The sequence below is a fragment of the Anastrepha obliqua genome, chromosome 4 (assembly GCF_027943255.1).
Source record: "Anastrepha obliqua isolate idAnaObli1 chromosome 4, idAnaObli1_1.0, whole genome shotgun sequence".
In the NCBI taxonomy this organism is placed as follows: domain Eukaryota; kingdom Metazoa; phylum Arthropoda; class Insecta; order Diptera; family Tephritidae; genus Anastrepha; species Anastrepha obliqua.
In genome coordinates this window covers 10,798,702-11,087,059 of record NC_072895.1, presented here as the reverse complement: position 1 = coordinate 11,087,059, position 288,358 = coordinate 10,798,702, and the positions used below count along the sequence as shown (strand labels likewise).

The window sequence follows — 288,358 nt, the reverse complement described above, 5'->3', positions numbered from 1 at the left end:
CTTGGGGGGGAACTTGTTCACGGATGGATCGAAGTTGGAAGGAAAGGTTGGCGGAGAAGTCTTTTGCGAAGGGCTCCCCATCAGACTAAAATTCAGGTTACCGGACCACTGCAGTGTGTGTCAGGAGAGGTAGCCGCAATCAAGGAGGCAGCTGATTGGCTGCTCAAATGTGTACTAACAGTCAAGAAGGTAAATATTTACTCCGATAGCCAAGCGGCAATAAGGGCCCTCGGGTCTATGACGGTGCATTCGGAATTGGTCAAGGAATGCTCACTTTCGACTGCGTCCGAATTCTTTGACATCAGCCTCATCTGGGTTCCCGGTCACAGCGACATTGCGGGAAACTGTGAGGCGGATGAGCTGGCCAGACAAGGTACATGTGAGGTGATTTCCCCGCGGAGGGAGAAAATTGGAATCCCCCTGACTACCTGCGGTCTGCTCCTGGAAAGATGGGCATCGCGCAAACTCAGCGAGCGCTGGGCAAATGCACAAACGTGCAAAGTCGCGAAATCCTTCTGGCCACGTGTGGACCGAAGGCGCTCGGGTGAGCTTCTGAGGCTGACAAAATATCAGCTCTCCAATCTAGTGGGTTCTCTCACAGGACACAATGCGCGAGGAATGCATGCTGTGAGACTTGGAATCACCTCGAGTCCTTTCTATGCTGGATGTATGGAGGATGAGGTGGAATCATCTCAGCACCTTCTCCTTAGCTGCCCTGCTCTGGCGGGGCTAAGATTTAGGCATCTTACTTCTTTGCCACGTCTGCTGATATAGCTGGCGCTGACATTAAAAATCTGATGAGTTTCATCAGCAGCATTAAGCGGTTGACGCAAACATAGTCATCGTTCATAATCCGCACGCTCCTAACCTTCCCATCACCACCTCTCCCCGCCCTCTCCCTGCACCTCATCGGTCCTTCCCCTCTCCTCACTTCCTTGACAATAGTATCCTTCTTCGTCCAAGTGTGCTCACTCGCTGGGCAACCGTACTAACCTAACCTAACCTATAGAAGCAGAACTCAAAATAAAACTCTTTATGTGTAATAAAAGTAATCAGCTGTTATTGAGCCCATTAACGCAACTAAAAATAATTCTCTTTAGTTGATCGTGCAAAAGAAACACACTTGACATAAAAATAGACATAACTGTATTTTTCCAGTTAAAGAAGATTGTTATGTGAACGAAATATTTGCAGCAACTAGAAATGTGTACTCTGAATTAATTTATGCAAAAAACTCAGTTTTGGAAAATTTTGAGTTGTGACCCTTTTGTATTTAGGATGCGATATATTAGTGGTAGTATTATATTCATACTTTTTGTTTTGGGTATCTCTTTATTTGTTCCCTAACGAGTAATAATAATTAAAAAGTCATTTCGCACTCCAAAATTTCTACTTTTTATTTCCCATTTCGGGAATCCCTATTCCAGTTTTACTGGGAATCGCCACACTGATTTAATTGTTGCCATGCTTACTATGTTGAGTAATTTTGCAAAAGTAGCGCAACAACTTGTCATCAATACAAGGCGAAGTTTACTATATAAAAATATTCATGTGAGTTGTGTGTAGCTGTTCACCGGGGCGTATGTGGAACAGTGAAATGCTGGCACATTGCAAAACAATTTGTCAAATTGGCCGAGTGAAGGTTTCACAAATAAACAAACAAACTCTTCTACATACACAAACTATTAAATCGCATTTATCGCATAGGAAAGTGTAATCACTGCAGCAAACGTAATGTAATATACTTAGAAAAAAAAAATCAAAGATGAAATATATAAAAGTAAAAAGTTAAACAGAATGTACTCAAACACACATAAAAAAAGAAAGAAAATAAAAAAATAAAAAATACAAAATAAAAGATAAAGCAAACGAAAACCAAAATAAATTGGTTGAAGTCTACCGCTTGAATGGTGGCGCTGCTGAGATACGCGTCATTAATAAGCAAACAAGCAGGCAATGATTGATGAGCGTTAATAAAAAGAAATGTTGCTTAGCATATCAGTGTCAGCACTAAAGGCCGTTGTACTAAGTTATGATGACGCTGTGCTTCTAATGCTAATTTTATGTTAATTTTGTTATTATTTCTGCTAAAAATAATGTTTTTTCAACATTATTATGATTTTCTTCCCACTACTGGGGCAACAGTGGCGACACGTACCTAACATTTTTATCTTGCATCCAAATCAGTCACCACCTGCCCTTGGCGAGAATGACAATGCGGAAGCAGTCAACGTCATTGAACGTCCTCCACACATATTTTTTCCGTTAGAAAGCGTCGGCCAGGGGTAAATATGTTTAAAGGTGTTTGACATGCTTTGCAACGCCATGACATGAACCGCTGGATTAGGATGTCGCCAATGTAAAATTTTAGTTATCACGTTTTATATTTGATTGCCAGAGTAAATTTTTTAGGTGCTAAGTTATGAGGAATGCATAGAATATAAATCGCAAACAAATGATATGAAATTGAAATTCGAGATAGTAATGAAATTCGAAGCTTTTATTTTCAGTTCTCTTCATCTATTCGTTTTTAACTACATCTACTTTACAAATGTATTGGCATTCCAAAAGTGGAAAATTTTTACACTGGACATGCCGTTTTATGCCTTGTTTTCCTTGACGATACCTGAGGTATTTGAAATGTTCTCACAAGCAAAATAAAAAAATCAAAAGAAGGTCAAGTTAGCACATTTTTTATAGATCTTCGCCCCAACACAGTTTTACACATGGGCCTAACAAAAAACCACGTTTTTTTTTTATCAAAATTAGCTTTTTTTGTAATTTCCGTCAAGAGCAAAGCAAGCATTCCAGTGCAGCTCCAACATTTCAATACCACTTTTGTGAAACACTTTATCTTTTGCCTCGAAATAGGCACATTTGCCCCAGTTTCAACGATAACGTCTTCATGCGAGCGAACTTTCATACCGGCGCGCGAGTTTTTAGGTCTGCGAACAGCCAGTAGTCGCTGGGAGCCAAATCTGGCAAATACGGTCGATGTTGGAGCGATTCAAAGTTCAATTCATATATTTTTGCCACCATTGTTCTGCCTTGTGACACGGTGCGTTGTCTTTAAAGTGAGCAAATGCGACACCCACTTTGAACAGAGATTTATTTTCTCTTGAAATGAGGAAGTAGCTTCTGTAACGGTGAATGACGCGCGCTATCGAGCCACGCTAACTAAATTTTTGTTTTAAAAATTTAATCAAAATCCAAAATTTTATCAAAAATGAAATAGCGTTAGTCCAAAAATGAATGAGCTGAACATCAACGTCATTTGATTTCAACAAAATAGCGCAATTTGCCATAAAATGCGCTTAGCAATCCATTTTTTGCAAGACTGGAGCTACCATTGGCGCCATACGGCCAAATGTATTGAAAAAGTAGTCAAAAAATTGCACTGATCGAATGTAATTCGTAGGAGCAGCCGCATATGCCGCTTATCATATTCAAAAAATAAATGCCATGAAAACATCTCATGTAGATTATATAGATTGTAATCATGATTCAATTATACAAGGTTAAGTAAAGTTTGACAACTGATTTCGGATGCTACTTAATCCATTGATGCAATTTGGAAGCAAGGAAAAAGGGCATAAGTTGATCCCCTTTCTGAAAATGTAGTAAACAATTGAAAAAAGTCGTTGTAAGCCATAGAATAATTTTATGTTATTTTATAAGTGGTACTTAATTATTTATATTTTTAACTTAACTATTCCCATGGATTTGTGTCATATATATATATATTTTGACCATGCATCGGATTGGAATCTATAGGTGCCATTTGTAAACCTACACTGAAGTAATAAATATAATAAAACAACTTGAGAATAGTGGAAACTCTTAACGAGGAAAAACCACTTTTATTTCGTCACGTCCGCTAATCATACATTTGATTTTTTAACGAGATTACCTGCAAAGTTACAAGTATAAAATCTGTGTTAAAAAAAAGATAAATTCATATATACGCAGAAACACAAGTAGACGCCCAAAGCATTGCATACTTTACTTACAATTATCTTATCGAATGCTCATTAATCTGAACAATTTTTGTAAAAATGATATCCCACCGTAAAGCTCCCTGCCGTTGAACTGGTTAAACGCTGATTCCAAAGGCGCTCCTCTTATCCTCTATCAACTATGGCGTAGAAATATATGGCCAACATGCTAAAAATAACATCAAGCTCCTAGCGTCTCCTTACCATACTGCTGTCCGACGATCTTTACGTGCATTTCCTACTTCGCCAATAAAAAACATCTTGGCAGAATCAGGTCTACCATCACTAATCGACAATGTGGAGGACAATATAAGGAAGCTTTATCCTAAGCTTGCTCTCACTTCTAATGCTTTGCTACAAAAATGCTTTCACTCGGCAGACGTGCGTGCACGGGCTCCTAAGATAGCTTCATCAATTTCCAAATGCGCCTCTTTTGCAAAAGACAATGGACTGCCCTTAAGACTATTATCGACGAGACTTAAGTTACATGCAAAAATCTACTACGACATCGGTAGCGTATTGCGCACATTTTTTAGAAATTTCATCTCGCTTTAAAAGCACTAGTTGGCAGCTAATCTTCACCGATGGTTCCAAAGCGAATTACACTTCCTTTGCTGTCGTGAAAGAGAATGGAGAGCCTATATCGTATTGACTACTACTTCTGTTTTGTTTAATTTTCACCGCAGAAGCAACAGCAGTTCTCTACGCCATGCAGTATTCGTCAAAATCGAAGGGGAAATACATTATATGCGCAGACAGTATGTCCTGTTTTCAGGCCATAAAGAACTATAATAATTCCAACCACATTATTGGAACCATAAGAAAAATCCTGATTTCTCACCCTCTAATATCAAAATCATGTGGGTACCAGGGCATTCATGCATCAACGGCAATACAATCGCTGATAATACTGCCAAGGATATGAGCATTACTCCTACGATCACATCAAACCTTTTATGTAAAAATTATGTTTATCGACTTATAGAGAAGCATAGGTAAACCAAACTAGTAGCTGACTGGTTTCACTGTAGCCATCACTACTCCAGGATTAATCCTAATCGTACTAAATCAACTTATCTATCATCCCTCCCATCTAAACATACTACGCCATACACTTGTATACGCATTGGTCACAGTGTAATCACCAATGCATATCTACTGCAAGGGAGGCAACCAAGCCAATGTCCATTTTGTAATACTCCAGTCAGTATCCTGCACTTGTTAGCCTTTTGCCCTGGACTAGATAGACAAAGACAGCAGAATTTTGACGGTCATGATGCACTATCGCTATTAATTAACCCTTCCGATTCCAACATTTCGAAAATCTATAAATTTCTGAAGGACTCTGATCTTCTACGACGTATATAAACCAGGAATTCTGCACCAGCCAGCTGAAAGCCTCCGTTGCTAGTGCTGCGTTATCTTTTTGTTTATTTAGCAATTGTATTGTTATTTAAGCTTTTAAAAATAAAAAAATAAATCAAATAAATAATTTTCACAGAACTTTCAATAGAATTGAAAGATGCGAAAGTCTAAGCAAAATGGAATAGGCAAAACAGTATTGCCTGCTAACTTTTTCAGCAAAAATTTTAATTTCTACGCTTTTGAGTACTTTTTCTTTAGAATTTGCTCTGAAATAAAAAGTAGCTTTTCCAAGAGGACAACACGGATTTATTAAGTAGCTTCAAGATGGCTAACACAGGGTGAAAATTGGCTACTTACATCACCTTTAATTATTGCTTCATGGATTGTAATACAATAAAAAAAATTCAATCTAGTAGTTTTTCTGCTTTTTATTATCATTTTATTGTAAGTTTTTAAGCTTTTAAAGAAACGCTCAATGTATGATTCTTATGGCAGCTCTTTATTCTACATAATTTTGATGACACTTCAGATTACACATTTATTGGGTTGGCAAGTAAGTAATTGCGGATTTTTTTAGAAAATCAAAGACAATTTTTTCATGGAACTAAATAACTTTATTCTGTCGTGTATTGCCCATTTTGATCAATGACCTTTGGCCATCTTTCAGGCAGCATCATAATCCCACTTTCATAAAACTTCTGGTTTTTATTAGCAAAAAAATGAATCAGGTACGATTTGACATCATCATCATTATTGAAATTTTTACCATTCAAAGAGTTTTGTAAAGATCGAAACAAAAAGTAATCAGATGGTGCAAGGTCAAGACTAAATGGTGGATGAGGCAAAAAACCCAACCAAACTCCAATAATTTTTGTCGAGTGGCCGAAGATGTGTGTGGCCTTTGTCATGATGGAATACAGTACTTTTTCGTTTTAACAATTCGGGTCACTTTTCTTCAACTCCATTGTTTAATTTCATTAGTTGTTCAATGTAGACAACAGAACTGATCGTTCGGTTGGGTGGTAAGAATTCAAAGTAGACAATTCTTTGTAATCCCACCAAATGTATAGCAAAACCTTCTTCTGATGATTATCAGCGTTTGATGTTTTTTGAGCTGGTTCACCTGGCCTGCTCCACGATCTTTTCCGCTTGATATTGTTATAAACAACCCATTTTTCATCTCCAGTTACCAGTCGTTGAAAAAAAGGGATAATTTTTTTTACGTTTCTTTAGCAAATTGCAGCTGTTAATGCGTTTTTTTCAGTTCGTGAGGAACCCATGTATCGAGTTTTTGAACATAGCCAAGTCCCTTTAATGATTTTCAATGCATGTATGTGAGACATGAAGCTTCTTTGCAATCTTATGTGTTGTACTGTGACGATCCGAATCGATTATTGCTTTCATTAGGGCGTCATCAACTTCAACTGGACGACCAGAGCGTTTTTCATCTATGAGTGAAAATCACCAGAACGAAATTTGGCAAACCAATTTCGACACTGGCGTTCTTTTAAGGCTTCGTCTCCATAAACAGTACATAACTTTTTCTGAGCTTGCGATGCGGCTTTCCGTTTGCGAAAATATAAAAGCAAAATACGACAAAAATGTTCCTTTTGATTTTCCATCTTTCAACAAACGCCAAACGGAAACTACGCAACCGATCAAAAAACTTTTTTTACAGATTGACAGCTGAATTATCAAATAACAGAATGTGTTTTACATTTGTACTATGTCCGCAAAACTAAAAATCCAACTGAAGCCATCTATGAGTGAAATCTGCAATTACTTAGTTGCCAACCCAAAAGATTATACGCGAGCAGCAGACATTTGTATAATTATTAAACTGTTTTGGGACAAACTTGTGTGAAAATTAGCTGAGTTCACCTTTTTGGTGTTTTATTTTTGATATCTATATAAATATGATGTCCCAAAGTGCGTCCACTAAATTTGATCCAAATTGGAAAGAGGCTTAAAAGGGAAGGTTTACTTTTCAAATTTTTAAAAAACTTTTATAAGCAGATTTTAGTTTTAGGAGTCTAGGCAGTAAATTTCATAAATGTGCGAATAAAATTTTTAGAAGATTTTGCCACCTTTTAGGCCTTTCTGCCTCTTTCTTTTCCATCTTTTACTCCATACATGTGAAAGGTTGTTCTTATATTTTACCTAATAAGAAATGGAAAAACTTTCACCGACTTTGATATAAAATCTCTAAAGGAAGAGTTTATCTCCTAGGCTCCTTTTTTTCGGCTCACAAGCAAACAGATCCGTCTGACAGGTGTTAAAGGTCAACTGAGCCATCTGATACATTTTTTTAAAACTAGTTTCCTTCGTCTGATAAACACACGTAGATATTTTGAAATATCAACCGTTGTTGTTGTTGTTTTAGTAGCATAAATATTCCCCGCTGCTGAAGTAACAGTCCTTGGTTACGTAGCACCGACTGCCGTGGGAACGAATTCAGGTCAACCGTCACTGATCTTGCTGTATTCACAGACTTTCAAATCGAAATGTTTAATATTTTTCCGAAATATTTTGGCAGAAGTCTTAAAATACAATAAGTTTTATAATTCCGTTGGAAAAATAGTAGCAGTTGTTTTGTAAACACGCGCCAAATATAAGTTAAATCGGGCTTTAAATAATTTTTCCAAAATATTTTGGCTCCAGCGCCGCACAGCAAGAAGCCGATATGCAAAATGCATAATTCATTAATTTTAAGTTACTTTATCATTACGTCACTCACTTTAGTGGAATGCCTTTTAATGCTCTGCAGGGTAGCTGGGCAATTATCTAAATAAGTTGGAAGCGCTGCGACATCCAATACTGTGTAAATCTACATACATTAGCAGAAGTTTACTTTTTCATTTTTAAATGATGAGATTCACATTTCCGCCATCCACCAGCGTCACATTTTACACGCACCACAAAAAGTCAACCATAGAAATACTTTCCGTATTAATGAAAGGCAAGTCCAGTGATATTTACAATTGTCTACTCACACACTGCTGGATAGCACTACAACAAAAACAAACGCAGTGCTATTCAAACTGGACGTCGTGCCAGGAATGGTCTTACAGTTAAGTTCATTGGCCTGTAAGTTAATATGAATGGTAAATAATGGAAAACAAATATGTAGGTGATTTATTTTTGTTTTGTGATTTCAAATCAATAATAATTTAGTAATAATCACACGTGGATTGTCACTGCTATTTTCAATAGTTTGTCTACATATTTAGCAGTTATGCCGAGATTGCAGACTTTCGATTAGTTTATTATTAGTTTTAGTTTATTTTAACTCTTTGTTTAACTTAAAGCCTCAAATGCTAAGCCGAAATTGTAGAATTGGTTGCGTTATTACTATCTATTCATAATATTAAACGAGTTTAACCCTTTGGGGAGAAGTGTCGTAATGTAGCCGCTTGAATTAGCTGTCGCGAGCCTGTCTGTCGTTCTGAGCTATAAGATACGCATAGATATAGTAAAAGAGTCACGTTTTCATTCAAAGATATTAGGTGTCATTAGCGATGAAGTCTTATCTTCCTTACAATGTAATCTTACAATGTAAGACGACGTTAGAGTTAGAACGAATTTCAGTTCTTCGATTCAGTCTCTCAGTGGCAGTGCCAGATGAACCAGCAGGCTTTTATATATTTTATGCTATGTACGATAGTGACAGTTCTGACAAATATTACTTTGTATTTGATAAGACGGAAGATGACGGCATTACTTCGTCAAGTGAAAAAGAAATCCATGCAATAAGGAATCCACGCAGGTATTTCAACTTAAGCAGTGAGGGATAGGAGTTTGTTTATAATTATTTTTTGATTTTATAAAAAATTTTTCTTGTGATAATTAAAGCCTTAGTTTTTAGAACGCTTAACGTATTTATTTGCTTTATTTTTATACCTCTCGTCCTCGGCGACGCTCGTCGGTCGAGCGGCTCCGTCCCCAAAGGGTTAAGTAGAATACGGCCGCCTTAGCCGAGTGGATTTGTGTGTGATAAATATTCGGTTGGTGCCTGAATCCAGTGGGGCATCAAGCTATAGTGGGGGAATTGAATGTGCTCACAAGGACCCAAACTTCCTGAAAACGATCGTGATTGACGGCCAGACGTGGTATTTTGGACAAGAATCCAAATCGAAGTGTCAAAGTATGTGTATCATCATATAAAAAGTCATCTGGAAAAGACGAAAGAAAAGATTATACCCATTTGATTTTATGATACTAAAAGTGCATACTACTACGTACTAATGTGCATAAAAAATTGGTTTCACAAGGTGAAAAAAAGGAGTAACCGCTTTTATTTGATCTTCTTGAAATCATTAAGGCAAGAGAATATATATATATATATAATTGGCGCGTAAACCCTTTTTTGGGTGTTTGGCCGAGCTCCTCCTCCTATTTTGTGTTGTGCGTCTTGATGTTGTTCCACAAATGGAGAGACCTATAGTTTCAAGCCGACTCCCAACGGCAGATATTTTTATGAGGAGCTTTTCATGGCAGAAATACACTCGGAGGTTTGCCATTGCCTTCCGAGGGGCGACCGCTATTAGAAAAATGTTTTTATTAATTTTGCTTTCACCGAGATTCGAACCAACCTTCTCTCTGTGAATTGCGAATGGTAATCACGCATCAACCCATTCGGCTACGGCCGGCAAGAGTATATCGTTATTATTTGAAATATCTAAATATGTACAAAGAATTTCGTAGCTGGTCCCATTTGCACGCCAATCTACTATATCCCCGTTCACCAGTTTTGAGTAAAATTTCTTACAAAATGGCAATTATTTCATTACAGTTTTCAGCATATTTACCAGCTTAATCAACCTGTGGCTATCACCTCTACCCGAAATATATACATATATTTGACTATGAAAGAAAAATCTCACCATTCTAAACCAAATTCCCAAAAATTGATAACTCGGTAGCAAAAGCCAAATAACTACATAGTGCGTCTCACAACTACAGCAGGGCTTTATTATCAAATTTTGAGAACTTAGATGGTTTTTTATGAAGAGATTTTTTTTGTCCTGCCGAGGTGTGACCGCTATTAGAAAAAAACTTTTTCTATCATTTGATGTTTCATTGCACGGAAAATTGAACCAGGACACTACCGAATGGCAGTTATGCTCGAACTAATCGGAAGATTTTAGAATCAGAGCTATTCTAAAACTTTTGAAAAGCACACACTAGTTTTAGGATAGGTAGGGACAAGCGTCCCACGCGACATTACAATGGACTATGAGCCTGAGAGTGTCCCACAGGACCATCACTTCAACCTAATCTAACTACCTAATGACAGCTTTGTACCAATCGGCTAAGGTGTCAATTTTATGTTCCAATGAATTTTTATGCAGCAAAGTGCAAGCTTGAAGTTGGGAAAATCGCATTGACTTGTAAATTTTTTTTCTTCGGCGGGCGGAAGAATTCATTGAATGCCGTCTACAAATGAAAAAAGTCAAAATGCACCAAAATCCAATGGGCTATAAAACTACTAAAATCAAGTAGAAGGCAAGCAGGTGGTTAAATTTTGGCACTACTACGCTTTAGAATAATACAATTTTTTTTTGAATTTCTGAACTTTTTGGCGACTCACACTTGGAAATCACTCATAGAATGTAGCTGTAATATAAATGATATTTTTATGGTGCAATATTCTTTATGGCGGCCGTCGTAGCCGAAAGGGCTGGTGCGTGACTACCATTCGTAATTCCGAGAGAACGTAGGTTCGAATCTCGGTGAAAGACCAAAATTAAGAAAAAGTTGTTTCTAATAGTGGATGGTCCTTTTTTGCTTTTTTTTCAAAATTCTCGTTTGCAAAATTCTGTTTTACAAATTCTGAGAACCGTATAAACGATTTTTGAATACCAAATTAGTACTGATTTCAGAGTGCGTAGGTTCGAATTTTCGTGCATGAAACGGCAAAATGATAGAAAGTGTTTTTTTTTAATAGCGGTCGCCTCTGGCAATGGCAAATATCTGAGTGTATTTCTGCTATAAAAAAGCTATTCATAAAAACCATTTGCCGTTCGGAGTCGTCTTAAAACTGTAGGTCTTTCCAAACATAAAACATAAAGACGCACACCACAACTAGGAGGAGGAGATGTGTACGCGCCAATTATTTATTTTTATATTGTATTTACTACCTATACAATGTAAGCCTTACTAGAGAAAGATTCAATGGCAGACCTGCCTGCATTCACAAAAATACATTTTAAGGGTAAGGGGTAGTCAGACGCCCGTAAAAATTATGATTTTCATGCTTTACTTTACAAAAATAAAAACATAGCATTAATACTTCATATTTCGGCTTGACTTTAGCAAAATTTCAAAAAAAAAAAAAGAAAATTTGATATCAAGTCAGTCCATAAGTTCGTGCGTTTTTAAAGGTGGTTTTAAAATTAATAAAAAAAATGTTTAAAGTATTTATTAATCAATAATATATTTTCCTTCATTATTTACAATGTCTTCCCAACGTTTAAGCAAATTTTTAATTCCCTGCTCAAGAAATGTGTTGTCCTTGGAGCCGAAATACCCTTAGATATCCCTTTTTATAGCTTCTTTTGAGGAGTAGTTCTTGTTACTCATATGGGATTTAAGTCCACGGAAAAGGTGATAATCACAAGGTGCAATATTCAGAGAGTATGGTGGATGCGGAATTAGCTCCCATCCGAGGTCGTTCAGCTTGCCTAGCGCTATGAGGTCTTGCGTTGTCGTGATGAAACAAAACTTTGCGTCTATTCACGAAAGACGGTCGATTTTTTTTAAGTGCCTCATTCAGGTTTGATAGCTGATGGGAATAATAATCAGCAGTTATCGTCTGGTTTGGTTCCTGAAGTTCGTAATAAACAATACCGGCCATATCCCACCAAATAGACAGGAGAATCTTCTTGGGGTGAAAGTCATCTCTAGGGGTCGGTTCTGGAGTTTCATCTTTATCTAACCATTAGCGTTTGCGAACAGGATTATTGTAAAGGGCCGATTTTTCATCACCAGTACCGATACGGTTATGTTTTTCAAATGCACTATAAATTTTATTGAAATCGACTAAGCCGCTTTTAAGTTACAGTGATCACCAGTTCAAAAAACATAGTTTTGAGAAAAACGCATTTAAAGCTTTGCTATCGATTCCAGAGCGCCCGAGCGCCCTTTGTTAATTGTTGAATAACTAAAAAAGTACTTGTCGGATTCACTTCAAATTTTCACACAATATTTTAAGATATTATACTTTAAGAAAAGGCAAACAAAATCTAATTTTTTGAATATTCTGACTACCCCTAACCCCTTAACTTTAAAAAGCGCGAAAGCTGATTTGAAGAATTTATTCTATTCAGTAGCGAAATATTACATAGTAGCAGTGCGCGCTTTCTATTTTTTTCGTTTCTTTTATTTTTTTTTTTTGTTTTGTTTCTTTTTTTGTCCCTCGAACATTTAAAAATTAAACCCTGGCTCACTGTGTGCATATTTCGTAATATGATTTCTATCCAAATATTTGTTTTTCTTTTCTTTTTTTTGTGCTTCGTAGTGATGAAAAACCATCTCCAACCACTCCATCAATTTCCGTGAAACGTAAAAGTGGTTTTTAAGGAAATTAATTTTTATATCAAACTGGTGTGTAAATATGTGCTGCATCAAGAGAGCCAGGGAGGCAATTTTTTAACTTTTCCTGTTCATGCAAAAAAAATAAAACTACATATAAAATCACAGGCATCGACGGCAGCTCTCAGCTTATATGGGTAAATGCTAGCAAAAATTGCTTTTTCATGTAGCCAACAGGCTTAATTGAGTTTAACACACACATTTGTTTCGGCGCCAAGCTGATGAAATGCCAACAACCTTGGCCATGCGCCGCTATTTTGTTTTGCCTTTTCGCTGTCATTGTCAGTTACGCGAATTTCGCCACGCGATTTTATGTTATTGGCGTTTAAACTTCATAAAAGCTGGGGGTTAAGTAAAAAATTTAAACGTAATATTAAAGCAACAACTAAAAATCCACTCTGCGGACTGAGTTTGTGATCAATTTAGGTAAATAACAAAATCCCTTAGTTACTAAGTGTGTCCTTTATGACTCATACGCTTATGACTGTACGCTTGTAAATAAACCTCCGCTAAGCTTTGATGCACCAACTAAAAGCTTCTTTTTTTTTTTTGCGCTGCATTTCACTTGACAACTTTTTGAAAATTATACTCTTAACCACCCAGCAACACATATGAAATTTCACATTTGTGCGCTGTTTGAGTGCAGGCTGAGTGGAAGTGTGAGTACGAGTGTGCGTAATATGAGTAAAGCACATTTTTATAGTTGTGCTGTTGCGCGTAATAAAATTTAATTGTTAAAAAAACATACTTTTCTGCTGTGGGCCAATTAATTGCTGTCAGTTGGTTTGGTGGCTCGTGAGTGCTTTCAAGTTATTTATTATAGTTGGATTTATTAATATAAATGAATTAAATTTATAAAATTAATAACGTTTGTTGTGGTCAGCCAGCAGGTATTCATTTAAATGAATTTAAAAAATGGCTAAAGTGAACAAGCACTGACTTAAGTGGCCTATTAATGAATGTTAAAATATTTATTGCAATCAGTCAACTTAAATGCAGAAAAATAATAATAGATTAATAGCTGGTCGCACAATGCAAGACGTGGGGGCCGATACGCGAGTGTGACGACAGTTTGCTGCATGACAGCAGGTACCTTGCCTTCGTCTCATCCTCGCTCGCCTCCAGACCCATGCGCTTTCCTTTTTTATCCATCTTAGAAAAGGCACCACCAAGAGCGCAGTTGTTAAAGCCGGTGATGTCAATATCACCAGCATACGCCAGAAATTGACGCTGTTACAGGGTGGGCCATATAGCGTTTGCTTTTTGAACCACCTATTTTTTTGAGAATGGTAACACAAATGACATGTCAAATGTGTTCATAATTTACTTAACGGCTTGACATTTACGAAATAGGACGCTATACGCTTGAACAAAATTGGGAAATATTGAAAACCTATTTCCAAAATGGGTGAGTCTTCTTCTTCTTTTCTGATTTTTACATCGGTGGCTACGTCAATAAGCAAAATTGTCGGATTTGGGGCTCAGAAGCTCCACACATTACTGTAGAGAAGCAAATGCATCCACAACGAGTCACTGTTTGGTGCGGTTTTTGGTCTGGCGGCATCATCGGGCCATTTTTTTTTTTTTTCGAAAATGAGCAAGGAGCCGCGGTTACAGTAAATGGCGAGCGTTACCGTGACATGCTCAACAAGTTGTTTCCAAAAATTGAAGAGGATGACATGGACGACATTTGGTTTCAACAGGACGGTGCAACTTGTCACACTGCCAAAGTTACACTCGAACTTTTGGCTACCGTTTTTAAAAACCGAATAATCAGCCGATATTCCGATATCAATTGGCCGCCTCGGAGCTGTGATTTAAGCCCGTTGGACTATTTTTTGTGGGGATAATAAATTGTGCCAGCCCTTTTCAGTTCCGCAGCTCACATGATCGACTTGATTTCGCGTCTTTCGATCAGAAGGCAGCCACGTAGCTTGGTGAATTCTTTTCTGCTGGAATCTGGTGGCCCATGTTTCGTATCTGACGAAGTCTCAGCCCGCTATCGGATGTTTCGTTGTATAGGCCAAATTTTCCGCCTGTGGGTTTAATAATTTCTTCCTTGCGCGCTCAGGAATTGAAGTGGCCAACCAGGACGTTCATGTCATGACGAGAGCTATGCTCAAGCGAAAATTTCAAGTGTTCATAGAAGCAATCTTTGGCCGCATTTCCTTCTCCTTCTCTTGAGAAAAATTTTTACGTGGCGCATCGCAAACCCATCGCACAACTAGATGTCATGGGCTGTTTCACCAACTTATCTTATCTCGCTGCCAAACGAATGTTCGAATGCTACACAGAGGATACTTGGGCGAAGCCCGGATGTATATGATTTCTTTTCACATACATCCCATGTTTTTAAACTAAGTTATAACATAGTTCATACCACAGCGAAAACCGAATAACACAGAGTTTCAAACTGTGTACAAATTTTTTCAAAATTTCAGCAAAACTTTCTAATTTTTAGCCAGAATTTTAAGAATTTACCAAGGTATATAATTTTGTAATTTATTCTAACAAAGTGCAAGTCTCGAATGACTATGAAATATCGCTGATTTTTGAAAAAAAAAAAAATTCCCTGAGGTATGACGACTTTTCTTACCTTTATTTTAGAACACACAACTGGCGTCGCTAAAGACAAAACTGTCGAAAAATTTGTTTTGAATCAAAAATCAGGTATGCACCTGAAGATTTTGCATTCTTTATTAAAAAACAAAACGTTTTTCTACTCATAAATCTACTCAATTACGTCAGCCAACAGAACAAAAGAAAGGTAATTTTTTGGGATGATCTCACTCTGGTGCCCGCCATGCAGCCCTTCGATGGCTGACGAGCCTGAAAGCATATTCAAAATACCACATCTTCGTACACGAATGCTTTTAAAAAGTTTGACTCCTTACGGACACATTCAGTAATGTCCCTACACTAATAAATTCGTTCGATGGCGGCCAGAGTTAGTTTGTGTGACATTAATCTCGAACTGCGCTTACGAAGATTTTCAGACTCTACCCAAATGCGACCGAAGAATCTTGATTGCCATTTCAATGGTTTTCATAGATGATTTCTTATTATTTGAAATTTATAGTAAATGAAATTCAACACCTTTTCGAAATCTTCTGAGACAAGTTTTCTCTGTGGACCATCTGATCTTTTATTTTTTTTATTTTTTTTATTTTATTAAATTTTTATAACAAAACTAATTTTATTACATAAATATCAAAACGCAGCACTGGCTACGAGGCCTTCAGCCGCCACTTTAATTAAAGTAACATATGAGTAAAAACTATTTGCTAAGTGTTAGTGCAAGTGTTAGTATCTTAAATATATTTTAACAAGTTATTGTTTTCGATCTTTTATTATCACTAAGCATTTCAGTTCTTAGTGTATACATCACCTGTGCCACTCGTGAATTTACATACAGAACACACATTTACATGCACTTGATTTTTGAAGCAGTTGAAGCGTTTTTGGTAGCAGGTTTACCAAATTTAACACGAAGGCAAAACCAGGTCTCTGTTTGAAACTTATTTTCTGGTCGCAGCAAAAAAGCGATTCAATATCGAGTGATCCAGTAATTTGGACATTATCGTCAACTCTTCAAAAGATTGGTTTATTTTTAGGTTTGAGTGTAACAAGAAATAAATTGAAAAAAATTTAAAATGTGGAATGAAATATGGAATCGAATATCTTGCATTCATTCAAATATTTCTAAAAATAATTGTTTTCAATTTTAAAATAATAAAAATGTAATTTTAACTTTTTTTACAAATTTCTTTTAATTTAAAAAAATTTTATACATTTTTTATAATTTTTTATAACAAAAATGTAATTTAAGATTTTTTTCTAATCCTTTTTTAACAATATATTTAATAATAATTTATACGATAACAATAATAATTTCTTTTCACTTTTAAAATAACATAAATTTTATTTAAATATTTTATTTAAACAGTTTAGTTAAAAAGGTTATAGGTAATATTTTTTTATAGATGCTTTCCACTTCAATTCAACCGGGCTTTTCGGTACATGTTTTTCGATTTCGATGTAACTCAAATATGTTGCTCTCTGGTCAAAATAATGAGACACGTATTTTTTTGTTCGCCCGAAAAATTTTTTTTCATGATTTATCGGCAATTTTGTTTTTCGGTTCAAAATCGATTTTTTTAATTATATAAGAAATTTTTTTTAATGCTCATAACTTAGTCAAAAATGAACCGATTTTAATGATTCTGGGTTCAATATGATCGGCAGTACTTGCACGAGCGACTTCATGTACAAACAATAGGAAAAAGTAGTTGAATATTTTTTATTTTGCAAAAAACATAAAGTGCGAAATTTTTTCGTAATTCTATATTTCAAAAAGTGTGTTTTGTTTTTTTTGTTAACTTTTTCCAAATCAAGCGGACGCCTCAAACTTTAATTGAGCTGAATGCCCAGTTGCTAAAATCAGTTGTTTTTGAATAATGATTTTTTGAGTAAGAAACCTGTTTCGCACTTTTCGTTTTTTGCAAAATAAAAAAATTTCACCCACATTTTTGCTATTGTTTGTACATGAAGTCGTAATGTCAGTCATAATTTTTATAAATTTTTGTTTTTAATTTTAAATTAACAAAAAATGTTAGGGGTGTTTTTTAGCTGCATGAGAACTACCGAGCAAGTCATCATGAATCGTTTAACGTCAGAGCAACAATTCCTAATTGTAGAAATTGAATTTAAGAAAATTAAATCTGTTCCCGAAGTTCATAGATCAAAGTTTTGAAGAATACACCGAAATACCGAGTTGTCGTTGTTCTCAACTTGTTGGCCTTTGTTTGTCCTTCGACTGCGTGAAAAATTCTGCGTACAGATCTTAGCCTACATACAGTTCGTGTGTCACATTTTTTGCCGACACTGACGCTTTTTTACAGCGCGCTTAACAATCGATTCTACCCCCGCGGATTAGGGGATTTAGAATTTGCCCGAGGTAACGGATGCCTGTCGTAAGAGGCGACTAAAAACCACGCCTCAGCCTGTTGTTTATGAGTCAATTCAACGATAGGAGGCTGAGCGAAACAGAAACGGCTTGGTGGCGATGGGAACACTTTCGTCATTGGAGCGTTCAACCACCTAGCAGTGCATAATAAAGGGTGGTTAAGTTTCAAAGGCCGGTGTTCATTTTGAATAAAATACAATTTTTTTAGGAAATTATTATCATTTCTCTTTATTGTAATAATATTCGTATAGCTCAATTGCGCATAAAACCAAATATTGGCCAAATGGCCATCGCGGTCTCGGCGGCACACCACCATCCGATGGTCCAAATTTTCGATGACGCTGAGGCATAATTGAGGTTCTATGCCGTTGATGTGCCGAATTATCTCATTCTTTAGCTCTTGAATTGTTGCTGGCTTATCGACGTACACCTTTTCTTTCAAATAACCCCAAACAAAGAAGTCCAACGGTGTCGTTGACGTTTAGGTGTGGTTTTCATTCAACATCGGCCCTTGAAATTTACCCACCCTTTATTACATTTGCTTGTCGTGCTTGTGTGTCATTCCGCCATTAGGGTTGGCCCCACCTGCAAGTGAGTGTAACATGGCAGATACTCAATCTGCTCTTATGCATTTTCTTTTAGAGCCTAACCAAAACAAGGCTCTGTCTACCGAGTCAAGGCGATATAACCTTGTCAGCATTTTAAGCTAAGGTGTTGAGGTACCCGTGCCGAGAGCTGCTTGACTGGTAGTGCTTAAATAACCAGCCGCTAATGGTCCCTTCCGATGCCCAGGCAAGGTCGGTTGTAGCAAGTACCTCAACGCGGTATGCCGGCTCTGCCGCGATGGACCATTTCCTTCCGTTCATACTCGTGGGACCAAAATTTGAATTATGGAACATGAAACAAAAACCACTACGGAAACAACAAAAACTGAGAGTGTGCCGGACACACTTTCGGAAGACGAGCTGCTGGCTTCTAGCCAGGACACAATGGTCGGACCCAGCACGTCGAGTGCTCACCATAGCACTCCTCTGCTGAAACCCAGCCGTCTACAGCCAATAAACCAACAAAAGCAATCCTCTTCTTCGGCGACCTCTGGTAGCGATGCAAAAAAGAAAAATAAAAAATCCTCTGTGTCGTTGCTCAAAGCGCGCTACCTGAGACCCAAATTCATTCTGGCTAAAATAGCTAAGAATGAATTAGCCGGTAGACCACATGATCGCGACGCAGGGGACTAAGTCAGATATGAGGCCGTAGTCTCGGAGTACGAAACCATGGCCGCTAGGAAAACTTCCGACCTTCAATCACATAAAAATCCTTACCAGCGGCTAAGCTTAATCGATCACAAGATGTGAGCGGGCGAGCTGCCAAGAAAATTAAAAATTTCTCGTTATGGTCATAGCCTTAAACGTAGCCTATTGAATTTTTATTTTTCCCCGTAACCGTAAGCAGCTGTGAAATACTTTAAATTTGTTTTAAAAATTTGAATATTAGAAACGCACGACGAAAAATTACTTAAGTTAGTTTAAAATTATCCACGTTTTTATGACAAAATGTAAATGTTGTTGTTGTTGTAGCAGCATAAACATTCGCTATATATATACGGGGAATGCCGCCGCAGTGACAGTCCTTGGCCGGGTATAAATACGGTTCGTTCTGGTAACATAGAACTGACTGTCGTAGGAATGTAAATTTTATCATTAATTCTACTTCAATATCAGCTGTTTATGTTTATGGCATGGCTAATCGGCAAATGCTGTAATGCTGCGGCCTATGGTTATCGTTACAGCACCACTAATTTCAGCTTTACTAACCACAATTTATGGTTTCCTAAGAAACATTGTACAACAAAAGCTTGTTATAGAAGTTTTAGCAGAAGATCTATAGATGAAATATACGCAATCAGCAAAATGCATTCCATGCATATTCTGTGTTTACATAACAAGAACAGCAACCGCACAACAAGATATGCAAGAAAAAAGTACCAGCAATTATTGCAATTAGTCAATGTCAACGGGAAAGTAGCACACTCACTCACGCAGCACATTTACCATTCACACTGCATACTCGCCCTGCCACCCACCCACCTTTCAGCCATTCGTTCGCTGCATTGCCGCAATCATCTTCTATGGAATTGCCTATATAAAGTTTAATATCACTTACGAATGTACTAAAAATGCAAAGTTACGTAAGTTAAATTAAAAATTAAACAGAAATAAATTGCAGCAATGTTTACAAATGTTAAAGATTCTGTTTGACCGAAATCTAGGTGACACAAAAAGTGCAATAAACAAACTCGTATATGCGCAAGTTTACGTTGCGTTTTGAGGCATCATAAAAAAATTTGTTGTTGTGAAAACCAACTGAAAATCATAAAATGCATTTATAAATCTTCTAGAAATACAAATGTAGGACATTTGGCAATAATATTGACAGCATAAAATTTAGTAGCAGTTACTTGGTGTATTTATGCCGTCACGTCCTTGAGGTAGTCCCACTGAGCGTAAATGGAATCTACAACAAATAAATATTGTTGTCTCCTTGACATGATGTGTTTGATGCAAATAAGTAACTGTGAATATGAAATGTTCTGAAGATACACTTGGAGAAATAATGATAGGGCCTACATGCGGAAAAACTTCTTGGTTTTGTTACACTTTATTCCAACTTTGTGACAGTAGCTTCCATATAACGGCAACCTATTAGAACTTTTAGCTTCTGTTATTTCTGGCACAAGCGGCCAATACTGTTGCCGAGTGAAACTTGTATAGGGCCAGTTGTTGTTTTTAAAAGAATTGAATGCTTCTCCATTCATGGTGGTGATAGTCGGGGAGGTGTTGTCTGAGTGACACAGTCTAGACCCAATTAGCACAAAAGATGCCGTTTTGATACAGCACTTGTACAACCACTACTTTTTACTAATCGAACTTTCTGGATTTTACTATGAATCTGCCTAAGTCGTCAATTTCCTTTTCTGCAATTTCCTTCAAGTTGACCATTCAGAATTCCCCTCACATCCAGAGCATCGTAGATTTTACAGATAGTGAAAAACTGTTTCTTTAGATTCTGCTTGATTGCAGCTTCTATTGTACATCTATCGCTGTACGACCACTCTATCTTCCTGGCATGGTCTCTCAAGGGCCCGTGGCTAATTATTGTTGGCGTAATTCTGAATATGTCTGCTTGTGGCTTATTTCTTCTTTTTTTCTCTACTCATATGTTTTGCAAGAAACCTTAAAAGTTTAGTTCATTTAAAATTTATATTGAACAGGGATATTGCAATAATAGGTCGTGGAAAGCAGCTAATGGAAAAAGAATGCAGGCAAGTTTGGCTTATCATGAAAATGGATTGCCAGCAAGTAAAATAGTAAATAAAATATACATAATATTGTAGTGCTTCATTATTTAAAATTAGTTGAAAATTATGGAGGGAAGAAAACTTCTGGCAGAAAACCAATACATCTGCTTGCCGTGAATAAAATGCACACCCCTTTCCAGTTGAGTACGCTAATCAGACCCCGAAGCCAATGCGCCTTAAAGAAGTGATTCTTAGATTTTCAGAAAAATGCCAGTTTTGGGACGAGAAGTGGCCGAAGGTAATATTTTCTGATGAGAAGAAGTTTTGCCTTGATGGTGCTGACGGAAATCTAAAGAAATGCGAATGAAGAGAAACTTCGGCGGCTATTCGCTAATTATTTGGGCTGCTATTAGTTGTCCTGGTAAGACCACGTTTTGCGTTGTTTGTACAAAAATGAATGTCAAAAAATACATAGAGCTGTTGGATGAGATTCTTATTGATTTCGGGGATGAAGTAAGTGATCCTGAATGAACATTTCAACAGGATAACGCAGTAGTACACAGCGTGAAAAAACTAAGGATTTTTTAAAGTCCTATGGTATCCGATTATTAGAATGGTCCACTTTTAGTCCAGACCTCAAATCGATAGAGAATCTTTGAAGCATTCTTGTGGCAATCACTATTGTCTAGTGTTAGAAATTCGTATGTTTATTAATAACACAAGCTAATGCAGTAGCGAATGGTATAGCAAAGCGGTGGTTCACTCGATTATATTCTAGTAATATGATTAATTGGAACAGAACTTTGGACTATCACCATATCGGAGGAGGTGTTCCTCAGAGTGTTTGAGAGAAAGATTTTTGGACTTTTCCACGTTGACGACGGCGACTGGAACTGACTCTTAAATACCACACAAAGCACCTTGGAGTAATTTTAGATAGTAAACATTCAGGAACGTGCAATATATAAAAGAGGAAGAAAAAGGCGCACTATATGCATGTAAAAGGATGCTGGGAGTTGCAGACCCCATGCATTCCAACGGCAGCGCTTAAAAGAATACTCAACCTGTCACCGATTGACATTGGGGCCAGAAGCTTGCAGCACACGCTTACAAGATAGGAATTACAAACAACGATAGCTGCAGATTTTGTCAGCTAGAACCAGATTGAAATGTTTAGGAGCTCTACAATATGAAAATTTGGAATATCTCTCGGCGATAGAGCTTCAGAGATTACTTAGATACGCAAAAGACGCATACCTATTGCAAGATGTCTACTGCAAAGAAACGTAAAGGTCTAACTCCATCAGTTACCACTGAAAACCAATAGGTCTATGTGATGACTTTCAGCCAGTTAGGTCAATTTAACTTAATGAAGATGACTCATTTGTAAAGAGGATGGTAAGTCGTGATGTGGTTTCACAGGGACTTGCAATTTTATGTCGCCTCCAAACGGTAGATGATTTTTTATGAACAGCTTTTCCATGGCACAGGGTTAACTCATCCTAATAAAATAATGAACCATGTTTTTTTGTAACATTTTTATAAATCAACCAGGCGATGGCCTGCACTTTGTAAATATAAATCAATTGTAGATATTTTTTAAATATGGACTTTTTGTATACACTACATTTTTTTTAAATGTTAAGTTATTGCATTGCTTATCATTTTCCTAGACATATGCACCGAAATACTACATAAAATAGCAAAATTTTCGATTTTTTATTTTCATTACATGGATATTGGTTTCATTACCACAATATCTTTTCTACTTTAGCATCAAACCCTATACTATTTTCCTTAATACACCTATACTTGGTTAAATACAATATATGTACAAGGATTAAACATTTTTTTGTGCAAGCCTCTTTTCTTTGAATTGTAAGTCAAATAATTGTCGGCCTAAGAGAGAGCAAAATCAGAGTTTTTAAAATTTTCCGGAAAAAATTTAAAAAAGTTGCTGAATTAATTCGAATGCAGAGTTTTTTCGCTAAACTTTTTTATTTTCAATATGTTTTCAAAATTCGAAATTTTTGAATTTTTTCGTTATACTTAAATAAAAGCTTGAATTTTCTCTTTAAAATGGTTTCAATTTTTACCGAGTTAAAAAATTTATTGATTTAACTTTGATATTGATTACACTTTTTTGACAAAACGTGATGCAATTGATTGAAAATAAATACAGTTAGTCAAAAAAGTTTTGGTACGGTGAGTTTTTTACAATAATCAAAATGTGTTTTAATGTAATTATTTTCAATAATTTTGTATAAAAATAAAGTTTATACTACAACAAAAGGAACATACTCATTGTTTCAAACATTAAAAAAATTCTTAAAATTAAAAATAAATTAAGAATTTTCTAGAATTATTTTACGGGTATGTAGTTTAAAAAAAAGTATATAAATAATTGGCGCATACACTCTTATTTAGCAGGTGTTTGACTGAGCTCCTCCTCTTATTTGGGGTGTGCGCCTCTTGATGTTGTTTCACAGATGGAGGGACCTACAGTTTCAGAGGGCTCCGAATGGCAAATGACTTTTATGAGGAGTTTTTTTATGGCAGAAATGCTCTCGGAGGCTTGCTATTGCTTGCCGAGTGGCAAACGCTATCAGAAACAGCTTTCTATTTTGGTGCTTCATGCACGGAGATTCGAACTTACGCTCTTCCGATTGGTAGTAACGCACCAACCCATTCGGCTACGGTGGCCACTAAGTGAGTAATTTTATTACTCGCTTAATTCAGGTGTAACAAATCTCAAGTTTGAAGTTGCTGGAAATTCGCGTTGGCTTGTATTTGTTGTTTTTTGTGTTGTGTTGACGGTGTTTTAGAGATTCTTCCAGGCAGCGCTTGATTGCTTTTAGTGAAGAAAATGCAGGGAGCGTTATCTGAAAAATTATTGAAAAAAAAACGGGAGTTTTCAGCAACTTCAACCTGACACTCTTTTGACACTCTCTTTCTCATGATTGAACTAAATGAGCCACAAACATGCATACCAGAAGAAAATTTAAGGACTCTGAGTAAAAGGCTCGAAATTGTGATGAATATTTCATGCAGTTTTCGAGTTTCACACAAAATTTGAAACCTCGATTTGTGCAGCTTTTATTATAATAAGAACTTTATTTACATCTCACTAACTCAATAACTACTAGTAGCGCCTCTGAATGTGCGACTTCAGCTCCTCTCAGATAGTGCGATTTACTGCTGGGCCACCACTACATACTTCACATCCACACATATGCAGTGCTACTTTCTTGAATTCACGGAAGTAATATCCGAGGCAAATATTGACTTGCTCTGAATACTTCTGCACTGACAGGCCAATGACAATAACAAAGTAACGGCGAAAGAAAAACAGCGAAAGATTACGTATTAAGCAAAAAGTTATTGTCACGGCTGGCAGAAAAGTGGCTGCTGAGATCTCAGCAGCAACGAAGAAATATATTGCGAAATGTCTGTGGAGCATATTTTGCTGACTGATAAATTGAGTTCTGGACGAGTAAAAGCAACAAAACAGCAACAACGCTAATTACAAACATAACAAGAATGATTTGGTACAAAGTAAATGGGCAAATATATAAACAAGCAGCACTTCTGCTGCTGTAATTGCTTTCCAATTGGTAGATATGGGGAAAAAATCGCCGAATTTCACGCAATGGGCATCAAGTCAATAAGAAATGTAAACGAAAACAGAAATGACATTTAAAGACCACAAAAAAAGCATACATAAATACATAAATTCAAAATGAATTGGTCGAAGTGAAAGAAATATTGAGGGCAACGCGAACACGACGTGACATTTGGTCTCGCCTCATGATCGGCCATTTGTTTACCGGCGCTGTGGGTGCACCATCAGGGGAAAAAAACCAAAAAAAAGATGTATGTATAAACCAGAAAAACCAAAAAAGTACAGCTACATATCAATTAACTGTTTGGCAATTGTAGTGGCACAAATGTTTGTTGCTGTCTCTACTGCCACAGTTGGCGCAAGCCATTGGGCGGCAGTTAACAACTGTCAGTCTCGTTATGACGCTTCGATGGCGATCCAGCTGCTGCGTTGCTGAGAGCGTGGCGTGTAAAAGCTGTGCGAGGCGCTGAGCTGCGGTGCAGAAGAACAGAACCCTGTTTTTGTAAGGGTGCGTCAAAATGTTGCCTGTAAGTGTCATGTTCTACTTGTATAACTTGTGCGAACATGCACATACACACACACTCTCGCATGGTGTACATTTTGCACTCTCTGTTGGCTATTTTACGGCAAATTGCCAATGGGAATTGTGCGTAGTGCTGATGGCCTTTTCAACAGAATTTCCGCCAATGGCACTAGCAACTGTTGGTGTCTTTCCATGCGTCATGTTGCGTATTTGTTAAAACGATATGTGCTGTGTAACCTAAATTTAGGTTAGTTAGACAAAAAAGTTCTCATGACTTTACTGCATTCGAATAAGTAATATAAATTAGTCCCCAAATAAGTGAAGTCCCAGTGCAATATGGTAGCCTGGATAAATACATACATATGTGCGAATTTATGTATTTATGAACGAAAAACGAAATTTTTTTTTGACATTTCAAAAATATTTTTTCAGCATATATTTTTACATACAGAGATTTTTTACAATATACACTTGCCAGATAAATGTTTTTTTTTTATATACGAGGTATGTTCATAAAAATAAGGTGAGTTTTAATTTTTCATCAATTCTTATTTTATCTCCTTCGAAATAGTACCCCTCAGTCAGCGTTTTTTCCAATCCTCGAAGCAGTTCTGATATGCACTTTTTGGTGAGCCCTTGAGCTCTCCCAGTGATTCGGTTTTTATCTCCTCAATCGTCGTAAAACGCTGCCCTTTCATGAGTCTCTTCAATCTTGGAAACAGGAAAAGGTCACAGGAGGCCAAATCTCGTGAATACGGTGGCTGGGGCATGATAATGGTGTTGTTTTTGGCCAAATAATCACTCACAAGGAATCCAACCGCAAAGCTGGGATCACTTAGGAAATCTGAAGGCTCCTTCACGGAGAAGCAAAGTGAGGCATTCAGCTTACTGATGGACTCTCACTTTCCAGGTAATCAGATAAGCCCTTAAAGAAAGAGGCTGCAGTCCGAGCTGCTACACCTTCTCGGCGTGACTGATACGTTGCCAGATCTATGGTGAATGAAGCCGTCATTCGATATGCCATCGAATCTTTTGGCGGCTACAGATCCCCCGGGCCAGATGGCTTTCTCCTAGCAAAGTGATATGATAAGACCTATTATCACCTATGCATCAGGGGTCTGGATGAGTAGACTCTCTCTCGTAGAAGTCAGGGGGACCTTATCGAGACTACAACGCACTGTGGTCATCTGTTGCACCCCTTGACTCCATGCCATCAAAAGTCGTACTTGAAAAGAGAAACAGTGTAGTGTTGCCAGAGGCTCAACTGGGGTTAAAATTTGAAAATAAGCCCGGCAAATACTGTTTTCGTATTTTTACGGATGGCTCCAGGACCGAGCACGGCTCCGGCTGTGGGGTCTATGTGGAATCCAGCTGGACAAAACTGCACTTTGCATGCATCTGTGTTTCAAGAACCGATGAGCTTTACTGTGGAAAACAAATGGAGAGCCACGTGGGTATCGTGGGTAACGAGGCCTCCTTAACTAGGATGGGCTCTGAAGCCAACTTCTTTGGCCCAGAGCCCTTTTTGCCACTCCCTTCTGCAGCCATCAAAGCCATGGTTAGCAAATGGGTTACTAAAACCCATAAGCGAGCAGGCTGAGAGAGGATGCAGATGAACTAAACTGATGTTACCTGTCATGTCCGATCACCTGTCGCAAATCCTTCTGTCATTAAACAGAGAGGAGTGCAGACAGCTGGTTGGACTGATGATGGGCCACTTTCTGTGGGCGAAGCACATGGAAAAGGTAGGCATCTCAGACAGTGTAGTCTGCCCAACTTGTGAAGAAGAGGATGAGATGGCGGACCGCTTCCTATTCGTCTGCCCTACCTTCGCTCGCATCAGGTTTGAGGTCTTTGGCACTGATGTGTTAAGAAGCGACCACCTTGGCTGCTTGGCACTACAATAACTGCTCAGATTTCTTCGGACATCGGGTAGATTTAAAGAAAATAAAAGGGAATCCAAGTGTAGTGCAATGGACTTAATTGTGTCTGAATGCTGCACTTGCTAGTTGTCCCGACAAAAACAAAAAAAAAAGTCTCTTACAAGCAAAGGTGAGCGAGCAGGTGCATTATCATGTTGCAAAAGCCATGAATTCCGACCGTTTTTTTCGCGTTTCTTCCTGACCTTGTGGTAAGAATTCTTGATGCACTACGCCATGGTAATAAAAAAAAACAGTGAGCAAAACCTTGCTTCATGGACTCTTCCATTAGGACGATTGGGCTTTGGTTTCGATGTCAGAACCATATACCCATGATTCCTCACCAGTTATGACCCTTTTAAGTAAATCTGGATCATTCGACATCATTCAACAATTCCTGAGCGATGCTCATGCGACTTTGTTTTTGGTCAAAATTCAGCAATTTTGATATATCATAGACATATAAAAATACATTAAGCAACATACAAAATTAAACTATGTTTACCTTTAGTGGATTAATTATTCATAATTAGCTGTCATTTAAATAAATAAGTATTTCATAAAGTTTACTTAAATACTAAATTAAACTATTCATAAATTGTGTGACTGAAAGTGTCACCCTGAGGCAAGCAAAGTCGTTGACCTTATTCTCGTTTTAATGTTCCTCATTAAAGTAGGCATTTAGTGGAAAGAATTTTGCAAACAAAATTAGGAATTCTACTATTTAAGGCTAATGTAAATAAAATGCCAAAGCAAACCGTAAACCAAACATAAAAAATTTAAGCAATATTTATTTGAATTATTCGCAAAAGTCTGCATATTTGTTAGTTATTAACTTCCTATTTGCTTTGACATGTTTTCCAATGAAATCCACTTGCTTACATTCGTACCGAAATGTATGTATGTTCGCCTGTCCTTGCCACAAATGCATTTTATTAAACTAATAATAATTTCAATAAATTGTTAATTTGTAGAAATGAAAATGTAAGCCAGATGTTGTTGACAACGAAAAGGCCTTTTTATTGAACCTTCAGCAACAAGTGAGGATTTTCATTTTTGCATAAAACTTTAAGCGAATGTGAAATAAATACACTTGTTTACACTTATACATAGGCACGCGTGTGTATTTGTATGCACTTTTAGGTACTCGCACACTAAGTATACAACACTTTTGGCTGCAGAACTGCTTGCTGGCGAAAATTTTCTTCCGTTCAAGATTTTTTGTTATGTATTGAGGCTTCATGCTAATGCAATTTATTATTTAATTTATTTTAAACAGATTTAATGCCACACAAAAGCGGAAGCCAGCCAATTCGTATTTTGGACGGCTCATAAAAAACTGGTTTGAGACAGCTTTGGCTTTTTTATTTGAAAAAAATATATATTTTTTTAATTTTTCTTTGGTTTTTTTATTTTGAAAATATATATTTTTTTTACTGTACGCAAATGATTTTATTGTTTGCATTGAAAAAAATATATAAAGAAAAAAATTTTTTTTTATATAAAGAAAAATTATTTTTTTTCGTAAAAAATTGCGCAAAATTTATCTTTGCCCATACGTCTTTAAAAAAACGTGTGTGCTCACACTTACATATTCACTCGTATGTAGAATTTCGGCTTCCAAAAATAGCGAAAAGTATAGTATTAAACGCCGTTGACCACATTAAATTAATTTCTATAAGTAAGTCTACAAATAAATATTTCAATTAAATGAAATTGCAAGCATTCAAATATATATAAATATATATCTATGTATATGCATATCTATGTATGTATGTATTAATGCAATATTAAATGAGCGAATATTCAAGAATTATTTCTCTGAATGGAGGTGTAAAAAACGGCTGGTAGTAAGTAAGTAAGCAAAATGGGCTTTGTTTCGTAAATTCACAAAAGTATGAAGATTTATGTATAATAAGTAACTTACATACATAATATATATTTATCTATATATTTATATTTAATGTCCAAAGATCATTTGCTCTTCCGCCATACCGTATGCCACCCACGCCGGTCGCGAGGGCTCGTCCTCTTGTGGCCCGGCACATGTAACCATTGTTGCATATTTGAAATTTTCGGAAACGTTTTTTTGTTTATTCAAATATGAATATTTCGTTGAATTGCGAAAAATGTACAATCACGTGTACACGCATTACATTTCAATTTTATGTACACAAATCCGTATTGGCATACTTCCGCCTAACGACCGCTCAGTCATATTAGCATTTCGCGTTCCCAGGCTAATGCTGATCAAATATGGAAATTGATTACTTTAGGCCTTTCGCATAGAGCGCATTTTAGTTCACTACCTGGGTAAATTCATGTAACCATATTTTGCAAATAGTAACAATAACTGGTAGTTAGTTTGCGTTGCCATTTGTAACGAGCTTTCAAATATTGACGAATGCAAACGAAAATTATACGTAAACTGATTTGATTTTTGGGTTTGGCAAATTATATATATATAAATTATTAACGCGTCATCACAAAATTGCATTCATAAATATTCAGTTTAATTACACAGTGCAATAAATTTGGTAACTTTGTGGGCTTAGCAGAAAAGTGACTATGTCATCCTGCAGGTATAGCGTGGGCTCATCGTTTCTCTTCGAAATATTGCAAATATTGTGAATTTTCTATAGCAGAATTTCATGAAAATTATATTTGGAAATTTGAGGACTAAAATATTCTACGAAAATATTTATTAGACAACTTCAAGGGAGGTTACCGAATAAACAAAAGCCAACAATATAAGCGTTTACTCATTACTGCGGAATTATTCAGCTACATACACATAAACAGATCGAGTTGACTCTCGTTAATTCAAACCCGCGATATTTCGAACCTCTCATTAATTCAAAGTTATCACGAGTTCCCTACAAAATCTTTTTATATAAATATATTTTTTTATTTTTATTTCCATTATAAATTACGATCTGTTAACATTAACAACAAGTAATTAGTGTTAGGGTTTGGAATTAAAATGTCCCTTCTCTTTGAAAGAGAACATTATTGTCTTTGGTTGTATTTAGTTACAATTTTACTAATACATAGTTTTCTATAATTTTCTATTATTATATTTTATTTTATATTACAGTACGAGCAAGATCTGTGGGTGTTTTGCGCTTTAGTCTTCTTGGTTTAAGTTCCATTTCCGGTATCAGTCTCATCTCATGGTTTTTGTGCTCTAGTAGTCGCAAGATGTGCTTACTGCTGCTTCTTTTTACTGCTTCAATGATAGTGTCTATGCTGAGGTCGCGGTGAATATCGTCATTTTTTATGTACCAATTTGCGTTTGTGATTGTCCTTAGCATCTTAGATTGACTTCTTTGGATGATTTGTAGGTTTGATTTAATGGCAGTCCCCCAAATTTCTAGTCCGTAGGTCCATGTCGGTCTGATTATTGATTTGTATATCATTTGTTTATTAAATAAGCTTAGGGTTGATTGTAGCCCGTAGCCCGTAGAGTTGTCGGAATTTGTTTTTCATCTCGTTTCTCTTGTTCAGTATGTGTTTTTTCAATGTGAGTTTTGAGTCAATCGTTATGCCTAAGTATTTTGCACTTGAGTGTATTTTTATGTGTTCCCTCTTAATTTGGATTGGATATCTTGCAGATTTCCTCTTCGCGTATATTACATGTTGTGTTTTGTCTTTATTGACCTCAATGCCCCATTTTTTAAACCATTGTGTTGTAGCTGATAGCGTATCTTGTTTTTGTTGCTGCTTTTTCATTGTGGTTAGCTGACATTAAAACTGTATCGTCTGCAAATGTAGCTATCATTCGTCCTCGAGTAGTTGGCGTTGGTATATCTGCTGTGTACACTAAGTATAGTATGGGGCCCAGTACGCTTCCTTGGGGTACTCCAGCAGACAGCGTCAAGATAACAGAGCACTCATCGTCATATTTTATGAAGAAGTGTCTATCAGTCATGTAGCTTTTAAGGATATTAAATATGTTAAGTGGTAAAATGGATTTTAGTTTATATAGAAGTCCTTTGTGCCATACTCTGTCAAAAGCTTTCGCGATGTCCAAATACACGGCAATGCAATATTTCTTCTTATCGAAGTCGCCTGTAATTTTGTTTACTACTCTGTGAATCTGTTGCACAATGGATTTCGATTTTTTTTTTATTGAAAAACTGAAAAACACCGATTTTTAGAGTGGCAAATTCATAACCGCGCCAGTTTGTAAATTTTTTTTTTATTCCAAAGGGCCCGCCATCTATCGTTACGGATTTGAACTAGGTATTATTTGAAGAATGGTAACACTTAGCTGTCATCTGATTTGACAGAAAATTAGTTTTATTCTTCCGCTGAACGAAAATGGTTGTGTATATGCTCAAAGAATGCTGGGAAATATTGCGACATTACTTTGAAAATCATGGTAATGTTGCAGAATGTGTACGAAAATTACGTACGGCAATGGGAAGAAGAAAAGCACCGAATGAAGCGTATGTGCGTTACTTTGCGAAAAAAGTAAGAGAAACTGGGTTGCTTATTGACAAACCAACGTGTGACCGACCAAAAACCGTGCGTACACCCGAAAATATTGCTGCTGTGGCCGAGAGTGTTCGTGAATCACCAGGAACATCAGTTCACCGTCGTTCTCAACAATTTGACATTTCGGAGAGATCATTGAGACGAATTTTTCCGTAAAGAAAAATTGGACCGATCGTATGGGATGGTGCATGGCTAGCCGAGGCAGCCATATGAATGAAGTTGTGTTCCATCATAGTTTCTTTTTTATAGCATTTTTAATTCCGTAAAGTTATATGGCGGACCCTGTAGTGTGGCGCATAGCTACAGTCATACTGATTAAAATTTTTTGGTTTTTGTGTTTCAGATAAATAGAAAAGCCAAAATGTACAACACCGTCGAGGTGCAACTTTTCGGGAGGATCAACTTCAGAGACATTTTTAAAATTATTGAAAATTAAAAAAAAACAAATTTTCATTTTCTTATGTAAAAGAAGTTAAGCAAAAAGGCTAAAATATTTAAATATCGTTTTTCATTTATTTTATTTAAAAAAAAAGTCCTGAAAATACCCTACATTTTTGAGCTCCCTGGGACCCCTTAAGTCCGTGGGCAGAATTATGATAAATATTTCAAATGCGCTCTTGCCAGTACGCGTCGCCTGCCAATAGAAGCTTTCACTATAAACGACAAAATCACTTTGTTGTTCAAAGGTATACAAATTTTGTTATTGAATGTATAGTGCATATTTTTGAGTATATGAGAATTTAGTAAAATAAACTTTTTATAAAAAATTTTGTCGGGCGTTTTACAAACTAAGTACTATATTTTCTTGCCGTTGTCATAAGATTCGAATGAATTGTTGCTAAAATAATGCAAGAAGAATAAAAGCATGCACAAAAATTTGTTTGAAAATAACTCGTCGAAAAATTAGAATTAACGCAAAGACTTCCTAGGCAATGTTGAGACAATAACTATATGCCTATTTTCAAAATCGACCAATGACATACACAAAATCGAAAATTCGACTTTGGCTGGTCCACTTGGGAGAAGAAACTTTCTCAGAAAAAATATATTTGGATACGATACGTTTTTGCCAAAAATTACAACAAAGCACTAAGGATTTCAACGAATAGAAATTTTCAAATGCAGTATACTGTATTTTTTAAGTTACAAAAACAAAAAATATATAAAGGGTGGTTAAATTTCAAGGACCGATGTTGAATGTGAACCACACCTAAACGTCAACGACACCGTTGGATTTCTTTCTTTGGGGTAATTTGAAAGAAAAGGTATACGTCGATAAGCCAGCAACGATTCAAGAGCTAAAGGATGATATAATTCGGCACACTAACGGCATAGAACCTCAATTATACCTCAGCGTCATCGAAAATTTGGACCATCGCATGGAGGTGTGCCGCCGAGGCTGCGGCGTCTATTTGGTCGATATTTTGTTCCACACGTAATTGAACCATACCAATATTATCATAATAAAGAGAAATGAGAATAATTTTCTAAAATTTAAATCCCTTAAAACCAATCATTGAATTTCGCAATCTGATATTTTCACACCAATTTGGATTCTGTTGTAAACACTCCACCATAGACCAGATGTATAGAATTACAGCACAGAATTACATATGCACGGCAGTCTTCCTGGACGTCGCGCAAACATTCGACAAGGTTTGGCATGAAGGCCTTATCAACAAATTGAACTCATGCCTTCCCCTTCAATATAGTGCATTTATGAAATCGTATATAACTGAACGCTATTTTCGCGTAAAATAAGGGAATGAGTATTCCGAATTGCAGAAAATAAACGCTGCCGTGCCGCAAGGGAGCATCCTTGGAGACCTTCTTTACCTTCCGTATACGAAAGATATACCATTACCTTCAAGCGCTATGATCGCCACTTTTGCTAGCGACACAGCAATTTTTGCAACAGGAAAAACTGCCGAAGTAGGGGCAGCTAAACTTCAAACAGGTATAGACGCTGTAGAAAGATGGACGAAAATTTGACGAATAAAATTAAACAATAACAAATCAATTCATGTGACCTTCACCCAATAAAAATGCAAACCATCACCCAATAATGCTACTAGGTGCTCCAATTCCATAGGCAAATACTGCAAACTATCTAATAAAACGAAGCGAACTTAATTTGAAAATACTGGAAATGAACTGGCTCATTGGACGGAATTCAAAACTCTCCATACATAACAAAATAATGATATACAATTAAATTATCAAACCAGTGTGGTCTTATGGCGCACAAATTTGGGGTTGTGCCAATCAAAATAATATCAAAATAATCAAAATAAAATTCTCAAAAACATTGTGAACGCACCTTGCTATATTCGCAATGCAGATATTCATCGTGAGCTCAACATTCCTACGGTCGCTGAAGTTATTAAAATAATTACTAATAATAATTACTAGCAGAAGTCACTCTAGAAGGTACCAGCGACACGTAAACGAGGAAGCCAGCAAACTTCTCAACACCGCAGGCTTAACCCGACGACTCCAGCTAAAAAAAACCATATGATCTTATTGGTAGTTAATATAAAGAAGAGATTTTAAAACTGCCTTTATAAAAACCCCACAAAATTGTTAAAATTATACTGCTTTTTAAAAGTGATTAACTTTGCCGATTTCGAAAAATTAAATGATAGCATTTATTAGCTTCTCAAAATACTCTTAACTCCCCAGTCCAACAATCCTCCTTTCTTTCGTGATAACTAAAATCAACACCAATTAACCGACACTTAACAAACATTTGAATTTTTGGCTTGAAAAATTAGAAACTTGTTGCCAAAATTAGTATATCTAGCAACCCTAGGCAGGAATATCGTTAAGGTTTAGTACTTATATGTTTTTGCTTGATTATCTCAATCTGACGGAATTAATAAATAAATTATTGGAATTTGCCCACGGTATCGGATGCCTATCGTTAGACTGCTAGTTATAAGCATTAACTCATCACTAATTCATGCATAGGCTGAGCGAAATAGACACAGACATGCTGCAAATATTTTTACTTGTGTAGCCAATAACAGACCGTTAAGCGGGTCTAAGCGAAACTGACAGACTCAGCTGATTTTCTGAGGTACCAGAGTTAAGAAGCGATTTCTTTACGAAAAAAACTGAGATCGTTAGTTAGTGATATACGAAAAAATCAACACAGTTGCTTCGTTGCCATTTGAACAACGACTGATTAGAGGAGTGCGTGAATGCATTTTAAATGGCAGCGCAGAATCCGGCTATCGAATCTCCTATGACGTGGCAGCCAAAGTTGCTCGCTTACTTTTGTTTTTCACCATAGCTAATGACCGAACCTGATAAATCTATCATCCTTGTCTACTTAAGTTTATTGAGGTGGTTGGGCGCAGAGAAATATTTTGAATCTATGAAGAGGGCATAATAGAGGGCGCGCTTTCAGGGCACAGTACAAAATCCCCTCATGATAATAATAATAATGCAGTTGGTAAACTTTTTCAGCTGCCACTTTTCATTTAATTGATGACGCTGAAGCAATCTTGTAAGTGAATTTTTCATATTTATAATTTTTATAAATACTTTAAAGATATCCAACTACGTATTAGTCTTGTGTAAGTCTAAAAGGCTAGACAAACTTCATCTAGAAAACCACAGCGCCTACGAAACTTTTTGTTTTGTTGTCCTACAAACTTATATAAATCCATATATCATTTTAATTCGGTGTCGACAATCACACTTGCTTGATGGCTGTAGTTTGTCACATTTGTTTTGTTACTCAAAAATTTTCTGCTTATTTTGAAACTTATGTGCAAAGTGTACATTTAAAACATATAAATTTTGAGTGAAAGGAACGAAGAAAAATACAAAAGAAATCGCTGCTTGCTATATGTGCTTATGAAAAACTTTACCAAACTGTTGCTGCTTTGTGTTGTTGGTGTCACTTTGCTGTGACGTCAAAGTAAAATAAATGGCCACACGCTAACTCTATTTTTAGGCAATGACATCGCTGCTCGATTGCTTTTACCAATGCTTGGTTGAACTTTTTTTTTAGTGCCTGCGATTTTCCAGGAAATACCCAAAATTCAATGAATCACTTTGGCACCTTAACGGAAATATGCTTGTGCTGTTTGTGTGTGTGTGTATGTGCGTATGCAAAGGAAGCACGGCATTAGCCAAGAAATTGATAATCGGTAGGAAAGCAGCTTAAACAGCTTAAGCGGAGCGAAGTGGGATGTTAGTGTTGATATTATTTATTACTGTACTCATGCCTTGATGCTGAAAATATTCAAAACAAACCACCAGCTGCTAATAATGCAAGGTGTTCTAATGGAAAGTTTTTTATGTGCGAGTATACAGTGGCGGGCACTGAACTGAATGCGTCGGGGATGGTTTTAATTTTTAAAATATTTCTCGAATTAGAATATTTTTACTATTTTTTTAATACACTTCATTCTTTGAGCAAAATCAAACTTTCAAACTTTATACAAAATTTTGAAAACTTCAATAAATTTCCGTTCAACTTTAAACTTTTTAATGTGCATTTTGAGAAAAATTTCAGTCTTGCAGTTTTATAGTCCATAGAATTTTGATACACGAAAAGGCTGTTTTAAGCGGATAACGAATAACATTGATTAATAAAACAAAAAAAAATTGTAATTATGGGGTTAATGGTAGTTTTTTTCTTTTTTCTTTAAGACATTTTCTTAAAGTATAATATCTTTAAAATATTGTGTGAAAATTTGAAGTGAGTCCGACAAATACTTTTTGAGTTATTCAACAATTATCAAAGGACGCTTCGGCGCTACTCTCGCGATAGCAAAACTTTAAATGCGTTTTTCTCAAAACTATGTTTTTGCACTGGTGATCACTGTAACTTAAAAACCGCTTGGTAGATTTCAATAATATTTATACTGCTTTTGAAAAACATAGAAAACTCTGCCTGATCGATTTTTTTAATTTCGATTTATTTTTAAGAATTAATTGTCGGTTTCTTTCTCGAAAATCTGAATAATATTTCCTGAGACCGCCATATTTTTAATTTTGAAAACAAAACAAAAAGCTTCGGTCAGGCACAATATTGTCTATTGATAAAACTGATTGCTCTTGCCCGATTGATTTTAGATAAATCTCCAAGGATTTGTGATGATCACCGCAAGGGACTTCTGCAGAAACAGGCCCCACACAAATAGCGATAACTTTTACAATTATTAACTTGTTTTTGAAATTTTGTTAAAGTCAAGTCGAAACCTGATGTATTAATGCTTTTTTTTATTTTTGTAAAATAAAGCAATTGACTAGCAAAAAAAAATTATTGAAAATCATAATATTTTCGGGCCTCTGACTACCCCTAACCCCTTAACGGCTCCTGTAGCTTCTTTTCATATGACAATCTTTTTAATAGAAACTGGAGTTGATTATTTTTGGTTGTTTTTGCAACAAATTTTATTCACAAGAAAATTTCTTTCATCTTGAATATTTTTTCTTCAAATCTTCTTCCACAAGAAAATTTCTTTCATCTTGAATATTTTTTCTTCAAATCTTCTTCCACAAGAAATTAGTTTTTATATGGAAAAAAGCGGAAAGAGACCTCAGAAAAAAAGTTATTATTAGAAATCCATGCGATTTTTAGGCTCTTAGCCGATTTAGCCACTTAAACTTGTACTTGTGTTACTTAAATAAATTTCATGATTATTTTTTATTAAATCTAAAAAGTTCAATTTTTAGACGAAGATTTTTTGAATTTCTCTAAATTTTGTAATATATAAAGTGTGAAAGTTTTATTAATACTGGTTTAGTGCAATACTGAATAATATTTGCAACAAACAACCAAAAAAAAAAAAGAAATAAAAATTGTCATTAAAATAAAAAAGTAATCATGCACTCAGTTATGCTCGCCACTGTATGCATAAGGAAAAAGAGAACTGTTTAATGTTTTAACTGTTATTTTATTAATTTGCTTTTCAAGAAATTACTTCACAAAACTAAAAGTATGGAAAAAAGGCTCTTCTTAAATAAGATACAAGCAATTCGGCCGCCGTAGCCGAATGGGTTGGTGCATGACTACCATTCGAAAGCGCATAAGTTCGAATATCCGTGAATGAAACATCAAAATGGCATCGAAGTGTATTCTGCCATGAACCGGCATCTCATAAAAAACTATTTGCCGTTCGTAGGCGGCTTAAAAGGTTAGGCCCTACTATTTCTGGTACAACATCAAGAGGCACGCCACAAATTTTAGAAGGAGCTCGGCTAAGCATCTAAAAGAATTGAACGCGCCAATTATTTATTTATTTTTAATGGAAGAATTTTTGGTATATAAAATCATTGCCAATTCTTATTTTGTGTATTACTAATTCACTTTTATCTGCTTCACGGAAGAAATCATAGTTGTATAATTGAACTAAAATTAATGGGTTTACTGTATTAGAAAGAGCTTCCAATAGTCAAGCGACAACTGAAAAATGGACTTTTATGGACTAGTTTCCAAAGAGAAATTGTGCAAACCTGGGAGACGCTCTTTTGATTATTTGCTTATTTCATATTTTTCTTTAAAGGGTCCGGCATTCGAAGTGTACGCAATTAAAAAGGCCATTAATTTAGTTTAGAAAATTAGTTTTATTCAATTCAAATTAAAAAATGTGTGAAAATAATACAAAATTAACATAGGTGGGCACACTGCATTATAAACTTACTGCGTTACAAATAGCAGTAATCAGTAAAATTTTACTGATAATGAAGTTTAATTTGCATTACCAGTAAACTTTTACTGATTACTGAAAAAAATTTGCAGTAAAAATATTTTTTTACTGATTACTGAAAAAAATTGCAGTAAAAATATTTTTTTTACTGATTACTGAAAAAAAAGCAGTAAACACATTTTTTTACTGATTACTGAAAAAAATTGCAGTAAAATTACTGATAATATAAATTGATTTGCATTATCAGTATAATATTTACTGTTTATGGGAAGTCAAAATGTAATACACTCTCATCACGAAATTCAATCATTTATGTACTCAATAATTCTTTCTTTTTTTTGGTTTCTCCTATTTTCTTTCTTTCCAAACGTAAAAAATCCTTCAATTTAATTGAAATTTCTTATATTTACATATTTTCTTACTGCACAGATGCACACAACTTTGGAATAAATGCAATAGACCGAAATCTGCAGAAGTAGTTAATTGAGTGATAAATGCGAATTTAATAACTCCATGCATAACAAGGTGGAACTCGCTTTATGATTCCGTAAATAAGTTACTGGAGCACAAAACCAATTTAGCGGAATTGTGTTTCCCTTTAAAAATTCCTACGATTCTCAGTGGTGAACTTGAGTACTTAGAGGAATACGTAAAGCTTATGAGACCTATTGCAGAAGCAATCGACTTCCTTCAGGGTGAAAAGACCATGTATTTTGGTTATTTCATACCCACTTTAGTGTCCTTAAGAATAAAAATGCGTCGTTTGGAGCCTAAAAGTTTTAAGTATATTATTTAACCGAAAGTAGCAAAAAAATGCATGAAGCTTTGCTTAAAAGATTTGAAAAGTACTTTCTTATTCAGCCTGACGCTTTGGATGCTGTTATTGCCGCTATTTCTGTCCCTGACATTAAGTTGCGATTTGTGAAAGCTCTTTAAGAAACAGCTAAAATGCAAATAGAAGAGGAAGTTAAAAAAATGTTGAACACTTATGTGGTCAAGTATGGAAAAGTAGCCTGTGCCAAAACTCGTATTCTACCTCAACCACCTCAAAAAACATTGTTTGACTTCGGGGATGAAGTAATGGTAAACTTTTTACACTTGGTTTTCAATTAAATATTTGTTTTACGCATATATTTACTTAAATAGATATTAGCATACAATGTGGTTCCACTGACTTGGAAAATTATATTCAAGAAACGCTCTTATACCTGGCCGAACGAGAAGAAACAACAAGTTGCCTAAATAAATATCAGGCTATTAAAAACGTATTTTTAAAATATAATACCCCATTACCGTCATCTGCACCTGTAGAACGGTTTTCATTCGCTGGAATTGTAAATCGGTCCAGAAGGCAAAAACTCAGCGATGCAAATTTTGAAATGCTTGTGTTAAGAAAGGCTAATAGCTAATAGCAAATCAAATTATATTAACAGTATTCTTACTGCATTTTTTTTCTGTAGTCAGTAAAAAAATATTTTTACTGCAATTTTTTTCAGTAATCAGTAAAAAAATATTTTTACTGCAATTTTTTTCAGTAATCAGTAAAAAAATATTTTTACTGAAATTTTTTTTCAGTAATCAGTAAAAAGATATTTTTACTGCAATTTTTTTCAGTAATCAGTAAAAAAATATTTTTACTGCAAATTTTTTCAGTAATCAGTAAAAAAATATTTTTACTGCAAATTTTTTTCAGTAATCAGTAAAAGTTTACTGGTAATAAAAATTTAATTGCAATATCAGTAAAATATTATATTTACTGCATTTTTACTGTTAATGCAAAGTGCCCACCTATGAAAATTAAGAATCAATTTACTTTTGTTCGATATGACCACCTTTTGTTTTGACTATGGCCGAGCTTTGTGAGACGGCGAAATGTTTGTCTGCGCACCGCTTCAAAGCAACCTCCTGAATACTTTCCCGATAATATTTCGCATCTACCTTGACGCCAGGTTCGATCAAAACGATTGAAGAAGGCTCATCTGCGGTTATAGCGGCACAAACCATTACCTGTGGCGGGTGCTGCCTCCTGGTGGCAAATGGATGACTCCAATTCTCATGTGAACGGTCGGTCAAATAAATCCAATCGTTGTGGGAGTTTACGAATTGCTCAATTTGAAAAAATTTCTCGTCCGAAAACTATGCTATATTATGTAAGGGTTTCTAGAGTTACTAATGTCGAATATGGGATCAATTTTGTAAATCAAAAATGGATTATAAAATTGAGTAGACTTCAAATTTGGACCTTAGTAGGGGCCCTCACAGGACATTGTCTCATAGGAAATCATGCAAGGAGATTAGGTGCTTACATGCTTGATTTCTGTCGTAGCTGTAGGAATGAGGAGGAGTTAGAAACAATTCAGCACCTTTTCTGCACATGCCGGGCCCTAACCAGAAGCAGGAACCGATATTTAAGATCCGACTGCTCATCGAATATGGATGATCTATACACTTTAGGTATCAACAACCTTTTACGCTTTGTCGAAAGCTCAGGATGGTTCAATCTGGAAGGGGAAATGTAGCCCAGCCCCTGCGGCTAAGTACGGACCCATTTCGTGGCCTAAGTTGCATCGCTGTCCTTGTGTGCGATGCGGCTGCCTAGCCTAACCTAACCTAATCAGATTTACAAAGAAAGGATGAATGTGTTTTCAAAAGATTTCCTGATAATTTTGGAAATTATTAACTAATAATTTAAATTCTCAAATTTCATTTCTTCGAGTTCAAACAGCATTACCATTAAGCAGACCTTGAGAAAGTTTGGTACGCATTTCTGACAAAAGTGATTTATTAAAATTTTATTCCCAGAAATTTCTTGGGCATTTCCTGCAATGAATCATCCTTGCGTGCTATTTCCTTCCTTACTTGTCATTGCATACCTTCACACATTTTCTCCTTTACATGAGTCAACCAACTAAAAATTATGTGTAAATGCATTTGGTCGAGAGGCATTCGCAATGCACAATGCACTCTGTCCTTCTTCATTTATCTACTCAACGAAAGCCTGCAGTTACTTATTATTACGAATTCCCTTTAAATATTACTTTAAATCAAATATTTGTTTATTTATGCCTCAGCCTAGATTTAGTTGTCTGTTTATTTTACTGTCGATTAATCACTGCCAAATTGTCTTGCAGGCGCATACAAACTTATGCAATGTATGTGCGTGTGTATGCGCATTAATTTATTGACGTTGCCGCCCTCAAGCATTTGGCTAGGTGGGTGTGTTCATATTTAATACGAGCGCACGAGTATCTGCCTTCTCTGCGTCTATCTTTCATTGTGCGATTTCCCAGGTAAATATACATACTAGGTGCATATGCAAATGTGTGTGCATGGATGTGTAGTTAAGTCGCATGTACATACAAATGTTTTATAAAAGCTTTAAGCGATTTAATTCCGCTTGCAAATGCCAGTCATTGTCGCTGGAGACATGATATGGCGAAGAGCGCTTTTAATAGCAATTTTACTCGCATACAAAAGTATGTGCATATGTATATATGTACTTGCAAGCCTACAGCGGTGCGTATATATGAAAATATATAATTGTGTTCTCATATTTATTCGATAAGCGCGCAAGCCAATCCACTTTGTTTTCACTTTACATTTTTTATTTTTATTTTGCCACACCTATAAAGAAAATCGCACTTTGTATGCCCATATGTACATATATGTATATACATACACTTTCATTTACATATATGTATGTATGTATATGGTTGCATCTTTGTTGCTTGTTTTCTGCAAGACATTTCGTTGAATCATTTTCAAATCACATAAAGAACCCTGCGAAATGCCACACGTTCTTATAATTTCTTCCGTTGCAATTAATTTTGTTGAGTGTGTCACTTGAATGGCGCGATTATCTCTGCAATTCTATTTAATCTGCTTATGATTAATAATTAAAATGACTTGAGAAAACAAAAGTCGTAATGTGGCACTGAATACTTTTTGCTTGATTTTTATAACAATATCTTTATTATTTGAAATGTAATGCAGAAAATAATGCCACCAATAGTGCTAATATCAGCTGTTGGTATTGGCATATAAAGGCTGGTTAAATTTGAAAGGCCGAGGTTGAATGTGAACCACACCTAAACGTCAACGACCGTTGGACTTCTTTCTTCGCGCTTATTCGAAAGAAAATGTATACGTCGATAAGCCAGCAATAGTTCAAGAGCTAAAGGACGAGATAATTTAGCACATTAACTGCATAGAACCTCAATTATGCCTCAGCGTCATCGAAAATGTGGACCATCGGATTAAGGTGTGCCGCCGGGGCCGCGACGGCTATTTGGTTGATATTTTGTTCTATACGTAATTGAGCCATATCAATATTATCATAATAAAGAGAAATGACAATAATTTTCTAAAAAAAAAATTGTATTTTATTCAAAATCAACGCCGGCCCTTGAAACTTAACCACCCTTTATTTATTTATTGTTTTCTTACTATTAATATTAAGTATTTACTATTAGTATTTAGTCTATGTTTATGTCAAGGCAAATATTTCAATTGCACTCCAAAAATGTTTTTGTGTGGCGTTGCCTTTTGCATTTTATTACTAAATATCAACTTTCACAAATTTCACTTGAATGTTAAGATAAATATGACTATAAAAAGAAAGAACTTTCAACAAGCTTTAGTGAAAAATTATATTTAGCAGATTTGCTACCTATTTTTTTTTTTTGTTTTTGTTTTGGAAATACTCGATGTGTAACCAATTTCAGACCGCTCGCACAGCTGGTGCAGGGGCATCAACTGTCTGTTAGTTGACTAAATGGCAGTTCAGAGTATTGTTTACAAGAACGCGAAAAAAATCAGTAATGGATTCCAAACGTAATTGTGAGGTTGCATTATATAGGGTGGGCCATGTAAAATTTCCTTTTTGAATCGCCTATAAAAAAAAAAAAAACAAATCAATATTTTTTCAAACTTTTTTTTATTTTGAAGATTGAACATTGTCATTTATGAATAAAAAATAATATTGTTTAAATGACTGCCACGACTGGCTTTACAGTAGGCCATTCGATCAACCCAATTTTTAAGCACATTTTCGATTGTTTGGGCTCCAATTTCATGAATGGCAACTTCGATTTCGTGTTTTAAAGCATCACTCGCCTCTGGATGGTTCGCATAGCATTTGTCCTTAACGGCTCCCCACAAAAAATAGTCCAACGGGCTTAAATCACAGCTCCGAGGCGGTTTTCAAAAACGGTAGCCAAAAGTTCGAGTGTAACTTTGGCAGTGTGACAAGTTGCACCGTCCTGTTGAAACCAAATGTCGTCCATGTCATCCTCTTCAATTTTTGGAAACAACTCGTTGAGCATGTCACGATAACGCTCGCCATTTACTGTAACCGCGGCTCCTCGCTCATTTTCGAAAAGAAATGGCCCGATGATGCCGCCAGACCAAAAACCGCACCAAACAGTGACTCGTTGTGGATGCATTTGCTTCTCTACAGTAACGTGTGGATTTTCTGAGCCCCAAATCCGATAATTTTGCTTATTGACGTAGCCACCGATGTGAAAATCATCCACTTTGGAAATAGGTTTTCAATATTTCCCAATTTTGTTCAAGCGTATAGCGTCCCATTTCGTAAATGTCAAACCTTTAAGTAAATTATGAACACATTTGACATGTCATTTGTGTTACCACCGTTCAACAGGACTCGGCACCATCTCAAAAAGCTCGGGTGAACCAAGAATGGCTAAAAAGCAACTTGCCGAACTTCATAGCGTCCACACAATGGCTCTCAAATTCACCAGACGTAAATCCGATGGATTATTCTATTTGAGCGAATTTGGAGAGCCAAGTCCGAACTAAAAGATTCACTAGTCTCGAGGCGCTGAAAAATTACATTGTCCGCAAGTAGGCCAAAGTACCTGCAAGTCACATTCGGGCAGCTTGCGATTCGTTTCTGGACTGTCTCAAGGCCATAGTTAAGGCAAAAGGTGGTCACACCGAGCATTCTTAATTTTGTATTACTTTCATTCATTTTTTACATTGAATTGAATAAAAGTAGTTGCAGCATCGCCCAAGAGCTAAAGATTGATTACATAACAGTTTTGAACCACTTGCGTAAAACTTTGAATGTCTCATAGTCCTTAAAGGTCTAGTAAGTACCCCTTAATTTTAAAAGCTATATTTTTTCCCCCTTGTTCACTCCTCTCGGGAGCATAGGGCCTCGGTCTTGTTTTTGGTTTCGTTAATCTATTTTGCTTTCTGGCAGGGTAGGGGATTAGCCTGCCGTTATTAGTCCTGAGTAGTGGGAATGCCGACCTGTCGTTGTTTAGGAACAACGCCTTCTTACTGCTTGAAGCGCTATCTGTGTTTCACATTTTTCGGCCAGAAGGATCGCACAGATGGTTGAGGACTTCGCTAAATTTTTGGTGTGTCTGGGCTATTACCGCCGTTCCCCGCTTCCTTTTGCTGGCGCCGCTGAAGCAATGTGTAACTGTGTCTTTTTCTTTTGTTTTTTGCTTGTTTTAGCAGCCACAATGCAAATAATGCACTGACTATTGTGCGGGAATAAGGATGGAAAGGATAAGTGTTTGGGGTTGAGGAATGAGATTTTTTTTTTGTTTGTTTTAAAAAAAAGGAAATTAGGGAAATTTAGAAAAGTGCGGGAACCATGCTTTGCACAGGATTCAAAGCCACAACCTCTGACTCTACGGAAGCATGCTTCAAAAGCTATATAAAACGTCCGAAATTCTTCGGTTTTCGTCTTATCTGATACCCTCATCTAACTTTTGCCTGGCTTATATCACTTTCACGGTACTTGATTAGTAGCTTTTTTTTGTATTAAAACAAGCAGGGACCTACCCATGATGTGGACCTTTGCTTTTAAATAAAATGCAGTAAATCAATGAAACTCTCCATTTACTTCGACTTTTCTCTTTCGCTTGGCACCTGCATCTTTATATACCACACACTGAAATTAAAGAATTTTGTAAAACTTCAAGACTCTAAAAAAATATATATAAGCATCCAAGGCACAGGTTATTATTTTACCGTCGCCAGTGCAATTAAAATAAGTTTTAGTGCATGGCTGCCATTGTGGACAGCTACAACCGAAAATTTAAAAACCAAACTTTGTTTAGAATTCCATACAATAGTCAACATAGTTTCCATTGAGTTATGCACGCAAGTATGTAGCCATAAACGTAGTTCACACAAACGCATACGTACTCGCATTCAAATTTGCGCTACTAAATTTTCCAAAAGTTAGCAAGTTTATGTAAAGTTTCACAAATGAAATCCGAACTTTATATTGCGTGCAGCTATTTTGCAACTGCTGCAACACTCACTGGCAATTAAAATGTATTCCAACCAGTTTGTAGCACCAAATTTCACTTACTTAGTTTCTTCAGTTCTTCTTCTCGCTGTCTTATTTACAGTTGGCGAACAGCTGGTCTGGTGCTGAGTAGCATTTTGCACATCTGGCTGCAAATTGATTGTATTTTCTTTTAATTAAGTCAAGCTGCATGGTGTAGGGTGACAACCACAATAGTTGTGCATTCAACGGATTTTTGAATAGACAAACAGTCTGGTTGCGATGGGTGTTGCTAAGCGTCTCATTTTATCACCCCAGCAAAAGTGGTTGAGTTGTGTGAACTTTGTTGACATTGAAAGTTACATACAAATTAACAAAAATTTGATTCTAATTGAGCTATGCAACCGAAATGAAATTCTTGCAAGTGAGTGGAAGAGTAAAATTTAGTGATGTGAAAAATGTAACAATAGGTGGGTCGGAACTGTGTTTTTTAAACTTGTTAGTTTAAAAATTTTCTGCAGTGGATATTCATCGGATATAGACTTTTATGTGCCTCAGTATTGCAGGCTGCGGGAAAGATATTTTTTCCGATGTGAGTCTTGAATGAAAGAACTGTTAGATGGGTTTCGGAAAATGAGTTCCTAACAGAATTTGAAGCTGGATTTAGGCAAAAATATTCCACAGCCGCGAATGTATGCATTGCATTAACGGTGCATTTGAAATTTAGCGAAAATAGGAAGGTGTATTGTTTGTTTGTAGCATTTGATAATGCGCCAAGCACTCTGCTTTCCAAAAGCTACATGAATTTGGTGTATCCACTAAATGTGTGGCGAAAGAGTTCTATACCCTACGATTCAATTCGCGACCATAGCAATTGCTGAAACACACTGAAACCCCATTATATCCCGAATAAAACCCCTTTGTGACACAGTGGAATCACTAGTCCTTTCATCCGCGATATTTTTACTATCTTTAGATTTTTTTCTCGGCAGATACAGCCTGCAAATAAAAAATAGTACCACAATATTTGCCCCAGTTTTAAGTACCTTTTTTTTATTCTTTTCATTTTTATACATGTTTTTTGAAAATATAGCTCATTCTACAACAAATATCATCTACATCAAAGCTTTAAAATTTGTGCAAAATGTATAAGGTAATATTGGATATGGGAATAAGTTTCGACCTTCGTAAAAGAGGTGCCGCTGCTGATACTATTTTTGCGTTCGCTCTGGTGATATACTGGTGATTTGAAGGTGTATAAATGAGGTCTCGATCGCAGTAGTTGATATCCGTTTGAAGCGTAAAGATCCTTTTTTATCCGGCGTCAAAACTGTCTACGTTCGTGTCGAAAAAACAGCATTTACTGTAAGTCAAGCTTCATTATTCATTATTACCTTTCAAAGAAAAGTGCAGCTGGAAAGGGCACCAAAAAAATTCGAAGATACTCAACTACAATAATTATTGGATAAAGATGCATGTGAAACCTTTGATGATGTGTCTAAAGAGTCGGATGTTGACAGATCAACCGCCGGTTGACTTTTACACGCGATGGGAATGGTCCAGAAAGTAGGCAACTGGACCATGGCACTCGCCAAATCAATTGAAGGAGAGGGATATCGAAAGAGTTTGATGACGTATGAGATGCTTCTTGAACGGCAAAAAAGAAAAGGTTTTCTGCATCGCATCGTCACTGGTGATGAAAAATGGATCAATTGTGATAACCCAAAGCGTCGAAAATATTTGAGCCTGCCAGGTGAACCAGGCCCTCCGACAGCGAAAAAAGAAATTCATGCTTCACAGATTATGTTGTGCATATGGTAGGATCAGAAGGGTGTCATCTGTTATGAACTCATTAACCCATATGAAATCATCACTGGTGATCATTACCGACTGCAGCTAATGCGTTTGAATCGAGCTCTCAGAGAAAAGCGGCCGGAATGGGATAGCAGATATAACAAACTGATTTTGCTGCATTACAACGCCAAGTCACACGATGCTAAATCGGTTCAGAAATATTTAGAGGGACTGAATTGAGAAATCTTACCCAACCCGCCGTCTTCCCCAGACATTGCACCTTTGGACTACCATCTGTTCCGCTCAACGCAGTCAGCCGATATTGCAGAGCGAACTGTAAGTACGCCACCGTTGCCAACTGCATTGGTGCGTGACTACCATCCGATACTGCCTGAGTATGAAACACCAAATGATAGAAGAGGTTTCTGCTAATAGCGGGTGCTTCTTAGCAGACAACGGAAAAACTTTGAGTGTATATCTGCCATGAAAAAAACTCTACTTGGTTTGTACATTTGAGGAAAAACCTCCTGACGCACACCACAAATAGCAGGGAAGCACGGCCAAACACCCAAAAAATGGTGTTTTTTGGTTTTTTCTTCTTTGTTCACTCCTCATGAGAGCATAGGGCCTCGACAAGATTCAGTCTTGCGTTAGTTTCGTTAATCTGTTTTGATTTCTGACAGGGTACCAGTCCTAAATAATGGGAATGCCCACTTGTTGTTGCTTAGGAAGAATGGCTTCTTACTGCTTGGAGCGTCATCTGTGTTTCACACTTTTCTGGCAGCAGGATCGCACAGATGGTTGAGAACTTTGCTAAATTTTATGTATCTGCGCTATTTCGGTGGTCACCCGCTTCCTCTTGCTGGTGCCACTGATGCAATGTGTAACTGTATGTTTTTCTTTGTTTGTTTTTTTTTTTGCTTCTTTTAGCAGCCACAATGCAAATAATACGCAGACTATTGTGCGGGAGTAATAATGATCCTTTCCATTATTACGTTTTTGGGGTTGAGGAATGGAATTGGAGGAATTTTGTTTTTTTTTTTTGTTTTTTTGGGTGTAAGTGCGGCCGCCGTAGCCGAATGGGTTGGTGCGTGATTACCATTCGGAATTCACAGAGAGGTCGTTGGTTCGAATCTCGGTGAAATCAAAATTAATAAAAACATTTTTCTAATAGCGGTCGCCCCTCGGCAGGCAATGGCAAGCCTCCGAGTGTATTTCTGCCATGAAAAAGCTCCTCATAAAAATATCTGCCGTTCGGAGTCGGCTTGAAACTGTAGGTCCCTCAATTTGTGGAACAACATCAAGACGCACACCACAAATAGGAGGAGGAGCTCGGCCAAGCACCTAACAGAAGTGTACGCGCCAATTATTTATTTTTTTTAAGTGCCAATTGTTATTTTTTGTACGGCCGCCTACCTACGCTGATCAACCGCAAATTACTAAGCGCTTGGAAGCCAGCATTCGGCGCATTATTGTCAAAATAAATTCTGAAGACTGTGTGAAAGTTGTACTTTCAGATGAGTTCAGGCGTGGGCAACAAACGATCAAAGTCATGCTCAAACAATAGTTCTAAAAATTAGGTTGTCAATAAAACCTGAGTTCGCTGATATAAAAAAAACAAACAATTTTATCAAAAGTTTTAATTCTGTTAAAAAAATGAACTTCCCAAATACTAAAATGACTACTCTACTGGTTCCTTGAAATAATATGATTTTATCTTTGCATAAGGGGTAGTCAGGGGTAGTTATGATTTTCAATAACTTCAATAATAAACTGACTAGGTTTTATTTAATTAATATATCAGGACTTATCGACTTGACTTTAGCAAAATTTCAAAGCAAAAATTAGTAATTGTAAAAGCTATCGCTGTTTGTGTGGAGCCCGTTTCTGCAGAAGTCACTTGCGATGATCATCACAAGTCCTTGGAAATGCATCTAAAATCAATCGGACAGAAGAAATTAGTTTTATGAATAGATAATGTTTTGCCTTATTGAAGCTTTTTTTTTGTTTTCAAAATTAACAAAATGGCGGGCTCAGCAAAATTTTTCAGATTTTCGAGAAAAAACCGACAATTAATTGTTTAAGGGGGGGCGGGGGGGAGTAAGGGATAAAAATCGATTTTTTTTTTTGAATGTTATTGTAGTAAAACATTTCAAAAATACCGTGTTAAAATTTTAAGTCAATCCGAGCAAAACTTTTTAAGTTATAGAGCATAAAGCCGAGCCGCCTCAAACATCTGCCGAGACGCAGCAGTTCCGCGCGTAGTCCGTTACAAACTTTAAACGCGGTTTTCTCGAACCTTTTGTTTTAAAGTGCGTAGTCATTGGCATTTGAAAACTACTCAACCGATCCTTTTGAAATTTTGCACACATATTTTACATATAAAAAACCTCCCCCCAACGTTTTTTTCGCCATTTTTTTTTTTATATTAATGTGGTTTTACACCTACAAAATGGCGGCATTTTTTCGTCAAAAATCACTTCTTACTTCAAACGACTACCAAATGGCTGAAAATGAAAATAAATCGTCAAAATAAACGTTGGGGGGGAGTTTAACTCATACTTTAACTAAATTATTCGATTTTTTTGATTTCAGATGATTCTACGCTGAGATATGCTGACTACTGCAAAATATATTTTTGAAAAGACGTCTACGTAAATGTGCTCTCATTCGCTCATTTTGCAATATTTTTACATGAAAATTTTATCAAATATTCTTGAAATATTACTTTATAATATGCAATAACTTTTAATAAACTGACTTGAACCGTTTCGTTACAATAAATTCATGAAAAAAGTGTTTTTTTAGCGTTTATCCCTTACTCCCCCTTAAAAAACATCGAAATTAAAAAAAAAACAATCGTTCGTTTTCTTCCTAGTCTTTTATGTTTTTTAAAAGCAGTATAAATATTATTGAAATCGACCAAGCGGCTTTTAAGTTACAGTGAGCACCAGTTCAAAAAGCATAGTTTTGAGAAAAAGGCATTTAAAGTTTTGTTATCGATTCCAGAGCGTCCGAGCGCCTATTGTTAATTGTTGAATAAATCGAAAAGTACTTGTCGGACTCACTTCCAATTTTCACACAATATATCTAAGATATAACGCTTTGAGAATATGTAAAAAAAGATTCAATCCGTTGAAAATTCTTAACCCCATAAATTAATAACCCTGCACTTTGTACCTGGTAGTAATTGCGAACTGCTATCCGAGCTGTGAAAGAAAATGTGAAAGAATTTTAGCCTTATTGCACTGCATAAAAAATTTAAAAATGATTGCTTACCCAAAGGGAAATATTTGTTACTGAAGCATCTTGGTATGTGTTTTCAGTAATTTCGCGATTTTATGATTGTCACTTTTTAAGAACAACTCGACCAGAAGTTACATGCATAAAGAGAGGAATGTTGTCGTAAAATGAGCGCGAGCAGTATAAAAGTGAAAAAGCACACAAACAAAGTGCCATTAAACATCATCCAGTCACTTGGTGGATGAAAGTTAGATTTACCCAGCGAAAATTTATAAAAGCTAGGAGATAACGTTGTTCGCGTAATAAACAAAAAAACAAGAAAATTTGTTGCAACTGACGAGCAACTAAAGCCGCAATATACAGGGTGCACCATTTTTTATGTCGGTGTGAAAACATTGAATAACTTTGAAAACAAAACAACTAATTTGTATAAAAGAGGTATTTTTATTTGGATTGAAATTTACAATTTATTAAAATTATTTCTTGAATTCAATATCAACCAAGTGGCCACCTTTATTAGCAATCATAAACTGCTATCTTTTTTCTGCGTTTGTTATCACCTTGACAGAAGTTGTCAAACAAAATGTCAAATACTGTCGAATTAAATAAAATAATATTACTAAAATCCTCACCCCTATTGGCCACCCCCGCACGTGAAATAGCGTATATTCGAGAACATAATCAATATGCATGTAAATTTATATGTTTTCGGGGTCGCAAGGTAGCAAGTGGTAACAGCTGAATCTTGTTTTATTCAGTAACCATTACTTTTTTGAGTAACCTTTAATAGGTTTCAAAGCAGCATATGACGGCGTTGCATTACTATACAGTTTGAAAACTCAAATTTTATAAAAAAAATTGCAAAAAATGTATCTACGTATTGCTGCAGCTAAAAATTTTGTGTCGAAGTATTGATATGTACTAAAGATTTCTCGTATTTTACTAACCTTCCGAAGATGATTCCATTTGGTTTTGTTCAATTTACTCCATTACAAAATCTTTCAAATGTGTACCACTTTCACTATTCATCGACAGTAATACGATGCTCAAACGAAGGCCACGTTGCGACTGAAAATACAGAGGATACTTAGGGTACAGCACGTTGCTATGAACGGTTTTCACTACTCAAGGCATTACTGTAGCCAACCCAAAGACAAAAAAACTCTATCTAGAAACTTTTTTTTCGACTTTTGGCCAACTTTTTGGGAATCGGCCGCACTGTGCGTCGATTTCAGCACGAATGTTTGCCTTAATCTGGTCAATAGTCTGCGGCTTGTTGGCGTAAATCTTACTTTTCAGATAAACCTACAAAAAGAAGTCCGGGGTTAAGTCAGGTGATCTGGGAGGCCAGTCGATGCTGCCTCTTTTCAACACTAGACGTCCCGTGAATTTTTGTTGCAGAAATTCAATTGTTGCATTCGCAGCGTAGCATGGCGCACCGTCTTGTTGAAACCAGTAACCGTCTAAGCCTTTCTCACGCATTTGCGGGCAGACATAATGAGCCAACATCCATCGATAGCGATTTCCATCTACCGTTTCGTTTTAAAAATATGGCCTACTGATGGTGTTGGCGCAAATGCCGGCCCAAACATTTACTTTCCGGTCATGCAACGGCGTTAACGGTCTCGTGTGGATTCTCAATTCCCCAAATGCGGCAATTTTATTTATTAACGCTGCCAGAGAGGTTAAAATGTGCCTCGTCAGTCATTAAAATTTGCTTCCCTACTTGGGTTCAGTGTCAACCATTCGAGCGACTGTTTGGCAATATTCCAAGCGACGTGAATGGTCTGTCGGCAATATTTTTTGTGGCAATTGCACTTTTTATGGAAACAAATGTAAGTCATCCTTTAAAAAGCGACGCATTGTGGTTTCACTGACGCCAAAATGCTGAGTGCGACGACGCTACGACACTGTTGGCTCCTTGGCAACGCTCCCCCTCACTGCTTCAACAAGTTCATTGGAACGTCTTGGTTGTTGATGAAGGGCATATTGACGATCTCCTACTGTCCCGTGCTCAAAAAAGTTCGACACCAAACGGCGAATAGTATTGTCAGACGTTGCCTGTTTGCCGCGATACTTTTTGCGATATGCGCGTTGAGTGAGAATAATAGAACGACTATTTTCGATGTATAGCGTCACTATTTCAGCGCTTTGTTTCGGTGTAAAGCGAGCCATAGTTGAATGAGTAGACGTATCGAAAACTTGTATGTTGAAGTCGATCGGTTGGTAAATGACAACGTTATTCAGCGCTTACATATACTTATATATATAATTGGCGCATACACCCTTCTTGAGTGTTTGGCCGAACTTCTTGATGTTGATCCACAAATGTAGGGACCTACAGTTTTAAACCGACTCCGAACGGCAGATATTTTTTATGAGGAGCTTTTTCATGGCAGAAATACACTCGGAGGTTTGCCATTGCCTACCGAGGGGCGACCGCTATTAGAAAAATGGTTTTAACGTAGAATCTCTCTTGCCAACAAGTGCTACTTTGGACTAAGTAGGCAATTGAGTAGTTAAGTCCTATCTCGACGAACAAAACTAATACTCTACAAGACTCTCATCATTCCCATCCTAACGTATGGCGCAGACGCGGGGACGATAACCACATCCGATGAAGCGACGCTTGGAGTATTTGAGAGAAAGATTCTGCGTAAGATTTTTGGACCTTTGCACGTTGGCAACGGCGAATATTGCAGGCGATGACACGATGAACTGTATGAGGTTTACGACGACATAGACATAGGGCATCGAAAAAAGGTTTAGCTTCTACGTTGGCTGGGTCATGCTACCAGAGTGGATACAAATTCTCCGGCACTGAAAGTATTCGATGTGGTACCAACTGGTGGTAGCAGAAGAAGAAGGAGGCCTCCTCTGCGTTGGAAAGATCAGATGGAGAAGGGCTTGGCTTCACGTGGTGTGTCCAACTGGCGCCGGTTAGCACGAGAAAGAAACGACTGGCGCGCTTTGTTAAACTCGGCCAAAATCGCGTAAGCGATTATCGCGCCAATAAAGAAGAAGAAGAAGAAGCAGAATCACGCACCAACCCATTTGGCTACGGCGCCCGAGTTACGTCACTTAACCATTCTACTCCAAAAGAAAATACAATTGAAGTGGACTGGTCATCGTAACTCGATACCCAACCAAATAAGTGCCATTGCACTAACGCATTTCGCAAGCGACACAATTAGCTTGCAAAGAAATGAGTGCAACGACTCTTATTCAAATAATTTACGAAATTTAGAATAAGCAATATTCGTATTTCGTTGATCCACCAAATATTGTATTGTAGGTGAATCAACTATTAGCAATAGGTATAATAAGAAAATATTATAAATACTAGCTGTAAGCATATCAAAATTGTAATTGAAAAATACCATTTAATCAAAAAGACGCGTTTCGACGCCAGTTGATTTTTTTTAAGCCACGACTTTCGCATTGGCTTATTTCCCGCGCTTACATAGCAACATAAAATATGGCGCACCCTGTACTTACACGATTTATTCCATAACTACATACACCTGTGTTCACAATAATAGCAGCGCGGCTTAGTGCAACGTTTTGATTATTTATTTATTTATTATTACTTACTAGTATATAATTACTTTTTTTTATTTTTTAGTAGAAACACAGTATATTTTCCTACTAACTCTTGAATTCAAACTTTGCACAAAATTAAAAAACATTCTAAAAATTTTCATCAAATTTTCGGAATGAAAAAGTGTACGTTTTAAGTCGGGCACAAATTGCATGGTTTTCTGACTTTTTTTTTTTTGTTTTTTGCGGGCGATTTTCTTGCATTTTTTTCATATACAAACAATTTCGAGCATTCCTTACGTGGAAAAAAATGCAAAGCATAGCTAACCAAATAAAAAAAAATTAAGAAAAATCAATGTGAATTTAGAACCACCTTAAACGGGCAAAATAATATAATAAAATTAAATGGACAAAAAAAAGTTTGAAAAAGTGATGCAAATTTGTTGATTTCTTTTTTAATTTGCACAAAATTATATGGTGTTAGCTGGATAATCAACAACACTTTTATAAGATAAAAATATTGATGCAAATTTGTTGAATTTTATTTTAATTTTTTACAAAGAATTAACTGTAGTTTTATAAAAAAAGCAAAAAAAAATTAATAAAAAATAAATACTCAAAATATTGCACTATATCGCGCTGCTATTTCTGTGTAAGCAGCTGTATACTCGTATACATATACTTTTATAAAAGTATACGTATGCATATCCAGCTAAAATAAATTGCGAGGAAGCGCACAGAAGAAGCAGCAACGCCCATTGCGGCCACTGTGGTCACCATTGAGTGGCTATTGCTATTGCTGCTGCTGCCGCCTTTGTCGGGTGCTTTCACCACCTCTCCACCAGTGCACACCGTAAATATACTCGAGTGCAATTAGCTGCATTTAAATAAATTCAACTGCATACCACTGAACTCTGCCGACTGCGGTCAGAGCTGATGGACCATCAGCATTTATTTTCGTTGCTGTCTTTATTGTAGCAGCGCTTGTTGCTAGTGTAGTTGTTTGCTAGTTGGTTAGCTGGCTGGCTGGCTGGCTGTTGCTGGCGAACGACACTCCATGCACTGAAACATACAAAAATATTTGAAAAGAAATTTAATTTCGCTTTCACCAAAATAGTTGCAGTTTTATTTTTAGTTGACCTGATGCTTTTGCTTTTCTTTTATCACCAAATGTGCGCTTTACATATAATAGTAAAATGTATTTGTTTGCTTGCATAAATAAGCACTGGATGCAATGTGGGCGTTGGCATTTCGAATGCAATTACGTTGATTTTTCTGTCAGCTAACCAAAAAAAAATGAAAGTATGTCTTGATTCTCTCACCTCTCTCTTGGCCTATCAGTCCATCCATGGCGTATACGCAACGTGACGTCGGCCACGCATTGGCGTCATCCACGCCACTAAAAACGCATTAAGATTAAGTGAAAAATAAAAGATTGTACCAAATTTATTTTTAATAGAATTTTTCGTGATTTCGTCGCCACAATGCAGTGCACAAATGCACAGCGTAATGGCTGTGTCGCCATGGCGTAGCTGAAAATAGCTTAGCGGTGCATAAAAATAAATGCGAATTTTCTCACTCCAAGTGCGTTGTGTGCTTGAGATGCAGCAACAACAACAACAATAAATGAACATTTATTTGACTGTTAAAAGTGAAAATTATGAGCATATTTGCGACAGCAGCAGTGATAGCGAAAGCGAATGTGACAGTGTGACAAGGGAAACTAAGCGCATGAGAAACTTAAATTAAACATGAATGGCCGTAGGCGTTGGTGGGGTATGCATTTAGTTAAAAACGAAAAAAAATTTCATATTTTCGTGTGCCTATTTTCATGCATGCCTGCCTGTCAGCCAGAGTGCAGGGATGTCAATGAACTCTTTTGAAGTTTTCTGTGGGTGCACTATGCTTTGAAGTATAAATATGCGTCAGTGATGTGCTGGCAATAACCATTAAACAAGAGATTTATGCTAAGATGCAAGGAAGCATGTGTGAATGGTATGCTGGAAAATAGCATAAAAGCTTTCTACATAACTGCAACTTTGTCTGTTTCACAAGAGAATGCAGTCATTTTATGATTTCGGCATAATTTTCTGCGCGTACGCAACAGAAATAAAACTTAAAATAGCCATAAAAGTGAAGAGCTTGCATATGGTAAGAAACAGCAAACAAAGTATTCAATAGAATACGACAAGCTGTGGCACATAAAACTTCAAGTTTGGCCTATCTTATTTTCTAGTTGAATAAAAGCATAAATACTATCTGATTTTTTTTTTTTTTTTTTTTGAGCAAAAAAGGTCTTTAAGCCGCAGCAGCACGTTTTAGTAGTGAAACTTGCAACTTTGAACTTAGCTCATTTCGTAAAATTGCACTCAAAAAGTTGCTGCTTTTGTAAATATAATGGTAATCCTTTATTGAGTATACAAAGTGTGCTCAAAAGTGTACAGCACTTGTGAAAAACATTTTTTCTTTTTCTTTTTATTGAATTTAATTTATTTAAAATATGCTCAGTCGGAATCGACAAATTATTAAATTTGCACAATATAAGAGTCTAAGGAGTAAAGTACTCGAAAAAAAGAGGTTGTCTGTAAAGTCGGTTTACTGACGATAGTTTAACGTGACAACGTCATAAGAAAATATTGATGGAATGGTTGCAATTTTCAAAACAAAATTTTAATTTTAATTGTTTGGCAGATATTTTGTATGGCTATAGAGGAGGAGGTAAATGGAATTGCAATGGAATAGGTCAAGTTACATTTACACAAACGTGAAAAATGACGAAACATTTATCAAATTCATGAAAGATATGTTCAATTTCGATTGTGCATCAGACGTTAATAAGTCAACAACACTAAGAGGCACCATCATCGATTTGCCTTTTTCAAGGCACTTTACACTCGAAACACTCCCTTTCATTTCCTACTTTTTCTATCATCGTCCTATTCTCAACAGAGAAATGGATCATTACCATGAACACAGGAAGAAGGCATATGCAAATACAAGTATGTGAATTTATATACAAATGCGCGTATACATACATATACATACATGTACAATATATGCTCACTCAAGTAGGACAGAGCCAGATGTCGAACGTTGCCGAACGCGGGGGCCGATTGTGCTCTTTGTCGTTCGTTCCGCGCTCTCGCTTGCAGTTCAAGCACATTAGCTTACATTTGCTTGCGTACGGAATAGATTCGTATATTTGATATGTCCATATGACTTGTATGCATCTTTACATATAGATTTGTTCTTTTTGAAAATTGCGCGAAATTGTATATGTATGTATATGCATGTTTATATACATATATTAGTATATAACATATACGGTATGGTAAATATTACCATACATTTTTTCCTTCATATATAATAAAAAAATTAATAATAATAACATTAAAACAACAGGTATTATTAACAAACCTGGTTTTATTTTAAATTCTTCAAGTAAATCAAATTAATAATAATCAATAAGAAGGCATATGCAAATACAAATACGTGAATTTATATATGTACATATGCGCATATACATACATATATACGCTCCCTTAAGTAGGAGAGAGCAAGATGTCGAACGTTGCCGTTCGTTTGCTTTGTTTGCTTTGTCATTCGTTCCGCGCTTTCGCTTGCAGTTCATTCAAGGTAACGACAATGAGCAAGGTAACGACAAATGAGCAAGGTAACGACGAATGAGCAAGGTAACGACAAATAAGCAAGGTAACGACACATTTTTTCGTGCGTGCAGCCGGCTAAATCGAATTATAAGACGTTATCACGTCAAAAACTTGTTATTTAGCGTCCACAACAAGATTTGACTAGGCGCTCATGAAATAGTAGTCACGCACTCATGCACTCTTCGAGAATACTCAGCGAAAAAATTTTGAATTTAACTTTTGACAAAAGTTTTTTTTCTGACAAAATTTTGAGTAAGCATTTATGCCATTTGTGAAGACTTTCTTTTCTACTTCGATACCCATTACATATAAGTATTATAGTACTACTTGCCCGCGCATCCTTATGATTACTTTCCAAATATATTCCCTATCACCACCGGGCAGCATTACCGTTCGGGGCGAGCTCTAGCTTCATTTACAAGTCGTTTCCCAGCGTCACTATTTTTGGTTGTTTCCTTCCAGTTGTTTACGTGCATCTTTTTCCGGTCAATAATGACTTGATCTAGCCATTGCAGCGGATTATAAGTGGTTAGGGTTATTCTTCATGCCCATAACTCAACTAACGAATTCTTTGTGATTTATTGAGTTAAATGACATCTTCTCCATTGCATAAGAATTGCAGTTTGTCATCGTGCCGTATTCTATTTATATATACCACCACTTTCCCGGAGTTGCCCAAAGATCTTTCGGAGCATTTTACGTTCGAAAATTTTAGGAAATTCTTGCTTGGGTAAGTGTCCTCGGTCTCGGCCTTGGTAGTCTAGCATAAGTGCACTAGCATTCCATCCCAGAGGTTGCGGGTTCGAATCCCATGTAAAGCACGGTCCTCGCACTTCTCCAAACTATCTTAGTTTCTCATAAAATAATCAAACCTCAACCATCTGTGCGATCCTTCTGCCAGAAAAATGTGGCACACAGATAGCGCTTCAAGCAGTAAGAAGGCGTTGTTCCTAAGCAACGACAGGTGGGCATTCCCATTATTTAGGACTGGTAGCGACAGGCTAATCACCTACTCTGTCGATATCAAAATAGATTAACGAAACCCTATGCTCCGGAGTGGAGTAAACAAGGAAAAAAAACAAGTGTCCATGATTCGCATCCATAAATAAGAACGGATTCCTCCTTTAAAACAATAGCTTCCAAATGGTTATATACATATTATTATATTCCGGTGCACATCCCCTTTCCCAGCGAGAAAGCTTTAGGTCCCTTTACTTTCACCTATCTGCAGACCGACATTCTTGGCGCTTTGTTCGATACGTTTGAGGATTTTGGGTAGGCATTTTTTATTGCGAGCTAGAATAGCTATGTCGTTGGCATACACAATTGTTAGGCCTGATCTACAGGAAAGGTTTCCCTATTTTGCTTTCTTTTTTATAGCAAAATTTAACAACAAGTTGAAGACCGACGCGGATAAAGTATCTCTCTGCTCGACCCCGCATACCACTACTTTCTCATAAAAAATATACTTCGTACTACAACAAAAACCATTTAACGCAAAGTTTAAAACTTTGTAAATAAGGTCTAAAGTTTTTCAAAATTTCATCAAAACGTACATCTTTTTTAACAGAACTTTTAGAATTTTTCAGAGTATCCAGTTTTATAGACCACTGAATTATATTTATTGCATTAACAAAATGTAAGTTTCAGTTCACTGCAAATTACCGTTGATTTTTGATCACTGATTTCACTGAGATTTCGCGCCTTAACTTCTATACAAAAATCATGCTCAAATGTTTTAAATGAAAGGAACAGCACAAAATATATCGTCCCCTCAGTATAACTATAGCCTATGTGCTCATAGGCTATTATTTTTTTATCGAATTTTTGGATTCTCCATCGTCGATTTTATATGTGGTCAAAATTTTGTCAAATTCTAGTTCCACAAAGTGGGTCAAAACGTCAGTCAAAAAATAATAATTATTTACAGACATAACGAGATTTGAGTGAGAGCTACTTTCGACAAAAAGTTTGAAATTCATTTTCTCAAAACATCAAAAAATTTATAGGCTATTTTAATACTAAGGGGACGATATATGACAAATATTTTCTAAAAAATAAGAATAACAAATGTTGGTGTACATGATAAGAAAAGATAACAGTACGAAGTAATAGCGTTATGGCAAGTAAAATAAGAGAAGTTTAAAATTTAAAGATTTTTATTTTTTATTTTGCGCATGGTTTAAAACTGTTTTATGGCCCATCTTTAGCTCCTGGCTGATTCAACTTCAATTATTTCTGTGATTTTAGTGACATTTTTGACAATTTCTTTAACATCAAAAATGCCTGAACGGAATCGACGAAACTAAAGTTGCATGGAATCAGATGTAACGGCACTATAAACACAACTTACAATTTCCGCAGCCTGGCTTGCATATCCGCCTTTATCAAAGAAAAAACTGTAAAATGTACCGAATTTCCTTTACTTTAAGTTCCATTGTTAACACCCTGTAACTCACAACTGAAAGAAGCAAACAAAATATTTTTTTTTAGTGTGAAATATAACCTTGGCAAAGAGCAAAAACTTTAAATTGTTTAATTTTTTTGAGGTATCGATCACTGCAGCCATCTAACGAGAAAATAATGGATTTCTTTTCCATACTTTCCATTTATTTATTTTTTTATTATTATGTTGTTTTTGTATTTATTTAAACTATAAGGTCCCTTTTTATTCGAATAATTTTTATGCGATTTTGAAGTTGTGCGGTTTGTCTTTCATCCAAAAATTTCTTGAACAAACTTACACACAAATAGGCCTGTTTAGGAAGCCCGCGTATAGACAGTCTCCAAAAATCGTAGATCGCTCACTGTTCACCCGTTTGTTACACAAACAAATAAAGATTATGGGTGTAAACCGCAGTTAGCCCTTCCTTAATTCTTCACATCCAGCTGTCACTGATTTGTTTTAGAGTGAGCTGCAGCTATGCGAAGATCCCCCTTGTAATAAGACTTCCCATCGACAAGTCGCTTGACATCATTCTGAGTTTCGCATTGAAAGGTATAAACTGTAATTGTTTTGAAATAAAATTATATTTTTGCTCATCTTTATAGCAGTAGCGACTTTAAATTTTGCTGATTTCAGGTTGCAGTAATAAGCAGTTCATTTTGATTTCTGGATTGAAACGTTTATAGGGAGTGTCGTAAAGTTTTATTTTTCATTAGAAGAGATTTTTGCCTTCTCAATACCTTAAGTCTAAATTTTACTAATTTATTTATTTTTTTATTTGGCCCAATGGGAAAAAAATATTAAAAACAATCAATTTTGTTGAGAACGAAAATTGCAATTTTAGAACGCTAGCGCTGAAGGAGGAGGAAAGGGAACTACGGCGACTGAAAAACATTTTTATTTAGTATTCAAGAATAATAAAGCCGAAATAAGAAAATCTGTCAGTTCTGGTGCAAAATTAAGCGTCAAATTGTCATCCTAATCAAGGTATGTATGTATTATTAGAAAGAACAGAAAGAGCTACACGGAACGAAAATGAAGTTTGTGCAAATCCATCGCCTTTACCACAAGTATATATTCCAGGGGGGGCAGCCTCTTTTGATGATGAAGGTGATTTGGAGGCACTTCGCAAATGGTGCAAACCATTATCAGATAGCGATAAAAAAAAATTTAAAACTTTTATTCAGACACTCGAAGTAATTTATTAAGCAGTCTATTTCTTTTAATTTCTGCAAAATTTTGTATGCGGTTTTAAGTTTGAGTTTAAGTCGTTGTTTTGGTTTTATGCAACTTAGAAAACTTCGGAACGTATCCCTACTTTCTCAAGGCAAACAAAGTCTTTTTTAATGCAAATTTTTTATATGCGTTTTATTTATATTTTTATTTAAGTAAGCTCTTACGGCAGCGTGCAATTATAAGTCCAACTACCATTCCGTTCACGGGCGGACTTCGACTTGTTGGCGTGTTTAATATACTAACAAAACTTTTTTGTTATAATATATTTAACTGCCATATTTAATAATTTGTTTATATATTTATGTTTAATAAAATGCTCATTTCATATGTCCACTAATAACGTTTGCCTTTAATGATCGTATTCGCGGCAGCACCGAAATTAGGGTCCACATTTGTTGCCGAGGTTACACCATCTGAATCATTGCACAGATCAGTGGTGCAGCTACGATAGAAGGTTTTGAATGTTGAATCAGTTTTAATGGCATTCAAGTACTGAAAAGTGAATCAAATATTAAGTTTAATTAAAAACAAAAACGAAAACTAGAACAATAATATTGTGCGGAAACAACTCACCAGCGGCTTATCCAAACAATCACGTATGAAGGAAATCACTTTGCCGGAGGGACTCTGCGTGAATGAAGAAATGTGAAATGAGCTATTTTTCTGTATTCAAATATGTATGCATGGATATCTTTAAATATATGTACATATATATGTATATGGGTTTTTCGGCAAATATGATTTTAAAGAAATGTTGTGGTCGTGAATGCCGTAGTATTCATTAGCACAGTGTGTGAAATCGCATGCCTTTCAAATACTAAGTCATTTTTATTCACTTTGCTGTTTATAATGACAAGTTTTTAGAATTACTGCGCTTTTCAGAGTATAGAAGATGCTTTGTTACTTAGTTCTTATGTTCTTTATATTCAAAATATAATTTTACTTCTGCTACTTTATTTGCCATTCGTAATCGAATGTAAGCGATTTATGCAATTTAAAAGTAATAAAATTTGTTTTTAACAAATTCTTTGCTTTTACAAATTTTATTTTCTTGCTTGTTGTTTTTTTTTTATTTAAAATTTGAACTATATATATATTTGAAAATAATTCGCGGTCTCTAGCTATTTTTAAGAGGGGGCCCAAACGTTGTCTACCGGTCAACTACCTTATGTTGCTCAACCAAGAAAACTGCTTACGCCCGATACCACCTCTTCTTCCTTCAATCTGAGTTGCAACAATTCATATTTCGATTTTCGTATATTATGAAGTTTTTCGTCGTTTGACGGACTTGATTAGTTGTCTATCGCCGTGAACTCTTGGCAGCACTTCTTCATTAGAAGCGTGGTCGGTCAATATTATCTTGAGCAATCTTCGGAGAAGCCACATTTCTATTCCTATCGAAGAGTTTTATGATCCATATTTCCATGCCATATAGCAAAACTGCAGGCAGGCAATGGCAAACCTCCGAGTGTATTTCTGCCATGAAAAAGCTCCTCATAAAAATATCTCCCATTCGGAGTCGGCTTGAAACTGTAGGTCCCTCCATTTGTGGAACGACATCAAGACGCCCACCACAAATAGGAGGAAGAGCTCGGCCAAACACCCAAAAAGGGTGTACACGCCAATTGTATATATATATATATATATATATATATAGCAAAACTGACCATACATAGCATTTTATAAAGCGCATTTTTAGGACTTTGTCATATGAAGAACGTCTCAAATCAGTTTTGGAGGGGAATGGTCGCCTTGGCGGAAAAAATTAACTCCGATCATAGAACGATTTTCAATCACCTTCATTCAATGGGATTTACCGCAAAATTAGGAGCCTGGGTGCCTCACGAACTCAACGAAAAAAAAAAAAATCAAAGAGAGTCGCCTTCAAATTGCTTCTCAACATCTCGCCGGCCATCGAGCAACACGCGGTGTTTAACGGCGCTTCTTGCTCCGAATCGTCACGTGCGATGAGAAATGGTACCCATATATCAATATAAAGCAAAAAAGCAGAGGTTGGCTGCAAGAGATATGCAAAAGCCGAGAATCAAACCAGATTTCCATCCACAGAAAATCAGGATATGTATTTGGTGGGACTGGGAAGGCATGGGGTACTGGGAAATTCTCTAAAAGAATGCCATGACCAACAAGGAGCTCGAAATTACCCAGTTATATCGCGAGAATAAGGCTATGAGGCTATTCGACTGAAAATACCTAATTGGCATGGTCAAACCATACACCATAATTTTTAAATAATTTACACAAAAGCCCATTGCCCCAAGTGCCGTATCTTTTTATACATATTTGAAAAATAATGCCTTAAATCTAAAAAATCATGTAAAGCATGCAGACATTTTTAAAATAATTTGAAACCTGTTTAATACCTGCACAGATACACAACAACACAAAAAAAAACGACCAGAGTAGTTGTAATGTTAAGTAGCCACGTGTAATTTGCTGGCATTTGGTTGTTTTTAACAACGGCATACCTCAGCTTATTTGCTACTGCAATCTCATTAATGATGTCCACTAAAGTTAGCCAACTCGCAGCCCGATATGCCGCACTGATATTCTATTGTCCTTGTGGCTTGACTAAGCGCGTAAGCCAATGCACTAATTGGCATGTTAAAGCGCAGAGAAGCGCAACTCGGGTGGAAGCTGCGGTCGAGCGAAAACAAACAATTAGTATTGCAACAAAATTTAAATTCAGCATATAATTACAACTGCGTTAGCGGTGAGGGCGTTACGTATGGGTAAAAACAAACTTTAAACCGCCACGCGCTGGCACTGACCCTGCCGGAGCTGCGTGCATGTGTATGTGTATGCTTTATGTTGCTCAGCTACTGGAGTGTAGGACGCTGACTTTCATACATAGATCGTTTTGTTGACGGGTTTAGATGGAACTCGAAAATTATAAATAATATTTCCAGTACTTGGCTTCCGAATTTTTTGTGCCGGAGCTTTAAAACCTCCTTGAAAACCTTGAAGGCGTTGATCTCGAAGGCGCAGTTTTCAAATTGGTGGGGCATATAACTCAAATAGTTTTCAACTGATGCACTTCGAAATTTTAACCATTTCTTTAAAAATACATTGTCCTAAGATGTAGATAGGGTTTTTTTTATTGCAAAGTTCGTTTGTTATGAATAATCCCAACAATTTTCCTCTGATTTTCTTACTTGTTAATTCAAAAGTGTGCCATTAATCCAAAATGCAGTATACCTCAAACATTTCTCTTACTCCGGGTGGTTCCACACTGGAATTCAGAGACAGAGACAGAGACAGAGACAGAGATACTAAGACTTGTGAGAATTTTCTAGATTCTTTGGCAAAATTTGAAAATATCCGAATTTTACTCATTCTCATGGCATCTGAACCCAAAATTCGTAGCATCGCTCTAGTAAAGGCAGGACACTTGCAGAGAAAATACTCAGTGTTATCCGCCTCCTCTAAGCAAGACAGGTAAATCGGGTCCTCAATGACTCCAATAGTGGTCATGTGCAGACCCCATGGATTGTGTCTTGTAATAATACCGACCATCTACCGAACATCTCTTCTTCCAAGTTTTAACAGAAAGTTCGACAGTTTTCTGTTCGAGCTTGTCACAAAACACTTTGCAGTTCTGCTGCGTTCTAGAATAGGCCATCGCTCCTGTAGAAAAATATATGATTTGCTCTGGTCTCAGTGCGGTAGCTGCTGATCCAATTCATCAGCAATTTCATTCCCTTGAGATCTTGAGGGCTAGAGAAATTAATTTCAATTACGAAGAGTGGCGCAGAATGAATCACCCTATCGTTAGATGTATAATCAAAACCCAATCTTATTTCACATTTGTGGACTAGACAGCTGCGCTATATACGAAGACAAGCAAAATAATTTTTTTTTTATTATTTAGTAAAAATGTCTTCAAATATCTAACGAATGCATTTATAGGCCAAGCAGTGATTTCTTTTAAGTATACAAAATTTTACCTAATGAGAATAAAGGATATATAATTTAATATAATATTTTTATCTTCATTTTCTTCTGCGTCTCCTTGAACCGCTGCTCCTTTGCATGCGCCATCCTGTCGCTTTTCTCCGAACAACACCTTAATTCCAATTTTCCAAGATGGTAATTCATATTTAATGTACGCTTGAAAAGCTTTACCGGCTTTGCTGGCTGAAGTGTGGCAAATATTATCCACAATTGAGGTCAAATGAACGCAAACAAGCTCTACGTATAAGCGTTGGTTATAGAAAATTTTGTGACAAACACCCATGCGTACATACACATTTAAATGGGATTATTGCGTCCAAATAAGTGAGCCTGAGTGTTAGAGTATTAAATAAATTATAAAGTGATGAAAATCCCTTCATATTATTAATGAGCTTAAAGCGATTTGGTAGACTGGAAATCTTAAAAGTACTATTAAATTGTAATATTAATGAATGAAATATTAATGCGATAGTTGAAGTTGGTTATTACGCCAAAATGTGCTGGTGCGACTGCAATTCACGTGTAGGAAATGTTGTAAGTTAATGTTTTAATCTCATATTATTACTTTTTTCATTAAGAGTTTTTTCAGGAGTGGCCACTATTAAAAAAACGAACCTTTTTGATTAAATTAGTTTTTCATGCCCCGGGTTTCGATTCCGTGCACTTCCGAATGGTAGGCGCGCACCAACTCATTCGGCTACAGCGCCGAATAACCTACTCTTAGACACAAATGTACATCTCGGCATAACAAAATCGATATCAAAAGAACCATAATTGCTATTTCAGCTAAACTAACACAAGGATATGGGTGAACCTGCCCGCACGCAGAGCAATGAATTAAGGGGACCCCGGGGTCTAGAAATTTCAAAGCATCGATTCTTTTTTTCTAAATTTCGGAAGTATAGTATCTTAAAAATATACTGTTTAATTTTCATGCGGAAATTTTATACAGTATAGTAGCTTCTACAGCCCATTAACTAGGTGGAGAGCGGTCCGCGCGCTTCCTGTACTTCAAACTTTAAACTCATTTACCCCGAAACGACTTTTTTCGGCACGGCGGGGATGAAAACAAAAAAACTATTCAACCGAATCACTTGAAATTTGGATATGTTGTTCACAACATGTATCGCTATCGTGGGAACTAGATTCATAATTTTATTTAAATAATTTCCTATTTTTTAAACTAAAAAACTAGTGAAAAAACCCCGATTTTGCGACCTTTTTTCACAAGTGCGCCATTTTGTCATTTTTTCAATTTGTTCTAGTTCCGACTATAACTGCACTCTTTCTGATTAAGAATCTTCTTGAATTTTGTGTTTCGGATGAGTAGAAGTCTCGAAACCATCTACGCCGTCCGGGTTCGATTTTTCGAGAGGGTCACCTTCAGCGGCATTTTTATAATAATAAATACCTATTGTTTCAAAAAGAATTTTTTGTATGCTCAATAAACGTACTAATAAGCCCGAAAAGTTGAAACATCGGTTTTTAAATTTTTAAAGGCAAAAAAAATTGTGAAAATAGGTGAAATTTTTGTGGTCTAGACCACCGGATACCCTTAACCTTATGGGGCGGAGTGTCGGCATATAGCCGCCCAAACTGGTTCGTAGCTGCAAGGCTCGCGACGTCTGTCATTCTGAGCGATAAGATACGCAGAGGTAATTTTTTTACTGCGCACTCCAATACCTTTCGTCTTGACCGTAGAGCGGCTCCGTCCCCAAAAGGTTAAAAGGTAATTAAAAAAGAATCACTAATTATAAGAATTTATTGCAATAACTATTGCCAAGAAGACAGCTACGCATTGTTTTTTTTACTTTTATCACGGAACAGTTGAAGAGCAGTACCTTTTCTGGCTACCTCATCAGCTCTACAGTTTAATACTTTAAAATATACTTTTTCAAAATAATTATTTGATTAGAATTTTTGAGAATATTTTGTTTTTTCTGTTTTGAAAAACGATCATCCTCAGAGTTGCTGTATCTTGGGTTTTTTTTTTTACATTTTAAATTTTTTCTTTTTGATCTTTGTGTTAATAAATAGGTTTTTTCATTTTTGGTAGTCAAATTTTCCTTTTCATTTCTGAAAAACAACCAACTTCAAACTTCCTGCTTTTTCGCGTTTTTTTAACAGTTTAAATTTTGTTTTTTAATTTTTAAATACGACCATCTTCAGATTTCCTTCCACTTTTTTTAATTTTAACATTTTCGTATATTTTTTTTTAATTTTTGGGTTAAAATATATTTTTTCACAAATAGGACTTTTTTTAATTTTTAAAAATGTGTTTTCTTAATTTTTGAAATACGACCATCCTAAGCTCTGCTGTACGTATTTGAATATAACTTGTAAAGTATGAGAAACCTGTAGGGATTACTTCACACAGTCTCAGCTATTTATGGAAAAAATTAAAAAAAATTCAGAGCGGAGTTGTTTTCAAAAATTACAAAATAAGTTTTCTCAACAATTTTCCACAAAAATATTATATATAATACTTTTTCTAACAAATTATTTTAATAAGATAATAAGATAATAAAAAATATGTGAAAATGTACAAAGAGCCGAAGATATTTCACTTTAAAAATCTTAACAAAACTTGTCAAAATTTTCAACATTGAATAAGTCTCAAAATTATAAATTTTTTTTCACAATTTCTTCTTTTTACTTTGCATTATACTCAAGCTTAGAAATTAATTTTTAGAATAATTGACGACTATGTTCAAAATACTTGGGTCGCTTGACTTAAAATCGCTCATCGGACTTCAAATTCAGCTGCTATAGTTTTACTTATAGATAATTTTTTGCCTAGTAGTTCAGTAACTGGCAAATCACTGTTGCGCGTACAAATTTGTTAGCTGGTATGAGCTAATTCGGATGCTTTTGCTGACTTTCTTGCTAAACATTTCAGTTGCTGGCATTGTGAAAATATATCTATGCGATAGAGGAGATTAAAAAAAAAAATTATAAAGGGTGATTATATTTCAAGGGCCGATGTTGAATGTAAACCACACCTAAACGTCAAGCTTTTTTGTACACTTCATTTGACATTTTCCAATTTCAGACTAACTCTATTTGAACCATCGAAAGACACACAATCGAGCAACGCATTAAAGTTATTCGGGCTTATTATGAAAACGGGCGTTCAAATCAAAATGCATATCGCGCACTTCATCTTCAGTGATGAGGCACATTTTCACCTCAGTGGATTCGCAGAATTGCCGCATTTGGGCGAATGATAATCCAAAAGTGATTGCCGAAAAACCAATGCACCCACAAAGAGTGACACATTGGTGCGGTTTATGGGCCGGCGGCATCATTGGGCCGAATTTTTTCCAAAATGAGGCCGGTCACGCAGTTACTGTGAATAGTGTTCGCTATCGTGAGATGATAACGAACTTTTTATGGCCCGAGTTGGAAGATATGGATGTGGACGATGTGTCGTTTTGCGCGAAAAATTTGATGGCCGAATAATCTCACGTCGCGGCGATGCCAATTGGCCGCCAGGATCATGTGATTTGACACCGTTGGACTTCTTTCTTTAGGGTTATTTGAAAGATAAGGTCGATAAGCCAGCCACAATTCAAGAGCTAAAGGATGAGATAATTCGGCACATTAACGGCATAGAACCTCAATTATGCCTCAGCGTCATCGAAAATTTGAACCATCGGATGGAGGTGTGCCGCCGAGGCCACGGCGGCCATTTGGCCGATATTTTGTTTTATGCGTAATTGAGCCATACCAAAATTATAATATATAAAATAATAAAGAGAAATGACAATACTTTCTGGAAAAAATTTATTTAATTTAAAATCAATACCGGTCCTTGAAACTTAACCACCCTTTAGTAATTTGTATTTACTCAATGCTTGAAAAGAACACCAGTGTTGCGTGCACGCGGGACATGTAACTAACTAAAGTCAGGTGGTATTTGAGGTAGGACGAAAATCTCTCCCATCTGGGTATGCTAAGATTAATTTCCCAATCGACGCCTCCGTTGTGTTTAATAAATGCAAATGAAATATGCCACAGCTGTTGCAAAACATGTCGCCGACGGTGATGGAAATCATAATGAAGTTGTTGTTAATATGGCAAGGAAAAATTTCAAATGGAACAACATGAAGAGAAAATAATTTCATCGAGTTTCCACATGCAATTCATAACTCAATTTATGTGCCCGTGAAAAGTATAACAAAAGGAAGAAAATCAGATCAAATATAAGGAATAATAGGAATTCGCTTTGAAAGCAACATCGTTAACCAAATAAAAGGAATATTTGCATTGAAATGCGAATTCAATCTGCCGCAATTTGCATAAAACGCATTGCACTGCAAAGCATAACAGTACTTATACACACTTCTACTCATAAATACTTACATATACTAGAGGTGTTTTAGCAACCTGCGTGGGTTTGCAGTCGCTTTGCGTGTGTGTATGCCTGTTGTTGTTGTTGTTCGATGACTGTCAACGATTTTTGAAGGATTATATGCCTTCTGGAGTTTCATTAAATTATGGTAATCTAGTGATGAGGCAGAAGGGCTGGGGTTACATAAAACACATGATATTTGCTGTTAACATTTTTGGTTGAGCTTTTTTTGGAAAATAAGCAAAGGAATCCCTTTCGCTAAAAAAGCGTTAGGCATCTAATTCATTTTTGAAAAACTTAAGGGGGTATTCTGGTCTAGACGCCTTAATTTTAGGTATTTTTAAAAACTAAGATAAAAAAAATGAAAATCATTTGTATTATCCATTTTTTTATGGTTTTTATTGATATTGGAAAAGTTAAAAAAAATTAATAAAAAAAAATAAAAAAATCGTGGAATTACAGGCCGGCGGAGTGAGGGCTACATAAAAAACGGTGCTCCATGGTTGGCATGATTCCATCCCATGTAGTGATCTAAGACAAACAAATTAAAAAAATTCTTCATAGTTAAGATGTCGCTATCGGATTACGCCAAATCAAAGAAAAAAAATTCACAAAATGGCGTGAACTTGAAAAAAAGAGGGTAATCTTTTTTTTACTTTTCAAATTTTTTAAAAATACTTCAAACTTCAATTTTTCAAAATCCGAGGCAGGCGCGATAGATAGATGTATCATAAAAAATTCCTATCAAACTTCAAAGCGATCGGTCAAGTAGAACTTGAGATATTCGGTAGTCGAAAAAGTCTTTTCGTGTTTCTAATCAAACTTCAACTCAACCAAATATGTACCATTTTGGTCGACCACCGTTTGCCATTTTTCTTCTAGAGACATTATTTCATCAGTGTAACACTTTTGTGGTTTCTCGGCGAAAAACTGCGACAAGTATTTTTCACAGGCTTCTCTTCAAGCCAACTTTACTCCATTAAGGGAGTTCTGCATTGACCGAAACAAATGGTAGTCCGATGGTGCAAGGTCAGGGCTATATGGTGGATGCATCAAAACTTCCCAGCCAAGCTCTCCCAGTTTTTGCCGAGTCATTAAAGATGTGTGTGGCCTAGCGTTGTCCTGATGGAAGACGACACCCTTTCTGCTGATCAGTTCTGGCCGTTTTTTTCGATTGCTTGCTTCAATCTCATCAGTTGTTGACAGTAAAGTGTAGAGTCAATCATTCGAGCAGGCTGGAGCAGCTCATAGTGGATGATTCCTTTCCAATCCCACCAAACACACAGCATAACCTTTTGAGGCGTCAATCCTGGCTTTGCGACCATTTGTTGAGCTTCACCACCCTTGCACCATGATCTTTTTCGCTCATTATTGTCGTATTTAATCCACTTTTCGTCTCCTGTTACCATTCGCTTCAGAAATGGTTCGATTTCATTTCGTTTCAGCAAAGAATCGCAGATGTTAATTCGGTCCATTAAATTTTTTACAAACAATTCATGTGGTACCCAATCATCGAGCTTCTTTTTGTAACCAGCCTTTTTTAAAATGGTTCAAATCCGTTTGATGATGAATTTTTAGTGCCTTGGCGATGTCATGGTAGCTTATGTCACGGTCCTGGTCAATCTTTTCCATAATGTCATCGACTTTTTCACGATAGGTCGACCGGAGCGAGGTGTATCTTTCACATCGAAATTTCCAGAACGGAAGCGAGCGAACCATTGTTGTGCTACACGAGCTGATACAGCATCGTCTCCGTAAACGTCACACATTTCACTGGTGGCTTGCATGGTATTCTTCCCTTTTTTATAAAAAAATTTCAAAATATAGCGAATTTCTTCATTATTTTCACTCATTTTTGAACAGCTATAACTTTTTTTCAACTTCTCTGAATTTAGTTTTTTTTAGTTAAATGAAGCTTAAAATGCACCTTTCCAACACCAAATGATATGACACAATGTGATTGGTAGCACTGGAGATAGATGACTCAAAAAAAGTAGCGATTTTCTCAAAGCATTTGAGGTCTGAGCAACAATTCCAATAGAATAACTTAGATCATAATATTTACCACTCACTCACTCTGGATTAATCGGCGATATATTTCCAGGTATATATTATAGAAGTATAAAGTATATATATATGTATAGAATAAATAAAGGTTGTGTGGGACACAAAAGATTTTCTGGAAAGAACGAGTCGTCAAGTCGTCCGAACTTAGAAAATATTCAGAAAAAAAATCGATTTTTTTTTCAAATTTCTAGACCAGAATACCCCCTTAATTTAAATTTAATATAATTTTCACCAATTTTATGTGTTGTTGTTTTAATTTTGGCTTAAAATATACTTTTACAAAAAAATATTTATTTCAAATTTTTTGATACAATTTTTTTTTTTTTTTTAAACGACCCTCTTAAGATTTGCTGTATCTTCGGTTTTTTGTTTTAATTTTACGTTTACGCTTAAATTAACATAATTTCAGATGGTCAGAAGTCGGCCACTGGGTCTCACTACTAAGAATTGCGCCTTTAATATCGATATTTTTTATGCTTAGCGCATCGCAAGATGGCAAACTCAGGCTTCAACTAAGCAAAACACAAGCGCCGAACCGTTAGAAATGTAAACAGTTTTGGTAAAATTCATATATTCACCACATACATAGCAAAATTTACGCGTATTATTACTGTAATTAACTTTGAATGTTCATCAAAATTTACACAATGAAATTCGTGCTTACGCCAACGCTTATCTTTCATAAGCGGGCGATATCGGAAAAGACTAGTGAATTAAAAATTCCACAAAAAGCATTTGCCAATAAGTTAGCCTACGAACATGCATATACAGGGTCCGGCACTTGAAGTGTAACAAACTTCAGACCGCTCGCGCAGCTGATGCACGGATAATGTTTACAAGAGCACGAAAGCCTTTTGCCGAGAGTAAATGCGAAAAAAGAAAATCAGTAATGGATTTCAAACGGAATAGTGAGATTGCATTATATTTTTTCGCGAGCTCGAGCACCTTAAAGTAAATATTTTTTTTTTTTATCGCACCATTACTCGTTACACTGATACAGGTAGCATCGCGAAACGTCATGGAGGTGGTCATCAAAAGACTACAACGTCACGTGAAATGATTCAAAAAGTAAAGAAACGACTTGAGCGAACTCCCCGATGAAGTGCTAATCAAATGGCGAAAGAACTGAAAATATCTGACAGTAGCATCCGCAGCATACTGAAAGTCAAATCTTACAAGATCCAAAAGACGCATGATCTCACACCAAAGCAGCAACAAGTCAGACTTGAAAGAGCGAAGGAGGAGTTGATTCGCTCGGCGGAAAGCGGTCAATTTCCGAAAATTGGGTGTTTTGGCGAGAAAATTTTTTGAAATAGAGCAATTCGTAAACTCCCACAACGATAGGGTTTATTTGACCAACCGTTCATACGAGAATCTGAGTCACTGGTCTGATTGACCTCCAGGAGGCAGCACCCGCAACAAGTAATGGTTTGGGCCGCTGTAACCGCAGATGGGCGCTCTACAATCGTTTTCCTCGAACCTGGTGTCAAGGTAAATACGAAATATTATCGGCAAAGCATTCTGGAGGTTGCTTTGAAGCCGTGGGCAGAGAAACATTTCAATGGCATGCCATGGACGTTTCAACAGTACTCGGCACCATTTCACAAAGCTCGAGTGAACCAGCAATCGCTAAAAATCAACGTTCCGAACTTCATAACGTCCACATATTGGCTCTCAAATTCACCGACACGAATCCGATGGATCATTCTCTTTTGGCCATTGTAGGGAGCAAATCCGAACTAGAAGATTCACCAATCTCGAGGCGCTCAGAAAAGCCATTGTCCGCGAGTGGGCCAAAATCCATAGAAATCACATTCGGGCAGCTTGCCGATTCGTTTCTGGACCGTCTCATGGCCATAGTTAAGGCAAAAGGTGATCGTATCGAGCAAAAGTAAATTGATTCTTAATTTTGAATTATTTTGACATATTTTTTACTTTGAATTGAATAAAAGTAATTTTCCAAACTAAATGTATGGCCTTTTTAATTGGGTACACTACGAGTGCCAGACCCTGTATTTATGTGTATGTGACTTATAATCCATCAAAAAATTTTAATAGACATTGTGTACAGTGTGCATGAATATTAATGAAATCAAAAATTCAAAAATGATGTACTGGTTATCACAAACATTTTTTTTTGTTTTTTTTTTCATTTTTCTTTTTTTCTTTTTTTTTTGGTAATTATCTATTAGCATTAAAAATTCAATGTACTCACATAGTCAACGTTCAGAAAGCTATATTTATCTTACGTACATACCCAGACTTAAACTTTGATAAAAAGCATTTACATACACACACATATGTATATTTGCCGCAAGGCTGTGCCACACGATTTGCTGTGCCACGCATGCAGAAAGCGAAAAGTTTGATTTCATGTTTGCCCATTTGGAAAATTTTTACTTTGCAATTACTTGGTACTCGGTTGCTAATAAATGCATGAGTGGAGGTGAAGTTTGTGCATATGCGCATACAACCAAATACACTCTCATACGCATTTGCTTTTTAAGTGAATTTCCACAATGTTGTCAGCGGCAGCTCGCTCAGCAGTGCAGGTGGCAAAGTGACAAAGTTGTTGTAGAGTGATTTTTGATGTTTCAAGTCTTTTGCGTGCTACGTAACTCTCATTTCCTGTACGCTTTTTAATACTGCGGCGCATGTTTGGCTTCAATTTTAATATTGTTGCGTTTTTCTTTGACTCATTTCCTGCTTTGGTTGCAAGAAAAAGTTTAATGCAGCAGAGCTGCTTCCGCTCATATCACGGGCAAAGGCAAGTATTAAAGTGGGGTGCTGAAGTTATTTATCTATTACTTGTATACAAAGGGTGTTTCAAAAGTGACGACTAGATGTCAGCAGTGCATACTACCTAAATTCATCTTTGGCAATTGACAAATAGGCAGATGTACAATTTTACGCGATAGAACAAAGCATTAAAATTATTGAAAATTATTGTGAAAATTATCGGTATTTAACCTTTCGTTTGACACCTTTTCTAAAACCTTCGGAAGCGAAATAATCATCCGAATGAGTTGGTGAACAAATTTTAAATTACTGGCAGACCTCGACAGAGGATAGAAGAAGAACTGACAGACAAACACTGCCCGCTCTGTCGAGAATATTGCTGCTGTAGTAGAAGGTGTTGCTGAACAACTTTCAACATCGATACGTTTGGCAGATTTTACCTGTAGTGAAACCTGAAAGAATCTAAATCTTTACTTCTTTCTCGTTGGACCCTCTGCACCTGCAAGATTTAGTTCTCGAATCTACTCAGCGCAAAGCTTTTTTTTTTTTTGCTTTTTTTCAAGTACTAATAAATAAATACGCCTTTTTGTAATATTTCCACCTCAATGCCGCTTAGATGGTCCAACTGTAGCTATGGATCTTTCAAGTGATCCCGTTAGTTCAGTAGAACCATTCAAGCCGTTCAGGAAGAGAATAGGTATGATACAAAAGCACTCACTCCACAATTTTATATATTATATGGGGCATTCTTTTATAAATCGGTTAGAAAAGAATGGATAAAATTAGTATTGCTTTTAGGACTTTTAGGTATTTTTTGTGCTCTACTCATCACAATACCTCCTCCAAACCCAGTGCCCACGATAAACTCAGGATGGAGCTGGGTGAAATGGAGTGTGTGCGCACTCAATGAGCAAATGTAGTGGTAATTTTTCAAACAGTTTGCAAAAAAGGACAGGAGTCTTTGCACCACATTTGTGCTGATGACTACCAATTCTTTAGTGATTAGTGTGAATGCCAGTGGGTTAGGTTAAATGGCTGCCCTAGCTTGGGGGACCACTTGGACAAATATTCAAAAAATCGTCCGTTGTGATTCCATACAGTATAATACATACATAAGTACATAAGAGTTCTCAGTTTGTTCTTATGGAGATTTATCAGGTATTTGAGCGTCTTGTGATGATACCCTTCAAGTAAGAATTAAGCGTGGTTTTAGGTTTCAATAAAATTTTGAGCGTATGTGCCACTGTTCAGGGCGTACCAGGCCGAGCTTTATTTTGTTTAACACTTTTTATGGGTTTTTTGTAGAAAATATATTAGAAAAAAACTAAATGTTTAAGATCTAGTCAAGAGAAAATCAAAATTTTGATACTCTTCATCTTGGAGTTCCTTTTTGAAAAATCCTTTACTCCGTCTCTACTGAAGTTAGGCGCTCCCATTTTTTTTCATATTAAAGTTAAAAGAACGATCAGAATGGATCACAACGGACCCACTTTATTGTCAAAGTGGCACCGCTGTCTCTATGTGCGATGCGCCTGCCAAACCCAACCTAACCTAAAAGAATGATGTTAAAAAGAAGCAAATAAGCAAAAGAAGCATATTCCAACCTAGGCCGAAAAAATGCAATAAATAGTAATTTAATTTTGTAAGCATCTGGGAAGTTTGAACTATTACATCTCACAAAAGCTAAGATCGAGTATGACTTTGAGAAAGCAAAAATCTGGTCGAAAATTATTCCAAGGCCTTTGACCTCATCCATAGGCTGGAAGACATTATGAGAGATAGTATATGGGGATTGTAGAAGGTCAAGACATTTAGAGTAAGCGAAACATTTTCTTTAAATTTAAAGAGATACATGAATACGCACACCAAGAAGCAGGCTCATTAAGGTCAGTCTGAAGCCTAAGTAGAAATTAAGTATTTTCATTTGGAACTATTTCAAAATATATGGGCTATACTATGTTTGTCGATTTTTCATTTATTTCCCTCGATAAGACAGACTATTGGTTCGGGTGAGGTATTACAACTAATTATTGCGCCTACATACCTAACTTCCCTGACCTTGAAACCTACAGTTATTGTATGCGAACAGCCGCATGACTTTTATGCTGGACGAGCGTTTGTCGGGTGCCCCTCTGGCACTCCCCAAGTAGCACTAAAGCGCCGATTTGATACCATTATGAGACCCCCGAACAGGTAGTTATCTACAGCCAGCCATAGCTGTTGATGTAATGGAGAAGATTGATGGGGTTGGGATTTAGGTTGGCGCACTCCCACCGGTTGTCGAAGAAATAACCACCTAGTGATTATTGTTTTTTTTTTTCTCGCAAAAAATATTAGGTGCGCAACTATGTTCCCACTGTTTGTCAATAGATGCCGCCAGCAGTGTGTGCCAGTGGATTCTAATATAACCTAAACGTCAAAAACCAAGCTTAGACATATGGTAAAGAAACTGCTTCGACACATTAGTGATTTTGGTTTGGTATCATATATGTACTTTTGATTTTGTGAAAATATCTGATTTTGTGCCGAATAATCGTCATTTGCGTCATTCGAAAAAAACGGCGGCTGAAGCGCATCGAGAGCTACAAAAAGTTTATGGAGATGCTGCTTTAAGTGAAACAACATGCCGAGATTGGTTCCGTCCCTTCAAAGACGGTGATTTTAATGTTGACGACCGTCCGCGTGAAGGAAGGCCAAAAACCTTCGAAGACGCTGAATTGGAGGCATTGCTCAATGAGGATCCGTGTCAAAGGCAAGAAGAGTTTGCTTCAGTATTCGGAGTTGCCCGCCAATCAATTTCCAAGCGACTGCATGATTTGGGAATGATTCAGAAACAGGGGACTTGGGTTCCTTATGAGTTAAAACCAAGGAATGTTAAACGTCATTTTTTCGCCTGTGAACAACTGCTCTAGCGGTCAAAAAGAAAGTATTTTCTTCATCGCATCGTGACGGGTGGTGAAAAATGAATTCATTACAACAATCCAAAGAAAAAAGGCATGGGGACTGCCCGGTCATGTTTCTACGTCGTCGCCTCGGTGCAATATTCCCGCTGCGACAGTTATGCTATGTATTTGGTGGGACCAAGTTGTTGTTATTTATTATGAACTGTTAAAACCAGGCAAAACCATCACTGGGAATCGGTATCGACTTCAATTGATGCGATCGAGCCGAGCACTGCGCGAGAAGCGGCCGCAATACGCGGAGAGGCATGAAAAAATGATTCTACAGCATGACAACGCTCGGCTTCACGTTGCCAAAGCCGTTAAAACCTACCTGGAAACATTGAGATGGGAAATCCTACCCCACCCGCCATATTCTTCAGATATTGCGCCGTCCGATTATCACCTGTTCCGATCGATGGCACATGGTCTAGCTGAGCAGCAGTTCCATTCATATGAAGACATCAAAATATGGCTTGTTCCGTAGATAGCCTCAAAAGATGAACGAGTTTTACAGCGACGGTATACGAAAACTACCAGAAAGATGGGGAAAAGTAGTAGCCAGCGATGGGCAATACTTTCAATGATTCACGTGTAACCATTTTTTTAAGAATAAAGTTGTATTTTCATGAAAAAAAACAGCGAGAACTTAGTTGCGCACCAATAGTTTAAGCAAATCAAAATTATATCGGCGAAAGAAATGTTTGGTTAGTAAAAAAAGTTTCATGTAAAGATATACTATTGGTGGGGCATCAGTAAATTGTTGTGTCATACTAACCACGGACTCCTGACGCATAATGGTGCAATACTTCTTCGAACAATTGGTGACACGCGTAGCGTTTACGTCCACGAGGCAGGTATTGTCCACATCTGCTTCCAAATAAGTACAAGTGAAGCAACGTAAGCCAGAAACTGCAAAATAAAAGTGTGGAGGTGAGGACAAATAGTAGCTAATTGAACTTGCTTAAGAATTACGTACTCTTCCCAAAGTACTTAAGGCCTATGGAGAGGCATATGTATGTACGAGTGGGTGTAGTGGGTAGCAATGTTGTTATGCAATTTATTTGTTTTTATTTGTGTTTTATTTTTGTTATAAATATAAATAAACGAGGTCGCTTAAAATAATTTTAGATTAAAATAAATTTAAATTAACTAAAAAAAATAACACAAAAAATCTTTAAATTAAAATTGTGACCACAGAAATAGACATATGGCGGCCCCACAACCAGAGCGACGACAAATTTTTGCATTGATTTATTCCTAAAAACGAAAAAAAAATTGAAACAACAACAACAACAAAAACAACGAAACGTAATCTACGTGATTCTTGGCAGCCATAGTGACTACAACAACTACATCTACATCATCAAGAAGAAAAACACAACAAGAACAACAATGGGGCGGGCATGCGATTGCCAACTGAAAAAGACATGAAACATTTGCCAAGTTGCGCGCGGCGGCGGCCTCGTTAGCCACTGATGGTGTAATAACAATGACGTCAATGCGTAAGACAGACAAACAAAGAAGTTGGCAAGCAACGGGCACGGACTTGGCGGCCAACTGAATGGACGCTGCCACGGATGCAGCAGAATGGACACGCCAATGCAAAGAGATGGACAAGGTTTGCCAAGAAAGGTAGCAGGGTTGGGTGTGAACGTCATGAGTACACAAGGCAAACATGGCAAACAAAAGCAAAACGGTGTGGCTGTAGTAATTAGAAGGATTATAAAAGGAAACCAAAAAAACAAAAACAAATATGCTTTATTAAGGCAAAAGCAAGAAAAGAAAAAAGTATGAACAATAATTCGTAATGCAACCAACAGCTCTGCTGTGTAACATTGAAGATGAGACAACAAACAAATTTACTTGCACAAACATTCACAATACGCGTGCAATTAATTTCATAGGCGTTCCTTCAAGCGCCGTATTATCAAAACAAATTTTCGCCTCGTTTCATTCTTATGACTTTTATTATTTTTCATTTGAATGAGAGAATAACAAAACAACAAACAAAATGAGTTCTAAATCGAGCGGAACAACAAAAAAAAAATAATACAAATAAAAATTAACAAAAATAATAAAAGAACTAAACAAAGCTGATAAATTACAGCAACAAATAGCGTTGTGACTACCTCAACTGCAACAACAAAGTGGCAACAAAAAAGTAGAAGCAGCAACAAATATATTGAATGCGTTCATTAGTCGTTGATTTCATCTGTACCGAAACACTCAAAGTAAATTAGCTGAAATACATTGAAGTGTATTTGATTTTTCCTTCTTTTTTGGCTGTGTGTGTATTTTCTTCTTTTCATGCTTGTGTGTATGTAGGAATATTCACACCATATGGATAGGCAATTTTATGTGATTTCTTGTATAAATGTATGTATGTATATATATATATGCTTTCTACGCGCTTCTTGAATTTGTGCCTGAAAATACATCACGCCGACTTTGTCTCGCTAGCTACGAAATGACTTCATGAAAGTGTGGAAATTCCTATTTTTAGCTCTCATATGCTTTGGCAAACTCGTATGTGCATACATTTCGGCGAACGTTTGATGAAACAACTTAACTGGCTTTAGTAGGTTTTGGTTTTAGACCAAAAAAAAGTATTTAACACCGAAAAATTTTGAATTTTTTTTTTCAATAATTTTTAAAATATTTGGCTAAGCCACTAACTTATTTGTCTGTAGTTGATATTTATTTTGCATGAAAACCGCGCCATCTAGTGCCTACTAGGCAGAAAATGCTAAATCGATTTAGGTTATTTTGTCAAAAAATTTACAAATATGTATTATTAGAAAGAGAGGGGCCCATTTTCTTGCTTCCATCGATTAAGATCGCATGGGTTGCGCCCTAAAATTCATAATTACAGAATTTTAATTACGCATACCGACTTATTAGTTCAATAAATTAGCGAGTTTATGAGTTTTTAATGTAAGTTTTCAATAAATACTTTTAAAATATTAGGCAAAGTAAAGAATTCTGTGCATTCTGTTGGTTTATTTCGACGACGAAGTTAACATAGCTGCGATTATTCGATTTAGATTAAAATTATTAGGTGCGCAACTAAGTTCTCGCTGTTTTTTTTTCATGAAAATACAACTTTATTCTGAAAAAATGGTTACAAGTGAATTATTGAAAGTATTGCCCATCGCTGGCTACTACTTTTTGCCATCTTTCTGGTAGATCTCGTATACCGTCGCGGTAAAACTGTTCATCTTTTGAGGCTATCCACGCATCAAGCCATTTTTTTGATGTCTTCTTATGAATGGAACTGCTGGTCAGCTAGACCATGTGCCATCTATCGAAACTGATCATCGGGTAACTCCTAATACTAAAGCATCTCATGCCCAATTTATGGTGTAAAATGTTGCGAATTGATTTGTGAGACACGTTGAAGTCACGAGCTACCTCTCTCAAACTTAAATGATGGTTTTCGAGCACTATTTCCTTTACTTTGTCGACGTTTCCATCCGTTGACCAGATCAAAACAAATCTTTCACGACTTCTCGGCCCTCTGCAAAAGCCTTATACCACTCGTAGATCCGTGGTTTTACTAAAGCACACTCGCCATGGGCTCTTTGCAACATTTTCAACGATTCGACACACGAAATCCCGTTCAACACACAATTTAAGACAAATTCTTTATTCGATATTTTTATCTATAGTGAACATCCCAGAGCACACCTGCGGTTAACTGATATAAGTAAATAAATACGAAAAAAAAGCTAATTAACAGATCAGTTTCATCCCAACTCCAAACAGGAAATGTTTTTTATGAGGAGCTTTGTCATCACCTGCTGAGAAACGACTGCTATTAGAAATACTTTTTCTATCACTAAGTGTTTCATGCCCGCAATTTCGAAACTTTGCGCTTCCTAATGGTGGTCACGAACCAACCCATTCGTTTACGGCAGTCGCAACTTATTTAATATCCCGGTTAAAAGGACAAAATATTTAAAATTTCTTACACTTCTTGTGCATGCAACTTTAATGGGGAAGATAATTACAAATAAAAATTAAAAAAAAAACACCAGTTACAAAAAACTGCGTGATATGACTAGCTTAAAAATAAGTTTGTCTTCGTTGATTGATATATTTTTGCTTTGTTTTAAGATATTATTTTCATATGCTTTTTCTACTTTTAATTTAGCTAAAGGTAGTATTTTGCCATCACAATTCGAAAAAATATATACAAATAATAAATAAAATACTTATTCACATAACTCATACATAAAAATTACTCTCCTTAGCAATCGTGAAGTTTTTTAAGTATTTGAGTGTGATAATTTTCCCATCTACCAGACAAAGACTTATTAAAGCTCCATCGACTTCAAAGGAGCAATAGGAGAAACGTTTCTTTATCACGAACACCCCACCCTGCATTTTTATATACTCATACACAAACATACACTGTTTTATATTGTACATATTCATATAAATTAGCTGAGCATGAAACATTTTCAGCTTCACTACGCCTGGAATATCCCCGCAGATATACAACTGTACTTTCACGGTATTCAATTTTATTTCATCTTTTCTTTGCTTTACAACTCATTTTTACTGGCAATATTAGTATACGATTTTCTAGTAACTTTGCTTTGCTTGTTGATTCTGATTTATGATACACAGGCAGAGGCACATCAAGAAAAATACTACGAAGTCGTACGCGATTTTCAGTGATTCGGGTGAAAATTTGCTGAGTTGTAGTTAAATAGACGCAGAGGTTCTCTACATGCGGCGGAATGAGACTCACACGATTTTCATGTGCAAAAAATGAATCTAATATTTTTTCTTTTGAATTTCTTTCGTTCGGTGTCGATTAGTTCATGAGTGACACGTGCCTTACGCACGAAATACACACTCAGAGCAAATTAGCTAAAATCGAAGATGTAGTCAAATTTTGATGAAAATATGATGGCTCACCGAAATTCTACTTTTATATGGGTGGGTGCTAACTAATTTTGCGTACAATTGAGAATTCTTGGTAATGAGAGAAGGCAAAAAACAAGTAAATAAATAAATACAAAAATAAAAACATAAATATAAAAAAAAAAAATAAAAAAATAAAGAGAAACATAAAAAAGTAAAACTAAAGATAAAACAAAATTAATTAAGTAGTAACAAATAAAAATAGACACTGAAAAAAAAAATTGAATGGAATGACAAAAATATATTCAAAGAATATTACAAACACTTTAACAGAAATGTCAAAAGTTTATATTTACGTAAATAAAACGGCAAGCCCTCTTAAAATATCTCTGTTCAGCAAAATATACGAATGCCTACAAAATGAATTCTAGGAATTGTAGAGGGCCAATCGCGCATTCATTTGGTGGGCAAGGCATTGGTAGCTGTCAGTAGTTGGCGAGCATAATTCTTGTTTTCCACTTAAACGCACTTAAAAGCTAGCTAACTTGAATAAAATGGGGCGTTGCACGGCAATCGATTTTCATGGAAATTTTTTAAAGGCAGAAATATGTACATATATGAGCTTAATATAGGAAGCCTCATTTCCTTATAAACAGGTTTTTTTGTGTGCGTTAATGAATGAATAATGCATTGGCTACATCAAGGATATGTCCTTTTTCCTCAGCTAACATATGATACATATGTCCACTAAGCATTGAATCTAACTTCAGACACATATTATATTTGAGTGCATAAAGAAACACACAGATGTATGTAGCTTCATGCACTTGTCATGGCCAATTGACATCGCCGCAACGAGAGATTATTCGGCTATCAAATTTTTCGCGCAAAAGAGCCATTGTTTCGTTAGCTGTGTGACAAGTGGCACCGTCCTGTTGAAACGACATATCGTCCACATCCATCTCTTCCAATTCGGGCCACAAAAAGTTAGTTATCATCTCACGATAGCCAACACTATTCACAGTAACTGCCTGACCGGCCTCATTTTGGAAAAAATACGGCCCAATGATTCCGCCGGCCCATAAACCGCACCAAACAGTCACTCTTTGTGGTTGCATCGATTTTCCCGCAATCACTTTTGGATTATCATTCGCCCAAATGCGGGAGTTCTGCTTATTGACGAATCCATTAAGGTGAAAATGTGCCTCATCACTGAAGATGATTTTCTTCGAAATGCATTTTGATTTGAACGCTCGTTTTTATAATAAGCCTGAATAACTTTAACGCGTTGCTCGATTGTGTATATTTCCATGGTTCAAATTTTGAGTTAGTCTGAAATTGAAAAATGTCAAATGAAGTGTACAAAAAAGCTTGACGTTTAGGTGTGGTTTACATTCAACATCGGCCCTTTAAATTTAACCACCCTTTACTTAACTGTCAAACTCATATTACGCGGAAGGTTCCATTCAAGTGTGGATGACTCAGTACAAGTGAAATTCTGAAGGTGTTAGAAGATAAACCAATCTCCCGTGCGACTATTTTTCGTGTTTTGAAAGATTGTCGGAATGGAAAAGAACCGGAAAATAAGATTATACCGGGACGTCCACCAAAAGTAAGTGCCGCAACAACGAAAAAACTGCTGTCAAGTGCCAAAAAGAAGGTTGGTCAATCAACACGCAAATTAGCACGAAAATTTGGCATTTCAAAGTCGGGCGTTCACAAGATTTTGAAGAAAAACAATGTAATTTATCGTAAACGTAAGCGAGCACCAAAATATACAGCGAAACTACTCGAAAAAATACCAATTTGCTCCCGTGGACTTCGTCGTGAACACTTTGCGAATCGAAAATTCATATGCCAGCAAATCAAACTTTGAGCTGAAGGTGCTAGTGTGGGTGGCCATTTCTTCGAAAGGTGTTTCAGAACCATTGATTCGCAAAAACAAAGCCAAAGCGATCAATGCTGAGGTTTATATCGGTCAATGCTTGCCAAAACTGAAGAAATTCATCGACAAATATCACAATAGCGACGTAATCATGTTTTGTCCAGACCTTGCAATCTGTCATTATGCAAAAAAAACATGGGATTGGTTAACTGAGCAAAAAATACCATTTGTGCCAAAAAAGGACAATCCTCCAAACGTGCCACAGGCACGTCAAATAGAAAATTTCTGGGCAGTTCTGAAGCGGATGGCATACCAAAAGGGCTGGGAGGCACGAAACGAGCAACAGTTGATCAATCGAATCAAGCGAAAGTTGAAAGAAATCGATATAAGCACCGTCAAAAACTTAAATCTGGACATTCGCTCTACTCAATGAAAAACGGAGATACGAAAACAATGGTCCATGTATTTTTGATATGTAACCAATCGACTGAAGTACCAACTCAAAATAATTTTTAATTCAATTGTTTGCTTTCAAATGGCGTATGCCAGAAGTTAGTCTCAATGTTTAGTGGACATATGTTATTAGCTCTGACTGAGCTCAAGTTCTAATCAAAGTTATAATAATAATAGTTAAGTTATAATAATAACAAATACAATAACAGGTGGTGAAAAATTAATCATCCGATATTGTTTTTCAGTAACTTTTTTACTAAATAAAAACAAAATGATGCTGAGTGTGTGTTTGTTCTGACCCTCATACCGTTTAATTATTTCATATTAAGAATGACAAAGCATAGATAATTATTTAAAAAAATTGTGTATGCGGTTGCTTACATCCACACAATCAAAAGGAAAAGCCCACAAGCATCATTACATATCACTTGAAATATGAAAGGTACAGGGTATCATTAGAATGCCACTTATATGCACTGTTGCATTAAGTTAAAAAGGCATCAATCGGCACTATCGTCATCCACGCACACATTCACTTTCGCACTCACCGCTTGTTGTCTGCAATGCCAGCAGCATGTTAAGCAGCAATAAGGCAGTGATTATGTTGATGCTGCTATCACGGCAACACAATTTGGCAGTTGCCTTTTGTTTTGACAGGCATTCCATCACTCCACACCACGTCCCCATTTTCTCCGCCAGCAGTGAATTATGATGCTAAGAGTTTCGTTTTGGGATCTGTGTCACACTTACGGATGCTTACTACTTCAAAAGCAGTTGCTGCAATACTAAAATGACAGCCACCACCGTTTGGCCCTTCCACGCTCACAAACTCAGCTTTCAGTTGTTATGGTTGTGGGTTTCTTCTCTTTTTCTTGCCTTTCGTATTGCACACGCATACATACTCATACTCGTACTTGTGATTGTTATCTGTTTGCGCGCCCCTGGCATTGTTTCAGTACTCACACTGACACTAACACTAAAATTGACTGTCAACAACAGCGAAGCGAAACCACAGGGTGACGACGTCGTTCATATTTGGTTCATCAATTTGGAGTGAAGAGTGGGGGGGAGGTATATAGGTTGTATGAAGTTGGGTGTCAAGACGGCACTCCACATTATTTGCACAACAATTTTGTTGTTTCTATTGCAGTGATTTGATCACTTATAAAGCACAAACAAATATTCATATATGCGAACTGTACGTGGCAGTTAAGCACAAAAAGAGTGAGCGCCCATGTTGTTGTTCCACCTGTTCGTTATGTTGTGTTGTCTGCTGCGATTGGCAATCGGAGTGAGATAAAAAGTTGTATCATGATGTTGACATGTAGATGCCTGATATGGAGAGGTCACTTACGAATACTTACTCGTAAAGTGGAAGATATTTTAATGTTCTGCCTAAATAAGAATGTTATGAAACTTGTACATACTTCAGTGTAGGGCTATTAGGAAATGTTAACAGACACAACTACTTCTAAGTGGTAAAGCGACTGTACATTAGCGGTTGTAAATCAAAGCATATTTTGGGAGTTCTTCTTTGGGGAGCACGAAAATAAATCATTCAGAATTTTTAAAAAGGTATTTTCTTGTAAGTGCCATAAACTGAGTAAATTAGTTTTATTTTTTGCCTAAAATAATGTAAAAGAAACTAGCGGCTGCACAACTCTTCTTCGACTAGCCCGGTTATTAGAAAGGCACAGGGCAAGATTACCTGCAATTTTGAATTAACTTTTTCTTTTTTTTCAAAACAAACTCTTATCGTGAAAGCCTAAACTCCCCAAACTATTTTAAATATTCAGAATTCTTATTTTGAACTATTAATTATGACTTTGAAATTAGTTTGAGAAATAGAGGAAATATAAATAGCACCATTTTTACTGTTTTGCTTATGAAAGAAAAATTATTGGCAGACCTTGAAGCTCTATACTACAAATTAGAAGTGAAAAATTTCAAAGATTTATTATATAAAAAAATTGCACAAAACAGCCCCTGCGTGTAAAATATTTGTTAATGTTTCATTCAGAATTTAACTCAGTACATATAATAAAAGTGTTGATCAAGTTAGAAAATAAGACAATGGGCTACTAGTTCCTCCAGTGCATCAACACCAGCTGTAGTCCTATTTTTTATCATCTCTCACTTCAAAATGGCGTAACGAACTCATTGAAACTTTCCGATTTTTTCGGATATTGGTGGCGATTGTAATGATACATTTGTTGGGTGGTCAAATTATCCCATAAATTATCTAAGTGCCTGAAAGTATTGAAATATTGTGTAAAAAATATACTTCCATTTTTTGTATTTTTTTTGAAGTGAAACTTCTTAGACGTCGATGGACGAGCGAGACTGGGGCGTAACATTTCAAAGCCATGCAACGTTTTGGGCATTTTCGTTCCGCGAGAGAGAAAAAAGATATAACGTAGAGGAAAAGGAGAGAGAGAGAGCGATACCTTAGGTATATATATCTTAGATACACTTTAGGCTATTCACGTCTCCCTTTTGTGCGGTCCTTCGTCTTTTCTCTCACTCCTACGCTAAAGCTCTATTCTAAGTCGTACGACGTTACTCGTATTGTAGGAGCAAGAGAGAACAACGTATACATTATATACAAGGCGTTAGAATATAACACAGAGGAGACGCGTAAACGTACAGCACTAACGCCATATTACTATAGTAAAGCAAAAGAGAGCAACATATTGTTAGAATAGGATAGATAGATTGACTATGCACGTTATAGCGTTAGACGCTATACGTGCGCACGGCCCTAACGCCACGCTAATACATTTAAGCGACTATAAATATTTTTGAAAATTTTGTCTTTTTGTATTCTCTGCAAGTGTAGTGAATTTACTTAGATATATATTCTTTCTCTCTCTCTCCCTCTCACTCCCTCTCAGGTCTCTCCCTCTTTCTTTGTCTGCCTTGAAAGTTTTACTTCTGTTATGTGTACTACGCTACACGCACTTCTTTTTTTTGGTGATTTGCTTTTAGAATTTGCTTTGATGTATTATACTATAGAATTGTAAGGCAGGTATTGGAAAAATTGTATTCACTTGCGAAAATTTGTAAGAAAGATTCTGGAAAAATTTCCTTAAAAATGATTTAAGTTTTACCCAATTTGCGGAGAAGGGTTAAGGGGTTACATACGTCCGGCAGCGTCGAAACTGCGCTAAAAGAAAAACTGTGTTTAGAAGCGATAACAACAGAAATAATTATAAAAAAATTTTAAAGATTGTTTGTTAGTATTTAAATTTTATAAAAAAATGTATTTTAATTTTTCTTTACAAAAATTAGTATGTAAAAAATCAAACTCTCGTCGGGCAGTTACATTTTCTACCATAACTTTGTATCTATAGGGACTTCCAGAGAAATACACCTAAAACTATAAAGAATAATAATCTGTAAAAAACAATAGATTTTTGAAAACTCTGGACATATGTAACCCCTTAACGGAGCACGTCCTCAAAATGTGTGTCAGAATTCTTTGTAAAAGCTTCTGTGCTTTTTTTCACTGCTTAGTAATCATTTCTAAGGCTGTGTAACTCTGTTGGACAAGTGTTTGTATTTTTCTATGTACATATATTTATTTTTATAGTATTTTTCTGAGTCACTCAGATTTTCAGTACCAATGCAACTAATTTTCTATTTATTTTTTCCAATTTCAGAATGATCGCTATGTTCCTGGTTCGCCGATATTTCGCGATGATTGCAAAACCCCGCCGATAACACCTGCCCCACCATCAACGCCGAAGAGTCGCGGTAAAGGTAAGTTTGAATAATAATTTTTTTAATGTATTTTTCTTTGTACTTTTGCTACACTTTCTGACTTTATGGATCTCAACCTAGCTGAAATATAATTTTCGGGATTTTGTTTTGAAAGTTAATGATAATGCAACAATACCAATATGCAAAAACTTATTTTATCATGGGCATAGAAAACTGAAGTCATTAATCGATTTTTCGTGCAAATAAATGCAACTACCAAAGTTCTGGTCTTTCAGGCTCAATAAGGCAATTTTTTATAAATTTTTCCTTAATTTGAAACCTTAAGGCACCTTTCTGGTCCAGAGACCTGAAAATTGAAGGCATTGAAAATTGAAAAAAAAAAACAATCGATATCAATTGAAAATCGCTTTTATTCATTATACCAATTCATTATTTACAAAAAAAAAACAAAATTTTCAATGACAATAATAAAAAATTTGTAGATATTTTATCTGTTTATTGGAAAAACAAAAAAAAGGATTTTTTTCACGTTCTCGCTCTTAAAAAAATAGAAAAATTGATTATGAAATTATAATTCTGCTACCGGCGAGAGCCAAAAGTCTACTCAATAACCTATTAAAAATTCAAATGAATCGGTTCAATTGCCAACGCCATTTCGGAAAAAATAGTTTCGAGAAAAACACGGTTAACGCGCTTATACCTGGGCGTCGTACTCCAAACCGGTCTCGTTTTAAAGGACTGTTACGTCTAAACTACAACGAATTTCAATATAAAAATTTGCAAGTATATTTTTAAAAGTATCTACAAACTGTCATAACATGAAAAAAAACCATTTTTCCGAAATTCTAGACAAGAAAGGTGCCTTAAGGGCTTTTTACTTCGTTTATAGAATAGCTCCGATTTTTAAAGCTTTACCTCTTATAATAATTCCAAGTATTTCTTTACGATGTCTAATGAAGCCGTAACTAAAGTTCTGAGATTCTGTTAAAAGAAAAAATAAATAAATAATTGGCACGTACACTTCTGTTAGGTGTTTGGCCGAGCTCCTCCTCCTATTTGTGGTGTGCGCCTTGATGTTGTTCCACAAATGGAACGAACGGCAGATATTTTTATGAGGAGCTTTTTCATGGCAGAAATACACTCGGAGGTTTGCCATTGCCTGCCGAGGGGCGACCGCTATTAATATAGAAAAATGTTTTTATTAATTTTGCTTTCACCGAGATTCGAACCAACGACCTCTCTGTGAATCCCGAATGGTAATCTTGCACCAACCCATTCGGCTACGGCGGCCGCGATTCTGTTCCAACAGCCATAATCGCACAGTCAGCGCTATGTAAACAGTCCGGGAGCAATATTCGTGTCACCTTGGGAAACGCTGATTCATTGCACAACCTGAGCGTTATATGGTTTGAGTAGGGCATGAGTAGGGAAGCACACAATTTAGTTGTTTTTTGAAAATCCTAAACCATCTCTGCATGCTCAAATTGTCAACAACTTTCATATGAGCATTAAGAAAGAGCTCGAAGTTTATTTATGTACCTATATCAATAGTACATTGTAAGACTAAGGTCTTTTAATAGTATCTTCTCATACAACTTGAGTGATTTTAACATGAAAGTTTCTTAATCTAAATTTTTACACCAGTTTATTAACAAAACAATCTAATATATGTAACTTAACTATAAGAATAAGAAGATAATGCTTTGGTAGTAGGAAAAGAAAAGAATAATTTAGAGAAAAAAAAACTAAAGTAGTAATTGGAGAGCACGGAGAGAAATTTAATGCCCTAATTCAACATAATCAAACACTTTTAAAGTAATTGTAGACTTGTGCCCTGTAGTTAAATCTATTCCAGCCTTCACAGTGTTGAGCAATGAGTTCCACACTTTAACAGAGTTGAATAGGGATTTCTTGTATTCTGTTTCATATAAAAATACGCTGGCTGTTATCACACTTGAACCACAGAGTATTGGTAGTAGAATTTACCTTTAGAATTGTTAAGATTCCTTTTTTTTTTTTTTGTTTTTTGACTTTTTTTATTCATATTTGTCATATTGTAATATTGTATTGTAATTGTAATTGTATAGTAAATTTTCAGTTAAAATAAACACCTCTGTTGAATTTCGACTTTTTTTCTTATTTTATCTTATTTTAGTTTTAATTGTTTATAAAAATATATTTCATACTAAAGCAAAAATCAGTTAACTCACTTTCCAACTTTGTACAAAATTTTAAAAAATTCAAAAACTTTACATCAAAAATTCAAAATTGATAGTAAGAATTTTTGGAAAAATTCTTGTTGCGCAGTTTTGTAGCTTCATTAAATTTTGGCACAATGTTGTCAGTTTAAAAAGACTCAAAATTCGCGTTGATTTTTGATTATTTTTCTTTCAGTAGGTTTGAAACTTTAAGTTATATGGATTTGTGTGGTATAAACGATTGGTTAGATTAGGTTTGGTTGAAGCGGTTGTCCTGTGGGACCCCATCTGGCTCATAGCCCATTGTTGTGCTGCGTAGGAAACTTGTGTGTGCTCTTCAAAAATTTTAGAATATCGCTGATTTTTGCAGAAGTGAGATCTTTCAATTCCTTTAAAAGCTCTCTACCTAGAATAGTAAATTTACGCCTGGATAGAGCAGGACAATGGCAAAGAAGGAGCGAGATTGTATCTTCCGCCTCCTCATCCAGACAACTTCAACAGAATTATTTGTTTGCACACCCATCCGCTGGGCGTGTCTGCCTAGACTGATAGATGCCATCTATATATGCTGTCATTCTTGAATGGATTGAAGGCGCTCTGTGGCTTTTTTTCTCCTTAGATAGGTTTGCTCCCTACCTATCATAGAGATGACTCATTTCTCGTGCATGCATGCCCACTGGGAGTTTTCACTATATCCGAATCTGTAACACGGTTTTGTGCTACGGCTCTAAGTTCATTCCAAGTCTTATTCAAAGACCTCATTTCCGCTTCTATTGAACGGCGAAAGGTGGTTCGTGAACTAACTACATTTCGTGCTATCTGCTGGAAAGGTTTCCATCGCAACGCCTGTTTGGCGATGTTGTCGCCACTCTTCTTCAACGTGTGACCGGTTTATTGCCATTTCCTTCTGCGGATTTCAGTCGCCACATCGAATTGATTGGCCTTCCAAAGGGCATTCAGTGTTAGATAGAGTTCGAGGCCAGAAAATTCGCACTATGCGGCGCACACAGCAATAAATAAGCGATTACCTGTAAGAGAGTCTGCTATATTCACTGAATATCATGAATTCGATCATTCGAGGATCAGACATTGCGTCAAATATTTTCTGCAAGGCCTTCAGATGTTCAGATCTTTACCCCCAAATATTTATTTTTAGAGTTTTATTTACCAACATTTGAGTCGTGCACCTAACAATCAAAGAAGCTTACTTCCATGTAAATGACCCAATAAAATTACATGCTGATGGATTTAATGTTAAATACAAACAATTGCATAATTTATTGCACTAACAAGTAATAAAGTACACTTTTTATTTTTTTTATTTTATATAAACTTCATAATACATCAAAGTATGCTTTGTATTTTGATTTTCCGCGAACAGACAACATTCAGATAGACAGCAAAGCATCGATGATGAAACTGTTGAATATTTACAAATACAAGTATACACACCTTTGTTTGTATGTAAATATGCAGGCGTACACTCGATTACAAAATAATAAGGCCAATCAAATAGGGAGCAACAAGTTGATGAAATCGGGAATTTTATTTGTGTCAGTTGACCCCAATATGTTGAAGAGCCTGAGCATACTCTGCTGAGGTTCAATTTGCTTATAGTCGCAAAGAGTTGGCGACGCGTTGGGGTAAAGAGTAAAGATCCCCATTGAATGTGTTTTGCAAGGTAGTCTCCTCCAGCTAGAAACCTGTCTCCAACGCTTTTGAAGAACTTTCATATTCTCTGGCTTAATAACATGCTTGGGTGTTCTGTATACTGATGAGATTTCCACAACAATATTCGTAGTTCTAATAGCTTCTGTACAGTCTGTACAGTAAGAATTTATGCTGTAATGTTTAATGTGGCTTTAAATGGGAATATCAAAACCGGCATGAGCTTTTTTATCAGGGTTCACAGTGCGCTGTAGCTTATAATTTCGAGTTCGAAAACAGCTTTTATCTGTAAAATGATTTTCGGATATTAGGGGAGTATCTATGCATCATTTAACATACTTTGAAAAAAAGGTTTTTTGAAAAAAATATTTTTTGTGTTCAAAATTTTACAGGAATCAAGGTTTTTTTTTGTTTTTTTTGTGTTTTTTTTTTATTCCTTTTTCCAAATTTTTTTTTTTTTTTTTTTTTTTTTTGAATTTTTATTTCTAAGCAATGCCTTTACTCATATTTATTCCTTATTTCTTTTAAATAATAGCTCAGACTATGTGTAGTTCTATTAAGGATTCCTCAAACTTGTTTAGTTTTATTCCAATGCTTACAGCAAAATACTGTTCTAGCGCGACGTACTCGGTTATTACGTCCATTGGCAAGCCAGTCAAGCCACCGTTATGCATACATTAGAAGCAGATTTTTCCCATATAGTTCCCATGATATATTATATGTAAAGCTTTCCGGGACTTCTAAATATATATATATTTTTTTTGTTTTTTTCTTTGTTCACTCCTCTCGGGAGCATAGGGCCACGACAAAACATTCAGAAGCGGGGCTTTCCAAATTTAAAAAAAAACAACAAAAAAAAATAATTTCTTCTCACAAAATTTTTTTAAAATCATATTTTGCCTTAAATAATTTTAAAAAAATTATAAAAATGTTAGAACGAACTGAAGATATTTCAATTTAAAAACTTCATATTAAAATTTTCAACTTTGAATAAATCTCAAAAGGATTAAATTTTTTAAATTTAATGTAACTCCTTTTCGTACTGTCGAATGTAGCTTTGAAATCAACGAAAATATGGTGTGTGTCAATTCTCCTTTCATTGGTCTTTTCCAAGATTTGGCGTATTGTGAATATTGAATTGGTCGATGGTAGACTTTCCAGGTCTAAAGCCACACTAATAAGGTCCAATAAGTTGGTTGACTGTGGGCTTCAGCCTTTCACACAATACGCTCGCTAAAATCTTATGGGCGATATTTAGAAGACTAATCCCGCGGTAATTACATGCACCTTACCAGCTCCTCACCGTCATGTTTGAATAGCTCAGCCGTCGGCTTCAGTCCGTCGGCACCCGCGGCTTTGTTGTTCTTTAGCCGCGTTATAGCTATTCTCACCTAGTCTTGGTCGGGTAACGGAACGACAATAGTCGGTTATCAGTAGGCACTAATATTTTACAAATAAATAAAATATTGGCGCGTACATTTCAATTAGGTGTTTGGCCGAGCTCCCTCCTATTTGTGCTGTGCTTATTGAAATTATTCCGCAAATGGAGGCACCTACAGTTTTAAGCCGACTCCGCACGGGAAATGATATTTCGTGAGAAATACACTCGGCGATTTGCCATTGCCTGCCGAGAGGCGACCGCTATTAGAAAAACTTTTTCTATCATTTTAGAGTTTCATGCACGGAACTTCGGACCTAAGCACTCCCGAATGGTAGTCACTCATCAACCCATTAGGCTACGGCGGCCGATTAATATTTGAGCGGTTTCATAATTTTGCAACAAAGTGTAGTGTGTTTACGGACAATATATACAGTTCCGGTGGAGCGGTGACGCCGATCGCAGGTGTTGATCATTATGTGGGGCAGTGCAGATATGAATTATAAATATAAGCACCTATTTTTGTATACATACGCATGTGGGCCTATAATAACAAAAACAAAGCGCTTCATAAACTAAAACAAACGGCTGTTTATTTTTTGGTTTAATGCTTACTTGTGGCTGCTTATCGTTATCTGTATTCTATGTATTTTTTTCGGTTTTTTTTGTTTTACTTGCATTTTATATGAAAGTTATGCTGCCTAACTGCTTTTATTTTCTTTTACCAAGCCAAATAATCCTCTTTATATCTCACGAAATACCTGCGTAAACTAAACACCCTCCCTTAACCTAAGCTGCCTACCGAAAAAGGAGTAGAATACAAAGTCTCGGAAATAATACGAATTCGCTGCAATCCATTCGGAAAATCTCAACAAATCTCTTGATCACATTAAATTCTGCAGGAATTTAGTAAATATAGTAAACAAAGCTATTTACCAGTCTGCAGCGAAAATAAATAGTGGGAGTGGGACCTTCCCCCAACAGTGAAAGCAGCCAAAGCGCTAAACTAATTCAAGTACAGTAAGCAAGTGTATGGGAGTGAGAGAGCGCATATGCAGCGACGTGCAGTGTAGGCATAACATTTCCGGCATAACAGACAACACCACACGCATAGTTGCTGTCATTACCCCTGTCTCTGCCTACGAGTATTCTGGCGCGCCGCTATGCTGTTGTCTATGCCAAGGTACTTTACCGCCTCTTCCGCTTGCTTGCTGTGCTTCAAGTTCACTGCAGCCTTTTCTCCTATATTATTATTTTTTTTGTTTTTGTTTTTGCTTTGCGATTTATAGTCGTACGTGTGTGCGTGCAGGCACGTCCAAGGGAAAACTGTTTATATTATTTGTTGATTCTGCTAAGCTGTCGAATTTTTGGAAAACAACATTCCACAAAATACGTTTGGAATACCACAAATACTCTCCAATGCTGACAGCAAGGCATTAGAAGGAAAAAAATGAATGAATTTCTGCGGAATTTTTGCTTTTCAACACCTTATGTTTTTTTCGCATTTTTGTGCATATTTAAATGCTTCATAGTCTGGAAGCATTATGCCATATTTGGTGTGCCTGCACACCTGATCATTCTGTGCATATATATGTACATACCTTCTGCTCAAATATGAACGAGACGGTATCAATAAAACGGTCCGCGGATGACATATGGCAAAAATAATTTTTTCGTTTTTTGGTAGGACTGTTTACAGTAGCACAGTAAACAAAGTATGTGACATATCACGCTGAAATTTGCCATTTAAGCTTATAACAGTCCTACCAAAAAACGAAAAAATTATTTTTGCCATATGTCATCCGCGGACCGTTTTATTGATACCGTCTCGTTCATATTTGAGCAGAAGGTATATATGTTTATGTTTACCAATATGTGCACACCTTTCATATGTTAGCAGCTGCTCGCCATTTAGCATTTCAAGCGTAGCTGTGGGTGTGCACAATTATTCTGGAAAATTCTTCTTGGTCTACGTGCCATTACTAGTGCGCAATTGACCATTAGGAATGCCACACTTCCAGCTATGCCAAACAAATAGCCACTCAATGGCACTCTTAGACAGCGGACAAAATTTATTTTTCAATAAATATGCACTTCTTTGGATAAACACCAAATATAAATATTTTGCGCACAAATTAGTTAACAGCCAATAAATTGCACAGGTGAGTAAATTTGAAAATGAGCACGTGTTTGAAGATTACCTACATTATTAGTAGTTGTTTGCCAATTTGAGATCTCAATTCAATTGTGTGCACTGGATTATGGCGAATTATATGGAGTTTAATTGCTACACAAAATGAGGCGCAGAATTAGTCATCAATTTTGCTGTGGAATAACTTTGTTACTAAATAACATAAAAATTATGTTGAGTGATTTTTTTGTCCTTGTTCACTGCTCTCGGGAGCATAGCAAGACATTTGTCTTGCGCTGGCTACGTTAATCTATTTGATCTTTGGCAGGGTAGGTGATTAGCCTGCCTGTTGAGAGATAGAAATCTTAATATTGACCTTTACGCGCTCCACTGCTTATCTGTTTGTTTACTGCACCTATCCAGTTCACAGGTGTCAAGCATGATATTATTGACATACGACGTCATCTTCAAAAATTATAAGTCTTCCGATGGGTGACTAATTTTGCGCCACCCCGTATAAATATCCACGTATATACGGTCGCTCTGCCAAGCGAGTTTATGGCCCATTACCTTACGATGGGTTTTCAAAGCAATTCCTTCTGTGGAGATTACAGACTCTTGCGAACGACTCAATCACTACAGTTAACAGAGCGTCAGTTTGCATTTTACAATAAGTTACAAACCCTGTATAAAATGTATAAAAATTCGAAATTTTTTTATTAATATTTAAGAAGGTTATCCTACATTGCACCAGATACGACATACTATATCTACGAAAAGCATTTATGGGGTCATATATAGTATATATACATATAATTGGCGCGTACACCCTTTTTGGGTGTTTGGTCGAGCTCCTCCTCCTATTTGTGGTGTGCGTCTTGATGTTGTTCCACAAATGGAGGGACCTACAGTTTCAAGCCGACTCCGAACGGCAGATATTTTTTATGAGGAGCTTTTTCATCGCATATTTTTCAATATTTTTTTTTTTTTTGCTAGTCAATTGCTTTATTTTACAAAAATAAAAACATAGCATTAAAACATCATGTTTCAACTTGACTTTAGCAAAATTTCGAACAACATATTAATAATCGTAAAAGTTATCGCTGTTTGTGTGGAGCTCGTTTCTCCAGAAGTCCCTTGCGGTGACCATCACAAGACCTTGGAGATTCATCTAAAATCAATCGGACAAGAGAAAGTTGTTTTATTGATAGAAATCTTGTGCCTTATCGAAGCTTTTTTTCCAAAATTAACAATATGGCGGTCTCCGGAAATATTTTTCAGATTTTCGAGAAAAACCCGACAGTTTTTGAAAAAAAATTCTTCGATCAGGCACAAGTCTTTTATGTTTTTCAAAAGCAGTATACATTTTATTGAAATCTACCAAACGGTTTTTAAGTTACAGTGATCACCAGTTCAAAAAACATAGTTTTGAGAAAAGCGCATTTCAAGTTTTGCTATCGAGCATCGGACCGCCCGAGCGGCCTTTGTTAAATGTTGAATAACTCGAAAAGTAGTAGTCGGTTTCACTTCAAATATTTTTCAAACAATATTTTTAAGATATTATTCTTTAAGAAAATGCAAAAACAAAAAACAATTTTTTGAAAATTCTGACTACCCCTGAACCTATAAGCAAAATTTTCTTTAAAATCAAAAATGCTTGAACGGAATCGATGAAACCAAAATTGCACGTATTTAACACCATTTACGATTTCAGCGACCGGGCTTGCACTTTCGCCTGTATCAAAGAAAACCTCTAAAATGTACCAAATTTTCTTGTTGTTGACTTCCTTTGTTAACACCCTGTAACTCTCAACTGAATGGAAGAAACCAGAGGCGTAGCGAGGGCGAGGCGAGTGAGGTGGCCGCCTCAGGCGCCAGACCAAGAGGGCGCCGAAATAGTACGGATATAATATAGAACTTTTTTTCGTGGTGCGGATCAAATCCACTTATGGTCATCATGGCCCATCCTGGTAATGAGTGGCCAAAATTTTTCGGTACAGTACAGAAAATTTATAACTTTTTCGTACACTCTACTACAAGATGGTCACTATTGATGATGATGACACTGTAAATGCCTTGAACTCACAAATTAAAGGTGTTCAAAAAGTATTAAATTAGAACAGTTCTTCATCACTTAACTCTGAGACTTTGCTCGCTTGTATTGATTACGAGTTTTTATGTTTTTTGGAGGTTTGGGATCAGATTTTAAGTAAAATCAATCGAGTTAATCAAACGCTGCAATCTAAAACTTTGTCATTAGAGAAAGCGACTAAACTCATTGATGGGCTGATCAATTCGATCGATGAACTTCGTGACTCTGATTTGGAAGATGCTTTCGATTATGCCAGAGAGACGGCTGTAAAAATGGGTATCCCTGGGAACGTATCCAAATTTAACAAAGATTCAAAAACTTCGAACAAAGATTTTCGAATCTATTGATGTCCTTCTCTCACAACTCACTCGGCGATACAAAGAATTTAGCTCATTTTTGACGATTTCGGATTTCTCTCTGGTGATCGTCTTAGTACCATGGAACCTGAAGATCTGAAAAAAAATGGTGCAGACGATCTCAATACTCTTGAACTCTGCAGTGAAATAGTCGATTTTAAACAAACTGCATTGAAAACTGTAGAAGATCTAGAAAATGAATCTCTGCTGGATTTACTTCAAATGATTTATGATTTCGAACTTCAAGAATCATATCCTACTATAGCTATAGCTATTCATATTTTTTTAACTCTAGCAGTTTCAATTGCTTCATATGAGTGAAGTTTTAGCAAACTGAAACTCATCAAAAACCGCTCACGCTCGACGATGAGTCAAGAACGATTATCTAATATGGCGATACTTTCCATCGAAAAAGGACCTACAAGCATGTTAAATTTTGATGATGTTATTGACGAATTTGCCGCTATCAAAGCAAGAAAAATAACTTTTCGAGATAATAATCTACGCAAAATATCATTTGATTTTATGTATCTATGTATTGAGTATTGAGGATCTCATGTATTTTGTAATTTTCCGAGAGCAGTGTCAGAATAATATCCTTTTGTGGGAATATAAATACACATGAAATTCTTACTATGTGCTTAAACTCAACATCTTGCTACTGTTCATGATAAAAAAAAATTTGTCGGTACTATTCTATTTTTCAAAAAATAATGTAATAAAATACCATGGAAAATTCGATTTTTATGAAGTGCAGAGATTTTTTTATTCACCTAATACTATGTCATGTATTGAGCCCTACTAGGGGTTTACGCTACTTGAGATATACAAAAGGCGCTAAATTGTCACCTTGCCTCAGGCGCTGAAAAAGCTCGCTACGTCTCTGGAAGAAACAAAATACAACAAACGAATTTTTTTAGTGCGAAAAAAGTCACCTCGACAACTTCAAAATTTTCGAACGATACTTTACGAGGTATCGATCACTGCAGCCATTTACCGAGAAAATAATGGATTTCTTTTTCCCTAAACAATTATTTTCTTCCTTCTACTCAAAACGTTTGATTTAATTTTTACTCCTAACTTCTGCTGGATGTGGGTTTGATAAATTGAAACTTAGATACATTTTCACGCACAATAATTTAGAATATTTTGCAAAAGTATTTTGTTTCCACAAATCTAATACCAATTAAAACTTATGTTTCTGCCTTGGCGCAACTTTCACATTTTCGAATTTTAATGGAATAATTGGCTGCATTTTCTGGCCAAGAAGCAAACACTTGCGCACACATACACAAATATATACAAAAAAACGAATACCAAGCACTGTAAAATATCCGAAACAAGCTGCTTGGCTGCCATATCCCTATAAACTATGCGCTTGCAACAGACACTGCACACATTGCTGCATAACACTTTCATAAACCTTTGCACCCGTGCACTCGTGCACCTGTGCACTTGGTCTCCTCGACCAAACCAACCACATTTTGTAGTGCTCATAATCGAACAGTTGCGAGTAGTCTGTATTTACAATTCGAATCGAAAATGTGAAAAGTACGTTTGTGTGGCTGACAGGTGCAACTGAAAGATGGGATAGTAAACACCGCTTGTACGCCTAGAGTAGTTGCATTGAGTAAAGGCTTTTGTGCTTTCCTGTTTTTTTTTTCTTTTGTCTGCGGTATCATGTGCAACATTATTCAGGTACTTTTGCTTACTTTGAGGTTTATTGCTTATATCTGGCGAAGCTATTTCTCTTTGTATCTTCAGTTATGTGCGGGTACCGGTTGGCATGTGGCAGTGGCAGTGCCACTGTGGGTGTGTATGCTGCGGTGTTTATGTTTATCTTATACTCAACTGCCAAGTGCAGAGGAGAAATTCAGTTCAAAACTAATTGGCCATAAAGTTGGTTGATTGGTGATTGGCCATAAAGTTAGCTGACCGGTAATCAAGTGTTTGAAGTAACAAATGAAGACATTGAAGACAACAACAAATATAACAAAGGGTGCTTCAGTAAGAGGCTTTATTTCAAATCGAACTGTATAAGTCCGGCATTTTTCTAACTATACAATTCTTAACCAAATATTCCAATTTTCGTCAGTATTCCAATGAGCGGGCATATACATTTTTGAAAACCTCATTAGGTTTACTATTTTTTCTTGAAGAGCTGACGGAGCACATCAGGTGCTCGCGGGCTCATAGGATACTCTGCAGGCTTCCAGGCTAGTCCGTCTGCTACTGGGTCAGGTGGGTGAGGTAGGGTTCAATATGCTTTCGCACTTACAGCGATCGTCATCTACTGCGTCGTGTGGTGTGGTCACTAAAACGATCCCTCCTCTCCTTCTTGGGAGAGTTTAGGCTAAAGTAGACAGGCTGACGCTTTCCATACAATGCAACTGGGAACAGCTTAAGCCCAATGCACAAATTGTGACCTCACGGGCTCCGATTATGTCTCTTTTCTTATCTGTGCGATGCATTCAAAGTTTTCTTTTAATACATAAATACATAGTGGCGATTCCGAATGCCTACTGACTGCGAATTTTCTAGGCGTGTACAGAATTGGATGATAAAATGGTGATTTTGTATGCTGATAAGATTCAACCTTTTCCACCTCCACTTCATCTTTGCAGCTGTGACAAACCACACCCACTTACCATGCGGGTCCGCAAGACAGTGTCTACTGATGGTACCCTCCACATCTCGAACGGAGAAATGGTTAAGGCGGTTTTGACCTTTTTTCACTAGGCCCAAGTGACGACCTTCGAGTGCATTTCTTTGTCAAGAATAAGCTTTTCATTAAAAACGCGTTAAAATTGTGGAAACTTATTTCGAATATGATCGATCTTTAATCCTTCGATGGACACTTTTTTTTAAAACCTTCGGTTGGACAGCCGGGTATGGTCCTTTTTCGTTCTGTTCGAGGATTCTTTTAAAAGTTGAGATCCATAAATCGGTAGAAAATTAAATTTTAGGAAGCTACATTGAAGCTCAAGTCGTTAGCGGTGAAAGAAATATGTTAAGTTCGCGCCCAAAGTCGAAAAAGCCAGTCCGGCAAGACCTGTGAGCCCAACGGAGCGTTAAGAACAACATGCCGCAAAATTCGTGATTTTTTTGTGAAAATAATACTCCGCACAGGAACCCTAAAAGAACCGACTGCCCTCTATTCAATAGGGTTTTCCATAATAATTTGAACAGGCGAACTTTTTCCCATCCATCCACTGATCAACTGGACATCTGCTTGTCCACTTAGAGCGGCCTTATCAGACGGCATTCAAAGTGGCTTGTCAATATCTTTTACCAAGAAAGACATTCCTCCCTGGTGGAGCAAGTCGGTGACCGACTTGAAAGAGAAGGTTAGGAGGGTTTTTAAAGAATGTTACAAAATCAAAAACATTCAAACTTACCGTGTACAAAAAATCCATTAAATATGCGAAACGCAACCAAGCTAAGCAAGATCCTTTCGAGGGACCGCTCCTGCAGAACTCTTGTAAAAAGGGAAGATGGGGAGTGGGCTGAATCTGCAGAAGAATCGTTGACTATCTTGGTAAGTAATCTTTTTCCGGAAATTTCTATTACCTCACGCGACACTGTCGACACCAGTCGATAGGTAGGTCTACTCGATGTTTCCCTGAAATCTATCCTGTCACGTGTGCAATCAATAGCTTCTCCGTTTAAATCTCCTGGCTTTGACGATATTTTGCTTGTGATGCTTCAAAAAACAAGTATCTCGGTCGTTCCTGTCCTGCAAGAAATCAACATGGCGTGTATCGCTCTTAATCACGCTCCTACCAACTGTAACAAAACGATCGTTGTTTCATACCCAAGGCAGGGAGAAAGGATCGCGACTCGGCCAAGGACTTCATGCCTAGAAGTCTTATCCCATTTATCCCAAAGGTGAAAGACTGATTGATTATTATGTCCGAGAGCACATCGAAGCCAAATTATTTCCTCCGCAACATGCTTACCTAAAACGGAAATCCACCTTACACGAGGTTGTAGGTACTGTGGAAAAATTTCTGGAGGGCAAACAATTCACTTTGGCGGCCTTCATAGATATAAATTGCTTTTAATATATTAAATTTCGGGCGGAGTTATTTGTCACTGCATTAGATAGACTAGAGGTGGAAAAACCTATCTGTCTCTGGATCTCGTCTCTGCTTGGCTGCAGGGAAGTTAATGCGGTGGCAAGCGGGGCTAAAGTTCCTAGATTCGCGCACAGGTGGACGCCGCATGGTCGTGTCTTTTCGCGCCTACTTTGGCTAGTTGCTATTGATGAAGTTCTGAAAATATTAAATAAGGGTGGGGTTTCAGGTAGTAGCATACGCCGATGACTTGATTCTAATGGTATTGGGACCATTTCTCTCAGTCATTGCTAAGATTTTAGAAAGGTTTCTGGCTGCACTCAGTCGCTGGGCTGCCAGTAGACCCTTTAGACGTCCCAAATTAAATAACCACGTTCTGCTGCTTTCTTCGGAAGTTAGGTATCTCGGAGTGATACTTGAATTCAAACTCCATTGGAAGCTACACATTGAAAATCGGGTTAAGAAGGCCAGTATAGCTTTCTACTCCTGCAAATCTGTGTTCGGCAAAAAATAAGGACTCAAACCACAAGTCGTGCCTTGGATATACAACGCAGTGGTTTTGTCCTTTTTAACGTATGGGTGCCTGGTTTGGTGGGAAGCTCTTCGAAAAGGCTATACTATCACTAAAATGGAAAGGGTGTACAAGACTGCATATATTGACATCACCGGAGTATATCGGACTTCTCTCCAGTGCTGCCCTAAATCGATCTTTAACAGCCTAAAGTGCAATCAGTTTAAAGGAGGTTGGGCTCTGGAGGCAATCTCTCAAGGGACATGGTTGCATTTTTGGGCAGTTGACGCCGTATTTCTCCGAGTTTCGGACAAATCTCTCCATCTGCAGACTGGAGGTTGAGGGTCGTACTAAGACAATCTTTCCAAATAGGCAAGAGCCGCCCTTCTTCTTGGTATTAACTCAGCTTGAAGACTCTACAGTTGTGCGGAAATCGAATACTATAGTTCAGTGAGAGTTCTTATAAGTAAATTAGTAAATTTCACTGCGAACCTTATCGGCTTGCTTTGAGTGACTGGTAAAGATGGTCGTAAACTTCGAGTACATTTATTGCTACCCTCTCTGCTGTTAGTCTCCAGCCTAGCTCAAACTTTTTCCATTCTTTGTATAAGGGAAACAAGTGAGCAATTGGATCTATATGAAATTCTCTAGTCTGGTTCGTCAGCTCCCTCATTTTTAAGACTCAGCACAGATTTTTCGATGCAAGGTATTTGAAAGAGAATATTCTTATACACACTTCAAGTTGGTTCAAATTGACTTCAGAACTTCGACTGTGGCTGAATTGTCTACAATTAGAACTTGTTCTGCAGTCATGCCCAGTTATGAGTCTCTGCGTCGAGGGGTTTTCAATAGCCTGAAAACCTCTACTTCTGCTTTAAAGAAGGGAGAAGGCTACAGATCTCCTTCTAGTATCCATTCTTGATGCAGCAGTGAACCTTGATAACTAGATTAAACCTACTAATGAACGGCCAGTCATTGTTGTCAGGAAGATAAACGGCGAAGTTGCTGTCATAGGCAAGTGAAATGGTTGAAGAAACATTCTGGCACTCCCCAACTAGCCCTAAAGCGTCGTTTTGATACCATTATGAGACAGCCAACCCTCGACTCCAACCTTTTCACTCCAATCCTGTTTTGCAATTCTTCCGCACACCTTCCCCCAAACCATTCCCCCTCTACTTTTCTCTTCCTATGCCTTGAAACGAGTCTGACTACTGTGAAAAATACAGACAAATTCTGGCACTTGCAAAATTCTGCTCCTGTCGAAGCACTCTGTTGTATGCGCATGAATCTACACAACATGCCATTATGTGTCACTCATCCACGTACGGTATAAGTATACAGGTACGGGTATATTTATGCAATTACACAGCCATTGATTTATGTACATGTCGAATGTCTACAATTTGCAAGTGAAAGGTAGTTAATGCCAAGGTAACTAAGCAACTTCAATGGCAACCCGACACTGGGCGTCGAGGCCTTTGTGGTTACGCTTTGAGGGTAGCTGATTAATATACTCTGAGGTCAGTAGTTGGCAAACAGTTTACATGCCATGCACATGGGCATATGCTGGCTTTAGTGACGTGCATCAATGAGGAATATGCGATTACATAATTAGGGCATAACCAAAATTGCAGCTTTGAAGGACTCTTCATAAGCAAACGTTTACCTAAACACTTAAGCTTACAAGTATATCAAATGCTGGTGTACAATCAGCCCAGGTTTGTGGTTACAATAGCCACAATCGCTGGCTAATTACACAATATTTTTGGAAGCTTACAAATTCATTCACTTCCTCTTACTCTTCATGCAATTTTCAATTTTCCATTTACATTTGCCTGCTAGCTTAACACTACTACCACTATTACACATCATCATTATCTTGCAGGCGTTGGTCCGAACAACTTTCATGCCATGACCGTTTCTGTGGCGCAAACAACGCAAGGAGGCTCCATTATTACCGCCACCACAAAACCGTGCACCGCTTCGAGCTGTTACGCTTCCACTCGTACGGCCGCTATGATGGCACTCGCATTGGGGCATCGACCGACAAGTCCTGCAATGGCAACAACAACAAAACCTGCTGCAAACAATAGCAATCACACATCATCATCGGCGAACAGCAAATACAATTCCAACTCCAACTCTAGCCCACCATCAGCCGGTGTCACAAACAAATTTCCACAGTCGGTTCAACGCAATTCCAGCAACAACATCGCAAACAATCGCCACACCACCGTTGCAGCTGTGCACATGAATGGTGGCACTGGTAGTGGTGTGGGACTTGGCAGTGGCGGCAGCGCTTCTAGCGGTTCGGATAATGACGGGTTCAACACCTCGTCATCGTCATCGGCCACTGCGCTGCGTCGCTTTTACTTTAAGAGTGGCCGTAAATCAAAAATGAACTCCACAGCTACCACTTCGATGACCAGTATACCGTTGAATGCCATTACCACAGCAACTTCTGCGTTTCACACGTCGATAAGTGGTGGACTGCCGCCGACAGCTGCTGCCAGCGCTGGCGCTTCAGTACCAAAGGTGAGTGGAAAAAAAATTAATAAATGCTGTATGAAAAAATATATGCCGAGGTGTGTGTGCCACAAAGTGATATGGAATGCATGCATATTAGACTCTTTTTTAATTGCTCAAATGAGTAGAAGAGTGGTCGCAGCTTGGAAGTCAATTATAGGCAAAGGAAGGGATGGCAATAGCGAATGAATAATGAAAATATTTTCTCTAAAGTTATTTATTTAGTGATTAGAGTGAAATATAATATATTTACCTATGCACACCGCATACAGCATATTTTTAGCATAACCTAACTATTCATATGAAAGCAGTCTGAACACGTCTCAGGTTTGCAGAGGACTTCGCTTTATACCAGCAAAAATCCTAGATGCAATTCCACTACACTTGTGACTGTGAAACTGCAAGTGCTTTCCACTATTCAGTGCTTTCCACACGAATTCAAAAATTAATATGCATTAAAAATCTAGATGGTTAAAGGATAGTGTAGATAGTCTCTGCAAAAATCGGTTGCAAAAAACCTAAGCCTTCGTCTGTCTGACCTCTGCTGCGCATTTAAGGCTGACCTGGCGACAATAAAAGAAGCTATCCTTAGCTCCTAATCGGTCTTACTGCTGAGCGACATATTAAAATTTACTCATCATTTTAAGCTCTTTTAAAAATATGCAACTAAAAAATCTGTGCCACTTAAAAACTATGTGTCACTGGGATACCTCTGGAAACTGAGCCTCGAAGCGGGTAAAATGCAGAATTATAAGTAGAAAATCTATAATACAAATTATAATCAGAGAAGCAAATAGTAGATGAGCCCACATATAAAATGGCCAATTGTAATCTTCTCTCCATATTTTTTTTCGTCGGCATATTAAAGCGGCAATGCCAGGTACGCCGACTAAATAGTTTTGCGCTATAAGAGGATGGATTTCCAAACCAATTTTTGTAAATTTAGAAATAAGCGGAAAATGACGAGTATTGCATAAGAACACTACCTCCGTCACTATGCCCATATGGACACTTGAGGAAATAGTAACATATAGTAAAGGGTGTCTTTTTAGCTATTATCTTTTTAAACAGTTGGTTCAAACCGCTGACGCACGTTTCGTGTTTTGTTTCACTGTCAAACATCTTCAGTTTGGTCTATAATTTAACCATGAATCGTCTTATAAATGAACAACACTTGCAAATCATTGAATTTTATTATAAAAATGCGTGTTCTGTTAAGAAAGTTTAAAGTCGAAAAATTGTGTTCAGCGACGAAGCTAATTTTTGGATCAATGGGTACGTAAATAAGCAGAATTGTCAATTTTGGAGTGAAGATCAGCCAGAAGAATGGCAAGAGCTACCAATGTATCCAGAAAAGGTCACAGTTTGGTGCGGTTTATGAGCTGGAGATATCATTGGACCGTACTTCTTCAAAGATGCTGCGAAATGTAACGTAACTGTGAATGGGGAGCGCTACCGTGAAATGATATCTAACTTTTTTTTGCCCAAAATGCAAGAGTTTGACTTGCATGACATGTGGTTTCAGCAAGACGGTGCCACATGCCACACAGCACGCGTAAGAATGGACTTGTTGAGAGGCGAGTTCGATGAACATTTTATTTCACGTTCGGGACCTGTCAATTGGCCACCCAGATCGTGCGATATAACGCTTTTAGATTATTGTTTGTGGGGCTATGATAAAGCTCATGTCTATTCAGACAAGCCTGCTTCAATTAACGCTTTCCAAGACAGCATTAAAGCATTTATATGTGAGATACCGGCCAAAACATTGGAAAGAGTAAGCCAAAATTGGACTAAGCGGATTGCCCATTTGAAGCGCAGTCGCGGTCAACATTTGCATGAAATAATCTTGAAACATTAAATTATATGGACTGTACTATCGATTTAAATAAAAATTTCATGCATTTTTCTGAATTTTACTAGTGTTTTTTTGGAAAACTTTCCTATAGCTCTTAAAAAAATCACCCTTTAGCACGCTTAGTTATACCACATTTTCTTATTTTCTTTTCTGGCGGTGTGGTTGAATTTTTTTTTTGTTTTGGCGCGCGGTGCCGCAATAGCCTCTTTGCGAAACTTTTACTTGCGTTCCAGCAGTCATTTTATGCTCACATGTTATTGATTAAGCGATCAGGACTCAGCTGTGCACCCAAAAGTAGCTCAAGTGTTCGGCGTTCTTCGTTTAAACGATAGCAGAAGAAGAACACGTGGTCCGCCCTTTCTATCGTATGGTTGCAGCTTGGACAGAACGGAGTTTCCTCCATATGAAAGCGAAAAACGTTTTAAGTACTCCAAGAGACATCAGTGACGGCTCAATATTTGGGTTAAATAGTGGTCGACTCCTATCTCGATCGATCTTTGTGCCTTCTGGTCACCCATTGGCTAATTTTGGGGATAAGTCTATGGGTCCAAAGTCCGTTAACAGACGAGTCCCATCTACTTTGGCATTTTTCTAACGAATACAGACGTTCTGCAGCTTTCTCTTCAGTTGTCGGCTTTACTGTTTGTCTGTTATAAAATTGTCCCATTTGCATCCTGTGCAAGTATATATATTGGGAGCTTTCCAGCGACGACGCAAATCACGTCGACTGATACGGTTCTGTATACGCCAGAGACTCTTAGTACATGAGCTACAAATCTAATATTCGAGGGTTTAGCTCCTGCCCATATAGGAAGAGCATATAAGATGATTGAATCCACCACCCTTGCTAGGAGGTGCCGTCTGGCGCCTTGCGGTCCGCCTATGTTTGGAAGGATTCTTGTGAGAGCAGCGGCAGTCTACTTTGAAACCCACAATTCCTAAATGTTGCTTAAAGCAGAATCGTGTGTCTATCATTACGCCTAGATACTTTATTGCATCTTGCGACAGTATTTCGTGCCCGTATGACCACCTGAGGTTGGGTTATAAATGGTTTCGCCCCATATAGTAACCGTTGCTACTACGTGTGTGGTACGTACGTACCACTAAACACATCTCTCCTCTTCTCTTGAATTTTTCCCTCAATCCTAGAACTGCTTCCGTATTGCTTCGAGAGAGAGGCCAAAGACGGTGTCCTAAGAAGGGTACATTCACTTACTCACTCAGGATCGCCCGTTTTGAAAAACATATGCTTAATGCTCTTCAGCATAATTGTTCATTCCATGCCTCTTTTTTCGGATAATATCCTTAACGAAATTTTCGACGGCATTCCATTTTTGTTTTGCTCGATTCTTTCTTCAGTTGTGTATGCACTAGTAGCTGATTGCATAGCTGTTGTCCCTGTGTTCCACCTTTCGCATTTGAACAAATAAACGCAATTTGGTAGGTTCAGCTTTCCCATTCGCCACAAATGCTTGCGCAAGAACCCGTGTCCGGACAAAAACTGTGTAAGGTAATAGTTAACTTCACCGTGCTTTCTTTCTAACCACTTTTTTAAGTCTGGTACTAGTCTCGCCGTCCATCTACTGTATTGTTCAGAGTTCCATCTTGTTTGTCAAAGTGTGTGCGTTTGAGTTCTAATGTCGGAGAAGCAAGGCTCTAGAATTTCTAAGATGTTTGCATCCCTTCTCCCTTTGCACTCTTGTGCTATAAGATTTATAGGGATGGTTCCGCTGATAACTAAAACCACTGCTTCTGATAATATTCTGTATGAAGAAGCCCATATTTCGCGTCCTCATGGAAGAATCGCCGAAATGTTCGCCGTATCCATTAAAAGTTTTCGCTTGCCGTGAGTTGGATCCCCAAGATTGGCTATGAGCTAACTTAATATGCCGCTTACTTTGGCAACTGTTGTGGCAGCATATGAGGTGTGTTCAAAAAGTCTCGCGAATTTTGAATTTTCGCAGGTTACGTATATTCGAATTTTGATTTTTTTGTGGCGATATGTTGGTAGTCATGTCTCTCACTCATGCCGATGAGTTCGGCTATTTTGAATGTTCAGTTAATTGTTGACAGCTGCTTTGCTTCCACGTGTTTCGGCTCGTCTTCGATTTTTATCTATTCAAAAAGATGGATCAAAGAACCTGTATCAAATTTTGTGTGAAAAACGAAATTAAGTATGTGGATGCATTCTGAATGTTGACTGTGTCATACGGAGAAGCTACACGGGACCAAAGCAACATTTATCGGTGCTACAAAATGTTCTCAGAAGGCCGAGAAGATGCGAACGACGAAAAGCGTGCCAGAAGCCCGAGCACTTCAACAACAGACCAACAGAAAAAATTGATGAAGTGAAGAAAATCGTATTGGCCAGTCGTCTAATCACCGTTAGAGAAGTTGCTGAGGACCTAGACATATCGATTGGCTCGTGTCATTCGATTTTTTTTAATGATTTGGACATGAGACGGGTCGCCTCAAAATTCGTATCAAAACTGCTCAATTTCGACCAAAAGCAGCATCGCTTGAACATTGCTAATGAGATGTTGGACTCTGTCCGCGACGACCCAAATTCGCTCCAGAGGTGACGAATCGTGGGTTTATGGTTAAGACGTGGAAACCAAAGCTCAATTATCTCCATAGAAGCTGCCGCACGAACCAAGACCGAAAAAAGCGCGCCAAGTTCGGTCGAATCTAAAAGTTTTGCTTCCCGTTTTCTTCGATTGCAGGGGCGTTATGCATCATGAGTTCTTGCCACAGGGCAAAACGGGCAATAAGGAATATTACCTGCAAGTTATGGGGATTTGTGAAAGAACAAAAATTTGCTCTTGCATCACGATAACGCCCCTGCTCACACATCGTTGCTTGTGCGCGACTTTTTGCCCAAAAACAAGACACTAATGGTGCCACAGCCACCATATTCCCCAGATCTGCCCCCCTGCGACTTTTTCTTGTCCCCGAAACTGAAGAGGCCCATGAAAGAACGACGCTACGCTACGATTGACGAGATCAAGACGGCATCGAAGGAGGAGCTGAACAAGATAAAAAAACAAATATGCTTCGAAGATTGAAAAAAATGTTGGCGCAAGTGCATAATATCTGATGGGGATTACTTTGAAGGGGACAAAACAGATATTAATGAATAAATAAATAATTTTTGAAAAAACACAAAATTCGCGATTATTTTTGAACACACTTTGTAATTTATGTGGGCCCGTAAGCTAATATTGCATCTAATTGCACTCCTAGATATTTGATCACTATTTTTGTCGATAAAGTGGCACCGGGTACTTGCATATCTACTTCTAATGGCACACATCTGTTGGTTAGAAGGACTAGCTTTATTTTCTCTGTGACCAATTTGTAAACGTAGTGCTCTAGCGATGTCTATACTCGGATCATCACCTGATTTAACTTAATTTTGGCTTCGTGAGTGTTTCAAGCGATTATTATAGCTGTAATGCCAGCTACGTTTCCCACTAAATGCACATTGAATACTGCCAAGGGAAACAAATACTAAACCCAATTCGCTTCACTGTTGCACAACTTAAATTTAAACTCAATTTTAATTTAAACTCAAAACATAGTTTTTTTGAAAAATTGTTCGAAAATTCGTTTATCTCAGTGTTCATCTTATCATCTATCCCATGAAATATTTGTAAATCTGCAAAATAAATCAACATCAATTAATTTAAATCTAAAATGAATATTAATGACTAGCAATATTACAAATACATGGGCATTCAATTAACCCTTTCTATGCTTACTCTCTTTTTGTTGTCAGGTTGTCATAATGGGTTCCTCGTCAGCTTCCATAACCGATGCCAACATCAATACATCAACGGATTCGGCTTCGACGTTGGTGACTAGCGTTACACATACAGACACATCAGAAACGTGTGACTCACTGGATTTGGGTAAGCTATTCTCGGTTTGCATGGAAAAATTTAAACAAAAACAACAAGAACAACCATATATATGTATATAAATTGAATTATTAATGAATAGTTAATGACTGCGTGTTGCTGAATGGCGCCTAGGCGAAGAAAATATTAGAAACAAGTGATTAATAATTTTCCATCGGATAGGTAGTTTTGGTAGGTGAAATATTTAGATATCATTTGCTTGGCTTTTAGTGAAATAAGAAGGACAATGGTAAACACAAAGGTTAATGGCATTGCTGCATGCAACAATGTTTGTGCTAAACAATAGCTGCGAATTCATTTTGAAAAGGTGAAAAGGTGTAATAAAACAGGTACCAAAAAATTAAGCAGCTAGACATTTGAGGCGCGTGTTTTAGTACAGAGCTTGCAATTACGAGTAATATAGGTATTTGGGTTCACGTGTTTTTGTTCATGTTTGTTGATCTGTTGTTTAGTATGCAAATAATTTTGTTTGGTTTCTGCCACTTTTACTGCCATCGGTCAACGTTCGCAAAAACTCAAACGTGTCAGACTGAAAAAAGTTTGCGCTTGCTTGTAGAGCATAAATAAATTTGGTACGATTTGAAATTCTTCTATTGTAAATAAATGACTGGTTTACTAATCAGCAGTTCGATCTCGTACAACAGGGCGTATGATTAATGAAAATCGTCTAAGCATACTTGTATGCATATGCGTGTACACACATACACACTAGTGATGCCGATGCTTATGATTCTTGCGATCCCGCGGTTTGCAGGATCTCGTTATAACAATCCCGAAATCCCGGAACAAATCTTGGGATTAAGATATTCATGATTTTGCAAAAACTTAAGTCGAGAAATATCCTCAAATATCTACCTACATAATACAATATTAGGTGCGCACTAAGTTCCCACTGTTTGTCAATAGATGCCGCCAGCAGTGTGTGCTAGTCGATTCTAACATAACCTAAACATCATAAACCAAGCTCAGACACATGGTTAACAAACTGCTTCGACACTTCAGTGATTTTGTTTTGGTTTCATATACTTTTGGTTTTGTGAAAATGTCTGATTTTGTGCCGAATAATCGTCATTTGCGGGAAGAGTTGATATTCCTCTTTCATTCGAAAAAAAACGGCGGCTCAAGCGCATCGAGAGCCACAAAAAGTTTATGGAGATGCTGCTTTAAGTGAAACAACGTGCCTAGATTGTTTCCGTCGCTTCAAGGACGGTGATTTTAATGTTGACGACCGTCCGCGTGACGCGTGAAGGAAGGCCAAAAACCCTCGAAGACGCTGAATTGGAGGCATTGCTCAATGAGGATCCGTGTCAAACGTAAGAAGAGTTTGCCCTTGTATTAGGAGTTACCCGCCAATCCATTTCCAAGTGATTGCATGCTTTGGGAATGATTCAGAAACAGGGGACGTGGGTTCCTTATGAGTTAAAACCAAGCGATTCGCTTCTTCGCCAGTTAACAACTGCTCTAGCGGCAAAAAAGGAAGGGTTTTCGTCATCGCATCGTGCCGGGTGACGAAAAATGGATTCATTACAGCAATCCAAAGAAAAGAAAGTCATGGGGACTGACCGTTCATGCTTCTACGTCGTCGCCTCGGCCGAATATTCACGCTGCGACAGTTATGCTATGTATTTGGTGGGACCAAGTTGTTGTTATTTATTATGAACTGTTAAAACCAGGCAAAACCATCACTGGGAATCGGTATCGACTTCAATTGATGCGATCGAGCCGAGCACTGCGCGAGAAGCGGCCGCAATACGCGGAGAGGCATGAAAAAGTGATTCTACTCGTACAGCATGACAACGCTCGGCCTCAGGTTGCCAAACCCATTAAAACCTACCTGGAAACACTAAAATGGAAATCCTACCCCACCCGCCATATTTTCCAGATATTGCGCCGTCCGATTATCACCTGTTCCGATCGATGGCACATGGTTTAGCTGACCAGCAGTTCCATTCATATGAAGACAACAAAAACTGGCTTGATCCGTTGATAGCCTCAAAAGATGAACGAGTTTTACCGCGACGGTATACTAGACCTACTAGAAAGATGGAAAAAAGTAGTAGCCAGCGATGGGCAATACTTTCAATGACTCACTTGTAACCATTTTTTCAGAATAAAGTTGTATTTTCACCAAAAAAAAACAACGAGAACTTAGTTGCGCAACTAATAATTAATAAATAAAATAAATGTGTTTTAAATATACTTTTCTGTTCAAAGTGAACATTATTTTACATCTGATAAAGTACATTAAGGTAGGTCGTACAAATATCGATGCAAAAATACAAAATTAAGAAGGAAACAAATGTAGTTTTGCGGTTGAAAAAAGTTGATTTATTTTTTAATCTCGTACCATTTAAGCGGAATAAGCGCAAGGTAGGCGCACATTAGTTTACGTCAAAATAAAAATTCAAGTAAAGCCGCGAAACTTTTTATAACATATTAAAAATCTTCTCTCTCTCTCTCTCTCTCTCTTAGCTTCACAGTCTGTGGTGGACCATAGCTTCATCAACAATCCTCTTCCAATTCAGTCTCTCCCTTCCCTTATTTCTCCAATTACGAACGTTCATCGCTTTTGAGTGTGCTTCGACGTCATCAAGCTATCTCTTTCTTGGTCGGCCTCTCTTTCTTCCTTAAATTGGACGCAACGTTAACACCCTTTTTTTAATTCTTTCGTTGGGCATTCTTATGATGTGGCCAATCAATTTTATCCGTTGCGCCTTCGTAAAACATTTTACATTTTTACTGTCAATAAGGTTTTCAATTCCGTGGTTGTAACGAACTCGATACGTGCCGTTTTCAAGTCGAATAGGACCGTAGATTTTTCTCATTATGATTCTTTCAAATCGCAATAGCTGGCTTATATCTTTCACTTTGAGTGTCCAGTGTTCAGTATTAGAAATTATACTAACCCAAAACAAAGTGGATTTTTAAGTTTCCATTTCATGTACTTTGTAACAAATTTAAAACCCGAAAATCCTGATTTTATTTACCAGCATTCCGGTACACAAAAGTGATATGCCTAGTACATACCTGTGTTGCATATTCAGTTTCATTCGTTCTTCATTCACCAAATTTGTTGGAGCGTGACTTGCTTTTGCGCATATGAATTAAAAATTTAAAACAAATTTCTGCCCTTAACAATAACAAAATTTAATAATAGCTGTAATAAATTCCTATTAAAATAAGCAGTTGGGAATGGAAGAAAGGAAGCAAATTTCTAAGGAAACATCAAAGGAAGCAGAATTATAAATTAAGCTGTGAAGGCTTTTTGTGAACTGTACAGGCCTTTTATACGAACTACTCATTCAATTCAAACAAGGAAACTGTGATCAGGTGCTCAAATCAATCAAAATGTTGAATTACTCATCAGTTGCCATTATAGAAATTTGTTATTCCGGATGAAGGACTAAGTGAAGTTTTTCTGAGTTACACAAAGAGAGTAAAGTTAAATAAAGCGGGACTGATAATCAGTGGTAGATACAATTAGACTGAATAAATTAACTTCTTTGCAAAAATATTTAATTTAGTATACGCAAGAAAGAAACTGCAATATGTCGAAGGCTGCTCGAAGCACAAATTGCAATTCAGCAGTATAGAAATTTTCGATGTTCAATAAGTTTTGCGGTTCGATAACAGCAGGCCTACATTTTTTTTTTCATTTTGGTCTTTATAGGAAGATTGATTTCTGTCTGCCAATTTATTCTTTGTTAACAAGCCATTTAGTATCGACGTGCCAAAGTATTTTCTTCGTGCAGTGATTGAATTTCTATTTAAAAGCAACGGAAATTTATGAACGAATGTTGAAAGTGTATAAAAACTTTTCGCCATCATTTAGTATAGTGTTAAGATGAGTTGCTGAATTAAAATGGGGTCATACAAGCATTCAAGACGATCCACGGCAAGGACGTCCAACAGCAGCAACATCAGAAATCGTACGAAAAATAGAGGATATCGTATTGGATAATCGTTGAGTGATTGAAAGAGATTTAGTAGAAGCCCTCGGCATATCACTGGGCAGTGTAGGCTACATTTTGACTGAAGTATTGGGTTTTAGAAAGCTGTGTGCACAATGAGTGCCGCATTCGCTAACATTGGAACAAAAACACATTCGAGTGCGAATTTCTCAGCAACACTTCGAACGTTTTTGAAAGGATAAAATGGAGTTTGTGCATTGATTCATCACTATGGTTGAGACTTGGGTCTATCACCATGATCCTAAATCAAAACAAGAGGCCAAAGAGTAGTGTGTATCTGATTCTTCGACTCTGAAACGAGTTCGTGTCCAGAATTCGGCGGCCAAGAAGATGTTTGCATCAATTTTTTGGAGTTCGAAAAGAATTTTGTTTGTAAGTTACGTGCAAATTAGTAAAAAAATAAATTGGGAATATTATTCTAACCTTTCAGATTAGCTGAAGGAAAGAAATCAAGCAAAAATACCCAGTTTGCAAAAGAAAAAAATTATTTTTCATCAGGGCAATGCAGAAGAACATTTTCACACTGGCAAAAGACCATTAATTAAAGTTTGAGTTATTGGAGCATCCACCGTATTCACTAGATTAGGACCCTAACGACTTCCATCTGTTTTCAAACCTAAAAAATTCTTGCGTGGTTTAAAGTGTTTTTCATTAAATGATGAGGTCATAACAGCTGGGTAAGCGTATTTTGCAGCCCATCCTTCTCAATTTAGGGATGGAAATCATAAATTGGAATCTCGTTGGAACCAGTCTATTGATGTTCAGGGAGAGTATACTGAATAATAAAGTGTACTTCAAACCATAAAATTGTGATTATCTTATCGAACCGCAAAATTTATTCAACTGAATAATTAATATAAATGTATAGGCTAGTTATATTTGTACAGCAAATGCTTTGAGCAAATGATTTGTTCTACAAATATCCTTATCCTCAAATCAATATTAACACAGTGAATCGAGGATGATGGTCACCATATGTCATCCTCGTTTATTTTACCCCATGATAAGTCCTATCAGGGTTCCTAGCATACTTGGAATTTCACTACCTTCCTCCCTCAGACCTACTCAGCCAACACTTGATTGTTTTGCAGATTTCACTATTGGAGCAAGTATTCTTATAAGCTTTGTGAATGAGTGTCTCAATGTGCCCAACTGCTCACATGAGCCAAGCACTGTATCACCTTCCACTTTTTACCTTGTTTCTGAACTGAGTTTAGCCCCATGTGGGTTTAAAAGTAAATGGCAATGTGTAGCTCAGTAGCGATAGTAAGTTTGCTCTTAAATACGCTGCAGTGGATAGGTAGACCGTAGGTCGTCAAAGTGCGTACTCTTTGAAGTAAACCACACTGAAGTAGTGGTCGCATAGCCTAGTAGTTATGTAGATGAAATGGTTGAAGTACCACTCTGGCACTCCCCAAGTAGCACTAAAGCGCTGTTGATATAATGGAAAATATTGATGGGGCTTAGATTGGCACACTGCCGCAGCCTGTCGAAGAAAAAGTACCCAGTGACCTTAATCGTCTAGCTGCCAAACCCGGACATTTACAGAGAAAGAGAAAGGGTTGCATGGTAAACATAGCTTTTTCACGTGTATATGGATTGTCCAGTGGCTGGTAAACACAGATGCGAGTTTGCAAATTGAAGGGTGTAAAATTCCCAAGATTTTCTGAACCCTCCATTTATTGAATTGTGGCAAAGGGTTTCCGAAATAGCACATAGGTAAATGGAGCTCTATCTTTTCTGCGCCTTCCTAAGAAATAAGTTGTGCAATGCACCTTTAACGACAGTCGAGGGGATGGCGATGACCGTGTAGGATATCTCGGAGACCGATTCAGTCTCCTTCCTCGCAAGCCCATCGGCAATTGGCTGATTTAGAGAAAACCCCCTGCTCTGATGCCCAAGTCCATCTTGGATCCCTTAGTGAAGGCAAAGGTACCAGCTTCGATGCAGATTTTTCCCTCCTTCCAATCCTGTCTACGTGGAAAGATTGCCCTGACACAACCCTCAAACTCCAGTTTGTGGATAAAGAGATCTGTTCAAAGCTCAGAGAAATGCAGTGCTAAGTGCTAAAAATGCTTTCATATGCCTCCAGAGGGCAACCTCCTTTAACCTGATTGCACTTTGGGCAATAACCTAAAAACCCCTATGAAGTAAGCGCATAATGGCATTTCGGGCAGCACTGAGGAGAAGTTCTGCATGCTCGGGTGATGCCAGTACATACAGTCTTTTACGCCATTTCCATTTTAGTGATATTATAGCCTTTCCGAAGAGCTTCCACCACACCAGGTACCCATACTTTAAAAAGGGCAAAACCACCAAACGTTGTATATCCAAAGCACGGCCTGTGGTTTGAGTCCTTATTTTTTGCCGAACATAGATTTGCAGGAGTAGACGGCTACACTGACCTTCTTCACCCGATCTTCAATGTGCAGCTTTCAATGGAGTTTGGAGTCAAGTATCACTCCAAGATACCTAACTTCCGATGAAAGCCCAACAACGTGGTTGTTTAATTTGGAAAGTCTAGAGTGTGGAGGTTTATATTTTCTAGTAAATAGACTAGATCTAATTACTAAAACTGTTGTGGAACCCGCTACTCGGCGCGTGACATTTTTTTGTAGGTTCTTTTCGGGATTCATATGGAAAATTCACTGTTAAAATATATAAAAGACAAATAGGGTCGTCAACAGTCGCAAGTTAACTTGAATGATACAACGAAAGATCACTTCAAATCCTTAGATAACCGTCTGATGAATACCAAAAACTTTTTAGCTTTCTTTGCACCTTCATTTATATGATATTTAAACTCTGATTTCCTTCGAAGCACTCAAGTCAATAAACTTTTTTAACTTTATAGTCTGGATTGTTCTGAAGATATGATTGAAATATTATCGTCGATAAGCTCCTGGATTCACATAAAGTTACTCTTCTTCAATTCAAGTTTTATGCGATTTAGATCACATCATCGAAATATGAGAAGATTTCCCATGATAGAAATGCGCTCGGTAGTTGGCCATGGCCAGCCAAGGGGCGACTGCCAGTTCTGTCATATGAAACTTCAAGCCCACAGAAGGTCTTTAACCAGTACACACCGATAGATATAGATATCGAGCTCTAATAAATTCAATATACTTAGCAGGCCTACAAAAACTTTATTGTGTTAGGTCCATAGCCAAATAGAAAGAATGTGAAATTTGTGCGCTAGCAGATGCCTCTCCCTGCATAGTCGCTAAAAAGGAAATGCTTCTAAGCTGTGGCAAGCCAAGTAATAGTATTGAAGAAAATCCCAAAATAGAATAGAAAAAAAAGATGTATACTTTCAACTATTCATCACGCTTTGTTGGCCTTGATTGATTAACTGATTGATTGCTCAATGCTTTGCATGAGTTACATTGTAGCCAGCTACTGATTGACCCAAGCAGTGCTAATGGAATCTAACGCAAGTGTTGACGAATAAGGGCAAACGAAGTGTAGTGAAAATACCAACAATTCCCTAATTCGTGCACAGAAGCATTCATGCATTGATTTCTTTCTAGCTCGCTCTTCCCCTCTCCTAAATTACTCGTTGTGAATGCAGATGCTGTTTTTCTATTTCTCATTATTTCGCCTTGAATTTGTATAAACTGCACAGCTACAGAGGAGTATTTATTTCTCTACCCAATGCTGCGCTATTTTTATGGTCACTTATTTTTTATATATTAACTTTGTATTTGCAGGTGATAATTCGGGTCAGAGTGAACCGTTGTTCAGTTCACTGGAAGAACCATTGCTGACCGCCATACAAATCGACTCCGAGCACGAAAATGGCACCGAACTGGAATTAACGAGTTGCAACATTTACAATCGACCGGATATGAATGTCCAGGATAGTACTGAGGTGAGTAGGAGTATGCAGATTGGTTTAAGTTAAAGAGATTTACAATAGCTGATCTGTTTTTAGACATAAAAGTGTTAGTGGTAGTGCGGTTGAAGTAAATAATGATGGAAAGCTTACAAATAAGTGCGAGGCGGAAACGGCTGACTGTAAAAGCAATGAAAAAAATGATATAATGATGTACCTACTTCCATGGAATAGTTCATTTTATAAAAAAAAGTATTTAACTCTTGAAAGAAAAACATATCCAGAAGTGGATTTAAAGTTAAGCTTTAATAAAAGTAAAATTTATCTAGTTCTTGAAAAAAATCGATTGTTTTTGAGTTACACTAAAACATTTATTTATCATAGCTAGCATTCTCCGCTTTTGGGTGGAATATGCACCGCTTTGTTCGAAAACTTATTCCATTTCTAAGGTAATTCCATTATGACCCCATCTCATAAAATTCCTTGCCTGTATTGCCGAAAAACTGGGACCGATGGTCGTTCTTGGTCGCCACCAAAATGTTGGGCCTCTGCATTGCGCGCATTGGCGCCAGTTAGAAACACCAGGGGCTCTGTTGTCGTCGTCGACTTGGTCTTTCCAACGTGGATGTGAACGTACTTTTGCGAGTTCCACCAGTGCAGTTCGAAACAGGCAGCTTCTTTGCTGGAGATTTGTTGTTCATTCGCCGAACGTGGCCTAGCCAGCGCAGCCGCTGAATTCTAATGCGCTTCACTACGTCAATGTCGCCGTACAGCTCGTGGTTCCGTCTTATTCGATAGGCATCATTGACGCAAATTGGACCATAGATCATACAGTAAGACCGGGCGGATAATTGATTTATAGAGCATTTTTTCGTGCGTTGAGAGAGAGCACTGCCCTTCAATTGCGTACCCAGTCCGTAGTATCATCTGCTGGCAAGAGTTAAATTTTGCAGGATCTCTTTGCTGGACTTCTTTGCTGGCATTGTTGCTGTGCTAGTGCTGGATCCTAGGTAGTCAAATTCCTTGACTACACCGCGCTCCTAATTGTCTATCGCAACCTGCTGTTCAATTCATGTAGACTTCCTGGTTGTTTTGTGGTGTGTTTTGTGTCAGTACTTAGACTTACCCAAGTTTCTAGTGAGGATAGTTTTATGCAACCAAAATCATTCGCCATTTCATTATAATTTGTAGCCAGTCCGAACTAAGTATGAGGTGAATGAATAAAAACTTCCCAACCAAGCTCCCAGAGTTGCTGGCAAATCACTATCGATTAGTGTGGCCTGGCGCTATCTTCTTAGAATACAATTTCGGACCGCTTTCTGAAGATTCTTTCCTGCACATACAGCAAAATCTTCCTGATTTATTTATTTTATTATAAACAAATAATATAAATGGTTTTCTTTTAAAATTTTATCCCATTCAATTTTTATTCAGCTGTTGATATTTTTTAAAAGTATTTAAAAAACATGCATTTTATTTTCCATGCAACCGCCTCCATCACTTCACAGAGTCAAGAGTCATCGCTGTCCATTCTCACGATTGAGCCATCCTCAACCACACCGCTGCTAGCCTCGAATCGCCGTCAGCAGAGCAGCAAATGCGGCACATCCGCGCCACCTGCCTCTAAACTAGCAGCCGCCACCGCCACAATGACCAGCAACAATAAAGAGTGGCTGCCTAAAACTGCACCGGCGCCCAGCAGCGGCACCAAACACTTCACCTTCGATCCACCAACATCGCCGAAGTCGGCGCGCACAAGCGAAAAGTCACGCACACATTTCAGCTTCAAGGAACAGCAAATACATCAGCCAGTACATCAGGCACGCCGCGGCTGTAATTGGGAGGAACAACGTATGCACACAACCAATTTCATTGAAGAGCCCAGTCCCACAGCAAGCCGACGTGATAACTCACCAAATCGCAGCAAATATCGAGCTTATGCTGCACAGCGTCATGCCGCTGCAGCCGCTGCGGCACACGCCTACTACGAGCAACATCATCTTGCGGACGATGAGGAATCCTTGGAGGGAACGCGTAGCAAGAAATCACGTTCACGTGAAACGAGCACCAGCACCAGGCAACGTTTCCCACCGGGCAGTAGTGGCACCGCCACTAGTCCAAAACGCGAACAGCGCCGATCGCCGTCCAGTTCGGCGCCTCCCACTATGAAGGAGGGACACTTTTTCGCTACCGCTATCAGTAAACCAAAGCAGCTGTCGCCTGCCTCACAACAGCGCAAGTACTCGTCTAGCTCCTCGTCGGGTGGCAGTGAACGCGGACGGGAACGCGCTAAGGACTCAACAATGTTCCCGTTTGATCGTGAAGCCATCGATTACGATCGCATACAACGCGAATGCTTCGCTGTCGATGAAAACTCCAGTTCGGCTACCACAACCAGCGACTCAGACGATGCAGAGCCATGTTCGGTGTATGAGCGCAAAATGTCTGTACATCATATATCGCCGAGTAAAATTGGCGAGGTCTTTCAGCAATACAAGCTGCTGGCACAAAACGAGCAAATGCCACAAACGGCAGAGGCGCAGCCTAGCGGACCACCGTCGCGCAAGAATTCGAAACGTATTCGACCCAGTTCCGTAATCCATGCGACAATACGTGAAAGTCAGACATATGTGCCGCAAACCGATGCTTTCTATCCGCAGAAGGTCAAGCAACAATCCCCAAGCGAGTATGCAGCACTGTGCCCGGGTGCCGGCGCTGTGGGAAGTAGACAGCATTCGCCCAAATCTTATAGTGAGTTAAACAAGTTCGAGGAGATCGCCTCGAAATTTGAGCAGATTCCACCGAAACAACAGCCGCATACGAAGTCAACGGGTGGCGGCGGCAGTCCATCCGGCAGCAACAATAATATGTTGATTGGCAGCACATTACAGGCAACAAATGGCAGTGCCAACAACAATGGTGTTGGTAGCGGTGCCAGTGGCGGTATGGTAGCGGGTAGCGTGGCACCAACGTCAAGCCCAACCGGGTCAATGCGCGGCATGATATCACCGCCACTGCCAAATCTACGTGTGGACTTCTTTGCCGAGGCACAAATGATGCATCCACGCAAGCGTTCGTCCAAAAAGAAATCATCAACAGGCCTTACCAGTGCGACGCACGACATTTTGGATGACAGCCAAAGGGGTGTTGGCGGAGGTGTAGGTATGTTGCTGGCAGCTGGAGCAAGCAGCGCTGGGCCCATCAACGTCACCTCAAATCCAATGGATGTGGCAGTGTGTACACCACCGCGTGCCACCATTGTCGTGCAACAAGTAAGTACAAGAGAAAATTTTCACAAACACAGTAAATATTATTATAAAATATGGCCATAGCGTACGTAGTTGAGTGTGTATGGGTGAGATAATTTTTGTCTATCTGCTAGATAAACTGAGTAGACATCAGCTGAGTTGATCATTTTTTTCACACAGCAATCACTCGACGCTTTTCATTGTTGTGAGTGCGTTCTTTTGGTTGAAAAATGTCTTAATCTTTTTTTGCTCTTCTTCTCACCATTGAGTTTCACTCAAGCGCGCACTCAAAACAAACGTTTACTGCTCAATGCGCCAGATTTCGGTTCGGCACATAGCACATAAAAGACACGACTGCACCGATCGTCTTGTTCAGTTACGTACGATCAACGCAAGAATAGACTTGAGTATTTTGCTAGCGTGGAAAATTCCAATTCAATGCGAAAATTGTTGATTTAGTGAAATCAAAACAGAGGAAATTTGAAATTTGTGTGAACGTTAATTTAGCTGATCTGCTTCGAAAGCAAGTGATCTGATCTGCTTGACTAAATCGCTTTTGTGAACGATTTTCGAGTGTTATTAGGCGAAGTGCAAGTTTTTTAGAAATTTTTGAACGATTTCTGCGTTTTTTATTAAGTTCGTTCGGACAGTGCGTAATCCATTTTCGAAAACTATTGTGCAATGTAACCAAGTGTTTATTGATTGATATTTTCCGAATTGCAAGAAACTGTTGGAAAGTTATTTTTAGAAATTTTTATTGGACTGTGAAGTGCAAGCAAAACGTAAATATAAACATACATGATTTATTATAAAAATATTGGCACTGAACTTGAGCGACTGGATACACCAAAAATGGCGCCATTCTATAAGAAATTGTGCAGAAGTCTCTCAAAGCGCTGCAAACAGGTATGTGATTGATCGTTAATCATTTCGCATGGAATAGTGATTTATAGAGAAAAAAAATGAATAGCTTAAATAGCGAAAATATTTGAAAATTGTTAAAAAAATTAGGTTTTTGCGATAAAAATAGGAAATGGAAACAAAGATATGTATAAGGAATAAATGTAAATATTAAATATAAAGCATAGCATTTTCTAATATCTTTGAAGGAATGATTGAGGAATGCTTATATTGAAAATTTGGAAATTCTCTATGGATTGAATCCAAAGTACTGCATGTTCCATCAAATTTTTTACAAAAAGTCCCATTGTTATATCTGCTTTTGATTTTCATACCCTAACTACATTGCTTAAACCACTTGGATCTTTTCAAAAAGGTAACTAGTCCCTCCAGTGAGACATTTTGCAAATTTCCCAGATCTTCAAAGAAATAATCACCAAGATATTTGGCTCGGCCTCTTTGAAGTGCAGGGAACTCACAGAGGAGGTTTTGTACCAACTCAATTTCTTCTTCATCTGCACAACTTCTGCAGAAGTCATTATGGCTTCATTCATTTATACTTCATTGTGAAGTACACCCATTCTACTGGCTAGGCTGGCTAGGGTGCCGATAATTCAGTAACCGGTTGTAACAGCTGTGAGGACGCTGGTAATTGATCTGCTGAATCCAAGTAGACATTTTTATCATCCTTTTAATATTCAATTTTGCCCAGAGCGCTTTGGAGTCCCTACAATTACTAGTCCGAGACCAAGCTCAAGTCAATCGGAGTGTATAGTTCGTTTAGAGGAAGGCTTATGTCCTCTACCACTCGCTGAAGTTGAATACAAATTACAGCCTTGAATTTCCTTTAAATGAAAAAAATGAATGTCGTCCTAGGGGTAGTAATTAATAGTGGTTAAGGCAAGTGTCTTTTAAAAATTGCATTGGATTTAAAATGAAGCATAATGAAGTGTGAAATATATTTCTATTGTACTTCTTGGACTTTTCAAGAAATGTTGTTAGCTCGTCCTTCAGATTTGATGCCTGCATTCTTGCAGCTCTTTGAAAAAATTTTGTAAAGGTAATATAAATATGCATATATTAGGGCGAGTCGATTTAAAAATCGTTCATTGCTCTGTGAAAATCGTATTCTAGGGATCAAAATAAGAAACTTTGCCGAAGGAACCATACCTCTAAAACGAATTCTGATGTCCCCCAATTTGGGTCGAACGAAAAATCCCACTTTGACCCATTTAGAGTGCTCCAATCGAGTCCAAATGTATGACCGACCCCCACTTACTTTGGACGGCCGATCCACCCATGCCAGTGGCACACCCCCTGGAACTCCCCTGGGGGTTCCCCATACAATCATTTCAAAATATCACCATTTTTGGCCTTTACATCTCATGTAAGAAACTAAAAAGTTCGACCCAAATTGGGGGACATCAGAATTCGTTTTAGAGGTATGGTTCCTTCAGCAAAGTTTCTTATTTTGATCCCTAGAATATGATTTTCACAGAGCAATGGGCGATTTTTTGCCTCCCCACAAATCGACCCGGCCTAGTATATATGTAGGTTTTTTAATTCAAATTTATTTATTTATATTATATTTTATTTAGTTATTATATTTATTACTTTTCTGTTATTTTTAAATTTTAAAATTTTTTTTTTATTTTTTTTTTTTTATTAGTGGTTTGCGCGAGCTTCTCATCCAAATAAATTATCCTACGTAATTTATTGCTAGAAAAACCAGCTTATGATATAAGAAGAGTCAAGTCTACGTTGGCTACTTGTTAAACCTTAGGTTAGGTTAGGTTAGTATGGTTGCCCAGGGAGTGGGCACACTTGGACGAAGAGAAATTCGTCCTTTGTGATACCATTTTCAAGGAAGTGAGGAGAGGGGAAGGACCGATAAGGTGCAGGGAGAGGGCGGGGAGAGGTGGTGATGGGAAGGTTAGGAGCGTGCGGGTTATGAACGATGACTATGTTTGCGTCAACCGCTTAATGCTGCTGATGAAACTCATCAGACTTTTAATGTCAGCGCCAGCTATCTCAGCAGGCGTTGCAAAGAAGTGAGAGCCAAGATGCCTGAATCTTAGCCCCGCCAGGGCAGGGCAGCTAAGGAGAAGGTGCTGAGATGATTCCACCTCATCCTCCATGCATCCAGCACAGAAAGGACTCGAGATGATTCCAAGTCTCACAGCATGCATTCCTCGCGCATTGTGTCCTGTGAGAGAACCCACTAGATTGGAGAGCTGATATTTTGTCAGCCTCAGAAGCTCACCCGAGCGCCTTCGGTCCACACGTGGCCAGAAGGATTTCGCGACTTTGCACGTTTGTGCATTTTCCCAGCGCTCGCTGAGTTTGCGCGATGCCCATCTTTCCAGGAGCAGACCGCAGGTAGTCAGGGGGATTCCAATTTTCTCCCTCCGCGGGGAAATCACCTCACATGTCCCTTGTCTAGCCAGCTCATCCGCCTCACAGTTTCCCGCAATGTCGCTGTGACCGGGAACCCAGATGAGGCTGATGTCAAAGAATTCGGACGCAGTCGAAAGTGAGGTCAAGCATTCCTTGACCAATTCCGAATGCACCGTCATAGACCCGAGGGCCCTTATTGCCGCTTGGCTATCGGAGTAAATATTTACCTTCTTGACTGTTAGTACACATTTGAGCAGCCAGTCAGCTGCCTCCTTGATTGCAGCTACCTCTGCCTGGAACATACTGCAGTGGTCCGGTAACCTGAATTTTAGTCTGATGGGGGGCCCTTCGCAAAAGACTCCTCCGCCAACCTTTCCTTCCAACTTCGATCCATCCGTGAACAAGTTCACCAGGCCCTGCCCCCAAGTGTGTTTGAGTTGTTAAACCTTACATAAGCATAATTAAATCGAAAATTAGTAGTTTTAGTAAATGAAAAAAAAAAATCTTCCAACAGATATAAAAAGTTTTTTTTTCAAAATATGCATATTTTTGATCTGGGATTGTAAGAAATATATGAACAGATATAAATTTGAGGATATTTTTTTTTTCATTTATATCTTTTGAAGAGTTTCTTTTAATTTTTTGATAAATATGTTAGTAAAAAATGCCTGAAAAAAATTTTTCAAAAATAGTTTTCTCATATATTTCTTACAATCCTAGGTCGAAAACATGCATATTTTTGAAAAAAAAACTTTTTTCCTAACTATGTAAATATCTTGAAAACTTTTGACTTGAAAGAAAAACTAAGCAGAAAATTTTCAAAATTGAATTACCTTTGATGGGATCAAAACGGCGCTTTAGAGCTACTTGGGGAGTGCCAGAGTGGTACTTCAACCGTTTCACCATTTATATCACCTGTTTTAATCAATTAACGAACTCTCCAAATATTATAAATTTTAGCCACTACCTTCTTTTCTTAACCCCAAAACCATTATTTAATGATATCTCGAAAACTTCGTGACAAAATAAAAAGTGTTTGAATTTTCTTCTATAAAAATTTATTTGTGTGATGCTTTGCTACAAAAATCGTATATTGCCTGTGAGAAAGGGTAAAAACTGCCAGTCACAGCAGTTCCTGAACTGAAAGAGAAGACTCGGCGCGCCATTAATGAAATTTAGCTGGCAAAAAATTAACGAGTCCCACCTCAAGCCAAAATGTAATCGAAGACTTCATAAAAAAGGTCAGCGGCAGGAAGTTGAAATTTATGGCATATGATATTCTATATGAAAACGCTGAGTTCATAGTCATGAATACAAAAGAAAAAACAAACAAAACACAAAAAAAATTTAAAAAGATATACATAAAAAATATAGAAAAAATAATAATAATTATTATTTCAAATAGAATAAAAATTATATTATATATAAAAATATAAAAAAAAAACCATAAAAAAATAATAATAATATTTAATTTCAAATAGACATGTTTCACCAATTCCAAAATAGCGTATGTTTAAAGACCAACCTACACAAAAAGTTGGTAATAGCATTACATATTTTACAACATTCTATTTTTTATGCTATTCTTTGCTCGGTCATCTTTCGCTTGCCCATGATTTTGTAATGATTTCACTGCTAATTGCTTTCTTGCATTTTTTCGTAATAAAAGCAACATTACACAATTTTTTTTTCCACTCACAAAAATCCAGTAAGCCATTCTGTTAACATTCAAATGTCACTGTCTTTTGTTGGGAAATTTCCAAATGAATTTCACAGCATCAGGCATTTTAATTCTTTGAATTGATAAAAAGGAAAAATTCTATTGATGGGCAATGTAAGAAAAGATAACTGATTGGCACCTGTCAAAACGTGTCAATGTATGCAAATGAGTAATGGCACAGCTGTGGACTAGGCGAGTATCGTATCCTACACAGATATATGTACATACAGATATGTGGATATGTGGACAATGGGCTTGTGGAAGTTTACTTCCGCACGTGCTGAATGTAGCCATTGCTTGTGTATATGTATGTGTGTAAAAGGTATGACTTATGCAGGTTTTTAACCTGATGGAGGAAGTGAAATTGAATAAAAGGAAAAAAAATGATTGACTGCAATTAGTGACCCCTTTTTACTAATACAACATTTCTTCAGCTGTAGGTGAATGCATGTGTTACAAACTTAGGCCCATTAGCTTTTCGGAGCACTGAGTGCTTTTGCCGTGTTTCCGGCTACTTATACATAATAGCCTAGGGACGATCTTATTGGTAGTCGCTTCTGGTTCCGTTTATTTAGAACATTTTTGAAATTATCGAAATTGTATACACGTTCTATAATATTTGCTGGATAGCTTCCAGCATAGTATATTTTGAGGTTTTACTCCAGCTTACAGTCAATGGATTTCGAAATAATAACATTTTAATCTCCTACGAGTCTAAAGCTCAAGCGTGCATACATTTTTAAACGAGCAAACAAATTTTGAATGATTCGAGCTAAGCTTTCATGAATACCCATTGTATTCCGGACTTCTCAACACGTTCAAGTATGTAGTATTTTCATATGTACATATACAGGTATATTTGGTACTCCTACGACCTATTGCAGCAGTTTACAGAATCAACTTGCCTTATGAGTTGGTTATCAGACGATCACTGCTGAGCGATTCTGTGTCTATTCTTCCAAGTGTTTTGGACATTGTCGTGAATTTTTCTAAAAATTGGTTTATTTGTAGGCTTGAGTATAATAAGAAGTAAATTGGAAAAAAATTAAAAAAAAAAATTAATAATTTTAAAATTTTTTCATAGTTCTAAATTTTGGTATACTCGTAGAGTTGATTTAAGTGAAATGTGTATCTTCGATTTATTATAAGATTTTCAAAATCATTTTTTTTTTGTAATTATTTAGGATAAAATATTATTACAAAAAAATTGAGTGTAAGAAAAAATTGATTGTAAAAAATTGATTGTAAAAAAATATCTAAGTGTGGAGTATTTTTCAAAAATAACAAAAAAAAACAAAAAACTTTCCCAAAAATTTTGAACCAAAAAATTAATTTATGTAAACAATTTTATACATTTTATTTTCAAAACAAAAATTATTTACTTTATTTTCAAAAAAAAAATTATTTATTTTATTTTCCAAAAAAACAAAATTTTAAGTAATATATGTATTACCAAAAATATTTTATCCTAAAATAATGTTTTTTCCAAAATGATTTTTTGTTGTAATTTTTAGGATAAAATACTATAAAACACAAGGTTTTAAGCGAAATATTTGAGTTTTGCAAACAAATTTAATTTTTTGTTTCAAATTCTTTTTGCTTGTCATTTGGGAAAAATACCTCCGCACTTATTCCAATAACTTTTCGAGTTATACCAAAAACATACAAATCCATCGAGACGTCATAACGTACGAAATTTTATTTCCAAAAAGATTTTTTAATAATATTTAATCCTTCAAAATTCCAAAAAAAAATTTTTTCCAATGAAAACAAAATTCCTAAAATATTCAAAAACAAAAAAACAATCATTTTGGAAAAAGATTGTGGAAAAAATGTTTTTTTTAGAACTTTTTCTTATAAAATATTAAATATTAAAAAAAAATATTTTTTTTGTAGAATTTTTTATGATAAAATATTATATATTAAAAAAGTTTTTATTTTGAAAAATATTTTATTTTTGCAAACAAATTTAATTTTCTGGTTAAAATTTTTTTGGAAAACTCTGCTTTCACTTTTTTGTCATTTTTGAAAAACTCTCCGCCATAACGTAGCCAGTGAAAAATCAATGCAAAACGCTAGCATTCGTCATCCCATATTACGTCCGTCTGCAAATCAGAAATACGATACGAGCTGTGCTTTAGCTGCAATGCTGCAGGACTTCCCAACGTTTAGTAGTTTTGTATATTAGTTGTAATTTATGCAAAGCTTCTTCTATAGTCTTTCAAAAAAAAAATATAAAAAAAATTAATAGCTCTATTATTGAAGCCGGTGGCCAAAACTCTGTTTATTTCTTATGCTATTTTTTTTCAAGTTAATATATTAATATAGGTACTAAGTGCTTCCCATCGCCTATCGGTGAATTGTCAAATATTCAAAAAAAAAAATTTTTATCATTTTAATCATTCTTGCTTAGGAAAGTCGCTTAAATACCTGTTCACTAGAATAACACTCTTTACCCGATATGTTATGTTGGATTTCCATTACTGATCTACACTGAACTCCCATAGACCAAAATCAGGTTAATAGATTTGCAAATAGACTATATGAAGGCCTAGGGTTTGGCTCTCACTCTTAGTTTATCGCTTCGCAATTTTTAGTTTCTTGTTTCACCATTTGAGGATAATAGCATTCATTCTGATGACCACCCAACACTTAAAGCCTAAGTTTCACTGACGGCGCGCTGAAAATTAGTTGAGAAATAACTAACTTTCCTCTTCGTTCTGTCTTTTTTATCACGCCACATATGCACACCAGGGCAAAGTGATATTCCAGGAAATTTTGTGTATGGTGAACCAGCAAACGGCTCTAGGTAAAGCAGGCTCCTTTCACTACCTGCAGTCTGCTCTTAGACGCGTCCATTTTAGCTTAGCTCCGCAACTCTCAACAATGTGCGGAGTTTTAGTAGTGCACTATGCGTTAGGGATTTATGGACTCGACACAATTTTTTTAAGTAACTCTCTTTTGGTAACTCTCTAGAAGAGGACTTGGGGGATACATCTGAGCATCATCTTCTACCCAACTGTTGTGCTTTAATTAGACTAAAATTCATAAATCTTGCAACTGACTCTTAATCTTACACTGTACTCAGAAGTCTCCCATTATAGGCTCTTGTTCAAGTATAAGAGGCCGCAGTTAATGTCGCACTGCATTATGAGCGAATAATAATAATATGAATACTTCAACGTATGAACATTCCTGAACATTTTTATGGATATCAATTTTTGCCACCTTCTTAATGAGTTCGCACATTTGCAGTGTATGAGCCATAAATCACAGAATTGAGCTTAGTAAGCATATTTCAAACATTTGTGAGTACAGTTTTGACACTCAGCTCTCTTTCATTGTACAGATAGCCTGCACAAAAAAGCGGTAATACATCTTTAGAATACATTTACTTCCCTGAAGTGCTTTTATTCTTGTTTCTCATATTTTTCATATTACCAATTCCGAGTTTTCAATAATACCTCATTTCAATATTTACATCAGCAATTCATTTATCATTCTCTACCTTTCACTTAATTGCTTTCGATGCTTTTTAAATGGCCAATAAAGAATAGGTGAATTATTTACATGAATTGTGAAATACTTATAATAACACGCCGTTGACAATCGTTGACAAAGATCTGTCAGTAGGTTTATAAATATTTATTTAAAATATTTCCTTTACTTACTTGCTTTACTTACTTAATGCAAAGTGGCATGAAAACGCGAATGCATTAAATGACTTCCCACCTACGTTTGATAGGCGGCATGTGACTCATGTCACATTGCAAGCAAATTACATATTTTGCATAATCTGCAGACATTCTATAAGCATTACCATGCAATTTATTTTGTGATTTGATGATGAAGGCTCTCCACTTACACACACACATGCACACAAATAGTTCTATGCTTTACAAAATATGTTTTGATCTCTTTGAAACGCATTGACGTAGTGGGACGGCAAGGTGACAAGACAGGAAAAGTTGCTTCTTATTTGTCTATAAAGTGCAAGTTCACTAATTAATAAGAGATAATGTGAAAATGGAAACTAAATTAGCAAATAACAACAAAGACTCTTTGAAACTACAGCAATCATAGTGGCATGAGAAACATACTCGATTCGTTTATACTATACGAGCACCTCATATAGCCGACATTAACTAAGTTCTTGATACAAAATACTTTATTATCTTAAAAGAAAAATGAAAGAGAATAAAAATGCAGTATTGTGCAAAATATTTGAAACTTCTTTTAAGCAACAAATGTGCGATATTCTTCATTTTTGTTATGTTGAGAAAATGGCGGGCATCGTGCGGGAAAAAAATTGAGAAAAATTAAAGAAATTTTTTAACACTCAAACTTGGGCTTTTTTATACTAAAATTATATAAAATTAAGCTATAAAGCTGTATACCGAAAACTTTTTTAGAAATTCGAATAAAAATCCGTGGAACTTGAAGAAATAAAAAAAAAAAAATAGTCAAAACTGGTAAAAATTAATCTGTGGAATTTAAACGTAAAATTTGTCGAATTTTTCTAACTTTTCTTTTGAAACTCAAATTTCTATTTATAAGGTTTTACTTTTATGAAAAAATTCAAATTAAGAAATAATCCGTGGAAGATGTGAAATTTTTCTAATTTTCGTCTAAAACTGAAATTTCAATTTATGAGGCTTTACTTTTATGAAAAAATTAAAAAAAAAAATAGTCAAAACTGATAAAAATTAATACGTGGAATTTGGACCGATTTATAAAGCTTTTGTTACACAATCAGTCTTACTTTTATAAATAAATTAAAATTATAAAATAAAATAGTAAAAACTGGTCTAAATTAATCCGTGCAATTTGAACGTAAAATTTGTAGAATTTTTCTAACTTTTTTTTAGAACTGAAATTTCAATTTATAAGGTTTTTGTTAGGCAAAGCTGAATTAAAAAAAAATTAAAATTGAAAATAAATGTAAAAAAAATTAAAAAAAAAATTAAAAAGTAAAAACCAAAAAATAAGTCAAAACTGGTCTAAATAAATCCGTGCAATTTGAAGGAAAAATTGTTTGGAAATTTTCTAACTTTTCTTGTAAAACCAAAATTTCAATTTATAAAGCTTTTGTTAGACAATCAGCTTTACTTAAAAAAAAAAATTAAAATAAAAAAAATAGTCAAAAATGGTCTAAGTTAATGCGTGCAATTTGAACATAAAAATTGAGTAATTTTTCCGGTTTTTTTTGTAAAACCAAAATTTCAATTAATAAGGTTTTTGTCAGAAAATGAGTTGTACTTTTATAAAAAAATTAAAATTAAAAAAAGTCAAAACTGGTCCAAACTAATCCATGGAATTTAAATGTAAAATTATGGAATTTTTCTAACTTTTCTTTTAAAACTCAAATTTCAATTTATAAGACTTTTGTTAGGCCATTAGCTTTACTTTTATGAAAAAATTAGAATTAAAAAAAATAGTCAAAACTGGTCTAAATTAATTCGGGCAATTTGCACTTAAAATTTGTGTGAATTTTTTTAACTTTTCGTTTAAACTCAAATTTCAATTTGTAAGACTTTTGTTAGGCAATCAGATTTACTTTTATGAAAAAATTAGAATTAAAAAAAAAAATAGTCAAAATTGTTAAAAATATTGATGCACTTTGCCGCGGGATGTATACACACGCGTACGGTTTACAGTGAAAATTAATTGACACTCGTAGACACGCAAAAGCGATCGATTTAAATCACTACACAAAACAAGGTTATAAAGGGTAATCAATTTAGAAGCATCAGAGAATCATTGTGTAGAACCATTTGTGCTATTTATTTTTCAAAGATAATTCCTTTCAAATGTTGGCCGCAACTGCGCCGTAATTCGACAATCCGTAAACATCAATTTTGAATGACTCACTTTAATAAAGTTGGCTTCCAATGCCTCAATCGAAGCTGGTTTATCCACAAAGTATTTATGCTTTACATAAAAAAGTCTGCCCACAAATAAAAGTTGAAAGGTGTGATATCACTCGATCTTGGTGGCCAATTCACTGGTCCGAGACGAGAGATAAATTGCTCCTCAAAACGACGACGCAGGAAATCCAATGTTTCACGCGCTGCATGGCAAGTAGCGCTGTCTGTCGTTCTATTGGAACCAAAAGGCTGTGAAGATCACGGCCGTTCAATTTCCGGCATCAAAAAGTCGTTACATTGGCGTCTCTTCTGTGCAGAAATATGGGCCGCTGATTCCTCCAACCCATATCCCGCATCAAACAGTTGTCTTCAATAGATGTAATGGCTTGGGTTGCACTTCAGCCCAAATGCGGCAATTTTTGCATATTAACGTAGCCATTAAGCCGAAAATGGGACTCGTCGCTAAACACTATAAGTAGGCCTAGTGGGCGATGAACACTTTTCGCAGAGCATCGATTTTCGTAATACATTTATACAATTTGTAACGTTGTTGGGACATAAGTCTTTCCATGATGAAATCTCAATGAATAGTGAAACAAATTATGAATTTAGTTGCACAGCAGTCACGCGTATTCTGTCGATAAAATCGCTATTAGAAAAAGTATCTCCAGTTTGATCACCCCTTAGTAAGTTTATTATCTAATTTTGTTTTTAAATATCGGTTTTTACTAAATAAAAATAAAACTGAGTTTGAGTGGTGGAAATCTTTATTTTGCCTTTACCTTTATTTTACCTTTAGGCACTTCATGGTTTTTTTTCTTGTATACTACAGCTGTCTAGTTCCCTAGTGTCAAATATGATTTTGAAAATATTAATGAATATAAAAAATTATAAATTTTACGATAGCGTGATTAATTTTGCGCCATTTTGTATAATACTTTTAAATGTAGTTTGGCAAATCTTACCTACTCCTGAGCACAAATCTTATGATTATATTAAAATATTCACCTGCATATTTCTCATGAAACCAAATTCCGTCTACTTATCCCGCACAATAAAGTGAGCTTTACTTACCGAGTAGATACATTTTTCCTAACTTTAAAGTGCACTTTAACCATTTTCATTTTCTTTGATCAAAAATCCACTTTAACCATTTTCATTCTCTCTAACCAAAAATAAGTTTGACTATAAAAAGGTTATCTAAAGCATGATTGTATATTTCAATATTTTAAAGAAAATCAGCATCTAAGACTCAACTTCGAGTTTGCTTTGCTATGTTTTGCACAATACTGTACATATCTATAATTAATTGTATAGCATTATTAATTTCTTTGTTCAAGTTGACGCTCGCATTGCCGGCCCCCATTAGTGCTTTGTGTGGGCCGCTGACGCGCCGCCGAGTCTCACAGCAGTGCTTCAGCTGCTTTCCTTTCGAATAATATCGTAAAAAGCGCATTAATACATACATGGATGTATACATATATATGTGTGTGTGTGTGTACATGTCTATTTGTGTGGCCTTTTTGGTTTGGCCATCTGCAGTCCCTTGAGATTTTCACACTTGGCCATTTGTGCGACGCCAAATGACAGAAGAAATATAAAAATTCAACGATGAAAGAGTATTGAAAATCGCTTTGAAACGCAATTTATTGAAAAGTATGATTGCGGTAAAACTTAATAAATTTACAAAGTACATACAAATGGATAAGTATAAGGTGGTAATGTGTGGTTATGCGAAACTCATTATTGTATTATTTCTTCAACACAGCAGATAAAATGTCATTAGGGTAGTAAGCAGCGAAATGGCAAAGTAATTTTTACGAAAGAAAAAGTTTTGGTTTAATATTTAAAAATTTAGAAAATCCTACCAATGGCCAAAATAATTATATAAGAATTTAGAAAATCCATCCAATACACAAAATTTCGTCATAATGAGCAAAAATATTTTTTTATTTTTTTTTCTTTTCCTGAACTGTCTTCCTTTTTTCTTTCTTAAAGAGATATTTACAGTGGAAAATATTCAGCTTCTACAATTTCTGTATTTAATTTCGTTTTTACCGATTTTATCTACACTTTGTAGATCTTTGATTAAAATTTTCAGGCAACACAGGCCATTACTAAAATGTTCGGTACCCTAAACTGAAACATAGTTCCGCCAAATATTTTTTATCAATGAGTAATGCAAAGCTTCCATCTAGAGTTTAGATCTTGAATACTTGGCTACTACGAAAAAGGCGTTGATGTTAAAGAAGTAGCAGAAAATAACATAACCTTCCAAATAAGAGTTAGATGACCGCAATTTTCATGCAACTATTTACGTTCTTATGTTCGTGGAATGGAATCAGGCATTTATTCTTAATCTTAATTTAGTACTACCAAAATAATGTGCTCAGTTTATAGTTTATTGTAGAGTGATTAGAAATTCTACAGCATAAGATATTCCTAAGTTACAGTGTGCAACTTGATTAATTGTCCCTCTACATCCAACACATGGCTCTTTAAGTTTAATAAACAAGGCAAGGGCAATTAATGTTAACTTAAAACAGACGCTGAATTTTCTGTTAGTTTTCTGTTAATTGACATTTCATCGAATGAACTCATTAATTGTAAATTCTACTGAAATGTTGTGTTTATAGGAACTTTATCCTTGCAATACAGTTCCATATGTATGTATGTAAATGCATATATTCACATATATGTACATACATAAAATGCAAGCCATGAAATAATGTACAGAAATTGCATTAACACTCTGCTATTCATGCAAATCGCTGTAGACAATAGCCCTCGAACTTTGTAAACAAATCTGTACTGCATTTGAAAAGTTTACAAGGCTGCTGTTGTTAATTTATTTCTTACAATGATTTCATCACTTCAAAACAATACGAATTCGTGCAAATGGAATGCCTGCATTGTAGATATTTCATTGTAATTCGAATGTGTGAAAATATTTGTTTATTTCAAGTAAGGAAATAAATTAGATTTTGTTACCAAGTTTTTGAAGTGTTGCAATTTTCAAGGTGTGCTTATTTGATGGTTCTCTATTAAATGTGAATTTGTTTTACTTTTCTAGCTTCTATGGTGTAAAATGTAAGGCAGCCAGTGTCGAATTCCAATGTCATTTTCAAATCATGAGTTATTGTAGAAATGATAAATGCGCAATTCCATGTCAAGGGATCTAAGTGTAGTATTTTGGACACTGTTGTATTTTTTCGTTTTGTTTTTATAGGCATGGGTATAATAAATCGACTGTGAAATATCATACGCTTGCTTATTAATGTACGTAGAGATGCTTCGATCGATTTGCAGACCAACGTAATATAGGACTATGAATGCTAGCGCTTTGCACTGAGTTGTAACTGGTTCGCTGTGCGTATTTGAAATTCGAAAAGCTATGTGAATTTCACTACGAAACTTTCGTGACTCAGTATTAATGGAAAAAATAGAAAAGAAATCTGAGCCCTGTGGGACCCACTCAGGCTCATATGTAACATACTACAAAAAAGTTTCTTCCCAAAAATTTTGAAGAAAAAAACACCTTTTTTCGAAAATATCTTTTCAAAATTAAATCTTTTTTTTTAATTAAAAACAAAAAATTTTAGTACTGCAAAAAAAATTTCTCCCCAAAAATTTTGAAAAAAACACCTTTTTCGCTATTTATTTCCATATTTAACCTTTTTCTAAAAAAATTAAAAAAAATTCAGTACTACGAAAAAAATTGTCAAGAATAAACACCTGTCTTCGAAAAAATTTTTCAAAATAACACCTTTTTTCAAATAAAAAAAAAAAATTGTATCCTGAAAAAAAAAAATTCTCCCCAAAAATTTTGAAGAAAAAACCCATTCTTCGCTATTTATTTACATATTTCACCTTTTTCTAAACAAATTAAAAAAAATTTAATACTACAAAAAAAAATGTCTCCCCAAAAATTTTGAATATGGCAAAACAAAAATTTCTCCTCAAAATTTGTAGAAAAACTTTTTTAAAAAAAAAATTTCCATATTTAACCTTTTTCTAAAAAAATTAAAAAAAAATTCAATACTACAAAAAAATTTCTCTCCAAAAATTTTGAAGAAAAGCACCTTTTTTCGAACATTTTTTTTTTCAAAATTACATCTTTTTTTTAATTAAAAACAAAAAATTTTAATACTACACAAAAAATGTCTCCCCGAAAATTTTTAATATTGCAAAACAAAAATTTCTCCTCAAAATTTGTAGAAAAACTTTTTTCGAAAAAAATTTCCATATTTAAATTTTTTCTAGAAAATTTTTCCAAATTACAAAACAAAAATTTCTCTCTAAGAATTTTGAAGAAAAAACACCTTTTTCGAGGAAAAAATTGTCGAAATTACATATTCTTCTAACATTTTTTTCACTATTACAAAATAAAACCATCTTTCCAAAAATTGTGCAGAAAAAAACCCATTTTTTTCGAAGAAAAAAGTTTCAAAATTACATTTTTTTTTTAATTTTTCAATATAAAAAAACAAAAATTTTTCCCAAAAATTTAGAAAATGAGTTTTTCTTTCGTTTTTTTTTTTAAATTTTCAAAATTAAATCTTTTTCTAAAAAATTAAAAACGAAAGTCCAATACTACAAAAAAAATGTCTCTCCACAAATGTTGAAGAAAAAAATGTTTTTTCGAAAAACAAATTTTCAAAATTACATCTTTTTCTAAAAAATACAAAAAAATGTCAATACCACAAAAAAAATCTCTTACCATTTTTCTTTCGAAAAAAAAGACGTTAAAAATTACACATTTAAAAAAAATTAAAAAAAAATGACGATGTGACAAAGAACTTTAAAAAATTGTATAGCAAAATCAGCATTGAATAAATTCTTAGTTTTTTTTTCTTATTTTTTTTTTTCAAAATTTGTTCACACTGCAATTTTTATTATACTTAAGCCTACAAAAGCACCAAGGCGCATTCATTCATTCAATCATGGCGGCTCCAAAGCAACAAAAATGTTTTGTACGTTTGATTGTCCTGGCAAAGTAGAAAACAAAGAATAAAGAATAAATTCGCCCTGTTTTATTCTGAGCCGACAGCCACATGGGCAGGGCGAAAGAAAAGAAAACAAATCAGCTGATTTAGCAATACCACCTTAAATGAATTCTCCTTGAAAAGCACCAACTATGTACAAAATACTTCAGACATTTCACACGGAATCGCGTATAGTTTACCTTTTTAACTCCTCAAACGGGTGCAGTATCAAGTACCTGCTGTTCTTAATGAACTAATTTCTGTGTACGAGTATAAGCATTTATGCAGAGAGAATCCCATTTTGCCGACCAGCTCAATAAGTTTTGTATAGGAAGATCGTATAACAGGCGAATTGGTGGGTAAAAAAATCTGTTCTATCTAACAACGCAGCCGCTTTGACTCAAAGGGTGCAACTCAATTCAAGGTATTCAGTAGAAAATCATAGAAGCTCATGTCAGTCTTAAAGCTCTAACTACTCGGCATCGCTACTCAGATTTTCTGTTACAGCAATCTATATTATTTATAAATAGGTAGAGTTGGAAAATCTTCGTTCAGCCGAGAAGCGTTTTTGCCCAAGGCCCCGCAAAATTCAATGCTTTAACTGCATTTCCGATTATATATATGTAAGTACACCCTTTTGGGTGTTTGGTCGAGCGCTTCTCCTTCTAAATATTTGTGGTGAGCGTTTTCATATTGTTCCCTCAATGGATGAAAACCCTTGTATTTCTGGATAATTGTATGTAAGCACGTGCCGATACTCGTTGCCTTGGTGTGCGAGTTTTATTTAAATTGACTAACAAATGAAGTGATAAATTATCCTGCTGCATGTTCACATGCTTTGTTATAAAAATCTTTGGCACGATATTTCCAGGAATGCAATTTTGTGCTCTATGAGGGCGCCCTCAGGCGTCGAGTCAATTTTTAATGTGAAAATAATTTAAATTACACATCTGCTTGCTTACATACCGTACACTATACCCTACACCGATGGCAGAATGTGGCTACAGCACAAACGCTATTGAGGTAGGACAACACACACCAACAACAACAACAAAAACGCACAATAAAACAAGCAACATTGCGTTGGCCTTATTTAGGTGGCACAGCTTTGGGTTGACAGCGAATATTTAGCTTGTTATTAACTGGCCGCTGGCCAAAACATGCAAACAACAGCCAAAAGCACAGTGCAAAAGCGAAAAACAAAAACAAAAGATTTATAGAATTGAAACGTGTGGCAGTTCCAGAAATTTGAAATATGAGGGAAACTCACAGTTTGAGTTTTTCTTTCCTTATAAACTTTTATCAACTTTTTTCTGCGCTCTGCGCTCAAACAACAGCAACAGCAGCAGCAGCAGCGGCAGTGTATCCGTTCCCTTGCGCGTACGTGGGTGTGTGTGTGCACGTCACTTGGCCTAAATATTAAAAAGCCAATTTAAATGTAAATAAATAATTTATTTGTAACAGCATTACTTATGCATCTGCAATTTATAGAGGTAGCACGAAAATTGGTGTTGAAAAAATTTAATTGGTTCATCGTTCACTTTAGAGGCTTTAATTTGTATCACTACATGTCCTTAAGATTGAACTCCAAATTTATTGCATTGGCCCAGTTCAGTCTGAGCGGCGCACAGTTCCGCATAAAATCGTCTGGCAACATTTATTATAAATTCATTTGCGGACGTGTTGAATTGACACCACTTTTTGCAAAACATCAAAAGCACAGGCGTCAAGGCGAAATGGGCGTGCGTTCAGGTCGGGAAGGTCATGTGCGCATTGAATGGTGGCGCCACGCTTTGTAGGTATACTTTTTTTTCTTTTCCTCTTCACTTTAGTGCAAAAAGCTCATTTGGCGCCACCACTTGTTCACTTCAAAAAGAGATGTTAGCGATTATATTTATTGATATTTATATAAATTTTGCAATTTTCATTGAAGTCTTGAATGGCGATGGTACTATATTTAGGTAGGAGGCTGAGTGTTGTTTGAGCTTTATCGAATTTCATTGAATTGGTTTTTAATTAAATAAGCAATGAACCCGTGAATATGCGTGTGGACGCACGTTGTTTATAAATATTTATTTATAAATACAGTCAGCGTCAAATTAAAGTGTACACCAGATATTTATATGTTTTGATTATTTACTAATTTATTTTGTAATATCAATTATTTTTTTTGTTTTTATAAAACATAGTTGAATCTACACAATTAGCCTATAAAGCAAAGTTTCAAACTTTGTATAAAATTTGTAAAAATTACGTAAATTTTCATCAAAATTTCGAACTTTTTACTTAGAATTTTGAGAAAAATTTCGGGTACGCAGTTTTATAGCTCATTGAGTTTTATTATAATAAAGTGCAAGTTTCAAGTAGATAAAAAAATATGCTGGTTTTTGAGAATTTTTTTCGTACGCCGTCTTGTGCATTTTCTCCCTTGAACGCCTGTTCCACTTTTTTATATGGAAGCTAAAAAACAATACCCAACACCGTCAGCACAAATTGTTTTAAAAAATTAACTCAAATTTGCAGCTATCAATATGTGGCGTACACTTTGTTTTGACGCTAACGGTACATACACCTGCTATTTAAGTGCCTCTCTAAGTGTGAAATTTTAGAAGGTCCTTAGCTGCGCGAGTTTACTGACACCACTGCTATTAGCCGCCTCACTGTTGGCAGCAAATAATGCCACAGTCAATGAGAATGCGCCAATAAAAGAAAGTAAATTAAAGAAAAAAAAAATAAAAAAAAAATTAAAAAAAAAAACAAAAAAAATAGAAAAAAAAGAACAGCAAAACACACACCAACTTGTTAAAATACAAACACGAAAGTGAAAGAATGTTGTAGCAAATTTCCTAAATGCGCGCCAAGCATGCAAAGTTAGCAGAAAATGTAAGAACAAATATTCCCCACATAGGTACACCCAAGTGCCTTGCTGCTCTGCTGCTCTCTCACAAGTGTGAACCGCAATAGCCGAAAATTAGCAAAAAAAATTCTCACGAACTGCTGTCGCTGTTCTAATCGTTTTGTTGCTGTCAAGCAAGTACATGCAATTCACATTATTGGTCAAGGTCGTTGGCGAACATTGCTCGCCCGCCGCTCACTTGGTAGTTTGCCTTTTCACTTGACTGCTGTTGTTTGGGACTTTTCTGATGCTTAACTTTTTCTAAGTACTTAGTTGTTTTACTAGACGCCTGCATGTTGTCGCTGTATGTGTATGTGTTGATGTATGTAGAGCTTATTGTTGTGGTGACACTTTCACTCTGCGTGAATTTGTGCGCCTTCTGATTTCCTATGTGTGTGTATATGTATGCATATGCACCACTCTAAGCAAGTGGTTTGCTCATTTTTCTATTCTTAACTAGTTACATATTTAACATTTTTTCTTTAGCCTTCACTCCTTATTTTTTTTTTTTTTTTTTGTTGTCTGCTTGTTTTGCTTTTTTGTTTTTTTTTTTTGTTGTTTTGGTTTTCCTAATTTTCTTTGGTATATAATTCGTAAAAGTTTGTTACTTCACATTTGCTGTGTTAATGAAAGCGCAATTTTGGCGTTGATGGAATGCTGCTCGTTGTCAGACAGACTTGGTCAGGGTCCTTAATGAACCAATTGTGGCACAAATGAGAATCGAATCACTACTTTTATATATGTAAATATAAAAAAAATATTTTGAAAATTTTTGTTTTTCGATATTCAACTGTAAATATTCCTTATTAAACCTACTAGTTTGAAGCTACTTACATACAATTTGCGTAGCAGTTAAAGTAGTTTTCCGTTACTTTTTTTTTGTTTGTCTATGCTGGTATTTTTAACTTGACAAGGTCACGCGAATGTAGGAATATTAGGGACAGAAGAAATGAATATAAGACTAATATTTGATGATGGAGGCAATCTTCTGCCTTTTGTCCATTAAGAACGAAAAAATAAAATAACTCAAATATACTAAAAAATATCTTAAAAAACAAAATTTTAAATAAAAAAAATTTTAAAAATTGAGATATTTTGCGTTTAGATGCGCGTAAAATTCCAAACGAAACTGATTTCACATATAAGAGTAGCCAATAACAAAACCCTCTTGGCCATCTTGTATGATATTTTTGTCAAGCCTATCTCGTGTTCGAGCCCACTGTGACAATAGTCTTTAAGAACTCATCAGTCTTCATAGTAACGATTTCCTAATATGATCAGTATCAACCCAATTTAGGTTTTTGAAAAAATATGCAAAATAATTTGGCCAGGGCATAGGAATATTAAGGATAGAAGAAATGAAAGTATGACTCATATTTGTTATGGAGGCAATCTTCTATCTTTTGTCAAATCACAAGCCTTTCGGGCATTAAGAACGACCAAATAAAACAATAAAACAATTAAAAACTAATAAACAAATATATTAAAAAAAAATTTAAAAATTAAAAAAAAATTAAAACAATAGAGATATTTTGAGTTCAGATGCGCGTAGAATTTCAAACTAAACTGATTACACATATAAGAGTAGCCAGTAACAAAATCCCGTTGACCATCTTTTTTGTCAAGCCAATCTTGTGTTCAAGCCCACTGCGACAATAGTCTTTTAGAGCCCATCAGTCTTGATAGCGATGATTTCTGGTTGGTTTCTTAATATTATCACTATCAAGACAATTTAAAGAATGCAAAATAATTCATTAACTACATAAATAATTTCCTGTAAGTATCGAGCTCGCTTGTCATCCTCCAACCCAGTTGGTATATCATTTCCAAGTTATTTTTTCAAATGCAAAGTTATATAAGCGATGAAGTATATGCGTACGTACAGATCTTTCAAAAATCAAAGATAATTTACAATTTTTGAAGTGAAACTTCTTGGGCGTCGTTGGACGAGCGAGAATGGAGAGTAAAATTTCAAGACCATGCAACGTTTTGGGCATTTTCGTTCCGCGAGAGAGAAAAAAGATATAACGTAGAAGAAAAGGAGAGGGAGAGCTATACCTTATATATATCTTAGATACACTTGAGGCTATTTTTCCTGAGTTGTTCCTTGTGGTTGCTATTTTCTAGTGCGAAATAACACTGCCTACTTTTTGGCACTTGCAAACTTATAGGAAATATATTTTTGGTACCCACTTTTTGACGTTATATTTCCTTGGTGCCTACTGATTGGAGCGTTTTTTGATCCCAATTTTTTTGGCGTTTTGTTTTTTTGTTGCCCACTTTTTGGCGCTTATTTCCGTTTCCTGGCTAGTGCTTGTGCGTACTATGAAGTGCTATCCATTCCGGCGTCGGATTTATTGGTATTGCCTTGCGGTAATTTATGCCGTTGCCACGGTCCTGGAAGCGCTGCGTTTGTGCGGGTGATAAACGCTCGGAGTAGTGCGCGTTGTTGCCACGGTTTGTGTCCGGCGATTACCTACACCGGTCGACGCTTCTCCGTTTTTTGTCAATTTTGTCTATTTGTATTCTCTGCAAATATGTTAAATTTATTTAGATATATATTCTTTCTCTCTCTCTCATTCTCTATCGGGTTTCTCCCTCTTTCTTTGTCTGCCTTGAAAGTTTCACTTCTGTTATGTGTACTACGCTAGACGCACTTATTTTCTTTTTCGCTTTCTTCGAAAGCCGACCATTTTTTGTGATTGATGCATTTCGTTAATTAAAATTTGATATTGCTGTAATAGCAAAAAAACTAGTCAGATAACATTCAAAAACTCCAGCCATGTCGAATGGCCTTGGCGCTAATTTATCAGCTCTTATTATACTCTCCGGCATAATCAATAAGAAATAAACTCCCAGAACCCATTTGAAACAAGTGCGAATACTGCGCAATTCACCTGCATTACGAACATTGCTTCTAAAAATTTCTAGTTGTAAGCCTTTTATAGCTGCCAGCATTACAGGATTAAATGTTTATGCATATATACAAAGTATGTGAATTACTTATAAACCTGCACTCTACATGGCGTATGAGCAACATTTTACTTCGAAATGTGCCACAAGTACAGCAAGTGACATTTTATTATAATTTCCTTTGCTACTTCCAACCGAAACATAAAAGCCAAAATAAACAATTCCATTTGTAAAAGGTATACAAAAGCCAAATTAAATAGTTCCATTTGCAAAAAGTATACAACAATTTGATTGGCCAAGACTTACAAAAAGTTTTTTGCATCTAACGATTCTACACTTGATGCCTGAACTTAGCAGCATTACAAGAAAAGTTACAAGTTTACAAAAACAAAATAGAACCGCAAATAAATCCTGCAAGGCGTTCAAGTGAACTCTACACTGAATTTACCTCAATGCTATCGTACACAGCTACGCACATAAACTTGCATGTGTTTGCATGAAAACGAAAAATAAATAAAGCAGCAAAACTGCAGATAAACTACGCAAATCATAGTTCATGTACGTGCGCAAGCATGTGAGTGTATATGTAGTACATGTTCATATGTAAGTGCAAAGTACACAAAAATCATAACGTGCAGGTACGGAAGATTTATTATTAAAAAAAATTCCATATGTGGCCAAGAAAAGTTATGACTCCAAAAGCCACTGCATATTCATAGGGTACGAATACACCCAGCAGGGAAATGTGTTTGTTCCAATCTTATGTAGGTTTAGTGTATTTGAAATAATGATAAATTTGCTAGTTACAAGTCGACTAGCCACTTCGAATAATTCTAAACTAGTTGATAATCCGAAAATCCCTCACTCGACGAACAAAACTAACAACTACAAGACCCTCACCATGCCCGTTTAACGTATGGCAAAGAAGCGTGGACGATGACAACATCTGACAAGGCGTTCGTAGGACTGTTTGAGAGAAAGATTTTGGGACATTTGCATATTGCTGATGGCGAGTATCCGAAGCGATGGAACAACGAGCTGTATGAACTTTACGACGACATAGACATAACGCTGCGAATAAATATCAAGCGGCTTCTTTGGCTCGGCCATGTTGTCCGAATTGACACAAGCGTTTCGCATCTGAAAGTATTCGATGCGGTACCAGCAGGTGGTAGCAGAGGAAGAGGAAGGCCTACTCCTTCGTATGGCTGGGTGGCTGTGGACTATGACACATACGTCACAGTCGGACTTAAGCAGATTCAGGACGCTGAGTTGTATACTGCAATGAAGAAAGGAGTAGTCCAAGGTGCCTTCAAGCTAAAAATGTTGGACGAGTTCCTTAAAAAATATTTGGTTTGGTAGGCCATCTGATAGTGTGGTTTGAAAAGCAAAACGTTCATTACCACGGGCACTAAAAATAAAGACATTTATGTGAAGGAGTGTTTGCAAAAACGTTTGCTGCTGTCCGTAAAACAACACAAAGGCTCAATTCTGTTCTGGCCCGATTCAGCATCGTATCATTAAAGCCGTCTGACCATGAACTATTGTGAAAATCGCGCGGTAAATATTTTGCTAAAGAACTGCTAGCCATCAAACTGTTAGATGGACAATTCCAAAAAGAAAAACCTGAATGAAGAAAATGTGAAATGAATTGGCATAGAGCAGCAGATACCGTATGAGAACTAATGTCCATCGCCTAATAAGAGGAACCAAATCTAAAGTGCGCCATTTTGTGCACCAACAAAGAGAATCGATATGCGTTTTTTATTTAACTTTTTTTTTTTGCTTGTTCATTCCTCTCGGGAGCATAGGGCCTCGACAAGACTTGTCTTGCATTGGTTTCGTTAATCTTTTTGATTTCTGACAGGGTAGGTGATTAGCCATACCGCGAAGGCTTACCAAAGCAGAAACTAAGCTAGAAACTATTTTCATAGCTTATATAAATTTAATAGTATAACGATTTTTGCTCCACGAATGTTTTTCGTATCAATTCTTTACATGTAGAACTTTGCTAAACCAGAAATTTGTTCCACTACTTCTGATTTTCTCTGTAGAAATTATTTAAGTGCAGTTCACTCACTCTTAAGCGGACGCCTAAGGGACTGAAACATTTGTGCGCGCATGAGAAAAGTGCAAAAAAAGTAAATAATATTTTATGGGAGGGTTGCCCGTTCAAAAGAAAAAAAATGTGTTTTTTTAATTCTTGAAGATTTTTACGTTTGTACTGAAAAACTGTCCGCTTTTAAGAGGTGTCCGTTAGTAGAGAGTACACTGTACATATATGAAATTGTATGTTAATACACAAAGCGTATATTTTTACGGCAATGAATTACCAGGAATCATAAATTTTAAACGAGTTGATCAATAGGGAGTTCCTATGAAAAAATGTATACAAATATTTATTTGTATGTTCGTGCGTACGTACGTGCACAAAGTCATAAACTAAGTTACGGTAATGAGTGTGATTGCCTGGAAATACATGTATGTAACATAAGCAGCTTTGTTGTAGATACGAAAATCTAAAGAGAATATGTAAATGGAATGACATACGCTATTTTTTCTTATCAACACTAAGAATACAATCATTTATTTACGTCCACCTATGTCGAGTATGCAAGCAAAGTAAGTAAGTCAATCAAAATGAAATGAGAAACAAATAATCTGGCAAAGCAAGAATTTGTAAATAAGTCATTGTGCTATAGTTGTTTAATGCTGAAAAAAACGTTGAACGCTCAAAAAAAAAACATTGAAAAAAATAGTAATGGGCAATGAATTTCTTGTACGTTGAGTGTGGCTGAAAGGCCAAAGAAATATTTCAAGTAACGGCGTAGTAGATGAATTGAAGAAAAAAGATATAGGGTTTTCTAATAAGAAATGTTATTTTAGTATTCAAGGAAATATGCTATTTTTTAATATAAATGATCGGATGTTTATTTCATTATAAAGAGGAAGATATGCCGTTAATAGTGGAAAATAACATCAGGCAAATAACCACCACGACCACGCTTACAGGACAATATCCTTTTCATGAAATTTTTCATAACCGAATTGAAAAATTGCTTCCCAAGTCCTCGATAGCCTCACGAATTCCATGTTTCCAGGTCTTGAATCGACCCTGGGCTGTTGGCGTAGACCTTCTCTTTAACGTGGCTCCAAAGAAAAAAGTCACAAGGTGTTAAATCAAAAGATCTCGGTGGCCAATTGTGTTCACCTCTTTGAGAGATAACACGGTCCGGAAACTTTTCCCCGTAAAAGATTAATGGTTTCGTTGCTTGTGTGGCACGAGCGCCGTATTGTTGAAAATAAACGTTGACGTTGTCCACATCAATATCATCCAATTCCGGCCATAAAAATTATTAATCATCTGTCGATAGCGCAATCCATTCACCTTTTATTGGAAAACCCTATATCTTATCATTTGCGGTAGGTGGGTAGGCTTGTGAAATGGTTGAAGTTCCACGCTGACACTCCCCAAGTAGCGCTCAAGCGCCGTTTTAGTACCATTATGAGATCTTCAATAGACAGATACCTACAACCAGCCAGAGCTATCGATGTAATGGAGAAGATTGATGAGACTTAGGTTAGCGCACTGCTGCAGGCTATCGAAGAAAGAAGCATCCAGTCACATTGATCGTCTTGCTCAACAATCTCCTTCCCTCAAAGGTACCCACAACTTCTGCAATGGGGGTTAAATGGTAAATCTAGCTTTTTGGCGTGAGGGCCGATCGTCCAGTCACCGGTACACACAGCTACGAGTTAGGAGATTGAATGGCGAGGAGTCCCCAGGATTTGCTGAGTGCTTCATTTATTGAACTAGGGCAAAGAGTTCTCGAAAAAGCACATAGAGAAATGTGGCTCCACCTTTTCTGCGCTTGTCAAAGAAATAAGTTGGGCAATGCACCTTCAACAGCAGACAGGGGGATGCCTATGACCGGGTAGGAGGTCTCTGAGACCACTTTAGTCCCCTTCCAGGCAGGCTCATCAGCAATTTCATTTCTCTCAATGTTCCTATGTCCTCGAATCCAGATCAGATAAATGTTAACTGCACACCCAAGAGATTAGATCTCTTCCTTACAGGAGTTGACTAGTTAGGATCCACGCCATGGTGTGATCAGAGCCTTTATCGCGGCTTGACTAGCGAAAAAAATGCTAATATCTCCCTCGCTCCCACGTTGCCTAAAAGCGTGTTGCATGCCTGCAGGATCGCGAAGACTTCTGCCTGAAAAATACTAGCAGTATTCGGCAATTTTAAGGAAATAGATACCTTTTCTTATTTAGAGAAAACCCCTGCTCCGGCTCCTAATTCCATCTTGGAGACGATTCCATTAGAGAAGACAGAGACACCAGCCTCGGTGCAGTTGTATGATGTTTCATGCAATTTCTGGTTCCCCTTCCCTCACTTTACTCGTAACATAGATCCCCAAATCTGAGCCACAGCTTGCCCTCACTTTCATCTTTGCTTCGTCATGCGATTGGAATATTCACTGACCAATGCCTAATGGAATCGGATGGTAGTAGAAAGAGTTTGCCGGCAAATGATTATCGCAACCGTGAAGAGAGTGAAAGTAAACCAATTTTTCAGCCTACTATCTGACATAATTCCAATGCCCACATAAAAGAGCTAACAATGAATTTAAAAATAAATTCAACACTTACCTCTGTGTATGTATGGCGCAAACCTCGACATTTTTCAAATACATATTTACGCACGCAGGTGCCTACATGGAAATGCGTCACGCATGCAGCGTTGCTCAATCCCTTGGGACATTCGTAAATTTATGCGCTTATTAATGCCGGAATCACTTTTTGTGTCCCATTTAAAGAAAGTGCATTAGCAGGAATTTATATGTACAAGTACATAAAAAGTGATTTTCAATGAGGCAAAAGCCAACGCTTTTTATATTTTGAATACTTAAAGCGATCGTCATTTGAGTAAATATGATACATAGCTGAGGAATTTACTCATATTCTGCAGTAAAGAAGCTGTAGCCTTAAGAGCTGGCTTCTCACTAACTATACACTTTGGAATTGTAACCAGACTAGTGCAAAACGGATGCAAATTGAGACAGTTAATGGACGTGCATTTTCAAGTATTTGAAATTTGAGTAAATGCGCTGGGTTAATACCATTCATTTGTATATACGACTTTGTTTTTTTTTTGTTTTTTGCCGACCTATAACTACACCTGCGCTCATATAACTCAGTGACTTTATCTTTTTGCAATATTCGAAATATTTTTCATGGAATTTTTTTTTAATGTAATAAAACTCATTTTTTTTTTGTTTTTTGTATAATAAAAATCTTAAATAATAATTGTGCAAAATTCACAAAAATTTAGCAAAAGTCAAAAAATGTGCTTAAAAATTTTCCACACAGCTTCTGGGCACACACAGTTTTATAGCCCCTCAATTTTAATGAAACAAAGTGGAAGTTTGAAATCACTCTAACTTTTGACAATTTTTTTGCATACCATGTTGAGCATTTTTATCCATTTAAGAGGCCTCCGAACGGCTTGAAATGTAGATGCTCTTAGCATATTTATATACGACATATCACCCCACTGGTGTAAAAAGCGATAACGACTTTCCTTTCCTAACACATCAGACCAAATATGAATTAAAATGAAATGCATTTCCGCACAAAAAAAAATTAAGAAATAAATGAAAAATACCAAATTTTCTACTAAACCGCATTGACCAGTTGTAACTTGCTTTTAAATCGGCACCTAAATTTGTATGCGTGCATAAATTTGAGTGTGTATGTGCTGATATATGTAAACACACATTTGCTGCCTGTTATATTACAACTTTTTTTTTTTTTTAATTTACAAACTATTTTTCATTTTTACTCAAGCTATAAATAATCGCATATTTCAATTTTTGCGTGTAAATATTTAATTTTTGCTATTTCGGCATATCTAAAAATACTTCAGAAACAGGCGTATGTTCAGATGAATAAATCAAGCATTTTTGAGTACAAATATAAATTGTTCAAATTAATTAAGCATTTCAAAGTGATTGTGTTTACTATTTATTACATTATGGGAAGAAGATATTTTCGTTGGTTTTAGTTTTTCGAATAAAGAATTTTTGGTTTTTAAAATTTAGTTTTTCTATTGACTGTGGTCAACAGTTTCAGCAATACAATTTAGGTATGGCAATGCGTGCAAATAAAATAGCGAGCGCTTAACAGTCTTTTAGAATTTTTAATTTTTTTTTAATTTATATCTGTTAAAGTTATTAAAGAAGCAGAAAAAACTAAAATATTTAATAATTTCTGATGTTAAATTCTGATATCACATCGTAGAATTTTACATCACATGTTATCAACACATCATCACTTCTCGCATCATATGAGTCCATATCATATCATCACAGATTATCATATCATATGACTTCACATCACATTATCTTAAGTAATCATCCAATATAAGCTCACATCATATCATCACATATTATCACTTCACCGCATTTCATATCATATCATAACATGATATCATATCATAGAATGTCACCACATTTCATATTTCTTATCACATTACCAGATGATATCACATCATAGAATGCGACCACATTTCATATATCATATCACAGCATCACATGTTATCACGTCACAGAATCTCACTTTACATGATCATATCTAATCATATAATATCACTAGACATCAGAACATTACATATTATTAGGTCGCGGAATTTCGTATTTCATATCACATCATCACATGATATCACATCATAGAATGTCACCACATTTCATATTTCATATCACATCATAGAATGTCAATTTACATGATCATATCTAATCATATAATATCACTACACATCAGATAACATCCTAGGATATCATATATATATATATATATATATATACATAATATATCATTATATATTACCACATCATAGAAGTTCACATCATACCGACACATACGATTACATCACAGCGTCACATCACATGACTGCACAGCCCATTACCACATCACATCACATGTTAACATGTTTTACATGATTACATGTATACGTATAATGCAATAGTTGGCCGTCATGGCCGAATGATTTGGTGCGTAACTAGCATTCGGAGAGCGTAGGTTTGAATATTGGTAAAACACCAAAATGAAGAAAAAAGTTTTTTCTAATAGCGGTCGCCTCTCGGCAGGCAATGGCAAACCTCCAGTGTATTTCTGCAATGAAAAAACTCCTCATAAACGAATATCTGCCGTTCGTAGTCGGCTTAAAACTGTAGGTCCCCTCCAATAGGTCCCCTCCAAACAAGACGCACGCCACAAATTGGAGGAGAAGCTCGGCCAAACAGTCATTATATTATCATTGAATGTTAAACGTTTAGTCTCATTTAACTTACGTAAAATTTGCTTCAAATTAAATTTTCGAATGAAATCTAAGTAATCGTTGTAACTGACATTCCTAAGTGCAATAATAAAGTAATAAAACTTTACTAAAGAAGATTAAAACGTCTGATTACGTGGGAGTGATTTCTACGTAAGCTACTCGCGCGTGACATAAGATCAATTAAAGAAAGAGAATTAAATAGTTAAAAGAGATGGGCAACAAAACATTGCAGGCACTAACTAAAAGTACACATATGTGTACGTTGCGCAGTTAGGTTCGTAACTAAGCGAGGAAATGCAGAAGAAACTTGAAACACAACTTGGAAAAACAAAAACTAATAAATAATAAAACTAAGAGTCGATGGCCTAAGCTACTTGTACGCTATTTCTTTAGATATTAGGCACTGTATTTAATACTAATAATAATAAATTGGTTGCTGTAAGGCGATTGAGGGCTAACTAAAAGCATACTTTAGTGCAACAAATTTTTAATTAATTTATTATTAATATTAATAACGGTCGCAATGCGGCTATAGCAAATTGTATTTGCTCAATGAAGATTTATTACAAAAAAAATTAAAAAAGGTGCAAATATTTTTCAAAACATTTTTCAATAAATTAATAATAAATCAGAAAATTGCGCATGAACAACGTTTTAAAGCCATTCACACAGTCATTATGTGGACTTAAAAAAGAGCAAAAAATGTGAAACACATTTTTAAGATAATTTTTTGCAAAGTGATTTAAATATGCATATAAATTTGTGTACTTATAAATAATTGTGTACTAGAGCGGCACGACTTTCTGGAGGAAAAAAACTTTTTAACGTCAATGCTGCATTCTAACAAATAAAATAATAAAATTTATCAATTTTTTCGCATATTTCATGGCACCGATATTTTTTTCAATAAAAAAATATATTTATACTAAAAAAACAAGTACGACCTTCAAACAGAAACTGCGCGGGAGCGGGAGCAGAAGACATTCCCACAATAGTTGGTTCTACGTTAACGGAATGGCGCGAATTTACATTCGATCAAGAACTGGTCTTTTTAGCATCGCTCCCGGGACATTTATGTAGAAAATTTCTGATTTACGACAACAACAGTAAAAAGAAGCTGCTACTTCATCTGAAAATTATTATTATTTTTTTTTTTTTTTAATTTAAAATTTTTTCCACGATTACTGAAGTTTTTTTTTATAAATCGAGCTTTCTGGTAAGTTGATCAATCCTTCAGTTTTTAAAGATAAAGTTTCGATCATCGCCCTTTTATCTGGCTCGTAGGACCATGTAATCATCGGATGGCGACGCAGGATGAAAGGATTTTAACTGTAGCTCCGATGATATTTTTATTTTATTGTGAAGATGAGAAAGAAGAGTTGTTAATAGAATTGTTGTATTTCCGATATATTGCGATATGCATAGGATTATACGCGTAATGATATACATACATATATGAAAAAAAGTATTCTCACCTATTTATGACTGAAACGATCTTTGTGCTCAGACTTTCTATTTTGGAGTGAATTTTAATTTAAATTTTACAAGAAAAGTAACTGAATAGCGTTTAACATAGTTAACGTTTTAACTGTTCGGCGAGGAAATGCCTAGGCCATAGGTTAACGGCACAAATCCGTAAGATTTCACAAATCTGTTATATGCGCTGATGAAATCCACCCTTTAAGCTCTTAGCGCTGATAAATGAGGTTTAAGTGCTCAGAGATCATATACCAATTTTTTAGAGTTACTTTAAAGGAAATGTACATTTTCTTAGACACTTTCACCTCACATAGTCGAGTGCTATTCCTTGCTTACTATTTACGGTTTTGCTTTTAATACGATTATTTGCAACCACATAAGTCGACCCTCCCTGTTAAGCAGGCACAGAAAAATATGAAAATTCAAATTTTAAATTTTTTTCTCTCTTTTTTGCGTTATTAAGATCTATTTAACAATCTATTTTTTTATTTATTTTTTCTTTCACTAATGTCGTACTGCATACGTGACTATTTTTATAACAGCACATTTTTTATGAGCTCATAAATGTGTGGTCTAAATTTAACAAGTTTTCCTTTCAAGTAAAAAATTTTTAATATGTGAGTTTTCATATTTATTATTTCTGATATTTCATGTTTTCTCAGAATTCCAGAGGGCGATTTATACAAATACATGCAAATATATTACATTAAATATTTTCTTTCAAGTGGCTGTCAATCTTATTTTTTGTGAAAAATACGCATCCATAATAAATAGTTAACTCGTAATTAAGCGCATCGGGTATTTTGTGACCATAAGCATTAAGTGAAGTAAAAAGTGCTGAACATTCTTTTTGTTCTATTTCGACAACGAAATTCAGATACGTAGTTAGGACTATCCGATTTAGGTGCAAAAAATGTTGTGGCTAATGCGCCGTTGTCTAGATCAGGGCTTCTTAAACTTTTTTATATAGCGACCCCCTTCAACCTTAGGAAATTTTAAACGACCCCCTCCTCCATATAATGAAATATATATTAACCGTAGATGTAGATGTAATATCGCACAATTTTACAATGTAAATAAAATAAGAATTAAAGAATACGTACCCATTCATTTCACATATATATATTTGGAAACGTTGACGGGATATCGGCCGTAATAAAACACAATAAATAGAATGACATACAACTATATATCTATATATTCAATAGAAAAAATAAACTTTTGTAAAAAATTTTTTAATAAAAACATATTATTAACAACAAACAATATTAATGTGACGGATGTGATTGTTTATTTTTACACAAATAATTAAATCTAGGCTCAATTTGAGTTAGTGCAGATCGTAATAAATTTTCAACGTTTATTAAAGTTGAACGGTATTTTGATTTTATGTAAGTTAATGTGGAAAAGGCTGATTCACATAAAGATGTTGTACAAAATGGCAGTCATTTGTTCATTGCCATTTCCGATAGTAGGGGATATTCTGATTTGATTTCTATCCAAAATTCATGCACAGGCACTTGAGAAAATCTGAGTCGCAAGGTAGTATCACTTGTTAATTCAGCAAATTCTTCTCGTGCTTTTAAGTTTAAAAAATTAATTTCTTCCCCCTTTCAGTAGTCTCGCGACCCCCCTGGGGTTCGCGACCCACAGTTTAAGAAGCCCTGGTCTAGATAAATAGAATAAATAAAGGGTGGTTAAGTTTCAAGAGCCGGTGTTGATTTTGAATAATATAGAATTTTTTTAGGAAATTGCATTGATTTGAACGCCCGTTTTCATAATAAGCCTGAATAACTTTAACGCGTTGCTCGATTGTGTATCTTTCCACAGTTCAAATTGAGTTAGTCTAAAATTGGAAAATGTTAAATGAAGTGCAGAAAAAACTTGACGTGTATTTGTGGTTCACATTCAACATCGGCCCTTAAAATTTAACCACCCTTACAAAAAGAATAATTAACATTTTCAAGTATTGACGTACTCAGGAGCCATCGCCCTAATGCTGGTAATGGTAATGGTTGTACGGGTTAGGCTATGGCCTTTATACACTGCGACCAGATGCATCTACTGTGCTCTCTTAATTACTTAATTCTAATTATTTAGTATACCAAGGAATCGAACCAGCTCCTTAGGAGGGAGCAATTGTAGGTCTTCCTCCTCTAGTAGGTACGAGCCCAGGTCTGTGTCTGTGTCTGTATCTGCTGTGGCCTAATGCCTCACAGTTGGAGATTAAGTGTTCCATAGACTCCTCTGATACTTAGACGCTCTAGTGATACTGAATATTGCATCGAATTTTCGCTTTTTTTCGCAACTTTCAAACAAAAGTATCAAAGAACTTTTTTGAACGGTGACCCGGCACATCACACACATTTTGAGACACTCCTCACTAAAAACATCTAGCGAGCTTCGGAATTTTTACTTTACTGAGTTGAATATATACATCATTGACAGCGAGTAAGGAAAAAGGTCTGAGAAGTTGGTAATTTTTAATCCTCTAACGACGTTCCAAATTGGATATAAAGAGGTCTCTTGAAGTAAGGGTCAGAACGACACTTTGTGGTGGGTACTAACCGGATAAAATATTCTAAGAAAATATTTCCTCCGATGTCTTAATTTCTGATTTCGCTCCAGATATGTATTTTAAAAATTTCTTCCACTCGTTTGAAAAGAACTGAAAGATGGGATATGGAATTCGAGCTAACTTTTGCAATCCACCGAGTGTTTTATTACTGGATATATATTATTATTATTATTATTATTATTATTATTAGAAGGCCTTTACGCACTGGGACCAGAGCTGTTCTATTGTGAAAGGCCTATTTTTGTAACCCTAGAGTTTTAAGCTTTTTAAAAATTTTAGCACAATTTTAGGTTTGTGGTTCCAAAGATTGCATGGAGATACTACGATACCACCAAGGTGATGAAGTCTCTGTCTGCCCAACGCAGGACATTCACAAAGCACATGTTCTGAGCTTTCTATGTCCATTTCGCAAAAGCGGCAGACATTGGTGTCAGATAGACCAATATTATTTAGATGATACCTCAGGCTGCAGTGACCTGTAAGATATCCTGTTAAAAGACGCAGATCTACTCTGCTTAGTGAGAGTAGCCTGTCAGATATTCCTTTGTTGGGACTTAGAAATAGTTTGGCTTGACGCTGACCGGCACAGTTTAGCCAGTGTGCAGCAAATTTCCTTTCTTCCCATTTCCTAAGGAATTCATTAATGTGGCTTTTTGTGAGTCCACAGAAAGGATCAGGACCAGTAAGTTGCAAATTTGCTCCTTGTTTTGCAAGGTCATCAGCCATTTCATTTCCCTCATGTCCTTCATGTCCCGGAATCCAGCCTAGTTTTACTATGTTGAAATTTTCTAACGTGTTGAGAAGGCTTAGGCAATCATTTACCAATTTAGAGGTGATAGTTGTTGATAGAAGGGTTTTTAGAGCCGCTTGGCTATCTGAAAGTATGTAGATCTAAGTACCTCTCATTTGCCTGCTAAGGCACTCTCTCACACATATTTCAATGGCATGTATTTCTGCCTGGAATATTGTTGGGTAGAGTCCCATCGGAATTGATTTTTTGAATTTAGGCCCATTGATCCCTGCCCCTGTTCTACCATTTTCCAATTTGGACCCATCAGTAAACCTTAGCTGAGGGCCAGGTTTGAAAGTGATAGAATTAGTTCTCCAGTCTGTGCGTTCATTAGTTATAACTTAGAAGTTCCTGAAGAGTATTGGTTTGGGTGATGGTATATCAACCCTATGAAGAATAGGACTATGTAGGAAGTCTTCTAAGATCTTTAAATGTGCTTTCATATCCCAAGTTTTAAGTTCATATACCTTTTAATCTTAAGGCACTCGAGCGAGCTTCCCTTTCAATTAAGATTGGAAGTGGATACTGGATATGTATACATTCAGGAAATATTAGTTTGGAAAAATTTATTATTTTTGCTTAAAATTTTTCACATATGGTTTAAATCTGTTTTATGGTCGATCCTTAGCTCTTAAACGATGCTAAGACTACTAACATGCCGGTCAACTTCGATTATTTCTGTGATTTTGGCGGCATTTTCGACAATGGGCCTGCCTGTGTGATATGCATCTTCAACATCAAAATTGCCTCAACAGAATCGACGAAACGAAAAACTGTAAAATGTATCGAATTTTCACTCTGTTGACTTGCACTGTTAACACTCTGTAACTCGCGACTGAAGGGAATGAACAGAAAAGTAGCAAACGTGTTAGTGTGAAATTTCAACTTGACAACGAGCATTAAGTTTAAAGGGACCCGTTGGTCTAGAAATTTCAAAAAATCAATTTTGTGTTTTTTCAATATTTCGAAAGTATCCCAAAAATATATTGTGAAAATTTCATGCGGAATTCCCAATATTATAGCTTCTACAGCCTATTAACAAATACAGCCCCCAAAAAAAATTTTTTTTTTTTCATTTTTTATGTAAAAGAGTTAAAAAAAGCCTGAAAAATTTAAATATCGTTTTTCATTTTTTTTTTTGTAAAAAAAATTCCTGAAAATACCCTAAATTTTCAAGCTCTATACCAGCGGGACCCCTTAAATTGTTTGATTGATACTTTACGAGGCATCGATGACTACAGCCATCTACTGAGAGAATAATGGATTTCTTTTTCCCAAAAAATAAAATTATCAAAAGTCATACTGGTTAGACTCGCCATCGCCAAAATTATCACACAGTGCAGTACTTAATACGAAATTACTCAAAACTGTTAACTAGAAAGAAAAGTTAAAAACTTAGTTGCTACAAAAATTATTAGATAAGTGGCCGAATGGGTTCGAAGCATATCCGCAGGCAGTCAGTTGATTTGGGTGCAGGCTAAGCCAGTTTTGCGTTAGCTAGGAAAATCCTGAGTGTATTTCGAACATTTGAACTCAATTTTGCTTTCACTTTGAAGTTGTATTGACCAGCCCAAGTGCCTAACTACGGGTTAAACATATGTATGCTGCTTTATGTGAGCGACTTAATAGGCAATCATTTATTTAGACGTACGCAATGTGTGTGTATGTGTGCTTGGGTTTTCGTGGTCAATTCATTTGCTATTACGGACAAAAAGTAATATAAAAATTTAATAAAAAAATAAAAAAAGGTACAGTTATCACTGTTCCCAATCGTTACGCATTGACGTAGCAACCATTTATGGAATGGACTTTTAATGACTACAAAGAAGAGGATTTGAAGAGGATTTAAATTTCTTTTTGAATTTTTATGTTTTCCCACCACTGATTGCTTTCAAAATACTCTTGCTTTTGGTTTAAGAGTACACATTTTTCTACATGAATGCATTAAATTACAATAAAATTTATTTATTTCAATTCGGATGTGTATTTAGAGCTTTTGCATTTTAATTTTATGTGACTCCTACATAAATAAGTATTTTTTTATCTTTACTTTCCTGCTTTATGCAACACTTCTTGTACATTCTATAAATAAATTTCAGAAAGAAAATATTGCAAAAAGTTTCAAATCTATCTCCTTAGTCTCGCCAGTTTGCGTATTCACTTGTGTGTTCTGGATGATGACAGACATAGCACAGCTGTTAAGAAAACGAGTAGAATTAGAAAACTTATTGCCGATTCAAAGAAATATAAAAACGCAATCAAATATTTCCCCCGATACTTTGGATAAATTTGTTTACCATGTCATGGATTTTAGCAAATCTTAGTCCATCTGTGTTACGTTAAATTTAGATTTGTTTATTTATATAATTGACTGTGTGTAGATTTGGATAGAATAACGAGTGTGAAATAAATTTTCACCCAGTTAGGCTAAGAATACAAGGCGAAAATGGTGGCATGTAATGTATTAATTGAACTCATGAAACTAATTTATAACATTACTCTCGTGTGCTCTGGTTTTGTTGTTTCATTCTCCACAGTGTAAAGCAATAGCAGAGTTAGATGCGGAGTAATCTCAGCGGATTTCTACATTCTGTAAAGTATGATGGCCTCTCGATAAAATGTAAGCCAGTTAACAGTCCCACAGGTGCTGCAGATAACATTAATCTCTTTAGAGTTGGATGCTTGGTAATTTCAGCGAATTTCTACATTCTGTACTCTCTTAACAGTCCTTCGTTTGCAGAATACATTATTTTCTTCAGAGTTGGAGGCGCAGTAATTTCAGCGGATTTTTACAATCTGTAAAGTCTGATGGCTTTTTTGATTTGATATTTTGATAACAGTGGGCCACTTAATAGTCCTATAGCTGCTGCAGATATCATTAATCTCTTCAGCGCTTGTGTGATCTGCTTCCGCTTCATTCTGGTTGCTGGAGTTTACTTCTATTATGATTGCAGCGGTGTTTATATCAAGTAATTGGTTACTAAAAGAATAATATATATATTTTTCCGAGGCTCCTAGATGGAGCATAGGGCCTCAATAAACATATGATATAGTAAATTTTATCTAAGGCTAAACATTTAATTTCGTTCCACGCACGGCCTGCTTTTCTTGCTTCTGCGTCGATCTGACGCCTCCACGTATTGGCTGGTCTGCCACATCTGCGGCTGCCTTGGGGGTTCCAATCCAGTGCTGTTCTTGTTATGTCATCATGGAGCTTTCTCAACGTGTGACCGATCCATTTCCACTTAAGGCGTTGAATTTCTATGTGGGCTGGTGCTTGCTTGGTCACGATCCAGAGATCAGCGTTACTAATAACCTGTGGCCAATATATGCGCATAATCTTGCGTAGGCAACGATTAAGAAAGGCTTGCAGCGACTGTAGTACACATGCCGATATGTTCCAAGTTTCACACCCATTCACTCATACGGATTTCACGTTGGCATTGAAAATCTTGAGTTTGGTATGCCTGGAGATATGAGACGCTCTCCACACCTTACCCAGCATGCCAAATGCAGCGCATCCCTTGGATATACGGTTACGTATGTTAGCTGCTGACCCGCCGGTTTTGGTGATAATGCTCCCAGGTAGCAGAATTCACCTACATCTTCGAAGAGAATAATGCTTACAAAAAAAATTAAATTCTTTTGTACATTTTCTTCCAAGAATCTATGTATATTTTTTTTGAGTTTTGCCTCGATCCAAATAATATAATAATATAGTTTCGGAGATACAGCCTTTGGAAGGTGTGCGCTCCAAGCCACTTTTATTGTTACTCAAAACTGTAAACGCGTTTTTCTCGGAACCGTGTTTTCAAAGTCGGTTGTCAAATGTTCTCGAAAACTACTCAACCGATCTTGATGAAATTTTATACAGGTGTTCGAGATACAATTTACTCGTGCTTGGGCAAAGGGTTTTTTTTTTTCAATTACAACTATTTTAAAAAAACAAAATGTCAGGTAAATTTGACTGAAATTTTCATTTTTTTGGAAAAATGTCTGGCAAAGTTCCAATTTTTACTTTTTTTTGCTTTCCTTAGTTCAAGCACGAGCTTATGGTCTTAACTAAAGCACTTATTTTTGTTTATTCATTTTTGATGATCCTGTCAGGAGTTATGCTGACACCGCGGGCGCACCTTTTTTTCGAGGGGTCACCGGCAATGACGTCACAATGGAGGAGTTTTAATTTTTTTTTTTTAATTTCAGAAATTATTCTTTAAATATGTAGGTATCTAAAGGGTGGTTCAATTTCAAGGGCCGATTATGAATGTGAACCACACCTAAACGTCAACGACACCGTTTGACTTCTCTCTTTGGGGTTATTTGAAAGAAAAGATGTACGTCGATAAGCCAGCAACAATTCAAGAGCTAAAGAATGAGATAATTCGGCCCATTAACGGCATAGAACCTCAATTATGCCTCAGCGTCATCGAAAATTTGGACAATCGGATGGAGCTGTGCCGCCGAGGTCGCGGCGGCCATTTGGCCAATATTTTATTTTATACGTAATTGCGCCATATTAATATTATCATAATAGAGAGAAAGGACAATAATTTCTTAAAAGAATTGTATTTTATTCAAAATCAACACCGGCCCTTAAAACTTAATCACCCTTTATAAGACAGAAAAATGTTTGAATTAAATAAATAATTTTTTACATTGAAAAAAAAAATATTGAAAATAGGCCTTTTTTTAGCCGACGAAACCCATGTAACCCCTCAAGTCATATTGCACACAATGATAATAATAATTTTCCTAGACTGCTAAACAGCTTTTCGCCTTTGAAGTTCTCACGAAGAGATCACTTGATCTGATCATATGATCTACATATATTGACTAAATACGACGCACATATCTCAAACAATATTTAAGTTGTTAAGTTAAATAAGACGATTAAATAAATTTTTTTTTTGTCAATTAACGTGAGATCGCGTCATATGATCTCACACTGCAGTCTCATCATGTGATCTCATCATATGATATTATCATATGATGCCTTCATATGTCTAATAAGTATAGTTTTGTGATCGATTTGTATCAATATTATGTATTTATCGATATATTAGTTTGGGGAAAACGAAATCCATTATTTGCTGGGTTAATGGCTGTGGTGATCGATATCTGGTGAATTATCGATGAAGCAAAATTAAAGTTAATGTTATGATATTAAGAAATATAAAGGGCTCTTGAATTATTGCTGGCTTATCGACGTACACCTTTTTTTTCAAATAACCTCAAAGAAAGAAGTCCAACGGTGTCAAATCACATGATCTTGGCGGCCAATTGACATCGCCGCGACGTGAGATTATTCGGTCATCAAATTTTTCGCGCAAAAGAGCCATTGTTTCATTAGCCGTGTGACAAGTGGCACCGACCTGTTGAAACCACATACCATCCACATCCATATCTTTTAATTCATGCCATAAAAAGTTCGTTATCATCTCACGATAGCGAACACTATTCACAGTAACTGCCTGACCGGCCTCATTTCGGAAAAATACGACCCAATGATGCCGCCGGTTCATAAACCGCACCAAACAGTCTCTCTTTGTGGGTGCATTGGTTTTTCGGCAATCACTCTTGGATTATCATTCGCCCAAATGCGGCAATTCTGCTTATTGACGAATCCACTAAGGTGAAAATGTGCCTCATCATTGAAGATGATTTTCTTCGAAAATTGGTCCTTCACTGTTGGCATTTCCCGCCACCGTTCTGACCATTGACTCGATTGTGTATCTTCCCATGGTTCAAATTGAGTTAGTCTGAAATTGAAAAATGTCAAATGAAATGCATAAAAAAAACTTGACGTTTAGGTGTGGTTCACATTCAACATCGGCTCTTGAAATTTAACCACTCTTTATTTGTTTTGGTATATCAAAAAAAAAATCACAAAATTCAACTATTACAGATTCCCTCTAAGCTCTACATAATCAGTGACGCAACTTATTAGGATTTTAAAAAAATTCTCGCAGTTCATAAGCAAAACATTGAGCTTTTAACTCCAGCCCTGTAACAATGAAAAAACTAATTGATTATTAGAAATCAAGTGCAGAAATAACATCAAAACTCCAAACAATTTATCTTGCATGTAAAATGAAAATTGAATTTAAAACTAAGCAGTTCTCCATTACCAAAAACGCAATTTTGCCCATTAAACTTTAAAGCATCCCATATTTCACTTTTCACTTAAAAAAAAAAAAAACAAAAGCCAAATTATGGCATTTCAATGCGCGGCTTGCATTGCACAAGCATTTATCAAATTTCATAACAGCCGCCTAAAAATAATCAGAATGCATAAACTATCGCACTTCCGCGTGGTGGTAGCTTTCAGCGCCTCATTTTCAAGTGTGTAGATCTGTGCGAGTGCGTAATTGTTTTTATTTTTTGTTTTTGTTTTAATTATTTTCACAATCAAATCGCAACTGCAGCTGTGACTGTGGTTGTGGCGCTCTCCTGGCTGTTGGTATTGCCATCAAGCAAAGTGCAATTTTACTCCATGGCTGGCTGTTACCGCTGCTGACGTTGGTTAGACGGTTGGCTGCTTTTGACGGCATCAGCGCGTCAGTAAATGCAACACATTTGTATGCAACACAGCCGATCGTTGCAATATTTCTCCTATTTCATTGGATATGTATGGGGTGAGATTCAAACTGTTGCTTTAATTGTGGCACGTAATGCTATAAATTTTACTTGCTTTTTTCTTGCACTTCAGTTTCTTTTGTATTACTTTTAGTTACTGATTTACTTTTTCTGAGTATTTTTGTTGCCACAGCACTCTGACGCATTTGTTGCACAACATTTTTGTACTTTAAAATAGAGTTGAGGAATATTCTGGCTCGCATTGTTTAGTTGTGTGCTCGGAAAAGCACGTCAGTCAGCCTGTCTGCTGTCCATGTGCAGGCGTTTTTATTACTAAGCACTCCAACGCAGGCTACTCAGTTGACTGATTCACCAAAAGCAATGATACGTTTGAACTTTTTTTATACTTTTCAAGCATCACCACATTTAGTTCTAATAGGTGTATATATATATATGTGTGTATGTATGCATATATATGTATGTAAATATATATGTATGGTGTACACAATCTGTGTGCTCGCCTTCTACGCGTGCTGATTTTATTTGTTTTCTTAGCCACTTTAGATATTTTCCTATCGTAAACAAATGTTTGTTTGATTTTTACAATTGACTGCTGGCTGTTTTTTCTCAGCAACATAGAGGAAGCGGACACATAAAATTTACTCCCTGGTTTATAAAGAGGCAAAAACATTATTTCCAAAAATTATTAAATAAATTAATTACCGTGGCTTGGAATGTTAGACTGAATTGGACTTGTTTTTATGGGAAAATATAATCAACTGCGACATTCAGCGCATTGTTTGGTTTGTGGCTGCTGAAACAAACAAAAACAAACAGTTACACATTGTCTCAGTGGCGCCAGCAAGAGGAAGCGGTGATCGCGCAGACACACGAAATTTAGCCAAGTCCTCAACCATGTGTGCGATCCTTCTGCCAGAAAAACGTGAAACATAGATGGCGCTCGATGCAGTAAGAAGACGTTGTCCCTAAGCAACGATAGGTGGGCTTTCCCACTACTTAGGACTAATAGCAGCAGGCGAAATTAAAAAAAGATTAACGAAACCAACGCAAGACTGAGTGTTTTCGAGACCCTTTGCTCCCGAAAGGAGTGAACAAGGACAAACAAAAAAAAAGGACCGTAGAGTGCATTTTTGTTTTTTTTGAAAGCGCCGCTTCGCCATTTGAAGTCCACTATCTCGACTAGTTCTGGGCCTCTGCTGCTTAACCATATTTCATTCACGGCAATGAAGCGATGCAAAAACTCGTTAGAAGATCACCAATTTTTTGAGTCAGTTTTGAGCCAACAGGGTACTCGTCCTGTGCATAACTTTTTCATATCCAAATATTTATGGAAAGCTGAAATCACTGATTCATGTAGAACGACTTACAACTCGCGCATCTGCACACGCCGATTACCATACCTTAGATTTGAACCACAATCTGCGGTGTCTTGGAAAGATGGCTGAATGAAGAAGTTGATGACTAGGATTGAACGACCTGAATGCTCCACAACTCTTGTGCTCCCACCAGCACAGTAAATTTAAGTAGATCAGCCGTAAGTGATTTTAAAGGATGTTGAGGAGTTTGCGTTCATGCGTACGAAGCTTTTATTTTGTTTAAGTGGAAATTTTGAATAGCATTTCTCTCGCCAACTAATGCCTTTTTTGGACTAAATAGACAACTGAGTAGTAAAGTACTCTCTCGTTGAACAAAACTAATACTTTATAAGGCTCTCATTATACTCGTCCTATTCTACGGCGAGATGCTTGGATGGTAACATTATCCGATGAGGCGTCCCTTGGAGTATTTGAAAGTAAAATTCTGCAAAAGATTTTTTGGAGACGGCGAGTATCGCAGGCGATGGACCGATGAGCTGTATAAGCTTTACGAGCGTCTGCCAAGCAATCAACCGAATCGGCTGGTTGGGGAAAATGATCGTTGGACCTTTCCCTTCCACTAGAAACCGATCCCTGTTAGCTGGCAACAGCGGTTCAGTCAACATCGCTCCGCGCGTGAAAGCTGTTTTAAAAGTGTGTTAGGATTTTGCAGTGGCGAAAATGCAGCGATGGTTGGAGTAACGTTACTCGATCAAATTTTGCGTAAAACTAAACAAAACAAGGTGCTTTGAGTACGATCCTGAGGGCAAGAGAGAGAATGCGGAGTGGCACACGAGCCAGTCGCCACGACCCAAAAAGGCCCGCATGTCGAAATCCAAGGTCAAAACCATGCTGATCATCTTTTTCGACTCTCGAGGCATCGTCCACAAGGAGTTTGTACCTCCAGGAAGCACTGTAAACGCGGCATTTTACAAAGAAGTGGTCCTTCGGCTGAAAAACCGCGTCCCCTGGGTTCGGTCCGACCTCGTCAACAATTGGACCCTTCATCACGACAATGCACCGGCGCACACCGCCTTCCTCTACACCTCTGCATTGGCCAAGATGGGGGTTCCGGTGCTTCCCCACCCTCCCTACAGCCCAGACCTGTTCCCTCCGAACTTCTTCTTGTTCCCGCGCCTGAAAAGAAAGCTGAAGGGGAGGCGTTTCGACTCCATCGAGGCGATCCAAAAAACTGTGACAGCCGAATTGAACGCGATTCCGGCGGATGAGTTTAAAAAATGTTTCCTGCAGTGGAAGGACCGGTGCATTGACGCTCAAGGGTTCTATTTTGAAGAATATTAGTTGTATAAGCCAAAAGGTTTAATAAAGGTTTAATAAAAAAATAAGGCTCATTACTTTTCAATCAAACCCTGTATTTGGGTGTCAGGCCACAGGAATATAGCAGGGAACTGCAAGGCAGATGAACTTGCTCGATAGGGTAAGGATAAGTTCCAGTGGCATCACAATGGACCTATGAAAGGTTTAAGTGTGTCATTTCGACAGCCATCACACCTACCTGCCCACCATTCGTAGCCGAATGGGTTGGTGCGTGACTACCATTCAGGAGTACGTAGATTCAAATAACCATGCATGAAACAGAAAAATTATAGAAAACGTTCCGCATAGAAAACCGCTTGCCGTGCGGAGTCAGCCTAAAACTGTAGGTCACTTCATTTGGGGAAAAACGCAAAACTCCTCCTCCTAGGTCGGCCAAATGCCTCACAAGTGTACGCGCCAATTATTTATTTTATTTTTAAATCTGATTTGGAATACGTGCAGTAGGGCAGGTCGATTTTAAAATCGCTCATTGCTCTGTGAAAATCGTATTCTAGGGATCAAAATAAGAAACTTTGCCGAAGGAACCATACCTCTAAAACGAATTCTGATGTCCCCCAATTTGGGTCGAACGAAAAATCCCACTTTGACCCATTTAGAGTGCTCCAATCGAGTCCAAATGTATGACCGACCCCCACTAACTTTTGACGGCCCTTTCCACCCATGCCAGTGGCACACCCCCTGGAACTCCCCTGGGGGGTTCCCCATACAATCATTTCAAAATATCACCATTTTTGGCCTTTACATCTCATGTAAGAAACTAAAAAGTTCGACCCAAATTGGAGGACATCAGAATTCGTTTTAGAGGTATGGTTCCTTCGGCAAAGTTTCTTATTTTGATCCCTAGAATATGATTCTCACAAAGCAATGGGCGATTTTTTTGCCTCCCCACAAATCGACCCGGCCTAACGTGCAGTGCAATTGTTTTATAAATATTTTGTTGTGTTTCGTTTTCTTTTTTTATTACCAAATAATTATTTATATTTTTATAAAAAATTAGTTCCAAGGACTTTTCTTACGCAAATTTTTTATTTCTAGCAAAAACTGAATAATTGAAACTTAAACTATTTTCGAACGCCACATAAATATTGGCCAATGTTCAATTCAATCTCAGTCTACGTCACTTTGACACACTTAGCGTGCAACAGATTGACACACTTAGCGTGCAATAAATTGCACGACTATTATTTTCCCGCTAGCTGATTACAACAATGAAAGAGATTTTCAGTTGACTTAAGCAGACTTTTGTGGGCAATAAAAATGAATGAATAATTTGCCGTCTGGTAGACGGACGGATAAAAGTAATGCTTGAAAAATAAATTTGCCACGCACATACATACAGACATTTCTATGCATAAATATGTACATCTTAAGTACTTATTTGTTTATATGGATTTGAAAAATTGAGGTTGATGTCATTATGTGTCATTAAGGTGGTGGTGGGTGCGTTTTTTATTGGTACCTACTTACAGCCTACAAGTATGCTATAATTCCATAGTAGATACATCTATTATTTAGCACCCAACTGTGCGTTAAAATGATTTCACATGTTTATCACCGTTACACACAACACCTCGTTTTCTAACGTGCAAAGACATGCCAATGTGTGTGTTTATTATGTTTGCATGTATGTGTCCATATGTGCATGCATTAGCATGTAATTACAGAAACCCATATTTATTTTTTATTCCCCACACGAGTGCGTGAGTGGTCAAACACAGTCGCACTTTTTGTAAACTGTTTATTTTTGTCTGCACTGGCCCCCCACCATTTCTCCATATTTTATGATTCAACGCCTCTACGCCTCAAAGCGCGCACCGTTCGCCATTAAGAATGGCGTTAAAGTGGTCAAAATTATTTTCCACACCAGCGTCACTCACACACTCATTACGGTGCTCATTATGGCCGTCGTTAACGTCAAGTGGATGAAGTGTCTGATGGCATTCGTTCGGACCCATTGCTGTGCCCATTCGCCCATTTCCCAATGAGCGAGGAAATAAGTGTATATGTGTGTGTGTATGCACTAATATTGTCCGAAAATATTTTAACGGCAAAAATGTGAAAGCTTGCATGTAAAGCAAGTGAAAGTTGGCGGTGCTGGTCTCTGTGAAATCATAAAATGGGCGTTAAATTTATTTGCGTAGTAGACACGTCAGATATAAAGGGTGGTTAAGTTTCAAGGGCCGGTATTGATTTTGAATACAATGAAACTTTTTTAAGAAATTATTGTAATTTCTCTTTATTATGATAATATTGGTATGGCTCAATTACGTGTAGAACAAAATATTGGTAAAATGGCCGTCGCGGTCTCGGCGGCACACCTCCATCCGATGGTCCAAATTTTCGATGACGCTGAGGCATAATTGAGGTTCTATGCCGTTAATGTGCCGAATTATCTCATCCTTTAGCTCTTAAATTGTTGCTGGCTTATCGACCTTATACACCTTTTCTTCCAAATAACCCCAACGAAAGAGGTCCAATTGTGTCAAATCACATGATCTTGGCGGCCAATTGACATCGCCGCGACGTGAGATTATTCGGTCATCAAATTTTTCGCGCAAAAGAGCCATTGTTTCGTTAGCTGTGTGACAACTGGCACCATCCTGTTGAAACCACATATCGTCCGTACCCATATCTTCCAGTTTAGGCCATAAAAAGTTCGCTATCATCTCACGATAGCGAACACTATTCACAGTAACTGCCTGACCGGCCTCGTTTTGGAAAAAAAACGGCCCAATGATGCCGCCGGCCCATGAATCGCACCAAACAGTCACTCTTTGTAGGTGCATTGGTTTTTCGGCAATCACTCTTGGATTATCATTCGCCCAAATGCGGCAATTCTGCTTATTGACGAATCCACTGAGGTGAAAATGTGCCTCATCACTGAAGATGATTTTCTTCGAAAATTGGCCTGGGCACTGTTGCCATTTTCTGCCACCATTCTGACCATTGACTCGATTATATATCTTTCCATGGTTCAAATTGAATTAGTCTGGGATTGAAAAATGTCAAATGAAATGCAGAAAGAAACTTGACCTTTAGATGTGGTTCACATTCACCATCGGGCCTTAAAATTTAACCACCCTTAATTTTTTTCTTTTATTACTTTTTTTGGATCTGTAGTGGGTTGGTTAAAGCGAAGATGTTTAATAAATTAATTTCCGTACATTTTTTTTTTTGTTTTTGTAAGTATGAGTATTTATATAATTAAGCCTGCAGTGATGAAGAGAGCTTCGTTACGCGCGGTTTTTTTCGTGCTATCCCAGAACTTATTGTCGTTAATAATTATAAGAATTACTTTTCAATCATAATAATTACTTTTTTAAATCTTTTGAACTTTTTCTTATAGTTTAGTATACTATTTTTCACAGTTCTAAAGGCCTCACCTCATTTGAAATGGTGTTTTTGAGTGTTTGTTTAAAAGCGTGTAAAATGGAAACGAAAAAATATTTTTTATTTTTCTTTTGACTATTTTATTTTTTAAACTATTATTAAAAAATAATTTTTCTTTTTTGTCCATACGAGGTTCATTTAAAGAGTTGTCAGCCTTTAAAAAAATTGTCTTCCACAAAAACGTATGAAATCAAAGAGGTTCTTGTTCAGTATGAGCGTCGTTATCGTATGAACTACAACGATCTTTATAAAAGAATTCACAAAATGGCGGCCGTTCCAAGATAAAACCCCATTTTTTGAACCTTTTTTTTACTTTAAAGGACCTCAAAAAGTCATTTAAATTTTATTTCATCCAAATTCGTTCTGTAAAACCGGCTGTATCTGTGTCCATTGTCCATGTGAAGATCATTTTTTAAAGGCTTGCACCGTTTTGAACAAACTTTGTATGACAAAAACAAAATTTATATTTTTCGTTAGGTACCAAATTCGATTGCTACGGTGGTAGAGGCAAGATTACGGTGTTATTTTTGGCCAATACTTAAATTTTTTTAGAAATTTTTTTCATTAGCAGAAAATCTCAGAATACACCAAAATACATCTAACCTTTGTAGCTGTAAAAAACATTATAAATATTCCATATAGTTGGAACTGTAAGCAGATGTGCAGGGATTGTGCGCCAGCAAAACAAACCAAAAAATCGAAAAATAAATGTACATTGCCTGGAAAGTTAAAAAGTTACTCTTTTTTTTTTGAACACAATTTTTATGTAGTGAATTCTCCGACCAAACTTCGATTTATTCCACTTCGAATAAATAGTTATTAGCTATTTAATAGGGCCTACTACACCCTTAAGTATACATAATAAATAAAATCTAATTTTTCAAAATATTTCAATTATCTTTCACGACACTTAATCTATTATAAATACTTGCATTTTTTCGTTAAAATTAATAAAAAAAAAATTATTATTATTTTTACTAAACAAAGTAAATACACGGTGCTACAATATCATAAAAGCTACACACAGTTTTTAAGTGGCCTAATAGAGTTCCTATATCTCGAGTAGGGTAGCGCACGAAAACGTGTTTGAAAATATTAAACTCCCTCAAATTCTCATCTTATTAAAAAAAAGTATTTGGCACGATCTCACTTACAAAAAAAGCTTTCCTCTTCTTCTTTTTCTGCTGTTTCTTCTTCCTCTTTTTCTTGTTCTTCTTCTGCTTCTTCTTCTACTTCTTCTTATTCTTCTTTCCCTTCTTCTTATTCTTCCTCTGCTTCTTCTCCTTCTCCATTTTCTTCTTCCTCTCCTTCTTACTCTTCTTCTCATTTCTCTTCTTCTTCTTCTGCTTTTACTGCTTCTTCTTCCTCTTCTTATTCTTCTTCTACTTCTTATTCCTCTTCTTTTATTCTTCTTCTCCTGCTTCTTGTTTATCTTCTTCTTCTTCTCATCCTACTCCTTCTTCTCCTCCTCCTTTTTCTTCTCCTCCTCCTTCTTCTTCTTCTGCTTCTTCTTCTTGATTGGCTCGATAACCGCTTTCGCGATTTTGGGCGAGCTTTACAAAGCTAACCGGCGCCAGTTGGACACATCGAGTGAAGCCAAATCCTTCAAGTCAAGTTTTAGCTCCTTTAATCTTTCAACAATTTTGCGTTCAATTACTCCTTTTGAAAGAAGAACCTTGGCGTTGTTTTTAATCAATAGCAGCTTTTCAAAAACAGCTTAATGTTTGAAAGAAATTTATTGAAATTTACACAATTTTTTTTATATGTTTCACTTCGCAGCTTTTTTCTACAATTTCACGTGGAAACATTTACATTGAAGCAGATTTCTTTAAAGAACTTTTGATTCTAAATAAAACATTATATCAGTATTTAAAATTAACTAAATGTTTTTAAGGTTATGCCGTTTTTTACATAGAGAGAAAAAAACATCTTAACTGCCATGACAATTTTAGGTATCATTGCAAACTTTGATAAATACCAAAGATTTTCTCCGCGTATTTTAGAAATTGCACTCAGAAGCTGGCTACAGTGAACTCTTTATAACCGCATCGCTATTACGAATACGAGCAAGTAACTTCAAAATCGGGAGTAACATCACTAAATTATAATTTGAGCGATTTTTTAGGTGTTCAAAGTTCAATGGTCAAAGTTCGTGCCCTCATAGTAAGCACTTGCCCTCAATATGTACTCAGCTTCTCAAACTCTTCTTTGGTGTTGTATAGCCGCCTCACAAATAGAGCTCAGTTCCTTACAAAACTGGTGTTCAGTCGCTCTAGTTTTGTGCAAATTTTTTCCTTTCCCTCAATACCTTAAAATATAATTAAAATTATGTACTCGTATATAATAAAAGCTTTCACCTCATTTTTCTCCAATATAGCAACGAAAGTAAAATTAAAAACTCAACAAAATTATGTACTCTAACATACGTCTGGGGGCTTTAATGCCCCACGTGTCAACAAAACAAATCCCAAAACAACCCTAAATTTCTCTTAAAATATTGAATTATGCGCGTAAAGCACTTAAGTAATCTAATGGTTTTGGGACTACCACAAAGCACAAGAAAGAGAAAGTAAATAGCGGAAAAATTTGTGAGTGAACTTAAGTTTAACAATGCGAAAAGTAAAATGAGGCATTGGGGCTGTTTGTGGCATAAAAATCGAACTTTAAATGACAAAAATTGAAAAATAAGTAAATTTAATTACAGCCAGGCGACAAATTTTGCGGAAAAAATATAAACGGAGGTATTTTTATGTTTACACGTGCATACATCTCGCTTGTGTATGTGGTAGTAAATGGATATGGGAGGGTACGGAAGTAGACTAAAACTTTGAGGCATAAAAATATGATAAAAAAGTATGCGTGTGTGCGTTTTAACTAAAAAAAGCCTGGCAAAAATAGAAAAAAGGTAATAAGAAATACGAAATGTTTCGCTAAAGAAATTTAAGAAAGCCTTCTCATGTAAAAAAAAAAAATTGTCAAGGCAGTTAAGATTTTTATTCCCCCCTATTTGTACAAAACTTCATGACTTACGAGGCTTATTTTAACATTTATTTCATTTTAAAGCCTAATATAACGTTTTACTCAAAATGAAACGTTCATAAAAGAAATATGCTTCAATTCAAATATACTTTCCTGTGAAATTTTGGAAAAAAAGCTGCCAAAGTTGAAGATATAAAAAACAATAGACGGCATTCGTCTGAAGACCCATTTTTTGTCGACACAGACTAGCAAGTACAGCACTCAGACACAATTAAGTCCATTGTACTGCACTCGGGTGCCCTTTTTAATCCTCCTTAAATCTACCCGACCGCCAAAGAAAGCTGAGTAGATCTTGTGGTTCCAAGGAGCCAAGATGGTCGCTTCTTAACATCTCAGTGCCAAAGACCTCAAGCCTGAATCAAGCGAAGGTGGGGCAGACGCGCTGGAACTGGTCCGCCGTCTCATCCTCCTCTCCACATGCTGCGCTGAGTGCACTGACTGAGATGCCCATCTTTCCCATGTGCTTTGCCCATAGAAAGTGGCCCGTTATCAGTCCAACCAGCCGCTTACAGTCCACACTGCTTAGTGACAGGAGGAACTGCGACAGCACAGGAGACCCTTACCACGTTTTTAAGCTCCCGACCCTCGAATGCCGTAATCACAGTCCAACCACCACCTACCGCAGATGAAGAGCTTCTGCTACCCCGAGAGACCCACGTAATCTTTGCACAATTACGTTCTAGATATTGCAGCAGGTTAAGCTCCTACCTATCCAGAATTGGCTACGGCATACCAAACATGCATATGTCCAGTTTGCGAAGGCACCCCGCACGACACTAACCACCTTTTCATATGCCCCACCCAACCCACACATCTAACACACCTCTCACTCTGGACCCAACCCGTCGAAATAGCAAGTTTCCTAGGGCTACCTTTTGATGAGTTATCGAAGACGACCGGTGATTTACATTACACTGTCCTAAACTCCGCTGCTACAACACCAACATATGTATAAAAAAAGTTGTGTAAATTTAAGACTGTTTGAAAATCTGATTCAAATATTCTTACACGTCAAAATTTATAATAAATAACAAGAACAAAGCTATTGATTGCTTGTGTTTCAGGATGTCAATGTTTTTAGATTTTTTATGTAGCAAAAAGTTGTGGTCTTTGGTTTTGAAAACCAAAGTTTTTTTTTTTGATTATTTAGTTTATTGTTTATTAAACCTAAAAGTTTATTACTACAGTAAGATTAGTATCATACAATGAAAAGTGTGGAAAAAATCAGTAAATCTTAAAGTTAAAGCGACAATGCCTAGAACCGCAAACACAATGAAATAGCACAGCCTCAAATATCAATTAATACAAAATTCTGAAAAATTGTATTCTAGAAATAAGTAGCCCGTTTACTAACATCAGCTAATAAACGGAAATTATTGAGAGAAAATATTTAAAAAATATTTAAAAAATATTGAAAAAAAACATAAAAATAAAAAAAAAAATTATTGAAAATTCCGTTTATTAACCCGATTTTCTGCTTATATGGTGCCAAAAGAATCATCGGAATGTATTGATTGACTTGGCTAATTAGTTTTGGACTATACTTTTGGATAATTCTAGAAATTTTAACCGTTTATGATGTACCAAATAATGTAGATTTATTTACTTTTTTGCATATTTAGTCTATGAAGCAATAATTTCTTACGGACTCAATAAAAATCACACTTAAATTAGGGTATCCAAAATATCAGTAAAAATTGTTTTCGGCAAAAAAAATTCAAGATCGATAGATTTATAAATTTGGTTGAATTCGCAAGTAGCCGTTCCAATAGATGCCCTAGGTGCACAATTCGTTCTAGCATTAACAGCAAGGAAAGGCAACGAAGCACGAAGATACTTCCGCGGATCAATAAAATTTATGGTTTCTAAAAGTGGCTTACAGTCATAAACTCTCTGTGTAATCCAAAAAGTAAAAGTTAGAGATACTATTGACCTTCTTTTGCCGAGAGATTTCAATTTGAGCAGCGCTAAACGAGCAATATACGAAGGCATATGATCCAATGTCATTGTTACATGAAATACACAGCATTGGGACCAGAATATAGTCTTGTGGTACGCCAGAGGTGGCGAAAAAAGGTTCAGATTGACCGCCTTCGACTCAAATTGGATTTAAGTCATTGCAGGAAAGTATAATGAAAATTTATATATATGGATATTTTAACATTATAAATAAATATAATTGGCGCGTATACCATTTTTGGCTGTTTGGCCGAACTCCTCCTCCTTGATGTTGTTTCAATAATAGTTGTTGTAACAATAGTAATAAACAATAAAAGTAAACAAATTTTTTTAATGACTGGATATATCTTCTTTCGTTTCATATCCACCTTAGTGTCACAGAGTGAGTAAAAGTATTGAATAAAATTCTTAGAGAGTTTAGGAGTTCAGTCCTTCGAAATTTTAAAGTCGTTTAAAAACTTAAATTAATTTGGAAATGAAGAACTGGCTAATTGCAACATGAAATCAATAGCTTCAACTGCATATGAAACCTTCCAAGACTAAAAAAAACAAATTGATTTTTGTCGCAGGGTGTACTCATGGGACATTATTGAAAAATGGCAAAAAATATAAATATTATAATATAATATATAATTTTTAAATGAACTAAGGGTGTTTTTTTTAGAGGTTAGGTTTTCAAGATGAAATAAAACGTATATAATTTAATGTTATGGCCAAGAATTTAGCTTTATTATAAAGATAAGGGTTTGCCATTATGTTTTAAAAATGATTTCGGGCAAGTGGCCGCCGCGGCTGGCTCGAATAAATTCCAGCCCAGAGGCCCAATTTTCGACCACTTTTTGCAGCAATTGGGGCCGTATGTCAGCAATAACGCGCCTAATATTCTCTTCCAAGACGTCAATCGTGTCGGGCTTATCTGCGTAGACAAGCGACTTCACATAGCCCCACAAGAAATAGTCCAGCGGTGTTATATCGCACGATTTTGGAGGCCACGCCACAGGTCCACGGCGCGAGATAATGCGCTCACCAAAAGTTTCCTTCAATAAATCGATTGTTGCGTTGGCTGTATGGCATGTAGCGCCGTCTTGTTGGAACCAAAGGTCGTCCACATCAACATCGTCCAATTCAGGCACGAAAAAGTCATTAATCATGGCTCTATAGCGCTCTCCATTGACTGTAACATTATGGCCGGCTTCATTTTTAAAGAAATATGGACCAATGATTCCCTCTGCCCATAGAGCACACCAAACAGTGACTTTTTGAGGATGTAACGGCGTCTCAGTAATGGCTTGTGGATTATGTTCACTCCAAATGCGACAATTTTGCTTATTGACATACCCATTCAACCAAAAGTGAGCTTCATCGCTGAACAAAATTTTCTTCGATGCGTCGCGCGAACCGAACCATTATTCTCGTAATAAATTTGCACGATTTGCAAACGTTGTTCAGGTGTAAGTCTATTCATTATGAAATGGCAAACCAACTGAGCATAAATCAAGTGACAGCTGTCAAAAAGACCATCTACGAAAAAAGTAGTGCCAACTTGAAAACCTAACCTCTAAAAAAAACACCCTTTAAAAGCAATTTTATGCATAAAAAAAACAAATTATTTGTCTCTGAATCCTCTGTTCCTTGATTTCACAGTATTATATTCACATAAAGTGAGCCACAACAACACACAAGTATTGACTAGTCAATAAGCATCGAAGAATTGCAGTCTTGTTCCTAGTGTTGAATGTCAATTGAACTTAGGTGCTATGTAATTTTTCACCATTTTTGCAGAACGAGTTGTCAAGCCATTTATTTTCATTTTTTAAGAAAACTAGAGCTTCACTGAGAGCGCATATTTATCAATGCAACTAATTGGGAATCAGGTTAAAAAACTCATAACCCTCCCCAAGGATAAACTGCTTACAGGTGCTCTCAAGGGCCACTGCAGACTGCGAAGTCATCTGCACATGATCGGCATTTGGTCTACGGACTTTTGTCGTTTCTGCGACCAGTCTCAAGAGACTTCAATGCATTTCGCCTGGAATGCAGCGCTATAGCGCGAAGAAGGTTGAACCATCTAGGCCAATTGCAGCCAGAGGAAGAGCACATAAGCTCATTCCAACCCAGCTCTATCCTCAGTTAAATAAGGGAACTAGGGTCTGAATGAGGTACTGTGATGCGTAGAGCGCACAAATGACCATAAGGGCGAAGTGCAAACTCTTATAGAATCTAATCTTATCTAAGTGAAAATCAGTTAAGGCGACAGTCTACTGTAACGTTGTGAGCTGCGTGTTGTAGGAGCAGATCAAAATCAGCGTTGATATAGTTCAAAACTGCACACACTCGCTACTAGGGTAATCTAAGTTATGTATAAATTCCAGTTCCCACTTCCATTTCAGCTAGTGCTCGACCCTAGACGGTGAATTTTTTTCCACATTTACTTTAAAATTTAAACGATAGTTGCACCTCTCTATCTTTATTTTTTAATATCCATCATAAAATGTATCTCAAATGTAGTAAAATTGCTCTTCACGTCCACATAGTGAACAAATTTTACCTGCAAGTATTCCTGATCATTCGTATCCGTTGAATATCCAGCGAATTTTATCACCGCAAATTTTATTGAATAAAGTGCAATAAATTTTCTCCCCCGAATACCCTCAGCGCAGCGATAGAGCCAACGAAAAGCTTACAAATTTTTAAATATATCACCTCACATTCACTTAAAAAGAAACTCAGTCCACGTAGTTTATCTTCGATTGAAAAAAGTTACTTACTCACCGCTGCCAGCTTAACTTACACAACGCCACATTTTATCGACATAAATCGATTTTAAATGGGTCCTTAATACGCGAAGCGCATCGCCACACAATACGCCCCGAGACGACAACTGATATGCAACGCACTCAGCAAAAGCGCCCAGCAGCAGCAGCGCAATGAACATTCAACGAACTCGAAATGAGCTGCCTTTGTGGATTTAAGTAGAGCGATAGCTAGTTGCAAGTGCAAGTGTAAGTGTGTGTGTGTATGTGCATGTACATGTGGGCAACTACTTTCCAAGCAAACATACAGGGCAATAATAAAAGTGCAATGAGCCGTGAAGGTTAAACGACATTTACACATCCATGGATGATATACTCCTACGTGTGTGAGTGTGTGTGTATGTACGTGTGTGTGTGGCGGTGTGCGAAAATACAGCTGGATCATGAACAACAACTAACAGTGCAAAATAAAAACTGCATTGTTGGCTTAATGTGCGCGTCGTCGTCTTTATGCTCTTGCAACAGATATTTCAACGATACTTTTGAGGGGAAGTTGAAAAAATTGCAACGCATAAAATCACCAGCGCCGGAGAGTTGCAAGTCGTGAGTAGTAAGTGGCAAATGGCAAACTCAACCGGCGACAGGAAATCACTGAAAGTCGCTATAAAAGCAACATTGAGGTCGAAGCGTTGACTAACTTGTTGTTGTTTTTCTTGGTTGACTATGGCTCGTGTATAGCTGCTGTTGCTTCTTTGTTGCATGAGCAGGTGCTTATCGAAGGTGAAATGCATGCTACTTTATTGGGTGTATTGCATGCACAAATCCGTAAAAGCGTGTTGCATGCAACACCCGACCTCCATTTGCATGTGTGTGTGTGTTAGGGTGGCATATACAAAGCAAAAATAAGGAATAAAAAATAAAGAGAGAAAAAAGAGAAAATAATTATCCGCTGGAAAGGTTTTTAATGAAATGAAGTCAGTAAAAAATGGCAACATTAACGGTGAACAACGACAAAAACAACAATGTAAACCGTTACTAATGTTGACATAAGGCCAAACTGACAGCATTTTGTTATCGTCATTGAGGTGTGAAAATACGTACAAAAGAGGAAAAAAAAACTAATAAATAAAATCAACTGAATTGGAGCAAGGTTGCATAACCGAGAAGTTATACTATGCCAACGAGTAGCGGGAAAACAGTGAGTGGTGCAATACATTTTTTTCTTTTTATATAATCATGTGGTTTTATGGAAAACAAGCGCTGAATGGGATAGCAAAATACATATAATATAGCCATCATATTCCTCCGCTTTGAAAATATCATGTGGAGAAAAACTTGGCTGCACTTGAAAGGAACGACTGGCGTGCTTTGTTAAACTCGGTCAAAGTCGCTTAAGCAGTTAGCGCGCCAATCAAGGAGAAAAAGAAAATATGATGGCTAATTTATTTAAATAAATTTTTAGTAGAACTACAAATGGTTTTTTTAGGAAAATTTAATGGTTTTTGGTTCTACCCCAAAATATGATACAAGTATTGTGGGGCGTATGAGTAACTTTTTGTTTATTTCGCAGAAGTAAGTCTACTATTTTAAGCTCGATTTGGGCTCAATCATTTTTTTCTATTAAATTAGCATATTAACTTATTATATATAAATATGTGATATAGTTTAACGTTGATTAACATTGAAAATAAATCATCCATTTGACTCTCTCGCTAGCCTGCAGGCTACATAATAAAGGTATAAATGACCATCTGAAAACCTTCTATTCAAATAATTTAAAACTTGAAGTTTCAGTGATTGGTCCTATGCTCTCTCTATTGCCATAGGGAAAGCAAAGCGTACTCTTGAATTCCAGCTTGATTTTGCAAATTCTAAAACTCCATCAATCTGCCCTTTTCGTTTAATCTTTAAGAATATCTGCTTCCAAAATGTTGATGTTGGGCATCAGTATTTTTTTCATAGAAAGTTAATATCCGCTATTTATTGAAGCATATAATAAAATAGTACTTAGGACAGAATAAATAAAACAAAAAACAAATTTTTTTTAATAAATAAAATTTTAATAAAAAAAAATTAAAAAAAAATGCCTGAAAATTAAAAAAACAATTAATTTTTTTTAATAAAAAAAATATTATTATTACATAATAATAAAATTAATAAAATTTTTTTTATTAAATAAAATGTTAATAAAAAACAAATTTAAAAACAATGGCTGAAAATTAAAAAAACAATTAATTTTTTTTTAATAAAAAAACAATATTTTAATTATATAATAATAAAATTAATAATTATCAAAAATAATTAAATAATTATAATTATTTTATAACAATTTTTTTTTAATTTTCAAGCAAATTCCAAAAAAATATTTTTTTTCATTTTCAAGCAATTTTTTTCTTCTACTTTTTTTTAATAAAAATTTAAATAAAAAAAAATTAGAAAAAAATTGCTTGAAAACTAAAAAACAATTCATTTTTTTTGAATTTTTTATTAAAAAAAATATTTTTAATAATTTTTCCTTAATTTTTTTCTCGCTTTATTGCATTCTGTTTTAAGTTTAAACATTAAGCAATAGATAATTTAGGCTAATGAGGCGACCTTCAAGAGCGTGAAAGTCTAAACGGTGTAGTCCAAGTTCACCTAAAAGATTGCTCACCACATTTACTTGAAAGAAATAACTTGAAATTGAATTGAAATTTGAATAGGTTGAGCTAAGAAGCACCAAGAGATTTGGTGGCTCCTAAAACACTCAAGCTAAAAGACCCATTGTATTTAGAGCTCTGGGAAGAGGGTAGATAGTCAGGGAGGAAAAGAGAAAAGTAACAGAAAAAGAGATAGCAAAGAATAGAGACAGAGACAAAGGTAGTTAGGCCTGTGAGAATTTTCCAGATTCTTTGGCAAATCTGTGAATATCCTCCAGTTTTAGATAATATTTGTTCTTACGACATAGGAGCCTTGCTCTAGCAACGGCAGCATACTCACAGAGAAAGTGATCAGTGCTATCCACCTCCTCCAAGCATGACAGGCACATTGAGTTTTAAATGATTCCAATGGTGGTCATATGCCGACTCCATGGGTTGTGTCCTGTAATAATACCGACCATCAACCGAACGCGTTTCCTTCCAAGTTTTAGCAGACAGTTTGACAATTTTCTGTTCGGACTTGTCACAAAACACAGGAAATACTTTCTGAACATAAAATGAGTGGCATAGCATTTTGAGGCTAATTTTATATTTTTTTTATTATTATTATTTTTTATATGGTTTGAAGAGATATACCCCATTTGAGGCGCGGTGCGTAGTTCTTCGGTGGAATTATATCCCTGGGAAACACGTTGGGGTGTCTCGACAAACGACTGCTGTATTTGTCACTGTATTGTTTTATCTTTTCCCATACTGAAGATATCATCGTTTTGGTGCGCATTAGCTCATTGTTAGGGTCAATTGAGTCTCCGTTTATTATTCGCAGATTCTTTGCCTGGAACTTCTCTATGATGTCAAAGTTGGTTTTTTCCGCCATCCCCCATAGCTGGTTGCCGTAAGTTCAAATGGGTTTGGTTACGGTTTTGTACAGAAGAATCTGTTGCTTAGAGACAGCACTGAGCTTCTTCCTTAAGCCATTGTGGGGAACTGAGTTTGAGATGGATATTTCTGCCACGTTAGGCGTCTGTCCAGATGCAAATTTAAGAATCATTAAGCACCAAATTTAAGTGACAACGTATCAAATTATGGATCATAAGCTCAGAATAGTCGTTGCATGGTATATTTTTCGTGGCCCAGAGACCTACAGTTTTTTGTTGCCTCGGAAAGTCAAATGTTTTCTATGGCCGCTAGTGACAAACAAATGTTTTCTGTTGTTTATTTGAAATACTCAGTAGCTTTCATGCCGCCTTCGAAAGTCAAATGTTTTTTTCATGGCTGAAATAAACTCGAAAGTTTGCCATTGCCTGCCGCTTGTAGAAAAATCTTTTCTGTAATTTTGACAAACAGGTTGCAACCCACAGTGGACCGCAAATGGTAGTCACCCAAACGGCTAAAGCGGCCGCCATGGCTTATTTGCTGAAATATGCGAACTGAGTGCCACATGGACAGTCCACATTTGTTGTCGTTTTTTAGAAATATTAAAAAAAAAATTATTTATAAACCAAAATTTTTTTTTTGTTGAACTTTTTTTTGAAAATAATTCATCTCCACTTCTGTCTCCCAACTTTTGTTTTTGAAATAATTATTTTCATCTTGACTTGAATCGGAAGCTTTTTAGAAATATTTAGACTCTAGTGCCACCTGTTGGGCCCGTGTTCTACACAAATATTTTTTCTCATGTAATGAATAATAGTTTGGAAAAAAAAAATTCATTATTTTTTCGTAAAGTATCGTTCAAACAATTTAAAGTTTATGCTCGTTGTCAAGGTGACATTTCAAATAAAAAAATTCCGTTGCTATATTTTGTTTGTTTCACTCACTTGTGTGTTAACATTGAAAGTCAGCAACATGAAAGTTCGGTATATTTTAAAGTTTTTCTGTGATAAAGGAGAAAATGCAAGCCAGGCCGCTGAAATTGTGAATGATTTTTGTTATTTCGATACTTTAACAGCTAATTACGCGCAATTTTAGTTTCGTCGATTCCGTTCGAGCATTTTTGATGTTAAGTTAAAGTTAAAAAAATGTCAATATAACCACAGAAATAATCGAAATTGATCGCCATGTTTGTAGTCGTGGCATCATCCAGGACTAAGTAAAATCAATTAAAGATTCCCCACAAAAACTCACCCTAACCGAAGCGCACAGAAATGCATTACCTTCAGTTTTGCAAATACGTAAACCAAAAAAATGCTCATCTGCTCTACACGACAACTGGCCACTGGCTAAGACATTATTTCTAGCAACTAGTAAGCTCCCCATTGCTTACATTTCTTTTGCTCTTTCGGTATTCCTTCCAAATCCTCCAACACGCAAAAGAGAATTGATTAAAGGTTGTGCATACGAACAGGATTGGCACAAAATGTTACGCATACGCCGTGTATACCATGGGAGCTTAGTCATTAAGTTACACAAATTATGTATATACATTGTACCTCACAAGCACACAAAATAAGCATACTTTTGCTGTTTGATGACAGTTTTCTGTGCTCATGCTTCATAGAGAACATTCTCACATGCCTGAACACACACAAGGCCGCCATACATTGGTTGATACCCAAATTCCTTGCTACTTTTGAGAATTTTTTTCTGCATTTACGAAAACCTTTAAGTATTTTCATGTAAAGCAAAAATTGAAATGGAATTAAATTAAATTCATATCTAACTTTATTAATTAATTACTCTTTCCGTAAAAACAAAAAATCTTATTTTGTGTTCATCCAGCTATGTAGCATATTTGTTAGGCTCGAGTGCAAAGCAAAGCATATTTGCAGCGAATAGTGAAGAAGTCATCAAAAAAAGAGTTATGCATAAGAAATTAAATTATTCTATTTTACGCCGAATGTTAGTGAGTTCAAGTTTTGTAAAACCTTTTTCTGCTCAATAGTGAAAAACCAAAAAAGTTTTTCGTTCTGCTTTTTTCGCATGTTCCTCTTTTCCTTTCATGCTTATAAGTATCCAATTGTGTATCTACTTTCAATTTTATGTGTTATATTTCATTTTCTTAAATCTTCTCTTGTGCTCTGTCGCAGACAAGGTTTTTTTTCTATTCGTTTTCCACCTCGGCAGCTTAAAAATATATAAATTTCAACAAAGGCATTTACTGCTAAATATAAAATGAATACTTGGTAATCCTTTAATGCGATTGTTTACTTTTGGACTGCTTATGAGAGGCTGTTTAACAAAGCCGTGGCAGAGTGTATCTTCTTTTACACAGCAAAGAAAATTTTATTTTTATGCCCAAATGAAAGTTGCTTTATATAAAAAGTGCACAGAAGCGCGAAGATTTGTATCTTTTACGAAATTAAATTTAACCCTTAAATAAATTTAGGGAGAGTTAACTCATTTTTCTGAACTTTTAAAAATCGTTTAATATTAACAGATGCACAAATTTGTAAAAGAGAGACTACCACTATTCTGTGATATGTAGGGCTGCTGAGTAACAGATCTAAACTGTTCAGATTTTAAGCTTTTGGAATGCGATTCCAAGGTTGGAAAGCAAATAAATTGTACTAAGTCTGTGTTAGTGGCAATAAATGGCTTATGGTTGAAGAGCCGAATGAATTTAAAGTTCACTCTGCTGGGTATCACACAAATGCTACCAAATTTTCAAAGACCACCACTTTAAGACTAGAGCCGAACTAGTTAAGCTCTTTTTCTAGTTAAATCATTGTATTCTGCGATGGTTTCAAATCAGCTTGATATAAGTTTGTATGCAGTAAGGTGACAAATAAAATAACCACGGCTTTCTCCAGGGTGAAAAATAGTGCTCGCGAAATATTCAAATTATTACAAAAATCTCAATATATTCAGAATATTTGTTTATCGTACAGCTCAACGCTTAATAGAATCAATTTAAACTGAGGAAAGTGACGGGTGCAAGTATTCGTGTATTGCTCTAACTGGTGAGTCCATGAAAATTAGGGGTCCGAAAGCTGGTCATACACTGCATTAAATAACTACAGATTTATTGACAAGTTTGACAATTTATTTGTTTCTTATTTAATTACAAATATTTTTTATGAAAATATAGTTCCCTCTCCTTTAAAACCCCACAGTGGATAGCAAATGGCAGTCTCTCAATCGGCTAACGTGGCCGCCATGGCTTATTTGCTGAAATATGCGAACTGAGTGTCACATAGCGAGTCCACATTTGTTATAGTCTTTTAGAAATATTTTAAGAATTTCTTGTAACAAAAACTAATTTTTTGTTCAACGGTTTTGAAAAACGGTACGGAAATAATTTATCTCTACTTCTCTGACCCAACTTTTATTTTTCAAATAATTCTGTTCACCTTGACCCGAATCAGAAGCTTTTTAGAAATATTGAAATAAAATTTTCAAACTCTTTGCTAATCAAAAAAAAATTCAAAAAATGTTCGCGAAAGTCTCACACATTTTATCAGCGAAAGTCTCACACACTTTATCAGCACTAGGAAAAAATATTGAGTATGAAGATACTAAATTTTGGTGCAATAAAGTGCAAGTTTCAAGCAACTTAAAAATCGTGTCGATTTTTCACAATTTTTTTCTGCCGACGGTGCTGGTTTTCTTCCATATAAAAAAAATTATCAAGATAACCAGCAAAAAAAAAATTGTCAAAAATCAACGCAATTTTGGTGGGCCTTGAAATTTGCACTTTATTATATGAAAATTCAATAAGCAATAAAACTTCATACTCAAAATTTTACAAAAAATTAAAAAAAAGTGCGTCTAGCGTAGTACACATAACAGAAGTGAAACTTTAAAGGCAGACAAATAAAGAGGGAGGGACCCGAGAGAGAACGAGAGAGAGAGAGAAAGAATATATATCTAAATACATTCACAACATTTGCAGGGAATACAAATAGACAAAATTTACAAAAAACGGAGAACGGTCAACCGGTGTAGGTAAACGGCAGACACAAACCGTGGCAACAACGCGCACGACTCCGACCGTTTATCACCCGCACAAAAGCAGAGAGGCCGCAGCAACGGCACAAATTACCGCAAGGCAATACCAATAAATCCGACGCCGGAATGGATAGCACTTTATAGTATGCACAAGCACTAGCCAGGAAACGGAATAAAACGCCGAAGAAATATAACGCCAAAAAGTAGGCACCAAAAATATATTTCCTACAAGTTTGCACCAACAAACAAGCGCCAAAAAGTAGTCAGTGTTATTCCTGACTAGAAATTAGCAACCACAAGGGCAAACTCAGGAAAAATAACCTAAAGTGTATCTAAGATATATACCATATAAGGTATAGCCCTCTCTCTCCTTTTCCTCTATGTTATATCTTTTTTCTCTCTCGCGGAACGAAAATGCCCAAAACGTAGCATGGCCTTAAAATTTTACTCTCCATTCTCGCTCGTCCATCGACGCCTAAGAAGTCTCACTTCAAAAAAATAAAAAAAATATCTTAAAACTTTTCATTATTTTTGTTTTAATACGTCTTATTGATAATTAAGTTAAGCTATTTTCTTTGTGAATTTTCTTTTTTTTACGTTTTATTATAAGACATGGCCCACTAAAGGCATCTGGCGCCACCTCACCTAATACCTAATTCTTGCTTCTGTATTTATTTAAAAAATTCAAGGACATTTGAGATATTTTCTTTTCTTTTAATATCTCCATTTTTTTCATACATATGTGCACATGTGTCTCTTATGAAGCGCATTTACTATATATAAAACGTATGCTTCTCTAAATATCTAAGAATCTTTTTGGGTTTCGCCTCTCAAAGGATTTGCAGCTGTTTCAGAAGTCTTGTTTCTTGCTAAATGCACATACACATATTTTGCTTTCAAAATCCTCTGTTTTTCCACACGCGTGCACGCAGATAATCACAATGCTGGAAACGCATACAAGCATATATTTATGTGGTGCAACGCTATGAATATATGTAGGTGTATATTTACATATGCATGTGTGTGTGTGTGTGGTTTGGGTATGGGAGTGAACTAAGAGTTTCCATTGCAGAAAATTGCAATCTGCAGTTGAGTTTGCAATACATTTGGATGCATGAAAATACGATATACTATAGTATGTATGTATGTATGTATGTATGTATGTATGTATGTATGTATGTATGCAATTTATACAGTATGTAATTTATCCTAAGTTCCACCACAATTTTAATAACCTCTTACTGATTTTCCATCACTTTTCCTCCCACTTCTTGCTCTTTATTTCCATGACATTCGCAATCTGACATTGCGCTGTGGTTTCGCGAACTTCTGGGAATTATCTGTTGCTGCTGTCACAATAATAGCCATCTCTGAGCTTAGACAACACCGTGGAAACGTTGCTTATCAAGAACGAAGGTGATTTCATCAGCGTCGAGCAGGGCAAAGAGACATTAACGGCAACGGGCGCAACAGTGGTGGCAACCGCCGGCACAGCACACGTGCATGCACGCAAACGTAACTCACAGCAACTGCAACATCCACCACATCACCCGATCACCGCACATCATCAACATCAGACAACTGCACAGCAGCAGCAACAACAGCAACAACAACAACAGAAACGTGATGAAAACATGCGGCAATTGTTAGATGTAACAAATACGTTGACATTCGAAGAGTTACGTGATTTTGAAATGCGGTAAGTGAATGCGGCAGGGGGGTGGCATTGCATACGCAGTGGGTTAAATCTGTTTCAGCGTCTGTTTGCGCAGTTAGCCGAGTGCAGTTGGTGTGCATAGCAATTATCATAAACTAGTTCAAGAAAGGGTCTGTCAAGAGACGCGCCTAGATGTTTGTTTTAGAATAAAATATGATTGAAAATTTAGATGATTTCAGGTGTCACTATTTTTATTCAAAACACGGCTCATGAAAATTATATATGAAAAATAACATCATTCAAATGAGCGTCCATCATGAGCATCCCTCTGCAGGCTGTTTAAGTGACTTACTATTTTTAAGCACTCGCGCACACATTAATGCGTTGAGCTCACAATATCGGTCATAACGTGGAATTTAGGCTTGGAAGCGTTATTGGTTTATTCTCATAGAGTTAACTTTTCAAAAAACCACAGAAAAAGTAGTGTTGTGACGTTAAATCGCACAAAATATATTTTATAAAAAATTTACAAAAAAAACCTAGCATAAAAGGTATTGTGTATGTTATAAAAAAACATTAAGTAACTTAGTTATGTGAGCACAAGTGTATGTATCTACATGTTGATAGCATTTTGACATGGCAAGCGAAAATTTACAAAGGCAACCAAACTAACTAACTAGCAACACCACCTCTTTCAGGCACCTCCTTTTTAAGGCACCTAATAACTAAAGTCGGTGTGCAAAAGTAACAAAATAATTTTTCGCATTCACCTCAACACTTTCGCCTTCATATTTTTTTGCACTATTCATAGTTCTTGCGTGCCACGCTCAAGGCAACCAGATTTGCTACAAGCACGCAAGTTCAAACTATGAGCCGATTTCCTTAGCGTCCCACGCGCTTAAAGGGAAAGAATACAGAAGCAGGAGACTACCTTCTTGAAAGGAAAGAGAAATACGTATGTATTACTAACGCAATACTCGAGGTCCTAACGCGGCATGCAACGTTGTCTATTATTTACCTTCACTGAAAGTGTCGGTGTAGCTATAAAAGCAGACGAGTAGAATTTCTCCAAAAACGCCATTCAGGAAAGCATTACAACCAATCGTTGAGGCGTTGCAAATGGTGGTGATTTTTTCTTGCCAAACGAAATTAAGTTAGAGTTTTATGACAGTTCAGATAAGTAAGGGTGGCCTGCTAATGGCAGTAATTTGGCGTCCAGCCAAATGTTTATGATGGTTTAACGAGTAGAGCGGCAGCAGTGTAGAGCTTTTAAATGCATTGTATTAAGAAATCTAGAGGAAGAAAGCATTTATTAGCTGTTCACTTCATAACAGCGAATAACTTACGACATTCGGAAAAGTTAGGTTATCAAAAATACATTACTTTAATTACGACTAAAGTTGGAGTAGGAGTAAGATTGGAGTAGTAGTAAGAGTAGGTGAAGGAGAATAAATAAAAAGCTTTGCTTATTTCTTGTTTTGTATTTTTTGTTAGTTACATCTCTTCTAAAGCCTAGACTTATGCAGGCAGAGCAAATAATTTTTAAAATTTTTCGGCTAATCTTCAGTCTCACGACAATCAAATAAGTGCTCACATGCCGCTCTCGCTGGCTGATTTTCATGGGAATTTTTTTTTTTTTTAAAGAGTTTGAAATCAAAATGTCAGAAACATCTCAAAGGTGCCGTCACACCAATGGTATGTGAGGCACGCTCCCAATAATACTATAACAATCCTCCACCTCGGCTAATTCTACCCTGAGACCACAAAAGTTGACTCTGAGACCGCTACTGGCGGCCCACCTGCTGAGTGTAGCCAGTGCACCTTCCAAAATTTCAGCCATTACTGATGGGAAGGGACCTGAGACCATCAGGACCAAGTCATCGGCATATCCTACCACCTTTACCCCCTCATGTAAGGCTGACTCGGTAGATTTCCCTTTTCGGTAGGCGTGTTGGGCTGGAGAAAGTCTGGTTTCACAGTGCTCTCGGATGTGACAGTCGATCACTCTTTCAAGTACCTTGAGAATAAAGGAGGTAAGACTTATAGGTCTAAAGTCCTTGGCCAGGACGTGGCCCCTCCTTCCTGCCTTAGGAATGAAGACCACTTTGGTTTTCTTCCAGCTAGCAGGAACGTGGTTCAGCGAGATACACGCCGAGAAGATCTTTTGAAGAACGGGAACCACCACGGTGGTGGTTGAAATTGTAGTATGCAGTATATTTTTCGTGAGATAGGACTTACCATAAATTAATTAAATTAAATGCAGTTAAATTAATGTATGGAAAAAATCCAAACCGTGCCTCTACATGATGTTCCGAAGGAGGACCACTTTTTTCATATCTTATTTCCACAGTGGATACGGAATATGATACCAATTAAATGGGAGCCACATGCAAACCCCTTCGACTACAGCGATTGTCGTAAAATGATGAGATTATTTGTGAACTTAGAGATTCACAGAAGTTGTGTCGGATACTTTGGCTTTAAAAAATCGAGTTTTACAGCACACCCTAAAACGATAGCACCTCATCGTATTGACCAATTTAGACCTTTTTTTCTCATTTTTTTCCGCTGACGTTGTAGCTCACTTTCTCCATATAAAAGAAAATATGCATTTTTGAAGGAAAAATTAAAAGAAAAATCAGCGAAGTTTCATGCAACTTCAATCTTGCATTTTGTTATATTAAGATTTAATTATCTATAAAACTGCATACCGGAAATATTTCTTGAAATTTAAGTTACAGATTATGGAATTAGGATGTAGGATTTGCGGTATTTTAAAAAGTTGCATATAAAGTTTGAAAACGAAATGTATATGGTTTCTGTTAGACGGCTCTATTTTTTTAATTATTATTATTTTTTATTTTTTTTTATTATTTTTATATTTTTATTTTTATTATTATTTTTTTATTTTTTTTTTATTATTTTTTTTTATTATTTTTTTTTATTTTTATTTTGTGCTATATTTTCAAACAAAAATAATGAATATAAAAAGGAAGTAAAATAGTGAAAACAGCTTAAAATGTTGATGTGCTAGCGTTTTGCCCCAGGATGTAAAGTTACGTGATCTTAAAATAAACAAGGCTTTAGTAAGTTATGGATGTCATGTTCAACTCTCAATTTCCGCTAAACTGTTTCATCTCAGCAATAGCTTACTTAATGGAACAGTACATACTTCTGAGAAACTGAGTAAAGTAGAGAGAAACTACATAGCATAGCGTTCAACTTCCGCTATACTGTTTCAGTTATAGAGACTTAGAGAGAAACTACATAGCATAGCGTTCAACTTTCAACTTCCGCTATACTGTTTCTGCTATAGTACAATCATCTGAAGCACTGAGAGTCTTAGAGAGAGACTACATAGCATATAAACTTACAAGCCAAAGAAACTAAAGCAGAGCTCAATGAGCGTCCAGTCAAGCAAAGCGAAAATAGTGCCAAAAAGGAAGACACAATGCGATGTAAATTTGATATTTTTTCACGCTGCGTTAGCTTTCATTTTTCTATACTAGTTTTGAAGCAGTACCCAGCAACAAAAATTAAATTGGTTAAATCGGTCAGTGACTGATTTTTCCTAACTCAAATAACAAGTTTTTCTAAGAAAACGCATTGCTATAGGACTACGATTTGATTTGTATGATTTTATATTGAATGCAATAACACTCTACTTACTTGCACTAAGAAACAACTCCACCTGTTATTCTCTGCGCCATATCCCAGCTCTATTGCCTTACTGCCTTTCCTCATCTTTTCTAATTTCTAAACCAGCTGCCAGCAGCACTCATGACAAGCAATATAGCAAAATTGAAATTCTCAATGGCAACTTTCATCCTACACCGCGTAAGAATTGTGCCAGTAAACTCTAAGTTTTGCAAAATCAGTGCACAACTGCCATGTATCACGTACTCGTGCACAGGAGAGTACAATGTTGCTTTTGTGGCTGTTTTGCAGAAGAGAACTAGCAGCAGAGCGCAGTGAGGAAAAATACAAAAACCAAATGAGTTGCACTTGCAATTTATGAAAATATAAGCGGAGTGTTAATAAAATTAATTTCAAATTTTTTTGTCTCAGAATTGATAATCAAAATGCGAAAGTCATAAAAGAAAGCAAATGCGAATTGAAAAATTCCATAGCCGCAAATATAAATAAATACAAAAAAATTTAGTCATCCAAAAATTAAACAATTAGAAGGAATTGTGAATTTAAAGCAAATATTTTCACACCCATGTATGTACATACATATTTATTAAAAAACAATTTCAAGTGCAAATTTTAATTAAAAATATCTCGAAGTCGGTATTTTGAGACTAAATTCTCGATTAATTTTTTTCTCTTTTAATATTATTTTTTTTTATATTTTTCATCGAAAAGCTGCTTACTTTCAAATTTTTGATTATTTTAACAATCAAAAAATAAGGAAACAAAATTAAACTTCAACAATAAAAACATTAGCAATAAAAAAGCGGGCGTATGGTCCACCCTTACATAGTTGAATTCATGGATGAATTCCAGGCATCGACGCAACGTCTAAACAGCTGCTAAGCAAATAAACACCAGTGCTTTTGTTGCCATCCCACCATCATTGATATGGAAAATTTTACATTTTCATTGTGCAGCTATTTTTTATCGAACCAAATTGAAGGGTAAATTGTATATCCGCGAAAAGGCGCAAGTTTCCTTGCCAGCAGCGCAAAGGAAGCTATAAAATTTTAGCAAACAATAAAAGCCTGCAAAACCAAAAATAAATTTTATAAGCAAAAAAATGCATTCTAAAAATAATGGAGTATTAAAATTAGCAATTAGTGTGCGCGGTCTGCGCGGTGAGTGGGCATTTGAGGTTGAGGCATTTAAGCGAAAGCCAGCACCACCAACCAATGCCACTGGCAGCTGTCATAACGTGAGCAATTTATGGATAATCGAAACATAAATTTACAAAATATTTGTTCTACGCTCACTTGCTGCCGTATTGAGTTTCCTAAAGTTTTCCACCAACAAATTACCCGATATTTATTTACAACATTTGGAGAGAGCAAAGGCAAACATTATTTATGAGACCTTTTTTGCATGCGCTTTTTTGCTTGTTTATAAAATCAAATAGCAGCACGAAATGAAATTTGTGTTTATTTATGTTTGTTTTTCAAATGCGATTTGCTAAACTGCATAAATTATTATTGAGTAGTAAATATATACACATACATATATATTGCACTGTAGGTCAAATTACTACTTTTCCTCTGCGCAATCAATATCAACTAGAAAGCTGTATTATTTGAACCTTGTACCAAGAACTATAAGAAATACATATGGATGCACAAACCGCGTGAAAAAGGGAAAGTAACCCATTAACAACAAAAAAGCGCCAAACTTTTATAAACCGCTGTTTGAGAGCTCTACTGCGCCTGCAGTGGCCAGATAACTGGATTTCTAATGTCGCGCCCCTTACTCGAAACGAACAAAGGCCGATTGAGATTGAAATACGCAAACAAGAGTGAAAATTTATAGGCCATACAATTCGTAAATCTGCGACTGACATGAACAGTATATCCCTAGACGAGAATCCGCAAAGCACTCACCGAAGAGGACGGCCGAAAATAGCATAAAGACGAAGCCTGTTTTGACGAATTCATGACGGCTCGCTCAGTGGCAGTAGATAGAGTAAAAATTTGCAACTCGACCCCCATGGAATTTATTTGCATCGGCTCTTTGCGCACCCAGCCGGCAGGATAGCAAATAATAATAATAATTCACGACTAGTTTTGCAAAAGAAAAACACTATTTACTTTGTTGCTTTAGATATAAGCATTTTTGTTTTTATTTTAGAGAAGCACAAATTTTTCACAGTTTTAAAAGCTTACAGATGGTAGAAATTTCAAATCAATGAAATTTTTTAAAGACCTTTAGGTGGAGTCATGAGTATGAAGAAAAAATTCGATACTTTTTTTTCGAAACTAATTTAAATTATTTTACAAAGCTAATGATGAAGAATTATTACAAAATATTTTAAATTGACTTTAACCAATTACCGAAAAGAAATTTGTTGGAAGGTATATATTTTTTTTTTTTTGGACTCCCCTCAAAAGAAATGTTTTGCGGTGACCATCATATACTTCTGCACTGACACAACTAAAATCAATCAAGCAAAGGGATCTTTAATTTAATAGTAAATTCTATTGGCTCAAAGATTTTTTTCTTCTGAAAATTATCAAAAATAGCAACTTGCAAAAGCTTTCAAGCAAAAAATGATATAATTAATTAAAAAAAGATCAAAAAGTATATAATATAATTATTTAAAAAACAAAATCGAAAATTTTCAAAAAAAACATTTGAAACCGCATTTGCAAGCAACAAATGATATAATTAATTACAAAAAAAAAATTAAAAAAACAAATTTTTAAATTTGTATAATATAATTCTTAAAAACAAAAAAAATGGCAATTTTCCAAAAAAAAAATTTAACTGCATTTCCAAGCAAACAACAATATAATCAATTTAAAAAAATCAGACTTTTTCAAAAAAACTTTTTTTTAACCTTATTTTCAAGCAAAACACTATTAAATTAATTAAAAATAAACCAAAAAATTTCAAAAAAACTTTGTAACCGCATTTTCAAGCCAAAAAAATATAACTAATTAAAACAAATCAAAACTTAAACAAAAAAATTTTAAATTGGTAATAATATAGTTAATTAAAAAAAGCAAACATTTTTCTAAAAATTTCTAATAATATAATTATTTGAAAAATAAAACCGACAATTTTCGAAAAAAAATTTTAACCGAATTTCGAAACACAAAACAATATAATTAATTCAAAAAAATGGAAAAGTTTCAAACAGAAAATTTGTAACCGCATTTCCAAGCAACCACAATATTTATTATATTAAAAAAATCGAAAATTTTCAAAAAAAATTGTAAATTTGTCATGATAGAATTAATTTAAAAAAGAATCAAAAATTTTCCAAAAAAAAATTTTTGCCGAAAAAAAAATTTCAAAATAAATTATAAATTTGTCATAATATAATTAATTAAACAAAAATCAAAAATTTTCCAAAAAAAAAATGTTTACCGAATTTCAAAACAAAAACCAATATAATTAATTAAACAAAAAAAAAAATTTTAATTTTCAAACAAAAAATTTGTAATAAAACAATGTAATTTATTAAAAAAAAATCAAAAAATTTCCAAAAAAAAATTTTACGAATTTCGAAGCAAAAAAAAATTAATTAATTAAAAACAAAAAACAAAAATTTTCAAAAAAAATTTGTAAATTGGCAATAATATAATTAACTGAAAAAAATCAAAAATTTAAAAAAAAAATTGTTAATTTGTCATAATACAATTAATTAAAAAAAATCAAAAATTTTCCAAAAAAAATATTTACCGAAAAAAAAAATTTTAAAATAAATTGTAAATTTTTCATTATAATAATAAATTAAAAAAAAAACATTTGCAAAAAAAATTTGAATTGAATTTCGAAAAAAAATATAATTAATTAAAAAAATTTGTAATAAAAAAACATAATTAATCAAAAAAAAAAAAAACAAATCAAAAATCTTCAAACAAAAAATTTCTAACCGCATTTCCAAGCAAACACAATATTTAAAAAAATCAAAAATTTAAAAAAATGTTTGCCATAATATAGTTAATTAAAAAAAATCAAAAATTTTCCAAAAAAGAATTTTAACCGAATTTCGAAACAAAACAAAAAAAAAATAATGAATTAATTAGAAAAAAAATCAAAAAATTTTCAATAAAAAAAATTGTATCCGCGTTTCCAAGCAAAAAACAATATAATTTATATAATTTTTAAACAAAAACAAAATTTCCAAAAAAATATGTCATTTATCTTATTAAAGGTCCAAAGAATGAACAGTTGAACAAAGGACTTAAAAAAAAAATTTTCAAAAAAATTAAAAAAAAAAAAATTTTTTAATAAAAAATTTTCATTCAAACAAATTTTGTATTCAAACAAATTTTTCAAAAAAATTATTTTTAAATCCTTCGTTCAAGTGTTTTTGGACCTTCAATGGGATAAATGTACATAACATATAAGGTTCATTCAAATCCTGCTAAATCTACAAGTGATGTGTCAAAATGGCACCACCACCATCAACTTCCAATTAGTTAGAGCTCTGGCGATAACTTCAACTTCTCAACTTCTTGAGAATGCCTTTTTAAATTACGTACTTGAGTACTGATACTCTGAAAAGATACAAAGAAAAAACCACACATTTCCCGAAACTCAAATCAACTTATTTAGCAGTTCCTTGTTATGATTACCTTTCTAAGCCAAAGCAAATATTATCACAACGTCTTGAGTGCCTTTGAGTTCAGTCGTCATGAAAGTTTTCCTCTTTGCCAGCTTCTCAACACAATTTGCCACACGTTTTGTTTATAAAAACAATATCATACTGCTGTGTGTGTGTGTGTGTGTAACAACTGTACATTTGCACAAGTCGTTACAAACTACTATGTTGCAAATACTTTTGAAGTAAGCTGCCAAAAATGCAGCCAATTCAAGTGTCCTTTAGAAAACAAAGTATCTACTTGCTTGCGCATTGTGTTGCGAAGAATGCGAAAATTTCATAAAAGTCACATAAACTCATATTTTATTGAGTTGCGTACTTACGTGCATAGTTTGTGCAGGGAAGAGAGAATATTCTGTAAGTGCAGCTCAGTGGTGCAGCACAAGCGAAACAGTCGAAAAATAGTAATTAAGAGCCATATTAGATACACGAGTGCGTAAGTGCCCAGCGGGAAATGCACACGCCGAAAAGCAGTGCTAGTGAAGTTAAAAGTTTGAGATTGAAACGAAGTTCTATGTATTATAAAGGATGGTTAAGTTCAACATCGGCCCTTGAAATTTAACCACCCTATACATACACCTTGATCAAAAATTTCCCGGAACAACCGCCAAATGACGCTCTAAGTCAACCGATTTGAGTTCTTTTTTTTTTTTGTTTTGTGTTTTTGGTTACGTTGCCACATCTGTGATTAACATTTAAGATATTCTAATGAAAACACCTGTTTACGAGTGGCATGAATACTTCAGAAGTGATCGTGAGTCCATCGAGTATAGCGCAGGTCGTGGCAGCCCGCCAACATCGAAGTCTAATGAAACCATCAATGAAGTGAAAGAAAAGTTTATCAATAATTCATGATTTAAAAGGCTCAATCCGACACAACATTCATTAAACGCATCATTACTGTAGACGAGACGTGGCTTTATGAGTACGGCACGCAATACAGATATCAGGCGAGTGAGTGGCGAACTCCGAATGAACGAATGAACCAAGTCTAAAAACCACGTCGTTTTCACCCAAAAAAAAAGCGTTGCTCACGGTTTTTATGGACTCCAACGATATTGTGCACCACGAATTTTTACCAGAAGGTCAGACAGTTAATCGGGATGATTATTTGGAACTTATGAGATGTTTATGTCAAGCAATTCGCCAAAAAAGAAAGGATTTGAGAAAGGGAAAACAAAAAGGATTGAAAGGGAAAACAACTCGTGGATTTTGCACCATGATAACGCACCGTCGCCTAGTACCATAATTATTCATGAATTTTTTACCCAGACCAAATACCCGCGAATACCATCCAACTATCGTTACATTCAACAGATATGATCGACTCAAAAAACCAGTACAGCGGCCGCGTTTCAACAGCTGAAAGGAAGTAAAGGAAAAATCGAAGACGGCTCTGAGGTTATACCAGAAATTCCCAAAAATTTGCTGAGAGTTGAATCAAAATCAAGTGCATTACAGTTGATGGAGGATACTTCGAAGGCAATAATATCACTTTTGAAGATTAAACTTTTATTTTGTATTTGCTGAATATATTCCTTTCTCACAATAAACTCCAATTTACTTAAGAATTACACCCAGGTTATCAAAGTCTCTCTGAGCAGTGTCGTCTCGGAATAAGTCGTGATTTATATGCAAAAATAAATTTAAAAAAAAATAAATAAATAATCGCGTAAATAAAAACTTATTTTGGTCTTTCCGTTTTCTGTTTCCCGTTGACGCCGCTACGCTCTACCACTGCTACACTTTATATAGCTCTTGCTGCCATTAAGTGGATTTTTAATTTCTAGCTATTTCTGTTTTGTTCTTTTACAAATCGCCTCATAGCTACTTCTTTGGCTTTGAGTACAACAACACAACAACGGTCGCGCAACTGCAGGCAAAAATCATAAGTGCAGTGAAGAACTCAAAGAGGGAATCAGGAGAGCTTCAATTGCTACTCATAGGTGAACTTACGGCTGAGCTTACAAGCCTAAAGTGAAGTGTAAAATATCTTGAAGAAAGAGTAGATACAGTGAGACCTGACTGTGCTGAATTAGAGAAAATGCGTTATGACTTTCGCACTCTTAAAACGGAGTTGAGTGCAAATGATTCCCTTAGCGTTGAAGTCTATTACTACGAAGCCAGCTTGATTGCTACGAAAGAGCTGAAATCGCCGCTGATGCATGTACCTGCTGAGCAATATATCTACATATCTCAACCAACCGCTACCTGAAGTCAAGAGCATTTTTCGAATGCGAAAACCTACCAATACACAGACTAACGCTCCGTCAAGGCGAATCTATTAAAGGTGGTGTTGGTAAATCAGCTGATTTGTTTTTTTTTTTTTTGCTGTATCAATTTAGCTGTCAGCATAGAATAAAACAAGGCGAATAAATTTTTTGTTTTCTACTGCGCCAATACCTTGCCGTGACAATCAAACGTACAAAACATTGTTACTGGTCTAGTGCCACCATCTTCAACAAATGTGCCTTGCGCTCCGTTTATTGTGAAGTTCACCTCTCCGAAGGAGAAGTGAGCATTTCTCAAATCGATTATTCTTTTCAATCGCAACAATGACAAATTTCAGGCTTGAAGGTATCAACTTCACTTGGATGATTTGCAGACAAATTATAAAAAACATTATTTGTGGTGTGCGTCTTGTTGTTGTTCCAAAAATAGAGAGACCTACAGTTTTAAGCCGATTGCGAGCAGCAGATGTTCCTTTATAAGGACGGTTTTCATGACAGAAATACACTTAGGGGTTTGCCATTAACTGCCGAAGAGCGATCGCCATTGGAAAACACTTTTTCTATCAGTCTTATCATTGCTGATTGCCCTATTAGAAGGTAGCGTTTGAGCTGAAAAACATCATGCGCACCACATCAGAAGTCGCCGTGCACTATACCCAATAAAACTAGTATTTAGGCTGCTCTGAAGAGTACTGAATTATGGGGTAATGTATTGTTGCAAGGGATGGTTACTAGATGGTTAGTAGATGTCCACTAGTTGATATCTAGATGACACTGAGACAATTATTGGATGGTTACTTTATGACTACTTTTTTTTCTTTTCCTTGTTCACTCGCCTCAATATAAGAGTAGGCTAGATGAACATTCATTTTACAGGAATATAAATCAGCAGGCCAAGTGCATCTGTGCAGATGACAAAAATGTATGTATACACGGCGAATTTCACGTCTACAATTAAAACTTAGAGGGGAAGTATGGATTTGCCCATGCATGGCTATCTAATCTAGAAATTTCGTGCTATAAAGCTTACTCTAAATTTCGTTAGATTAATGCACAAAATGCGCTGGTTTATCATTTTCTCATTACGATTTGGTTTTTGTTGTTGTAGCAGCATAAACATCCCCCCCACATAAATGTGGGGAATGCTGCTCAAGTGACAGTCCTTGGCCGAATATAAATCCGAGTCGTTCCGGTTACGTAGAATCGACTGTCCTTAAAAAGTACTTGGCCATTTGAGAAGCACCAAAGTTGTGCTTGAACAGAAGTCAAACTAAGTTTCAGTTATCACTGATCCATTGTAGCTATCAGCTGAAATGCTTATCTTCTTTAAACTCTCTTCAACAAACAGTTTATTCTTCTTCTACAGTTTATTTAGACCAACTATTGGCTCCCATGTAATTACAGGGTCATAGCCGAACTCACCTTCAGCACTAAAAACAATGCGCATCATGAAATTTAAATGCTTCTTCTCTACCCTACATAATACATATACAAGTATATATATACAAATATCTACTTAAGCGTACATGTTCTTAAACGTTTAACTCCTTTAAAGGCACTTCCTTGCCCAAAACGCCGCTATTCAAGAAAATGCATTAAAGTATATAACACATTAAAGTTGTATAACACATACACACACGCACACTTTCTGAACTAATAAGGCAAGCATTTGAAAGACTTCTCCAAGCGTTGCTTAACACCGCCGGCCTTAAGCGGTAAATGGCAGTGAAGCACGCAAGTTTATGCAACGAAAAAGAGTTGAGTAAAGTAACTTTTTCTCAACTTAACTCCTCATTCTTCATGTCTCAACACGTTTGATTAGTCGAACAATTACCAGTTGCAGTGACGAGTCCTTGCTGCTGCCTAGCGCAGGCGAACCCCTGCATTTTGTTAGATATTTATCTGCATTTTTAGCCACTTTACCTCAGAATGTTTAGCGATTTTAATGTTAGTTACTTTGTTTATTGCGTTTGTCTGCATTGAAAAATGTGCTGGTGGCACGCGAATGCAATGTTCTGGAATTCACGGCCTCACATGCAGAGGTCAGAAATGTAAGAAAGCAGCATTTATTTGTAAGCTCTTATGGGGTACAGATGTCCGCCATAAATATCGCTTATTTACTTTAATAGTGCCATAACACAAAAACATTTTTTTTTTCGATATGTTTGCAGAAATTACAATAAGGTCTTTTTATTTAGAAAACAAAAGAATAAAAAATAAATAATTGGCACGTACATTTCTGTTAGATGTTTCCTTTATGGACGTAGTCTGGTCAAATACAAATTTTTTATAAATATTTTTAAGAATTTTTTTTTAAGAAAATAAAATGCTATCGTCTTGATTATATAGTATGTTATTATTGACATCAAATAGCATACAAAAACATTTTTTTTAAATAGTTTTTTGTAGTAGGGTGACACCAAAGTAAGCGTCTTAAAAAAAGGATTTTGGGACATCTAAACGAAAAAGTTCAACTGATTATTATTCTGTAAGCTTGTCATTCTGGCAGGTGTGACAATGGGAAAATTTTTTTCAAAAATAACAAAATGGCACACTTTTGAAAACATACCAAAACAAATCCTAAAAATATCTATAAAAAATGAGTATTTGACCAGACTACGCCCTTTATATGCTTTCCTCTTTTTATATGCTGTGTAAAAAATGTATACAGTATCTCGTTAGATGGAAATATGTATTTACTGTATTGTATTTATTATAATAATTGTATTTACTTTCACTCAGGCAAATTATATAAAATGGGAAATTTAAAGAGGTTTTTCTCGACATTTTGATTTTTTGAGTTATGGCTCTATTGAAGTAAATGAGTGAAATGTGGATATGTATTTGCATTAATGTGAAATATTAGTTCACAATTTTCGTACTTATTAAATTAGGGTGAGAAATTCCTAACTTTACATGGCACATTTACTACTACCTAATATTTATAACTCAACAAGCGAATCTTAATTTCACTGGCGAATATGTAATCTTCATTTCATAGCTGAAAATAGACCTCCTTAGTTTTACAAAAATTGTTTTTCAAGTGAAACTTCTTAGGCGTCAATGGACAACTAAGAATGGAGCGTAAAATTTCAAGGCCATGCAACGTTTTGGGCATTTTCGTTCCGCGAGAGAGAAAAAAGATATAACGTAGAGGAAAAGAAGAGAGAGAGATATACCTTATCTATATATTAGATGCACCTTAACCTATTTTTCCTATGGTTTTCCTTGTTGTTGCTAATTTCCTGTGAGAAATAACACTGCTTACTTTTTGGCGCTTGTTTGTTGGAGCAAACTTCTAGGAAATATATTTTTGGTGCCTACTTTTTGGAGCGTTTTTATCCCAATTTTTTTGACGTGTTTTTTTTTGTTCCTACTTTTTGGCGCTTATTTCCGTTTCCTGGCTAGTGCTTGTGCGTACTATGAAGTGCTATTCGTTCCGGCGTCGGATTTATTGGTATTGCCTTGGGCTAATTTGTGTCGTTGCTGCGGTCCTGGAATCGCTGCGTTTGTGCGGGTGATAAACGCTCGGAGTAGTACGCGTAGTTGCCACGGTTTGTGTCTGGCGTTTACCTACACCGGTCGACCCTTCTCCGTTTTTTGCGAATTTCGTCTATTTGTATTCTCTGCAAATGTTGTGAATTTATTTAAAAATATATTCTTTCTCTCTCTCTCTCTCGTGCTCTCTCCGGTCTCTCCCTCTTTCTTTGTCTGCCTTAAAAGTTTCACTTCTGTTATGTGTAATACGCTACACGCACTTTTTTTTTTGCTTTTCTTTTGCGCCAATATCTTACCCAATTGCAGTAAGCCTTTCGCCTATCATAAGCAGCCGAGTTAGTAGCCGTCGTGCAGCTGAATTAATTGATTTGTAGAAAAGAAAAAATTGTCACCTATTTTGTTTCAATTATTTGTTTACTTAACAAAGACTTGCCATATGGTTAAAATTGGCATCTTTCTATATTTAATTAGAAAAATTTTTATAATTTTTCCTATTTTCCATGGAGAATTTTCCTTAGTGGTTCTTTGTCAAATGAAAAATAAGTGGAAGGTAAACAAATCAGAACTGAGGTGTTTATAATTTTTTGCTTTTTTACAATTAGAGTTAAAGTGTCTAACTGCTCCACCAATTTAAATATTTCAATATTTTTTAATCACATTTCCATTTATTGCAATAGCGCTCAAAATCAAAGCCGTCGGCTAACCATTCAAAGCGAGAAGTCACATAAATTGAAAACGGCATAAAACGAGATACTCCTAATTCCCTTTTTGCACGAATTTGATTCAACACGAGTTGTAAAGAAAAAATCTTTTTTTACTCGATTTTCAATATTTTAGGAATTTTTCTTGAATCTAATAAAGCAAATAGAGTGAGATTTTACGACGCATTTACTAAAAATCTCTGAAAGGCATTATTTATTTCTAATTTATGTCTTATAATATTTTTAATGAATTAAAATGTGTAGACACGAAATAAATTCTTAACTGAACTCTAAAAAGAATTTCTTAATATTGTTTTCATTCTTTTTTTAAACCAATTTTTTACACAAATTTTTTGGGAACGTATCTATAGTGCAAAAAAAGAGATAGTGAGAGTGTGTACTTGAATTGAATTTGAAGTGTCTAGTAAATATGTTCAGTTGTATATATCAAAAACTCTCTTTTTTCTTATAATTGCTCTGTGCTTTCTAAATCATTGTAGCGATTGCAAATTATTCCAAGATTTATTTCTAAATATGTATTTGGATGTCCTTCATAAGAGCAAATACTCCGATTATTTCTCATGAATAAATACGTATGTACATACTCGTATATTTATGTGAAAAACACCGAAAATGGCAAAATTTTCTCAATGGTTTGCAAATTTCCAATAGATAAATCATAAAAATCCTGCCCTAATTTAATTGTCTCGCAATCAGTCGTATTCATGGTTGGCGATTATAATTTGTTACTTGAAAAAAAAATAATAAACTCTCCAGCTGGTTTCCTGGCATGTCCCTGGGTGTACATTAAAATTCAATACAAGTGATTTTGTCTTATTTCATTATCCTCTCATTTAACTTCGGCCTTCAGTTAAAAGCATCGGCCTAACAACTTTACCGTTCAATTAGGTCAGTTAAAATATTCACACCACCACTGCTCAAGATTTAACTGCCCAATAGCCAACTATTACTAGCAACACTTTTTTTCTTTGACTTTTTCGTTACAAACCACCACTAATCATTTATTATTCTCAACTTGTTGTTGCAGTTATGGTTCACCACATCATAGTCGTTCGCAGTCGGTGAAAACACCGGGCAGTCGTGCGTCAGGACGTCCCAATCAACTATGTCTGCCACAACAGCGTTCGCGGTAAGTCTGCGACCATTGTCTGAGCACTTGCTTTACCATTAACAGTAACAATGTCCGCTTGTGCGGCAAATTTACATTTTTCCCCCCTCTTTACTCACTTACATACATACATACTTGTCGTTTATAGTTGATATTTACTTTGTTTTTTTCTTATGTTACCTACAGCGTCGCTTCAATGCCAAATACCGGCGTCGAGGAGGAGTACTATAGACTGAGACATTTTTCCATCACTGGCAAAGGTGTAGTAAATCGCGGTGATTCGCTGAAGAGTCGACGTAGTCGCTCGAACAACAGTGTAGCGAGCTCAAATTCGAGGTGAGTAGCAATTTTAATGTAATTTAAAACTAAGGCAGTTCAACAGGGGGATACAGATGAAAGAGATGAGTTAAATGGATTAATATGATGCCTCCTCGCTTTTTATTATAAACATTGAATATTGTATATATTTGGCTTTGATTATTTCTACTGCTTTTTTTGTGCTGCTTTTTTATTTATTTTGTTTGTTTTTTGCACAGCACGGAGCACTTGACCGCCGCCCAAATTCCAGCACCGAATTCGGCACGCACATCGGCCACCTGCAGCTTAGCATCCAGCCGTGAGAGCAGCACCTCAAATCCAGGCAGTGGACCATACAGGTGAGTTTTGTTATAGATTTTTGGGACCGGTCAATTTAAATGTTTTCAAATTGAGGGGAAAAGTTGAAATGAACTGAGTTAAAGTGGATTATAGGTATTTGTGTGCAGGAGTACAGAAAATGTGTTAATTGATATTGTATTATAGCCACGCGTTGAGTGAATTTGATTAGTACGAGTTAAATCGAAGAAAATTAAATATTTGGCTAGGTAAAGTTGCATGCATTCTATTTTAAAAATGAAAAGTTATAAAATCGCTTAAAGTAAACAAAACATGTATATGGGGAAGGATTAACATTAGTTAGTTAAGTCAACTTTACTTGGATTATGACAGTCTATCTTGGCGTACCTCGGACGATCCACTTGCCTTTAGTGTTGACGTAGATATTTAGAGCATTTAGGCCAAATGATATACAAAAAAAAACAATTACTGGAAGATATGAAGAATTTCAAATTCCTATCATCTCTATATACTTATTTACATATATACATATAAGTATAAATATGTATGTGTTATGCCTTTGTTAGTTGGACGAAAAGTATAAACTGCGGTAGCTCGATTCAAGTATTTTTAACATTGTTGTAAATATGTCTGAAACTTAATTCACTTGCAGGCTTGAGAATAATAACAAATAAGCTGACAAAATTAAAAAAAAAAATTTATAATTTTGCGATTTATTCAATGTTGCAAATTTTGGTATAGAATTGTTTAAATTGAAGCATTTTCGTTACATTTTAATAATTTGTTTTTTTTAATTTTTAAGCTAAAATAAACTTTTCAAAAAATTTTGTGTAAAAAAAATAATTTTTAGTTCAAAAAATGTTTAGTTAAAAAAAAATCGTCGTTTTAGTTAAACAATTTTTTTTTTTCGAAATTAAAAAAAAAAGCAAGTTCAAAATTTTCTTAGCTTTTAATGTGTAACACTTTTATATATTTTTTTAATAATTTTTACACTGAAATTAACTTTTTAAAATTTAATTTTTTATTAATTTAATTTAATTTTTTAAAATGTTTGCTTTTCCTTTGCAAAATTTTTTTTCCTTTTTGTGTCCTTTTATAAAAGTAAAAAAAAAATATTAGTTTAACATTTTTAATTAAGAAAAATTTTTATTTCGAAATTAAAAAAACACAAGTTCAAAATTTTCTTAGTTTTTATTGTGTAACCTTTTATATATTGTTTTATAATTTTTGAACTAAAATTAACTTTTTAAAATTTTAGGTTTTATTAGTTTAATTTAACTTTTTAAAAACACATGTTTCTTATTTAAAAATGTTTGCAAAAAATGTTTCCTTTTTTTGTATCATTGTAAAAACGTCAAGTTCATATTTTTTTAGATAATAAATTAATTATTTCGTTAAAAATGTTTGAAAAAAATTATTTTTGCCATTTTAAGAAAGTTAAGTTAATAGTTTTTTGAAAAATAAATATATTTTTTATTTAAAAATATTTGGGAATTTTTTTTTTCTATTTTGTAATTTTTAAAAAAGGCAATTTGAAAGTTTTCTTAGTTTTTAAAGTGACATATCTTCATTTAAGTTTACCATACTAAACTTTGTTTTAATTTCTTAGGGTAGAATATAAAAAATATATTTTTTGGGAAACAAAGTTATTTTTGGGTAAAACGTTTGAGAATTTTTTTTTTTTGCCATTTTTGAAAACGTCAACCCTGAAAATCTTCCTTGAGGATTTTTAACATTAACATTTTTATAATCTTTTTTTAACTTTTTAAGATAGACTACAGTTTTTAAATGAAATATTTTTTAAAGAAAATAAAATTTTTTCGGTAAAAATGTTTGAGAATTTTTTTTTTGCGATATTGAAAATGATAATTCGAAAATTTTTATGTATCGTTTTTTAATGTGAAATATTTTCCTTTAATTTTACGATTTGGATATTTATTTTTTTTTATTTTTTTGGTAAAAAAATTATTGTTTATTTCAAAAAGTGTGAAATTTTTTTTTTTTAATTTTAAAAGTGACCAATTTGAGAATTTTCTTAGTTTACCATACTTTATTTTTTTTATTTCTTAGGTTAGAATATAAAAAATATTTTTTTTTGGGAAACAAAGTTATTTTTGGGTAAAACGTTTGAGGATTTTTTTTTGTCATTTTTGAAAACGTCAAGCTAAAAATTTTCCTTGAGGGTTTTTAGAGTGAAGAATCTTTCTTTCATTTTAACATTTCTATAATTTTTTTTTTAACTTTTTAAGATAGAATACAGTTTTTAAGTGAAATATTTTTTAAAGAAAATTAAATGTTTTCGGTAAAAATGTTTGAGAAATTTATTTTTTATATTTGAAAATTACAATTTGAATATTTGTATAAAGCGTATTTAAATGTGAAAGATTTTCGTTTAATTTTAACATTTTTATATTTCTTTTCAATTTTTGAGCTAAAATAAACTTGAAAAATTTTTTTTTGGAAAAAAATTATTGCTTAGATAAAAAAAATTATTTTATAATTTGTAAAAACGACAATTTGAAAATTTTTTTAACTTTTTAAGGTAGAATACAGTTTTTAAATAAAATATTTTTTTAAGAAAATAAAATTTTTTTGGTAAAAATATTTGAGAATTTTTTTTTTATATTTGAAAATTACAATTTGAAAATTTGTATAAAGCGTATTTAAATGTGAAAGAGTTTCGTTTAATTTTAACATTTTTATACTTCTTGTTAATTTTTGAGCTAAAATAACCTTTTTAATATTTTTTTTTTTTTTTGAAACAAAAATATTAATTAATTAGTTCAAAATGCTCGAAATTTTTTTTTGTAATTTGCCAAAAAGAAAATTCCAAAATTTTTTTAGCTTTTTAAGGCAGAATACAGTTTTTAAATAATTAAAATATTTTTTACAGAAATTTTAATTTTTTTGGTAAAAATGTTTGAGAAAAATTTGTTTTTGTTGTATCATATTTCAAAATGACAAGTTGAAAACTTTTATATAGCGTTTTTCAATGTGAAACATTTTCATTTAATTTTAGCATTTTTATAGAAATATATAATAGGTCTATGAATAAGTTCGTGCGGTTTTTTTCGAAATTTGAATTTCGGATCATTCCCATGGCTTTTAAACGTTTGGAAATGGTTGATTGATCAACTCCCAAAGTTTTTGCAACCTCTTCTTGCGTTTGAGCCGGATCTTGATCGAGCAATTCCTCCAATTCGGTATCCATGAACTTTGGCGGCGCGGCCAAAATCACCACTTTTAAAGCGTGCAAACCACTTCTGGCACGTTCGCTCAGCTAGAGCATGCTCACCATAAACTTCCACCAAGATACGATGACTTTCGGCTGCTTTTTTCTTCATATTAAAATAATGAAGAAGAATTCCCCGCAAAAACACATTATTTGGCACGAAATTCGACATTTTCAAGTGTGGTAAAAATATTGTTGTTTACGCTTCAAATAAAAAACTTATACTGACGTTTGTGCCTTACGACAGTAGCTCTCCAATGAATGTTTGGAAATGTGGATCGATGGAATAATAATCAAGTTACGCCATCTGTTGTAAAACCGCACGAACTTATTTTTTTAATTTTGAGCTAAAACACATTTAAAAAAAAAATTTTAGGAAAAAAAATATTTGCTTAGTTCAAAAAGTTTGCAATGTTTTTTTTTGTAATTTGTAAAAATACTATTTGAAAATTTTCTAAATTTACCATAATATATTTTTTATTTCTGAAGCTAAAATATAAATAACTTTTTTTTTGCGATAAAATTTTTTTTTTTTTTTTTGCTTAAAACGTTTGAAAAAAATTTGTTTGCCCTTTTTGAAAACGCCAACTTGAAAATAGACTGTTTAGAGTGAGCATCTTAGTCTTATTTTACCATTTTTATACAATATTTTTAATAAGATTTTCGACTACAAAATAAAAAATATATTTTATGCAAAAAAATGTTTGCCATTTATAAAAAACAGAAAAGAATGCTTTCTAAAGATTTTTAAGGAAATTGTTTTTTTTTCGAAAACAAAAGTATTTCGAAAAAAATTTTTTCAAAAACAATTTTTTTTTAAATATATCCTGAGCTTAAAAACAAAGAAACTAAACTAAAAAGAAATTATTTCACTTAAAAAACTCTATCAAAATATTACACTTACCATTAAATGAATCTAAAATTATAAAATTGTTATCGAAATTTTTCAGTTTACATCTACTTAAGCCAGCAAAAAAACTAATTCTGAAAAAAACTTACGACAATGTCCAAAATATTTCGATAACTGCGCAAAAAACCAACGTTCAGCGGAAGCGTAGACGTGAAAAGTAGGCAGGAAGCAAATATATTCGTGTCCCTATGAAGCAGATTTTTTGTTTAATAAAGAACAAAAAATTTAATAATCCAAAATTATAAAAAATTAATAATTAATAATTAAAATAATGAAATTTGCGCTGTAAACTTCAGAAAAACAAAACATTGTTTTGTACGTTTCTTTGGCTAGTTAGTAATTTACTAAAACTCTACAGCGCGTTGTGTTTGAATTTGGTTTGCTTTCGCATGTCTCAGTGATCTCGAATTTCTAAAACAAAAAAATGTAGTTGCATAGTGTATTTAATAGCACCATTTTCTTAGTTTTATAAAACTACAAACATTTCCTTTGTTTCTTCCACATATTCAGAGTACTCATGCTCGGCGGCCCAGCAGTGGGCAAAAGTTCGCTGGTCTCACAATTCATGACTTCTGAGTATTTACATGCCTATGACACAAGTATTGGTGAGTACACAAATACATGCTTTGAATAGTTTATAATATTAAAATACTACTAACAAAAAACAAAAAAAAAAAAACATTTAAAATAAAACTCAAAGAAAAACTAACCATTCGATTAAACATAAGAACGAAATCTTAAATTCTACCACTAACCCTATTAAGTGTACCCATCCACTCATTTGTTGTTGTTTTCTGTGCGCATCGCTTACATAAAATTGTAACTAAAATTGAAAGTAAATTTATTATTTCATAACTTTTGCTTCATTTGCAGTTATTTAATTAGATTTTACACTGCTTTTGTGACAGGCGCATTTAGCATCACGTAATAACTTATAGTGGATGTGCCAGTGACTGTGTCTGTTTCTGTGTCTGTGTATGTCTCTGTCTATGTGTCTGTCTCAGTCTCTGTGTCTGTGTCTGTCCGATTGTGCTGTCTGATTGTCCACTTCTTTTATGATTTTCATTTTAAATGTCAACATTTTAATTTGAGTATATCATCAGCTAGTCTTGATTTTTCCTATGTGTGCGTGTGTATGTTTACTCTACATTTGAAACCTTGCATCGGTCATAGTCCCTGGCAAGTCACAATTCGCAGAGCTATCAAAATCACACCACATCTACACCCAGTCCTTCATCCATTTTGCACTTTGTGTATGTTACACCCTGTGGCGCTCATTTTTTTTTTTTGTTTTTTTTTGTTATTCACTATTTCTCTCTTTACGCGTACGCACTGGTCGCGCATTTATTAAAATTTAATTTGTGTTTTAAGTTTAGTGCTTTCTCACATTCATATTTTTTAAATGCTTACAAGGATTTATTTTTTATTATTTGCATATTTGAATTTTATTACATTTCACTTCTTTAACTTTTAGCTTGAATTTCATATTAAGTTGGGTTAGGTGAGGTTTAGCAGCACTTGGACCACGAAATGGGTCCGTTGTGAGTTAATTTCATATTCATTTTTAATTAAATTTTTTTGTCATATTTTTATTCCTAAAGAACGTACTTGCAAAAAAACATAAATGCTTGCAAAATTTTTTTTCCATTTTTATGGCATTTTACGAGTGTATTTCGTATGCGCGTTCGTTGGCAGGTATGCCGTTGGCTGTGAGAATTTGAAATTTGTAATATTTCACACTGTCTCACTTCAACGGATTACTTTTAAGTAACAAAGTGCATACATTTCAAAAATACGTGATGCAATTAGGGACACTAAACTCATGCGAAATAGCCGGCATTCAATTTTATTTGAGATAAATCGAGGATAAAGTATTTTCAATTTTAAATTCAATTAAAAATATTTATTAGGAGCTGTGCTAAATTTCGAAAATATTGAGCATTTAGAGTTAATACTTATTTGCAATCGTGGCTTACTGATAACAGTGGACAGCCAAAACTAAGAGGGGCTCCAGATAAAAAGTTATTATGAATTAAAGAATGAATGAAAATGAGATTGGTGCTCTCTACTCATCTCGGTGCCTCATCGAAACCCAGCTGTAGAGTAGTACACAGAGAGTGCATGAGAGAGAGAGAGAAAGAATATATTTCTAAATAAATTCACAACATTTGCAGAGAATACAAATATACAGAGAATACAAATATACAAAATCGACCGGTGTAAGTAAACGCCAGGCACAAACCATGGCAACAACGCGCACTACTCCGAGCGTTTATCACCCGCACAAACGTAGCGATTCCAGGACCGCAGTAATGGCACAGAATACCGCAAGGCAATACCAATAAATTCGACGCCGGAATGGATAGCACTTTATAGTACGCACAAGCGCTAGCCAGGAAACGGGAATAAGCGCCAAAAAGTAGGCACTAAAAAACGTCAAAAAAATTGGGACCAAGATATATATAAGGTATAGCTCTCTCTCTCTCCTTTTCCTCTACCTTATATCTTTTTTCTCTCTCGCGGAACGAAAATGCCCAAAACGTTGCATGGCCTTGAAATTTTACTCTCCATTCTCGCTCGTCCATCGACGTTTAAGAAGTTTCACTTCAAAAACAACTAAGATAGAGCTCGGTTGGGTTGAGAGGATGCACCTCAAACGCTGGCAACGCTTTCAGTGCAATCTGACTGTCGCTCAGCAGGGTAATTTGCTCATTCCGGTGGTTGCTGTCTTAGTTGATATCAGTGAATTGACAGTCGGGATACGCTTCTGCCCGAAAGATGCTTGAAACACTAGCCAATGGTCCGCTTTGTTTTAAGGTCATGTATTGTAGCGCCTATGCCTCAGGTGTCTTCGAGCCATCTGTATGCCAATGTGGGGTACACTCTTCCAGTTTTCATTCAAATGCAGGTGTACTCGAGCTTAATATTTCAGCCAGTTCTAACCTGAATTTCTTCGCAAATATAATAACCTTAAAGATATCTTCGAAATATACGATGGAAACGTCTTGTTGAGGCCATATGCTCCCGAAAGGAGTGAATAAGGAAAACAAAAAAAAAAAACAAAAAAAAACAAAAAAAATTCCTTAGTCGTGTTAAACAGGGTGTGCCTGTCCGCATCGCTGAATAACTAACTGATTTGGTGTCAGCTAGGGCATCGACGCCGTAGCAGCTGTAGGGCAGATGCGCATCGCTCGCGTGGTGCAAAAGCCCCTATGCAAATTTCATGCTTTTGGGATACTTTTTTGGAAGAACTTTGCTTTAATGAGTGCTCAAACTCAGAATCCACAGCAAATAGTGTCAGATTTTTGATGCATTTCTTATTCGGCAATCAAGTGTGAATTTCAAATAATAAAAGCGGCAATTTTGACGATTAACGAAGTCATTAAAGTGAAAATGAGTTTGAACGCTCATTGCGTTAGCGAAAAATCAACGCTATAATACGCCAAATCATCATTCTCGGATAATCTGTCGCCACTTATCAATGTTTAATAATTCGTACAACAAAATCTCCTCACTCTACTCAGTCATAAGCCATCCCTCCGGCGATCAATTGAACTTTGAATGCATGAAGTCGCAGTTCTTTTAAGTGCAAGTTTATGTAGGACAACAGTGGTACATAAAATACGTAGAAATACCTTTTTTAATTAAGTTTTTTTTAGATTATTTCCCTTCATTTATACATTTCAGTTGTTTTTGCGCTCACTTTATGCATTTTCCTAGTCCATAAACACACCTTGGCTACTGGCCACTGCGTAGTATCCCTCGTGTGCTTAACCACACATGGTCGGGCACACAAATACATCTACCTACTATATGTAGTTATGTATGTGTACTGACGTGTGTGTATGGCCAGACGCAGCACTATAAACGCTAGAAAACAAAAAAAAAAAAATCAAATCAGCGATTTATTGTTAGCTGGCTGCACTTGCCGCATGTCCTTTGTGTCTGTACCCAGTCTGGTTAGCAATCACAAGCCAAAATATTAACATGCCGTTATTTACTATCTTGTTTGTTTTTGTATTTGTATTGCGTCTATGCGTATTTGCTTTGTTTATAAATTTTACTGCTTTAGTTTCATTATTTTCTTCTTGCCTCAAAGCAATCTGTTTTACTTGAATTTATTTTGTGCGAATTATTCAAATTCAAGAAATTTCTCTGTACTTTTGCCAATTAAATTTTGTTTAGCGCAGTTTTTATACGATTTTTTATTATTTTTGGTTTTTTTTTTGTTTTCTTCAAATTTAATTTCGCTATTTTTTGGGATTGCTGCTTTGCAAAATTGTATTCATCATGCGCATTTATTACTTTTTTACTGTCAAATGATCAAATTAATTTGAAATCTCCACTCATTACTCGAAGAACAGAAAATCTGTTGAATAAACTGCAGAATCAAAAAATTGCTTAATTATAAAATACATTACGTCAATATCCATTTTCTCTTCACGATTGCGTATTTACAAGTTCTTCTTCTACTGATTTTCTCGTTTTCTTCCATTTTTTCAACAAAACTGCGTATCTATCAACACAATAACAAATAACAAAAGAAAAAAATGGTTGGTGTTTTATTGCAAACACAAAAATACAATTTATTTAAACTGAATGCGTGGCGAACATTTTTTAAATTACATTGTGCATAAAAAATTAGATTGTCTGGCTTTGCGTAAAAATAATACGCACAATATTTTATAAAAAATATAAAAAAAATAAATACTTAAAAAATAATAAAAAAATAAAATTAACAATCGTACTTTGAAAAATAAAAAAAATTTATAATTATAAATAAATAAAATGCACTCAAATCAAACTCAATAATTAAAAAATAATAACAAAATCAATTAAAACAAAATTACCAAAAAACTAAAAATAATACAATATATAAAAAAATACTTTCATTTAAATATCCATAATAACAAATTATAAAAATTAACAAAAATCAATAAAAAACATATTACAAAATTTAAATAAAATATCGTACAAATGAAAAATTTGACAAAAATTAATAAAACATTTAAATAATACTAAACTAAAATAAAAAAAAAATTTAACTTCAAAAATTTCGATAAAATCCAAATTTTAAACTTTAACAAAAAAACTTTTCAAATATTAAAAACATCATTAAAACTAGAAAAAAAATCATTTATTAACAAAATCAATAACAACAACATATAACAATTAACAAACCTTAAACCTTGAAAATATAAAAAAATTAATAATATAAAAAATTCAACGTTGAACAAAATCAATAAAAATCATATTATAAAACTTAACAAAAAAGATGCAAATATTGAACAAATGAAAAAAAATTAAAAAATAAATAAAAAAATGTAAATAAAAACAACTAAAATGCAAAAAAAAACTAAAAAATTCAATTACTATATTAAAAAAATTACATAAATGCATTTAAATTTTTAAAAAACTTTAAAATATATTGAAAACGAAAATGCTTATATACTTTATACTTGTGCAAAAAAAAAAAAACACAAAATTCTGCATCACAATATTTTACATATTTAAAAAATTTAAATTATTTATTATAAACAACTATCAATATAACGGTCAAATAATAAATTTTAAAACTAAATTAAATTTTAAATTAAATGTTTCATCAAAATATTTTACATATTTAAAAAATAAAAAAATTTGATTATACACAACTATCAAAATAATGGGCAAATAATAAATTTTAAAATCATATTTGTTTAAAAATCTAAACTGTATCAATTGAAACACCAAAATCAACGAAAAACTACAAATTATTTTTGCATAAATCGCCTTAATAATAAAAAAATTACAAATAAAAAAACATTAAATTTAATAATAAATAAATATTACCTAAACATTCATACATATTTTATAAATATTTTATTATTTAATTAAAAAAATTATAATGCTTCTAATTACTTAACATTTTTCAATACAAATATTAAAAAAAAATAAACAAACCTCATTACAAATATTTAAAAAAAAATTAACAAACCTATTGCAACCAACCAAAAATAAAAAACGCAATCAATCATTTTAAATTTAAACGAAAAATTTTATACAAAAATATTAAAAAACGACAACAACATAACTGCAAACTAATTCATCACTCTTATTTTTGCTTACAAATTTTCTCTAACCTACTACAAACGAACACAGATTTAAATCAGCCACCTTTTTCCGCAACTCTAACAGGCCAATGCGAAATACGCATAGAAATCGAAAAACCCGCTGACGGTAAAGCAACTTTCGCTTAATAAATATGCATACATACGTTTTTCTTACTTTTCAAGTAAAATTTTCAATATTCGCTAAATCATATCAGAGCTAAGTCATATCATAGAAGTATTTAAAAAAAAAGAAAAATAATAAAAAAATAAAAATATTTGCTAAATTTACCACAACGAGTATTCTAAATTTGAATTTTAATATTTGCTAATGTCGTTTAAAATAAATCTATATGCACAACAAACACGCACACCCACACACACATATACGCTTATGTATTTAGAAACACAAAAACAAATTTAAATTTATTATACCCAAATATTCACACAGGCCGGAAATACACCGACCCACAACACATTGAGGTGCCTTTGCACATAAAACTTTTCCTCAGACTGCACACTAACACACCCACAAACATCTACTTGTAATCCAATATAATCAGCACAACTTTTGTATTAATATTGAAACGTTACTTACAAAGTAGTCCACTTATGGCGCCTGGCTCCTTTGCCACTCAATACACACGCAGCCCCTACCAGCTACCTGTCGCTCATTCGAATTCCTCGCAAACTTTTACATATACAACCGAAGATGTTGTATTAAAATGCCGCACTTGTGTTGACACTTATTTAGTACTTGTATATGTACGTATGTATGTATGTGTACATATATAATTCATCTGAGTTTTTTATGTCCATACATTCACTGCTCATGTGATGGCCCCGCACAAAATTTATTTCTGTAAAATTGTAGTGTATGACAACTTCCAACGCAACATTGGCATTCGCCAACTTCCTTGCTCCACAATCCGCTTTTACTCACTCGCCTCTTTTACAAGTGTAACTAACTTTCGTCATATATCACATAGTTAAAATGACTCAAGTTTAACTTCATTTCAACGGAAGTCATTTGGTGTACGCTGTTGGCTGTTCGCTACACTGTCGCCTACGCCAGAATGCCAAGACAACTAATTAAAAACGGAAAACTGTTTTGCTTACCTTCATTAGAAGGGATCTTAGAGAGAACACTTTTAAATAGTTTGAATAATTTGAATGCATGATTCTTGATTAACTCATTCATCCCAATTAGCCAGCGCATTTACATACACCACTTGCATACTTCAGTTAGTTTTTTGGTTTGTTGACATGACACACAATTAAAACATCCCAACTGTGTTTGAGATTTGCTTCTCTGTCTTTGGGCATACGACACTAAAAACCCACGCACGCTGAACTTATCTGCTTTCGCAGAACTATCGATACTTACGAGTATAACTCAATGTAAACCGGTGGGCTGTATCGAGTGGTCTTGGGGTAAATCCCAACAAAACAGAACTAATCTTGCTCACCAGAAAACACAGGATACCTGTTCTAAGTCCCCCTACGCTGGAAGGAATCATACTGTCAATTGGGTAAGAGGCGAGCTACCTAGGAATAGTATTAGATAAGAAGCTCTCGTGGAAACAAACGACTAATAATAGAGTAACAAAAGCAGCCACAGCACTCTATACATGCAAAAGAATTGTGTGTTGCTTCCATTGGGGCCTAACCCCAAAAATAGTACACTGGCTATATACAGCAGTGGTAAGGCCTATCATGATATACGGTGTTTTAGTTTGGTGGCCAACACTTGAGAAAAGAACAACAGTAGAACGCTTAGAAAGTATTCAAAGGGGTGCTAGTCTCTGCATAAGCGGGGCACTAAAGACTACGCCCACGGCAGCGTTGAATGTCATGTTGCACTTATTACCGATTGAGGCCTACAGCAAACAGCTGGCGACGAAATCCGCACTTAGATTAAGAGTATCTTCAAACTTAGCCACTAACAGAGGGGGACACACAAGAATTCTAGACGAATACCCCTTCTTACATCAAACAACAAAATCAGTAGAGCTGCTAGGAAAGACATTCGGTTGATCGTCGGCATCATTACAGGACACAACCCATGGGGTCGAGAAGCCGGTATGCCTGTCATCCTGTCATCATAGCATTGAGCACTTTCTCTGTGAGTGTCCTGCCTTTGCTAGAGCACGGCTACGAGTATTGGGTTCCGATGTCATGAGAATGAGTAATATTCGTTCTCTAAAACTAGAGGATATTTACAGATTTGCCAAACTCTGTCTCTATTCTTTTCTATCTCTTTCTCTGATACTTTTCTCCTTCCCTCCTTGACTATCTACCCCCAATCCAGAGCTTTAAATACAATGGGCTCTTTAGCCTGAGTGTTTTAGGAGCCACCAAATCTCCTGGTGCTCCTTGGCTCGACCTTTTCAAATTTCAAATTTCAGAACTGCAAGTAAACACACCCCTTACCACAACAATCAGCGTCTATACTGATGGTTCCAAGCTAAATGCACAAGTAGGAGGAGGCCTTCATTCTTAAGGAATGAATGCCAACATCTCATTCCGGCTACCGGATCACTGTAGTGTACTTCAAACTGAAATTCTGACTATCAGGGAAGGCCTGCTAGCCCTAAATAAAAGTGTTCTCACCACAAGAGATATAAGCATATATTCAGATAGGCAATCGGCCCTGAAAGCTTTAAATCAACTAATATTAACTCGAAGACAGTAAAAGAATGTATAGACGTTTTGACAGGATATAAATCCGTGTCGTTCCGGTAACGTAGAACCGAATGTCGTGGGAACGTTGACAGAACTACCACAGTACTTTGTAATAAACCTGATGAACTAGCGAGATTGGGTACCACATTACCGATCCAACCAGACACAGCGAACATACCTATTATACCTTTAGCAACTTGTAAGATGCTTATAGACAAACACACTATATATAAGAGCTGCCAACAGGCTATGAACTCAGTCTCTGACCTGTGCAACAAGTAGGATCACGTAGCCAGAATGGAACATGGGCCGCACAAACCGACTGTTGAAACTGAACAGGAAGGAAATGAGAAATCTTCTCGGTGTCCTAATAGCGAATTATCTGATTGGCAGGCTTGCCTATAACGACTATTGTTGAAGCTGTAACGGCGTTGAAGAAGAAGAGACTATAGGACACTTTCTATGCATGTGTATGTCTCTGGATAGAAGAAGCTTCAATATTTTAGGAAAAAATTCCCTGAATGACTTGGCAGAAGTAGCCAATATAAAAATAACATGTCTTGTTAGATATATCAAAGCCACAGGTTGGTTCAATGAGAACAATCGAGAGTGTGGAGATGGGACATCTCCGGTGGTATCACAATGGGCCTACAGCAGGTCTAGGTGTGTCAACCGACAACCACTATACCCACCTACCTACGAGTATAACTACGTGGAGAAGTAGCGCCCTATCACCTTTTTTCAAAATTTTCGAAGCTCTTCCACATGACACAACTTTGTCATAAATAGTGATTGGCATACTGCAAACTACAGCTCATTTTTCTTTTAGCTCAAGCATAAGCATTAAGCTTCTTAAGTTTTATTATCTTTCCAACCTAAGTTATCTTACTTAGGCTAAAGGAAAACACTGCTTATAAATACGCTCTTACCGCTGCTATAGCCAAATCTGACCCGCCTTTTATTGTATTCCTTATACTCGTGTGCAGCTGCAATGTCTATTTCTTGAGCCAATATAACTAGCAACACTAAGAGTATAAGTAGGACATATTCCTGCTCAGAACGATTCGAGTTGTGAATCTTTTGCTAGGCATTGTGCCAAATTCAGCTGCATATAGTAGAAGCTGCAGAGATGAAAGAGAGCAGACTACCGGTGAACAACTTCGGTGCTGATATCCGGCTTTATTGAGTACACAAAAGCACTACTCCATAAGCATTTAAGTATTTTTCCACAGTTCCTACAATATTATTGAATTTTTCGGCTGTATATTTACTTCACTCGAGAATTTTGGCATGCTCCTCCGCTTTTTTTTTGTTAGCTGGCTTGACACTTAACAATGATTTGGTTCAATTTTTTTTCGGCTTGGTAATGGTAACGCTTGCACTGGTTAGACTAAGGCCTTTTAGGCGCTATTATCAGATCTATTTGATCTATTGTGCAACCCCTAAGTTCTTATGGCCGGTCTCTAACACCATCACACAGAGGCTAGAATCCTTCATCAACAAATGCCTCCGCATTATTTGCAGAATATTCTGGTCAAACACCATCAGTAACGACGCACTGTCGAAATTAACGAATGAGGAACCAATCATTAGGCAAATCAAACGCAGAAAGTGTCGATGGCCACTTCTCACATGTTGAAAAACCCACCAGATAGCATTACGAGAATGGACTGGACTGGAACGAGCAAGGACGCAGAGGTTGCGGTCGACCAAATAACACTTGGAGAAGGTCGATGCTGCGTGAACTAGCAGATGCCGACATCTCATGGGACGGTACAAAAACAACACCACAAAACCGTATACGATGGCAGAGGCTTGTTGAGGCCCTATGCTCCCGAGAGGAGTGAACAGGAAAAAAAAGTTCTCAATTTTAGTATGGCAAGAAATCGATGGAGCTTCTATAAGTCTTAATGCTTTTATAGGTACGCGCCCAGGATTCTGTATAGCTTATGACCTAATGCTTAAAATTGGTGCTTCACTGTTTCGTGGACTTCTCCTTTGGCATAAAAGTCTGCCTTTTCGTTTCATTCGAGTACGAGTAGTTAATATTTAGCTATCACTTAATAGGCGCATTTCTATAATTGCAGAAAACTTTATTTTCCTGTTGCACCACTATTCTTTCTTTAAGGTCGAATTTTCTACTTAGTAAATATTTTCATTCAACTATAATTCGGCTATGCCAGCTGCTTATTTTCACATATGCGCGTCTTTTATTTACCTGTTTTTTATATTTATTTTTTCTATTTATATTAATTTAATTTTTTATTTTTTCCTTTTTATTCCTATTTTTACTTCATTTACCCACAAACCGCTCAATGCACTTTAATTGAAGCATCGCCCACACGCTCGTTAACTCCTTCAAGCCATTTTCATTTTATGTGAAATTCTTCCATTCTCTGATTGCCTTTTTTTTCTCATCTGCAGTGCCTTCATTGGGGCAACTAAAGCTGCTTTCCGGCTATCCAACTCATTGGTTCTTCTGACTATTATCATTTATTTTTATCTCGTTGCCGACCATTTTACTAAACACTTCATTGAGTTTTGTGTGCCTTTTTGTAAGTGTGAGTAACGATAGTAATAATGGTAGGATTTTTGTGGGTCCAGTTTCAAAGCAGCCGGACGCATTTATTTTATATTAATAATCGTTTATTAATGGTACGAAATCCTAAAGATATCTATATCATAAAAAGCTTTTATGAAGACATCAACTTTTATGGAGACATCAACTTAAAGATACTATTTTCAAACCATTATTGTGGTCATCAGAGTAAAGTAACTTTTTTAAAATTTGTATATTACTTCGCACTAAAACTCGGTATCTTAGCTGTGAGCGGGGAAGTTAGTCATTTTGCATATCTTTATTTTTTTCCAATATAAATATGAGATGATTTACCATATTTCACCCATCCATTCAAGACCTTCTAAGGAGTATAAGAAACTCATCTCAAGCCCAAAATTTAGCCAGAAACCAGTACTATGCATTTATTTTCAATGCTTCATCTTGCACCCAATTTTCTCATCACTTCATGTACTCCTGATCCCAATTACTTAATGCCTCGCATCTAACTAGTCTACGTCTCTAAAAGCGTAACTGAATTCGCAGAGCTCTGAAACCAAATATTCTTCTTGCAACTGTCATGGTTCATCATTTCCACCTATGAGAGGGTTTTATTTAACTCCTATGAGACTATTTCATTTATTTTATCTATTTTTATTTTATTTCATTCTTTCCTTATTCATCACTATTTTATTTTTGCTTCATTTACACACAAACCGCTCACTGGGCTTAAAATTCTTCGAGGTACAAAAAAACAGGCTTTTTTAAAAAAGGCTGACCAGCAGCCATTTCTTTTATGTTACTCTGAGAAGATTGTGTGATTCATGACAGAATTTCTCAGTAATTTTATTCATTTCACTGTCTCGCTGAGAAAAACATCCCACAATATGCTTATATTTTGAGCTAACTTCCATAGCCCAATGATTCAAAAATCAGCGCAAATGATGATGGAACTGAAAACTATTCACTATTTTGTGTTCTTTTAGTTAAGCGGTCCCGGTAGTCTAGAGCTCGAAAATTTAGGGTGTTTTCAGAAAATCTTTTTTACAATAAAAAACAGAGCGTGTAGCGTAGTGAACATAACAGAAGTGAAACTTTCAAGGCAGACAAAGAAAGAGGGAGGGACCCGAGAAAGCATGAGAGAGAGAGAGAAAGAATATATATCTAAGTAAATTCACAACATTTGCAGAGAATACAAATAGACAAAAATTACAAAAAACGGAGAAGCGTCGACCGGTGTAGGTAAACGCCGGACATAAACCGTGGCAACAACGCGCACTATTCCGAGCGTTTATCACACGCACAAACACAGCGATTTCTGGACCGCAGTAACGGCACAAATTACCGCAAGACAATACCAATAAATCCGACGCCGGAATGGATAACACTTTATAGTACGCACAAGCACTAGCCAGGAAAGGGAAATAAGCGGCAAAAAGTAGGCACCAAAAAAAAAAACGCCAAAAAAATTGGGACCAAAAAACGCCCCTAACAGTGGGCACCAGGGAAATAAAACGCCAAAAAGTAATTGCCAAAAAAACTGGGACCAAAAACTGCTCCAAACAGTAGGCAACAAGGAAATATAACGCCAAAAAGTAGGCACCAAAAATATATTTCCTACAAGTTTGCACCAACAAATAAGCGCCAAAAAGTACCCAGTGTTATTTCTCACTAGAAATTAGCAATCACAAGGAAAAATAGCCTAAAGTGTATCTAAGGTATATATAAGCTCTCTCTCTCTCCTTTTCCTCTACGTTATATCTTTTTTCTCTCTCGCGGAACGAAAATGCCCATAGCGTTGCATGGCCTTGAAATTTTAACCTCCATTCTCGCTCGTCTATCGACGCCTTACAAGTTTCACTTCAAAAATGAAAAACGATATTTAAATTTTTCGAGCTTTATTATGAAAAACAAACTTTAATTTTTTAATTTAAAAAATGGCGCTAAATTTGACCCTCCTGAAAAATTGGAACTGGACGGTGTTGTCCGTTTTGGCTCTTCTGAAACACAAAAACCAAAAAAATTATTAAAAAACAAATTTACAAAATGGTGCGATTTAGAATTTGGCACTCTAAAAATCGGGTATTTTTCAGTTTTTTAATCAAAAAATACGAAATAATTGACATAATAATAGGTTTCTAGTATGCGCGATAGCAAGTGATGTTGTGAACAACTTATGAAAATTTCAGACGATTCGGTTGAATAGTGTTTTTTGTTTTTGTCAACGCCAGGCCGAAAAACGGCGCTTCGAGGTAAATGAGTTTAAAGTTTGAGGCACAGAAACTCGCGGACCGCTCTCTATCTAGTTAATGGGCTGTACAAGCTAAAGTATTGGGATTTTCGGCATAAAAATTTCACAGTATATTCTTAAGATTATATACTTTCGAAATATCGAAAAAACGAAAAATCGATTTTTTGAAATTTCTAGGCCCTTTAATATTTTCGCACAATGATGGCTGTAGTTGGATGATAAATTTCATTAGATTTGAACACATAGAAGATAAGAGTACAATAAACGAAAAACTCAGAGAACTATATGGTAGTTACCTAAAACATCTTCATATCAGCTATATCCCGATTTTCTTCTTCTTCTTATTCTTTTATTATAGGTTTTCACCTGTTTTTCTTCACACAATTACATAGTTATAAATTACAAAGTATTATTAAAATTCAAAATGACGAAATGTTATTGTCCTTCCGCTGATGTCGAAATCCAGCTTTCGCGCCATCTCTTTGGTGGTCTTCCAGGTCCGCGCTTTCCATATGGTATATAGTCCCTCGCTATTCGGATAATTCTGTCGTCACTAGCTCTAGAAACGTGATCATTCCAAGCTCGTCTTCTTGTTCTTATAAACTTCACTACGACATTAACGCCAGTTTCGTCGCGAATGAGCTCGTTTCTAAGGCAGTCAAGACGTGTTTTTCCTACGATGGATCGTAGAACTTGCATTTCAGCTGTACGCAGTAGCTGTTTTGCTTTTGCCTTTTCAGCTCGTGCTTCGGCTCCATAGGTCAGGATTGATCCTATTACAGTCTTATATAATATATACGCGTCTTGCTTTCAGTGGTCATATATTTGTTTCACCATACAACATCTCTAATGCAACCTGCAATACGTGCGCCCTGCATACATCTCTCTCTGACTTCCTTAATAATGTGGATATTTCTATCCCCAATAAACCATTTTGGACTACCTGCCGTAATACAATTTTAGATAAATCAAAAATAAATACATAATTGGCGCGTACACTTCTGTTAGGTGGTTGGTCAAGCTCCTCCTACCATTTGTGGCGAGCGTCTTGATGTTGTGCCACAAATGGAGGGACCTACAGTTTTAAGCCGACTCCGAGCGTCAAAAAGTTTTTTATCCGAAGATGTTTCATGGTAGAATTGATGCCATTAGCTGCCGAGAAGCGACCGCTTTTAGAAAAAAACGTTTCATTTTGTCATTTTCTGCCGAGTCTCGAACGGACGCACTCCCACATGGTAGCGCAATTTGCAATTTTAAATAAAGTAAATAAATTTAAATACTACCAAAAAGTAGCCAACAAAATTTTCGGTAAATGCTTTTCGTGTCTATTCAAGTGCACAGAAACTCACAATTGAAATAATTTCCTAGTAAAGAAAAATGAATTTCGTTGCATCATAATTTAAAATATGTTTCACAAAAGCTACGCAATTTTAATGCAAACTTTTGTTAACTTCACATACAGACTTTCTGTTCATAAAAATATTTCATCCTTTGTATGCCGTACTTTTCTCTAATATTTTACTCAAACAAAGAAACTCTTTCAAATTTCTTTGAACTGACGTGCTGTGCTTTCAACATTTCAATGACAAAATAATTCCAAGAAGAATCAAAACTCTGTTTAAGTTGAAAGAAAATCAAAATGAAGCAAATCAAATATTTCACTTTTGCTTATGGCTGTGCCTATGCCAGCCTACCACATTTTACGTATTTATATTGCGTATACGCCCAGGACTTCATTTGATGTCAAATTTAGCAGAAGTCATCAACAATTGCAGTAAAGTTTTAGATTAAAATATAAATTTAAATCTAAAGATAAACATTTCAATTTATGAGAAATGAAAGTCCAGATTTGCTGCTCAAATTCCAATTGCTTTGAATTGCTGAGTGCACTACATTTAATATTTACTAAAATGCTTTCACTACACTTTTGTTTTACCTTACACACTGGCAATTCGTGCTAGTGCGTTCTTAATAACATACATAACTACTTCTTATTCAACTACAGTAGGTTCTGTTTTTATGCGGTAGATACGTTCCGCAAGAAACAGCATAAAAAAAAAACAGCATAAAAAAAGCTACTAGTTCTATAGTAAAACTATAGATACGTTTCAAACGCTAAAACCGCATAAATCTGAAATAATGTAATAAAATCGCATAAAAAAGGGCACTAGTCCCATATTATTACTATAGATACGTTCCATAGACCGCATGAATCTGAAATAATTAAATAAAATCGCATAAACAAAATATTGTATCTTTGAAAATTATATCTTTATATATCTTCCATACTTGTAGGGTTAGCTTTTCTGATGTAATCTGTGATGAGTTTTTGCTTAGCTGGTTTAGAATCTTGTTTATATGTACAATTCCCGATAGGTCAACATGCATTTTGTAATTAAAAAAAAAAACCGCACTATTTCAAAACCGCATAAAAAAAAGCCGCATAAAAACAGAACCTACTGTACTCATATTTCACACACATTTCTTCTGTAACTACTCTTCTGTATTACTTCTAATCACATAGCCTTTGAATCGAGCGCCAATGCATCTCATAGTTATCTACTACTCAAAAGTTCAATTCCCTTCATTTCACTGGTCTATTCATATGTTATTATCATACATCATACTTGTTACATATTTATTCGTATATTAACATACACACACACACATTTATGTGTTCATTGTTGTCAACTAATCGCTTGTGTTGGAAATTTTGTTGCTTGTTTTGTCGCATGACCCAAAATTTCTCATTTGCTTAGTAGAGAAACGCATTAATACTCAGTATCAATTTTATTACTATCAAATGTTATTATTATCGAAATATTTAAAATCTATATATGCATTGAAATGCGAAACTAATAATATTTACTTTGTTTATGTGCAAACATTCATTTTTCACAGATGATGAATCTGGTGAAAAAGCTGTCTCAGTATTACTTAGCGGCGAGGAGTCCGAATTGATTTTCATTGATCACGCCTACACAGAAATGAATGTGAGTATGAAACGCATGCGAAATTTCTATGCTTTACTATGAGAACTTATCACTTTTGCTTACTTATTAGTACTTACTTTTAATCAAAATATAAAAAAAAATGCATTTTTCATGAAATTATGGTGAGAAAATAAAAAATCACAATGCGAAACGCGACTTTAGGCCAAGAACAAGCGATGGCATAGTGAAGCCTAATAATGAATGTATAAAATAGGCTTGAGCTTCAAGCTGAAACAAGCTAGTGAGTTGAAATTTCAGCCTCAACTTTGACTGCTTCATAAGCAGAGTATTGAGTATTGCTTGGTGCAGTGAATTCGCGTTCAGGGCACTCAAATTTATAGCTAGTTTCGAGTTTGCTCTTCATACTTAAATACCAAATTCCCTATAATTTAATTATTAATTTATTTATTTTGCAACTCCACAACGAAAATGAGCAGCGGTAAGATGAAACCTACTCCATACAATTAAAAAACAATTATTTCTCAACTGAATTTTTAGCTGAATTTAAAAAAAGATGAAGAAAATCCGAAAAAATTGTTGGAACAATTTTGATACATTTTTCTGGTAAATCAAGACAATATTTTCTATGCTGTATCCAGATTCTCAAAACGAAGTTTTTATATTAAGTAAAATTTTACAATTAAAAAATTTAATCCAAAATTAATTTTCATGCGTTTAGCTGAAGGAGAAAAGGTGGCAAAAACTATCACCAAAGCTTCCAGATGCTCAAGTTTTTATACAAAGTAAAACTTTACACTCAGAAATTCAATACAAAGTTAATTTTCATGCGTTTAGCTGAAGGAGTCAGGGCGGTAAAAACTGTCGGCAAAACTTCAACTCAAGCAATGAAATGAGCTTGAAAAAAACTTAAAAGTTGGGAGTGACTTTTGTATTCCAAATCTAGGAAGGAAGGAAGGTGAAATTGTTGAAGTACTTTTGGTACCATTATGAGAGCTCCAACAGACAGATATTTACAGCCAGCCACAGGTGTTGATGTAAGGGAGAGGATTGATGAGATGTAGGTTGGCGCACTGCCCCAGGCTATCCAAGAAAGTAGCACCCACTGAGTTTAACCGTCTAGCAGCCAAACCCGGACATTTACAGAGAGAGTGCTCAACAGTCTCCTTCTCTGAAAAGTCCCCACAGCTTCTGCAATGAGGGTTAAATGGTAACCCTAGCTTTTCCGCGTGTGTGCCGATCGTCCAATGATCGATAAACACAGCTATGAGTTTGGATGAATGGCGTGGAGTTCCCAGGACTTTCTGAGTCCTCCATTTATTGTACTGGGGCCAAAGTGTTTTCGAAATAGCACCTGAAGAAATGGAGCTCCATCTTTTCTGCGCTTTCCTGAGAAGTAATGTGTGCAGTTCCCCTTTTACAACTGTCAGGGGGATGCCGATGACCAAGTAGAAGGTCTCTGAAACCAATTCAGTCCCCTTCCTGGAAAGCTTATCTGGAATTTCGTTTCACTCAATGCTCCTATGTCCTTCAGGACAGCAGGGTTTCAGCTGTCGTCGCAGCAAATGGTATATCCGTGGACTAAAAACCCCCACCGTCGTTTTAAACTGTCGCCCACTCTGGAACCGCTTTCGATTTACTCCAGAATGGCGTTCCATCTTCCTTTCTCCTTCCGGAGAATTCTTTTCGCGATTATGTGACCGACCGCATTCTTCAGCATTCGATGTTCTTGTTTTCTAAGGATGCATTGAAAACCAGCGTCGTCTTCGGCGGCATCCCCGTATATGCCTGTGGGATGTTCGCTTTTTCCATTTTGAACAGGTATTTCTGGAAATACCCGTGCTCCAAAAGCATTTGGGTTGCATAAAAATTGACTCCGTTGAAGTCAGTGGGGTTTCATGTGGCGACCTCTTTTATAAGCCTAGGCGTCCATCAGCCGTGTGTTTCGTTAATTCAGCGGCCTTGATATAGCCATATCGTTTCATCACTTGTTTTCTCGTGCTGCAGATTTGCTAACTCTTTCTTCTATTCCCTCTTCCCTAATACCCATAGCTTTTTTCTTTAAAAAACCAGTAAGTCTATCGGTATTAAACCGCTTATTATGGACTTGCACAGCGGGCACTGATACTGTGTGCTAGGCGGGCACAACTCTCAGGGCGGCCTTTCGTTGTACCGATGCTAAGAGCTTGCAGCGGTGCTTTACCTTTACCGCATTTGAGCTATACTGTGGACAGCTCCTTATAAGAGAACGCAGAGCTTGATAGCCATCATTATTTCCCGTTTCCTGTGTGTTGGATCCCCTACTTATGTTTGCCATCAGTCCAATGAGTAGGGATGTCATCTTAGTGGCTTTCTCTGCTGCTCTAGTGCTTCATTTGGGCTCAGAAGATTAGTCTTGAGTGCAGTCTTATGCTTAGGTACTTTAGAACTGTTTTTGTGGTAAGCGTATTTAAGCAAGTTTGCATGCTAACTTCTAAGGGGATGTGGTTCTTGGTTAGGAGTATGAGCACCGTTTTCTCTGTGGCTAATTGAAGGTCATGTAAATCTATCCACGTTTGTGCTCATATCATTACTTGGTTCAGTTTTCTACGAGCTTCCTCAAGGTTTCGTGCTGTGTTGACTGCTGCGATGTCGTCTGCGTACCCGATTAGAAAGGGACTATCGGGCATTTCTCTATATATTCCTAAGACCCTTAACTCGTGGGCTGAATGTAATATTGGCAGCTGTTTGTTGGTTAAATGGAATTATAAGCAACTTGCAGCAATAAAATGCACTCACGCCGAAATGCAACCGGCTAAACAAGAAAATTTCCCAAAAACACAAAAATATTTAATTATTGTACGAGTGCATTAAAAACTGACAAGTGGCCGGTCTGATGCTCAATGTGTCGCTTAAAACAAATAAAATCATCTAATCCATCAAAAGTCAGTCAAAGTTGGATGAAATGAAAATGACGGTCACATCCTTTGGGCACTTGATGCTGTTGATAATGGCCTGACGCACTTAAGTGGTATAAACAAGAGCACACACATACACATGCAAGAACACGTACAAAGTGATTAAACAGTACCGCAGCTGTGTGCATATAGTCGAGTGCCCTTTCAGAGTAGTGTTTGTGTGTGTGGGTGTGTGTTTGCGTGGCTTTCTGCTTGCTTTTGCCGCTCTTAACGGAATTAATTCGTATGCAAAGTTGAGAGCAAACAAAAGCTGCAACTACTCTTGACCAGAAGCCCTAACCGAGCTTAAAGGGTATCAAAATGATTGGTATGCTTATGAGCATACATACATACATACATACATACATACAGTTTTGCGCACATAATTAAGTCACTTAAAGTTTTTACAATATTCGCAATGTTTTTCGTGTTACATTTGTCGATTAACTTTAACAATTTTATATGAAGGATATATGAAAAAAATATTTTTTATAAAATACAATATAAAAACCAAAATCTTACAAATCAAAGCATCAAACTTTTATTGAAATTCACAAAAATTCAACAAACTTGAAAATATTGTCATCAAAATGTTCAATCTTTTAATCGGAGTTTGTAGGTAATTTATGAGTAACCAATTTTCAAGTGCAGGAGTCGCCAGCCTTTTGAGCCGTAAAAGACAAAAATTAGGTACGTATGTAGGTGAAATGGTTGAAGTGCCAGTCTGCCACTCCTTAAGTAGCACTAAAGCGCCCTTTTGATACCATTATGAGATCTCCAACAGGCGGATATTTACAGCCAGCCAGAGCTGTTGATATAATGGAGAAACTTGATGGGATTTTGGTTGGCGCACTACCCCAGGCTATCCAAGAAAGTAGCACCCACTGAGCTTAACCGTCTAGCAGCCAAGCCCGGACATTTACAGAGAAAGTATTCAACAGTCTCCTTCTCTGAAAAGTCCCCACAGCTGCTGAAATGAGGATTAAATGGTAACTCTTTTAAAATGGTAGCTTTTCCGCGTGCGTGCCGATCTCCCAGTGTCCGATAAACACAGCTACGAGTTTGGAAATTGAATGGCGAGGAGTCCTTAAGGCTTTCTAAGTCCTTCGTGTACTGTACTGAGGCCGAAGGGTTTTCGAAATAGCACATGAAGAAATGGAGCTCCATCTTTTCTGCGCTTTCCTGCGAAATAATTTGTGCAGTTTCCCTTTAGCAACTGTCAGAGGGATGCCGATGACCGGGTAGGAGGTCTCTGAGGCCAATTCAGTCCCCTTTCTGGAAAGCTTATCAGCAACTTCATTTGCCTCTATGCTCCTATGTCCTGGAACCCAGATCAGAGAAAAGTTACCTGCACACCCAAGAGGTTTGATATCCTCCTTACAGGAGTTTACTAATTTCGTTCTGCACCACCATGGCTTCGCGTGGTTTTAAAGAGTTTGAATAAATTTGGCTCATAATTTGTTTTTTAAAGCTTCAAACCCATCTCTAATCTTTCATTTGTTAGTTGGCTTCCTAATTTACTTGTAATTACTTATACATGCTAGAGAACTCTTGTGTTGATCCCAAGATAGTCAGCATTCCAAATGCCAACTTCTTCACTTGAAATAAATGCATTAACCCGTGGCATTTCTTTTAAAGCTGTCCACTTTACATACATTTCTGTACCTCCAACTCTTCTTACTTTTGCTTTGCAACTCTGTAAATTTTCTATTCCACAAAGCTTCACTTTTTAAATCGATTAATTGCATTCCTAGAGATCCAGCATCAATTCCAAATGGCTCAATGTGGATTTCGTTAAATTTGTGTTGAGAGAATTTAATATAAATTCTGGAGTGCCTTTTTTGGTTTTTACTTGTTCAGATTTGTTAGCTAATTCATATTTAATTCTTTTTATAACGGGGGATGTCGCAGCGTGCAGTCCTTTCGCCCCTACTTTGCCTAGGCTATTGACGAAGTTCTGATAATGCTAAATAATGGTGGGATTAAGGTATTGAGACCGTTTCCCTCAGGCATGTCTGAGATTTTGCAAAGGCACTCAGTACTCAGTCGCTGGGCTGCCACTTGTGACCTCCAAGTCAACTCTGGCAAAACGAAGCTGGTGCTATAAAATACGACTTCCCAAATTAAACAACCACGTTCCTCCGCTCTCATCGGAAGTTAGGTATCTTGGAGTGATACTTGACTACAAACTCTATTGGAAGCTACACATTGAATATCAGATAAAGAAGGCCAGTATAGGCTTCTACTCCTTCGGTAAAACATGGGAACTCAAGCCACAGATCGTGTTGTGGATGTACAAAGTAGTGGTTTTGCCAACTTTAACGAATGGATGCCTGGTTTGATGGGAAGCTCTACGGAAGGGCTATAATATCACTAAACTGGGGAGGGTGCAAAAGACTGCATGAATTGGGATCACCAGAGCATGTGAAACTTGCCCCAGTACTGCAATGAATGTCGATTTGCACTTACTTCCCATCGACTTTTACGTTATTTCCATCGCAGCTCAAAGTGTAATCAGATTAAAGAAGGTTGGGCTCTGAAGGCAATCTTTCAAGGGGCATGGTAGCATTTTTAGGCAGTTAACAACGTGCTTATCTGAACTTCGAAGAGATTTCTTTATCCGCAAACTAGAGTTTCAGGATCGCGTTAAAGCAATCTTCCCAAATAGGCAGGATTGTACCGAGGGGAAAATCTTCACTGACGGTTCCAAGATGGAATCGGTAGTCGTCTCACATCCAAAGTGCGGCATATGGCTCGAGGGCAGCAAGTTGCCGACCGCTGTTCTAGTCCATCAAATTTTATTATACTTAACATAAGCGGTCGTCGTCTGTTGGTGCCTGACTACCATTCGGAAAACGTAGGTTCGAATATCTGCGAAACACTAAAATGCAGAAAAAGTGTTTCTCATAGCGTTCATCCCTCGACAGACAACGGCAAACCTCCGAGTGTATTTCGGCCATGGAAAAGATACTCATATAAAATATCTGCCGTTCGAAGTCGACGCAAAACTGTAGGACCCTCCATTTGTGGAACAACATCAAGACGCACGCCACAAGTCGAAGAAGGAGCTCGGCCAAACACCCAAAAATATAAGCTTGCAGTCACTCAAAACTAGATTTTTGACAACTTTTTTTCGATATTGGACATTTTCTTCCATACAAAAGATTCCGAACATATACAACGTCCGCCACATAAATTATGTGAGCACATGTGTGGATATAAGTACAACACATATACGAGGATATGTACAAGTAATCCTGTGTTAGTTTCTCAAGCGTAGAATCATGCATGTTGTAGTCGGACCAATGGTTTCGGCCGCCTGATTACAATTCATTTATCTGAATGTGTGTATACATAAGCCAGTTGTATTTAAATTTAGCACTTGAAACATTAAATTTCATTTCTACATTTTTATATTTTTTTCTGCATCGAATAGCCTGATGATTGCCTATCCAGTTATGATCCGCACGGTTATTGTGTCATTTATTCGGCTGCTGACCGCAGCAGCTTTACTGTGGCCGAGCATGTGCTGCAAGTATTATGGACGAACCAAAATATCGCACAAAAAGCTGTTATATTGGTGGCAAATAAGGCTGATTTGGCGCGAAGCCGACTGGTAACAACCGATGGTGAGTAAAAATATTTAAAACTGATAGAATCAATTGATAGGTCAAATTGCATACAAATAACTAATAAAGTGAAGATGTTATTATACAATATATATATTGATTTTTTGCTTAAACAAAGAATTTAAATTGAAAATGAGCTTAGAAATTTAAGGGAGTCAAGAAAAAAAACATTTTCCAATTTCACGCATTACAGTCACTCCATCAGTCAATTCCTTGCGCTTCCCACTTAAAACGGAAAAAACTGCCAATTCATAACTCATATCCCCTAAAGGCAAATGCTTAATCTCACAATTTCAATAAGCTGTGCATTTACAAGCGACTGAATAGAAAAATTCACTTGACTTAGTTCATTTTTTTCTTATAAAATACTTGTAACTGTCGTATTTAAAACCAAATAAACGCAGAGCGTAAGAAGAGATTTGCGTGAACGAGCGTGCAATTCTAAGCTAAATTGCCTAAGAATAGCCTACATCAATTTGTTGTTTTGCTGACACTCAAACAAGGAGATTTCCGCGCATGTAATGCAGCAACAAAAACAGATTTTGGGGATAACTTTTTGCGCAAGCAAATTTATATCTGTATAATAGCTTTATGAGCATTGCTTCGTCATTGCCAAACTTTTTTCTTGTTGGTTGATTTTTTTGAGTTTTTTCTTTGTTTTTTTTTTTTCATTATTTCTTATTTTTTTTTGTTTTTTTTTTTTTGTTTTGTGTTATTCCCACTTTCCGATTATCTAGCGTTCTATTCATTTTGCTCTTCTTATTCTCTGCTTTATTTGTACACGAGTTCTCTATCTAAATAAATAACATTTGGATTGCATAAATTTTGGTAAGCCGCTACAAATTAAAAGGAAGAAAATAAAGAAGAAGCACGGAAAGTGCTTTATTTTTCTGACCTACATGCACCAATTGATGAGATTTCCAATTTAATTTGAGATGAGATACAATAAGATATCCATTTGTGGTCTGTCTGTGTACCCAGTGCACATATCCGCCATCAAAAAATGGTACTCTACTTCAGCAACCTGTCTCGGTTTAATATAAAGGATTTTTTAATAAGAGGTGTTATTTTGATATTCAAAGAAATATGTTATTTTGTAATATAAATGATAGGGTGTTCATTTCATTATAAAGAGAAAGGTATGCCGTTAATAGTGGAAAATAACACCAGGCAAATGACCGCCACGGCCACGCTTACGGGACAATATCCTTTTCATGAAATTTTCTATAACCGAATTGCAAAGTGGCTGCCCTATGTCCTCGATAGCCTCACGAATGCCATCTTTGAGGTCACAATCGACCCTGGGCTGTTGGTGTAGACCTTCTATTTCACGTGGCCTCAAAGAAAAAAGTCACAAGGTGTTAAAGCACAAGATCTCGGTGGCCAATTGGGATCACCTCTTCAAGAGATAACACGGTCCGGAAACTTTTCCCCTAAAAGATCAATGGTTTCGTTGCTTGTAGCGTCCGTAGCACTTGTAGCGTTCGTTGCACGTAGTGCCGTCTTGTTGAAAATAAACGTTGTCCAGATCAATACCATCCAATTCCGGCCATAAAAAATCGTCAATCATCTCTCGATAGCGCAATCCATTCACCTGTAACACCTGTTATTGGAAAACCCTTTACTTAAAAGTACAATTATTAGCTACGTTTTATCGCAAGTAATGTGCCATAAGAATTTTAACCTAATTTTAAAGTTTTTTCAATCCACATTTCAATTCCAATAGTTGAATAAAGAATTAATCATTTCTAAATCGCCATTCAGGACGATTAAGCGCCAACTGTGTCGCTTGTCGGCCTTGTATGGAGTAAAGAAAACAAACAACTATTACAAAAAAGTGCCGAGACTGTCGAAAAACGAGAATTATTGGATAGCTACAACGACAGCTTAGTTCTCAAAATTTTGTTCTTCAATGATGATGTGAAGCAAAAAACACAGAAATAGTGAAAAATCGAAAATTCAAAGTTTTCTTAGGCCGCCATTTTGAACTGTCAGGGCTTGAATTAAATAATAAAAATAATTTGCAAACCCTTTAACTCAAAATAGAAAAAAATTTGGGCATTTGAACTAACATTTAAAAAAGTGGATGTACAGCAAAAACTTTTTTTTTTCTTCAATGAAAAATCTTTGAAACTGAATATACTGAAAAAGGTTGAATTTTTGCTTGAAATTAAAACTAAAATTTGAAAAGGTCGAGCCAAGGAGCACCAGTAGATTTGGTGGCTCCTAAACACTCAGGCGAAGAAGCCCATTGTATTTAGAGCTCTGGAAAGAGGGTAGATAGTCCAGGAGGAAAGGAAAAAAGTATCAGAGAAAGAGATAGGGAAGAATAGAGGCACAGCCAAAGGTAGTTAGTCCTGTGAGAATTTTCCAGATTCTTTGGCAAATCTGTAAACATCCCCCAGTTTTAGAATATTACTCATTCTCATGACATCGAAACCCAAAACTCGTAGCCTTGCTCTAGCAAAGTCAGGACACTCACAGAGAAAGTGCTCAGTGCTATCCGCCTCTTCCAAGCAAGACAGGCACACTGGGTCCTTAATGATTCTACTGGTGATCATATGCTGACCTAATGGGTTGTGTCCTGTAATAAAACCGACCATCAACCGAACGTCGTTTTGGCTACTATGTTAATTAACGCTAAATATCTCAAACACGATTAAGTTTTGGAAAATATGTGATAAAGCCAACTTAAGTGACCTAAGTTAGCAAATTCATAATAAGCTTAAGAGGTTAGGGGTAGTCAAAGGCCCGAAAAAATTATGATTTTCAATTATTTTTTAGGCTAATCAATTGTTTTATTTAAAAAAATAATAAAAACATAGCATTAATACATCAGATTTCGACTTAACTTGAAAAAAAAACTAAAAAAGTTAATAATTGTAAAAGTTATCGCTGTTTGTGTGGAGCCCGTTTCTCCAGAAGCCCGTTGTGGTGATCATCACAAGTCATTGGAGATTCATTTAAAATCAATCGGACAAGAGAAATTCGTTTTATTAATAGATAATCTTGTGCCTGATCGAAGCTTCTTTGTTCTATTCAAAATACTAAGTTAAGTTACAGTTAAAACATGTTCAAAAAACATAGTTTTGAGAAAAAAGCATTTTAAGTGTTGCTGCTGCTGGCTATTTGCTCTCGAACGCTCCAAAGCGCCCGAGGGCCCTTTATTGATTGTTGAATAACTCGAAAAATATTTGTCGGATTCACTTCACATTTTCACACAATATTAATAATATATTATACTTTAATAAAATGCAAAAAAAATCCAATTGTTTGAAAATTCTGACTACCCCTAACCGCTTAAGTGTGTAGCACAACTTTTCTTGTGGTTTATGCCCCCGTATTTGATAAAAACCAAAAGCAAAGAAAAGCTTACACCACCCTTACGAGAATCTGAGATAAATTCAAACCCATAGGTCTTATATTTACATTGATGATTATGAATAGGTCTGTTTTATTTACATTGATGATTATGAATTACCTTGTACCCGAAAAATTTAGTAAAATTTTAGTAAAAAAAAAATTTTTTCAAAAATCTAACATAAATTTCTGGTCGGTTTTTGTAATTGATCAAGTCACATTGATGTGGTTGGATTCTGGATGAGCCACCACTTTAACCAACCAACCATATTTGATGTTTATTTTCACCAGAAACTGGCGCTAGGCGAAGCTGTCATGGAGTTTTTATTCTTTTTATTATTTTTCTTTTGCAAAAATTGTGCGACAGGCCCGCCCAGCGTAAGTTTTATACAAAAATAGAATCAAAAATGAATTTCGCAGTCACAAAAAGTGTACGATATGACAACTTTCCATAAAATTTCAAAAAAAAAAAATATTTTTTGATCGAGTTTTGTTCAATTTTCCTTTAAAAATCAGAAATCTTAAATACGTATATTATAAAAAATGCAGATGCACGGCTGAAAACTCTTTCTATATTTTGGAAAAAAAATAAACATCAGAAATTAAAATCGCAACCCCGTATCGTATACTTTGATATGATAACTTTCCAGAAAATTCTTAGAAAAAAAATTTATTGGATCGAATTTGATTCAATTTTTCTTTAAAAATCACAAATCTAAAATACGTATTAAAAATTCAGATCCACAAGCTGAAAAATCTTTAAAGATTTTTGTATAAAATAAACAACACAAATGAATTTCTCAACTTCTCCAAGCATAAAATTACAAACAAAAAAAAATCCAGATAATTAAAAAAATAAAATCTATTTGACCTACTTTTATTCAATTTTCCTTTAAAAAGGAAATTTCAAAAAAATTCCAGAAAATTCCAACAAAAAAAATTATTATTTTATCGAATTTCATTCAATTTTCCTTTAAAAATCAGAAATCTTAAATACAATACAATACATTTTTAGTTTTTTGTTGCACTGTCTTATTATTATCATTTTTTATTTTTATTAGGCGCATTTTGCTGCCAAAAAAATACTGCAATACATGATTTATCCTTTGGAGAACTTTTTCTATCATTTTCGTATTTTTCATATGCAATAGATTGTGAATCCAGAATCTTCTACCAGTAAGTGATGCACAAATACCATTAGTACCTCCCATTTTCTTGAACATATCCACGCCCCAAAATATTATTCCTTTGTCCTGCTCACTCGCGTGTTCTATCACTCTCCCGCTTTTGATTGATCGCTCGAAGTACAAGGTGGCGCAAAATGAACCATCCCAGCAGAAGGCTTATAATTTTTGCAAAGGGCGTCGTAAGTCACTCATATCTGACACTTGTGAACATAACAACTGCAGTATGCAAACAGATAAGCAACGAAGTGCGTAGAGGTCAAAATAATAATTTTCATTGCTCAAACTATTTTTGTTTTTTATTTAGTAAAAAAGTTATTCAACAACAAAATTGATGAGTAATTTTGCTTATTCAGAATTCTACCGGATTTCCTATTAATGATTTTTTATAAGATACAACATTAGATTTGCAGCCTCAGAAGCTGATTTACCACTAAATTCCTATGCTTTCACCTGTCCACACTTTGTCTGTCTTTCGTAAAAAGAGCTGCGTATCAACTCCTCTAAAACCTCTCCAACTGAGTACACTTTAATGCGCGCTTAGTTCCGTTTCCAGTGTTTTACATTCGCACTACTTTAGAAGTTACGCAATGCGCGACTGAGTCACTCAAAAAACCAGAACGCTTTTCGGGTATTCAAAACAAAAAATAAAAAAAGAAAGCTACATAAACTCACCTTCGCTTTGCGTAGCCTACAGTCGCAGGAGGCAACGTCGTTGAAGTGCATAAATCTAATATTTGCTAGAAAAAATTGCCGTTTCCGTTCTGTGAAAGTTTGATGGTGAGCAAAAGCTTTGTGATATATTGACCAGAGTAATAAAAACAGCTGAATTGCACCACGAACGATGAGTGGAAAAGTTTTTTTTTTGTGCAGCAAAAAAGTTTTTACTTACGTTGTCTTCTAATTTTTGTAACAATTTTTTTGCCTTTATTTTTTTTTCGTGCAAACGTGACAAAAGTTGTTTGAATCTCGTTCTATTATTACACGCTACTTACAGCATTCATATGTATAACTTAATATACTTGTATAAAAACAATATATTTGCTTTGTGGGTCAGTTGGTTGTACCGTATTTGCAAATAAATGCCTAGATAAGCATTTCACGCAAACTGGCAAGACAGCATTAAAGTTCTAGTTGGCTTAAAGTTTCCAGTTTACTGGCAACTGTCAAAAATTTCGACTTTTACTAGATAATTATTAAACTCATTACAAATTAAAGACCATTTCTTATAACAAATTGCTGTATATATTATACAAAAATCAGTTGTCTCAAACTCTTGTGTGTGTGCACTCAATTGCGCGCACCCGTGCGTATGAGTGACATTTTTCGTCATTTCATGTTTTTATAGCAGAACCTAAGCCTTCGCTTACCGCCGGTTTTTCTAGCTGTTACGGTCAACCTGTTGTCTCCTGCTTCTTCAATTAATTTTGCTTTTATTTTTCCTGTAACTTTTTCATTGTTTGTGACCTTCAAGGCATACGTACGAAGTGACATTGTTTGCTTTTAATTAAGCAGCAATTTCAATAAAATATAAACAAACTCTTGTTGGCATAGTAAAGTTTAGTACTATTTTGTTGCGTTGCATTTTTTCTAGCCTGTCATTGATGTAGTTTCCAGTAACAAGGTGTGATTAAAAATTAAAGTGCGCAAGTTAATGGCGTCAACTTTTTTTGTACATAACGAATTACAAAAGCGGAGTATACAATTCAACTTTGGACTACAAAATGATAAGTTTAATTGTAGTCTCTTCTACTCGTAGACATAGCGCTTGAGTGGGGTGGAAACTGGTTCTTTGGCTACGAAATGAGTTTGTGTGCAGAAATCGATCAAAAAGGTGTTAGCATCAGTTTTTTGGGATGCGAAAGGAATTTTGTTAGTGGAATACTACAGGGTTGCCCATATTCGATGGGCCCGACGGATTTCGATGACTCTTTGGGCCCATTCCAATCGACGAGGCTTGTCCGCAGGCAACAATATTTGCATCAATTGAATCTTATACGGGAATAAATGCAAATCAATGCGGATAATTCGTTGTAAAGTGGTCCGAGCAATGCCCAACTGCTGAGAACGGCTATTTTGGAATGTCCTTGGCAACGTCTTAACACTGGCCCGTACAAAAACAATATTCTCATCCGATCGCCTTGGTCGGTTTTGATTTGGGCTCTTTGGATTAGAAAGAGCATTACCAGTCGAAAACCTTTCGCACAAACGTTTAATAGTGTTCTTAGAAGGCGCACTTTTCACTTTATTTAATTTTTTATACGCACGTTGAGTTTTCACGATTGACTTCTTTTGTTGAATGCAAATTTCAACAATTTGGGAGCGCTCGCGTGACGTGTACTGTTCCATGATAAAATCTGCTTGGACTGACGCTTCCAACGCAGTATGTCATTAAGCGATCTGACGTTTCTGCCGAAAGATACAGAGTTGCCAGATGGGTCCGTGGAATATTGGCAATCCTGTATTAGGTCCGCAACTAAGTTCTCGCTGTTTTTTTGATGAAAATACAACTTTATTCTGAAAAAATGTGAATCATTGAAAGTATTGCCCATCTCTGGCTACTTTCTGGTAGTTCTCGTATACCGTCGCGGTAAAACTGTTCATCTTTTGAGGCTATCCACGGATCAAGCCATTTCTTGATGTCTTCATATGAGTGGAACTGCTGAAATGGAACTGAACTGCATCGATCAGAACTGGTGATAATCGGACGGCGCAATATCTGGAGAATACGGTCGGTGGGGTAGGAGTTCCCATTTTATATTTGCCAGGTAGGCTTTAACGGGTCATGCCTCTCCGCGTATTGCGGCCGCTTCTCGCGCAGTGCTCGGCTCAGTCGCATCAATTGAAGTCGATACCGATCCCCAGTGATGGTTTCGCTGGATTTTAACAGTTCATAATAAATAACACCGACTTGGTCCCACCAAATACATAGCATAACCTTCTCATCGTGAGTATTCGGCCGAGGCGACGACGTAGAAGCATAGCCGGATAGTCCCCATAACTTTCTTTTCATTGGATTGCTGTAATGAATCCATTTTTCATCACCCGTCATGATGCGATGAAGAAAATCCTTCCTTTTTTGCCGCTGGAGCAGTTGTTCACAGGCGAAAAAACGACGTTCAACATCCCTTGGTTTCAACTCATTAGGAACACAAGTCCCCTGTTTCTGAATTCCATCCCAAAGCATGCAATCGCTTGGAAATGGATTGGCGGGTAACTCCTAATATTGAAGCAAACTCTTCTTGCGCTTGACACGGATCCTCATTGCGCAATGCCTCCAATTCAGCGTCTTCGAATGTTTTTGGCCTTCCTTCACGCGGACGGTAGTCAACATTAAAATCACCGTCTTTGAAGTGACGGAACCAAACTCAGCACGTTATTTCACTTAAAGCAGCATCTCCATAAACTTTTTGTAGCTCTCGATGCGCTTCAGCTGCCGTTTTTTCGAATGAAAGAGGAAAATCAACACTTCCGGCAAATGACGATTATTCGGCACCAAATCAGACATTTTCACAAAACCAAAAGTTAATGATACCAAAACAAAATCACTGTGTCGAAGCAGTTTATTTACCATGTCTAAGATTGGTTTATGACGTTTAGGTTATGTTAGAATCGACTAGCGCACACTGCAGGCGGCATCTATTGACAAACAGCGGGAACTTAGTTGCGCACCTAATACCAAACGAGTAAAACAATGAATTCTGAATATTATTGTAACCTTTTAGACCAACTGAAGGGAAGAATTTATGAAAAAAAACACAGTTGGCAAAAGAAAAAAATCCTCTTCTATCAAGGCAATGCACTGTGTCACAAGAGCATTTTGACAATGGCTCAAATCCATTAATTAAAGTTCGAAATGTTGGTAGTTGCTGCAACTATTCACCAGATTTGGTCCTTAGCGACTTCCATCTGTTTCCTGACTTATAAAAATTCATGAGTGGAAAGCATTTTTCATCAAATGATGAGGTCATAACAGCCGAGGAAGCGTATTTTGCGGCCCTCACTTTAAGGTCTTATTTCATAAATTGGAATCTCCATGAAAGAAGTGATAATTAAGTGTCTTTTAAATCATAAAATTATGTTTTTCTCATCGAACAGCAAAACTTTGATCCAAGTAAGTCCATTGGGGGTTACCATTACCAAATTGGTAATTGAAAAATTCAAGAACAGTAGAAGCTCTGACACTTTCATCGAGCTTGTAAAGCAGATTATTTACATAATTGGGCTGTTGTGTTAAACAGCCTGTCCAAAGTTTTCGTTTTTGCTTGGAGCCAAAAACTTTATTAATTATGCTCCATAAAGTTACATTCCTTATTTATCAGATCGAAATACATATTAAAGTTGCTTCGAGGAAAATAGCATAAAATTACATATTTACATATTATTCGACTACTGCGCAAAAGACAAAATTAATGGCAATGCTTTGTTCGATTTAATTTCGATCTCCTCCCTCTTTTTGTCAACACTCGTACATTCAGAAGGTATCTTCACAATTTATTAGCCAGCATAAGTATGTTTACTATTAAATATTTACGCACATACTTAATGAACTTCTCCACTTACGAAATCCATAAATCGTATGATTCGTGTTAATGATTATTATGTGCACTCCAATACACGCATACAAATGCACACATGTGCTGGTACATAGAATAGACAGAAGTCCTCTACAATTGACATCTGCCGCCTGTATTTGAATGTCAAAACAAAAACACACAAATTAAGCAATTTAATGAGGTCGAAGCAAAGTCATGTAAATGGCTCTCCAGACTAATTTATGCACCGAAGTATGCGCATATGTAGCTATTTACATACACGTACATATATATGTATGTGTGTGTTCGCCTTTCTATATTATGTCCCATTGGTGATTACAGCTGCGTTTTGGGGATTATTCATATGACGATATTTTTTCATAAATATACGAATATGGATATGAGACTATCAACTTTTTTATAATCACATTAAAAACCGACTGACAATGTGTATGTGTGTAGGTATGAACGTTTTTATAACACTGCCACATATTCATTTAAATACGCACGCATACAGTCGGCCTCTTCTATAATGAACTCCTCTATAGCCATCGACCTCATTGCTCGAGAATAAATGGATACGTGGTTCTCCAAGAAGTGGTACTCATAACTAGCGACGCAGAACGGAGAAACCAAATGCTGCGATGGCAAAGCCGCTGGCACACTGAACCGAATAGCCGATGGACGGCTCATTCTCATTCCATCAATAGGTGAATGGGTCCAAAGTAACTTTGGGGAAGTTAATTACTTCTTAAATTAGTTACTTTCGGGCCATGGATACTTCCGGAGATACCTCTACCGCATGGGTAAGGTAGTCGATCTCAATTGCATATATTGCGAAGCGTCGAGCGTTGACGCTGAATGACACGTTTTTTAGTTGTGACAGTGAAGTGACAGCGAAAAGAGGTGCTCTGAGGAAGCAGATGGGCAACATCACGCCGAGCAACATATTCAGCGAAATGCTGTAATGCGAGGAAATGCTGTAATTACGAAACATTTATCAAATTCATGAAAGATATGTTCAATTTCGATTGTGCATCAGACGTTAATAAGTCAACAACACAAAGAGGCACCATCATCGATTTGACTTTTTCAAGAAACATTGCACTCGAAACACTCCCTTTCATTTCCTACTTTTCCTATCATCTTCCTTTTCTTTTAAGGCGGCCGCCGTAGCCGAATGGGTTGGTGCGTGATTACCATTCGGAATTCACAGAGAGGTCGTTGGTTCGAATCTCGGTGAAAGCAAAATCAATAAAAACATTTTTGTAATAGCGGTCGCCTCTCGGCAGGCAATGGCAAACCTCCGAGTGTATTTCTGCCATGAAAAAGCTCCTCATAAAAATATCTACCGTTCGGAGTCGGCTTGAAACTGTAGGTCCCTCCATTTGTGGAACAACATCAAGACGCACACCACAAATAGGAGGAGGAGCTCCGCCAAACACCTAACAGAAGTGTACGCGCCAATTATTTATTTTTTTCCTATTCTCAACAGAGAGATGGTTACTTACCATGCACACAGGAAGAAGGCATATGCAAATACAAATATGTAAATTTATATATGCTCACTCAAGCAAGAGAGAGTCAGATGTCGAACGTTGCCGAACGCGAGGGCCGATTGTGCCTCTTTGAAGTTCGTTCCGCGCTGTCGCTTGCAGTTCAAGCAACGTAACGACGCATTTTTTGGTGCGTGCAGCCGGCTACAACAATTTATATTATATTATATTATATTCTCTATACCAAACAAATCTGTAATGAATTCTTCTCCACTTCTTCACTTCAAATTGAAATTATGGCTCCAATGAAGAGACGACCAGTGAGCGCAGAAGCTTCAAACTAAGGGAAACATGGTTGCTTATCACTTCCGAAAAGCTTAAATTTAAATATTGAGGTGGAAAAGGGCACTAAAAACCAATATACTGCCAATAAATGTGGAGTAGCGTATGCCGGTCTTCCGATCCTTAGCGAAAACTTTAGTGTAAAATAGGACAAAGGCGTACACATCTTTTTTCCTAACTTGTCTCCTATAACGTAAACCGGGACCGGTCGAACGCTTCGCCACGTCATCGGGGATTCGGCAACAGAACTCTGCCCGCTCTTTTCACACGTCTTCACACACTCGTCCAATCAGTCGTTGTTCAGGCGGCAACGAAGTAATATTTGTGAAGATTGGGTTGAGTATTTCTTATTTCACCAACACAGTTTTTGTTTTTGTTTTTTTTTTTAAACAAGCCATCATCGTTTATTTATCGAAATGATCTGAATAATGCCAGTATCTTACTGCATGTCATAACTTTTTTGGACTAATTTTTGGCCGATGTTGAATGTCTAAGCGTCAACGACACCGTTGGAATTCTTTCTTTGGGGCTATTTGAAAGAAAATGTGTACGTCGATAAGCCAGCAACAATTCAAGAGCTAAAGGAAGAGATAATTCGGCACATTAACGGCATCGAACCTCAATTATGCCTCAGTGTCATCGAAAATTTGGACCATCCGATGGAGGTGTGCCACCGAGGCCGCGGCGGCTATTAGTAATTGAGCCATACCAATATTATCATAATAAAGATAAATGATAATAATTTCTTAAAAAAATTGTATTTGATTCAAAACCAACACCGGCGCTTGAAACTTAACCTTTTTTTCAAAAATATTTTGAGAATCATCCTAATATGTCACAAAGACAATTTTGTTCTTCCTCTGTTTTAAGCATCTTTATATTTGTATGTTCAAAAAGTTTAACCGAAATAAGAAAAGGTCAAGGCATTTGTATTTCAATTATATCCCGTTAAACCTCTGCGAAATAAAAATCTTTTTTATGACACTGAATAGAGCATTTGAGGCTATGAAAATACACGACAGCCACGCTAGACATAAAAGGTTGAGAGAGATATTTATGTGTAGTATTTTGTGAGTTTGAGGCTTACGAGTATTAACAAGTATTTATGTAAGGCTTATAAAGACTATTTATGTAACAGAGTTATTTCCAAACGAGAAGAGTATTTACTCTAGCTATTATAGAAAATATATATCTATGCTAGAAATAAGGAAAAAAATATTTTTCTGTAAAAAAAACTCTACCATCCTCTCTTGTTTGCATAGCTGTGAAGCTGGCTGCGCCTGAAAGTGCCTTAAAACTTCCTTACATTTCCCCTACAGCTACTAATGTTAACATAACATTTTCTGTTAGGCCAGGAAATGTGAGTTAACATGCTTTGATATAACAACAATTTCAAGAGAATTTGTTCATTTAAAAGCAATGCAGAGTTGTAGTTAAGCGTAGACTACATAAAACTGTTAAGCATTAATTGCCCAGTGGAATTACTTCTTTCCTAATTTGCCACGTTTTATTTCACTCACCAACCACTGTACTGAATCAAATGAATCAAATAAAATCCAACAGTAAAAGTTTTGTGACTTTGACATTGGCGCCTGAATATAAACATTTATTGCAAAGTAAGTCAGTCGTCAGTTGTACGCATCATTTACAAATAGCAACCAAATTTACAGTTATAAATGACCTAGAGCGAGAAAATTAAGCATAAAAGCGAGATGGAACCTTAGTAGGCACATTAAACAAACAAAAAATATAAAAAACCTACATTTTCGCTATTAAAATTTTATGTGTTGCACAGTAGGCTGTGCGTCACGAACAGCAGCATTGAGCTGTTGAATTTTTGTGGACATTTGCGACCACCTGTTACTGAAATAATCAAATTAAACTGCTTTAACTGCTATAGTATAAAATTTGCGCTACAAACACACAAACATACACGAACGTGCGATATGTATGAACAAAATAAAAAACAAAAACAAAAACTATTAAACAGACTTATTTTAAGTTTAATGATTTAATTATCGCATACATTTTTGCAATGATTTTTTGTTATTTAATTACAGAGGGCAAAGCCATGGCCACTGCCTATGATTGTAAATTCATTGAAACCTCGGTGGGCATTAATCACAATGTCGATGAGCTATTGGTCGGTTTGTTGTCACAGATACGTTTGAAATTGGAAAATCCGGAAAAATCAAGGTGAGTGTGTGAGTGTGGGCAAAAGAAGAAATGATAAACTGTGTTTGTGTGCGTGTGTGAGTTTGCGGCAAACAGGCGCACACACGTACGCCTTGAAGGAAAGTTCAGTCATTACTGCATTTTTGTTCAAATCAATTTTAATTACAATTGTCGAAGCCAAAGGTGATTGCAACAATAACAAAAAACAAACAAAAAAAGTTTGGACAAAGCAACAGTCGCCAGTAATTGCCTAAGTGCAATGACTACAGTGGCCATATAAAAGAAATCAACAAACAATAGTCTCTTTAGGTGCATTAAGAGAAATTGAGTAATCAACGAAAATAGGCAATAAGCAAATGGAAAAATCATGGAAGCAATTAAGCCGATCCTACAGCCACAATTGTTAAGCGATTGCGATTCATTGATTCTATCAGCAGTAGAGAATGCCTTGAATAGCACTCAACCTCCTGCCATACAGCCACAACCACAAACACAAGGCGACACTACTTCTTTGCTGACGTATTCTACATGTGCTGAATTTTTTTTTTCTTTTCTTCTTTTGTTTGTTTGTTTTTGTCAGCCACCACCAATCTTTGTTGTGCTGTCGCTTTATTTGTTTTGTTTGTAGGCTAAAATGTTTGTTTTTTGGTGTTGCTGCATTGGGAAAAATTCAATTTTACAGCTTACTCTTTACACGCCTATTTACGTGTTTCTACCATTTCTTCTTGTGTCTTTTGCAGGGATCTATTCCGCAAACGTTCGATTCGCAAGTCTAAGCGTCGTGCCTGCTCTCCGCTAAGCGGCGCCTGTCTAACTGGTGGCACTAACCCCAACACTCCACTGGGACCAATGAATAATGTCATTTCCGATGTAAATACACCGCCCGGCAGTGCACAAAGCAGGTGAGTGAGAGTAATCAAAAGAGCTTTTTAGCTATTAGGGTGGGTCAATTTGTGTGGCAGAAAAAGTTATACGTTAATCGTTGAGCAAAAAAAAACAATTTTCTGAAAATAATGGCCGCTGGAGTTAGTATTGGGGTCGTTGCCCATAGTGGATATGAGAATACCTAATAAGTGTAAAGGCTATTGAGAGAAAAGTATTGAGCGATCCCATGTCAAATGATCAAAGTTACGGGTACTCGTCAAAAATTGCTTTATTTTTGGCTTGAGCAATAGAGAAGTAAACTAACTAACAAATGAGATGTAAACTGAAAACGCGGCCATCGTTGTCGAATGGGTATCTGCTTACTAATATACATCGTCACGCTCCGATCAATTTGCAAAGCGACGTTAGGGTACAAAAGACCATGAGGCCGAAGTGCAAACCTCATACAGGGTTGCCCATATTCGACGGACCCATCTGGCAACCCTGGATCTTTTGAAAGGGACGTCAAATCGCTTAATGACATTCCGCGTTGCAAGCGTCAGTCCAAGCAGATTTTTACCATGGAACAGTACACGCCAAGCGAGCGCTCCCAAATTGTTGAAATTTACATTCAACAAAAGAAGTCAGTAGTAAACAGTAAAGCAGTATTTTGCAATGATTTTTCGTTGGAACGCTGTGCATATTTGAATAGATTTCGAAAAGTTAAGGAAATCCCATTATGAAATCCCTTAGCAAAGGAATTAGTAAGCATAATCTAAATTTTGCATGTAAAAAACAAAGAAATAATCTGATTTAGGGCGTTTTTTTTAATGTGAAAAAAAAATATTTTTCCAAAAAATTTTTTAACAAAAACAATTTACATTTTTCTAAAACTATTTTCATTAAAAAGTATATTTTATTCTAAAATATTGCAAAAATTTTTTTTGCAATTGCAATTTTCTTTAAAAAAAAATTCTAAAAAATTCTAAACAAATTTTCTTTAAAAAATATATTTTATTTTAAGAAATTGTAAAACTCGCATTGTGAAAAAGCACGAAGATATTTCAATTTAAAAACCTTACATAATTTTTTCCAAACTGTTTGAACAAAAAAGATTTACATTTTTCTAAACAAATTTTCTTTAAAAAATATATTTTATTCTAAAAAATTCTAAACAAATTTTCCTTAAGAAGTATATTTTATTCTAAAAAATATATTTTATTCTAAAAAATTGCAAAACAAACCAAAAAACTCGCATTGTAAAAAAGCACGAAGATATTTCAATTTAAAAACCCTACACAAATTTTTTCCAACATTAAAAAAATCTCAAAATTATTATTGTAATTTTTTTTCAAATTTTTTCAATTTACTTCTTATTATGATCCAGCCAACAAATAAAGCAATTTTCAAAAGAATCTTCAACAATCTGCGAAAATTTTTTCGTTCACTTTCCATTGTAATAACAATTGCGCTTTCGCTGGCAATTGCAAACCTTCGAGTGTCTTTCTGTCATGAAAAAGGTTGAAATTGAAATTTGAAAAGTCGAATCAAGAAGCACCGAGAGATATTCATATGGCTACAACACTCAGGCTAAAAAGCCTATTGTATAAAGCTCTGGGAAATGGAAAGCTAAATAGTCAAGAAGAAAAGGAGAGAAGTAACAGAAGCAAAAAGATAGGATAATATATAATACAGAAATAGAGGTAGTAAGACCTCTGGGTACTTTCTATATTCTTTGGTAAATCTTAAAATATCCCCCAGTTTCAGAAAACGTTTTTTACTCATTCTCATGACATCGGAATCCAAAATTTGCAGCCTTGCTCTAACAAAGGCAGGGCACTCACAAAGAAAACACTCAGTGTTATCTGCCTCCTCCAAGCAAGACAGACACATTGGGTCCTGAATGATTCAAATGGTGATCATATACTGACTCCATTTATTGTGTCCTGTGATAATACCGTGCGTCTTTTTTTCCAAGTTTCGGAAGAAAGTTCGACAGTTCTTTGTTCTAGCTTTTGACAAAATACTTTGTAGTTCTGCAGCGTTCTGACCTTGAAGAAGGTTTCCATATAAGTATAAATCGTTTGGGGCAACCCATTTGTAGAACAGCTAAACACTTAACAGAAGACGTACACGCCAATTTAATAAAAGAAAATTGTTTTAGTAGATATATCATTCTAAACCAAATTTTCATCGAACTGTAGGAATAAATAAAAACTTTCGGGTTTTATTTATCTCTCTCTGTAAAAGAAAGTCTTTATTTCAGTTAGCTGCGTTTTACTCCGTTAGTTGTGATTTACTTGCATTACAATTTATATAGGTTCGAATCCCCAATCATGAAACATCAAATGATAGAAAAAGTTTTATCTAAAAGCGGTCGTCCCTGGGCATGAAATGCTAAACCTTCGAATATTTTTCTGTCATAAAAAATCTACTCACAAAAAAGCCATCTGAGAAGTCGCCGATTAAAGCTAGGATAACCGCCTAGTATTAAAAAAAACAAAAACTCTGTAGCTCTTTCTTTACTATATAATAGCTGGAATAACAAGGTGTCTAATACATTAAAGTGATTTAAAGTTTTTATTTTGTCTGCCTTAATTTGGACCTTTTATGATTTTTTTTTTCACAAAGCCACTTTCTTGAAATTTTGATTTTTTGCATATCCTTGAGCGTCGTTTTGCACAGTTGTCATTTGCCATTCAGATAAGCCACCAAAAAATCAACCCTCTCTAATGTGCACACCTGTATGTATTTGTTATGATATTCGTAATAACAGAATACGATTTTGTGATGCTTGAGAAATGGCAGTACGACCTTAAATGTAAAAATGTTACGTACTGATGGCTAGCATTTGAATGGCTGGAATTAAAATAACATTTATCAGTTATTGAATTTCTGAACCATTAATGGATACTACACAAATCTATATAAATGAATTGATAAGAGTTTTTGTTGTTAGTAAATTGCTCAAAGGCTATTAAATGGATTTTAATCAAATTTTTTTTAATTTATTCTTAGTAGTAGTTTATAGTTTATTCCATATGTCAATGGTATCCACCTGAATACCTCAACAGTCGACACAGACTCAGTAAAATCATTGAGTTCATATTATGAATGTTGACTAGTTACGCGATATTAAATATTTTTGCAAAAAAATTGTCCTACAAATGGACACAGATGTATGGCACCTACGAAAGCCAGTTGGCGTTTATGTAAAATCTGTCATGCCCAATAAAATTTTCTGCACTCTAAACTTAAATGCACTTCATTTGTGGAACAACATCAAGACGCACACCACAAATAGGAGGAGGAGCTCGGCCAAACACCCAAAACGGGTGTACGCGCCAATTATACCTATATATAAACTCAAAAGGATATACAATTTCCGTTCACCTCGATCATAGCTTTCTCTATATGGTATGATATGGACTACAACTAGATCTTTAAGCCTTCAGCACAGCCGATTAGAGATTACTATAAATTTTCTGAAAACTAAAATCACCAATCTAGAGCTCAGAATCTAGCAGAGTAAAACGCTGCCAAATTCTATTCAATATTTATCACTTTTGCTTTTCACAAAGTGCTAGATATCTCTTTGAAAAAAAAGTTCACAGTATTCATGTACCTGCTCTCCGTGGCTGGAGACATTGTGCGGTATTAGCTTATTTGCAACTCAAAGATTTTTTTAGCGGGTGTGGTGCCGATTGTCCCCAAATACTGTATACCGACTCTATCTGGAGGATGATGAAAGGTCTCATAATCTGTCTGGTAAAGGTGAACCTGTTCATGGATAGATCGAAATTCGAAGGAGAGGTTGGTAGAGGAGTTGTCTGCGAGGAGCTCTTCATCGGACTTAAATTCCTGTTATCGAACCACTGCAGTGTGTTCCAAGCAAAGGTAGCCGCAATAAAAGAAGCAGCTGATTGGATATTCACATGCGTACGAACTGTCAAGAAAGTAAATATTTACGCTGATAGCCAAGCGGCAATTAGGGCACTCGAGTCAATTATGGTGCATTCGAAACTGGTCAGGAAATGCCTGGCATCACTTTCGATTGCATTCAAATTCTTTGACATTAGACTCATCTGGACTTCTGGTCACAGTCACAGTCACATTGCGGGAAACTGTGAGGCAAATGAGCTGGCCAGACAAAGGACATGTGAGGGTGATTTTCTCGCGAAGGTAGAGCATTGGGATCACCTTGACCACCTGCGGTTTACTCTTGGAAAGATAGGCTTCGCGTAAACTCAGCGAGCGCTGGGTAAGGTCGCAAAAACTTGTAAGGCCACGAAGTCCTTCTAGTCACGTGTGGATCGGCGGCGTTCGAGCGATCTGAGGTTGACAAAATCTCAGCTCCTGAATTTCGTAGGCGTTCTCACAGGATACTAGCCGCAAGGTGTGCGTGTTGGGAATTACAGCGAGTTCTTTTTGCAACAGCTGTATGAAGGATTAGGTGGTATCATGTCAACACCTTCTCCTTTGCAGCCCTTCTCTCGCACGACTAAGGCTAATAGGCTAAGGACTAATTTAGGCATCTTGGCTCTTACTTCTTTACTGCGTCTGCTGATATAGCAGGCCTTGAAATTAAAAATCTGATGAACTTCATTAGCAGCATAAAGCGGTTATGGAGTTAGGGGTAATCAGAGGCCCAAAAAAAATGGTGATTTTCAACATTTTTTTTTTTTTTTGCTAGTCATCTGCTTTATTTTACAAAAATAAAAACAGCGCATTAATACTTCATGTTTCGACTTGACTTTAGCAAAATTTCAAAAAAATGAATAATTGTAAAAATTATCACTGTTTGTATGGGTCCCGTATCTCCAGAAGTCTCTTGCCGTGATCATCACAAGTCCTTGGAGATTCGTCTAAAATCAATCGGACAAGAGAAATTAGTTTTATTAATAGATAATCCTGTGGCTAATCGGAGCTTTTTTTCAAAATTAACAATACCTATGACGGCCTCAGAAAATATTTTTTAGATTTTCGAAAAAAAAACCGACAATTAATTGTTAAAAAAAATCGAAATTTTTGAAAAAACAAAAAATTCTTCGATCAGACACGGTTTTTTTATTTTTTTTAAAGCAGTATAAATTTTATTGAAATCTACTAAGCGGTTTTTAAGTTAGAGTGATTACCAGTTCAAAAAACATTGTTTTGAGAAAAACGCATTTCATGTTTTGCGAACGCTCCGGAGCTCCCGAGCGCCCTTTGTTAATTGTTGAATAACTCGAAAAGTATTTGTCGGATTCACTTCAAATTTTCACAAAATATTTTTAAGATATTATACTTTAAGAAAATGCTAAAAAATCAAATTTTTTGAAAATTCTGACCACACCTAACTCCTTAACGCAACCGCAACACGGTCATTGTTCATAATCCACATATAGTAAACCCATCCTCCGCCGGTCCCTGCATTTGTAGTGTCAGGAGTGTAAAGCAAATAATGCAGTGTGCACGTTATTTATTTCATGCCACAAATATTATAATAAAATAATAATAATCTTATTATCAACAGCAAAAAAATTATATTAATTCTCTAACTCTCTCTTTCTATTTCTCCACTTGCAGTCCTCGCAAATACCGTGGCTCCCGTACATCAACCAGCCTGAAAGTGAAAGGTCTGTTGGGCCGCGTCTGGGCGCGAGACTCTAAGTCGAAAAGCTGCGAGAATCTGCATGTGTTGTAAGCAGCTAGCAAAGCGCTCTCACGCTTTCGTTCACTCACCTGTTCAACATGTGAACGCTGTAGGCGTGTGTGTGTGTATGTATGCGTATGTGAAGCAGCACGCAAAGAATTCGAGTTATGAGAAACGTTGAACTAAACTAAGAAAAACAGTAAATTTGCTGTTGTAATTGCAAGCAGTTGCTGCATAACTACATAAAGAACTGCAATTTCTAGGAATTTAAGTGAAAAAGGTGTGTTGTATGGAAAACGTATGCGACTCAGAAATATATGAGAATACGGTATGATTCATTTTTTATATCCTGTAAATAGTAATATTGTTTTTTTCTTTTTTTGTAATTAAATTAAGTAAAATTGCATCTATCATTGTATTTGGTCGGTATCTTTTTATGAGTAGTATTTAAAGTCGTAATTGAAAAGTAATTACATATACACTTTACATATACAAACATGCGTTCATACATTGAAAATATTCTTTTTTTTTTGCTTTTGTAGATTTTTTGGAATTATCTGTTCCTGATTTTGTATTGTCATAGTATTTATACAAGTAAATTATATATATATATATATATGTTTAAGTTGATTGTGAATGTTTTTAATAAAAAAAAAATATTTTGATTATTGGAAACTAAAATTATATTTGTTTTTTTTTTCACGGGAAAATCCTCTAGTTGAATTTTTACATTTATTACAGTATGTTTCATAAGAGCGGTGCTACTGTTAAATAATAACAACAATTGATTTTTCGAAAATTCGCAAATTTATTGATAATTTGGTTGTCAGTATTCAATGCAAATACCTCAGTAGCAAGTCCAATCTCCTGCATTGTCAATTATGGCCTGGCACAGTCGGGGCATACTTTCCACTGTATATCCAGAAATATTCTACTGGAAACAACTCCAAATTTTCCGAATTTGTGGAGAAAGTTAATCTAAATTACATGACTTGCGTCAGCGTAGCTGCATTTTCATTAGAGCCCACACATTTTCTATGGCATTTGCATCCGGTGGCCAATCCAGAGTGACAACTCCGTTTTGCGCCTGCCACTCGCTACCCGCTCGACTCCGATCGTTGACCTCTTGAACGATCCAGCTTTCATTATTCTTGATATACCACCATTGCTTAGCAGATGGTAACAAAGCCTATTTATATTTTTAATTCATTTCTTCGGCACTTAAATTCTCGGTAACTAAGAACAAAGTACCGAAACCTTTGTTTGAGAAGCACCCCCAAACATGGACCTTGACGGGGTGTTTAACAGTCCGTTAAAGCATCCCACTGGTGCAGGTTGTCCAGGCGTGTTTGATGCTCGGAAATGCCCAGAAGGAGAATTCATCAGAAAAAATTACGTTGCTCCAATCGCGGTCCAAGTTTTCCTTCGCCCATTCCACTCGTTTTTCAACGTGTTTTGCACTCAACATTGGTTTTTCCAAAGTACTGCGATAGTTCAGTTTTTTTTTGGCAAGCAAGTGTCTGGGAATCGTTCTGTAAGATATGTCAACACCTTTTGCTTTGAATTTCACAGCAACTCCACGTAAAGTCAAAGAGGGGTCTTTCGAGAACAGTGCGAGTATCTTTTTCCGTCCGTTTTTTTTTTTTGAGACTTTGCTTGCACTTCCGCGATCAGGAAAATCATCAACGTTACCGACCTTTTTATAGCGATTTATCCACTTGCTAACGAATTGCTTCGACTTTCAAATTAATTTGGGTTCTTTTACATGCAAACATAGAAAATTTGCCTCAAAGTGAGAGGCGTAAACAGCACACATTTCGAAAAACCACTCAATTGAGACTAAATTTGACAGACAGCTGATTTTTTACAAAAAGCATGGTGCCCTCTATTTCACAGAAAACGAAACAGGACGCTCTGATTTTTTATCTACGTGTAACAGTGACTCTTATGTAACAGACTGTATTTACTTGCATTTATTTTGTTTGTAGTTAATCGAGATATTTGCATTTTTTTCTCTTTTTTTATATTTTCCTTTCTAGTGTTTTTTATGAATAATTTTCTTCAAACATTTTTTTTTTTGTTTCAAAAAAAAATTTTCTTTTTCTTTTTTCTATATTTTCCTTTCTAGTGTTTTTTATGAATAATTTTTTTCAAAAATTTTTTTTTTGTTGTTTAAAAAAAATTTTTTGGTTTTTTTCTTTTTTATATATTTTTTTCTAATGCTTTTTTATTTTTAATTTTTTTTTTTGTTTTTTGAAAAAAAATATTTTGTTTTTTCTTTTTTTTATATTTTCCTTTCTAGTCGTTTTTGATGAATAATTTTTTTCAACATTTTTTTTTGTTTTTTGAAAAAAAATTTTTTTTTTCTTTTTTCTATATTTTCCTTTCTAGTGTTTTTTATGAATAATTTTTTTTAAACATTTTTTTTGTTTAAAAAAAAAAATATTTTTTTTTGTTTCGAAAAAAAAATTTTTTTTTTTTTCTTTTTTATATATTATTTTCTAATGTTGTTTTATTATTAATTTTTTTTTTTCAAGAATTTTTTTTTTGTTTTTTGAAAAAAAAATTTTTTTTTTCTTTTTTTTATATTTTCCTTTCTAGTGTTTTTTATGAATAATTTTTTTCAAACATTTTTTTTTGTTTTTTGAAAAAAAGATATTTTTTTTTCTTTTTTTTATATTTTCCTTTCTAGTCGTTTTTGATGAATAATTTTTTTCAACATGTTTTTTTGTTTTTTGAAAAAAAAAATTTTATTAATATATTATTGAATTTTTTTTATTCTAGAAAGTGTTTTCAGTGTACTGCCAACGGAGCCGGTTTAGCATAATTTTGTGTCACATTTGCAAAAACTAAAACTTTATTGGAATAGAGTTGCATGCATACATAACTACCATATCCGTCAAAATTTATATGCAAAACATTTTTTAGAATTTCGTACCTTGTATTTAAATGTCTTGAATTTATTAAGACACGTAATTTTGTAATTACATGTAAGTTACTTGTCCACTAAAAAGTAAAAAGTAATTAAAATAGCAATTAAAAAGTAAAACAGAAAACTAATTTGTAGTACTATTTAATAAATTTGTATTATATAAAACATATAAATTGTATTATACAAAGCGGGGTGGAGTTGAGTTGCCAATTATTATTTATATTATTTTTTTATTGTAAAAGTGATGAGTGAAATGTAGTATTAGGTTAGGCTATGGTGGTAGTCGGTCCGTATGACTAATTCACTTAGACCTTACAGGTCCGTTGTGATACCACCACGGGAACCTTGTTTATTTATTTTCATGAAACCATTTTGAGGCTCTCTTATGAAGCGCAGGATTGGTTTAATCGCCGCGCCAGATATGTAGTTCCGTAAGAGAATTGAAAAAGTGTTTACCTAGACAAACTGCTCTGATTTTAGCTAAGGCTGGACAATTGCAAAGGAAGTGCTCAACTGCTTCTTCCTCTTCCTCATCTCTACAACTTCTACAATATTCATGGGAGAATACTCCTAGTCTCAAGGAAGGCCTGCCAAATAGCCAATGACCGGTGACACAAGCCACGACCTGCGAGATATCAGCTCTTGAGATGCTAAATCGTCTAGTCCTTTTCTTGTTTATTTGCGACCATACTAGCCTAACTGTTACGCATACATCTTCATCTTCCCATGACCTATTGGCCCCTTCGATAATTTTGTTTTTCATTATTAATTTACTCGTGGCCATAGGCATCCCAATGGTACTTTTGTCACTGAGCAGTTGTAGAACAGTACCTTTCCTAGCTAGCTCATCGTGTTTACAGTTTCCCTCAATATCTCTGTGCCTCGGAACCCAAATAAGGCTGACCTTGAATTCGACGCTAATATCATTTGGGGCTGCCTAGCATTCTTGTGCAACCTTAGATCTTAGTATAGCCGCATTCATTGTTTTAATGACCACCTGGCTATCCGAAAATATATTTATAGTCGTTTTTGTTACGGCATGCGTATTTAGGTATATAGCCACTTCTTTTATAGCTAGAACATCTGCCCGATAAACGCTGCAGTAAGTAGTCTGGTAGTCGAACGGATCATTCCAGTCCTAATTTCTTCGAAAATACTCCATAACCCACTTTATCTATCTGCTACTCCCTTTTAGGCGGTATACTTGTCTTGAAGAGCTTGTCGAAGGTAAGTCTGGGAATAGAATAGTCTGCTTCTTGTTTGTGACTGTTCAGAGTGTGCAAAATACAGGTGTGGCCAAACCACGTTCTTTCCATAGCGCCATTCTTTTGAGTCTAAGCGCCGAGGCGGCCAAATTTACTACTAATACCATTAAAAGAAATCCATTATATTCTTGCTTGAAGGCTGTAGTGATCGATATCTCGCAAAGTATCCATCAAACAATTTAAAGTTTATGCTCTTTGTTAAGGTGACATTTCACCCAAAACAAATTCGTTTACTGTTTTTTCTTTGTTCTCTGCAGTAGTGAGTTATAGAGTGTGAACAGTGGAGGTCAGCAAAGAGAAAATTCGGTACACACAACAGTTTTTCTTTGATACAGGCGAAAGTGCAAGACAAGCCGCTGAAATTGTGAATGGTGTTTATCTCATGTTGTACTGTAGATCTCTCTCCCGCTCTCACTTTTTCGTTAGCACTTTTTTGTTACTGCTATTTTCAATTCGTGTGTAACTTTACTTAGATATGTTAAATAACAGTATGTTTACCATTACATTATATCAGAGAGATTAACATTCTCTGATTATATAAGTATAGTAAAAGGAAAGCCACTTATTCGTAATCGCAAGAGACCAGTAACATTTTGCGAACTAGTGAGGTTTTCGAATTTACGAGATATCGATTTAAAAAAAAAAATAAAATAAATAATTGGCGCGTACACTTCTGTTAGGTGTTTGGCCGAGCTCCTCCTCCTATTTGTGGTGTGCGTCTTGATGTTGTTCCACAAATGGAGGGACCTACAGTTTCAAGCCGACTCCGAACGGCAGATATTTTTATGAGGAGCTTTTTCATGGCAGAAATACACTCGGAGGTTTGCCATTGCCTGCCGAGGGGCGACCGCTATTAGAAAAATGTTTTTATTAATTTTGCTTTCACCGAGATTCGAACCAACGACCTCTCTGTGAATTCCGAATGGTAATCACGCACCAACCCATTCGGCTACGGCGGCCGATTTTAGGTCGATTTAGCAAAGTCAAAATAAGAAAATTATAAAATATAAAGAAATTTTTTAATTATTAACCACGCAAATTTCATTGCTCTCTAAACGCTCTCTCTTTTATAGAATTCAAGTAAGTGTTGATATAGCAGTAGCAGTTTTTCGCTCCATTACCAATAGCAGCAATTATGCTTTGTTGTTGCAGCACTGGTAAAGTTTTGAGCGCATGTTTGTTTGTAAAAAATGGATACTAGTATGGAAATAATTTGGGTTTTTCAAATTAATGCAATTTTTTCAACAAACAAGCCAAGTAATTTACGTCAACTTCTATAAGGGGAAGAATAATCTTGCCAATCCATTTTGAACAACGCTATTTTCGATTTTCCTCGAATGAACCTCGTAGTATGGGTTCCATATTAATGAACAGTAATCAATGCGGGATCGTACTAAGGCAATATAGAGAGTTTTCAACGTTTGAGAGTCTTTAGAGTCAGTGGAACTTCTTCTAATGAAATCAGCCATTGGTAGCCATCCATTGGAAACCAACCAAATTAGTAGACATCCTAACAAAGAATCAACTTCTGAACATTCCATAAACAATTTTCTTTTGCCACAAACATCGCCTTACCTGCATCCTTTATTTCAATATTTTTTCCAAAAATTTTCATATTTTCATTAAAAAAGGCAACTGTAACTCGCTCTTCGACTATATAAAAATTTAGTGTAAACGTAAAAAATACTACGTAGTTCCAACATTATTCGGGTAAGTGTGGCAGATTTTTCTAAACCGTACTCATACACGCATACAAACTACACACACACACACAAATAAAGTGTCGGACAAAACAAATTGAACTATTAAATGTGAATTTAAAAAAAATTAAGAAAATTCATCAGTCTGTATCTCTGTGAACATTTTACGAAATTAGACTCTTAGGCAGATTAGATTTGTGGTGAATTGGACAAGTCAAAACTCTCAGTCAGGAAGCCCATTGTACTACACCCGGATAGATTACAGTAGATGGTAAGACGGAAATATTGGTTGGAGGTCAATCCTCCACAAACCTTTCGTATTCATTGCTGAATCCATACTCAGCACATCGCAACCCAAAGTTGGATTCTCTGATTGCAGAAAACACCGGACAGCTACAAAGGAAATGCTCTACAGTGACTTCATTTTCAAGAGGGGTTATTCATATTGGATTGCAAATGATTCCCATGGTAGCCATAAGGTAATCGCAGGCGGTGTGCACGGTGGTTACACCCACCAGTACTCTCAGGTCCTTCCTACTAGGTTTTATGAGAAATGTCGCTAATTTTCTGTTTGGTTGTTTCACAAAGCACTTGGCAACTCGCCAGGAACCCAACTCAGCCCAACTTCATCTATGGGTAGACCTCATGAAGTCGTCAATCCATAGTTGAATCGACGTTGAATTGACACCTACTTAAGGAGGATTCAGGGCCTAGTGGCATGCTTGCAGAGCTTTCAATAGACAGTGTATCAGAAAACTCGTTTCTTGAAGTACCACAGTGTCAATGCACACAAATAAGACTAACTCTCTTGTGTTTTGCAACACTGTTCAGTTTTGTCTTACATTCACCAACTAATTTCGAAGAGCAGCGTGTGTTAGCAAGGGCTCCTAGTGTAGCTTGATTGTCACTACAAATACCAATCTGGGCATTACAAAGCCAGTTAAAATACAGCTTTATTAACTCATGAACGAAAATATGCATCTATTCAACCCACATAACTTTGAAATTAAAAGTAACTTACAAAACTGAAAAAACTATGCGATAGAACGTATTGAAGTACAGTAAAATAATAAATATTTAATGGAATATCATTCATAAAGAAGTACTTCGAAGTAACAGTACACTTAGAAGTACTATTTTGCAGCTGTTTGACATAAAATCAATTCGATTTTCGATAATGTTGATGTTCGGAATATGACTCCACGCATTTCTTTGTTGTGGACCTTCCCTGCTTATTCGCTTGCCCACAATCTACGACATATTCTCAACCGAATTGATATCTGAGGACTGTGCCGGTCATTTTAGAATGTTGAAATTCTCCATTCTGCTCCAGTTTAAAAAAATGTCTTAATGTATGCTTGGGGTCATTTCCTTGTTGGAATGAGTACAAAAGGGGTCGGTCCCATTCTGCGTTGGAAAGCAACATACTTACTTATGTGGCGCTACAACCGTTCCGTCCGTTTTGACCGAATCCAAACTAGCGCGCCAGCTGCTTCTGTCCTGAGCTCATTGGTGCCAGTTGAAAATCTCGAGTGAAGACAGATCCTGCAGCACTTGGTCTTTCCAACGGAGATGTGGTCTTCCTCTTCCACGCCTTACTTTTTGGGGTACCGTGTCGTAAATTCGCCTTGATGGAGCGTCTTCTTTCATATGGGTGACATGGACAAGCCATGCGTAGTCGCTGTATTTTTACACGCTTAACTATCTCCATGTCTCTATATAGCTCATACAACTCGCTGTTCCACCGTATGCGGTACTCCTCACTAACGCGGAGGGAGCCAAAGATCTTACGCAGAATTTTTCTTTCGATGGGTCACACAACTTTTTCAACTCTGCGCCATATATTAGAACGGGAATGATGAGCGTAACACCTGTTGGCAAGAGTTATTCTCCGTTTGATCTCCAGGCTGACGTCAATTCTGTACATACATTTTCTTGGTTTTAATTTTAAGTGGCTTCTGCTTTTCTTTGATGTGTACTTTCCAGGTTAGTCTGCGCTCGAAGTGAACTCGAAGATATTTAACAGTATCACTTGGCGGATTTCGGAACTAATAAATTTCGGAAGTAAAACTTTTGGGCAGTCCTCCTTTCTGATTTTTGTGAATTGACGCGAATTTTCCTTTGCAATAACCACTGTCCGATAAAGTCAAGCTCTGATTATAAATGTTGAGAGGCTTCTGCCGGATAACTTCTTCTTCTTCTGCTTTTTTTTCTTCTTATTCTTCTTCTTCTTACCATCACAGTCCTTGGTGAATCATTGTTTCACAACTGGCCGCGATCTGTCCCTATCTAAGGCTACCTCCTTCAAACGCCGCACGCTTAGCTTTTCAAGATCAACATCCACGTCTTCGAGCCATCTCTTTCTGGGGGGTCCTCTTCTTCGGTCTCCAACAGGGCGCACCAAACTCTATCAAATGCTTGGCGTACGTCAATAAAGACCTGTTTTGAGCACAAATTTAGGAATGACTGAATATGACGACTATGAATATCTATGACTGACTATGCATCAGTGGTCTGGATGAGCAAACTCTCTCTCGTGGGAGTCAGAAGGACCTTATTAAGACTACAACGCACTGTGGTCATCTGTTGCACCAGAGCTTTTCCGACTACTTCAGATCCGGCATTAGATGTTCTGATTGGTTTACCACCACTTGATGCTTTCATCCACGGAAAGGCATTGACGGTCATCTGCAGGCTGAAACTCAATGGGAACTGGTACGGCCCCTGTCCGGTATTGTAAAACAGAGAATGTGTTCGATCCAACGATTCTCTCCATGCCGCTTGACTCCATGCCATCAAGAGTCTTAGTCGAAAAGAAATACAGTGTGGTGCTGCCAGAGGCTCAATTGTGGTCAAACTCTGAAAAAGAGCCCGGCAAACACTGTTTTCGCATTTTCACGGATGGCTCCAGGAACGAGAACGGCTCCGGCTCTGGGATCTACGTGGAATCCAGCGGAACAAAACTGCACTTTGCTCTTGAAATGCATACATCTGTGTTTCAAGCGGAGGTGTATGCTATTCAAGAAGCGATGAACTTTGTTGTGGAAAACCGATGGAGGGGTAGATCTATATGTGTTTGCAGTGACAGCCAAGCTGCGCTCATGGCCTTAGACACCCCTCCAACCACTTCAAGGGTAGTCGAGTCCTGTAAGGACTATGTCGAGGCTATGAACTATGGCGTTAGATATAATAGTCTGATGCTAACGTGGCTCCTCTGACTCCTTAGCTAGGATGGACTCTGAGGCCAACTTCTTTAGCCCGGAGCCCGTTTTACCACTTCCTTCTACAGCCATCAAGGCCAGGGTTGGCAAATGGGTTACTACAACCCTCAAGCGAGCTTGGCAGGCTGAGAGAGGTTGCATATAGACACAACTGATGTTACCTGTCATCTCCGTCCGACTGTCGCAAATCTTCCTGTCATTAAGCAGAAGGGACTGTAGATAGTTGGTTGCACTGATGACGGGCCACTTTCTATGGGCGAAGCACATGGAAAAGATGAAGAGGATAATGAGACGGCGGACCAATTTCTGTACGTCTGCCCCGCCTTCGGTCGAATCAGGCTTGAGATCTTTGGCACTGATGTTTTAAAAAGCGACCAACTGGACTCCTTGGCTCCTCGACAAGATCTACTCAGATTTCATTGGAGGTCGTGTAGATTTAAAACAAATTTAAAAGGGCACCCGAGTGCACAAAAATGACTTAATTGTGTCTGAGTGCTGTACTTGCTAGTTGTCCCGACAAAAACAAAACAAAAAAAAAAAAGTATGACGAAACTTTTATCGCAAATGTGCGCGAAAATAAATGTAATACAAATTATTTTGTGTGCACACTGTTAGGAAATAACAGTATATTTTTCTGGCCTTCCACAGAAAGAGTTCCATATGTTTTGTCGCGCAGTTTTTTTACCAGACCCGTTTGCTTCGTTAATTTCTTTGAATACGTCATAAAATTTCATAAATAATATTTGTGAGTAATTGATTATATCTGTGTTTTATTCTGCATTTTAAGTTACTTAAACTACATTTTTTTTGTTTTTTTTTTTTTGAATTCTTTAAGTTTTTCCAAGTTAAGTAACTTTAAATGCCCAGTGCAGTATGTTTTGTTCGACACTCTCTGCACACTACATCACTTTGTGTCACTTTCAATGTCATTGACGTCTATTTGTTTTAAATTAAGTAAACGTAAAATTACATAAAAAAGTACTCACACATACACACGAAAATATTAGTAATACTTAACTCACAACTATCGATGTCTTACAGAAATGAAAGCTCAAAAATAAAAAAGTACTATTTCGAAAACTATACACAAACTCACAAACACATACACGGGCATGTGCATATGTGTGTGTACATAATCACTTATGAAGCTGATTCGTTTGAAATTTCAAGTGCATACTTACGCATAGTTTCAAACAATTTACCAATGTAATGTATGTCTGTATGTAATAAGTGTTATTAGTTAAGCGTGAAACAAGTATTAAATGCATTTTTTCAAAGGCTGCCACGGAGTCTACATTACTCATATACTCGTATGTAACTACTAAACGTCTACTACGCGTATTCAAAACGTAACACAAACAAACAAAAAAATCACTCAACACTTTGAAGTGCACGGCATATGCGGCAAATTGTATTCATACACTTGTTGTTGTGCATTTGTAAATCACATATAGGTATATTTTGTGTTCTTTCCCGAAAAAAGTGCATTTTCAAACACACACGCACTCATACTACTACATGAATATACCTTGCAGGGGAATCCACTGCTGCTAAATTGATAACTTTCATAGCTACCATTTTCGTATTAGCTTCGTACTCATTTCAATGCAACGCAAAATTGTGTCTTCGGATTTTATCTATAGAACTGACGAGCACTTCATTACTAACAAAGACGTCAAACACGAGTGCACTTCTATAGCTTCGCAGTACACACCATTTCGGCGCTCTTTAAACTAGTGAAAATGCGACCACTTCCTGACCGGTTCTTATATGCCGAAATAACCATTCGAAAATTATTTCCTTAATTCAGTATTTCCCTGCAAGGTAGTGCATATGTGTTGATGTACATAGAATATTGTAAGATAAATGTGTTCGAAGCCCGCACTTTGGTATACACACAAGAAACAGGGTGTCAATAAAAAAAATGGAAACAGTTTTAAGAGTTATGATGAATATTTTGAAAAAATAACTAATTTATATAGCTATAATAAATAGTTAATTAATTTAATGAGAAATGAAAAGCAATATTTTTATTTGCAAAGCAAATATATAATATTTTTTTTTCGTAAACACAAAATGCATATATACAAGCATTAAATATATAGTTAATATGTATTTACGTATAAAAATAAGTTGAATAATACAAACCCAATATAGTCGCACATTACTAAATTACATATAAATGGCTGAACAGAAGCGCTAATTTATTTTTTAGCCTTTGTTCAAATCGTTTACAGCCGCTTATTGAGATTGTGGAAAATTGGAAACTTTGAAATTCGTATTTATGATAATTATAAATATTTAATTTATGTAAAAACCATGTTTAGTAATTTTAATCAATTATTTTTAAGCAGATTTATTTTTAAAAATATTGGCTTTAGTTGATTCTTCACAGGGGTTGGTCCATTAGAGCCTTTTAGCAATGTAAAGTACGTGGATCCGATACGGAACGTGAGACTATCGTGTAAGCCCAGTGTTGAGAAGTGAATTAACCTTCGGAAGATATACTCGGGTGTGAGTCTTCTTCTTCTTCTTAATAGGCGCGATACCCGCTTACGCGATTTTGGCCGAGTTTAACAAAGTGCGCCGTCGTTTCTTTCTCGTGCTAACCGGCGCCAACCGGACACACCAAGTGAAACCAAGTCCTTCTGATTAGTATAGTTAATTTCTTTGGAATAAATAATAAAGTGGATGGCTTTTTAAGGGGTTAGGGGTAGTCAGAGGCCCGAAAAAATTATGATCTTCAATCATTTTTGTTTGCTAGTCAATTGCTTTGTTTTACAAAAATAAAAACATCATGTTTCGACTTGACTTTAGCAAAATTTCAAAAAAAAAAATTAATAGTTGTAAAAGTTATCGCTGTTTGTGTGGAGCCCGTTTCTCCAGAAGTCACTTCCGGTGCTTTTTTTCAAAATTAATAATATTTCGGCCTCAGGAAATATTTTAAAAATTTTTGAGAAAAAACCCTACAATTAATTGTTTAAAAAAAATCGAAATTTTTGAAAAAAAAAATCCTTCTATCAGGCACGAGTTTTTTATGATTTTCAAACGCAATATAAATTTTATTGAAATACAATATATCAAGCGGTTTTTGAGTTACAGTGATCACCAGTTCAAAAAACATAGTTTTGAGAAAAACGGATTCAAAGTTTTGCTATCGATTCCGGAGCGCCCGAGCGCACTTTGTTAATTGTTGAATAACTCGAAAAGTAGTTATCGGATTCATTTCAAATTTTCACACAATATTTTGAAGATATTATTCTTTAATAAAATAAAAAAAATACATTTTTTTGAAAATTCTAACTACCTTTAACCCCTTAAAGATTTTATTACAATTCCTTTCACTTTCCCCCCCAAAAAACTGCGACTGCTTTCAATAACATTGACTTGTCGTTCATGTGAACTTCAACAAGTTTCTTCTGAATTCTTTCTTTCTTTGAATTCTTTCATCAAGTGTCACCTAATAAGAGATTCATCAGCATCATAGTTCCTTGAGGACCAAAGTAAAATTTTTCCACTCCGTTCTGTTCCTTATTTTTGCTTTTACTTGCTGTCACGTTACGTTTTTCTTTCACTTTTCCGTTCTTATTTCCCTTTCGATGCAAACGGCGCCTGCACTCCAACTCCGCTCTCTGATTTCTTGTGCGAGTTGGCATCGTCGACATTCGATATCCAATTGCCTGACCCCCAAATGCGCAGAATGTACCTCAAGCATTGATGAAAATGAAATTGTCATCTCAATCCATCATTCGTTCGAATGGCCACCAGTTTAAAACGATATTGACTGGACATTGAGAAGACGAGGCTTACTGTGTGATTGTTCTTTAAATTTGCTTTTGATTTTTTTAAATAAATTGGATTACCAGCAATAGGCAATTCTCTTTTTCCCTTCGTTGAAAAAGTGGCTTGGCAAAGTTGATCTCAGCTTAACATTAACCATTTTACTTAAATTAACATTTACTTTTCATCTTAAGCGAAAAATTCTATGCAAACACTACATCGGTTTGCATAAGTGTGAGTGGATTGTTTTCATTTATTATTATTAGGCTACTGCCAAGGCGACTCTATTAAAGGTGGTATCGGTAAATCAGCTGATACATTTTTTTTTTCTGTCGTCGCGTCCATGTGGCTGTCAGCCCAGAGTGAAACAAGGCGAATTCATTCTTCATTCTCTACTTTACCTATACTTTTCTTTGAGAACCAAACGTACAAAATATTGTCGTTGTACTAGTGCCACCACCTTTAATAAATGTCCATTGGCTACTGCGCACGGCAACCAAAAGAGATCTATTGTGCAAAAGGACGCTGAGGTACCCTATATTTTAAGGTTTTTAGAAAATTTTAACACATTCTGGCGTTAATTGTTCCATAATTTATATGGAGGCATGGTAATACTACCAAGGTGGTGTAGCTGTTTTCCGCCTAGTGCAGTACCTTCACGAATGTGTTCTGAATTTTCAGTTTCCCTTTCACAGAACCGGCAGATGATGCTCTCAGAGCGACCAATTTCGTTTAAGTTGTATGTCAGGCTACAGTGGCCTGTAAAGTGACCAGTTAGAAGTCTTATGATGTTCACTCTCACTAACGTATCGTAGTCCCTTTCCGCAGTCCGTAAAATACACAAAATTTAGCACAACTTATCCCGTAGAAAACAATAAAAATTAAAATTTTCTAATTTTATTTTGTAAATGATTTCGAAATGTACTGTTTGACAACACTTAGTGGTGAAAGAGCAATTAGCTGACATGATTTTACGGAACTATCCAAAATCCTACGATAAAATCTATGATACTACGGAACGCAAGGGTGGTGCGAATTCATTTACATTTGGCTCTCATTAGTTTCATCGTATTAGCTGACACGGGCCTGCGTTTACGTTGGTGACTGTGAGCACGAGTCTACTTTGCTAAGTGAAAGTGGCCTGTCAGAAATTTCTCTGCCCGGCGTTAGGAATGGTTTCGATTGACGCTTACCGATAGGATTTCGCCAGTGTTCAATGAACTTCTTCTTCTTCCACCTCCTGAAAAGTGCATAGATGTTGCCCGCTATAAGGCCACAAAAAGGCACAGGACCAATTCATTTAATTTGTGTATTAATTATATGATGCAATTTTAAGACCTGGCGCTTTTCTCAACGTGTTAAGCCTTGCGAGAACTTCGTTTTGTTTTCGTTTATCTTTAACCCGAAAAATGTTGCTTTTGATCGGAGTGCTTGAAATACTTCTCTGAGAACATTTATTTTTCTCGCAAAGATGACCAGCTCATCAGGAAAGCCACATGTTTGAGAACTTTTTTTTGAATTTAGTGCCTGATGGATCCACTATTTAATTATATGGTCTAGGATCAGATTGAAGACAGCGCATCTCCCTGCCTTACTCCTGATTTAACTCTTAATAAATCAGATGCTTTGCCTTGTATAGGCACTTTCGAATAGATCTCAGCGAGGGTTAGACTTACGAGCAAAGCTAATTTTTTTGGTATTCTATTTTGCCTCTTTCAATACTATCGAACGTTTTCAGAAAATCTATAAAGTTGGCATGTTGATTGATTTTATACTCATGAAACTTTTCTAATATTTGGCAAACTACAAAGCTTTGGTCGGTTGTCCACCTTCCATTCCTAAAACCACATTGGTACTCGCCTAATATTTTTTCGGCTTTAGTGTAGAACATTCGTGAAAATTTTATACGCTGTACTTAACAACGAAATTCCGCGTTTTCGCTTGTCGCTTACCGATAGAATCTCGCTAGTGTTCAATGAACTTCTTCTTCCACCTCCTGAAAAGTGCATTGATGTGGCGCGTTATAAGGCCACAAAAAGGCTCAGGACCAATTCATTCAATTCATTTAATTTGAGTAATTTAATTTGTGTAATAATTATATGTTACATAATTAAAAGTATACAATAAATATTTAATAAATATATATTTATATAAATCATAACTTGATTTAACCTAACACAAGCGAAAAAAAAAATTATATTACTTTACGCATGAAATTACTTGTAGCAGAGGGATCGTGGGATTTATGAACGCAGTACCAAAATCCTTAATAATGGTTAAAGTTTTAAGCCTCCTACATTTTTAGGGCACTTATTCGTACATATTTTTGTAAAGTAGTGCAAGAAAAACATAACAGCGAGAATAGCGTATTTAAAAAAGTTGAATCGTTAAAATTTTTAGCTATTATTTGGTAGTGATTTATAAGGTAACGACCGCGCCTGTCCGTCCCGGACAATGTTTATATGGTTTCTATGTAGCGATTTTGGTTAATTAGGAAAATTGTTAGGCGGATCATTGTTTACTTTAATATTAAACTAATAGAATTTGAAATTTATCAAAAAAATAATTTGGGAAAACATTTACATTAAACTGAATTAGAATTAATATTTTACTATATTCGATTTATATATGAACTAAGAAATTAAAAAATAGCGAATATTTTGTACGTGCGTCACAAAGAACAAAAAAAAACAAAAACAAAAAACGAAAGAGTTATAAAATAAATAGTAATTAAATCAAAAATTCCTTTAATTATTCTGTTGTTGAGCTCTAAATGTTTTCGATAATAAAATAAATGTAGCCGTATATATAAAAAAGTAATAATAATATTTAATTAACGATACTTGTAATGCAAATTTTTGTACCCAGTAGCCCGGCCCATGCCGTTGAACGTAACTAACAAACCATTTTATTATCGTATCTATTAGAGAGAGATGAATTTAATTTACATAAATTTACTTAAAAATATATTATATATATATGAAAAAATTGAATAAAATCAAATATGCTGCACAATGGAATTTAAAAATCAAACAATCGATTATGCCAAGTCGGCACTACTGTTTGCGACCAACAAATTGATTTTCGAAAAACCAAACACCTTTACAATTTGCACGCTTGGTCGACTTTAATGCCACGCGTATGCATAATCGATTCGTTAGAAGAAAAAATGTTCTTCAAACGGGGAACATCAATTAAAATCGGTAGAAAATTCGACGTATTTTTCGTATTTATGTGTCCAATTAGAACGTAAATGGGAACAAAAACATATACTCGTAATTTTTTTCAATCATCAGCAACATGTATTAATATTTACATAAATACATACATACATTTATTAAAACAGGTAAACAACCTAAATAATAAAAAAAATATAAAAAATAATAATTATTTATAAAAACTAAGAAAAATTTATATATACACATAATTATAATTGTCGTTCCAGATATAAAAACCTTTTTCAACCATTAATGTGTACTGAAGAAACTGAAAAAAATGCATACTTAAAACTTAATAATGTATAAAAATCGTATAAAAAAGTGAGCTGGCCTAGCAGGGAAGTGTAGAAATGTAATTGTTTTGAAAGTGTAATAAAACGCATAGACGAGTACTTTCGTATATTTATGGAATTTGTAGGCATTACCGGCATTAGCAACGGGCCATTGGCATCATGTAGCCACAGAAATCTAGTTCGTTTACTGTTCGAATTGCAAATACAAAAAGGCATTTTGTTAGATGGAAATAGGGAGCAATGTATGGCTGAAGGTGAATGCATATGTAACAAGAATTTAATACATGTTATTGAAACAATTTAATTGGAATGTACATTTGAAGAAAACCATATAATTGCATTATTTTTTCTAAGTCAAATCGTGAAAATAAACTTATAAACATAATAAAATATATATTTAAAAAGAATTTTATATGATTTATGCGAAAAGGGTAAGTAAAATAAAGACATGAGCGATGTTCAAGTTTGTCTCGCATAAGGAGTTATATACAAACAGTTAGAAGGGGTTGGGTACAATATGATTTTGGCTCAAAATTCTGTATTTAAAATTCTGTATTCAATATTCTGTATTCAAAAATCTGTAATGCAAAATTCTGTAATGTTAAAATTCTGTATTGCGCAACACTGTAATTTTAAATTTTGTAAATTCTGCAATGCAAAACAAAATACTGCCAATACATGACTTGTCTTGACCCATATGCTTTCCTATATTATCAAAACAGATTACATAAAGCAAATGTACATATCGCACCCTAAATACAAAAGGGTCACAACTCAAAATGTTCCTTCTGCTCAAATATGAACGAGACGGTATCAATAAAACGATCCGCGGATGACATATGGCAAAAATATTTTTTTTTTGTTTTTTGATAGGACTGTTATAAGCTTACATGGCAAATTTCAGCGTGATATGTCACATAGTTTGTTTTCTGTGCTACTGTAAACAAGTCAAGCTCGAGTGTGGAAATTTTTGAGTTGTGACCCTTTTGTATGTATTTAGGGTGCGATATGTTTGTATGTATTTATAGCTTCAGAAACAACGTGAATGAAATTCGAGCAACCGTGCTAAAAAATATTGTAGAATAATTCCAATATTTTCTCTATACTTCGTTCAAATACCTAACTGTTTAAATCAATTCCCATTCTTTCATTGTACGTTTTTTTGTTGTAAAATTTATAGAAACACAATACGACAACGACAGAACCAAACCCAACGGTCTTTTGTTTTTGCTTCTCGTTTACAGCAGGTCAAATAAGTTTACAAAGAGAGTTTCGATTAGTTCTATTGATAGTGGCTCGCCAACTTGCATGAATCAAGTTTGGGGAAATTACAAATTTAAAGAAATAATAAAAGTTTTTGTATAAATAAATATTGACAGTGTTTAATATGGCGAAAGTCTCTCTTGTTAAGTCTAATAAAAGTAAAGATATGCTCTGTGTTGACGGATATTTTTTTTATTTGGAGCGATCTACAAAAAAAACATATAATTGGGCCTGTTCTAAAAGAATACAAAAGAAATGTCGTTCGCGTCTTGTTACAAAACTTATTGAAAATATGCATACGATTATGAAGTATTCAAGAGATCACTCCCATGAACCATTTCCAGATGAGGTCAATGTCGTGAAAGCTAATAATTTGGTGAAAAAGTTGGCGAAATCAAGCTTGCTGACTACTAGCCAAATAATCCAGAAATCTGTTGTTGAGACCGTTTCCTCAGCCGTGACTATTTACCCACAAAAAGTGTTCAAAAGCAAAAAATTAACAGGATAAAAAGAGCGAAAGTAGAACTTTGTGAACCAAATTCGATAGAAGAAATAGATATTCCATTAAATTTGTATGTTTTGAAAAATGAACTTTTTATTTTGTCAGAAAAATATTTCCACAATGAATGTATGATTATATGTGGTACTAAATCATCATTGCAATTGCTTGATGAAAGCGACTGTTGGATCATGGATGGCACTTTCGATGTGGTGCCTACATTTATGCAACAACTTCTTTCCATACATGGTCGGGTTGAAGGGCAAATAATACATCTCGTATTCTGCATTATGAGCAGAAAATCACTTACCAGCTATGAGACGTTTTTCATTGAGCTCATTGAATTTGCTCGAGGATATGGCATACAATTAAATCCAAAACGAATCCTTAGTGACTTTGCGAAAGGTATTATATCGGCTGCCAAAAAATATTTTCCCGATACGAGATTACAAGGAATGCTTCTTTCGTTTTAGTCAAATAATTTGGCGTGAAATACAAAAAGAAAGGTATACTGTATAATATATTGATATACTGAACAATTTCATGACGTATGTATACAGGGTTGGCCATATTAAACTGACCCATGTGATTATTAAAAAAATATGGAAAAAGAAACATTTTTTTGTGTTTCATTGTGAAAAACATTTAATTTAGTTCAAGGAGATTCGTTTACATCACTTTTTGAATTTGATATCGCGCAAGTGGTCGCCCTTAGCTCGTATAGCGTAATGTGCCCGTTTTTCGGCGTTTTCCATAGTTTTGGCCAGCGTCTCGGCCGATATGGCGGCTATTTCCCGTCGGATATTGGCCTTAAGTGCGTCTAGTGTCTTTGGCTTTTTGACGTAAACCTTAGATTTCAAATAGCCCCAAAGAAAAAAGTCCGGTGGCGTCAAATCCGGTGATCGTGGCGGCCAGTCAAAATCGCCGCTTTTTGATATCAAACGGCCAGGGAACAAAGTCTTCAATAAGTTGACGGTGGCTCGTGCTGTGTGTGGTGGTGCGCCATCTTGCTGAAACCAGAAGTGCTCCATACCATTTTCACGAACAATCGGCATCACAAAATCGGTTATCATGGCCCGATAACGCTCTTGATTGACGGTCAATGGTTGGTGTTGACCATTTTCAAAGAAGAACGGCCCAATGACCACCAATCAGCGCAAATGCCACACCAGACTGTAACTTTTTGGTCGTGGAGAGGTACCTCTTCAATAATTTGAGGGTTTTCAGTGGCGTAGAAACGGCAATTTTGCTTATTTACGGTTCCGTTCAAGGAGAAATGGGCCTCATCACTCATAATGATTTGATGCCAAAAATCCTCATCAGTTTGGGCCATTCGGACGACAAAATTGGCATATTCCAAGCGACGAGGCTTATCGGCCGGCAACAGTTGTTGATTTAGTTGTATTTTGTACGGGAATATCCCCAAATCCAAACGAATGATACATCGTAGAGTGGTCCGAGGGATGTCCAACTGAGCAGAACGCCGATTACCTGACGTTCGCGGCGATGACTCGATACTGGCTCGTACGGCCGCGATATTTTCGTTAGATCGTCTTGGCCGCTTTTTATTTGGACGTCGGGTATTAGCCACAGTGCCGGAAGACAAAAATCTTTTGTGCATTTGCTTGATTGCGTTCTTTGGCGGCGCACTTTTCACTTTATTTTTTTTTCTCCACGCACGTTGCGTTTTTACAATCGAGAAGGAATTTTGAATGTACAGCTGAACAATTTCAGCGCGTTCTATTGGGGTGTACTGTTTCATGGTATAAATCTCCTTCGACTGACGCTTCCAACGCGGTATGTCATTAGCTGATCTGAAATTACAGTAAAAAGTTATAGGGTTACTCAATGGGTCAGATTAATATGGCCAACCCTGTATATACCATTGTTTCTATAAAATCAGAATTCCATTATTCATAAAATAAATGTGCTATTCAGGTAAGCGTCCTTATCAATGTATCTGCTTATTTGGTTATATTTTTACGGCATTTTGATCGAAAATAATTTTGATTCCAGAATTTTAATATACAGAATTTCAGTTCTCCATCATTTTGATCATACAGAATTTTAAATACAGAATATTGAATCAAAAGAATTTAGGCTGGCCAAAATTTTTCTTTTTTTTGATTTTTACAGAATTTTCATCCAAAAGAATTTTGAAAAGCAGAATTTAGTACCTCTCCCAGTTAGAAGGCAATGGCAAAATATGGCTAGCAGAAAGCATGCCCGACGATTGGAATCTCAGTGTTCTTTGTCCTGCACTGAAGAAGGGTGACCCGACGATCTGCACCAACTATCGGGGCATCAGTCTTCTAACCATCGCTTACAAGGTCCTGTCTAACGTCATATGTGGAAGACTTAAGCCGTTTGCCAACACACTGATCGGGCCTTATCAGTGCGGCTTCAGACGTGATAAGTCCACCATCGACCAGATCTTCACATTACGCCAAATCCTAGAAAAGGCCCATGAAAAGCAAGTCGACTATAAAGCTACGTTCGATAGCCCGATAAGGGATTGCCTGTACGCCACCATGTCTGAGTTAGGTATACCAGCGACGCTCATACGGCTTTGCAGAATGACGTTGAGCAACACAACCAGCTCCTCCAAGGTAGGAAATAGCCTCTCCGAGCCATTCAATACCGTTCGAGGTTTCAGACAAGGCGATCCACTGTCATGCAACCTCTTCAACTTCGTGATGGAAGGGGTGCTCCGAAAAGCAGGTGTTTATCGTAATGTCACTATTTTCTACAAATGTGTTCAGCTCCTTGCGTACGCCGATTACATTGACATTATCGGCCGCTGTAAGCGAGATGTCACCGCTGCGTTTTCTGCTATCGAAAAGGAATCATCACGAGTGGGTCTGGCGGTGAACGTGGGTAAAACGAAGTATATGTGTCTACAACGTGGAGCACACGGCGAGTAGGAACGCACATCATTGCGGACAACTATACCTTCGAAGATGTGCCAGAATTTATTTATCTTGGTACCGCCGTTAACAGCAACAACGATATCAGCCTGGAGATCAAACGGAGAATCACTCTTGCTAATAGGTGTTACTATGGGCTAAGTAAGCAATTGAGTAGTCGAGCCCTCTCTCGCATGACCAAACTGACACTTTACAAGACGCTCATCATACCCGTGTTGCTTTATGGCGCAGAGGCATGGGTAGTGTCACAAAGCGATGCAGCCGCTCTTGGGGTGTTCGAGAGAAAAGTTCTTCGTAAGATCTTCGGTCCTGTGCGCGTTGGCGAAGACTACCGTTCAAGAATGAACCACGAGCTTTATGAGCTGTACGCCGACATTGACGTAGTTCAACGCATCGCCATCCAACGCCTGCGTTGGCTAGGGCTCCAGCAAAGAAGGTGTTCGAGGGCGAAGTCCAAGGGAGCTGACGCAGAGGAAGACCATTGCTCCGGTGGAAAGACCAGGTGGAGGAAACCCTATGCTCGCTTGGTGTACAGAATTGGAGAAGGCGCGCGCGGAGCATAGGCGCCTGGAGAGAGCTAGTGAGGTCGGCCGTAACTCGGTAACAGGTTGTTATGGCCACCTAAGTAAGTAAGTAAGTAAGTAAGCAAGAAGGCAACGACAAAATTTCGTGGGAGTAAAATAGAGGCATGAGTGATTTCAAGTTTGTGTCGCTTAAGGGGTTTGAAGGCCGAAAAAAGCGAATTTTCCAGAATTTTTTCTGAGAAATTTTTTAAATTTATTGATCTAAAAAATTGTACACATATTATGTTATCTTTAAACTGTATTTCAAAACTTAGTATTAGTAAAAATATTTATTTGGACAGGAGCTATAGCTGATCTCCGGGAGCTCCTCTCAAAAAGGACGTTTTGCGGTGACCACTATATCTCTGAACTGGATTGTCTGAAATTAAAAAACCAAACAAATGTCGTTTAAGTAATGTTAAACCTAGTAATTAATCGAAGGAATAAGCAAAATAAGTTTTTTTTTTGTGGCAAAAGGGCTGTTTCTCACAAAAAAAAACGATTTTTGGCCAAAATTTCGGCTTTAAATTGTTTACAAAACACAAAAAAATTTTCTCGGTGACAAAAAATCTTCGATTCATCACTAAAAAATATATTTAAAATTTGAGACTAATCGGTTTAGCCGTTTATGAGAAATGTTGGTCCCCGACTTTGAAAACCCCATTTTGAGAAAAAAAACTTTGAAAAGCACTTTCAAACACTCTGAAATTTCCGTATAACTTCGAAAATATTCATCGGAACGATATTAAATTTTCTGTGTGTATTCTTAAGGGGACAGATACCTGTAAACGGCCATATTTTCCCTGATTTTCATTAATTTTCCTACTATTTTTGCTTCGAAATAATTATTTTTTCAAAAAATTTTCAAAAACTTGTAAATTCACATAGAAAGTAATATCATAAAAAAGATGTGTGCAAATTTTCAGGGAGATCGGTCAATAACTTTTCGAGTTATCGTGTACGCCTATTCGAAAAATATAGTTTTGAGAAAAACGGGTCTAAAGTTTGAATACAGTAGGTTCTGTTTTTATGCGGTAGATACGTTCCGCAAGAAACAGCATAAAGAAAAAACAGCATAAAAAAAGCTACTAGTTCTATAGTAAAACTATAGATACGTTTCAAATGCTAAAACCGCATAAATCTGAAATAATCGCATAAAAAAGGGCACTAGTCCCATATTATTACTATAGATACGTTCCATAGACCGCATGAATCTGAAATAATTAAATAAAATCGCATAAACAAAATATTGTATCTTTGAAAATTATATCTTTATATATCTTCCATACTTGTAGGGTTAGCATTTCTGATGCAATCTGTGATGAGTTTTTGCTTAACTGGTTTAGAATCTTGTTTATATGTACAATTCCCCATAGGTCGACATGCATTTTGTAATTTAAAAAAAAACCGCACTATTTCAAAACCGCATAAAAAAAAGCCGCATAAAAACAGAACCTACTGTACATGAAAATTCTACCTCTCTCAGCGCTCGAACCAAAGAATAGAGTCGTCACGGTTGACGATCTATTATATAAGAAGTGCTTAAATTTACGTCCTAAACATTTTTTGACATATTCTTAAAGGATTATATTAAGGGGTTACTTGGGTTTCGTTGGTTCAAAAAATCCATTTTTTTTTTTTTGCTTATTAATTTCTACAACATCTCAGGAATATTATCCTAAATTTTTAAGTCGATCCGAATGTGTGGAATGTGTGCGCTCCAAGCCACTTTCATTGTTACTCAAAATTTTAAACGCGTTTTTCTCGGAACCGTGTTCAAGCACGAGTTTATGGTCTTAACTAAAACACTTATTTTTGTTTATTCATTTTTGATAAGTCTGTCAGGAGTTATGCTGACAACGCGGACGCACCTTTTTTTTTTTTTTGAGGGCTCACCGAAAATGACGTCACAATGGAGGAGTTTTAATTTTTTTTTGTTGAAAATTTCTGAAATTATTCTTTAAATATGTATCAATAAGACAGAAAAAAGTTTGAATTAAATAAATAATTTTTTATATAGAAAAGAAAATATTGAAAATAGGCCTTTTTTTACCCGACGAAACCCATGTAACCCCTTAACATTTTATAAATTTTTTTTTTTAATTTTACAGGTGTCTGTTCCTTTAAATATATGTACATTAAGAAAATAAAATTAAAAACAAAAACGATTGTTTGAAAAATCTAACTGTATATAAACCCCATAAGTTCACTTGATGTGCATACAACTAAAATATAGAAATTTTAAAATGCATCTGCCATCTATCTATTTAACTGAATAGCTCAGTATTCACCATAAGGTGGCGCAACGATGCTTTTCAACTTGCCGTTACTTCACTAACAGATGCCACTGCGCTCGATGTCAAATCTACAGAGTGCACAACATAACTATTTTCACAAGAGAACACAATTACAACAACAACTTGCTTGAACAAAAACTAATTGAAGAATTTCTAGAAATTCACTTTCCGATGCAAAATTGTTGAATTTATTTCGCCATTAACACATTTTGAACAAACGTTTCTTCTCATTAGCATTCCAGCGTACTCGAAGCAGTAAGCGTAAATTTAAAATATTATTTGCCGCACTGCAACCCTGCTATACTCGAACATCTTTCGTTTGACAGCCGACACTTTTCTCTTTGTCAACACGAATAACAGTAAAGCAACAAAAAAAAAATTCGTCAGCAAGATGAAACGTCAAAACTAGTGAAAAAACGGAAAGAAAAATACCACATCTCTTGGAGGAAAGTTTTTGCAATTAACTTTAAAAAAGTTAAGCAAACTTATAAATAAAGTGGCTTAAACATTGGTGTAATAAGAGAAAGCAAAGCTGCATATAGAAATAATTTCTTGCGCAACAGCCACACACGACGCAGAGGCGAATAGAATATGGTAAGTGAGCAGCGTTAGCTACAGCAGCTCTACTTCTATTTGAAAAGCGGCGGAGGCTTAAAAAATTGAGAACCTAAGGAAAAAACCAACAAGGAAGCGATTAGCAAGTGACTCTTGCAAAAAAAAAGTGAAAAAATAAAAAGAAGTGTGAGTGTATGGGCAGTGCCGGCGGAACTGTTGATAAGGAGGCGCTGGTTATTGTGGATTTTTGATGTGCGTAAGTGCACACACTACCACCTACCTTTTTATGAAAGGGCATACGCAGGGATACTTTGCTGTTAAACGGAAGCTAGCAATTAAATTTATGGACGTTGCGTAGCCATTTTTGGCAAATTAATTACGAAATTTACATTTACATTAATTTAGCCAGTCGTTTATTGATTTCACAGTTGAAAGGTGAGAAATTCGATACCACACACCACAATAGCCACAATCGTCAAAAGCATACAATAACAAAAAATACTTGCACTCAAAACATTCAATAAGAAAAAAACAAGCAGTATTGCAAACACGGCGGTCGGCATGTACCCATGGAATTCAACATCTTACAGCCCAAGCGGCAGTCGAAGCGGTAGCGAACGCCGCATGGTAATTAATCACAATTCAGGAACACACACACACACATACATATGTACATGTTCAGTTGCAAACAAACTAGATATTGGTTCACTCGTATACACCCACTTTCGCGTAGAGCCCTACTAAATCTCATATCTCTTCCCTTCCTTAACGCAGAAGTGCCCTCATTCATATTCATTCTCATATTACGTAGTGGAAGCTTATAATATACGCAAGAACTAACATTTACATTTAGCACTTATGTGCATTTGTTTGTGCACCAAGAAAGTAATTTTATCTACGAACCATTCAATGTTACTCGTATTGTAACCGCATGTTCTACTTTAATTTGTGTTTGTGTCTCGTAGTGCAGGGGTGTTCGATTCATTCTTAAGTGTCATTAATAAATGCCAATGCAAGTACATTGCCACTTATTGGCGGGTTATACTCTTTTTATATTTGCTGCCAACCGCCTATAGTGTGGAGGGTAAAAGTGGTAGCCTCTTGTTTTAATAATGTAGTAAATTTTAGTGTGAATGCTAGCCTTAGTTCGCACCGAATTCTTTTAAAACCAAAACAGTTTGCTTATTTAACTTGTGAATCAGTTTAGTGCTGAAAGTTTCAATTAATTTGTGATGTTTGATGTCGATGCATGCCATGCGTTCCTTATCAGTGTATGCTCCTTGTATTTGTGTGAAAATAACCGTCATATGGTTTGGCTGTGCTCAGTTTTATGGGTATACACCCCTTTAAGTGACTTGTTAGGCTGCTGTATAAACACAATACGGAAACAAATAAGATATTACAAGTAAGAGTACGGAATTATTAAACTACTACTAACTCTCAAAAAATGCAGTTGGGTAATGATACTTAGATGGCAACACCAAGTTACCGCCATTGGCGCTTACATAATATAAAATATATCTCCATCAAAATTTCATGTAAGAAAGTTGAGGGAAGATGTTATGGGATGTCTTTCCATTGCTACCACCATAAATTTGCTTATAATATCTAAGTGCGTGGCCCGAATTTGAAAATTGTGACACAGAAATGTTGTCACTATATCAGCTGCTGGGCTAACAATTGCTTTATACATTTCTTTTCAACGATATGTCAGTACAAGATGCAAATACGGTAGTAAAAAACCTAATTTTTAAGCTTTTCCTGGTGGCTCTATAGGGACTCTATGAGGTTGGGACTTTCATCGTCATAATGGTGTGACCTTACTCTTTCTATTGCGTGTGATGGGCGGTGCCTCGTCCCCTCTCTCTCCACCCCCCATCCAAATATATCGTGGTAGTAATGGAAAATTTAGCTGATGTTTTTATTAGTAACCACTATGCCAGTTCATTCATTTTAAATAAATTTTGTAGCACTCCTTCCTACAGCCACACACCACAGCACCCACAAACCACAAACCAAACGCTTTTCATTGACCTGACGCCTTGTCATTTGTATTTCGTATATTTGCAAAATTTTGTGTGCATTCATAAGTGTTCGTTCATACATTCACATAAAGGGTTTTCCAACAAGAGGTGTTATTTTGATAATCAAAGAAAAATGCTATTTTTTAATATAAATGATCGGATGTTTATTTCATTATAAAGAGGAAGGTATGCCGTTAATAGTGGAAAATAACATCAGGCCACCACGACCACGCTTTTCACCACCTGGACAAAAGAGATCAAGCTACAATTCAAGGTAAAAGTCGATGATTCACAAATTCCGACGGTTAACAACACAAAAATATTGGGAGTTACCGTTGACAGGTTGCTCTCCTTCTCAGCGCATACAACCGCTATTGCAACTAAAGTACAGAATCGCAACAAGATTCTCAAGTAGCACGCCGGCAGCACTTGGGGCAAAGACAAGGAAATGTTGCTGTCGACATTTATGGCAATAGGCCGACCGGTTATAAGCTATGCTGCGCCTGTCTGGCCGCCTGGAACCAGTGAGACGCAGTGGATAAAGCTTCAGACCTGCAAAAACACTGCATTAAGGACCGTGACAGAATGTCTTCTGATGTCACCTATACTACACCTACGTGACGTGGCCCTAATGCTGCCTGTTAAGGAGCATAACAAATTGCTCAGTAAGCAGTTTCTACTAGGGTGTTACCGCTGGCCTCAACCTTGCAGCCACCTGTTCGAACCTGAGCCACCTCCAAGGCACATCAGGAGGCATTTCCTCAACTACGCGGACGAGATCTCAGACAAAACAAACAGGCAGCTACTGGATCGGCCAGTGTACAGACAGGCCATAAACGACATTCACCGGGAGACTCTCGCCACCTTCTTAAGCTGCCGATCCCCGAATGCCGTTATCGGAGTCCAACCACCACCAATCGCAGACACGAAGAGCTCCAACTTCTCCGAGGGTCCCGCGTAATCTTGGCACAATTACGTTCTGGATATTGTAACAGGTTAAACTCCTACTTATCCAGAATCGACCCCAACATGCCCAACATATGTCCAGCATGTGAAGGCACCCCGCACGACACTAACCACCTTTTCACATGCCCCATTAAACGCACTCATCAAACACCCCTCTCCCTCTAGACCCAATCCATCGAAACAGCTAATTTCCTGGGCCTACCGTGAGATGAGCTAGACGAAGACGATCGGTGATTACGCTACACTGACAGAGCAAAGGTGCTGCTACTACAACAACAACCACGCTTACAGGACAATACCCTTTTCGTGAAATTTTCCATAACCGAATTGCAAAGTGGCTACCCTATGTCTCCCGATAGCCTCACGAATTCCATCTTTGAGGTGTTGAATCGACCCTGGGCTATTGGCGTAGACCTTCTCTTTAACGTGGCCCCAAAGAATAGAGTCACAAGATGCTAAAGCACAAGATCTCGTTGGTCAATTGTGATTACCTCTTCGAGAGATTACACGATCCGGAAACTTTTCCCGAAAAGATCAATGGTTTCGTTGCTTGTGTGGCACGTAGCGCCGTCTTCTTGAAAATAAACGTGGTCCAGATCAATACCTTCCAATTCCGACCATAAAAAAATCGTTAATCATCTTTCGATAGCGATAGATAACACCTATTATCGTTTCCACGGCAGTCGGTTCTACGTTACCGAAACGACCCGGATTTATATCCGGCCAAGGATTGCCACTCCAGCAGCATTCCCCGTATGTAAGAATGGGGAATGTTTATACTGCTACAACAACAACAACAACAACCTATTATTGGAAAACCCTTTACATATTGTAGTTGTGGCTCCGTGAAGAAACTCATACGTACATTTCTATTGTTCTTTTTTTGCATTCGCGCTAATTGGTGTTGCTATTCTACTCATCGCCGTTGTTAAATTGCACTTCTATTATGGATTCATGCATTTGTTATTTAGGAAAATATGAACGTTTCTATGTGTGTAAAAGTATACTCGTATACCTAAAACGCTGCTCAAGTACCAGTACGATCGTCTGTATCTATTTAGCGAATCTTTATTGAAAGTAATTTAACGCGTTCTATGTGCATATAAGTGCCTATGTATGTATGTCGATCGGTCATTGTTGGCTCTTGTTCAATTGGTACCAAGACGCAAATCATGTTTGCAATGAGATTGCAGCTACGCTCAACAATGTAGACTATGCCAACTCGATCTGCGTCTTTATACATTAATTTATATTGAATCATATATTATTTATGTGCATACATATTCTTCTCTCTTCTATTTGCGATTGCTACAAAACACAAAACTGCAGACCATGCCGAGTGGTTTAGATGATCAAGAGAAGCTTCTGGCTGAGGCCATTGGGACAGCACGCAAACAGGCATTCCAAATGAATCACTTTCTCGACAAGGATCGCATTTTGGATGCGCTCAAATGTGCTAGCACAATGTTGAGTGAATTGCGTACCTCGATGCTCTCGCCGAAGAGCTACTACGAGTTGTGTGAGTATGCGTTGTATGTCTACAAATATCACTCAAACACTAAACTTAAATTATTTAAATTCTTTGCCACCTTAGATATGGCCATTACGGATGAGCTGTGCCACCTGGAATTGTATTTGAGTGAGAAGAGCAACAAAGAGACGGATTTCTATGAACTTGTGCAGTATTCGCATACGATTGTGCCACGTCTTTATCTGCTCATTACCGTGGGCATTGTATATATCAAAAAGGATGCAACGTTGAAGCGTAGCATACTCAAAGACTTAGTGGAAATGTGTCGTGGTGTGCAACATCCACTACGTGGCCTATTTCTACGCAACTATCTGCTGCAGTGTACGCGCAATATATTGCCAGATGTGCTGGTGGCAGAAAATGAACATGAAGGCAATGTATTGGACGCCATTGACTTTGTACTGACGAATTTTGCCGAGATGAACAAATTGTGGGTGCGTATGCAGCATCAGGGTCACTCCAGTGAGAAGTCACGACGTGAAAAGGAACGTGAAGAACTAAAGATATTGGTGGGCACCAATTTGGTACGTCTATCACAACTTGAATCGGCCACTTTGGAACACTATCAGCGTTTCATATTGCCTGGAATACTGGAACAGGTGGTTAGTTGCCGCGATGCCATAGCGCAAGAGTACCTTATGGAATGTATTATACAAGTGTTTCCCGACGAGTTTCATTTACAAACCTTAGATCCGTTCCTGAAGTCATGTGCACAGCTTGAAACTGGTGTGAATGTTAAGAATATAATAATTTCATTGATCGATCGCTTGGCTGCATACAACCAGCGCAGTGGCAAGGTGTGTTAAATTATATTTCTAAATTGTAAATATATTTTCCATTTAAAAAAGTTATTTTTACAGACTAGCGGCACGGACATTGAGTCCATAATACCGCCTGAGGTTCAATTATTCGAAGTGTTCAGCATTCAAGTGGCCAATATTGTGCAGGCGAGCTAGCATTACTTATTCAGTATTAAGGATTGCTATGAATGACATTATTTTTTGCTTAAAATTCTAGACTCGCACTGATATGCCGCTCGAAGATACGATATCGCTGCAGATTGCACTTCTGAGTCTCGCCCAGAAAGTCTACCCAGACCGTGTTGATTATGTGGATAAAGTGCTTGGCACAACGACACACATTTTGGATAGCCTAGGAATGAATAAGTTAGTAGAGATGAGTAGAAATGTAGCTTCGAAAAGACGTTGATTGAAAAATCATAAGTTCGGCGAAAGCAAGTAGAATTTGTTGTTGTTGTTGTTGTACGAGCGTGCAACATACATGTACGGGGAGTGCTGCTGGAGTGACATTCCTTGGCCGGATATATAGAAAATCCGTGTCGTTCCGGAAACGCAGAACCGACTTTCGGGGGAACGTAGAAGTAGATTAGTCAGCTTCACATATGATTGTTACATACACTGTTAGGATACACTGAAAACGTAAAAATATTAGTAATAATAACTAGTAATCTAGGTGGACGGCTGTCGTAGTTGTTGTTGTTGTAGCAGTTACTTTGCCCTGTCAGTAGTTGTTGTAGCAGCATAAACATTCCCCATACTTATATTACATACGGGGAATGCTGCTGGAGTGACAGTCCTTGGCCGGATATAAATCCGGGTCGTTTCGGTAACGTAGAACCGACTGTCGTGGAAACAGTAACGAAACGTCAGTAGTCTAATGGCTTGGTGCGTTCCCGTTCGGGGGTGCGTAGGTTCGAATCTCCTTGCATGAAACAGCAAAATGATAGAAAAAGTTCCCACGACAGTAGGTTTTTCGTAACCGGAACGACCCGAATTGATATCCGACCATGGACTACCAGTTCAGCAGCATTCGCCGTATATGTATGAGGAATGATTATGCTACTACAACAACAACAACAACAACAAACTAGTTTTTGTAATAGCGGTCGCCCCTCCTCAGGCAATAGTAAACCTCTAAGTGTACTTTTGCCATGAAAAAGCTTCTCATGAAACATTGCTTGCCATTCGGTGTCGTCTTAAAAAGCATTTTTGGAGCAACATCAAGACGCACACCACAAATAGGAGCGGAGATCGGCCAAACACCTAACAGAAGTGTATGCGCCAATTATTTATTTATTATTATTTTTTTAATTTATTAGTGTTCTTATTTATTACTGGCTTTTTTTAATTTATTTTTATTTTTTAAATGTATTATTTGTTTTTTAATTAGTTAATTTTTATTTGTTTTTTTTTTATTTATTTGTTTTTTTTTATTTATTATTATTTTAATTTATTCCTTTTTTATATTTATTTATTTTTTTAATTTATTATTTGTTTTTTTTTTTAATTTATTTTATATTTTTAATTACTAATTGGCGTATTTTTTTAACTTATTATTTATTTATTGTTTTTTTAATTAATTACTTTATTTATTTAGTTTTTTAATTATTACTTTTTTATTTATTTATTATTATCGTTGTTTTTTTTTTTAATTTATTATTATTATTATTCTTAATTTATTATTATTTTTCTTATTTATTTTTTTTTTTTATTTAAATTTTTTTTTATCTATTTTATTTAATTTTTTTTATTTATTTTTTGTGTTTTTTTTTAATTTAGTTTTTTTATTTTATTTTTTTAATAAATTTTTTTTAAATTTATTTTATTTTTTAATTAATTTATCTTCTTAATTAATTTATTTTTTAATTTATTTTATTTTTTTAATTTATTATTTTTTTTATTTGCTTTTTGTAAATTTTTTTTTTTCTAATTAATTTTATTTTTTTTAACTATATTAATTTTTTTTTTTTTAATTTATTTAAAAAATTTTTTTTTGTTAATTTATTTTATTAATTTTAATTTATTTGTCTTTCTTTTAATTATCATTTGTTTTTTTTTTATTTGTTATTTGTTTTGTTTTTTTAATTTATTATTATTATTATTTTTAATTTATTTTATTTTGTTTTTATATATTAGATTTTTTTTTAAATTTATTTTTTTTTAGGTAATATAATTACATATTATTTTTTTTATATTTGTTTTTTGTTTTTATTTGTTTTTGTTTCTTATAATTTTTTTTATTATTTGTCTCTAAATAGGGGACTCATAGTTGTAGGTAGGTTTAATGAGAACCCTTCTTGCACCCCTAAGTGTACACAGAGCTTTTCCATTGTTTGCCGAGAGTCAATCATAAAGCCACTCGGACAGTTTAGCAATTATTTGCTACTAATTTTATTTGATTCGAAACTTGCCACTTTTCAAGCTACACTTCAAATTTTGAATTATCGCCATATAACTTGCCACCCGTTCATTAGAAGGACTAGCATCTAATATCTTCTTAATTATTCCAGCATTTCTCATTTTCTCTCGGTGAACCAAGAATTATCACGTCTCCTACGCATTTGCATCGATTTCTACAACAACGCATTGACTGTTATACAACTGAAGAACTTTACGCCATTACTAGACAAGTTCGACTACACTTCACGAAAGTCATTGGCGCTCTATCTGGTAATGAATGTGCTCGAATTCGAAACTCTTATACCAACAGCTGAACAGGGTGAACACGTATTAACCATCATAATGCCACTTATCAAAGATGAGGAAGTGCCCGTAGGACCCGATGGCAAACCTGTGCCACAACCTGCCAATGCTAACAATGTCGATCCCGAAGAATTCGCCGAAGAGCAAGGCGTTGTAGCGCGGTAAATTTTATTTAAATTTTGCCACATACCTGGTTTTAAGAATCCGTAATCATCTGTTTAGGTTCATTCACTATATGAAGTCCGATGAACCCGACATGCAATACAAAATCCTCCAATCGGCACGCAAGCATCTGGGTGCCGGTGGTCCACAACGTATCAAGCATGTCTTACCGCCGCTCGTATTCTCCGCGTATCAGCTAGCCTACAAATATAAGGCAATCGCCGAAGAGGATGAAAATTGGGATAAGAAATGCCAAAAGATATTACAATACTGCCACAGTACGATCGCGGCGATAGCAAAAGCAGACTTGGCCGATTTGGCGTTGCGCTTGTATCTGCAAGGTGCGCTAGTCATTGGTGAAATTGGCTACCCAAATCACGAGACAGTGGCTTATGAGTTCATGACGCAAGCATTCTCATTGTACGAAGATGAAATATCTGATTCGAAGGCACAGCTGGCAGCAATTATGCTTATTATGTCCACATTTGAACAAATGTCGTGCTTCAGTGAGGAGAACGCGGAACCTTTGCGCACGAATTGTGCACTTTCAGCGTCCAAACTATTGAAGAAGCCCGATCAGTGTCGAGGTGTGGTGGCGTGCGCTGCGCTCTTCTGGAGTGGCAAGTAAGTGCTCTGGGCAATATTTACTGTAAATATAAAAAATTTTAAACTTATCACTTCCTTTTTTTTTGTTTTGTAGGAAAAATGGCGACGAGATGCGCGATGAGAAACGCACGCTCGAGTGCCTAAAGAAGGGCGCACGTATAATTGCGCATGTATGTAACAAAAAACGTTTATACTTAGTCTTGCCATATATTCTGTGACTAATTTTACAATGCATATGATGAGAACAAATTCGCAGAAAAAAGTTCCGTTATATTTGCTTTTGTTCGTATGCGTTGTCTGCTCGTAAATTATACTCAGTTTCGTGGCAAATTTCGCTTGCTACCAGTGTGTGGAGTGTGAAGTTAATGAATATCGCATTGCAGTGTGGTGAAAGTGCAAGTTAGATTTACGGATTGCTGAAGAAACTTAATATTTCGAGGTCGACCTTGCGTGGTTCGACTCAGTGCAGCCATAAAAGCCGTTCGAGAAAGACTTCGCAGAAATCCCCTTAGAAAGCAGAAAATCATGTCCAGGGAAATTAATGCATCGACCTGATCCATGTCAAGGCTAATTAGAGATGATCGCCACATGAAAACCTTCCGTTGCTCAACGGGTCATGTTTTGACAACACGCTTCAAGAAACTGGACTCGACAGTTTGAAGCAGCTTCTTCGATGGCATGCAGTCAACGGACATGAAAATATTATTTTCACAGATGCGGCTATTGAAGTAGTTTTAAATAAGCAAAACCGACGAAATCTATGCTAAAACTTCTAAAGACGCAAAAAATGTTGTTCCAAGGGTCCAGCGTGGCGACCATCCAGCCTCCGTAATGGTTTGGTGGGGAGTGTCTTATAAAGAGTGTCTACGAAAAAGGGGTTAAGATCTCCTACTCCCACTCTTCACGAAGCATCTGGCCCCAGCCCCACATCAGCATGGTTTCCGACGAATACATACATAGCATCACCACTGCATTCACCGTCATAAACGTCCAGATGAACAAACCAAATCCGCCCCAGCGAGAGGACTGTCCTAGTAGCGTTGGACTTGAAAAATGCGTTCGACACTGCCAGCCATTCCACGCTACTAGATGATATTTATCAGTCGGGCTGAAGAGGTGATCCGCCTACTATCTGAGCGGTCGTCACTCGTCGGTGATCTTTCGAGACCAAACTTCAAAACAGGAAGATCAAGCAAGGTGTTCCCCAGGGTGGTGTCCTTGCTGTTCAACTTCTATGTGTCGAAACTCCCCCAGCCACCAGAGGGAGTCTCCCTGGTCTCATACGCTGACGACTGCACGATAATGACGTCGGGCAATGACATCGATGATCTGTTCTCTTTCCCCCACTAAGTCCACCCTCTTTACCACCTGGACAAAGGAGGTCAAACTGAATCTCAAGGTAAAAGTCTATGACACACCAATTACCAATTCCGACTGTAAACAATCCCAAAATTTTGGGTGTAACCTTCGACAGTTTGCTCTCCTCTGCGCACACAATCGCAATTGCCACTAAAGTCCAAAATAGCAACAAGGTCCTCAAACCGCTTGCCGGCAGCATTTGGGGCAAAGACAAAGAATTGTTGCTATCGACATTTAAGGCAATAGGCCGGCGGGTTCTAAACTATGCTGCGCCAGTCTGGTCGCCTGGAACCAGTGAGACGCAGTGGATAAAGCTTCAGACATGCCAAAACAATTTCATTCGGATAGCGACGGGTTGCCTCCTGATATCCCCCCTTCAACACCTTCACAATGAGGCACAGATGCTCCCAGTAATGGAGCACAGCAAACTGCTCAGCAAGCAGTTCCTGTTAGGGTGCTACCGCAGGTTTCATCCTTGCAGACACCTGCTTGAGCCAGAGCCGCCTCCCAGGCACGTCAGGAGAAACCTATTAAACTATGCCGACGAGATCCAGGACAAATCTAACGGACATCTACTGGGCCAGACAGTGTTTAGACAGACATTAAACGACATTCACCGGGAGGCCGTTACCACCTTCTTAAGCTCCCGTCCGACGAATGCCGTAATCGGAATCCAACCACCACCTACAGCAGCTTCCCCGTGAGACCCGCGTAACACTGGAACAATTACTTTCTGGATATTGTAGTAGGTTAAACTCCTATTTATCCAGAATCGATTCCGACATACCCAACATATGTACAGCATGTGAAGGCACCCCGCACGACACTAACCACCTTTTCACATGCCCCTTAAAACCTACTCAGCTAACGCCCCTCTCCTTCTGCACTCGAACCTATCGAAACAGCCCGTTTCCTAGGCCTACCTTTAGATGAGCCAGACGAAGACGACCGGTGATATACTCTACACTGACGGGGCTTGTATTACTGCTACAACAATAACCGGGACAAAAGTGTACCAGGAGGTCGTCTTAGAAGGCGTGGTGAAGCGATTGAGCAGTACTCTTTTCAATGGATTTTCCAGCAAGATTTCGGTTCAACCCATAAGGCTAAAACCTCCCAGCAGTGGCTAGACCCTGGGTTCATCACCGCAGAAGATTGGAAGATTGGCCGACTGGAAGTCCAGATCTCAATCCATTGGACTACAGTTTGCGCGCAGAATCGGAGAGCATGGCCTGTCGAAGACCTCACAGAAATTTGAAGATTCTCAAGCAATCTTTGGTTTGAGCAGCAATGTCAATATCGATGGAAATCAAGCGTGCCGCAATAGCTGAATGGCCTAATCGTTTGAAGGCAAATGGCAACAATTTCGAATGAAAATTAATTTTTTTTAACCCTTAACAGCCGAAAGGCCCCGCTAGTACTTATGCGATAGAAAGCGTCCCCCCAAATAGGGGGACATGAAAAGAATTTAGTTTTCATTTATCATCGCTGTAGTTTTCTTTAATAAATATTGCAACTTTGTACATCCCTGGTTTGTTGATCATAAACTGACCAGAAATATTGAATTCATATCTAAATAAATCAGTTTAAATGTTTAGTTTAAGTTTTCATCCTTATAAACGTTTTAAAATTTCACATAATTTTCCGTCGTCTTATGGGCGAGTATTACAAAAAAACCTCTCGGCCGTTAAGGGTTAATATTCCCATGATGAAACAATAAACATAAATATTATAATTTCATATCTATAACTGGCTTAACTTGTAACAGAACTTATGGCAGGACTAAGTATGTAGTAGAATTATTTAAATATATTAATTTCTTGTACTTTTCCAGTGCTTGGACATAGGTGTACAAGTGCAATTATATGTCGAATTGCTGAATCATTATCTCTTCTATTTCGAACGTGGTAATTCGCTAATTACTGTTGCAATGCTAAATCAGGTTTGTAAATTTTCCAACTTTAACCCAGACATCGTGCAATGTGTTTACCTCTACCCATTTATTCTCAAAATATGTCCAGCTCATTGCGAAAATCAACGAGGATTTGCCAAATCTGGAGTCCACCGAGGAGACGAAACAAATAGAAATGCATTACAAAAATACATTAGCGCATATTAGAACTCGCATGGAATCAAACGATGCGGGCTTGGAGGTTTCATTCGCTGGCATTTCCATCAATTAGTAAAAGATAAAATTATTACTTAAAGCGCATAGGGAGGTGGAACTTGCGTGCGCAATACGGTTTTTATTTGAACTACCTTTATACGCATACATATACCTATAGTGATCGAATGAAAGACACCTGTACACCTCCGGCAGCAAGCAACAACATCCACTCAATTTAAATGCACATCCCCCACTTTATTTTCACCTCTTAAGTTGCGAATACAGCGCTCCTAGTTTCTCTCGTAAATTTAGATTTTTATATAATTCACTAGAAGCCTGAAACTCTAAATATTATGTTCAGTTACTTATGATAACATTTATGTAAAAAAAAGTTGTACTTGTAATGATTGTTTACCAGATCAAATTATATCGAAATTCCATTTATTGTGAACCTATTGAAGGATTACTATAATTCTACTAATTATTATATTGATGTATTGTTTATCGTTAAAATTATGCTCGATTTCTACACACATTTATATATATTATACAATAACAATGTGCGGTATTGCTTATTTTCTGTCTCTCTCTCTCTCTCGACAAAGCAACTATCTATCGTTTGATGCTAACTTTTGGTTTAGAGAGTAGGCATAAAAACATATTCACATGCACGATAATTGTTTTTTTTTTTAATTAAGTATTAATGAACACACAAAAGCAATGGAAGCAAAAATAAAGCATACCGGAAAAATCCTAGATATTTAAAAGCAAAGCAAAAATACTATTTGGCTAAAAAGCGTGCATAACTTGTGCAAAAACTACCGAACCTGTCGTCGGCACGGCTTAAAAAATACAAGAAAAAAATATGAATGAAGCACCATTAAGTGGCACACTGATATGAGTGTTGAAAAAGAGATATTTGCTGATTATGATAAATTCTTAAAAATGCTAAAATAAATATTGAGATAACAAGTTTTAGAAAAAACATAACAATTGTGTGCTAAATTTGGATGGCGGCTATAGCAGTTGCAATGGGAAAAATCACTTTCATTTTCCAGGCGGTAGTCCACGCCTTAGAATGTCTACGGAGAGACATGCGCGGTGCCAATATTAACATTCTCTCTGACAGTCAAGCAGCTCTAAAACGGCTGGATAGCTTCTCATTCCAATCAAGGTTGGTCTGGGAATGTTTCAAAATCCTCAACACCATAGCATGAAAAAAGCTTGTTACCTTGATGAGGGATCCGAGACATGAGGGGCACGAAGGGAATGAAATTGCGGACACTTCAGCGAAAAATGGGGCAAACACTCCCTTCATAGGTTCTGGACCTTTCTGCGGGGTAAACAACAGCTTCAAAAGTGCTTTTCTACGTGAGCAGGAACAACGAGACCTAATCGATTACTGGAGAGCCCAATCGAGCATGCGGCAATCGAAAAGACTCGTAGATCCAGAGCGGATAAAGGCAGAAGGACTTCTTAACCTAAGCAGAAAGGACATAAAACTTTACACTGAACTACTAACATGGCACTGTAAATTTCGTTATCACATTAAAAATATAGGTGTGATAAAAAACGATTCCTGTAGAGTGCCTGCAAAGAGGCACAAGAAACAGCAGACCACGTTCTATGCGACTGCCCAGCAGTGGCACGACGCAGGCTAAATTATCTGGGAAATGGCGGCCATAAATCGAAACCTCCTGTTAGAAATTAAGCCTACAGCAGTTTTAGGATTTATTAAGGGGGAAGTCTACTGTGACAAGGGAAAAAACAGGCTTATTTTCCGGATTTTATTTCTAACAAAATATTGCTCGTACATAAAATCTATTTAAACTCTTATCTTTATTATATATTTAAGTTTTTGAAAAAAAAATTTTAAGTCAAAATATTCAAAATGGCCGCTGTGGCACTTCTGCAAGCGCAGGTCCGCTTTTCTTAGGTGCCTAAACGGTGTACATGAAATCTTACGTTTCGGTGATCTAAAACAAAAAAACAAAATATTGTTATCATATACATAGTATTGACTCTCGTCTGACGTAGGATTATGTCGATAAAAAATTTTGGCGTTGAAAAAAAAAATTCTTGAAATTTTTTTCTTTTTTTTTTGCCTAAAATTGATGTTACTATTGTTTATAACAATTTAACAAATAACGATATCAAAAAAATCCTATGTCAGACGAGAGACACTATTACAGAGAATATATAATTAAATTTTTAAGCTGATTCATTTATCAGAACTCGAGATATCGTGTACACCGTATACAAAAACTTAGTTTCGAGAAAAATGCGTTTAAAGTTTCAGGTGCCGCAGGTACGCGCTTTGGAGCGCTTCGGGAAAAGGTCGAAATTTCAACGAAGAAAAATTTAGCCAGCTGTAA

General features: G+C 36.1%; 3 protein-coding genes across 5 annotated transcripts; 2 read left to right on the top strand and 1 right to left on the bottom strand.

Moving 5' to 3' along the window:
- Positions 1 to 61,979: 61,979 nt before the first annotated feature.
- Positions 61,980 to 85,617, bottom strand: LOC129246481 (uncharacterized). Its single transcript, XM_054885336.1, has 4 exons — positions 85,479 to 85,617; positions 78,496 to 78,629; positions 62,220 to 62,273; positions 61,980 to 62,138 (listed from the first exon to the last, which is right to left on the bottom strand). Exons 1-4 carry the CDS (start codon positions 85,615 to 85,617, stop codon positions 61,980 to 61,982), a joined length of 486 nt encoding a protein of 161 aa, XP_054741311.1.
- Positions 85,618 to 88,606: 2,989 nt separating this feature from the next.
- Positions 88,607 to 249,315, top strand: LOC129243668 (uncharacterized). 2 transcript variants are annotated; one of them, XM_054880860.1, is made up of 15 exons: positions 88,607 to 88,692; positions 104,949 to 105,598; positions 111,226 to 111,358; positions 119,052 to 119,212; positions 120,685 to 122,448; positions 185,616 to 185,950; positions 201,686 to 201,787; positions 201,953 to 202,102; positions 202,303 to 202,422; positions 207,034 to 207,128; positions 223,007 to 223,098; positions 229,429 to 229,621; positions 242,599 to 242,734; positions 243,454 to 243,615; positions 249,146 to 249,315. In XM_054880860.1, exons 2-15 carry the CDS (start codon positions 104,975 to 104,977, stop codon positions 249,261 to 249,263), a joined length of 4,185 nt encoding a protein of 1,394 aa, XP_054736835.1. In that variant the 5' UTR covers positions 88,607 to 88,692; positions 104,949 to 104,974; the 3' UTR covers positions 249,264 to 249,315. The 2 variants fall into 2 exon arrangements, with proteins under 2 accessions (XP_054736835.1, XP_054736836.1); XM_054880861.1 differs by lacking the exons at positions 88,607 to 88,692; positions 104,949 to 105,598; positions 111,226 to 111,358; positions 119,052 to 119,212; positions 120,685 to 122,448 and adding an exon at positions 122,861 to 123,330.
- A 24,232-nt stretch (positions 249,316 to 273,547) lies between these two features.
- LOC129244427 (vacuolar protein sorting-associated protein 35) lies at positions 273,548 to 286,976 on the top strand. 2 transcript variants are annotated; one of them, XM_054882049.1, is made up of 10 exons: positions 273,548 to 273,764; positions 278,045 to 278,234; positions 278,310 to 279,043; positions 279,107 to 279,193; positions 279,264 to 279,412; positions 281,557 to 281,910; positions 281,972 to 282,535; positions 282,612 to 282,687; positions 285,711 to 285,818; positions 285,898 to 286,976. In XM_054882049.1, the coding sequence occupies exons 1-10, from the start codon at positions 273,762 to 273,764 to the stop codon at positions 286,057 to 286,059; spliced, it is 2,427 nt and encodes an 808-aa protein (XP_054738024.1). In that variant the 5' UTR covers positions 273,548 to 273,761; the 3' UTR covers positions 286,060 to 286,976. The 2 variants fall into 2 exon arrangements, with proteins under 2 accessions (XP_054738024.1, XP_054738022.1); XM_054882047.1 differs by lacking the exon at positions 273,548 to 273,764 and adding an exon at positions 274,132 to 274,352.
- Positions 286,977 to 288,358: the final 1,382 nt, after the last annotated feature.

What these genes read in the sequence shown, in the direction of transcription:
- LOC129243668 (XM_054880860.1), top strand. Translation starts at nt 104,975, where the DNA reads ATGACCGTTTCTGTGGCGCAAACAACGCAAGGAGGCTCCATTATTACC. An exon ending in ATGTCCAGGATAGTACTGAG is followed by an intron (nt 119,213 to 120,684) that starts GTGAGTAGGAGT and finishes ATCACTTCACAG; the next exon opens with AGTCAAGAGTCATCGCTGTC. An exon ending in GTAGCGAGCTCAAATTCGAG is followed by an intron (nt 202,103 to 202,302) that starts GTGAGTAGCAAT and finishes TTTTTTGCACAG; the next exon opens with CACGGAGCACTTGACCGCCG.
- LOC129246481 (XM_054885336.1), bottom strand. Translation starts at nt 85,617, where the DNA reads ATGGGGACGTGGTGTGGAGTGATGGAATGCCTGTCAAAACAAAAGGCA. An exon ending in GGCATTGCAGACAACAAGCG is followed by an intron (nt 78,630 to 85,478) that starts GTGAGTGCGAAA and finishes TTTATTTTGCAG; the next exon opens with TTTCTGGCTTACGTTGCTTC. An exon ending in TTATGCGTCAGGAGTCCGTG is followed by an intron (nt 62,274 to 78,495) that starts GTTAGTATGACA and finishes TCATTCACGCAG; the next exon opens with AGTCCCTCCGGCAAAGTGAT.
- LOC129244427 (XM_054882047.1), top strand. Translation starts at nt 274,287, where the DNA reads ATGTACCCATGGAATTCAACATCTTACAGCCCAAGCGGCAGTCGAAGC. An exon ending in GCGGTAGCGAACGCCGCATG is followed by an intron (nt 274,353 to 278,044) that starts GTAATTAATCAC and finishes ACAAAACTGCAG; the next exon opens with ACCATGCCGAGTGGTTTAGA. An exon ending in CTGTTGCAATGCTAAATCAG is followed by an intron (nt 285,819 to 285,897) that starts GTTTGTAAATTT and finishes AAATATGTCCAG; the next exon opens with CTCATTGCGAAAATCAACGA.